Source organism: Corvus moneduloides, chromosome 11, assembly GCF_009650955.1.
Source record: "Corvus moneduloides isolate bCorMon1 chromosome 11, bCorMon1.pri, whole genome shotgun sequence".
In the NCBI taxonomy this organism is placed as follows: Eukaryota; Metazoa; Chordata; class Aves; order Passeriformes; family Corvidae; genus Corvus; species Corvus moneduloides.
The window spans coordinates 21,096,987-21,321,065 of NC_045486.1; the positions used below are offsets into that span (position 1 = coordinate 21,096,987).

General features: G+C 45.6%; 2 protein-coding genes and 1 long non-coding RNA gene across 17 annotated transcripts; 1 reads left to right on the forward strand and 2 right to left on the reverse strand.

Annotated features, from left to right (window-relative positions):
* Window positions 1-76,536: 76,536 nt before the first annotated feature.
* PHF2 (PHD finger protein 2) lies at window positions 76,537-136,056 on the reverse strand. Of its 2 annotated transcripts, XM_032120796.1 has the most exons (22): window positions 135,529-136,055; window positions 109,342-109,427; window positions 103,431-103,545; window positions 100,944-101,104; window positions 100,299-100,440; window positions 97,741-97,927; window positions 97,021-97,183; window positions 95,668-95,755; window positions 95,001-95,107; window positions 93,883-93,974; window positions 93,383-93,472; window positions 92,268-92,630; window positions 91,372-91,491; window positions 90,281-90,399; window positions 89,767-89,945; window positions 89,487-89,560; window positions 88,153-88,310; window positions 83,338-83,615; window positions 82,228-82,323; window positions 81,240-81,349; window positions 79,838-80,099; window positions 76,537-77,621 (listed from the first exon to the last, which is right to left on the reverse strand). In XM_032120796.1, exons 1-22 carry the CDS (start codon window positions 135,624-135,626, stop codon window positions 77,533-77,535), a joined length of 3,177 nt encoding a protein of 1,058 aa, XP_031976687.1. In that variant the 5' UTR covers window positions 135,627-136,055; the 3' UTR covers window positions 76,537-77,532. The 2 variants fall into 2 exon arrangements, with proteins under 2 accessions (XP_031976687.1, XP_031976688.1); XM_032120797.1 differs by lacking the exon at window positions 79,838-80,099 and having other exon boundaries at window positions 135,529-136,056.
* Window positions 136,057-141,852: 5,796 nt separating this feature from the next.
* FAM120A (family with sequence similarity 120A) lies at window positions 141,853-191,269 on the reverse strand. 5 transcript variants are annotated; one of them, XM_032120546.1, is made up of 18 exons: window positions 190,478-191,269; window positions 184,766-185,012; window positions 179,980-180,062; window positions 172,179-172,307; window positions 171,629-171,725; window positions 170,442-170,539; window positions 169,868-170,151; window positions 169,092-169,179; window positions 165,522-165,746; window positions 162,975-163,149; window positions 157,019-157,268; window positions 156,039-156,153; window positions 154,001-154,210; window positions 152,977-153,160; window positions 151,971-152,117; window positions 150,387-150,528; window positions 146,257-146,353; window positions 141,853-143,755 (listed from the first exon to the last, which is right to left on the reverse strand). In XM_032120546.1, exons 1-18 carry the CDS (start codon window positions 190,949-190,951, stop codon window positions 143,444-143,446), a joined length of 3,357 nt encoding a protein of 1,118 aa, XP_031976437.1. In that variant the 5' UTR covers window positions 190,952-191,269; the 3' UTR covers window positions 141,853-143,443. The 5 variants fall into 5 exon arrangements, with proteins under 5 accessions (XP_031976437.1, XP_031976436.1, XP_031976440.1 ...); XM_032120545.1 differs by having other exon boundaries at window positions 170,442-170,542; XM_032120549.1 differs by having other exon boundaries at window positions 151,971-152,108; window positions 190,478-190,951.
* On the forward strand, window positions 190,865-217,242 carry LOC116449245. Of its 10 annotated transcripts, none has more exons than XR_004242299.1 (9): window positions 190,865-190,952; window positions 193,607-195,383; window positions 200,058-200,158; window positions 202,950-203,036; window positions 206,116-206,253; window positions 207,087-207,173; window positions 207,824-209,972; window positions 211,917-211,962; window positions 212,048-217,242. It is a non-coding gene; the product is annotated as an uncharacterized LOC116449245 (long non-coding RNA). The 10 variants fall into 10 exon arrangements; XR_004242298.1 differs by lacking the exon at window positions 211,917-211,962 and having other exon boundaries at window positions 212,048-212,937; window positions 213,382-217,242; XR_004242303.1 differs by lacking the exon at window positions 211,917-211,962 and having other exon boundaries at window positions 212,048-212,839; window positions 213,382-217,242.
* The last annotated feature ends 6,837 nt before the right edge of the window (window positions 217,243-224,079 follow it).

Here is a 224,079-nt window from a genome sequence, read left to right on the forward strand (position 1 = left end):
GTAGACTTAGACAGCAGGTAAAATATTCAAAAAATAGTAAACTATTTTAATCAAGGTCTTTCTTTTTCTCAGTCTTCCATGCTTCAGTACAAATGTGTCAACTGATTTCATATATCACTTTATTAGACAAAATATAGATAGCAAACTGATAACGGCAATGGAGTAAAACCAACAAATCCTATATATTAACTGAATTGAGGCCTCCATGATTCAATACTTGAGTGTTGCTTCCAGTCTTTAATTTCCATGATATTTCTGCTGGAATCTTGTTTGCTTTTCAAATGCATTGTTGAGCTTTATGTTGATATCTATTCCAGATGTTTTCAAGTTCTGCTAATTTGTTTTCCACATGATACCTACTTACAGAACCATTTCACTTGTAGTTATTGCAATTGTATCTTCTAGCTGCGCTCCCTTCTGGATGTAACATTTTTCTTCCATCAGGATAGGTTTTCCCACTGCTTCTGCTATTTATTTCTGTATTTCCATAGCAGTGTCCAAGTGCATTTAAAGTCAGGTTCATGTGCCTGCTGGAGTGTACATGTTGAGATTTGGAATTGCAAGCAGGCTGGTGCATTAGTCCATGGCAGTAGTTTGTCAGTTTCGGAAAATGTAATCAAAATTAAACTTCAGTTTTAGAAATAGAATAACATTGGCTTTTGTTGTAGCAATCAAGTCTAATCTCATCCTATGGATCCAACAAATGGATGTGGTATTATTGTGAGCAGTTGGGAGGATTTAAACCTGCACTTACACACTTTGCTGTACTGTACTCACAGTACCTTCTGTGGTTGTACAAAATACCTGGCCTTTCTCTGATACCCTTAAAGGAGGGAAATAAGAAAACAGGATCACAGTGCATGCCCAGATCCAAGCATTTCTGTATTCTGGGACTTTTTAACGTCCAAGCCTACACCAGAATTCCAGTTTTGCACTATTGGAACATTCTCAGTGTCTGCTAATACATTTTTCTTTTTTTTCCAGGTCTATCTTTAGCTATTTGCAGCTCCTCCAGTTTCTCCTTTCAGGTAGCTTGCTGCTCTAAACCTTGGAATTATTAACCCCCCTAGCAGAGTGGAAACAATTTAGCCGATGTCAACAGAGAGAATGAAAGTACAAATGGGACATCCCCTCAGCATTCTCTGAGAAATGTAAAAGGTTCTGGTGGATGTGCCCAGCCCAAGGCCAGCATCGCACTGGCTGCACCCAACCCTCAGTGCCCTGCTCCACCTGCCCTCCGTGGAGCCCAGCTGGCGTTACTGGGCTTTGTGAGGAGGGATCTGAGGAGCCAGGAATGCTGCTTTAGGAAAGCCAGAAATGATAAAACTCCTGCTTTCACCTCCCTTACGGTGTCCTTGTCTTTTAGCAGTGGGGCCTGTCCCGGGCCGATAACGCAGGCGATGTGTCAGGAAAAGACCGAGTTGCTAATTTGAAAATTGGTCTTAAAGATAAAATTGCACTGGAGAAACACGTTTAGTAATTAACTGGAACAGGCAGCAGTTTTCTTGGCACAGCTCAGTGTGGTTTCCGCTTACTGTGGTCTCTGCTAAAGAAAACTTTTCTGTAATTACAGGTTAAGGCAGTGTGCAATGTAAATAACACAAATAAAGCCTCCTCTTTCTGTATAGTTTTGAACTCTGTGGGGTCCTGTTATCTGGTATGCAGACAAATCCTAATTCTACTGACATTCTTCTTCAGGAAATTAGTATAGTTAGGTAATATAAAACTATACTTTAAGAGGATATTTCATTTATTAACAGCATGATATTTAGGTGTACATTCATCTTTAAATGACATTTAGTGTTTCTTTCTAAAACAGAAACTACTACAGATAAAAAAAACAGCTGACAAACAGAAATGAAGTCCCGAACAGAGATATGAAATTTAATTAAATTTGTCTCCACAGCAACTCTTTAAGAAGATTTCCAGAAAGAAAATACTTTATTTCCTATTTTTCACACACCGTACCTTATATCACTGTTCTGTATGAATACCATCTGTATGTTGAAAAGGGTTATTTGAAGAAAAAATATTTTTAAAGCTCTGTCCTGTAGCTGGTTTGTGTCTTTCCCACTCCTTCAGTGGTATTCTCATGAATGAGCTGTTGCAACCAGTGGGTTGCTCCACATGGTGCTGTCCCACTGACATGGATTTCGGGATGCAGGGATGCACTGGAGCACCTGTCCAGACTCCTGGGACAGCCACGGGCCTCTGTGTGGAGGAATCCAGGTATGCAGCCAGCATTAACCCAAAAATGAGTCCAAAAATTCTCTTCTGATACAGCAAATTCCCAAAATCCTGGTGTCCTCTTTGGAAATTCCCCTCCTCCCCTCGGCCCTGGTGAGGCCCTGCCTGCAGCGCCGTGTCCAGCGCTGTGAGCCCAATGTGAGAAGGGCGTGGGGCTGCTGGAAGTGAGTCCAGAGGAGGAGCAAGAGGATGGTCCAAGGGCTGGGCACCTCCGCTGTGGGGACAGGCTGGGAGAGTGCAGGAGAAACCTATTGAAGCAGCTCAAGTTCAGTTTGGAAGGCTTTGTGGACTTGAACCAGTTTGGAAGAAAAAAATGTTTTAACTGAACACCTTGATGTTAACATTTTTAACAAAATTAAATCCATTATGCAGCAGAGATTCATAAAAATTCTTGCTTTTAAGATTGTAACATGCTCGAAGTTTTTTAAGAAGTGCTTGCTTCATACATCCAATTCCTAAGTCTTCACAAGACAGGAAAAAAGTGAGGTACTGCAACGTGTTTCAAGGAGAAAAATTTTACATTAAGAATGACAAAACCATATTTCATTTGAAAATAACCTGGATGTTTAACTTCTTTCAGTTATGTAGTAATATTTTTCTTAATGTAAATAATTGTACAGTATTTTTACAAACCCCAAAACACCGGGTACTGATCAATTCTTGTAACTACTAAAGAAAGCGTTTCCCTTGGAGGTTTGCAAAACATTCATAAATTGGCTGGACAGAGTCACAAATTGCTTTTCAGTTGTGATCAGCCTTCCCTAATGAATTTGGACTTCCTAAAACTCCTCAAATTGAATTTGTATGCATAATGTTTCTATGAACTTCTCAAATGCTCACAAATAATTGCGCTTGGCAATGGATCCTTTGAAAAAGGATTGTATTACCTTTTGGAAAAACTCAGCTTGAACTGTGCAAGCTTATTGGTGATACACGTAAGGGTCCTACAGAAGATTCTGTTTCTGGAGAATCTTGGCCTTTTTGTACTCAAACCAGAGCTGCAGTTTTTCACTTTGGTGCCTCTCTGCAGCCAGTCCTCATGAAATTAATGGTGTATTTCTGATTTAGAGGAGTTTATAAATCACAAGAAAAGTTCTATCACCACCTTCCAGATTCTTTATTATATAGTGCTCTTAGGTGAGTTGGACTGTATGGAACTACAAGTTATAACTCAGTGTCAGCCTTTTCTCCGTTTTAAGGGCTCAGTGACTTACTTCATATTTACCTCACTGCTCTCAAAGTAACATCCCTGTGCACTGCAACATTTCAGATTATTTCACCCTGGTTCTCTCTTTTTTGTAACTCATTATGTGAATAAAACCAAAACCAGTGAAATAACAGAATGGAATAAATTCCCCCTCTGATACTGTGCCATTTTTTAGGAGGGGACAGCATGGTGGTGGAGGGTTTGAGAAGACTGTCTTTCTCACCGACCACCAGTTAGGCTGAAAACTGCCTGCAAGGCATATTCCTCTAATAGACTGGCTTAAAATATACTAGATTAAGTGTTAAATAAATTGGTACTAAATCCTTGCAGTGTTTGCCGTATGAAGACTCTATCCTCATCCCTGGGGATTAACAAATTCAGTGGCTTAAGGCAGAGACATTTTGTAAATACACCCCATAAATTACACGCGGGCTTTTGAGAATAACGCAGACGGTGCTGTGGGACACCCAGCCAGCCAGGATGGCCACCATGTGGCTTTTCCATTGCCTGTGCACCTCGGGAATGCTCCCAGGTATGTGTCTGAGGCTGGGGCTCCGTCAGCCCCTGGGCACGTGCTGCTCTGGGGGCTAGCCTAACTTTCATTCTGAGTTTCCAGGCCTACAGCTTTCTTTTTCCACCCTACCAAAAAGCTAAAATCTCTGTTCCTCCCCACGAATCCTGAGAGTCCGTTTCTTTGCATGGACCACCTTGGTTCTCTCTGTACACAGCTTGGTGTGCTTTTCCTACCCTGGGTTGCATCATCAAGCATGGTGCCATGAGCAACTACACTCACGCAGCAAGAAATGGGTTTTAATATTAAATTGGGAAAGCCTACACTAATAAAGCAGCATGTCATTTTCCCCCCTCTCTTTTCTAATGTAGCTAAACTCAAATTAATGCTCTCAACTTACTATATGTTGGCATAACTTACATCATGGATAAATCTCATATTTCCTTCAGTGTTGTGATCTGATATACATTGCCACATGCATGTGCTACACATTATGAATAAAGCTTTAAAAAGCCTCCTTTTATAGCTGTTTATGTTATGTGATTGAGTTCTGGTAGAGAGAAAATTTGCCAGGACTAAAGGTTATTACTGGCTGTTCTGCAACTAATATTGCCTAGAACTAAAGCAATTAGGCTTGACAAAATACGAGCTGCTTAAAAAAATTCACTCTTGAAAGTTGGGCTTGTAATGGAACTTGATTTAATACATGCTACTGACGTGGAGATTTTAATTAAAAGAAGGAGAGAAAAATAGCTGGTCTGCTAAGACGAGAATCCAAGGGAGGTTGTTCTGCAGGTGAGCAGAGCAGAGGTGGTTTTGTAGCAAAATGCATCCCCTGAGGAGATGGGGTGGAGGATAGAGCAAGGATGGATTCTGAATTGAACAGTAATGATCAGCATAAAACTGTGAAAAATAACCAGTTTTGTCATTGTATCATTTCCTCCTAGGACACAAGAAATGTTTTTGCAGTGGATTACCTTCACTACATGTAGCAAACCCCAGAGGTTCAGCCACGAATGGCTGCCATGCATCAAGAAGCACTAATTTCCGTGCTTTATTACATGGCTGTCAAAAAGAAGGTGAAAAAAATGCTGTAGGACTGTCCAGAAGATTCTCACGTATCATTCTGCAAGTGAGCCTTGACTCAGACTTTCAGTTTACACCAGCGGTATCTAAAATACAGATGTGTGAATACTTCATTCTTCTCATTTCTCTGGCCAACCCCAAAAATGTTGGGCTAAGTTGGATCATTTTGAGTCACTGTGTAATGAGACCTATTTTGTTTTCCTAGCAAAATGAAAAACTAAGCCAAAAAAACTGGAAACAAACCAATTCAGAATGCTTAGTTCAAAAAATAACACACTTAATCTGATTATTTTTAGTTTGCATTTAATTTATAATTAAATAAGCCTAGTCTTAAAACATTATGTTGAAACACAAATAGTACTTGAATAAAAACGGGGTTTTCTTCTCCTCAGAATTGTGGAGGCTTTTTGTTTTATTTTTGGCACAAACTTTTGCCTGAGTTTGATAATCCTTGTATCTGGCTTAAATTTTGGAAGGGTTTTGCTGGCTTCATTCACACAACCAAGAGGACATTCCCCCATTAAGACATTCCATACTGGTGTTGGTATTCTTCAAATTATATTTTACCCTCACTGTTGATTTGTGTGATTGTCTCCATCCTCTGGGATTTTATTTTCAACTGTCAGTCACCAATAAACTGAGGAAGATGCAGTATTTCTAATCCTCTACCTTTTTCTGTACTGAGAATGAGCCAAATGTCTTAGAAATAAATACTTGGCTAAATGCTCTGAGTTCTACATTATCCATCAGGAGGTAGTTTAGCACAGCTGGGTTAAACACAGCTGCAATATAGCTGTGCTTATCTCTGTAGAGCACTATTTATTAATCTACCAATCAAAAATTTTTTCTGTGGAAAAGGAATTTTTATGTATCCAATGAGAAGCAATTGAGCTTTCACGTCATAAAAAATCATCAGATATTGAATATTTGTGATAAATCCAAAAAAAAATATACCTACAGGATGACTTTTTTCTAGGCATCTTTGAGGTTTTATTGGAAAATGCCATTCAGCTTAATGATACAAGACTGGCCTGATGGTTAAGAAATGCAAAAAAAGCTGTAGATGCATACAGCAACACATATTAATAAATACTGACCTAGCGAGGACAGCAATGGACCAAAAGCAACTAAAATTGCCTGTATTGCTGACAAAAATGCAGGAGTAGCAGAGGTCTAAAGAGTAACAGAGCCAAGAGAAGCTGAGAGGCATCAGAGTGGATCTTGTAGAAGCTTCTCAACATTTTCTGCTGCAATTCATTTTTGGATTTTTGATGTCAATGTTTGCAATCAAGTCTAGCTGTTTAACAACAACAGCAAAAAATAAACATTTATATGCTCTTAAATAATCTTGCTGTGAGATGTTTCTAGGAAAAGCTTTATTTACATTACCTGTCACAATGGCCTACGGAGACTGCCCGTGTAATGACGGACAAATCTGGTTTACTGAAAGTACTTTAAAGTGTTTGACAGACACTTCCAAGAAGTTGGAAGACTGAAAATAATGTGAATGGTTTCACAAGAGGAAGGCCATAGAAAGCCTCAAGGTTTTTTTAATTTAGAATTCCAGCGAAGCATAAAGAGTATAATTATTTGTATTTTGCTGCGTTTTCTAAACCGCATAATGCAGTCATTCTTTCATGTCTTAAAGTTGTCATTTTACAGTACAGTTCAGGACTGCAGTGGTAACATATTTTCCAAAGGTCAGTTTTCCAATTATAATCCAAAATTTGATGTTAATATTTTTTCTTATAGCCATGTTGTAACCGCATTCTGTTAATTTCATAAAGATACCATTTAGCTGAGGTAGGTGGTATTCTGGGCATACGAACAGTCACCTAATGTCAACAGTAAGCAGTAATGTAACTACTGACTTCCCATCATTTGCAAAAAAATATTTTCCCAAAAATTATAGCATGTAGATCTAGACAGCATCCAAGTCTCTCACTGGGAAATGACAGAGATTTTCTTATTGCTTTTTATATTCCTGAACACTTTTAAGTCTCATTAGGTTTTGCAGGCAATCTTACACACTCTTCGGTTAATATCTGAGATAAACTTGTTTGCAAAGTCCTAAAAACAGGAGCAAGCAGCAATTACTTGGTATTTTTATCTATTTCTTTTCCATCTCCCTCAACTCAAACACCCCTTCAGAGAGAGTCACCATAGAACCATCACAGAATTAATTCGGTTCATGCAAGCATTAGAATTGGAATAAAAGATAGTATTTACTGCTTTATTTAGTGCTGGTTTTCAGGTTCTTGCATTTTCTTTACATTGTTTGCAGTAAACTCGTTGTTTACATACTTTGGCATATTTCAACATGAGCCTCCATGCTAAATGCTCCAAACCACCAAGACGCAACCTCAGCCACCATAGAAAATTCCTTAACAGGCTTTGGGATGAGGACAGATACCAAAAGCTTTCTTGTTCCCTTCGGTTTACAGCGGGTTTTAAAGCACGAGCTACAAGGTCCTGCTCTTTCCCCTTCCCCTGGAGCCAGAGCCCATAAAGTGGGCAGGGTAGGCACAGTTTTGTCCCTCTCTGTGGTCCAGACAAGGGGAGAGCTGGGTTTGCGTTGATCAAACACGCCTCGTGTTCCCCCCGCTAGAAATAAACAGCAGCTCCTGATGCAGCTCCTCAAACACATCCCAGCTCAAAGCCTCACTTTCTTGCAAGCTTTTGGGGAGTTAATGTCCAAATATTTGGAGAAGCAAATATTTAATAGGGAAGGAGGCAGGTGAGAGTTGCCAACCTTCTCATAAAGAAGTGGAAAGCATCCAGTTGAATTGGCACTCACTATGTCAGTTGTGTTGGTCACCCAAAAAAATCACTCAGGAGCCTCTAATTGCTTGCTTATTTTTCCAGTTTTGAACCATGCTGATTTGAGGAAGAAAGAATGAGGAACTGTGGCAGAGAAAGCCTTAGGAATTTTGTCTCTTTGGTCACTTGCTTACACACATCACAAATGTATCACAGAAGGCAGCAGGGGGACTTATATAGAGAGAAATGCCCCTTGGTTCCTCCATGCTCTGTTCTGAGAGCAGAATTTTCAAGTATGAAATATTTTGAAATAATTTGGTAGTGTCCTTTTGTTTTAATAATCATCACTTCTTTTAATAATTTTGGTATATTTCTAAATTTTAGGAAAAGGAATTACTTTCTGGAATTCATCTGGTATCATCTGATATTTCAGACATAACTACTCTGCGACAAAAAAGAAAGTTTTTTCATCTTGTCCAGTTACCATGTATTCAAGTTGGGGATTGGGATTTTTAAAGAAATATACTTTAAATAGGTATATAAATTAATATTTTTGTAATTATTCTTATTTTTAATACATACTTACAGCAGTTTCTTGAGACAATTTTTAGGGAAGAATTACTACTTTCCTCTTTCCTTGTTGTATCTTGTATCAATTTGGAGCAATAACGACAGTGCATGGAAAACAAAAATTAAATCCTGAGCTCATTAAAATTAATGAAAAAGCTGAAGTGAAAACACCGCAGTTGGAATTTCACCTTTGGATTATTTGTTTTCAACATTTTTAAAATTCCTCTTCAAAGGTATTCTGAAAAACCTGAGCACTTCAGCCAGGAAACATTTCCAAGCGCTCCAGGAGGAAGCAGAGCCTTCCAAAGAGCCCGAGCTGTTGTGTATTTCACCTGTGAAAGGCGATTTATTTCCTTGCTGATGGATGGGGCAGCGATTCCTGGTGGGATGGGCGAGCCAGGAGCGCTCGTGTCCAGTCCCAGGCCACCCCCGGAGCCGGCACCGGCCACGGAGCGGCCAAACCACGCCGTGGGCTTGGAGCCCACGGACAAATGAGCTCTGCCCCAGGACCACCACGCGCATTTTCACTTGAGACTTGAACTGCGTTTGAACCCAGGGCTCCCGACGGAGAGCAGGAATGCGCTGACCCCCTCAGCCCCGCCGGGTTTCGTGTGGGGTGCGTGGCACAGACCTGCAAGTGTCACACGTCTGCCAGGCAATCTGGGGTTCCAGGTCATGTTTGTATTGAATACTTTGGTAAAATCATCATCAATACCAAAATAATGGCACATCAGTTAATACTCGTTCCGCCTCTCGAACGGCTCCATTTCTCATTTTAAACCTGCAGGTAGGCACAGCCTCTTCTCAAGTAATATTAAATTCTGGCTCTTGACATGCACTAACAAAGCTTCTTTTAATGTGTTAACACTTTCTGAATTGTGTTCAGTAAACAAATATTTGGCTCAGCAGGCCAAATCCCATTTTTCACCATTCTCTGTGTTTTCATTTATCCTACAGCAAAATGAAGGCAAAAAAGTAACTGGCCTGAAATAGTAATTACTGGAACTGAGTCCATCTGGTACAGGAAAGGGGTGTGGAATTCTTTCATCTGTGCAGTGCATGATAAATCATGCACATAAATGCAGAAATCATAGATAAAAACATGACTTATTTTAAGAAAGAGACATTGCATTTCATAGTGAAAAATTGAATATTATGCTTAAAAGCATTTCAGAAAAATAAGTATGAATCAACAATATGACAGTTGGAGCAATTTTTAAAGGTACCATGACCAATTTCCAGTCCTTCCTAACTTCATGCAGTCATGTCATAAAGTACAAATTTCATTTAATTTCTGCTGAATATCCAGCTGTGGGTTCCAAAAACTGTTAAGAAGATTTTTGCAAAATAAATTACCAAGTGCTTTCTGCATCGTTGATTTTCAGTCTTCCAGGACTGTTAAATGCAATCCTGAGTAAATAAGGTTGAGTAAAGAGGAGGATTCTTAAGGATCAAATTTTACACTTCCACTCTCTTGATCCTAGAAGTTAGTCTGAGAAGTTGTCACCCGTATTTTAATTTTAATTACTTTGCTCACATGACTTTACCTCAGCAGCTGTTATCAGCTGTTATCAGGCAGAGCTGCCTGAGGTAATGTAACTAGTGACATTCTAGGGTTAGAACTTCTGAAATGCTTTCTATGGCAAGAATTTGTGTTTACCATGAGGATTATGGAATTCAGTATTTATTACTGGCAGGAATTACCTTTTCATCCACTAGGACCTGCCCATCATTTGAAAGAGTGTGTGAGGAATTAATGGCTGCTCCTTCCCCAGGAGAGTTAAATGGCTCAGTGCTAAAATGAGATCTATGTCTTCCCTGGTGCAGTGATAAAGTTATCCTGCAACAGGCTGCTCTTCAGTGTTCGCAATGTGACAGGGCTACTGGCTTGGGGTTTTTGTCCTTTAGGGTACAGTCACACATCTGCGAGTCTGGCACCAGGGCAGGATGATCTCTGCCTTGATTTCATGTCTGGCTGGGATCAAGCCCACAGGTGAAAAGAGTAAATGGACAACTGAGATGTTACTGCAGGCAGAGAGACCTCCTTGACAATCAACCTCAACCTGGCAGAACCAAACAGCTCCTGACAGCAAAGCAGCCTCTTCAGCCCTCGCTAATAACGCCCCTGAGCTCTCCTGCCCGAGTCGAGCGTGTTTGCTCTCTGCCCTTCCAGTACGTCCCTTCAGCTTTCTCTTGCCCCTGGCCCTGCGTCCAGCCAGACCAGCTCCTGGTGCTGCGGCCAGTTCTGCTCAGCTGGGCAGAGCCCATGTCCTGCTGGGCCACTCCGCTGCCCACCCCTGACATCTTCCAGAGAGCTGAGCAGCTCCCCTGCTACTGCTCCTCCAACAGCAGAGCTGCAGGATCTGTTCTGCTGGTGCAGGCTGGATTCCTGACAGTGCTTTGTGGTGGAAGTTGTCTGCGCAGGGCTGCACAAAGAAAGCTAAAAATACAGGAAATATTTTTTTCTCCTCAAAATTGCGGATTTTAAAGATTTGCTCTTAGCTCAGAAAAGACCCGTTGAGGTCTGTCTGCAATATTCCATCCCTGCCAAGTGCCAATGAGCGTTCACAGCCGAGAAATTTCCATTGAAAAATGGGTTATCTACTCAAGTTCCTGAAGATGAAGAATCAGAAAATTTCTGAGGCCAACTTGGTGAGGACCGGCAAAGAGAAATGTGGTCAGGATGGTGTAATCAGACTAAAGTTTTCAAGAACATTTTTTAGGACTAACTGGATTCTGAACAACAGCAAATAACTCTACAGTAGAGACGGGTTTGTTTAATTTCTTGAGTCTGCTAATTAAAAAGAAAACTGTGAATGTCTCTACATCAGTCCCAAATAAAGCAATCCTTAGGCAGGTGGCTTTTTTTTAGCATTAATTTTTTGATGAATATAGCAAATTTAGCTAAATATTTCCCTTGTGTCACATAATTAGATAACCTGATAACTCCTGTCAGATAATTAGAAAATATGATCAATAATATTCTAATAGATAATATAAGAAACACTACAGTAAATAATATTGCAGTAAAATATAAGAATGATATAGGTTAAAATATTCTTATAAATTTAGTTATGAGAGTTAAAATTAACAGAATTAGGGAATATGACAATTTGAACAGTCTGTTTTCAACTTGCACATGGGAGATGTAACCGTGGATCTGTCAATGAATCTAATAAAACCAATCATTTTGGGGCAAGAGTTGGTGATCTTTTCATGGAAAGAGCTCAGGAGGACAGGTGTCTCTTGAAATTTCAATAGATTTCAATTTTAGTCCCCAATTAACAGTCTCGTATTCTCAGTTTTATTAAAAATGAGCATTGTACTGGGTTCATTCCAGGAGCATGAGAAGAAATCAAACACTTTAGAGCAGTTTATAACCCACACTAAATTGAGAGTCCCTGTGAATAAGATCCTGCTTGAGAAGCAGAGGACACAACCCAATCTGTAAAGCATATTTGTATGTCAGTTTTTAATACTGAATAGAATATAATGTTTAATGTATTTAAATTAGTTATGGATATACGAATGCATTGCAATAATTGCTAATACATTAATGTAATTAGTCGTATTTATGACTGCAAGACATGAATGCTGTAGCCACAAGTTTTAATTGGATGTGTCTGTTGAATGAAAAGTTTTCTGGACATTGACAGTAGACCTCAGAGCCCTTCTATGGACTGCATTTGTCATCCTCTGATCCTCTGCAGAGCACTTTTGGCTCTTTTTGTGTATAATTGTCAGCCTTGCAACCAAATGTTCTCAAGGTACTTCAGTACCATGCTGGGAACAGCAATGCAGAGAAGAGCACCTGGGGTCTTGTGCTTTTACAGATTGGTCATTAACTTATGGCTGTGGGGGTATGGATGGCACAGACACAGGGTAGGGTGGCATTTCACTCCTCAAAACACACAGTAAACAAATGTCTGACATTGCCAAATTCGGCTGAGAATCACAAACCTGCCCTTGAGCAGGCAAGTGAAAAACACTGCATTTTTTTTCTCTGGAATAACTATGCAGAAAGACAATTTCTGTTGCACGGAAGTGTGGGTCCATATTAGCATTTTTATTTTACTAAATATAGAATTATAAGACACACAGGGTAAAATCACACAACAGCTTTACCCACACATTTTTTTATTAGTTTTGTATTGCACATTTTCTCCCATGAGTTCTACTGTACTAGTCTGGTTGACTCCTTGCTGCCCAGAACTTTGCCTGTAAAGTATTTCCTTGCAGTTGTTCTGGGAGACATCTGGGTTTGACTGCTGGGCAAATTCCTGTCACGTTTGCAAAGGACAGCCAAGCAAGTCACTGCCACGGCTTCCTTTGTGGGAAAACAACGTGCAAAGGAGCTTTCAAAGTCTTGCTAGAGCATTTTCTTCATCCACTGGATGGATCCTAATACACAGGAGAATGTCTGCAACTAATAATTCCCTCATTTGGAAATTCAGCAGATTCCACAGACGTAAATTTGTGCCCATTGTGAAAGAGTAATTCATTTGGATTTCCTTCATGGCTGGAAATGAGTCCTTGATTACTGTTCTGGAAGTAACCTGGGAAGTAAAGGCTGCTCCAGCCATTCCTGGGCTCATCAGCCGCAGTAACAGCATAATCACAGCCTGCTGGTAGCATTTCAGGGGGCTTTGCTCACCCTGCGTCCATTCCCATCTGTTTTTCCTGCAGGCTGAATTCCAATGAAGGCTGCTAAGCCACAAAAGAGCAGTGCAAGCCCTTTCCCTGCAGAGAGCAGAGATTCTGTGTGTCCAACCATTTCTTGACAAGATAAAGTAGTAACAGACCTGGGTGACTGGGGTGAATGAGCATTGCTCAATCTCCTCCCATGTGTTCCCATGTCCAAATCATTTCAAAGTGACCATTTTTCTGTTTCATTGCTGAGTTGCATTGTCACAGGTGTCTCTGCTAAGTCAGTTGTCCAGCAACTTCATAGTCTGTAAAACAGCAGCAACTTCATAGTCTGTAAAATTTCTCCTCCATGTTCCCTGGGAAATCTTGTGTACTGTGGGGAATTGGAGGAGTCCATCTATTTGTGTGAAATTAAACCATATCCATCATCATGGGGCCATCAAGCTAATTTGAAGCAAACCCAGCAAACCCTGCAGAACTGCAAGGACAATAAAATTGTTTCAGGTTTGACTGTTTATAAAGGCATCCTAGGAGAATGATTTTTCAGTAATGCTGGCTACTGATGGATTTGATCTTGGGACTTAGAGATGAAAAACTCTGCAACTTACTAGGAATTGTTGGACTCATTGTAATCCTCAGGCTTTGGTTGTTTGTTTGCTTTAATTGGGACAGTTAAAAATACTTTTATTTCTAGTAGCATTTGAAGAGTCATAGAATCTTTTTGGTTGGAAAAGAGCTCTGATATCACTGAATCCTGTCATCAACTCAACACTGCCAAAGAAAACTTAACACATTAAACACAGAATAATTTCTTAATTGGTTTGACAGTGGAGATTCCCACTTATCTGTAAGATCAAGATCCATATAAGAATACTAATGGAAGTCCCATGCAATAACATTGGCTGGTCTGTTTGCATCACAGTGTTTAATAAACCTTATGAATTATTTGCTTCCAATAAAAATGTTTTTAAAAATAAAATACAAACATGAAATTTTTAATTGAAATTACAAACTGGTAATTGCTTCTTTGATGGCCTCCCCTCCTTTGAGAGCTTGTGGTGGTCCCTGAGCTGTGTGTCTACAGGGCCATGGAAACTGGAGGCTGATATGGAGCACCTTCTTCCTTCTCCTCCCTGTCCCACTCTTCCCATAAAAACAAAGTGTCTTAAATGGAGCTCCCGGGTGTGTAAATAAGGGGAGTGTGGGATGTGCTGTCCCTGTGTCAACAGATCAGCTGTAAACCAATGCCTCGGGTCTTGTTTATTAACTTGGAACGATGCTGTGAGGATTAGAAGGGATTTTGTGGACTTCTCCAAATTAAATTGTTTGGTTCAGCTGCCTTTGCTAAAAGTGTTCTTTAATTCTGGCATATAATATATCCCAAGTTACCACAACGTTTGTATTTGGAGTTAATATTACCTACGCCTATATTAACATCTAGACTGCTTTTGTTAAGCTAGTGAGAATACTCACATTTTACTAAAAAAAAAGTTATATGAGCTAAGTTTTTGGGTTGTTTCTTCTAAAAATAAATAAAAAGCATCATCCTTGCAGCCCTGGAAACAAATCAAGGGTTGCTTGATTGGCTTTTAGTCACCACCATATGCTTTTTTCCTTAGCAAAGGGCAGTAGGAAATTATTGCATTACACAAGTGGAATTTAAAATGTTGCTGATGTACTTAAGGATGCTCTTTCCTGAGAAGAATCATTATGTATGACCATGCTCTTTAAAAATGTGATTACAACAGTTGAGCAGATGGTAGACACTTGGGGTCAGCTCTAAGGAGATCTGTATTTACAGTGTATTAATAATGGTTTAAACTTTCTCATAAATAGATGTTGATTAATTTTAAATCCATTTGTAGAAACCTTGCATTGCCAGACTATTTCCTGAAACCACAATACAAAGTATGATAAACACCATCCGTTAATCCAGACTAATGTACTCCACACGTTAAAAAAATTCACTAAAAGGATTAATGTAACTTTTCAAACATGAAAAAAACCAGATTGTGTATTTCATATATACTTTGTGTGTTGAATTTTTGACAGTCAACTTTTTTCCTTGATAGAATTATGTATTTTTATCCTTCGCTGTAACATGCTTTCAAGTAATTTATATTTAATTTTATATTCTGTTTGGGATTTCTTTGCCACTTTGTCACACAGCTAGTTCATTCCATTGAGTGGAAAATAGATTAATCCAATCAGGTGAAACAGCAGGAGGAAAATTAGGAAAAGCCTATTTTAATGGGAAGAGGACATAATTTTGCTGGAAATAAATAGCATTAAACGACAAGTCTCAACCTTAGGCATTTTTTAACCCTGTATTTTGGATTTGGGGTCATAAAACAGTTCAGGGCATTTCTGCAAACCTGACACCTGCTTGGAAGTCCCAGCCTAAAATCTTTTGGACAGAAATATCGATCAATTCATGTCAGCAGAGTTTTGTCATGTTTCCAAGGGAGTGAAGGGGCCCAGTGTGAAAATACCCATGTCCACGCACACACAGATCCTCATGTGCACTTACAGACACTCAGTGGATAGAGCACATAAATGCACGCAGAGACCTGTGTGTGGTTGTGTGCTTGTTCATGCAAACTCTTGTGCTCAGCCACTTCAAATAACTGTCTGAAATTTGAGGGCAATTAGATTAAACTTTCACCCAACAGCTGATACCACTTCACAATCCACACAAATATGAAAACCAAATTTGAGATTACAACATTTTATTTCCTTCATAAAAGTTTATGTAAGAGAGAGATGCTCCTCAGCATAGCAATTGTCAAGCACTGGAGAATTTATAGGCCAGAAAGAAAAAATAATTTGATCTTCAATAGGTCTGTGAGCTATCACAGTCTTGAAAGGGTATGAAGTGACATGCTTCAATATGGGAGCTAGAAGAGGGTGAAGAAATTATGTTGAACTTTCAGCTTGACTTCCACCAACAAACTTTTGTGCATAATATTTTGCATAAAGGTGTAGAACTGAGTAACTTTTCCTTCATAGCATTCCCTTCCTTTTCATTGTTCCTTTGTTTCTGAAAGATAAAGCCTAGAAATTGCCCTCTGAGCAGTAAATGTAGAAACTACAAATTTTGGCACTGTTTTACAAGGGCTGTAGAATGGAAGCATCCTTATCAAGGGCTTCTAAGCAGTGAGAAAATTATTGGTTTTCATGTTTGGTTGAAATCTTGTTACTTGTGGACTGGACTTAATGTTCCAAACTCACATGTGAATTTATTCCTTAGATCTGTGCTGCTACTGAAATAGATAAAACCAAAGAAAGAGGGAAAGTTCAGAACGTATGTCAATCCCATGACACAGTCCAAGGAACGCAGTCCCAGGTGCCTTAATAGGTCTAAGAGAGACAGAAGGACTGAACCTCTGTCCTTGTGAAGCTGTTGCTTTTGTAAAACGTATTAATCCCAATCAGCAAAGCAACTAATACAGATTTGAAAATCCCACTGAATTCAACATGGTCAAGTCAAACAGGATGGACTTCAGGCTATGCCTCTGTCCAGTCTGATCTTCAGATTTCTCTGATCCTGATCTGCAGTTTCTACATCTTTACACATACTCTGTTTCGGATGACTAACACAATTTACAAGCAAAATTACCAGAATTTGAGTGTAGAAATTGCCATTCTCATGTCTATAATTCCTCCTGCTTTTCAAATTCTTTATAAACTGAACAAAATCCTGGTAATCTTCACAGATTTTGTGATTTGTGCTTCACAAATCAGATGGTCTATACACCATAGCTGCCCTTTCTAAAGCACAAGTGTATGAACTCTACAGGAGATGTGCAATGCGCCGGCATTGCCCCTGATCCTCAGCAGAATTTCTTTCCCAATGTTTTCCAGTGTCACCAAGGACACTTCTGTGCCTTACCCACGTGTTGCTGCCATAACAGCCCTTTCCTGCCTGTCTGTTCACTATCCAGTTGTCCTTTCTCAAAATGTTTTCCTACAAAGTCGCCAAAAATTTCCTTCTGGTTTCTGGCCGTTGCTGCTGTCTGCTTCATCTTCTGTGTCCATGACAGAGAATCTTCCAGCTGAGCAGCTTCTGAGTCCTGAGGCCACAATGGAGAAGGGACGGCTCCTGCAGCAGGGAGCTCTGGGACAGGCACCTTCAGCTCCTTCAAGGTGCATTTCAGCCCTCCAGAATTATTTTTAAATTGGGAAAATTGAACCCCTTCTGTCTCACTATCATGAAACTTGTTCTTTGTGTCCAGTCTTTCAAAAGTTTCTCCAGCTTGGGAGACAAAGCTGTAAATTGCCTTGCACATGCAATAAACGCGCTCGGCAATATTTGCTGTGTCTATCACATATGTGAGTTCTCTGTCATACGTGCAAGAGAGGGACTGCTTTGGTTTCACTCCCAGTCAGGTCATGTGTAAATACGGTGAGTTCCTATTTACCCAAATATGCTATTTGCTAATATTCCCAACTTCAATTTTTTCCCCCAACCCTGTGCTAACTTAGCAGTCCAAATTTTTTTTTTTTTAAACTGTACTTAACTTCTACATGGAACTCACTGGCTAATCCTTCCAGGTTAAATTTGACTAGATAAGTCAGAAGTCAGTTTTTCATTCCTTAAAAAACCTAAATTTTTTTTATGCTTTGTAAGAATACTCATATTCTCTTAAACATTTTCTGAAATATTTAGATGCCGTTCTTGAATTGCCTTATTTTGAACACTTTTTGAATGCTTGGCATTAAGCGATTCTATTCTTTTCTTTAACCAATTACTAATAACAATGCTGGCCTTTCTGTTTGATTTATCAGCTGCCACACTAAAGCACATTCCAATTCTTTAATTTCCCCAGCATGTTTTGCTGTTCTGTACAGTATCTTCATCACTGCTCGATATTTCTAAGTTCATTACTACATAAACCAGCTATGTTAAAACAGTTTGATTGTATTTTTGGAAGCACAGAAAAACAGCATCAAGTACATCAGTGTAATACTTCATAATGACCTCTGCTGTTATGCTTCTTTTGGATCCATTAAAACTGTTTTAAATAGCAAGAGCCATAATAATAGAATAACAGGCAGCTCGTGGTAGCTCAGAGTATGCCTGATGTTAAAGAAATTAATTTGCAGGTGTCCTTGATTCCTGAGTGCTTATTGCTGATGGCACTAAGTAGTGCTTGACTGGAGCATCCATCTGCTGTTCATGTCTCCAGCGTAGATATTTTTGCAGTACTTAGGAGCACTTACTCTTGCTCTCTTAATGTGAGATGGTAGCAAGAGCGTGAGAAGTTTCAGCAGTTCGCATCTGCTGAAGCAAAAAGGAAATGTTTGACTTTCTGCCCAGCACTGCTAAATACAGACACTTGGAAAATAGGAATATAAAAATACTCTTTCCCTTGAAAACGTTCAGTGATGCCATTTCCCAGGATATATGGGTTGATTTTTGTTTTTAATAACATGGAGACAGGGGCTTTTGGTGCTGAAATACGTGTGTTAGAATCAATTGTTTAATGTAGTCAGATGTAAATTGTAGCTGGGAAGAGCAAAGACTTGGGCAGCTTCCCAGAGATCCAGCAATGAGAGAGTGACATAATGGTACTTCGATCATAGCTCCTGTTCTCTATATCCTTACCTCACAAAAATTTGGTGAACGTGTCCTTCTAGAACTCTGAAAAGCTGAATATTATAGGTACTAAATAATACCTTATGCTGCTTAATACAGTGAGCAAAAATTACATTTCTGAGGGCTTAGGCCTCAGTTCAGCAAAACACTTCATTTTCTATTTAATTTGATTTGCACGATAAAATCTTCCCTCCATCAAGAAAAGAGCAAGGGTAGCACTTGTCAGGGGTTCATGGTGACTCAATTACATCTGGCTCAATTCTGCATCTCAGCTGAAGTTATTAAACTTTGCTAAAATATTTCAGTCACATTATTGAAACAGTTTAATTAATTTTAAACATTTACGAGTCGCACTGTAATCATGTGCCCTGACTCTGGGTAAGTGTGGTGGTCTGGTGTTACCCACACCACCCATCACCGAGAAGGACCAGTAAATTTCCCACAAACAGGGTGGAAATGCCACAGTCTGGATAAAGGGCAATTAAGAATAACTTGAGCAGTCTGCACGTGCTCAGTTTCTGCCTGTGCATTTTTCCTGTGTTTTCTGGGGTTTTAACCGTGTTTGATGTTATGAGTGTTCTCCAACTGTGTAGGTATCTACAGCTTTTTAGAGTGACGGTGGCTCTGCCCATCACATTTAATGTGGCAGAGGTGTGTGGCTGTGTGCCATGTTTGGGTTCAGACCATGGCCCAAAGCTGGTGCTGGGGGATACAGAACATTCTCCTGAATTTGGATTTTTTCCTGAATCAAGTTTGCAAGGAGGCTGGAAAGGGACTTTGCAGAAGGACATGCAGTGATAGGACGAGTGGCTTTACACTGAAGGAGGAAAGGTTTGGGTTAGGTATTAGGAGGATATTGCTCCCTGGGAGGGTGGGCAGGCCCTGGCACAGGGTGCCCAGAGCAGCTGGGGCTGCCCCTGGATCTCTGGCAGTGCCCAAGGCCAGGTTGGATGGAGCTGGGAGCAACCTGGGACAGTGGAAAGTGTCCCTGCCCGTGGCAGGGGTGGAATGGGATGAGCTTTAAGGTCTCTTCCAACCCATTCTGTGATTCCATGAGTCTATAATTTCTTTGAGCCCCAAAACCCAGTCAGGAAACTGAGCGTCCTTTAAGCTTCTCTCCTTTCTGAAGACCTGAGTTCATATTTCTCACAAATTTTTTTTGCTTGGTTCCTGTTCATTGTGGATGCATTAGGAAACCTCTGATTTGGAAGAAAGTGTAGTTTTTGTCAGGAGGGTGTGTAGACATGGGCAGTAACGCTGCAGCTCTGCACAGCCTGGAGTGGAGCAGCTCCCCATGTCCAGGGCCTGGCTGCTTGGCGCTACCTTTGTTTTTCATAGCAAATAACCTTTGGCAGAATAACGTTGGTGGCTGTGTGGTGGTGCCCACACCTGCTATATATAGCACAGGCCTTTTAGCTGCTCATTAGTAATTTCCTGCACGGTGGACGCAGCATTGGGATGAAACTAAGGCACATAAATCTGACTCGCTTTATTAGGATAGGAAAAATCCCGAGTATGTTGCAGCAGAAATTCAGTCTAATGCAAGTAACAGCTGAAAGTGTTCTTTAAATTCCATGGAGATTTGACTTTTAGAACAATTTTGGGGGATCAGAGCACTATGCAGTCTGAAAGCAAAGTATATGAGTGCCTTCATTGTTGGCCCAGATGGCATGACTTAATTAAATAAAATATCTGTGCTGCCTATGTGTTGATGTCTGACACTAGCCCTGGGCCAGGCTTGCAAATAACTGTGGTTTGCTAACGTGTGGCTTTTCAAACAAAATCTGTATTAGCGCTCATGAGCCGTGAGCAGTAATGTGGCCTGGGCTGGAGGCACAAGCTGGGTACTGAGTGATGAACAGAGCAAGGCTTGAAGGAGGAATTGGAGACGCTACATTTGGGATGGAATGTACTTACCCTGACATCCTAGAAACTGGCCAGAGGAAAAAAATTGAGCATCATTAGTAATAGTTTTTAACTTCTTTCAGGTATACTAAGACCTTGGCTGGCAGCTGTCCTGTTTCAGGGGGGAGCCAGGACACGGAGGAGAAGGGCAGGAATAAGATGACCTTGTCTCCCAGCAGCCTCAGGCCCAGGGCGGGTGTGTGGGCAGGGTGTGGAGGTGGCACCAAGGCGCTCCTGATTTCACCGTGCTGGTGCAGCTCCCAGCAGGACACGGCTGTCCCTCAGGAACACACTTCAGCCTCCTCGGTGCTGGGGTCACTGGGGGATGGCCAGGGGCAGTGGTGGGGGCTGTGCTACAGCACTATGGCATCCTGTTCTGCAGTGGCATTCCTCAGTGGCACCGTCCACCACCAGCATTTGGGCAAGGGATGGATACCCAGGGAAGCAGAGGCTTGGGACCGCCACAGTGGGGGTGTTTTTCCCTCCATTTCCCCAATGGTAAATATCAAGGTTCTACTTTGAGCTATAAAGAGAGAAGTTACTGTGAAAAGATGCTGTCTGAGGAGCAAAAACAGACAGCGTATTCATGTCTAGACTAAAGCATGTGCAAGTTTCCAGGTTGGAAAAAAGGTCCAAAGAGAAGTGCTGAAAGAAGACTAAGTAAAAGCTACCCCTGGCACCTGCAGCACATGGAGAACGTGGGTGACGTAGCTCGAGCAGGGGCGGAGGGCAGAAACCCGTGGGGGGCGTGTGGGAGAATGGGCAGGAGAAGAAAGTTGCTACAGACAGCAACAGGGATCCAGTGGTGATGGCTGCAGACATTTGTTTTAATATGGAATTGCCATACCTGCGTTTTTCTTGAATTATTTTAGTTAATAAACGGTGTTGTAATCCTGAATTAGTTGAAATACACTGGCTGTGACATGGCAAGCTTTTGGCTTTGCAAATGAGTCCTACACCAGGCACCCATCTTTGCACTCAAAAGTTGTGGAATCCAGTCCTTTATATTCAGTTTGGTTTTTCCCCGTGTTTTGTTTTCCCTCATATGAACTTCAAGAAGGGTTTACCTTTCAATTCTGAAATTTCACCTGCCAGTGCTTGCGTGTCTGTCCTTGCAAACAGAAGCACAAGTAGTGCTGTGGTTCAGAATGGATCTTCTGTTAATGGACCTGACTAAATGCTCCCAAAGTTTCATAGAATCAGAGAATCACATGGTGGCTTGGGTTGGAAGGGATCTTAAAGATCATCCAGTTTCAATCCCCTGCCATGGGTACGGTCACCTTCCACCAGACCCAGACTATCTTTTGGGGAATATGTGTAGGCAGATCCCAGATCTATCCAAACTGAGTCGTTAGTCTAAAAACACCCTTTTAATTACAGTAATCAGACATAAGGTGCCGAGGCTTGTTGTTTCAAAGATATCCTAAAGGGATGCCTCTGAATTTTGTTTCCTACTAAAAAGCTGTAGATCTCCTGCATTAAGCAGAGCCAGTCTCCATCACTATCTGGAAACTGTGCCATTATTTTTTCTGCTCCCTTAAATCACTTGTAAGGAATATTGAAAAATCTAAGATATTTTGTCTTGGAGCACATTTCCTTTTCAACTACTAATGCCCTTTTACTCAGACAAATTAATTAATATCCGGTCACATGTTGTAGCTGATAAAAAATTTTAAAGACCAAGTGTGGAGCTGGGAGAGAAATCAGCATTTGTAGTGAGGTTTCCATCTTTGTCCCTTTTCACTGGGGTGGTTTGGTTTGCAGTCTCCCATTCCTTAAAACCTGGAACACGTGCTTTGCTTGACACATCTGCCTAAATTGCCTTGGTTTAAACATAATTTAACCCTAGATTTAAAGGATCCTTAAAGGTATTGGGGTTTTTTTAACAATATACCTTAGAATCAATTAAGGAAGAAACAGGTTATGCTTCAATGCTCCAACTATGTGGATTAAGAAGAAATTCTGACTGGGAGGGAAGAATGCAGGAGAAGGCTGCCCTGAGGCAGCCTTACTGTAAGAGCTGACAGGTCGATGCATACTTCAGTGCTTGCTAATTGACTTTTTTCAGCAGAAAGCTGAACCCATCGTGGCAACTCCCTCATCACACAGCACACATGGATAATCAAATAAAACCTGCCCTGCCCTCCTGCACTTTTTCTTAACTCTGGTTCCTGGAAAATCGGGTGATGAAGTATTTTATAGCAGGGCAGACTTGCTCATTGTTCAAAGGCAATAAAATGAAAAAGAGTTTAACAATATTGAAGAGGGGCAGTGCAAGCATCCTGGTGTGATGTGTTATATGTAAAAATGTCCTATGCAAAAGATACAATATTATACATAATTATTAATATATAACATGATTTTATCATGTTTCTGCAGCCTGCTGTCCATGACACCAAGCTACAGAGTAGTGAAACAACTCTGCAAGGTTTGGGATGTGACAGTGGTTTGGCTTTGGGTTTTTTTCCTGGTCAGCTTTGATACTTGGTAGGAAGTACTGCAGTGAGGCCCAGCATTAATGAGATTATTGTAGAAGAGTAGTGATGAGCAAGCAGAAGCTTGCAGCATGAAAAGACTATCGCAGAGGAAAAATAAAGGCATTGAACTGGAATTAGTTTTCTAATATTTTTTTAGACTAGAACACTAACTAATGAAAATATTTTCGATTTGTTTAACAGGACAATAACTCAGATTTGGATCTGCTCCACAGGTGCAGCCAGAGAATGTGGAGTTGGATTATTATAAATACATGGATAAAAATGATATATATAAAGTAATTGCAGTCCTCTGCCCCACCCTGGGGTGCCAAAAGCAGTGTCACTGCAGGAACACGAGCTCTGGAGGGGAGGATCCCAACCAGGAGGGTCCCTGGGTGACCCCGTGGGTTCTGCTGCACTGACACCAGTATGGACACCGGACCAAATGGAATTTAAGCTGGTCTGGACTGGATTAAAGCCAATACAGCTTGTTTTGTGTGGGCATGCAAATCTTTGCTGTTAAGGCTGGTTAGTTCAGCCAGTTTTGAGATGGCTCATCGATTTGGGAGCAGCTTGTGATAGTTTTACATCTCATTAAACTTTCACAGAATCCCCAAATATCTTCAGCTGGAAGGGACCCCCAAGGATCACCAAGGCCAAGCCTCAATGAAGGGCCCGTACTGGGATCGAGCTTCAGAGCAGCATTATTGACTGTGATGGATCTTTTTGCCCTTTTCAGGGTAAATAAGTCTATCTCGGTTAGACCCATATGGACAGAGGTTACTAAAACCCTTCCAAATCTTTCCTAGGCCTGGTGGGGACTCCTCCTGTTTCCTTTTTAGCTGCCACCTTGGCCCTGGCAGTGACATTTAATTACATGTACCCACCAATGCCACCACCTTGTTTAGCCAGACCAAGAGGCTACAGCTCTGGTCATTACACTCACTGCTCTTCACAATAAAACATTTGTACTCAAGCTGTCAGTAAATGTTTCTATTTAGCTGGTGATTTACTGTCCTGGATTATGCTGAAAATACTTTGAACTGATGGTTTTCTTAAAAGGCCAAACCGCTTCTTACAGTGCGTCCAGTACGACTCTGAGTACACTGGGAAGGCTGATCCAGCCCTGAATGTTCCTGCAGACTTCTAATAATACGTTGGGAACAAATTCAGAGAATGAAAAATTGCTGTGAAAGTTCTCAAAGTTCTCACACTTGATGGAAGATGAAGCAGATTTTACTATCCTTCCTCAGGATTAACAGTGCCCTTAATACCAGTGGATTTCCCCATGTGGAAGCAAAGACAGTCCGTCCCTTAGCACATATTCACTTGCTTCTTAGGATTTCCAGGTGATTTGTGGAGTTTTCACCATGTGCTCTCCATTAATCTTGGGATGAACGTCGTGCAAATCCCAAGTCAGCACTTGGAATATCTACCAATTAATTTTTAAAAGCAAAAATTCTTAGTAACTAGAGCTGGGACTACCTGGTACAAAAATGAGTTCTTTAGGCTAATTGTGAAGGAAAACAGTTCCCAAAGTAGTTACCTAAAGTAGTGTTTTATTGCCATTTATGACCAACCTCCTGGAAAACAAAAAAAAAGCAAAACCAACAGAAAAACCCAAAAGAAAACAAAACAGAAATATTTCCATATCTTTTAAGAGAGTATGGTAAGGTGAGCATCTATCTCTGGGAGTCCCTTTTCCTTCAAAAACTGTACTAGATTTTAAGTCCTGAGAGGTTTATTCTGCCCACTCACTGCCTTTTGCTCTTCATAAAAATAAACAGATTTGTCTCAATTTTGTCTCAAGTTCTACTGCAGAGCAACATAGAAATGGAAAGTGTACCTTATAAGGATTGACACTTGAAGAATATGGATTTTTGTTGCCAATATTTTTAGAGATATAGAAATATTCTGCAACTTCTTAGAGGTATTGAAGAACTCCCCCAGGAAGAGATTCCTGCCACTACCTGAAAAAAAAAAAATTATAAAGAATAAAAGGTATTTCAAATACAGCTGATTCTAAAAACATCCCCTGTAGGGAAATGTGAATCTGGCATGCTGCTTTATTCCTCTGAATGGTTTTTGATTTGTGGGTGTAGTTTAAAATATGGGGGTTTTGATACATTTTCATGTGTAGCTGTAATCCCAAGGAAATTTTCAGCAGTAATAAAATAAAATTAGATAAAACCTGACCGTAACTGTAAAAAAGAAAACTTCTAAGGGGTAATTGTATAACTCAGTGTGAGCATTTTATTAGTCTTTCCCCTCAAAAATGTATTTAAATTAATTGGTTGTTCAGTGCAGACTGAAATGATAAAAGAAATCAAAAAGTTAGGAATTTTGATAAATGTGAAACATGTGCTTCACTACTTAAGCCCTGTTCTTGTGGTTTGCAGATGATACCAGGGCGTCCAATAATAATAACAGAACTGCACAGAAATCAAAGAATGATTTATTTTAAACCGCTTCGTGAAGACAAAAGCTGCCAAATCACTAGCAGATTCTGCTGTGAGGGTTTTACTGCTCCTTCTCCCTGGGTACTTGCACTTAAGTAATTTATTCAGTTCCCAAATTACAATAAATCCTCACCGTGCCGTGGAGCAGAGTTTGTAATTCCGTCTCTGGAGGTGCCTGCAGCGCTGCAGAAGGAGAGCGCTCCTCCCGTCAGCGCCTCACGCACCCCGGGCTCGGTGCGCGGAACCGCCCGCTGCTTCCCCGCCGCGCATTGCCACCTAGCGGCCCCGGGGCCGAGGGAATGACCGCGGGCACCGGCCGGGAATGACCGCGGGCACCGGCCGGGAATGACCACTGGCACCGGCTGGGAATGACCACTGGCATCAGCTGGGAATGACCACGGACAACGGCTGGGAATGACCGCGGACATCGGCAGGGTCTGACCGCGGACATCGGCAGGGTCTGACCGCTGACATCGGCTGCGTCTGACCACTGGCATTGGCCAGCTCATGCTGGGCACTGCCCCAGTGGTGGCTTTTTTGCTCACTTTCCTCGGAGAGGACTGAAGCCCTGTTGCAAGGATCTGCTGATTGCACTGACACTTGCATGTGATTTTAAATTCCTTTTTATTTTCTTGGGAATAAAGATTCATGGGGTAGAAAGAACCAGGCAAGGTACAAACAGAGCCACTGGCTTTTCCTTGTGGTGTGGAACCCTGCTCAGCTCAATCAGAGGAGAGGGAGGAACAATTAGTGCCAGGTTTGCATGTTGGCATGACTTCCTACCAAGGACTGTAAAAGATTATGAAGAATTGGATCATAATTCTTGGCTAAAATTCTATCTTCTGGGAGCTCGGATAGTGATAGGACAAGGGGGAACAATCTTAAACTAAAAGAGGAGAGATTTAGACTAGATATCAGGGAGAAATTGTTCCCTGTGAGGGTGCCAGGCCTTGGCACAGGGTGCCCAGAGCAGCTGGGGCTGCCCCTGGATCCCTGGCAGTGCCCAAGGCCAGGCTGGACACTGGGGCTTGGAGCAGCCTGGGACAGTGGGAGATGTCCCTGCCCATGGCAGGGGTGGGGGGTGGGATGGGATTTAAGGTCCCTTCACCCCCAAGCCATCCTGGGATTCCGGGATTTTGTGATTCAATTTTCAGACCTCGCAGTAAAGAGAAGCAGCTGTAGCAGTGCTCTGAGGAGTGGCTGCTCATCGAGATCAGGTACGTGGAGTCTCACCTGCCCATCACATGGGAGTCTGGAAAGGCTTTTTCAAAATCCTCCATCATTTCCTTCAACACAGGTCAATAATAAAATCCCTCAGTCCCTTGCAAAGTCATTATACCAACCTATTTCCCACAGAGCTGCATTTGGGTATAGTTAATTTTTACACAGTTTCTGTGTGGGAAGAAAAAGCCACCAAATCCCAATTTTTCTTAAGATCAGTAAAAATAATTGCTACAGTGGTCACTCGAAAATATTTCTGAAACAGTAATAAATGAGCCACACACAATTGTCTCACCTTTCAACGGTTACCAGAGCTGTTCCAAAAAACCCAAGCAAATATTTAAGTATTGATTTTCTCATAACAAAATTGCGGTGTTGAAGTTCTCTTTGTGCTGTGCTTTCCATCAGGATCCCGTGTGTCTCACTTGCCAGTGGGCTCTTGAGAAAACACAGCCTTGCCAGTACAACAAGTAGCAAACACAGGGCAATTTTAGAGTGGGACTTTGTAGTGATTTTTCCTAGTGAGGTGTGTGTACATGGAAGAATCTCAAGAAAAATAGTTGTGAGAAATTAAAAAATATATCTATTAAAATGTAGTATTAACATTAATGGGATATAAATGTATAAGAGGCAAATAAAAATTTAGTTCTCTTTTTTCTTACTCAATATTATTTTTAAGTGGCTTTTTCTTCTTGAATTATGCTTTATTTCATCACTAGCTAGGAGAAAATCAAAGGAAAAAACATACACAAAAGGACTTGAAGAACTCATTAATAAACTGTACTTGTCTGTACAGAATCACATGCTGGCAGCGAAAAGACAGAAGCTGTTTCAAAGAGAAATCATTAGAAACCACAAAAATTGACATCAAAACAAAACTCTGATCTGTTTCTTAGCTGTAAATCAGCATCTATCTGTACTAGTTGAGATTTTACTCTCTGGTTAACTGAAGAAAACTTTTGTAATAACTGAATAAAGCCTTTATAAATAATGTCCTGCAGGTTTTGTATTGATAGAGTGAGTAAACATTGAGCATTTGATATTAAGAGAAGAAAAATCCAGCATCTGGAGATCAGCCATGGAGAAGTCATTATCAAGTAAGGGATTCTCACAATTCAATGTGTTCTAAGCGCAGGTATTTTACATTAGGTGCTGAACTGCTGGTGCTGAGGCTTTAGTATTTTTTTATTTTTGGAAGTGTTATAAAGAACTAAGGAAGTTTTCTGCTCACCTCGTGTTATACAGCGTGTGAGCATCAAGGGCAGGCATCTGAGTATTTAAGGGCTGAGCTTTGGTGATGTAAGAACCTCTCATTTAAAAAAGGCTTAATTTTTTTTTTTTTTCCTGCAACTTTCTTATATATTTGAATCAGAATTTTGTGGGAAGCTGCACTGTGATCCCAGTGAAGTTACTACTTGAGAGTAAGGGCATGTAGCAAACTTCCAGCCTTGAGGTGAGCCAGTTGGTGGCTGGGCTCTGGTTTCCTTTGAGCATATTGCTCAGGTGATCAGCGGTGCGGGCTGCAGCGCAGAGCTGCGAACATTTCTGTGCCCATCCTCCTGGGTGCTGTGCCCACGGCGTTCCTGCCTCCTTGTGCTGGCAGGGGCTCGTACTAGCAGTTGGCAGTGTTCAAAGGGATGCTGTTGTGGATCTGTTTGTACAACGAGTTGTAAACTGGGCTAATCTTGTTTGAGGTTCCTGAAGTTTCCTTCCTTTTGTCCCGGGCTCTTTCAGCACCGCTGGCGCGTGGGACGAGTGCGGCTCTCGGAGAGTAACCTCGATTGTGCCTTACACCTGCTTGCACTTAGGAAAAGAAACATTTGTCACTCTTATTTATGTAATTGCTTAAATTGCATTTTAATTTTAACAGCTTAAGTATGTTGGTGGAGAAAAATGTTTTCTGAATGGAAGTTTGATCAAATGCCCAGGGAGCCGGTGCAAGTCTTTCCATCGACTCAAGAGATTTTGTTTCAGGCATTTTATTTAAACAATTCTCCTCTCAACCATAACTGAGCAAAGTTACATGCTTTTCATAAAAGAAACTGAACAAAAATATTTCAACCGGCAATATTTACTGTAACCTTTTAAAGAAAATTATTGAAAATTAAATCTTTCCATTTTATAATTTTGATCCAGTTTAAAATATAAAAAAAAACTGGATATGGCTCTTTTAAAAAGTAATATATCTGCTTCAGTGTTACAAAACTGAATTTCTTCTTGCTAAAATGGAAATTGGATTAGATTCTGCTGGAGTAAACTCAAAAATTGCTTAAGTTCTTTCATGTTATTCTTCATTCCCATTAATAGGAATAACATGATACCTATACTCAGCAATTCCCATCACTGTGGGCTCTTAAATAAACATTAGGAAATATTAGTCTCAAAGTTACAGGCTCCATTTAGCACACTGCTCAGCTCTGCATTTCAGATTTGCCAGCCGGACTGGCAGCCCGGATTTCTTTGACCACTCATTACACTAATGCTTGCAGGCTTTCCTGGCAGGGCTCCTTACGGAGCTGAGCAGGTTCAAAATGTATCAGGAGGCCTTATCACTCAAAGTAAACACTCAAAGCATATTTCCCCTTTGCTGAAAGATTTACATTAGTTCCCTGTGAGGCGGCGTATCAGTTACAGAGCTGCATTTCCTACGTGTCATAGGTGTGAGCTTCCCCTTTTCCGGCACCCCAGCCCGAATCTGAAGATGATATAAAAGGAGGCTCTGGCTACATTTATTTCACTGAAGTATTTTAAACTGTTTAGGAGAAGCCTTGAAGGTGTTAAATAACAGCACTGTCAACATCCCGAGGTGCAGACTTTGATGCCCTCGGCTGTGGCAAACAGCACAAAACTCGGCAAACTTTTCCAAGCACTTGCTCAGGGCTACTGTGTAAACAGCACTCAGCTGATCTGATAAAGGCGAGCTGCTCTGTCTGTTCTGAGATACGTGATCCAGAGCTTATCTCAGCAATAATCCAGGCAATTTGTTTACTGATAAGCAAGCGCAGGGAGAAGTTACGTCTTAAAGAGTGAGTTTGGGCAGAATTCCCCGGCTGAGCAGCTCCAGGACACCAGGCTGGGGACGTGACCCTGGCCTGGATCCTCACACGCCAGGCACCGTCTGCACAGGGAGCTTCAGGAGCCTCGCACGTGGGAAGGGCACGCAGGGATTCCAGGCGCTGCCAGCTCTGCTCTGCCCTTAGGTCCTTCGTGTCTCCTCCTCAGGTACGTGAGCCCTGGAACCACACAACAGTCTGGGCTGGGAGAGACCTCAGAGCTCACCCAGTGCCACCCACAGGTAGCTCCTGCCAGGCCATGACTGTCTGGTCCTAAGTTCAGTTCCACAAGAAACGGCACTTTTGAGTTTAAAGATACTCAGTTGTGAACCGAGCCCTTTAATTGTGCAGCAAATTGAGGTTCTGTATTGTGTGGTTTTGGAGGTTCCTGCTTTTATGGTTTTAAAATTCTCATTCTCTGTGCTAAGCAAAACTCCAGCATATTTTACACAGCTGCTGTTTCAAATTCCAGACATTTGACGTAGTATTTTTGCTATGAAATTCCAGGGTATCACTGCTAACTGTACTTTATCAAGGAAAGGCTCACTGAGCACTTCAAACCTAATAATTTTGATCTACCTTCATAAAAATTTCTGTCTAATCTGTCCAGCTCTTTGGCAAATGCTGCAGTCAGCTATACTGAGATATATATAGATATATAGATATATAGATATAGATATATAGAGATATAGAGATATAGAGATATAGATTCAGATATAGATATAGATATATGTGTGTGTTGATGTGTGTGTGTATATAAAAATATATTAATTTTATATATATATATACGTGCACACACACTGTCCTAGCTTAGAATCTTTAATTTTCTGCTTCTTAAATGAGAACAGGTGATTCTCTTTGAAATTCTGGATGAAATGTGAACCTCAGTCCAGTGTATTCCAGTTTGGCAAACAGCGAGGTGCCAGTGTAGAGCCTTCGGCAGCTCCATGTCCAGTGTCAACCAAATATTCATGGAATCAAGCCAAGTTTGGGCTGAATTCATTTTCCATGTCAATAGCTAACTGCTACTTGAAAATATTTCTTTTGTAATAATTCAAAATTTTGTATTTAGCAAAATGTGAGTTGACAAAATCACAGCATCATGGTTTTGGTTACAAGAATGGTTTGAAAATATTTATTTTCCGTTTACTTTTTTTTAGCTCTTTGGACCTCAGAAGCCTGGGCTTAGCAGTGAGTTATCTAATCATTTTGAAAAGGAGCAGGATTTTACCCTCGCAAATATATTTAGCCTTTCAACAAACACATTTTGAAGATAACCTCTTCATGTTGCCTTGATTTATAATTTTCCTGATGTTTTTATGGTTGGTGAGAGCAGCATTTGGCTTGGACACGCAGAAACTGGAAGTGCTTTGTTCCAGTGGAGGTATTTTCAACCAAAAGTTTGTTTAATCCATGACAGGCTGATTTAGGGAAGGACGTATTTTTTTCATTCTGGATTTTGGTAAAATTCAGCCCTGAACCATTGTTTCTTCTATCTGTATTATTTTTACTGGAACTAATACCTGCCATTGTTTCCTGTAACTCTCTGGACTTGCCTTTTGCTTTGCTGTTTCTTTTCTTCTACAGCAACAGTGACCTTTAAGTGGCAGCTGACAGGGCAGATTTTTTTACTAGAATAACATAATTAGTGTTTGAACCTTATATGAGTACTTCTGTCAGGTGTCACATGGTTAAAATTCCATTTGCAAAAGCCACATTACACGGTATCAGTGATTCCTCTACTGTAAACATGGTTCCTGGAGGCAACTGGAGATCTCTGAGCTCTGCCAGCAATGCTTAGAAAGAAATGTCAGCACATGAAGGGAACATCTGAATTTTCAGCTTCCTGGGTGTATGGCAAAAATGTCCATTCTGAAAGTGCATTTCATTGCATATAAAACCAGTGAGTGTGCTGAGATGGGCAGAAACTGTCCCAGAGTCTGTTATTCCCTGTGGCCAAGTGGGTGTTTCTGTGAGGTATGACCTTAAGCTGAATGAGGGAAAATTTAGGTGAGACATGAGGAAAAAATCCTTCCCTGTGAGGGTGGGCAGGCCCTGGCACAGGGTGCCCAGAGCAGCTGGGGCTGCCCCTGGATCCCTGGCAGTGCCCAAGGCCAGGCTGGACATTGGGGCTGGGAGCAGCCTGGGACAGCGGGAGGTGTCCCTGCCCACGGCAGGGGTGGCACTGGATGGACTTTAAGGCCCCTCCAACCCAAACCATTCTGTGATTCTGTGATAAGAAAAACATGATTTGATATTTTATTTACAGTCCTATACATACATACACGTCTACATATCTTTGCATACCTGCTTAAAGAATCAGTCTGCAGGAAACAGATTTCAGGAACCTCACATGCTCACGTAAAAATGCATCTTGACAAAGAGATTCTTGCATTTGGTGTGGTGCTGAACCACTCTCCCATTTCCAGCTCTGTCATCTTATCCCCACTGTGGTTCTGTGCAGCTTGTGTTTGTATCAAAATCCACATCTAAGCAGTGGTTTAGATGTGCTCGTGCTTTTTCTGAGTCTGAAAACTCTTCCTGTTAGCAGCAAAACAAAGAGCAATGCTGATACTTTCTACACAGTGCAGGCCGGGAAAGACTTTAAAATGTAAATTTAGATTAAACACTCGAAACTTTTATAACTTGCTTATGTCATCTGTCATAGCTTAAAGGTCAAATATATCTGTGCTTTAATGGCTTTGAATATGGCTCCTTGGAACCAGTGATATATTTGGGTCAGTGACCACATCAATGAAAAATCATGGCTATGCAAGTCTTTCCTTTAATTCCTCATGCAAAGTTTTCCTCAATTCCTTTATAGCATGTCAGCCAATAAAACAGTAATGTAATACATTAAAGCAAAAGACTCTAGTCAGTACTTCAGGCTGGAGCTGGCCTGTCTTAGATCTCACAGAATTTGGGGAAGCTTGTATTGCTGTTACTGATTTTGCATGTGATAAGCCAAATTTTGCTTGTCTTAATCAGGTAATCATCCTGCAGATTGCAGTTAGGCAGCTCCCCCAGTGGAGCGTAGCCAGGTTTTGGCACATGAAGGACTTTTCTAGTTATCAAAAGCAACACCCTAAATGTGACACAACATTGGATCCCAGTTCAGAGAGGAGAGGAAGAGTTGGATGCAATCATACTTGGGTGTCTCAGCAATGCTATTAATAAGTGTTTGAAGATGTGGAAGTGGGAACTTGGAAAGCAGGCCACCACATACTCAAATATAGATGTGGATTTAATACAGCTCATTTATTACTGGTGATTGCTTGGAGGCGGCATGGACAAAATCCTTAATGTAAGAGGAAAAAGTGTCGGCTGTCACGTTCGGTTCCAGCTTTAATTTCAATTGCCTGAGCAGGAGCAGCTGCGAGTTGCTATCAGGCATATGAAGTTTTTAGTGCTAAAAAGGCAGCTGGGCTGGAAATACCCCAGAAGTACATATCCATTTGTCTGGTTAACTTCAGCACTTAGACTATCAATCAGGTCAGCCTAAAGAGAAATGAATGACATCAGTCAAAACAATCGGGTATCTCTGTGCAGTGATTAGCTCCGTGTAGTACAAAAACTTAAATAATTTGTTCTTTGAAAATGTGATGATTGATTGGCTTCCATTAGGCTTGGATTTTAAAACATTCCATGAACTCTCAGATAAAATGGCACTAAAATGTTATTGCAATAACCAAATAAATCATATTAGACTATAGTGTATATAAGTACTTTAAAACATTATAGATACTAGAATTCTGTGTATAATAAAAAGGTGAAGAATGTAATCCATGAACTTTTTTTTCCTCATCTCACACCAGCATTATCCACGGCTGCTTTCAACGATAATGTTCCTAAGGAGATGAATTTTAAGTTTTGCTTTAATACACTATATATACATATGTAGAAGTTGTGCAGTTTGGATGTGTTTGGCCAAAGGGAGGTATTTTAAACTTATCTCAGTGCAGAGCTTATCTGAGCTTTTGATACTGGTGCTGGCTGTTCAACTGGAGCTCAGCCCGGCACTCATCTCGCAGCTGGGAAATGGGCTGTCACCATTTAAAAGTGGTGCCTTTTCCAGTACCAGTTTTGGGATCCAGCTCATTGTCCCGTTGTTCTGACCAGAGAATCCCTGACATAAAACAATGTTTAGACTTCGATCTCGTGTAGAGGAATAAAACAAAGCCTTGTTCTGATATGTAGGGTGGCAGTGTGGCTAACACTTGAAATTTATGATCATTTTCCTAATATTTCACTTTTGCCTAACGATCCAGACTCTGCAGGCAAATAATTCCGTGAATCATCTCTTACTTCAAAACAAACTGTAGGCCTGATGCATGCGAGATTGCCTAAATATTGGAAGCCTTATGGATCATAAATCAGAAAGCAAGGAAAATAATTCCATCAAAAATGTTTTGCTTCATTATTTTAGGATTCAGTCATGGGTTTGAAGCACTGGTGTTGAGCTTAAGTAATCGTTGCCATTGTAAATCAAAGGCAGCAGCACACATGCAGCACACTCGGGGCTGCCTTTGAAGTCACTTGGCAGCACGTGGCTTTTCTACTGGTGACTGATGCTGCTTTGTAATTTATTTTCTAATGAGAGCAAATGGAGTGTATTGACAAGACCCAGACACCTCCCAGAAAGTTTTTGGAGGTTTCACACGTGTGATTCCATCAGCTGTTGGCTAAATACAATTACCTGTGTTCTAGGGCACTGCTTCAAGTCCCCTTTTTGCAATGAGTGAGAGACTTCAGAGCGAGTGTCACACGTGGGACTCGCCTCTCACTCCAGAGCCAGTGAAAGCTTTAGGAAGCTGTGAGGTAGTCACAGGACCTCCAACCCATCTGTATTCATTAATAAATCCATTACTAATTAATAAACAGGACAATTCAGTTTCTACATTGTAAGCCTTGAGACGGAAAGGCTGAAGGGAAACTTACTGTGTGCAAATACCTGCAGGGACAACGAGAGACACAGCGGGAGCCAGAGCCTTCAGTGACAGGACAAGAGGCAGAGGGGGAAGTGCTGGGGATTTACAGAGAGGGTGGCCAGACATGGGAACAGGTTGCCCAGAGGGGTCATGGAGGCCCAGTCTTGGAGGTAATCAAAACCTGCACACATCCGTGAGCAATCTGCCCAAAGATTTGGGCGGGATGATCTCCAGAGGTGACAGGCAGCCTCAGCAATCCTGTGATCCTAAGGCAGAAATTCCACGGCAATGAGATCTTCAGCAAGAGGCGACCAATTACTGTGATTAATGGCTATACACCCTTCCTGATTCAGACGTGGATGATGTGTGCATCATCAAAAGTGAAGACTTCATCAGTGTATCATAAAGCCACGTTCGATATTTATCATTAACTGATGCCTGCAAAATGCATTTCTAATTTAAGCTGCATGTTAGGCTTGGCTTGTCCACTGGGCATCAGGGTTAGAACTTGTCCTTAACACACAGAGCAAGCACAAAGGCTGTGCTGTGGAATGATGCTGCAGTGGGGTGCAATTCCTGCATAGCCTCCGTGTTGTACTGGATTCTGAATTCATATTGTTTATGGAAAGGAGCCAATGAAATGTTAGGTCCTGTTTTAGAGCACCAGTTTGTGGTGCAGCTCATGAGCCTGTAGTCCTGGCCAGAGAATCTCTGACCTGTAGCAATGTTTAGCCTTGAATCTTGTGTAGAGGAATAAAACAAAACAAATCTCTATGTTCTGAAAGTTTGAGGTTTTTTGAGTCTTTGGGAAACTGTGTATGTGGAAAAATGTTTAAATTCCTAGAAGTTGGTGAGATCAAAGCTAGAGCTGCGCTGTGTTGAATTTCCTGATGATATTTGCAGATAATATCTACTGCTGCTGGCTTGTTTTTTGATTTTTTTCATGGTAGATTATTTGGAATTGGGTGCTTTGAAGGAAAACAAGGAATTTGCTGTGTGTTTATGCAGTGCCCTGCTCGGTGGGGCCGCTGTGACAGCAGCAGGGCTTCAGCACAGGGGCTGCAGGCGGGTCTCACTGCCTGCACACAGGGTGGACTTTGGCTCCTGCCCGGAATGAGGGAGGGGAATGACTTCTAAGGCTTTGAGAATTGAGCTCTCTCCTGCCTTTCACAGCAAATTCTCAACTCCTTCTGTTTGTGGCAAACTTCCACTCCGGGTATCTTACTTATGTCACAGTCAGGAACGCAGTTAACAGCAGTGCTCATTCTTAAAAGCACCAACAAAAACCATAAAAAAATGGAGAATTTGTGGAATATACATATGTGAAACAAATTCGTGAAACTTGGTTGTGATTACACCCTGTTGGTATGGAATACATGTACCAGAAAAGCATCAAAACCTGGAATAGTGTTTTAAAATACAGATTATCATTAGTTGCAAGTCCTTCTTGTGACATCTTTGTAGTTCGGTGCATTTCCATCCAGTGAGTGAGACGTCCTCTTGGTCACAAAAATATCATTGCTTTTCCAGAAGAGATGTTGGTTATGCATCGGTTGGGCAAGAAATAAATATCATCTGAGGTATGTCACTAAATTATAAAGTAAGTCAGGATGTGGGGTTTTTTTCCTGCATGGGAATTATTTCTAGCTGCAAAAACTACTTCTTTACTACTGAGAACCTGATGTTCAGATTCTATTAGCAGCTCTCCTGCTATCTCCAGAATCACTCTACATCACTGTCGTTTGCCAAAAGCCAGAAGCTCAGGGAAGGTTATATTTGGATTTTCACTATTATCTTTCATTTTCTCATGATTCATCTTTCTTCAAACATGCAACTCCTTTGGGATGAAACTCTCATTTTTGTTCATGATGCAGGAAGCTTGTGGGAGAGGCTGAAGGAGTAGAGCTGATTGTTTTCTTCTTTATAATTGCCTTTTACTTTTCCTAAAAGCTATTTCTCTATTAAATAGATTTGTATAATGTATACCTGTCTTTTCTGGCCTTTAAAACATATTTAAATACCCTCCTCTTGTGATTAGGTAGATATTTAGTCTATTAAAAACTCCAAACAAACAAATTTGATTTTATTTAATTGTGTCGAGCCTTTTTTTCAGTTTTCTTTCTTTTGTACTGACATTATATTCCACCATTCACTTCTATCCTAAATTTGTGACTGAAAATACATGTTTTCCTCCGGCCCCCTTCTGGCCATGCTTTTTTAATGCTCATTTTCCCCCACATGTTAGGGAAAGTTAGTTGTACTGAGCGATGCATAGCAGACTGGACAGATTTATGACTATAAATATTTCTAATTAACCACTCTTTTTATTTCTAAATCTACACCAGAGCAGGAAAATCAGAGCTCTTTTAGAGAATAGATGAGGAAAAGTGATACCAGTGATTACACATTTCCTCAAAACGATCACATTCTGCCATGGCTTTTTTTAGGTTACAGAACGGTTCAGTGCAGGATCCAGTTAATATTTTGGTTGGGATGGACCAAGGCTGTCTATACAAACCACATAATATGCAAGATAGTTACAAATTCTGTTGAAATACTTCTTAGGAGTAAAAAGAAAAGTACTGGCCAAGCTGTTGGGGAGACAGAAAGCAAAGAAGCAAGACAGACTCGGGCAAGTCCTCCTGCAGGCCTGCACATAAGAAAATTCACCTGAAGTATCCACCAATACTGATCTGTTCAGTATCAGTCCTACAATTACCACTTTGAAAGCTTTTCTTCCACTAAAGGCAGGTTCTTTCCTGCTGGAATATAATTATTAATACTGAACTGTGTCAGCATATTTCATCTCAGCTTTGGGAAGAGTTCTCTGGTACTGCAGCACAAATAGGACATGGAATACCTATCCTGGAATGATACAGGGCAGATGACAACCTGCAGGGCATTATTACTGGAAAGCAAGCACCCTCTATAAAAAGCATTACTGATGGAAACAACATTGTCTTTTGGTACTTCATGGTTGTCCTTACAGGGTTCGTGTTGGTTTGCAGTGATCTGTGAATATTCTCCATTCCTGTCTGCCACTGGGGGCTGTGCCCTAAAGCTGCCCAAGCCTTCTGCTTGGAATTAGCCAAATCTGTTCGTAACAGATTACCAGCAATAGCTTTGGGAGAGGTGATTATCAGTTCCAATTGTCTGCCAAGTGGCATTAGGTCTGGCGTTTCCACCCCCTGGTCATTAAGCACATGTCAGACCCCGAGTAGCTGGTAATTTCTGCAATTAAGGCCACCATTATTGTTTCCTTTACTTAAACAGGGAGCCCAAATTACAGGGTTAAATATAACCACTGGTTGTTCCCGCACACACTTGGGGTCTGCGCTGCAGAACAGTGTTAATCCTGTGAGAACACACAATTAATGAGATAACAGTAGGTTAGGATTGCTACTGTGAGCTCAGACCTTGAACGATCACATCCTCTTGACGGCAGTTTGGGAAAATCTCAGAGAGCAATCAAAGGAGTGGCATGGAATGTTAAGGACAGAGAAGTTTAAACCTGTTGATTAAAATTATGTGCATGCTCAGGGATATAGAAATATGATTAAATAATTACATACAGCCAGGTTAAGCCTTTTCTTTTCTGCCTGTTAGTACTAAGAACTCAACTTCTTATTTGAAAAGAGGAGGAAGGATTCACTAATATGATCTGTAGGGAATAATAAAAGCTGAGGAAAAGCAGTACAGGAAGCTGCTGAACAGGGAAGAGATGAAAACTGAGAATTCCTTGGTCAGTTCTTGAGGTTTTGGTCCAAAGTCTATTGGCTTCTTACGGACAGAATTCCTATTGACTCTTTCAGTAGCCTGGATTTTGTTTAAAGTTCTTAAATCTTACATTTCTGATAGCAAAAGAAGCCCACAGCTACAGAGGCATTAATCTGAACTGGCCCAGTTCCTCTGTGCTGTTGCACAGGGAGTGAAGATGGGTGGGAACAGGGTAACTGATATTCCATATCCACTGCCCGCCACAGATTAGAATGAATATTAGTATTTGCAGATGATTGTTCACCTCAGAGACTGATAACTGTTAAATACCTTCCAAACCAAGTTTTCATCTTGTTTCACATCTCCAAGCATGGCAGTTGAATACAATAAACAATTGCATGGATCTTGGAGCCAAGTGTTTGAGATGCAAAGGCGCAGAGGCTCCCAAAGAAACTTGGAAATTGCTTCTCCTTTACAGTGGTGCCCTTCTTTTTATAAACTAGGACTGGGGAGGAAGGTGGCACCACTGTACCCTTTCCTGCTTGTTGGTTTAAGCCCAGCTGTAACGTTATTTAAATGTTGGTTTCTGGATTTGGTTGAATGTGCCTTTATTGAGAGAAGCAATGCTCTTACATGAATGTCACACAGTTGTTCTATTTATTTCCAAGGGAAAACAAACCTATTCAAGTTACTTAAAAAATGTGTAAAAGCTACAGTGAATTTAATTTAATCTGAGTGTGTGTTTAATCACCTTTAAGGCACTTAAGGGATTTTGTTGATTTATGTATTTATTAACCAGGGTACTTTTGGATCCTGATTCATGAATATACAGCCACTTCAAATTAAGAGTAGTATTTTGGGCCTATTCTCATGGGTTTTAGCCAAATCTGGTAATTTCTGGAATAGGCCATGCAGCCTATATGAACTGCTGGAGGCCCCACAAAATGAAAAAGAGGAGGTGCAGTAAAGGGGAATATTTCATAATGTGATGTTTGTCTAGGGAAGTTAATACTTCATTATCTCAAAGGTCTTCTCCAACCTAAGTGATTCTATGACTTTACTCTGTACATACACTGCAGCTTCCTCTTCATAAGGAAAAACCCTAAAACCTTATTACCATCGATGTTTCGGGATCGCATCTTGCTCCTGTCCAAACCAGGTGTGCAGTTCAAAGAGTTATTTCAACCTTATCCCCTGGAGGAGCTCTGAAGCAGAGGAAAGAGAGCTGAGTGTGGGTGGAGACACCAACACCCTCCCCTGCACCCTGCACACAGCGTGGTTATTGGGGTTCCTGGGCCTGGGGTGGTCCTGTCAGTATCCAGCTCTTCCAGTCCTATGCAGGTTTAACAAAATTCAGTTATTTTACCCGTTAGTTTGATTTTATCATGGGATCATGGCATGGTTTGGGTTGGAACAACCTTAAACCTCATCTTGTTCCACCCCTGCCATGGGCAGGGACACCTTCCACCATCCCAGGCTGCTCCAAGCCCCGTCCAGCCTGGCCTTGGGCACTTCCAGGGATCCAGGGGCAGCCACAGCTGCTCTGGGCACCTTGTGCCTTTCCTGGCAATTTCCCCTGCTGCTCTGCAGCCACCAGCAGTGCCAGGACATGAAAGAGGCTGTTGGGCTGCAGCTTTACAGAGACCTCCCTGAAGGGTTTCTTCTCTGCCTGAGCTGGATGGAGCAAAGCTGTTCCCACTGGAATGGAGAATTTCTTCCAATGAATTCTGCAGGAACTGAGAAAACTCTCCTTGTGCAGAGAAGGGATGAATTGCAGTCCCCTTTTGGTTTGGTCTAACACCCTCTTCAGAGCCAAGCCCTTGTCTCAAGTGGTCAGATGAGATATTATTCCTGGTGATAGGAGACTCCTGGCCCAGGAGTGCACCCATGGGAGTGAACTAGGCTCTACCATGACTGGGAAACACTCCCTTCCCTCCCACCACATGCCCCAGCTTCTCCCTGAGAGCCCTGTCGCCTCTCTTTATCTGGGGGATAAATGCTGACAAGGCTGCAGTGTCAAGGAGAGCCCCGGCCCTGACGAAGGCCAGGCACGGCGCCCACTCAGGCACTTGTCGTGCACATAAACACTTGCTGTGTCAAGATACAGGAGAAGGGCAGCAGCTGAAAACAACCTAAATCAGAGGGGCTGTGGGACTCTGCTATTTATCATCTCCTAATTAACTGTTAATTTGCTGGTCTTTACGTTCAAGCACAGCCCTAATTCATCACGGGCTGGCATGGTGGTGTCCTGGCTAGGGAAGGTGCTCTGCACAGCACTTCGGCTCTCTTCTCATAACATTTGAAGTGAATGATCCTTCTACTCAAACCATTCTGTTATTCTAAGATTTCTGGTCGTACCAGGAATTAGACACTGAAGCAGTCCCTAAAAACTACTATGGAGTATTTGGTCCTAGGAGAGAAATAGTGACTTTTTAAATTCTTTGCACGTGCATAGAGAATGGTAGAACCAACTTCTACATACCTGTGATCTACCACATCATCCTTAAAACACCATCCCAAATGATGGGTCCTTCTCCCAGAGGGTGCTGGGCACTGCCCAGGCTCCCCAGGGAATGGGCGCAGCCCCGAGGCTGCCAGAGCTCCAGGAGCCTTTGGACAGCGCTCTCATGCCCATGGTGGGATTGTTGGGGTGTCTGTGCAGGGCCAGGGGCTGGGCTTGGTTGTCCTTGTGGCTCCTTTCCAGCTCAGGTGATTAGTATGGCTCTCTAATCTCATAATCGAAATTCTCTCTCCAGCACATTATCTATCTAAAAAAACCCCAGCCTAACTCCCCCAAAGGCTGCCCTTCTCCCTGCAGAGATGTTCCCCCTGCGATCTAACCCAGTCCCGCAGGGCTCTCTGTGTCAGCAGCTGCCTCAGCAAGTGGTAAATGCAGTGATCAGCTCTGCTGGGGTGAGGGGTTCAGGACTGGGTTTACAGCCCCCAGCCCCACAGGCATTAACCATGGAAACCTTCCCACAGATTTACCAAGTGCATAAAGTCACAAACATGCCTGACGGTGAGGGTGTGAATGCTGGTGGCAGGAAGCAGCGTTTATGTTGTATCTGAAACACTTGCAGCACTCTGTAAACAGCTTTTAATGGCAATACACATTTGGGTTTTGTTATCAGGCTATGTACTCCCACCTCAGTGCTCTCGTCTATGCTGCCATCCCCACAAAGCTGCCAGCACACATGCCACTGAAATTATCATTTTCTTTCTTGTTATCAAAATATTTTACAAAGAGCAGCAGCAGAAGGGAAATATTTTACCCAGAGGAGCTGAGATGAGGCAGGTTTTTAACAGAGAGGCCTCATAGAGAGCTCGTGACATTTACACACTTTGTGACACTTCATATCCCCTTGTTATAACACCTAGTTAAGGTTTTCCCTTTATGGTCTTTCAGGCATAGAGCACCTTATTAATGTCAGGCCTCCGGCTGTCCCGGCCAGGCTTGGCTGCTGCTGCTCCAACCAGCCCTGCCTGCCAGGGATAATGATTTTGGGGGTGCCTGGAATTAAAGTCAAGGGGCAACTCACAGTAGCTGAGAGTGGGGTTTGTGCTCTGATAACAGAAAGTGCTTTATTGTTCACACTGAAATTTGGCAGGATGCTCAAGTATTTATGACAGCCTTGGGAGCCAGGGTGTTGCTTGGCAAAACTGGCTCCTTGGTTAACACCTGGAAATCGCCTGCTGCACAACAGAAGCTTTTCACTGGGATTGCAATAAACTCATCTGCATTGAGAGGTGGCCTGCAAACCCCACACCTCCCTTTTCCCCCTACTGACTCTTCAATTTGGGGGAAATGACTCCAAATCCAAAGAGTGCAGCTCATGCCTGTATTTGCAGCTGGACTGATTGAGCCCAAACACAAATGCCTGGATCAAAAGGGCTGTTTCCTCTGGATCAAGAGAGACAAAGGCAAAATTACTGCAGAGCATCACAGAATTGTCTGGGTTGGAAGGTGCCTTACAGATCATCCAGTGCCACCCCTGCCATGGGCAGGGACACCTCCCACTGTCCCAGGCTGCTCCAGCCCCAATGTCCAGCCTGGCCTTGGGCACTGCCAGGGATCCAGGGGCAGCCCCAGCTGCTCTGGGCACCCTATGCCAGGGCCTCAGTAGAACAGTGACAGAACAGAACCTGGGCTAATTCAGAAGGAAGGACAGTCAGGGTGTTGTTTCACAAATGCAAATGAACAAATTTAGGATGATTCTGTGCCTTACAGAACTGTGTGGAATTATCCACCTCATCTCTCTGTAAGAGTTTTTGCCTTTGAAGGATGGATGAATTGCATGGAAGGAGCCCAGAGGTGCTGAGGGTTTACAGCCTCGTGTATACAGCCTGTTGATTGTGTTGGGCTGGTTAGCATGAAAAAATACAATCATTATGTTTATGCATTTCCTTAGACTGGGAATTACACCAATTTTGTTGAACTATTGTTTTTCACATCATGTTGTTTTTCACAGCAACTAGTAGGTTACATTCACATTGCAACCCGAAGTTCAAAATTAATTTCATATTACAACTGCATGCAGGAGCCCCAGGCAGGTTTGGAGACTCTAAAACAGAGTTGTGATGCCTCAGCATTCTCTGCAACACTCCGGAGCTCCCAGGCTGTGCTGCAGAGATGTCCCGAGATCTCTGAAAAATGAGGTGGCACCACCAGAGCACTGAGCCCTTGTCACCACATGGTGCACACAAGCTCAGGGGTAACAGATGGACAAGGGCTGCAGGACCAGGACTGACAGAGAAGAATTCCATGCTCTGGGGTGTTTTTCCCTAGGGTGGTGTCAGCGAGCTCAGCCACAAGTTGCTGAACGAGCAACAGTGCCAAGAGATGGAGTGAGTTAGAGAGAAAAACTGCGAGGGCTGTGCTGGCTTTTGTGACAGCACGTGAGACACTTCCACTCAAGCCTTGTTGGGGTTTTGTCTTCAGCTCTCGGAAGGGGAGGTCAGAATGGTTCGACTGCCCCACTTCCCACACAGGGAACTCGCGTTTTCAACACACAACTCATTGTATTAAGGGAGATCTGTGGGCGTTTTGTGCTCTCATGAAAGTGATGAACGGCTTTGCACCTTCCCAGGAAGGAAACTCGTGCCTTTGTGGGATCACAGTCCTGCAGCACACTGCCAATGAGCTGTGAAGGTGAATACCTGTCCCGTGAGCCTGCACACGTGTGCCTCTCCCCTCCAGTGCTGGGTGCTGGGGTGTTTTACTGATATACTCAGTGATGCTCAGCATTTTGGAAACAAAATAGACAGATATATGCTCATCCAAAGGTTATTTCCCCCTCTTACCTCCCACCCTTCTTTCTTGTATATGCACTACAGTTTCTTGACCCCCAAAGACTCTGTAACTGCATAAAATAAACACCCACATGTAGACTACCTTTTTCTATGCTGCATTCTGAAATACTCATTATTCAAGGTTTAAAAATATTAAAATATGCATTCATTTCTTCTAAATAAGCACCTTTCCTGTGATCTTGCTGTGTTTTTGGGCATTTAGAGGACGGATTCAAGCCAGTACTAGGCAGCAGAGAATTTTCTGGTAAACAAGAGCAAGTTCTGGACAGTTTCCTTGGTGGCAGTCACTCACAGGAGGCAGGTAACAGAAGCAGCAGAAGGTGTAAGAGCCGTGGGGAGGGGGATGGACCCTTGGACCCCTGGCAATCCTTCCCCTCCTTTGCTGGCCCCTGTGTGAGCCACACTTGCCATCACTGGTGCACAACTCTCTTGGGAGGAGCCACAAGGTTTTCTTGTGCTGGTAAGTGCCTGGAAGGGCCCTTGGCAGTGTTTCTCCAATGAACCCCGGGATGTGGGTGTTTCTCCAGACTGTACAAACAAAAACACCAGCAGCACTGGACAGGTGGGGACAGACTAAAATCTGATTTATTTGGCTTTTTTCCCTTCCTCCAGAACTGGTGTGTGAAGGGCCAGATCAATTAATATTTGAGCTTTGCTATGCCCACTTATTGGTGTTCCAGGTGAATCAGGGTTTGTGTCTGTTCTTCGGTTTAAAGTGGACACACATTTGTTGGCAGTCCCAAGTCCATCAGTTATTACTCATTAATTACCTAGCTTTGCGGATGGGATGTTATCTCACAGCCATTAATTATGCTTTCCAAATAATCTTTAGTTAAGATTTAGGATGACAACTGCTCTTTAGTAGTGGGATATATATGGAAAAAAAAAAAAAAAGAGGTGTGTTTAAATTGCTGTAAAACCCCACACTATTCCATTATGAAGATGAAAAACAATCTACAAACTATGTGTTCTTAGGCACTAGGGCCCTCTTTTCCCAGCCTACTTTTCATGAACATGTGAGGCAGAAAGTGAATTGCCAGGAGGGTATAAAAGGCAGCTATGGCCCAATAAGCCTCTAATTCATTTTGCTGACAGCTCTCATCCCTGTAATGGATGCAGCCACTTATTGCAGCTGCTGACAGCAACCATCAGGGAAGTGTAGGGCGATGAGACTTCTGTATCTTCTCAAGGTCTAGGAGATAAGCTCATCATTCCCCCTCTCCCCTCCCAGATGATGTATATGCATCATATTTCCTTGAAATAAATATTTCCATGAAGGCCAAAGATGTTAATGAATTTCTAGTTAATTACCAGTTAGTTATAAGTGAAATGTTATGTTTAATTTCTGTACAGCAGTACCTCAGCTATGTGTGTGCATCCTGAGGTGAGTATTCACTCCTGAAAAGGCAGATGAAAAAAGGACTTTCTCTTACCCTGTGTTCCCCTGAGCCTTGTGGCTGTGATTTATGTCAGAGGATGTGAAATTCAAACCTCAAACAGGAGAGCACAGTGTATTGTCTTTGTTGCCTCTATTGCAATGCCCAGAGCCAGAGCCTGGCCCAAAGGGATTCTGCAGGCAGGGTTCAGCCCTGGCGTGGGACTGGAGCTCCCTGACACATCCCGCACGATGCTCTGTCCCTGCACTGACACCAGAGGTGTCAGAGCAGCTTCACTGCTCTTTTCCTGCCCCTCGGCCATTCAGGTGCCTGATCATCCCTGAAGCATCTCAGACACTCACACACAGCCCTTGTCAGGGTCTCAGGGAGTTCAATCCTCACCACGCCTCAGCTGGGAGCTTCGGGTGCCACCATGACACTGACTGCGGTGTTGCTGTTGTAACTGAGCTCAGCCTGGGGCTGGAGGCCACATCTCAAACCCTGTCCAATGGCAGAGACCAGGGAAGGACTTTGTTCCCTTGATAGGGCCACCAGAATCCCCACAGCTGTTTGTAGTCCCCTGGTCAAGCAGCACAACTCCCTCCCTGCCCCTGTGACACCTTCTGCCCATGGAAAATAAAACACTTTATATAAGATTCCCCTGTGAGAGAAATGACACAATAAAACTGGATCAATAACTTGATTAAATGGAAGTTCTGTCACTTCAATGAACAATATATGAAAGACCTTTTAAAAGTGAAAGGAATTTTGTGCTAGAAAGACTACAATATGCAACTGACCCATAGCATCCTCAAATTTGCCTGATTATTTTGGCTGAGACTTTGTTTTCTCCCTCCATCTCTAGATCTTCTTTAGAGTGACATTTAAATACATCACTGTGATTGAAGACCTACTTCATCACCACATTATCCCTTCCCTTTGACCAGAGCTGGAGCCTTCTCTGCTAATTCATTCGTCTGCTGCAGGAGAGGAAGAGTCCCCTTAAGCTTCCTTATCTTTCCTTTCAAGTTGTCCTGGGACTAACCCAGACTTCCCAAGGGCCCTCTCTGTAAATATGTGATCTGCCTCTGTGATGTCCATGGCTTGTGGATTGCTGAGCACTGTAATTAGGAGACTCAATTAACAGTGGCTTGAAGATGTTCAACATCCCTACAGGATTGATCACCGAGATTGGGAGCAGAAAGGTGGCTTGTCCTCAATCACCAAAAGCCTGTTTCCTTTGAGTGAAGATAAATCCAGGCATTTTCAGCCTAAATGCCTAAAAAAGGCATTTTCAGCTGTGTTTTGAACAGCAAGTACTTCAGTCTTTGAGAGGCTGTTGGTTAAGACAAGAGGTATATCGGTGACCTAAACTAGATTGATCTGCTTCCCCATTCCTTTTCATGCCTGATTTCTTTCTGTGCCAAGATTAGAAGACTTTGATTTCTTTATCAAATTATACTCTGTATTCCTGGCTGGCAAGAAAATCAGTGTGATATGATCACTACTGATAACCCTGAAATTTGAACCAACAAGTGAGAGCACAGGAACCAGAGTGTCCTAAATCCGGGTCTGTGCCCCTGACTCTCAGGAACCAAGGAGCAAGCACTGGTCCATTTGGAGCAGGGGAACATGCCATGTGTATTTGCAAGTTTCCATCAGCAAGCACAGAAAGCAAAATAAATGGTAACAGAGTTGTATTCAGTACCTCCCTGAGCAGAGACCTGTTTTTCAGGCAGCCTGGTACAACTGATGCTGCTGCTGCCCGCTTCATGCACCTTCCAAAGCAGTTGGGTACACTGGGCCAAACAAGCACTTTAGTTTTGCTTTGTGGAGGTGCTCCAAGGGCCAGTGGTAAGTGGAAGACAGACAACAGCTCAGGAGCTTTGGTCAGTGCTTGGGAACCTTTCCATGGTGGATTCATGTGAAAGAAAGGCTGAGGAACCTGCAGAATGGTGATTCAGAGTCCAGAGTCAGGGTTTAGTGCCGTTCACTCTTGCTGGGTCTCCAGATGCTGTCCCAGAAGGGCACAGGGCTCCTGGTCTGGGTCTCCCTGTGCCAGCTCTGCAGCCATATCAGAGTTCCACAGGCTCAGAGGAAACTGTGGGAGTGTGGGTGGCTGATGTGTTCTCTGAAATCCAACCATTTGCCACTGTGACTCTTTCTTTGTTTCTGACAAAAAGAGGAAGATTAGGAGATGTTATATAAAGGACTGACTCCTGAACCAAGGTGCTACAGACAAATCTTGCTTGGTTCAGGGGCAGCTGGTTTCACTGGTACTTGATTTGTGTCCTGCCTCTGTGGACTACATAAAGTGCACTTTAGAGAAGGAGGGAGAGACTTTTTATTTTAATGGCCTAGTTACATCCTCTCTCCAGCCTGAGAAAGTCCTTTTAAATCTGTACCTCATGGGAAAACTGGAGGAGAAAACAGAATTTCCCTGTGCCCCACTCCAAAACCACCAAACCTTCCATGTGAAGGTCCCAAACACCACCCAAGGCATCCGCCAAGCTCTCCTGCCTCCTCTGCACCGTGACAACAGTGAGCTGGGGGCTCTGCTGCACAGCTCCAAATCTGAGCAGGGACATCGTGTCTGCATATGTGAAGTGTACTTGAAAACAATTGTTAGTAGGATCAGGCTAGCAGTAATTTCATTTTAATGGGGATGTTTATGCTGAAACATCTACAAGTACAAAGAGACACAAATCATATCTGCCTTGAATTAATTCTCTTGATAAATCAGTTTCTCAAACTGCACCAAATTACCTTAATGAGGAAAAATCCTTGTTTATATCAACAACATCTAGCCAAATGTGGAATGTTTATAGCAATAATTCAACAATGTCCTTCAAGGAGCACAAACAACAATGATGAATGTTCAGGTTTTGCTGCTCTTTCTGTTCTCTTCCCTCCCATCAAGTAAATAATGTGTTTGGTTTAAAACTAAATGGAGATGTTTTGGGTAAGCAGTAGTACTGCTGACAGGGAAATGGGATAATTACAGCACTAAATTATTTGCTTAGTAGGTGAAGGTCCCACCTAGCTTGAGACAGTCTGTGCACAGACCCTTTTTAAATCATTCACCCTGAAGTTTGGCTTTATTTTAGGGATGATTTGATTAATCTGTTACTTTAAAAACAAAGTAAGCTTTAGGTAAAGCTTGATGTGTCTGAGAAATTCCTCCTCTGTTCCAGCCCCACTTGAGCGACCTGTTCCCCCTGGATACGCCTGCTGGCATCATGCTGGTTTCTGACACTGGGATCCCATGACTTGCCACGGGGCCCTGTAGGGGTTCAGAAATGTCTGGAAGATTCCACTGGAGTTTTAGTGTGTGCCTTTCCCTCCTTGTGCTCAGCTGCCTTTCCTAGCCAGGTGTCCAGGTGGGCTGTGGGCAGCAGCACCTGGGTGGGCATCACCTGCCAGGACAGATCATAGAACCATCAAGGAATTGTTATGGGTGGAAAAGACCTCCAAAATGTTCAGGTCCAACAATTAACTTAGCTCTGGCACGTTCACCACTGAACTGTGTTCCCAAATGCCACATCCGGGAGCCTCCCAACACTTCCAGGGACAGTGACTTCACCACTGCCCTGGGGACCCTGTTCCACTGCCTGACCACCTTTCCAGTGAAGGATTTTTCCCTAGTATCCAACCTGAACATCCAACCTTAATATCCAGCCTTGGCACAACTTGAGGCCATTTCCTCTTGTCAGTTTGCTATCCATCTCCCTGGTTACCCACTCCTTTCAGGTGGTTTAGAGAGCCATGGAGTCTCCAGATGGGCTCGTGAAGGTGGCCAGCATGTGACAAACATGACATCCTTGCTGCCACCCTGCTGCTGGGGGGTGCTGGTGTCCCTGGCCTGTCTGAGCGCTCAGGTCTGTGGTGGAGACACCCTGTTGCTGGTGCTGAGCACAAGGTTTCACCCATCTGTGGGCACAGAATTTGCTATGTTCAATGACAACAAGGGTTAGGAACAGGGAAGGAGGAGCAGGATGGTTATAAAGAAGATATGGAAAAAACCAATGTGGCAAAGAGACTTGTCCAGCTTCTGTTTTTTCTGCGAGGAGAGCTCAGTCCTTCCTGGCAGTGTAAGGCTGGGGCCACAGGGTCAGCCCTGATGGAGATCTTGCTGCTTTGCTTCATCTCTCATTTCTTGTTTTTAATTAAAGCGAGGGAGCTACGCACAGGTCTGTTTGTGATTAGGGCAAAGCAAGATGTTCTCAGGAAACAGTTTTTTCTAATGAATTTTTTTGTTTTCTCTGAATATTTTAAACTGCACTTTGCAACACAATTGTTGGGAATTTAATTTCTTAATTTGTAAGTAAATTTCTAAAGAGTTCACAGCATTTTTCTTTAGTTGGAAATCTGACATTTGGGGTTTATACATGTTATGGGCTTTTTGGAGGATGTTTTCACTTGTTGGAGCCTAGCATCCTGCTGAAAAGTCTTCATGAACATTTGCCTACATTCATGAATCAAAACCTTCGTTCTGCAGATCTTCTCCCAAAATTCACTTTCAGGAAAATTCTTGCCCATCTTTCCCTTGGTTTACCCCAACAGTTTCTGGAGAATGCAAATATAAAAAGGGTGCAAGTATGTGTTAGATGGATTGGTTTTAAAGACTCAAATGCATGCATCAAATAAACATCTTTCTTTCAGCCTTGTTCGCCACGGGGAATAACACTGGTTATCAAACTCAGAATGTAAGTGGGACTCTTTGAGGTCTCTTTCTGTTCTTGTAGTTGTACAGCACAGTTGATTTGCCTTATCTTTGCACATATTTCTGCACAGATGTGAAAATTATATTAATCCCAGTGAGCCGTAGAAATATCACAGCAAAAAGCCCAGGCTTGAAGTAAACATCAGGATCTTTTATGCTCTTGTTGCAAAATTACATGTTGTAGGAGAAAAAAATCCCATTGTAAGAGCGACATTCACCACCACTGAGACACATCTTTTTCCTTTCATTTCTATTTTCTACCCCTTTCGCTTTCCAAAGCAACTCAAATCATTCCTGGGTAGAAAAAAAAAAAAGAAGAAGAAAAATGGAGGGTACTTTTTTCTTTAATAAATCAAAATTGAATATAAATAACGCTTTGCAATTATGAGTGTTTAAATTCCAAATTTTTTAGGCTAATCACTTTCAGAAACAAACAAGAGACTGAATTTATATCGCCTGCAGTTGTTATTGGAAAGGTATGCCCAGAGATTGCTAAATGAAGTCAGTCCCAGTGCAATTATGATCACTCAAGCATGCTTTCAACGTATCGTGCCAAATTAGGTAGATTTGAGCAATTTGACTTCCTGTAACAAATCTCGAGGGCACTTTTGAGAAAGTACAGACTGTTTACAAACACTCTCAGGTTTCCCGAGGTTCCCGAGGAACCGGCGCAGCGGCAGCGCCCGAGCACACACCTGTCAAACCCTGACAGCCACATGTGCTGCAGAGAGACCTCGCTCCCTCCTCTGTGTTACCCTTTATTTGCAATTTAAAAACCAAAAGGCCACCGAAGTTTTAATTGCCTTGGACTCAGTCTTTTGAAAACCCAAATGCTGCAATCTGTTAAATGTAAATATTGTCGGCTTTCTGTATTCAATTTTTTTTTTTTTTTTTTTTTTTGCAGGACTTGAACTCCCTCTAGCATAAAAAAGTGGAGATTGTGTATCTGGACTATATACCATTGATGTAATAGTTTAGCTAATGCTGTTGTCCTGTTGTAGATCCAATATAGATGGGCTGCACTTCTGAAAACACAAGTTTCAGCAGATCCTTAGCTGGCAGCAGCTGCAAAACCAGAGCAGCCCTTTTAAGCCACAATTTTCCACTGAAAACAGACAAAAACTTCCTAGAAAGATAAAAGTTCCTCTTGCAGAATCACTAAAATCGCTCTAATATCACAATTACCAGCTTTGTAGAGTTCTGGGCTTCTAGTAACAGGGATTGAGTTGCTGTAATGCAGTTAGTGCACAGCACCTTTTCGTCCTGTTCAATGACAGGAACTGGAATTAATTAGCAGTAATGAGAATTGTTGCTGTTTCAGGGCCTTGGGCCCAATTCTGTACCTGTGCCCACGCAGTGATTGTCTTAATGCTTGCTCAGGTTGTGGCCAGCATGCCCAGCAGCTTGAAGGACAGAGCCCTGGAGAGCTGTTTTCTTTGAGTTGGCATTGTGTCATCATTTTTTTCCTTTCTTTTTTAAATATTTGACATTTTTATAAGAGCCACCACTTGAAGAGCAGCCTGACTGCCCTTAATAATGATCACAGCATCCCTGCAATACTAATTCCTACTGGTAGGAATTTTCCCCTTCATCTTGTACCTCTCTGGGGCTCCTAAGCTTCAGCTCAAGTTGAACTCACTGTGTATGGTAAATAAGCACTAACAGATAACATCTAGAGTTATTTCCAACTTTGAACATTTTTCCAAGAAATACAAAGGTCAAGTGGAGTGAAATTGTTTTTAAAAACAAACCAGCCAGCAGAGAAAAGAATTAATTGCAGGTTTGAAATAACATGACGATGTCGGAAAATAGCAAAAGGGATTTGTAGCTTGAAATCTTATTCAAATGATTTATGTTCATCATATTTCTGCTTGTAAACAAAGATTAGAGAATAAACTCAATAAATCTCCCACTAAGGCATAGAAAAGCACATGTGCATTGCTAATGTTTTAAAGATTCCAGTTAAAGCTCTAGGTTTCGCTAACAAGCAGACACGTTTTTTGTAATGAAAGACGAGTAGAAAATACTTTCCTGTGAATTAATGAGCTAATTTTTGGATTACACTCACAGCTGTTACTACATGGACTGGCTTTGGTCATTATAATGTGTTCTGATAGTCCCCCTAGTAACATGGAAAGTGGTCTCACAGGCCAGGAGCAGTTCAAAGCCTTTGATTACACGCCGGTCCTTGAAGCTCCCAGCCAGCCTTTCCCTGTGATCCATGCTCTCCATCTGCCAGAGCATCCACATGGCAGAAGCTCGGAGGAGGCCTGCCCCAGCAATGCATTCAAGATGTCAGGAATCAGCTAACAGCAGACATTAACAGCGACTATTACAGCCCTGCCATCCAGGTTGGGGGGTTTCTGGGTTCCTTCAGCAATGATCAAACTTAATCTCAGTAATGTAGAGCACAGCCTCTCCGAAAGAGATCCAGGCTTGTCATGTGTCACACTGTTTTCTCAAGCCAAAAATAAATATATTTCCTCTTTTTCCTTCAACTTCTATGTTTTGCCTGCTGTTATATTTGAAATATAACATGTGCACCGTGCCAGCGAACGAGGCCTCGCTGCCTTTGCTCCAGCAAGGCTTTAAATCCGAATCTCCTCTGAGAAAGGCCTGGAACACTGACCTGGCTTTACATGAACTTTGGGAATAGTCAGCATTTGCTTTCCTGTTCCAAACTTTGCTTGTCGGAGCCCTCAGGTCCCCTCACGCCTTGTGCATTATACACTTTCCATTAACAGATGCCACATGCTAACAGCTCTAATAGAACTTACTGGGTTTAATGGGAGGGTGGTGGGGAGGTAGCTGCAGGATGATGGATAGCTGCAATTCATCCATTAAGAAAGCTTACTTTTAACGTCTTTGTCGGTGTTTTACCTGTGTTTAAAGCATCTCTAAAGTGATCAATTAGCCAAGAACTTTTAAACAAAATTTAAACCTCAGAGCTGACTCGCAGCCTAACAGAAAGCACAAAAGATAAATGGGGTTTGTAACACCCCAGCATTTAAACTAATGTATGTGTGGAGGGTAATTGCATCGGTTTATAGCCTTTCATTTATATAAAAAGGAAATCAGTGCTTGGCATGTAACAAAGTTATGTGAGAAATAACCACAATTTGCTGTACTGCGCACTAATAAACCCCTGTTTGTTTAAAACAGTTTGTTCATCAGATCCTTGTTTTCATGAACTGATAATATAAGCAAAGGAAAATACTTTATGATTTGGGTTTTTTTGCTTGTTCGCTCCAAATGCTGCAGTGAGTTTTAGAGTAGAATACTCTGGGCTACATATTAGAAATTTTAAAAAAATCAAGTGGCTAAGTAATCTACCTTACAACCAACTTTTGCTACTGTGAAATTACAGGCAAAAGGATGCTGTTACTGGATTTGAATGTATAGCACCCCACATTTTTTTTTGGAACCATGCAACCAGTTATTAAACTGAAATTTTTCCTTTTAAGATTTTAAATATGATGTTTTCAAAGCATTTGCCTCAGTTTTTTCTGGTTATTTCAGTTATTTGGAGGTATTGTTGGAGATGTGTAAAAGTGCAATAATTCAGCTGCCTCTTGTCCAGTGAACTCAAATATTCATGAGTAACTCTCACTACAGGCTGGGACCCCAGATGCAAAGCAACACCTTCTCACTAGTGCCAGAACACTGGGCCCATTTCTCACTGAAAAATGATCTCAGTGAGGGTCCATGATCCTTGATCCATGTTCTTTGTTTTAGCTTAGTTGTTGTTTTGGGGAAATATTTGTGTCCATGTTTCCATGCACTGCACGGTCCTTGCATTCTGCAAGAGGAAAATTTAGACACAGTGCTGGCACTAATTTAGGCAACACGTGATTTGGGCATGGGGCGGAACAGCACCTTTAGGAAGAGCATCAAAAGTAGAAAAACGGCCTTAGCTTGAATTCCACTCCTCCAATTCAGTCTTTTCCTAATGTGCTGCTTTTGGCTGGGATAGAATTAATTGCCTTCCCAGTGGCTGGTTTGGGGCTGTGTTTTGGGTTTGTGCTGAACACGGGGGTTGATAACACAGAGATATTTCTGCTGCGGCTGGGCAGGGCCAAAGCCTTTCCTGCTTTTGTCTGGCCATGCTGGGGAGGAGGCTGGGAGTGCATGGGAAGGTGGGAGGAGGTACAGCCAGGACAGGTGACCCAAACTGACCAGAGGGATATTCCGGACCATGTGACATCATATTCAGATACATACTCAGGATATAAAGCTGGGGGAAGAAGAAGGAAAGGAGGGACATATGAAGTGAAGGCATTTGTCTTCCCAAGTCACCATTGCGCGGGATGGGGCCCTGCTCTCCCGGACACTAACAGAGAGTTTTGAACCAAGACACATTCAGTACACTGACAGCAAGAACATCAAAGTTTAAGACTCATGCCTCATTGAGATTTCTTCTCAAGACTAATTTTTACCTCTTATTTTTGTGAAAGGTGCATTTGTTACTCACGGTAAGAATGATTCTGTTATTTAAATCGCAGAATATGAGTAAGGATTTATTTATATCCAGGCAGTTCCTTAAATGGGAAACAATGCACTGGTGTTTGTTCTAATGCATTATTAATTTCAGCCTGCTGGATTTCTGTTCTTCTAGACCATGAACCTATTGTCGAGAAACAGCAACATTTTGTATACATTTGAATATATACAGATTCCCAAAGTTTGAAATGGGATGATTTGTGCTCTTTGCAATGTATTTACCCAGAAAGGTTTGGCTCAGCTGGAGCATCTGGCTCTCAGTGTGTTCCTAGATTTAAACTCAATTCTGATTTTGACATAAGAAGACCAAGTGACAAAAGGTCACGTATTGAGCCTCTGACCCAGCTGGAATGGAGAACCAGGATCTTTCTGGCTGTGCTGATAAATGTCCTGCAGGGAGAAAATGCTTGTGCAGGTCACCCCGTGGAGGCCAGCACAGGAGAATACCAAGAGAGTGATGCAGACACAGTGGCATTTGAGACCTTCCCATGCAGGAGAGGCCATGTAGCAATGGTGAGAAAAAGGAGTGCCAGCCTCTCTGAGCTCTGTAGGGTGAATTTCTGTGTGTATCTTCATGGGTATGGTACAGGGAGAGGGAAGACTTCACAGGTCTAGTCTGGTCTGTAGACCAGATCTGAAGAGTTGCCCGTGTGGTTGTAACAAAATTTAGGCCCAGGTGATTAAATCTAATATGGTGACTGCTTCTTATTCCAGTTTTAAAGGGGAGCCCAGCATGTTGGGACACTCTCCAGTGCTCTAAGTGTAGCTTGCCTGCAAGTGACTGCAAATGTACAGATTTAAGCAAGTTTGGGCTCTGAGCATTTATTTTTCAGCTAGAATCTTGTAAAATAAAATCACATTACTTTCCCAAAACAAGCCATCTTGCTTCTATGCCATATCTGCAAACAATTAGTCAAAAATTGTACTTATTTGAAGTGCAATTGTCTTTCTCTTCCTACATTAGAAAATTCCCAAACCTTGAGCCAATATTGTGACAAATAGTTTATTATTTGATAACACAGGCATTCTGTACAACAACATTGCTCTGGATGCAGAGTGTCCTTTAATCAAGTGCAGGGCTGGCAATAGAAACCGTGGATGCATCAGTCTCATGAGCGAGGGGAAGTCATCAACACTGATTTGCTCTGCTGAGAGCACTTAGCCCACATGAAGTGTCTCTTTTGTTCCTCCAGGAACTACCTCAAGTGCTCAGCCAGTGCTCCAGGACCTTGCCCTTGCACTGCTGCTTCCTTTCTCCCCTTCTTTCCCTGTCTGAATGGGAGCAGGTTTCCATCATGCCTGATTAAGGTAAGGTTTACAATTGCATCTGGAATTACTAGAAACAGAGATGGTCCTTTAGGAAATACACATGTGGACAGCTGTGTGTTACATGTGACAGCTGGGTGTTAATTTTTTCGTGCAGACCATGACGGAAATTTGGCATGACTCTAAAATAAAACACAATCATTAGGTCAATTAGCTTCTCCCCTATTCTGTCTTTCCTAAAATTTGCCCTAATCTCCTGGCCACTGCAGAGTTTTAGGTAGATTCTGTCTCCTAGCTATGATACTGATGAGGTTTGTTTATCAGCTAACAGCCTTGCTCTGCTAAAGTTGTTAAACCTTGCAGTTCTGTAGAAAATGGGATCCTCGTGTACCTCAGAGTGACCAAAAGGCTACAGTGTGCAGGATCTTCAGGTTTTGCAGCCATCAACAGGTCTGTAAGCTGGTTGAAATTGCTGTAGGTTTGCTTTTCTCCTTTAAAAATCAATTGAAATTAAATCAGTACTGTTGATGCAAATTCTGCCGGGGGGTGTCAGCACATGCAATACTGTCCTCTGACACCTCGTGGTCAGTGAGGTGCTTGAGATTTATTGGGAATGGCTTCCCTGAATTCATCAACAGCACATTTCCAGGCTTTGCAGTATGGGCTCTCTGGTGGTCGTTCTCAGGGAAGGAGAGGAATGTACAAGCACTGGCAGCCCAAACAAGCCTCAGCTCTTTGGGATGTGAGCTGCGTTCCCTGGAAGTGTCCAAGGGCGGGTTGGACAGGGCTTGGAGCAACCTGGTCTGTGGAAGCTGTTTCTGGCTATGGCAGGGGGTGGAATGAGAAGACCTTTAAGGCCCCTTCCAACACAAAACATCCTGGGATTCTGTGATTCCTGCACATCCTGAGATTGGTAGGCCTGGAGAAAGTGTGACCCACACACAGCAATTCCAGGTGGTGCAGTACTGTGCTGACATGAAAATGGTTCATTTGTTTTTTACAGACCTGGAAATCCCTGCCAATGAATTAAGTTTTGGATTGCATGAGGGTTTTAGGACATACCTCCACAGACACACTCTCCAATAATGGACAAGTAACACACAGTATTTTATACTAATTCAGAAACTGATATTCTGTAGCTTTCACAGCAATGTCTAAAAAAATTATTCGCTGCTAAGATCCCTCATAAATTTCTATAGCACATTTATGTTCCAAATCTGCATTTAATTTAGGTTTAATAACACTTTTATAGTCCAGCGTATTCACTAAATGCTAAATGATTATTAAAACCTGTGGAGGATTAACAACTCCATAACTTATACTGGAGATACCTACATCAGCCCTGAGCTTGCTCGCAGATACACCACCACTGCTGAGACCCCAAACCCAACACCTTCCCTTCCAGGAGAGGGGCCCCAGGCCATTCCCGTATTTCCCTGGGTGCCCCAGAGCAGAAGAGCCGGTGTGACGGCCAAGCTCCGCTGGAACAGTCCCAGTGTTCCCGCTCGGCTGCAGAGGGCCAAGGTTTCACCCCTCCTGACATGTCCTCATTTTTCAAGGCACAGTTGGGTTTTAGTTTTGAAGGAGACAGCCCCAGCTGCTGCTCTTACACGGATGTGAGTGTGATTGAAGCTGTTTAGGAAATGTGTTCTGTGTTTTGTACCCTTGTAAGGGGTGGAGGACAGGCAGGGTGGGGCAGAAATACCAGGGATGGTGTGCACTGCACAATGGTGTCTGCAGTGAGAGCTTCAGCCACCCCTCCCGAGATCACCTGGGGCATCACAGATATTTATATGTGACAATAATAGTGAAAATCTGCAAGATGAGGTAGGACACAACTGCAGATGTTGCCAATTCATGACCAGTTCTGCTCTTAGTTTCTCCTCATGCCTGGGGAGCAACTGATGAACTTCTGCCAAAGGGTGCCCAAGGAATGGCCCTTGGTATAGCAGAACAACCAAAATTATTACACATAAATTATGTATTGGGCATGGATATGTTGGGCAGGGTCCTGTGCCCTTGAGACAGTCCTGAGTCTTGTGGAAAGAGAGGCCTTGAGCGCCCAGGTCTGGTGGGAGGTGTTGGGGCTGGGACCAGGTGATCTTTACCCCTTAACATTCTGTGACTCTGTGAAATCTTTACGATACAACCAGGCTGAGCTGGGTCACTGGGCATGACTGGGTCAGTGCCAAGGCTGTGGCTGGCATACACACTTTTGGTGTTAAAACTTCATTTTTTAAGGGTTTGCAGTGAAACATCCGAATATTTTCCTAAACTGGAGTAGAGTTTCAAGCCCCTAAGTATTGCCTAATAGAAAAATGGAGTGGACACTACATTCTATGTATCTTGCAAGCTGTGCTTGCCTACACTCCTGTTCTAACCAATCTGCAATACATTAGACAAAACATGAGAAGCATTAGACAAAATAACAGAGGCAAAACCTAAATTTCCTTGTCAAAATCTCTGTTTATGCAAGCCTGACAACGTTTCCTGGCGTGTGCCATGAGAAATGGGGATTGTTTCTCTGGGCGCTGAGGAGGGGACACTGCGCCAGGGGATCAGATCTGACGGGACTCGTGAGCTCTGCCCAGCAGCTCGATAACATCAGGTCATTCAATCCTGCAAAATACCTGCGAACAAGGCAGCAACAGGAAGCTGCTGAAGTGTGGAAGAAAGAGATAGCGTCATCTCACACCACTCATAAATAACAGTGCTTTTTTCCTAGGTGACCTGGGCACCACCAGCATTTCCCTGGCCAAGCCGGAAGAGGAGCCACTGGGAAAAAGTGCTTAAATCCCTCACAGAGTGTTATCCTACCGTAAGGTATTACCCAGTTTTGACAAGTTTATCCAGCAATACCACTGATACCCTCAGCAGTGCTGTTCCTGCAGTGAAAAAAGAGCATTTGCTCCAAGGATGGAGATTCAATTTTTCAAAGCACTAACAGCAGTTCCATGTGATACTCTCATGCTGCCTGCCCTGAACTCTTACCCACATCTGTGCATCTCCTGAGTTACTGGATCTGCCTTGCTGGGGGGCTCAGGTCGTGCTGCACGAGCCAGACAGGCACTGCTGGGGCTGGGATTAACAGGAGACCAAAGGGAAGGGCTGTGCTGCCAGCCACGCACTGAGCAGGGCTGCCGTGCTGGGGACAGGGACCTGCGGGGAAGGAGGTCACTGCCTGTGGGAACAGCAGGCATCCCAGGGGTAGCCAGAGGGAGCAGCTTTGGCCCCTCCATCCCTGCTCGGAGCTGCACAGGTACCTGCTCCCCTGCAGGATCCAGGGAAGCTGGCGGCATCCCATGGGTGCAGGGGTCAAGCAGTCAGACTGGCCCCCGAGCTCAGCCACTGGCTCCTGCCACGAGCCTGGCTGGGCACTCGCTGTCCTGTCCTTGACTGACACATCTGTAAAACACTTCATTTTCATGGTTTATGAAGATATTGTGGTGTAAAGGATCATCTTGGAAGTTAAAATAACCAGAAGCCAAAAGCCAGGCGGTGCCACAGGGTCAGCACATCCCTGTGCAGGAGTCCTGTGGTGTTTGGCCCTCCTGTGACTGAATGCTTAATTAGATGCTAAATTGACAAGTAAAATACTGACAATTAAAATAGTAGATATGCAACTACTGGTAACAAGTGAGTGCTGGAGAACAGAACCGGGATGTGATGACCCAGTGCTGCTGCTGACAGGCTGAAACTCAGCAGGCAGCAAGTTTTTGGTCCCTCTGCCTGGTATCTGGGTTGACACCCAAAACACGGAATATTGTTTGCAGTGAGTTATGGTTCAAAGCTGCACCCACAAAGACATGGTAGAAGTGTTTCCATTTCAATCCATCGGAAACACCCTGGTCAGCCATAACTGAAGATTTAAAGCCCCTCCCAGGATAGTGAATGTGAGTAACTCAATGGATTCATCCCCATGAGCTTGGGTGAAGGAATAATATTAAAGAAATTCTGTTTTCTATCAAATCTTTCTAGTCCATTAGGACTTATTCAGGCATTCCACTTTCATTACAGTCCATGGTTTCTGAAATTTCATCCTGGGATTTTCTGTCAACTGTTTTTGAAGCACTGGACTGGGGAAGGAAGGCTATGAGGAGGCATCTTTTAGCCTGTAGAGGTTTTTCTTCCTCTTTTAAAGAGAAAATTCCCATTGTGTAAAATGCCTGAACGAGGAAGTCTGGGGGCTCTGGACAAGCCTGCTCAGCCAGTTAACAACAGATTGCTTTCATTGCTTGGGCATGTCGCTGATTAATCTGCTGCTGAGCTCTGGAGGGGCTGGATGAGGCTGAGAGTGCTGGAAACCAGCCCCGGTTCATTACTGGGGGCGAGCACAGAGGTCAAGCGCCCGCGCCCCGCTGATTGGGCACCTTGCGCTCAGTGCACGTCCTGGGAGCAGCCCCTGACATCTTTGATTTTTCCCACACACAAACTGTTGGTACTAGATGTAATCTGGGAATGAAAGGGCTGTGGACGGGATGATTGGGGACAGCTGCTCCCCAGAGGCCCCCCCGCTAAATACCCTCTGCTTTCCATGGCCTCAGGACAGGAGAGGTGTCAGGCTACAAAGAGGCACAGATGGAAGTGAACAGGATTAAGCAGCACTGATTAACTATAAGTATTTTTTCAGTAATGTAATGGCACTTAAACAAAAAGGGGAGGTGGGGATAAAGGAGGGAGGATATGTCCTCAGCAGCTCCCATCCGTCCTGAGAACGAGCAAGCTGTGACTGGGCCGGGTCACCTCTGTCTGTGGGCTCCTCCCTGATGGACATCACTTGGCTTCAAACAAAATGGGTGTCTGTCCCTGCTCTGCCTCCCCTGATTCAGTGATTAGGAGAAGAAGACACGTCCTGTTGTACAAATAGACCTCGAGCCCACTCCAGTGAGCAGCGATGCCTCTGGCAGGTTTTGGCTCAAGTTTATGCAGTGCAAGAGATTTCCATCTTTTAACTAGAGTGCACCAGCATTTTCTCATTTCTTCTGCAGGCAGTGGTGATTGCAGCAGCTGTTCATAGATTCCCTGCTGGCTCTCCTCTGGTGGTAAAGGCCACGGGTGGGGAAATTCCACTGACCTCTAAGTGGAAAGACTTTGCTGACCACACAGGGCTCTCACTTTTTTTTTTAATCAAATCTGAGATATAGTAAACATGGATGAAGCGTGAACACAACTTAGCCGTGATTTTCCTCTGATATGAATGGATGACAATCAATTTTTTACAATTGGTTACCTTGACACAATAGCAAGAGCTCTTAGGAGGTGTAAAGGTACATTGGAAAGGATGAGTTGAAGAATCCACAAAGTTGTGATCAGAGATCCATGGAAGGAGTTCCTGATGTGCAGGATAACTGAGCTGGTTTCTGATGTTTTGATTAATCTGTGTCACCTAGTGGGCTTTGGCTCAAACCAACAGTTAATTTTACTTAACCTAAAATGCATGTTTTCTGCTGGCTGTTGTTTGTCTGTCCTCTCAACTGCTTTCTCAGTGCTCATGAGGTTCTGCAGCACTCTGACTGTCAGCAAAACCTGATATCAAAGCAATGATGCTGTGTCTTATTAAATTTGTATTTTCTATTTCAATTCTCCTCACCCCAGTTACAGTCGAATACCCAGTTAAAGCTGAAAAGTGCTTTAATCTTCCGGTACGGGGAGGTCTTGTGCTTTCCCACCTGGAGTAATGGGAGCAGTGAGGAGATCCAGGAATCCTGGATCAGGCCCCCTCACCATGGATTTTATGCACTCAGTTGCTTCTGCTGCTACCAAACCTTCCTTGCACTTCACCATGTACTTAAGGGCTGCATAAATAAGGCTGAGCTAATCCAAAAGAGAAGGAATTTCCAACTCCATTAACTTTTACTGTAACCTGAGAAAACGCTTTCCAGATTGTTTGTGGGCAAATTGCTCTTGCTAATGGCCAGAGTGGAGCTGGAAATATTGCCTTTCCTACTGCCGCCAACCCCCTGCCTGCTCACAGCCAGCCCTCACTCTGCAGCCCTGATTCTGAGCACAGGAAAAAGGGGAGCCAGAGTTACAAGTGAGATATTTAAACTTCTGCAAGGAATGGGTGTGCTTTAACCAGGGTTTTCTTCATTTCTCCTACAAAAGCAGTGGTTCTGTACCTGGAGCAGGGGAGATCGGGAGATCTACTTAGAAATAGGGCACTTCCAGTCTGATAAAATGGAATTTAGTTTAAAAAGTCACCATAAACATGAGGATGCCAGCACTGCCCCTGAAATGCCAGCGAGCTTCTGTCTCGGCCATTTGCCCAACGCTCCCAGCTTGTGAGGTGATTTTGGGGCTTGTGGGGGTGATTTTGGGGCTGAGGTATCCAGTTAATGGGAGTTAGACTGCCAGTACCTTCACCCTGCTGTCACTGGCAAATAAACATCAGCCAGTAATGACAGTCCATCTGTTCTCCTCTGTGCAGGAGCATGGGACCCAGAGAAGCTGTGGCTGCTCCATCCCTGGAAGTGTCCAAGGGCTTGGAACACCCTGGGATAGTGGCAGGTGTCCCTGACATGGCAGGGGGCAGAGATGAGCTTTCAGGTCCCTTCTAGCCCAAATCATTCTGTGATTTTACAACCCACTGAGGCACATTTCTGAGCCACAAGCTGGATACTGTCAGGGTACAGGCTCCTTCTGCAGCTCCTTTCTGATAATGGCATCATTTTCCTGCCTGGTGGACAGAGCAGGTGGTACTCGTTTTTAACAAATTTTTTTTTTTTACTATTGTCTAATTTTATATTGACATATTGACATGGAAAGTACAATTTTGTAGCCCGTTAATTAACCTCTTTTTTTGGTGTCCATGGAAACAGCTAATCAAGTAAAACTGCAGTATTTTAACAGAGCAGATACAATTTCATTCACATCCTGCTGGCTCTGCTGGCTCTGTGAAGGACGACAGTGGTGTGGATCTCTGGCCTCCATTTCCCAATGAGATACCCCAGCATGGATGGCATTTCATTACACTCATTACACAGTAACATCGTGGTTCTCAAATAAAATGTTAACACAGGGAATGAGCTGCTCCCTCGGGGACAGGAATGTACAATGAGAGAAACTTCCAAGAGGAGAAGAGTGCTGTTTTCATGAACTCAAGTGCTGCACTTGGAAATGGGTAATAATGGCTGGTTTGATTCTGTGTTTGTACATGAAGCCAAAACTTCACCCTGAAGCTGTTCAGCCAGCACCGGAAATTGGTTTCTTACAGCAACTTCATTCAGCTGCACCCTTACTTTGGATGAAATTTTTAGATAAAGCTGATTTAAAATAGTCTCCATCATCTTTTTTTATAATTACACCTGTGAAAAAAGTCTGAATCCCTAAATCTGCCATGGCTGTGAATATTTCCTAATTCTTTATACTTTTATTGGCTATAGTGGGAAAATGTTGCCCTCACAACTTTAAGTCCTGACCTTGTTTCTTCATGCTGTGCACAAGAGGAGTAAAGGAATTCAGAAGTGGTACAACAAACACAGAGTATTTCCATGTCTTGTCCTCTTGGATTATGTCAGTGGGGAACAAGGAGGTTTGATTTAGTTCCCTCAGTATCTTTAACTTTTGCCTGCAAATGAGCACAATGACTTGCTTGGAAACCATTTGCACATTGTGATAGTGAAATACAAGTCAGCAAAGTCTCCTGGAGGTGAATCTGCACGCATCAGCCATCAGGAATCCGGCATTATGCCTCAAAAAAGGGCTTTTACTTTGCAGGTGGGTCCTGTCCATTTCTCCACAGGTCATGGTAGAGATTATGTTTTAGGTCAGCAGCCTGATGAGGAGTGGCCCTGCCAGGTGAAGGAATGCCAGATGGCCTTTTTTCTCTACTTGACACATTATGAAAGCTGAAAGAAAAGCATTTGGAGCTGTCTTGGATTGTTGAGAGTTCGTGGGGTAAACAGGACTAAACATGCTATGCAGTCTGTGAACAAACCCCAGCAAAATTAGTTCTGTACCAAGCAATCCCATTTTTCCACTCTTCCAGCAGATCCTGGCAGTTATTGTTTAATGTAGCTTGGCAGAGTATGAAAAGGCCTGCTCTCTAAACAAGACCCCACCTAATTGTTTACCAGCATCTCCTTTGCTCTTTCGTATAAGTAGAGGCAGCTTCCCTATTTTTTCTGCCAAATGAAGAAAGCATTGAAATAACTCCTATGGATAGGTTTGGCCTCCCAGAGATTTCCAGGGAAATACTGGATGGTCCCTGCCCTGCATGTTTTTTGTAACCAAAGGGCTCCAAATGTGGTGTGCAGGTGCTGGGCACTGCCATGGGAAGAACTACTGAAAGCTGGAAGGTGAGAAGAAACCAGTCTGGTGAGAATCATGGTTTTTTTAGACTGAACTCAAGTTCATCTGGCAGTACTTGGCAAAAATATTAATGGCCAAAAGACTTAAAAATTCAGACATTCTTATTATTGTTATTTTCCCTCTTCTTCTTGCAAAACTTTTGTCAAACTTTTTTGGTCCTTATTCTACGCATTTGTGAGCCGTCCATCTGTTTCCCTCACTTTCTCTTTCTGAGTGGAGGGTTGAGAGGCTGGCAAAGAGATAGACTCCAGATGTCAAGGGAAAAAAAAGGGAAAAAATCCCGAGAACTGATCCCACCAGTGAATGTTCTGAATCAATGGACTCCATAGTCTAAGAGCCCGAAGAGCTCTGCTCTAACAAAGGCATTATCTGTGCCAGGAGCAATCCTGCCCCACTGTATTTGTGCTCCAAGCTTATTCATATTCAGAGGAAGTGCCCTGGGTCGGTGAGTGCTCGGGTCCATAACCCCAAGGTCAGGTTTAATTGCTCTAAAAGGTGGCACATGGCAATGAATGAGCTCTAATGATTTAGATAGTATCTATTTCACATCAAGAAGTTTCCACTCTGAGCAGACCCTAATCGAAAGCAATCTGAAAATTAGAGAAAATAAAAACCATGCCCACAATGACCTAAATACCTATTTCCTTGAATTTTATGCCCTAAATAACCTAATTCCTGGGGAGTTTAATTTTTCCCTTCTGCTAAATATACAATTGCCTGGGAGAAATGATTGGTCATAATCAAGGTTTTTAAAGCTGCAACTGTTAAAATATTATCGTTCTACTAAGAATTTTGAGGGGAAAGCAGCCAGTGTAGAGGGAGGGAGTGAATATCCCCAGGCTGTCAGAGTGAATGCCCATGGCAACTCTGCTCATGCAGTACCGCCTCCGCTTTTTTATTTATGTGCAAGTTTAGATTTTATATATGATTTGCATATTTATATATTTCTGTATATGGGGGTGTTTACATGTGTATGTGTATATATACACACATTGTGTGCCTTTACATGTGTCCAGTGTGTGTACGTGTATTTCGGTTTATATACTTATATATTTATATATGTTTAGATACGAGACGCAGTATCCTTAGTTTCACCTCTTGCTTTCACAAATAAACAATGATCTATTTTTTTAGAGAAGAGCATGGCTCTTTCTCAGCCTCACAGAGGGAGAAGCAAAGGGGAGGCCAATGCAGGGGTGGTGGCAGTGACCAGGACTGGCCCCACGTGCCCGTCAGGAGTGATGTGCTCACATCCCCACGGCTCTGAGCCGTGCTTGTCTCTCCATGTGTGCACTGCCCCTTTGCCTCTTTAGGCAAAATGTGCGTGAACTCTGTGGTCAGCGCGAGGCTGCCGCGTGTCCGCAGCTGGACCACAGAGCACAGGATGGCTGGGGTTGGAACACACCACTGAGGTCATGCAGTCCAGCCCCCTGCTCAAGCAGAGCTCCCCAGGTGTGTCACTCAGGGTTGTGTCAGACGGGCCTGGATACCCCCAGTGAGGAGGACTCCACACCCTCTCTGGTCTCTGCTCCCGTGCTCGGTCTCTTGCACAAACAAGATCTTCCCGGTGTGCAGGTGGAACTTCCTGGGCAAACTTCAGTTTGTGCCTCTTCCCTCTTGTCCTGTTGCTGGGTACCCCTGAGCAGAGCCCGGCTCCAGCCTCTGACACCCTCCCTGCAGTCACTTACATGCACTAACAAGATCCCCGGTGGGGATATTGATATATATTATTTACGATTCCCCAATATGGGAAATGTCTGTTGAAGAGCTGCTGCAGACTTCCCAGGTGTGTTCAGGTCACTGTGGCACATCAGGCATCTCCCACCCAGCCACTGCCAGCAGGATCAGGACAGCAGCAAGCTTTCCCCAGTGCTTTGTCACATATCAAATACAAACCCAGCCTGAACCGACCCTTCTGGACATGCTGTGCCCTGAGTAACTGGGTGCAGTGCCTAAATTTGGTCGGGGAAATCCCAGGCAGTTCACCCTCTAGTCAGGCACACAATCCTACACCCATCCATCTCTGCAGGGGCCATGGGATGTGGTTTGCAAGCAATTAACATATTGAAGTATTTGTTTGGAAAAGCGAGTGATTTCTTTATGACCTTGAGCCATCAAAGACTAAGTATGCAACTAGTTTTAGCTGCAGTGAGGTATTTAAAGTCAAGCATGTGTTTTAGGGCTTTGATAAAGCAGGGCATAGCAGAAACAAATTTGAAAATAAAAAAATATAGAGAGAGTGGAGGGGAAAGTAATTTCAGACTGCAGCCCTGCCATTTTTACAGGTTACTCACATTACACAGATCTTTTGCTTAACAACACAGATCTCACGCTTAACATGCCATGATTGCCTGTGCATGGACAAAGCTGCTCATGCTCTGCCTTGGGGCAACGCTGGCAGAGCCCAGGCTGCACCAACCCCTGCTGTGCTCAGCCCAGAGCGATGCAGTTCGGGGTAGGGGATGCTGCAGAAGAAGATACCCAGTTTATGTTGCCTTCAGGTACAGGTGGAGCAATGTCCGGTTTAAATTTGAATATCAGTTTCAGCAGAGGAAAATGATAACCAAATGACCATTATGAACTGGCGCAGGGTGCCCAGAGAAGCTGTGGCTGCCCCTGGATCCCTGGCAGTGTCCAAGGCCAGGCTGGATGGGGCTGGGAGCAGCCTGGGATAGTGGAAAGTGTCCCTGGCCATGGCAGGGGCTGAAGGAGATGAGCTTTCAGATCCCTCCAGCCCAAACCAATCCATGATGATTCTATAATTATAACTATAAACAGCCTTAGGGGCACAAATAGTGACATAGAACTTACCAAGCAGAATTTCACATTTATTCATTTTCATATTAGTAGGATTTAAACTTTCAACAATTTTTCCAGAAGGCTCAACTGAGGGGAAGAAGAAGGCGGTGGCTTATGTGCTAAACTAAAAAGACCTCGCAGGTCTCCACGGGGACCCTGAAGACTCAGAACTGGGAAATGTGTGCACATCCTGGCTGACTTCTGGAGGAAGCCAGAGGGACCCCAGTCCTGCAGTGATCACCCCTATGCCCAGCTGTGTGCTATGTGCACAGTGGGGAACAAGACAATCCACTTTTTTCAGTGGTATTTAATGATTTTCTCACAGTGTTTCGTCATGTTGAATCTTACACTTGTTGCTATTTCTTCTCACCTGTGTAATATCTTGGTATTGTTGCTTCTTTCTTTATGGCTCTTCTAATATAAAGCGTTAGGGAAACACAAACAGAAAGAGGAACACAATCCCTTATAGGTGAAAGGCTTTTCTTTACATAGAGATAGAAGCATAGGGGACAATTAAGAGCCTGGAGAGGCACATGCCCTGGTCTGTGTGAAATGACAATCCTGGGTCTGAGTGTCTTTCCTACAGACCGTGGAGCAGCAGTCCCTGGGTGGGGAGGATGCTGCTGGTGAGCGCAGCGTGAGCCTGTGACTCCAAAATGTGAAAAACGGGGCCATCCAACCACCCTGCTGTGCTAAATGTCCCTCTCTTCCTTACTCTGCTACCATCCAGGCATCTTGTTGCAAAATGGGGACATTTTAAACTATAACTTGCCTTTGCTGAGCTATTGATCCTGTTTGTGTCTGAGATTTTGGAGTTTCCCAGATACAATAAGTGTGTTTACATGCAGTAGTCAGAGAGGAAATTACATGTGAAAGCACTCAATAAGGAGATGGTATTTTGTTGCAGTGTTCCATAAACCTTGTGTTTACATGGGGTTTTTAAGGAGAATTCAAAGCATATCTCCTTTTTGTGATGCATCAACAAGCATATCAAATGATTGTTCAAAAAGCTTGTGCTTTGTGCAGAAATAGAAACCAAATGGCTGAGTAATTTCCAAGAGGAAAAAAACCCAACCTGCTACAGCAATTCCATGGTCTATTTAAAACTTCTTTATAAAACCTTTTAAATAATAAAACTCTACACTCCCAATTAAAAATCCTACTGGCTTTTTGGGTTCATGTTTCTAAATATTCGACATCGTAGATATTCGACATCGTAGGGCCATTACAGGGACAGCATTTTTCCCCACTCCAAAGTCTGCTCCTTTCTCTTCTGCAGCTGCTCCTCAGCCCTGAGCCTTTCCTTGATGTGTTTCTGGTGCCATGGGACATGTCCCATGTCCTCGGCACAGCTTGGGAAAGACAGCAGAGGGGAGGGAATTCAGTGTAGAGGAAGCTGAAGAAGGAAAAACCCAGTTTATGTTGCCTTCAGGTACAAGCAGAGCAATCATTTAATGTAATTAGTTTATATCTTCACCATGAAGATATAAGTCAGTTTATATGTTCAGCAGACCTTGCACTGACAGCTGCTGCAAGCAGATGAGGAGGTCTCACTCTCACAGGTGTCATGTTCCACTTGAACCTCCACATTCTGAGTTGTCAGTCCCCAAATTTCCAGCCACCTCCTACTTTTGACTTCACCCCTTTGCTTGGATGTACCAGGGTTGCCCAAAACCCCACAGACCCAGTGCTGGTTGTAGTAATCAGAGGAAACTTTAGTGATTTCAGTCTGGCATATGGTTCTATGTTTAATGCTGTCTAATGAAAGCTGCTTGTGTACACACACAGTTTATGCCATATTTTTCCAATTACTGCCCTACAGCTGATCACTCTCAAATGGAGCTCTGAGTCTGGGTGGTGGTAGCTCAAGGCACACAGGCTCCCTGCACGCACTTGTGATATGCTAAAACCTGTTACTGACAGAGCTGCCTTGTTGATGGTTTTCTTTTGCAAGAGGCCTGGCTGCTTAGATAAAGAGTGTAGCGGGTTGAGTTCGAAACCGGGCAGAAACACCAATTAAATGTAGTGGTTTTGATTCAAAATATCCATTATTTACTTATTTTCCTTCTGTGAGATAAGAATTAGGAGAAAAGCAAAGCAGGCACAAACCTTAAACAGTTGCAGTACAATGAAAGAGCTTTATTACTAACAGAATTAAAAGTAAAGAGAAAACAACAAAACAAAATTAAAGTAAATTCCCCCCCCCCCCCCTTTCCAGCACTTCTCTCCTTCTATCCAGCTCACACAAGGGCTAACAGAACATGGGATGTTAGTCAGTGTTGCAGTTCTTGAAAAGTCTTTCTCTTATGCTTAAGGAAGAAAAGGTTTTCCTTCAGTTGCACGTGGTTCCCAAACTGCCACCAACAGCACACCCGCCCGGAAACAAACAGTCTGCTGTGTGTAGAACATCTCTCCCATGAAGAATTTCACAGTTCTTTCATACTACAAAACATGGGCCATCACATGGGGTTATTCATCTTTTTAAGGATAAGTTATTTTGGCCTGCACACAGAGGCTTTTCTTCGCCACAAGTCTCTAACAGCCTCTCACTACTTCTATATAGCCTGGCATAGGCATTCTTCACAATCTTCACAGGCACACGAGGATACTCCATCCCCCCATGTTCTTTCATTGGATTAAAGAGACAAACAGTTTGTGGTATTACGGTTTCTTACCACGGCATGCAAGAAGGTTTCTTTTAAGCTGCGCGCCAGAATCGCGGCACCGCCCTCTTCTCTCCCGTCGCCATTTCCAGCTCCGTCCCACGTGACTCACTTCTCTTTCTCTCTGACTCTGAAACCGCCATGTTGAAGGGTGTTCTTGTTCGGGCTTGACGGTGGGGAAAGCCTCGCTCCCTCTGTGCTGCTGGCTGCACGGTGTCCTCTTCAGTTCAGCACGGAGTGTGCTGGCTGCAGACAGGAGGCTCTGCCGGCTCCCGCTGGCTCCGCCGGCTCCGCATGGAGAGGAGAGGGACCCGCCTGTCCCCAGAAGCTGCGCTGGATGGGTTTAGCTGTGAGCAGTCCATGGCTGGTTTGAGCTGCCTGCGGCTCTGGGACAGTCCCCCCCAGCGACCCAGGGTCCGTGCCGTGGTGCTGAGAAAGGGGGAAAGGGGCAGTGGCCCCGGCCCGGCCCAGCGGGGCCGGGAGGCTCGGAGCCCCCCCCCCACCTTCCAGCAGGCGAGCTCCGACCAAAAAGGGGAAGTCCCGCCTTTCTGTGCGGTTTAAATATGTAAATTGTGAGAAGCGTAATTGGTCTTAAAGACTGTCCATCAACTCAGGGTCAACCCAACACAAAGAGGAAGTGAGATGTAGTCCCAGAGTCAAACCCACAGTATTTACCTTGCTGAGGACTGTGTGATTCCCCCTGCCTGTGCAGGGATCTGCCCCAGGGTTCATGGGTGCTCCCTGATGCAGGCACAGCCGACAGCGCAAGCCAAGCTCCAGATGGACCTTGCAAAGTCATCTTTCCCAAGCTCCATCCTCACAAACAGCATGGACATGACTTGTTCCAGCCTTTCACATCCCCCAATTCCCCAAACCAGTGCCACGTGCCAGGCTCGGGTTAGGTTAACATCCCAATTTTCCATGTTGCTGGAGCTCCAGGAACATCATTCTGGTGGTCAAAGCAAGCTGCTCAGCCCATGCCATGTTTGTCTGCAAGGAAGTGGGATGTTTATGTTTATTCCAATTGATCCTGATGGATGACACTTTTGTTCCATTTAGCAGCTGCTTGGCCCATTTAATACCACAAAAGGAGATTAAGATCCAAAGTATGTACGGCTGTGTTATGAGTAACAGCCGTTTAATGGCAATAACAATGAATAACAATCACAAGTTTGGCTTTTAGCTGTTATTTTCTAAGGTTAGTTTGTTTTGCACACAAATAAATACGTATCTATGTATATTAAATGAATATACCTAAGGGCAAAGTGATGTATTTCCAGATAAACCATCCAACTGTTCTAGATTTCTCAACCAAATCATTCTGGAAAATAGTGTCTAGGAAGCAGTATAGTGTGTCTTGTGAATCCACAGGTAGAGCCAAGCTCAAGAATTCGCCCATGGGGGTGTGCAGAAGGGCTGCAGCCCAATTGACCACCCAGGGATCCATCAGTCACAAGCAAACTGGCTCACAGGGAAGCTAAGCACACTTTTCCAGAAGGAGCGCCACTGTGTCCTGCCAGCCTGCCTTGGGTACATGGAATTAGCTGACGGGATGCTGGCAGAAACAATGCTCCAAGGAAGAGCAAATCTTTCACCAGCAGCAGCAATGACCCTGCTCCCTGCTGGAACTGCTCTATGGACAACACATAACTCCTGCCCCTGCTCACCTCCAGTGCCTGAGGCAGGGTCTGCCTTGGGAAAGGGATCTGGGTCAAGGTTTATCTCATCCAGCACAGTGTGGCTGGATTGGAGATCTGCAGGCCCAGAATAGTCTGTTTATTTACGCCTGTGCAGATCTATTCCGTGCACTTGATTCCTGTGACTTCCCAGGACGGGCGTGTGTGTGGGAAGTGCCTCGTCCAAGAAGTTACTGACCATTTGGGGCCAGAGGGGAGACCGTTTTCAGATGGAAATCTCCCTTGATTTCTGCATAAAAATAAATTACTGCTGACAAGGCAGCTGTAGTAGTCTGGCCCCTTTTGTTACTGACTACACAATGAAGAAGTCCAGCCTGGCCTTGGACACTTCTAGGGATGGGGCATCCTGTGCCAGGGCCTCCCCACCCTCACAGGGAGACAATAAGAATTTTTCTATTGCAAGTCAGTGTGAGCTCTGTAGGAATCCAGGGGGATCCTACCTGGAATATACCCAGCAGGGCTCTGGAAGGAATAAGAGTGCAAAGCATTTGTGAGCGTCAGGAGCTCGATGGAAACAGGACTGCAACGAGGGCAGCAAGACGTGGTGCTTTGAGAAGCATCAGGCATGAGGACTGAGTCACTGCATGAGATAAACATCCCCATCTGATGTTGTTTCCTCCTCATATGCTACTGCACCCAGCAAAAACGTACTGAAAACAAACAGCAGCTTCTTCACTGCAGTTAATTGCTTTGCTTGGGTCTATTTAATTCCCTGCTCAGTTTTAAGCATTGGACAAAAAACCTCAAGTCTTGATATTCTCCTTGTTTCAAATAGCAAGTCTTATTTAAGAAGCGTTTGTGCAATGCTCTCAGGCACAGGGTGGGATTGTTGGGCTGTCCTGTTCAGGGACAGGGGTTGGATTCATTGGTCCTTGTGGGTCCCTTCCAGCTCAGGATATTCCGTGATTCCATGGTTCTTCTGTTACTCAAATCCGATTTGTGTCATTGCTCAGAAGATGGAGAATCACAGCATTCTTGGTGATTCAGTTTCCCCTTCTGCACATAGCTCAGACAGAAAGCCATGACTCTGAGGGTCACACATCACTTTCTCTTTTGACCTTTGTGTCTGGTGCTGGAAGCTGGTGGCCCAAAGAGCCATCAGCAACTTCCTGAAGCAGTCCTGGATCAGGGTGGGTTGTTGCTGGGGATTTAGAAAGGCATTAGAAAGAATCACGGATTAAATGTGCAAATAGTCAGTTTAAGGTGGTTTTCAAATGCCCCCATGATAGACAAGCTGCAATGGAAGCATCTGGCAGGGAAACAGTGTCTTGGAGAAATGGAGGTATGTGACTGGGGAAAAAGAAAGGTTCCCTTTGTCTCAAGAGCAGAAAAGTCACCGAATGTGATGAAGGTTTAATCCCTGCAGATGGTCTTTAGCCACAGCATCTTTATTCACTCCTCAGCAGCATCTGTCAAAGAGTTGTCATCACTGCTGATGCCAAAAGCCAGGCAGGGAACGATTTATGCAAACCCCGCTCAAGATAACAAGCTGGTTAATGGTGATACTCCCTGTCAGCAGCCACCTACGCTCAGCCTGACAGTTCCCTTTCGGGGGCTGGGGAGCTCTTATCCACTGTGACAGGGCCCCACGGGTGGAATGTGGGGAACAAAAGCCCCACACAAAGGAGCACTTTGGGGCTGGAGCGTGTCTGGCTTCCCCAGGCTTCCAAGAGGCCACACAGTGACGGCGGATGACGAGGCTCTAATTAATATTTCATTCTCAGAGTGAGTTATCCCTTGGGGGAAGTTAAAGGTTTGCACATTTTGAGGCAAAGTACCCAGGCTGGTGATCCCGAATTAAGAAAGCATGTTGATAGGAGCTGCTGCAGTCTTTAACCCTGGGCAGGGGACATGTAAACCATACAGCATTAGTGCACATTTTTAATTGTATGACATGTTCTAGGTCCTATTTTAAGGTCTGTGCCAATAAATTCATACGTAAGTGCTGCTAGAAAACCTTCACCCCTTCTTCCCTTTCTGTCTCCTCTGAATTCAGGAATCTGATATTCCATATTGTGTCGAAGGTTTGTTTTCCAAACCAACCCACCAAATATGTTTTATGACAGCAATCAAATGAAGTAGCTGTGGGCTGGAACTGCTGAGTTCAGCAAAGAAAGGGGAAAGAATGACCAGTTCTCCTCCAGTGGAGGAGAGTTTCTACTGGCAGCAAGTGCAAGGAGTCTGGATACAGCAGGGTGGTGGGTCATCCAGCCTGCAGGGAGAAGGGCAGGGGGCACACGGTGTAGGGGTGTCCAGGTGGGACACACTGGGAACAGCAGCCATGGAATCCCATCAGTCATTACCAGCAAGGAGTGACCATGTAAAGGAAGAAGCCGTGTCACTCACCACAGGCATCATCTTTAGGGTTCTCTGTCCAAGGGAATGGGAGAAGAAAGGCAAAACAGGAAGGAAAGGGAAAAGGAAAGGGAAAGTGGACTAAGAATGAAGGTGTGTGGGAGAGACTACGCAAACAGGCTGATGCTAGAAGCCCAACACACAAGTCTGTGTTGCCTCCCTGACCGAGACAGCACTGACACCAGGCCCTGCACAGCCACGTGCTCCCCACAGACAGCAGGAGGGCAGGGTCTTCCTGAAGGCACAGTGGGTTTTGTGGGACCACAAAGCAGTACCTGCTAAAGAGCTGTGGCCATAGCAGCGGTCTGGCCCACAGTGCCCACTGCCCAGCTAATGGTGAGAAATGAGTGGAGAACTCTTCTGCAGTCCAGTCAAAGATGAATCACCACAGAGCCCTGGTGACCTCAGGAACAAAGGATTCCCCTTGGGCTGCTAAACAGAGCTCATAAAAGAAGGAGTAGAGTAAACACAAAGACTTCCAAGATGTGTCACCTAATTGACTCCTAAGTGACTGCTAATTATTTGGTTGAGTTGAAGGTGAGAGGAAGACACATGGTCACACATTCTGCAAATACCTGCAGCGTGTGATGGGAGGAGTGAGCCAGGAGCAAGCCCAGTGAGCCAGGGAATGAGCCAGGGAGTGAGCCAGGGGGGTGGACAGCCCCAGGCTGGTCCGTGCCTCTCCTTGAGGAGGAGCACACTGTGGAGCTCAATGTTTAGCAAATACAGTGAGCTGGGGCACAGAAGTATGTGACAGGAGAATGACCTAAAAGTGAGTCTCAAAGTGCACCTTCCCCACAGGCTGGAAACAGAAGGAAATCCAATTAATTATAATTATTACGCTTTTAAGAGAAGAGGAGAAGAAGGCTTTCTCTTGCGATATGCAGAGAAAAACTTCAAAATAGTTTACACAAATGCTGTGAGTTCTGTGGGGCAGGCACTCCAGATCCGTGGCAGATGGTAATGGAAAGAAGGGCGCCTGCAGCGCGGGATGGCATCGGGCCACTGCTGGAAGCAGCACACACTGCCCGCTGCCCAGGCAGAGCCTGCCCCGACCGGGGGAAAGATGAATGTGGGGTCTGTGAGACTAAGGTGTGGTTGTGCCAAATGTCTCAGTTTGAGCGATTCTTGTCAGTTAAAAGACAGAAACAGGAGAAACACAAATGTTGTGAGTAATGGTTTACCAGGAGCAGCCAACAGCCTCTCTGCTTATGTGTGACAGAAAACACTTCCCCGGCCAGGGCATCCTTTGCATATTGAGCAGCACTTTTGCGAATTCCCAGTTGCCAGTCACTGCAAAAGTAATCCCTAAGGTGAGCCGATTGTCCCACACGGGCACTCAGCCCCTCTGCCAGCCCCGGGCTCCTGCACAGGGAGGCTGGCACAGCCGCTGTCCCCCCGTGTCCCTGGATGGGACTGGCAGCTCTGCGCTGGTTTTCCAGCGCACGGTTCCTCCCGGCTGCAGCATCCAGGCTCTGCGGCGTGTGACTGCCCGGGATGGGTGCCCTGGGTGGGTGCCCTGGGTGGGTGCTCGCTCTCACCCGTCACAGCGCATCCTCAGCCGGTGATCCTTGCGGGTGCCGTCCAGCTCGGGATATTTTATGCTGAGCCAGGGCTGCTCGCGTGTCTCCGAGCCTCGGGCGGTGCTCGGGAGGCTCCATCCCAACGGGTCCCGTTTTCCCGGCTGCGGCTGTTTCTGAGCTGTGAACTCCCCCAGCTGGCGATCGCTCGATATCGCCACCAGCCCCCTCGCCCCGCCCGCAGGGTCCCTGCGAGGCCGCGCTGCCGGAGCTCCCCCGCAGCCGCGGAGCCGGGGCTGAGCCGGGGCTCTGCGGGGACAGGCGCTGCCCGAGCCGCCGCAGCGAGCGGTGCCACCCGTGTGGGACACACCAGCTGTGTGGGACACACCAGCGCCTCTCTGCAGGTGTCATGGCTCGGTTGGAACACCGGGATGCTGGACGGGAATGCCGGGAGAGCCAAATCCCCCTGTTTCTCTATCAAATCTCAATCAATATCCATGAAGGAATATCACACTCAGACTGCTTTTGAATTGAAGGGGACACAGCCACAAAACCTGGCCTGTGACACACTTTTCAGGTCTCTTGCATCTTCTTTTGGGCTTTGAGCGTAAGAGCGTAGAAAACACATCACTGACTATCCCTGATGGAGCTGCAAGAGAGCTGGAGAGGGGCTTTGGACAGTGGCATGGAGTGACCGGACAGGGGGAATGGCTTCCCACTGCCAGAGGGCAGGGTTAGATGGGATATGGGGAAGGAATTCCTCTCTGCGAGGGGGGTGAGGCCCTGGCACAGGGTGCCCAGAGCAGCTGTGGCTGCTCCTGGATCCCTGGAAGGTTTCAAGGCTGGGTAGGATGGGGCTTGGAGCAGCCTGGGACAGTGGAAAGTGTCCCTGCCTGTGGCAGGAAATGGAACAATATGAAATTTAAGGTCCATCCCATCCTAAACCATTCTGTGATTCAAAGATTGTACGATTCTATCCCATGGTGTCTTTGCTATCCCGTAAGCAAATACAACCCGGCTGGGGTGTGAGGCCACACCAGATCCACCTTAAGAGGCCCCTGCCCCTTGGGGCCATCAGAGGGGAACAGGGAACTGAGCAGGCTGCAGCTGTCTCGTGCCACTGCCAGCTCACAGTGTCCAAGAGCAAGGAGCAGTGCGGGAGGTGGGAATGGCCTTGCATCAACAAAGGGAACTGCAGGTTGCACGTGACCCCAAGGGTCAGCCAGGAATAAATGGTGAGATGCTGCATGTTCCACCGAGCACAAAGAAGGGGAAAGGCTGGAGCACCTGGTGACCTCCAAGAGGGAGGAAGCAGAGGGAAGCAGGCATGTAGGTGTGTCCATGGGAGGTAGATGATGTGCTGGGCCTGTGGGTGGACACCTTTGGGTGGACTGTGAGGTATCTTACTGGGACACTCAAGGCCATGGCCAATTGACCAGGGCTTCTCGTGGTGCTGTAGCAAGCGCAGGTGTGTAAGGGGGTGGGTGACAGATGAGACAGAGGCAGAGGAGCCACTCCCTGTCTGTCCCAGCTGTGGGTCCATGCTTGTTCCTTCACCCACCCTCAGGGACTCCCAGCTGCCTCCCTACCCCTCCTTCACCGACCCCACAAAAAGGCCAGGCCCAGGCAATTGTGTACAAAACCTGAAATAGTTTTACTTTGCTTTCTTTTTTTTTTTTTTTTTTTCTTCTTTTTTTAAACTTTGCTCTAGGTTTACTTAAGATTTTGTGAAGTCGATACAAGAGCATTTGATATGAATCGGTAAATAAAACACCGTCATAGATAGATAGCCACGATAAACTTTGTTAGAAATGTACATGTCGCGAAAAAATAATAATACTAATAATAATAATCATAATCATAATAAAAAAAGCCGGCGCGACGCCCAGGCCGGCGCAGCCCTGGTGGCCCTGGTGGTGGCCCCGGTGGTCCTGGCACACGGTGGCAGGTGGTTCTGGTTCCCCGCAGGCGCCGCGCCCCGGTAATGTGTGTATATAAACAAAGCCCATAAGAAATGTACAAATATAAAAAGCTACAAACATTAATAAATTACATCGTCACAAAACACGGAAACACTCCACAAGGTGCTAGTAAAATAACTGTCTCCCTCCTCGTACAAGAAGTTACGCAAAGAGCTGGTACCGGCGGGCAGCGCCCGGAGAGACCCTCCCCGTATAAAAACCCGGCGGTGGTTATTCCAAAAGCTATGTACAAGCTACATTCTAGGAAAAGGGGCCCGGGAGCGCGGGGCGGCGGGGGCTGCCTGAGGAACGCGCCCGCCACCTCCCCGCCCAACGCCTCGGCCTGCGGCCGAGTCCTGCGGTCTCCTCCTGCCACGTGGCCTTTGGCCCCTTCCTGCCCCTGGCTTTGCCGCCACACCGGCTGTGGCCGCCCACTCTGCCCGCTCGCCGGGCGGGAACAGGGGCCCAAGGCCCGGAGCCGGTGCCGGAGCGGGGGGCCCGACGCTCCTCGGTGGCCGAGATTAGTATTAACTTTTTGCGGCTAGTCGCTCTCAGCACTCTGAGAAAGGACATCTATATTAAAAAATATTTATAGCAGGATTCTGTACAGTCCGACCGCTGAAAGTTAAAGGGATTATTGTGGTGGTGGCCCAGAGCTGGGGCCACTAGAGCAGCAGCTTCCCGTTCCGGTGGATCTTCAGGATCTTGCCGAGCCGCTGCTTGGCCGTGGCCATCCCCTTCTTCGTGCGCTTCCCTGGAAGGAGAGCAGCGTTGGCGTGAGGACCCACGCCCACCCCACACCACCCCACATCACAGACCCTCCAGCTGCCTCCTGCCTCTATGGCCCTGCTGCCAGCCCTGCCCAGCACCTTCAAGGACACCCAGCAGCACCCCTCAGGGGCTACTGGCCACAGGACAGGGCTTGGCTGGGAGTACGGCCCCTGCAGAGCCAGCCCCGCTGAGCTGGGGGCACAGTGCACAGCCACCCCGATGGACATATCCACACCTGTTCTGGGGAGGCACAGCTCTGCCAGGCACCCTCCTGTCCCCGCAGCTCTGCTGGGCATCCCCCTGCCCCCACAGCTCTGCCAGGCACCCTCCTGCCCCCACAGCTCTGCCAGGCACCCCTCTGCCCCTGCAGTGCAAGCCCTGCTGCCCTGCGCCCTCACCTGCCCTGGCCCATTGCTCGTGGTCACCTGTTTGCCCACAGGGTGACAGTCCAACCCAGCCCCACCAGTGTCATCCTTCCCCTCAGGGAGAGGCTGCACACACACACACAGACACACACACACAGACACACACACACAGACACACACGGACACACAGACACACACAGACACACACAGACACACACACACAGACACACACAGACACACGGACACACACAGACACACACACACACACAGACACACACACACACCCCCCACAGCTCCTGGGCACCTCTCTGACTTCCTGCACAGGAAACCTGCAGCACAGGGATCCTGAGCTCACGTGCTACCACAAGTCCTGGGACAAGCATTGCCCCAAGAATGCCTGGTCCCTCGCCCACCACACTGAGACCAACCCACACACCACCACATCTCCGTATTTCTCCTTGCCCTGTCCTCCTGCCGTGCCAGAGACATCACCCATCCTAGAGCTCCCTGATTCTGTGTCATCCCACCATCTCCTTCCACAGTGCCTCCATCACCCAGACTGGTGGACCCCATGCTCAGGACTCTCCTGTGCTCCATGAGGAGAAGCCCTGCCATCCCCTCAGAGCTTCCAGCTGTCCTAAGACCCTGCGGAGGAAGACCCAATGGTCCTCCACTCCCTGCTAGGTCAGCCTCTCGCTCCCTTAGCAATGACCCCTTCTCTCCTTTAAGGACAGAGTGATCTCAAGGGCAGGGTGGAATCCACTGCCTGGCCAGGTTCCCTGCACGATGCACTGCTGCACTGCCCAGCTCGCTGGCCACACCGGGCTCCATCAGCATCTGGATCTGATGGATCATCTTCCCATTACATCTTCCACTGCCTTGGACCTGCTTCCCACCATTTTACCACAAAAGCACAATTCCAGGCAAATACATTCTTTCCACTCCAGCTCTGCAGAGAGCCACAGGTACCGCCAGCTCCTGGCAGAACCCCAGCCCCTATCACAGGCTACACACATTCTCCCCTATAGCCCTCCAAGCTGCCATGCACTACCTCTAATCAGCTCCATTCGAATACCTGGAATTCAGGAAACATCTGCCACACTGCCTCACTTGTCACCAGGGCCTTTCCCAGTGGGATCACACACAACTTTCATGCTACGCAGTGCCTGTCCCACACACCTGCCTCAGTTACACTTCCTGAGCCAAGTTCAAGCGCAGAGCAGGAGATCCTAGCCCAGACTCCAGGACAGCCTCAGCTTTCTCATGCTTTCCCTATGGCAGACAGCAACCAACCTCTTCCTCTCTCCTGCCTTCAGCTGCAGCTGTGTTACTCCCAAGGTCTGATATTCCTCTGCTCGCTTGTGGCAACTCTCCAGAGAGATCTGCAGTGTGCCCTGCTCTACGTGTCCTGGGAGGAACGTGCTCAGCTACAGTCAGCACAGAGCTGGTCAACAACCACCACCACCACCACAGTGCCTGTCCCAGCCCTGGGCAGAACAGCCTTCACGATGCATCTTCCCCTGGACAAGGCGTCGCTGGAGAGGCCGGGATGTGACCCTGCAGTGCTCCTCGCAAGCTCGGGCCGTGCTTGGCGCTGCTCCTGCCACGGGATGCCTCACACCCTGCAACCAACAGCCCAGCAGAAGAACACCTCTTTGGCCCCCCAGTGCCAGGACAGTCAAGGCCACAGGCCCTGTCTCTGACTGGATCTGACTTGCATCCATACAGCTGCCCACGGCACACGTGGCAGTGAAGGCCCTGCGGAAGGCACGGGGTACACGAGTGCTTCACCCTTCCCCACTCCTGCACCACAACCCCAGGCATTTCCTGGTACCTTTGGTGGAGGCATTGTTCTGCGAGGATGATGAGGGTCTCCTCTGTGTGAGGAAAACACCGGGTGCCATCGGCTGCGATCCCCTGTTAGGCTGGGCGACCCCAAAGGTGCTGGCCCCTGCAGTGTACTCGTGATCTGTGAGGCTGCTGGCCTGTGACTCCAGCTTCGGCTCGGGTGAGCTGCCTTCCTGAGCCGCTTTGCTTGCGTTGGGGGCTGATAGCTTCTTTTTGGTATTTTTTTTCTTCTTGCCTTTTTGTTCCTCCTTTAAAATGACAAAGATGAAGCTCAGATTAATCCCCAGGAGACCTTTAGCTAGGGCAAGGGCCAGCAGCGTTGCTTAGGGTCCTGATACAATGACACCCGCGGAGTTGGCCATGGACAAGCGCTCGGGGGCTGCTCCAACACCGTCTCGCTCACAGCTGCACACACACGTTTGCCTCTCGTGCCTCTATGTCCTCGCTCTGTGCAGGGCCTCCTCGTTCCTTAACAGCCAGCCGGGCCCACACCGACACTGCCCTGGCACAGCAGCGTGGTCAGCATGAGCAAATCTTTCCATCTTCCACAAAAACTGGCACCTCCTATCTTCAGGGATCTTCACACCCTTGCACAACAGCATGGAGGATATTGAACATCCCACTGATTCAGCCTCTGCTTCCTGCTAGGACACACACGTCATCTCCTGACCTGTAACTGCAGCTGGACATGCACACCGGGGCGGCAGCGGTCTGCCACTGTCCTGTGTCCCTTGTCTACTTTCAGTTCCTTTCTTCATGAAACCCTGCCACCATCCTCAAAGCTCTTCTACTCAGTAGTCCACAGAAGCCCAAGGCCACAACAACCTGCATCTCCACCAGCTTGCTGAGGTGCCTCACCAACCTCGCTCCAGCAGACCTTGTCACCTTAGCGCCTCACCACGTCAACTTTATGGGGCTTCTCTGACCCCCTCAGAGCCTGGACACTTACCAAACATCCAAACTGCCACAGTTCCTTTCCTAAACTGACCCTTTGCTCACAGTTCATCAAATCTTTGGAAGCAAACTCTGACACTTGCCCAGCAGCCAATCTGCACAGACAGGCAATCACACCAGTCAGCCTCTCAAATACACGTCAAATACACTCCTTTGGGGCAGCCTTCTCCTATTCTACCCCAGCAGCCATTCTCACTCCTTCATCCTTCCCTGTGCTTTTGCTTTGTCCCTTGCTGCCCTGTGACGTGCTCAGGTGTGTTGGAACACCGCTGGGCTTGCATCCCATTTATTTCCCTGAGACTGCAGACCCTCGTGTCACTGGCAGGACCAAACACTGCTGAGGGCTGGCACAGCGCTATGCTCAGGCACAGCTCTGCTGCTGGGGACAGGGCTCTCCTTTCCTGACAGCTCCTCCTTCCCAAGCAGCCTCTCACCTGCTGTGACAACTTGGCGGCGGCAGCGGCGAGTCCAGTTTCTATGGAGGCGACTCTCGTGCCTTCCCGCACCGGCCTGTCCTGCCGAGGCACTGAGGGGCCAACTCGTGCTGCAGGGAAAGCAAGGCAGGTGAGGGGCAGGAATGTGCCCATGGGCCCGCACAGCCAGCACAGGGCAGGGGGCTCTGCCCCGCTCAGCCAGCAGAGATGGGGATGGTGCAGCCTCTGCCCTTCCCTTCTCTGGCTGCGAGTAAAGGCACAAGAGCCAGCAGCCTCCGGGCACAGTGGCACGGGCAGAGGCTGCTGATAAAGATGTCACACAGCTGGGCAGCTCCACAGGCACCTGAAGCCAAAGCCACGTGGGTTTGTGCCCACATCCTGGATTATGAGTGTCATTTCCAAAGGGACGATGGGAGGACATGCAGGGCCACGAGCTGATAAGACCAAGCATGGGCTGCTTGTCACACACAGCAGACAGAAAGGGTCCCCTCTCACTGTTTCTCACTGTGCCATCAAAGGGGTCTAGGGGCCCTCTTGCCTGGTGAGCTCCAACAAGCCCAGGACAGATCAAACCCTCCCAGATTATGAGCTTTGGCTGAGCCTGGAGGAGACTATTCCCACTCGTCTCTCACTGTTCCCACAGTCAACACCTGAAATCCATGGCAACTCAGCTGTCCAGGGATTGATTCACTGTTACACCACTGCTAAGGTGGCAGCCAATTGATCTATCACTAAGAGTGTGAGGAAAAGTAAACCAACCAAGGAATGGCTTTTTCCTGCCAGCTGATTGAAGGAGGAAGGCTAAAACTGCTTGGCAGCAATCCCAGTGCATGGATCACCTCCCACTGTGCTGGAAAGGATTAATCCTTCACGTGATAAAGAAATCACTAACAGTGTGTTACGGTTTCCACACTCCTTGAAAAATGGCTGGTTTCAGCGATTTGCATGACTTAGCCTGGGTCTGGGCAGCACAGACCACAGCACTTACCCGTCGGGCTGTAAGGGGCATCATCTGAACTTTTCCTTTTCTTTGATCGGGATTTGAATACTGGATTATCTTCGTCTGATTCCAGAGAAGGGTAAACTACAGTAGGAAACAAAGGCAATAGTTTCAGTTTAGGAAACAGCTCTGCCCTGCAGAGGCCCCCTTGCTCTCTTCAGGTGCAGTGACCACAGGCACCACGGCTGGACGGTCCCCAGAAGTGCCATTGAGCACTTCTGTCACAGCTGTGACACTCCGGGGACTTTCCTCTGCTCTCATCCACACGTTACTCTTGGGAGCTGCTGTCATTAAACTGTGACTGGCTCTCTACATTTCCCTATAATCACAGAATATCCTGAGCTGGAAGGGAGCCATAAGAATCATTGAGTCCCGCTCCTGGCCCTGGCACAGGGTGCCCAGTGAAGCTGTGGCTGCCCCATCCCTGGAAGTGTCCAAGGCCAGGTTGGACAGGGTGTGAATCAACCTGGGATAGTGGAAAGTGTCCCTGCCCATGGCAGAGGGTGGGACTGGATGGCCCTGGAAGGTCTCTCCCAACCCAAACCACTCTATGATTCCATGATAATTGTGGCAGAACTGGGGTAACTGGTGCAAACTGGCTTTGTGCCCATTTCTGCTGCAGATGATTGCTTTCTCTGCCAGAACTCAAAATAGCATTGGATCCGTTTTCCATGTACAGATTCAACTTCTTACTCCTCTCAGCTGGAGGTTTAATTGCTACTGTGCAGACAAGGACACTTCTGTCACAAGTAGCAGTACCTGACCCACATTTCTGGGACAGTCCCCCATTTCTGGGTTGACTGCTGCAGTTTTGGGGGCTCTCCATCTTTCTCGAGAGTTTCTCACTGTGCCATGCTTCAAATCCAGTCTGCCCGGATGGTGGTATGACCCTGGGCTCTGCAGCCAGTCTGCTGTCCCATGGTCTTTGCTTCCTTTGGTGAGCAGATCCCGTTCCGTGTGCTCCTCCTGCGCACACCCCCGGCCGATCGCAGGGTGGCCGAGCAGGAGGAAGCACCACGAGCAGAGGGCATTTGCCAACACTCACAGGTGGTCCATGCAACCTCAGGCACACCCTCACTCTGCTTCCCTCCTACTCACCATAATCCGAGTCCTTAAAGCAGGCATCCAAGTGGTCCTGGTCCTCATCGTAATCCTCGATGTCGATGCTGTTCTTTGTGCTTTTCTTCAGTAGCCGCTTCCCGGCGTTTTTGTTGCCACCACCACCAGTTTTTTTCGAGTTTTGTGTGGAGAAGGAGTTGTTCTTGGCCTGATTGGTGCCCCATGATGTCTGAAGGCAGGACTCTGAGGCCTGGAGGTTTGCCATGGAGAGCATGCCCTGGATGGCTTCCTGCGTGCTGGGGGAGGCAGGTGGCTGGCTGTGGGACACAGGGAGAAACACCAGGGAGCTCAGTGATTCCAGAAACACCAACCCCTCCAGACAGCTCACTCCTTCCATGGCAGTTTTGCTAGGAGAGAGTCCCTGATTCCTCTGAGTAGCTGGACATACCACCAGGGCCAGTGGGGAATTTTATGGAACAGGAGTACCACAGACAGCACCTCAGATGTGGGGAGTGATGGCCCAGGAGCCAGGGAGGTGTGGGCAGGCCCCTGGGGGCTGTCAGCGCTCTGGGCAGGGCTCAGGGAACTTCCCAAAGCCCACAGCAGAATTCCTAACAGCACAGTGTCTCTACTACCAACTATCATCCTCCTCCTCCTCCTCCTCCTCCTCCTCATCTTTTAATATCTATCTATCTATCTATCTATCTACCTATCTATCTACCTATCTACCTACCTACCTATCTTTAATGCTACTTTTCTATATTACCAAATCATCCTCCTCCCCATCATCATATTTTAATAGTGTTATTTATAATCTATACTACCATCTCCTGTCAAAGGAGAGCTTATGCATCAGCACTGCTGGGGGATGTTGTGGGGGGCTCTGCTCCAAACTGCCTGGAAGTCTTTGGCTCCAGTTCATGCCATGGGCTTCCACCCCTCCAGGAGCTGCTGGAAGTTATTTCTGAGACTGGCAGAATGTATCATCCAATATTTCCAGAACTTTGGAGTTTGGGCAAGCAGTGAAATGCAAAAAAACCTTGCTGTGGCAATATTTGTTACACTTGTTATGCATTTGTTGTGCAATAGAAGCCACAAACATAGAAGAGAATTAACAGCACCATGTCACTTTCTCCTACTTGAGCTTAATCTGGGCTCTGAATAATGTACAAGACCTTAAAGGAAGTTTCTGGGCTCTAATGGCATTTATTCATAATCCTGAAAATGAGTTAAGACTTGTGTTCGTTCACGACTCAACAAATAGAAGAATATCAGAAAACTTATTTAGGAAAGAGCCATGTAAATCCCTCTGATATCATGCCTTCTCTTCTGCCTTCTCCCTGGTGAAGGAATATTTTGCATCATCTACAAGGAATTATCATATTTTCTTCCAGTCTTTTTCCCTGAACTGTTTTTCCAAATGCTGGACTCTCAAAACACTGCAAACAGACCATCAAATACTGACCACTAAATGGGCAGATCAGAGAGGAACTGCCTTAAGCAACACAAACTCCAACAAATAAATGGTGGGATATGATCAAAAACAGTGGTTCTGAGAGTCAAACACCAACCTGAAAAGGGGGAAATGTCTTAGAGACAGAGCAGCACATGGGGCAGAGTGTTTCTCATTAGGGCACGTGCCTGGTGCGCTTCCATCAGGAATATTTCAGCTTTCTAAGCCAAAAAAATTTCAAGAAGACTCAGGAAGCAATTTTGAAGCTCTGGAAGAGCCATATCTCCTTTCTGTAGCTTCAGCAACGATTTTTAAAAAACCACATTTATGAAAGTAACCTACCAGAGAGTTACAATTATGGCTTAAAAAAAACACTTGAAAAGAGCATTGGAGCAGGAACAAAGCAGCCAAAGTTCTCCTGCCCCTGCTCTATCCCCACAGCCACCTCCAAATACACCGGAGGTAGCACTGGGGGATAGCTCAGACCTGCCTCCAGCCCAGCAGCCTTGTTTTCCTGTCCTCAGGCTGTCAGCTGCTGTTGTGGAGGCACAGAGAGGAGGACACTCTAACAGACACACTGGCAGTGGTCTGTGCCTTTGTCTGGCTTGTGGCAGCACTGGTGGGGCAGCAGGACCAGGGCAGTGCCTGTCCCCTGCCCTGGCACTGCTGAGGCCACACCTGGAACCCTGGGGTCAGTTTTGGGCTCCTCTTGACAAGAAGGACATTGAGGGGCTGGAGTGTGTCCACAGAAGCGAGCAGATGTGGGGAAGGGTCTGGAGCACCAGGAGTGGCTGAGGGAGCTGGGGGGCTCAGCCTGGAGAAAAGGAAGCTCGGGGGGACTGCGGTATCAACACTGGTGTGCCAAGATCACACGCCAGAGCAGGGGGACCAGGCAAACAGCTGTGCTGGGCACAGGACCAAGGCAGCACTGACGGACTCAGGCTTCACCTCCTCAGTGGGCTGGGCACAGGAACGGTCCCAACACCCTGCATCATGCAGGATACCGTGTAGGGAGTCGGTGCCTCGCTCTTCACCACCAACTCTACCACTGCCATCTCTCTTCAAGGATTCAACCTCTCTAGGCAGATCATCTCCTTCCTTCCATCTGCAATTACTGAGTCTTCTACCTGTATCCTCATATTTAGAAACAGCAGAATATTACTAATTGAGTGGTGGCTCTGTGGAAGTCACAGTTATATAAAAGTATGGAACTCCAATAATTTCAAGTACAAACCCTGTGTTTTCTTCCATTTTTGAATCAGACCTGGACAAAACAAGTAATTTTGCTCCTTTCAAGATCAGCCCTCCAGGCTTTTTCCATATTCCATTTCAGTTCTTCCAGCCTGTTCCCACATTCACAGCAGCCTTTCTGCAGGAGCTCTGTCCTTCCCTCTCCCGGCCTTGCTGACACACGTAGCTGAGCTGCAGCTCCCTAGGGCAATCTAGGTAATGCCATCAGGGCCTCTGGGGTGGCCAGCTGCTAGTGACAGCCCAGTATTTTACAGAATAAAGTTTCCCATAATTCAGATAAGGCCACTATCACAAAAAGCCCTGACCTGCTTCCCAAGTGACTGCTTGGGATCCAGCAGCTCCAGCACTGGTCTGACAGGGATGCATGCGCAGACTGCTGGTGTGAGAGGAGATCCCACCTGCACGGCCGCTCTGTGCAGCACCCACGATGTACACACACACATCTATAAACACACACATTCCCTGTCCTTAATCTGCCTTGCCAGTAGAGAAAGATGGGAATTGTTCCTGAGAGCCAGACGTGACCACAGGGGCATCATGTTGCGACACAGTGTGTTTGCATATCGTGTTTCCTCCATTTCATTTTTAAAAAGCACGTTACGGCCATTTAAAAAGCCGAGCGTAATTATGAAATGAAACACAGTAATTACATTTACCAGGGGCTTTTTCCAATCAAGATGCAGCACACACTGCCAAAACCCAGTGTTTATCCCAGAGCCAGCATTGATATGACGCATTCCCACTGAACCACCCCACACGGTGCAGTAACCCAGCCAAGTCTGGTGACGGGACCGTGTGTGTGACTTTGATTTCAGAAACCACAGACCCTTCAAACACCCTGGGTACAGTGCCCAGGCTGAGGGGGGAAAGCAAAGGCCTGAGTCCTGCTCCATTCTGGCAGTTTAACCCCTTGCAGACAGCAAAATTGCCAGAGAATTGTCAAGGACCATTTCAAAGCATGCAGTGAGCTGTGTTATTCACAGAACGGGCAGCAGTGTACACATGGCCAAGGAAGATTTCTTTGAGTTCTTATAATAGTTGGTAAATTTTCTTTTTTTATACCAAACTTCCAGCATGGGAGTTTTATTAACCTGGCAACTTTATTACAGCATTAGACACACCTAACTATTTTTTGATGTGTCTAATGACCTGCCAAAATGTAGCTGTAAAATCAACATAAACACTCATCCCATCATGAACCATAATGCAGAATGGAAAAGGAATTCACAGGGATGGTCAAACAGACAAGCGTTAATGTGATTATTTCTTTTGAAGAGCAGGAGAAGAGTTGGGGCCAAATCTGAAGAGATCAGGAAAATCCAGAACCACTGACCCAGTTGAGCTCAGACAATAAAAAGTACTCAATTTCCTAAATGCTGCAGACATGGACACCTCTCCCCATGCTCTCCACCACCACAGGAGGTGGCTGTTTGGTCAACCCCTCCTTGCCAGGGAAGGGGCAGCAAGAGAGGCAAACCAGGACTAAATGGAGATCAGATCTCATCTCTAGAAATAGCAGCTGTGTCAAGAGAAGCCTTCTGCAGAGGTGCAGTGATTATGTGCCTTGATTGTAAAATCACTGGCCTTTTTCATCACCACTAGGGACAAGAACAGAACTGAGAGGAGATTCCATGTGCCCCCCATCTGTAGGGAAGCAGAGGTGTTCACCCAAGCACTTCCCACTGCCTTATTTCTTGGTAGGAAGAAGAATGATAACCAGAGAAGGGAGCAAGGGTAGATACTTTCCTATATCCTTCTTTCAAACACCTGGAATTTGTGGCACCTTAGAATGCCTCATGGGAGAAATGGTGGCCATTTCGATTACTTTGTTACATTCTCACGACATTAAAAACCATAATTCCCACCCTCAAGCTGCAGTCAGTGAACTCTCTCCTTTTCAATGATTCATCTATTACAGCATTATTGCTAAAACTGATGCTCAGCATCTACAGACGTGAAATCCTCTCTTTGTTCAAATTATACCACCAAAATCTTACCTACCTCTCCCTCCAGACCACAGGAAAAAGGAAGAGTTCACTTGCTGGAGAAAAAGCAGTTACCAAGCTGCACAATTCATTCTCACTCACACACAACCACAAAAGAGGAATTTTGTTCACAGGTAAGAGGGAAAAGCATCCCTTGGTGCGTACCTGTTGGTGTTATACTCTAAACCCCCAACTTCCTTGCTTGCCTGCAAAAGATCAAGAATTCCTGCTGAACTTCCACTCTCTTTCTTTACTTTGGAATTGCGTCCCGGCTTTGCCTCTGTGTCGATGTGGAGCAAATCTTCATCTGATGAGTCCTCGCTCTGCAAAAACAAGGAAAAGGCTGAAAAAAGGTGGAAACTCACTGAGCTGGTCCATAAGAACAATCATTCCTGCAGCCTGCTGCTCCTCCAAAGACACAGAGCTAGCCTTTGGAGTTTGCTTTCTTTAAACAACAAAAAAGAAAAAACCAAGTACATGATAAAAGTCCATTTCCTTGCAGCCTGTAGGCATGGTAGGCCTTTCTTTCCTCTTCCAAAGCTTTGAGATCTGATCCTGTTCATGGGATGAATCCTCTTTAACAGTGGTGTTTCCAGGGACTGTGTTGCCTTCCCAGCCCTGCTCCTGCTCTGCAGACCATGACCCTCTAGGAGAGGAAAGGGCTCTGCCAGGCTGGACCTGCAGCAGGCACAGGACCATTAATGCTGACAGCCCAGACACAGGGACAGACCCACCCTGCCATCCCCCCAGCAGCAGACTGGGAAGATCAAACAGAGGAATGGGACAGTGTCATGTGAGGCCCTGGAAGGAGCTGCCTACATCCGACCGTCTCTCTGGGGCTGAGATCTCTGAGTACTGTAGTCTGGTGTCTAATAAAACAAGTTTCTCCCCCCTTCCTGCCCTACTTTCAGGCTGCTACAGCACCAGCCCTTACTGCTTGGATGCCAGTCTGTTGCCTCCAGGGACTCCCTCCTTAGGCTCCTGCACCGCAGGCCCCAGACCACAGGTACTGACTCGGACAAAGAGGTCTGCACTTCCTCCAGATTGTCCCAGAGACAACCCAGGGTGAAAAGAATTCCTTACTACTTAAGGTCAAACATTTTGGTCATCTTTGGTTCTGTCTTAACAAACTATTTTGCTTTTTCTGATTTATTCAGGTGTTAGAATGTGAATTTGTATTAACCACAGCTGGGCAAAACACTTAGTTTTAATATCATTTTATTTCCAGCATTGAGCTTCAGTGCTAACTCAGAGCAAACTCACACCTGGGCTGTCCCACTGCTGCAGGTGAGCTACAGCCAGGCTCACTGACATCTGGGTCAGAAGTGTTCTAGATTTCAGCCCATAATGAGCAGAGAGACTCTGCCAAGTGATGGAAAACAAACACTTTAGGTGCTACCTCACAGGAATAGAATCTCAGAACGGTTTGGGTCGGAAAGGACCTCAAAGAGCCTCATGTTCTAGGAGTGCCTCCTCGTGAAGGTACAATAACCTCATACCTTGTATGGTACCGACTCCACCTTTGGCTTCTTAACAGGAGTGTGCTGCAGGGCTTCCTTTTTATCTGATAAAACTGAGTAAATAAAAAGAAACAAAAAAGTCACGGGTTTTTTCCCTTCAAAAAGCAGCCCTTCTATTCCACTTGCATTGACTGACAGGTAAGACATGGCTTGGTTTAATATAAATCACACAGATTTTAAAGACTATGTTGATTGTTTTGGACAATCACCACCAAAGACTTTGTTGAGCAGGTAAAGACAAACCAGGAAATATCCTTACAGGGCAGTTCTCTTTTTGCAGTGTTTTTCTTTCTTCTGATTGGAAACTCATCAATTTTTAGTTCACCATCATCTGACACATATTCATATTCATCCCGTACGGGTTTGGCCTTGTCCTCTTTAAAATTCTGCAGTGACCCAAACACGCTGGTATTCAGATGGGTTTTGACACCCTTTGAACTGAAAAAAAGTATTTACAAATCAGTAACAACACTCTGAGTAGAAAACACCTTGTGACTTGACAGATAATGAGTATCTCTATGCAGAAATCTCAGTCAAATTGAATTCTTTCAGGGGTGCCAAAGCAATTAGAATAATTTTACAAACACATTTCTGACCCTACGATTTATATCTCAAAATAGGATTCTGACCAGAGCACTAGAAGTAGATTTAGTGATAGGGTATTTTCTACATTGACCAGAAAGGCAGATTTTCATCTTCTTGTATAAAAAATATTAATAATGACCTTTCAAATTCCGTTTTTAGTTGATGTGTGTTGTCATGTTTTTACTTACCCAAGCAATTTCTTATTAGAGAAAGAGAATGTGAATTTGTTGTCCTTATTTCCTGATAAAGGCGTCTTTTCCAATTTGTGTTCCTCTTCCATTTTTAGAAGTGAATCAGGTTTACTGTTCTGAAAATCAAAAGACCAAAACAAAATAAGTCAATCAGTTAAATGAGTAATTTATGTTTCAGCTTCCCAGGTATCCTCAGAATCTATTCATCTTTAGGCAGACAGAAATAGAATCCTGGAATCACAGGATGCTTTGGGTTGGAAGGGGCCTTCAAGCCCATCCAGTGCCACCCCTGCCATGGGCAGAGACACCTTCCACTGTCCCAGGCTGCTCCAAGCCCCATCCAACCTGGCCTGGGACACTGCCAGGGATCCAGGGGCAGCCACAGCTTCTGTGTGCCAGGGCCTCCCCACCCTCACTATTTCAATATTTCGCAGTATTTCTTCCCAATACCCAAATAAGTTACCCCAAACGTAGCAAGCAACAGAGGATTTTGTAACAGGAGAATTTGTTTGCACCTTTCCCACTAGAGCTTCACAATGAGCAGCTATTTCAGTGAGCTATTTCAGTTAAATTTTCCCTTATCAAAAACCCTATTAAATTTTCCCTGCAGACAAAATGTTCTATTTTGCGAGTGAATTTCACTCTCCCTGCATTAGCCCCCAAGGAAGGCAAGCTTTTAATCCATGGGGCATAATTCAGATTTCATTAATTCTAATTTCATGACATTAAAATTAGTTATTGATTATTAGCTATTAGTTAATTATTGATTAGTTATTGATTTCTCATGAGTTATTGATTTCAGACTTAAAGTAGTAGGACTGTGTCAGAGCAAGAATGACAAAAGGGATCAACACTGAACCATCTCACTGTTACCAGTTTGGTGTCACTACAGACACATGGACAATTCAGCACAAGAATCCATCCACCCCCTCTTCCTTTATCAGGGATTAATTGATTATTTTCTGCTTAATTTTCTTTTCTTTGGGAACTGAAAGTTGGTGCCTTGTTCTCTCTGCTTAGGCAGAGCCACAAACAATTCTCTACCCTTGGCTTATCCCTGTGTGGCAGAATTTAACAGGAGGCATTACCTTATATTTCCATTTGGCTTCTGTTTTGCTTTTATTTTGCTCTCGAACTTCAAATTTCTCCACCTCATTCTGCTTGCTTGCAGATTCCTTATTGGGAACACTTAAAACAGTCTTTGCAGCCTGGGAAAAAAGTCAGGAAAAAGTCCTCTGAATGAGGATAGAGTGTTGGCACGTCAGAAACATGGGCTTTATATGGAAAATATATTTGTGAAAACCCCCATGTATTCTTTTTGAACCCCAAACTGAGATTCAATCAAATATTGCTCCTTCAGAGTCTGCAGAAGAGCAGCTGCACTTCTCCCTGATACACCAACACGTTCCTCTCCCTGTCTGTCACCCCATGACAGGTTTCACAAACTGCACACAAACTGTTAGAACTTCAGAAATGTTTTAGGAAAGATTTATGGATATTTCTTCACAAACAGCATACAACCATTCCTCTGTCAGTGCCTTGATGGATCCTAGCCCCTACTGAAACCACTCACAAAATTCATGCTGAATTAAAGGGCATCAGAATTAAAGGACATCAAAAAGAAACTTGTCCTACACGGGCAAAAGTGAAAGAAAACAACTGTTCTATTGTCAGTCACTCTTTCTGGAGCAACATCTCAGGCAGATGAGACACTTCAGAGACAAGTTCTTTCATCACTGATACCTCTTGATATCAGTGGGTTTCTGGGAGGCTCCATATCAGTGAATAGCCAAGCAAGCACTCAAATCAAATCCAAAGCTGCGTGAAAGGAGGGCAATGAGCCAGCAGTTACAAACCTTCCCTTTGCTTCTGCAGAGCCAGGGTTTCACAATGTGCTGCACACATTACTTTCTGCATGAGACTTACGGAGTGATTTTATCTCTCTGAGGGTGGGAGAAGAGGGAGAGGTTAGAACATGACCCACCTTCCCCTTCTTTGGCGTCTCGATCTTGGTCAGAGCCTCCTTCGTGTGTGCCTCCAGCAAGTCGAGGTTGGGGATGGCTGGTGGTGGGCTCTCCTTCACCTTCTTTCCTTTCTTTTTGCCTTCTCCCTTCACTTTCGGTGTTTTGGGAGGTTTTGGGGGCTTGGGAGGCTTCGGGGGTTTGGATGGCTTGAGTTGTTTGGGGGTTTTCACAGTTTTGGGAGTCTTTTTTTTAGGGAGCTTTTCTACAGGTGGGGGCAGAGGGGTGACCTGGACGGGCGATGGAGCCTCCTCCTTCTCTACAGGACAGATCTCCTCGGCCGTGGTGTTGGCACTCGTGTCGGCTTTGCTGGCTTTTGAAGCGTTCTGTGGTTTGGCACAAAACAGAAGCTGTTCAGACCTTCAGATATTCACCTGCACCCTCCGTTAGGTGGGGAAACAAACCCTAAAGACCCCCAAAGATGTGATGGAGGGGGATCTGCAGCACAGGTCAGGCTGACCAAGGCCACAGGAATGCTCTGCTCACCAATTCCCACCCCCAGCTCCCACCTCCACATTCCTCAAGTCTGGCCTGGAGTAGCTCCAGAGGCTTGATAGGGAATGTAACTCTCACTGGCTTGTACCATCACATGGGACTGTTCAACAGCCTGTCCACACAGCATGGATAAAATGAACAGTCTTCTGCTTAAAATGCTGATCAGCTTGAGCAAAAGCCCTTTCCATGTAATTCTGATGTGATAAATATAGCAGAATCACATTTCATGCCCTCGGGAAAAATTAGCAGTAAAATAGCTGCCCAATTAGAATTAACACTGACTAATCAAAAAGAAATTAGTTTCTGCTTAACTTGCCATTCTGACAATCAGAAAACTTAAATACTACATCAGAGAGGATCAAAGGACAAGATAGATTTCAGTTTTAAGGTCTCTGGATGTGGTTAGAAACAGGGTGGAATGTAGCACAATGTCTTCCTAAAGGAACTGAATCAGCTGCGGTCACCTCTTGCTGTCACACCTCTCCACCCAGTGGGACATGGTACCACACTCAAAGGATGATGCCTCCATGCATTTTATAGCCTAGACCCCCAATACAGTAAATATTACAAAAACAGCACAAACCTCACTTAGTCTTATTTCTTTGGCAAGGTCCTTGATAAGTTGTGCTGGTTTGAAGTTTTCTGGTAGTTCATCTTCATGCTCTGCTAAAGCCTAAAACACAACAAAGCCAAACTGCTGTTTCTGTGCATGTTTTCTTCAAAAACAAAACCAAAAAACCCTCTTGAAGTGACTCATCCATTTTTTTTCCTATGTATTGAAATCAATCTATCTTGACTGCATTCGATGTTCAAATAAGAAAAACCTTTTCTTTTCCCCCCTGTTCTGGATGTTAGCGTAACTAATTGTTCCAACAGATCAACAAAGTCAATAATCTTTTTTTCAGACATTATTGCATTTTCACAACTGCAACATCACTTTGCTCACCCCCAGCTCTCCCAATCCCTTCTCTTTGGCATCTTAGAACTGGATGTTTTGCAATGGAGATGTTATTTGTTCCAGAACTTCCTCTCTGCTCCAGCAACTGACAAACACAGAATATTAATCCAGGCTGCTTCTCCTACCTGTTTTTTAGTCCACGACCTGAAAGCACCATTGAGAATCTTTGCTCCTTGAAGGAGATGAGCAGGAGGTTGTTGTCCAGCTTTATGCAAACCTAAGCAGAGAAATAACCCAGTGTCATTCAACCGCTGACAGCTACAGTTGTTTACAGAAAGCATTTAATGTGAAAACTGCAACTGGGAAAGCTGAAGTTAACTCTTTGAGTTAACTCAAATGAATCCCTGCTACAACCTGATGGTAATAAGCAATGCTTTTACTGTGTCCCAGGTCCAGCTGAGCCTTCCCACCCTGTGCTCCTGTCAGTTCAGGCTACATTGGCAGGGCTTTGGCTCCCCCCGCTCCCATTCCCAAGCTAACTTCCATGGGCACCCATCCCAGGCTCTGGGAATAAAAAGGAACCATCAGCGGTCCTGTGACTCTGACTGAATTCTGAAAAAGCACCTTGTGGATGAATTATACACATTTTTCTTGTTATAGAAGGATCTGGTGGGTGTCTCTGGACACATTTCATAGTAGGAGAAACGGAGGCAAAGAGCAAAGCAAGGCCGAATCTGTAAAGAACATTTACACATGGGTGTTTGGATCAACTCTGCAGGAATCGGATTTGGAAGCGTTTGAACTGCATAGAAAACTTGGGTTTAATTCCCAGTGCTCCTGCTGGCCACGTGCTGATGCTCCTGTGGCCCCTGCACACGAGAGCTGCCCTCGTACTCCAGCCGGGACCCGTGGGGTGCAGGGAGAGGGGAGGGCTGCTCTGCGCCTCGGGCTGACAGAGCCCACGGCTCATTCGGCTGAAACTGGGAGTGAATCCAGACTGACAGGCAGCTCGAATCTGAAGTGAACTTCCAGCACCATTTGGTAAAGCAGTTTAAAGCTTCCCTTAGGCACAGGAAAGAGGGACAGCTCGAGTCCCCCCCCAGAGCGCGATGGCAGGAGGTTCAGGGTGAGCTGGGCCAGAGCAGCATGTTCTGCTGGTATGCTCAGAGCAGTTTTCAAACACTAACAAGACCAGTTTGGGCCACCTGTTCACCCTTTATGTGGACATCAGCATAAATTCAGGGTAACCGTCCTCAGACCCCGAAGCTGAGCCATCAAGGCAGGCAAGCAAATGCAGTTTTACCTTTGAATTTCTCTAGTAGATGCTTCCCCATATACCAACACGCCGTTTCAAAGTTTGGAAACTGGGTCAGGCTGACAATTTTCAATCGCCTTTCTACTTCATATGCCCTGCAAGACAAAGCCACAGGAACCTGAGCATTGCAGAGCACGAGTGTGTCCCAGAAGTCCCAGGGTCACTTTGCAGTGCGTCCCCTCTGTGTCCTGCTGCCACACAGGCTGGCATCAGGCCAAAAGCAAAACATGACAGCACTAGTGAAATACTGAGATACAGATGTATGATGGTTTTATTGCATTATTTGCCCAGAGTCAGTAAAGAACTGCTTGTATTGTCTGACACTGGGCAGAGAGCCCAGCTGAGCAGGTCGGGGATTATCCAGCAATGAATGGCAGGTGCCAGGGTAAAACTCCAGGCAGTTTGCAACAGTTCTTCCCTCAGGATGTGGCCACATCAAGCCAGGCACCTCAGGTATCCTCCCGTGCATTGTGCAACAGGTGTAAGGACAGCTCAGGAGGGATTAGCACGAGGTAACACAGCCAGAGGGGACAAAGGTGGGTGCACCATCCAAAACTGCCCAAGAGCTACACCAAAGTTACTGTCAATGATTCATTATTACTGATTTATTAAAAACTGAGCCTCTACACAACTTCAGATTTTAAAGGCAGATTACCTCATCTGCATTTCCACGCTTAGACTGTGTAGAAAATGTCCTGCAAAGGCCAGGCAGTCTACTGGTGTTAGAGTTGCATAAATCCAACCTAAAAGAGAGAGAAGACTCCTCAAGACAAAATCTCAGAGGCCAGTACCACAGATTTTAATCCCAACATGATGTCTGTACTTCACTGAGCACCTTACTCCCTAGGTACCCGCACAGCCCAGCCCCAGAACCACACACACTTTGAAGAAAGCTGCCTCTGGTCCCTTCCTTGTTTTGCTACATAATGGCATCTGCTTTCCTGTCTCCACAAAACCCTGTAACAGCTCCTGACATGTGCTTTATCACAGTGTCAGAATCAGGTGTTTTCCAAACACGTATTTTCATACAAAAATCTACTCAAGTTAGTGACTCTCTATAAATTGCTCTGTGTTTGTTCCACCATCTGCTCCACAGATGGTCATAAAAGAAACACCTACTTTCCACTTCTTACACTCAAGGTAAAATTCAAGTGTGTAAACGTTTGGTGCAAGAATCTATTCACACACTGTGGGTCACTACCAGTGCTCCTGAGCACTGGTTCCTGTCACTGCCTGCACTCAGATGAAGGCTCAGGAGGGCTCTGCTTCATTTAAATGCACACAGAGGGACAGAAAGTCCCTGTCCCAGTTTCGACAGGTAACAGGGAGGGCAGGAAACAGCAATGCAAATGAGGAAATTATTGTCTATGGTGAGAGGAAGGTGAGGGAGACGGGCTGAAGCAGAACTGTGTTCATTTCAAGCCCTCCACTATTTTCTGATTACCTCCTGTCCTCGTGGAGATCCTCCCAGGAACCAAGAAAAACAAAATGCACCATCCCCAATATCCAGTGAAAGCCTGAGTCTATCAACTAACCCGTAAAAATCTGTGACACCAAGGTCTTTGGCTCCATGTGCAACAATAAATGCATGTTCACACTCGTGCAGGCACCTGTAGTTCCTGAGTGTCACAGGGGATTATTGTCTGTGACAAGGATTTGGGGGTGCCATGGTCAGAATGCAAATTCATTCGATGTAAACTGTCTGTTAGATGTCAGAAAGCACCAATGTCATGGTGGATATGGAAAGAGAACTCATGAGTTACAACAACCCAGCTAGACCCTGAGTGGAACACTCCACCTATTTGTTTTACTTTTAAAAGGCTGCTAAAATACTAATAGAAAGCAGTAAAAGTTCTGGTTTGTTTTGTTTGTAAGCACATGAAATAAAACCTCTACTGAGAATTAGACTTCATACTTTGTCACAGAAAGTTGTCAAATCCCAGCCCTCTGGCATTTTGGATGTGCTACTCTAAAGGATGAGGAAAGCCTCCTGCCCCAGCCTGCTCACCTGATGGGATGAAGAGTGTCTGGCCTTGTTTAACGGTGCATTTGTAGCATTTATCTACTTGGTCTGCAAAAAACATCTCACTGTGATTTGCTGCTGACTGCCAGCGTTCATACAGAGAAATATTTGCAGAGGCTGGTTTGATGAGATAAAAGATCTTTTCTCCCTGAATTAGAAATATAAAATTAGCAACGAGCAGCCAAACCAAACAACACTGCACTGGCACACACACATAGAGACACACACACACAAATATTTATCTAAGTATACATGTAACATTGTGTATTTGGGCAGTATTTAAATAAAATTAATTAGTCAGCTTTGTACAGAAGGGCTGAAATAATTAAATCACAGCTGACCACATCTGCTCAGATTTGTGGGAGTGATGGTGAAAAAGCTTTATGGTGCCAGGCTCCATCACACTGCAAACACAGGACGTGGTGTCTTTAAGGCCTGGGGTGATGTATGTGCAGAAGGCACTAAACAAATATTAAAATCCTAATAGAGAGAAAATACACAGAGGACTTCCATGCTCCAAGTGCTTCCTCACTCAGGAGACCCTGGCACTGCTGGGAGTGCACCCACAAGAGCAGTTAAGGCTCAGATACAACAGGACAATGACCAAAAAACCTGAGAGCTGAATTTTGGAGAGAATTTTATGATGGTCTTTGTGTATAAAACTGAGTTTGGTACTAGATACACCCAAAAGCCAGACTCCCTCACCTTCAGCACGTGGTACCAGGCAGAAGCCCCCCCAGAGTCTATGTGGAAGTCAGTGTAGCTGTCCTTCACACAGATCAGGCAGTACTTGGTCACTTTGGGCTTAGCCAGCAGAGCATCATCAGGCCAATAATTTTCCACCCAGGACAGTTTCTTAACGATATCAGGAGGCTCTACAAAGCTGGACATCCTTACAGAGAGAATGGAGAACACACAGGCAGCTTTTAAAATGGAGCACAAGGACCCCGGTACGGCAAGAGGAGGGTGTGACTAACGCTCGCATGGCAAACCGGAGCAGCTCCTCTCATGGCAGTGGAACTGCTCTTCATTCACAAAATTGGGAAAAACTGTTTACAGACAGAGATTTTAGGGCTTTTAAGTGTGATGACTTAACAGCAATCCTTTGCCTTCTCTCAGCAGTATCATCTATGATCAAATATTTGCTGTTTGTAGTTTTCCAGCCCCTGCCTCTTGCTGCGCAGGCTCAGGTACCAGCACTCCTGTTACCACAGTCACCTTTCCAGCCCCCTTCAGAAGAGAAAGTGAAATGTGTGCCCTTTGACAGAAATCATCTGATAAACCTTAAAAATTAGCAACTTAAGCTTAATATTAATAAACCAAATAACAATAACATTAATGCTTATGGATAAATAAGTCTTGATCTGATGCTGAAAATCAGAGATCTTATTTAGATTGACCAAATTATATTAAAAACTCAGAAGAAGGGAAAACTCTAATTTGGGTTGATAATGTGAATATATTTAAAATTCAAGATATATTATATCTATTTCTATAATTCATATGAATGAATCTATTTATTTACATTAAGAACATACTCTTACTGGATATGTATCTAAATTTATACAAATTGTTATCTTCATTCACGTTGAACATATGTTCCTATTTATTTATTTATATCATTCATATGTTATGTTTTTATCAAATATATAACATATACTATAGTCACAGCTAAGACAATGCAGTGGCATGACAACCAGGTATTAAGTGTTTCATCCCAGAATGTGCTAAATTTTAGATTCAAATAGTCCAAAATTTGGGCTGAAAGTGCAGGAGGTGAAGATTCACTGCTAGACACTCTGAAATACCACATCAGTAAGAGTATCTGCGCTTCAAACTGATACTAAGTGCTCCCACATGTCATCTGTGCTCAGTGTCAAGCCCTGATGACAACAGCTCCATTTCCATGGCACGGAAGATGGAGCTGTGCATTCAATTAAACTGTCACTGTCTATGCTAAGAAATAAAATATTTGCTATTAATGTCTAGATTAGCAGTGTATGAACGACAGCTCCAGCAGTCCTTCAGGAGAAAAGACATCTCATTATTTGGGGATAATGGCAGAAAGCTGAAAAAATCTCTGCCGAGGATCCCGGTGGTCTCAAACCTGCAGTGGGTAGAGCTGCTCTCTGCAGCAGTGGGTGTGCATCACTAAATCCCAGCTACAGGGATCAGGGGAATGCCTGGGAAAATGAGCTTGTCATTATCCACCAGCCTTCGTTTTTAAGCCTTCGTGCTGAAGCAGAATGCTCCCCAAAACAACCATTCTTTGTTTTTCTGCTGACATTCATTATTGCCTGTGTAGCATGTTCATATGCAAAAGGATCCCTTCTGGATTCCCTTCTGGAAGCCTCAGCTACCCCAGAGGACTACAGGGCCTGTGAAAATGACCTGAACAGTTTTGATGATCCGTATCTCATACGTGCCCCTGCCCACTGCTGCAAGGAAAGCACGGCCCAGTTACGGCAGCACAGCTACAGAGAGCACCAGGCAGTGCCCTCAGCACTGACATCAGCTAATCATGGACTCACAGGATGGTTTGGGCTGCAAGGGACCCTAAAGATCACCTCATTCCCATCTAGTCCATGGGCAGGGACACCTTCCACTGTCCCAGGCTGCTCCCAGCCCCAATGTCCAACCTGGCCTTGAACACTACCAGGGATCCAGGGGCAGCCACAGCTGCTCTGGGCACCCTGTGCCAGGGCCTCAGCACCCTCACAGAGAGGAATTTCTTCCTAATATCCAATCCCTCTGATCTGCACCATCACCCCCAGCCTGCCATTGGGAAGTCAGCATCACCCTGACCCTGAGCTGCTGCCAGGCAGATCACAGGTTACCTGGCAAAAGCACTGAAACCAGAACTACAACACATGCTGTAGGATTACAGAATTACAACTGAATTCCAAAGTTATTCTCCTCAAAGGACACCCAGTGACATGTTACCCTACACCTAAAGTCAGAGCAACCAGAAGCTGCTACCCCATGGTTAAACAATGTTCCCTAAAGAGGAAAAGCACTGGGGAAGGCAGAGGCTGAACCCAGCCATGTATCCCAGATACAATGTGGGGTTCAGTAATTTAAAATTGTGATTTGTATATAATTCTATGTAAGTAATAGTAATATAATTCAAAAGTAAACCCATAGTATAGTGTACAGCTATATTATTGCATAGATAAATGTTATATACAAATTAATAAATTAAATACAAATTATAAATCAAAATAAATCTGTAGTAATTTCCATGCAGCAGGCTGGACCCTTACCTGGTGTCAGAGAACTCCAGGTTTGTGACGTTTAAGACCCTTTTCCTGTTTGTGCTGTAGTAGTAATCCACAAACTCCTTGAGCTTCATCTTGCAATCCTTCTGCTTGGTGACATCAGTGACATCCACACTGCGCTCTGGCCCTGCACATGAATTCAGTGAAGAGAAAAGGTTGATGGACAGCCTGCCTTGCCCCTTTTTCTATGCTTGGGGGTGAGGTAACCTGTCCAGAAACACCTCAATCTTCCGATTTTCTGACCTTTTCAGGCCTTGGACCCTCCCTGTTGCTTGTGTGTGTACCCACATAGACATACACCCATGAAAGATGTGTATGTACATAAATACCCATCAAATGGTGCTTTTGCAGTCATCTCCCTGGGAAAACCATTCCTTGGCATACTTTGGCTGTTACCTCTCGTGCAGAGCTGTGGAGAGCAGTGCAGGCTGGCTCAGCCTCACTGCCACCCTGCTACACACAACAAGAATGACTTAATTTCTAACTACAAGCTCCCACTACATAACAAACACCAAAACCAGCACAGCTCACGGCACAGACAATATTTTACAATATACTTTACAATTTTCTATACAACTGATTATTTCTAAACAGCAGCTGAGCTCCAAGCAGTCCAATGCCAGTACCCACCAACGTAGTTTTCAACATCGCTGACGTAGAAGGTGGGGGCAGGCACAGCCAGGCCCAGCCCGTCCTTCTTGGGCACCAGGATGGGCTCTGCAAAGCCCTTCTCCTCCAGGTACTCTGCTGTCAGCTGGCTGCCTGGCACTTTCACCACTATGTCTTCAGCACTGCAAAAACAAACACAGATTCAATGGTGAGGGGCTTCCACGCTGCGTTTGGAATGCTCTGCGCTTCACTGCTGAAAGGAGGGCACTATGAAAAAGGAATTGTATGCAAATTAGGTACATAAGCCAGAACTCCATCTATTCCAAAGCATGAAGGGCGCAATAGAATCATGCAACGTCAATCACTCAAGCCTCATGCTCCAACTACTGGGAAGTCTTAAAATAACGTCTTACAGTAAAAGACCATTCTCCTCAGCCGTAGGATCAGTCGAGCTACCAGCGATCAATGCTAAAGGAATTAGTGTTAAACGTTTCAGTCTAAAGAAGGTAAGATTAAAAACATTACCCAATCTCAAATAAACAGCCCTAGGAATGCTCTGCAAGTCATTTTAAAGCAGTTGAATAACGTGCTCAGGAAATATTCTGCAGATCATTTTGAGTTGGCAGGGACACCTTCCACTGTCCCAGGCTGCTCCAGCCTGGCCTTGGGCACTACCAGGCATCCAGGGGCAGCCACAGCTGCTCTGGGCACCCTGTGCCAGGCCCTCCCCACCCTCACAAAGAAGAATCAATTTAATTGTCATCACTGCCACTCTTGCCATTCTGGTGCTATTTTGGTATTAAACATTTTAGAGCAGAACAACACAAATTGTATTTTTTGCCTCTTTGCTCTCTTTAGTGTTCCTTTGGACCTGAGACCCTCCCAAGCCCTCACTGGGGGTTGTCATTCACTGCCCTGTGCTGGGAGCCAGCAGTGATGCTCCTGGTCCAAGCCCCCTTTCCCCCCAGCACCCTCTGGGTGACGAGTGCCCAGGCCTGGCCTGCCACATCTGCACATCTCATTCGTTTGCTTTAGAGGACAAAATTTCTCCACAAGACTTCATGTCCGAGGCCCGGATCTTGCAGGCGTATCTTTGTGCTACAAACCCTTCTGTCTCAGGAGATTTCATTTGGCAGCAGGATTTTCTTATGCACACAGTAATGAGAAACAAAGAGAAAAAACAGGGGGCTGTATTATTTATAACAATTTTGGAGTGACTCAGAGATCCTGTATGTGTGACTGCAGTCTCAGAGGCCACCTGAGGTTACTGAAATCAGTCTGCCTGGGCTATAAATCTTTTTTAAAATGAGCTGTGCAACCTGTCAAATTACAAATTACAAAAAAAAAATATATATATATATAACCAGCAAAGATATAAAACCTTGCAGGCCCCAATAAAAACAGCCAGGTGAGTAAAAATGCTGGATTCTGAGCTCAGCAAAACACATCTGTAAAAGCTGCAAAACACCTTCCAGAATTATTGTCAGTTTTTACCTTAAGCCTAAGACTAGTATCTTAAATTAAATGTGAAATTAAATTCTCCATAAAAAGGAATAAGTTCTGTGTTTACTTTGCCACTCCCCAAGGATTCTTCTAAAATAATTAGTTATTAATAATTAAGGATTTATTTGGCTACAGCCTACATTAAAGAGCCAAAAGAAAATGATCGCTCTCGCAAATGGCTGTGGAGCAGCCTAATAACATGTGGGACATGTCACCTAACAATTAGCACCATTCATTACCCCAGTGAGAGAGCCTTTGTCACCCAGCAACTGAGCATGTCGTTGTTCTGTCCAAGATGGGGACAGACTTCAGCAAAGTCATTAGAATTTTGAGAACTGGAGAATTCTATGCAATAAGTGGGTTAGTTTCTTGTAAAAGTGGATGTTCTAGGAGCCAAACACACTCTGTATCAGCCTGGAGAAGAGAAGGCTCCGGGGAAATCTTAGAACCACTTTCAGTGCCTAAAGGGGGCTTATAAAAAACAGCAAGAGTGACTTTCTACAGAGGCAGATAGTGGTAGGACAAGGGAGAAGAGTTTTAAACTAGGAAAGATTTAGATTGGATGTTTGGAATCCAGTGTTTGGAATCCCTGTGAGGGTGGGCAGGCCCTGGCACAGGGTGCCCAGAGCAGCTGGGGCTGCCCCTGGATCCCTGGCAGTGCCCAAGGCCAGGCTGGACATTGGGGCTGGAGCAGCCTGGGACAGTGGGAGGTGTCCCTGCCCATGGCAGGGGTGGTATGAGATGGGCCTTAAAGTCCCTTCCCAGCCAGGCCATTCAATGATTCCATGATTCTTGCCTTCCCAAATCCTAGCATCTGTGGAAATCCACCGGAACTGGGCTCAGCTGAGCGATCCGAATACAGCTGCACAAATGCAAAAAAGGGGAGAACCTGGCACATCTGCAACCAGACAGCACTGATTTAATCATCAGTACTGTGCAGTGCCTCCAGCACAGCCCACCCCCAGCCTCACAGGACCCTGCACCCCGTCCACACCAAAAACCCACCTGGGAAACGTCCGACTTCGAAGCTCTTTTATAAACACCTGGCTCCCGTTCTGTACAGGCTTGACCTCTGTTGTCTGGCCGGTATCATGCTTGTGCCAATTTCTTTTCTTTTTCACTGAAAATGAATGAATTGGACAGCTATGTTAAGTTGAAGACAATTATTGAGACATTGGCAGGAAGGACAAATCTTCACTTAATTTCTCACATGAGCAGAGTGGAGGGAACCCCCCCAATGGTGCCCTGCAGATTTTAATATTGCTCTCAATGCCCCATTAGACAATTGTGGTGCAGCTGAAGATGCATTACAGAGTGAGCAGTGAACGTTTGGGAGCACGAGGGCAGCAGTTGGGTAATTGCTGAGCTGCACAGCCTCACACAAACACCGGCTCTGGACACCTTGGGCTCGCCACACTGACCCTCATCCTCGGCAGGAAACTCCCAGGAAGCCCCGTGGCACAGCCTGCAGAATGGATCTGTGTGAGTGCATTTGTCAGGAATTGCCTCAGCCTAAAGCTCTGTCCAGCAGCGCCAGATTTGACCATTGTTTGATGGGATTTTAGCTGTGCCCTGCACACAGCATGGACAGGGAAGGGAAGGGGAGGGGAGGGGAAGAGGAAAGGAAGAGGGATAGGGATAGGGATAGGGATAGGGAGAGGAAAAAGAAAAGGAAAAGGAAAAGAAAAGGAAAAGGAAAAGGAAAAGGAAAAGGAACAGGAAAAGGAAAAGGAGTTAGTTGCTAGAATCGCAGGGAAGGGAATTTATTGCGGCTCAGACCTGCAGCTGATGACAGATTGAGGCCCCTTGACTGCGCTCCCAGTGAGGGATGGACACACAGGACAGTCCATCAGGGATAAAGGGCCAGCAGCAATGAGCACACGTGAGTCAGTCAGGTTTCAGTGTGGTTTTACCCTGCCTCTGACAGCTGGATAACACAAAGCAAGAAAAACTGGTCCCACTTTTTCCCTGAGTCAGCACTATCTCCCTCAGCTGTTCCTGCTTCCACAGCATGTCCAGAGAAACTCACTTTGGTAGGAAACAGGTTTTTCCATATTTGTATCCTTTAAAGGCTCTGTTAATAGAATTTTCATATGTCACATCGTACTTTCATTTTCCACCCTTGTTTTACATCGTGAAACTCAGTATTTCACCCCAAGTCCAGACCTCTTATCAAAACAGTGAGGGAAGGCAGCAGATTCCTCACGGATGGCACCCACTCCTCACTCTTTGCACGCACACAGATCCACGCACTTTTCCATTAGGAAAGGAATCTGGAGGCCAGAGCTACAATACATGAGATTTGGAAAGAGCAAACTTTGCTTTCCCGACCACAACCCTGGAATAACTCAAAGAAAGACGTCTCCCAGTGAGTCCATCCCAGGTTTTGCACAAAGCATGTTGGGTTTATTAGTTCCATGCAGGCTCCAGCCTAGCTGGAGATATTCATTAAAGCTGCTAGTTCTTTATCTTAATGACTCTCAGGCTTAGTGTATTAATTCAATGCTCCTGGTAACAAAGGAAACAAGCCTGGCTTGAATGCCAAACCTTCCTCCTCTCCCTCCCTTTCCAGCCTCCGCCTCCTCCCCCTCTCAGCACATCTGAATCAACACCACGAGTGTGCTGATTGCACTTGCACTCTGAGTGCAAGTCCCAGGGAAAGAGGTGTCACTTGCCACAGGAAAATTAAAGAGCTTATCCTCTAAGCACGTTCCTTTATTACCCTTCAGATAGCACAGAGTGTCAGGAAGGAAAGGCGACAGATCAGTGCTGAATTAACAAATTCACTGCAACTCTCCCAAAACCTCTGGGGAGCTGTTTGCCTCAGCACCAGGTGCTGGCAGGTGTCCACCTCTGCCATGGACCTCTCCATCCACCTCTGCCATGAGCCTCTCAATCCCCCTCCACCATGGACCCCCATCTAGCTCTCTCATGAGCCTCGCCATCCAGCTCAGCCGTGGACATCCCCATCCAGCTCTGCCACGAGCCCCAATCCAGCTGTCCTGCAGAGGCAGCCTGGATTCCTCGCTGCCAGAGCATTCCCCAGGAGGGGCTCTCTCCTGGACAGCACCTGTTGTCCATTACACCACATCAAACACTCGACCCTTGGCCATTTTCAGCCATGCTTTCTATATTTTATCTTTACCACGAACACCACAGTGAGGACTCAAGGCCCATGTGCAACAGATCCCAGCTTTGGCTAGAAAAGCTACTTTTTTGTAATTTATCACGGATTTCTTTTTCTGCAGATCTTTCTGATCCAAATTTAACCTCTGGGAAGCCCAACAGTAGAAAAAGGAAATGTATTTTTATGAAAACGGTATCTCAAAATGAATAGTTCACAGGTATATTGTACGTATATTATTTCAAACGTATTTGTGCAGAAGGGATCATCAACCTGAATGCTCAGGAAGAATGAAAGGGTGGTCAAGCATGGGAAGGGGCTGCCCAGGGAAGTGGTGGACTCCCCATCCCTGGAGTGTTCACAGAACAACTGGATGTGGCACTCAGTGCTCTGGTCCTGACGAGCTGGTGATCAGTCACAGGCTGGACTCGGTGACCTTGGAGTATTTCCAACCTAAAGGACTGAGTTGGAAGGGACTTTAAAGCCCATCTTGTTCCAGCCATGACCAGGGTGCTTCTACCAGAGCAGGGACACTCAGAAGCACCCTGTGAGCTCTCTACTGATCCACACTAAAGGCTGTAACTCCTTAAAGCCAGCCACAGCCTTTGGTTCACTTGCAGCTCTGTAACTCCACTGATTCCAAAGGATTTCTCCTGATTTTCATTGCTGCAAACAAGGCAGCAATCAAACTGAGCATTTCAGATTGTGTTATGAAAATGAGCCAAGCCTGCCCAAATGAAGCCCTTGCATTTTATTGAAATGATGTCAGAAAATGTTGGATGAATATGGATGATTTTTGCCAAAGAGGAGTCCCTACACATTTCATTAAACAGGAATGGCTTAAAATGGCATGTGACAGGAAGCAATCTTCTGAGAGCAGCTACTCACCACAGTGGTAATGTGGAAAAATGTAAGGAGAGGAAAATGATTTTTAAATTTGACATCTGGAAAACATATCTGGTGGAAGGCGAGCTCCAGAAATACAAGTATATTTTTAAATCCAGACAAGTTGCATAACAGACAATTGATGTCTGTGTTTCCCTTTGCTAATCTCACAATAATTAAATCCCACCAGTGAACTACTGGCGCTGAAACAACTCTTACTCCTTTATTACCAAGCTGATAGTGCTGGATAACGGGTCTGAACAGGTCCTGGAGCAGCTCACAAGCAGAGGAAGCGATGTCCCTGCAGACAGCCCAGCAGCACCCAGGCCCTGAGCAGGACGTCCTCCATGCAAATTCCCAGCAGATGGAATTCATGAGCCAAGCCACTCCCGCCTTCACTTCATCCATCTTTTAACTTCCCTGGCCTGTTGTACCCTGCAAGGAGGGGCTGCAGCATAACAGCCTCCTTTTCCCACGGGATCCGTGATTCTACACGTTAGTGGGGAAAACTACTGTGCAGTTTGTGACCTTGTCACCAAAACGCAAGGTAAGGACAGCAATAATTTATGCTTGAATAAAATTTTTGCACTCCACTTCTTTGATGATTGGTCTTGTACATCATTAAACTGTCTGTGGTGTATTCAGAGGGAGAAAACAAAGTGTCCTTGCTGTCCTACAGAATGGGATGTTGGTCTGTATTCCCACCATGCTGCATCCCCAGAGGGAAGAGGGTCAAGGGACACCTTCTGAGGCCCCCCCTGCAGAGCTGCCTCCAGATCTGGGGGCTGAAACATCAGAAGGATGTGGAGGCACTGGAGTGATCCAGAGGAGGCCATGGAGATGCTCCAAGGGCTGGAGCCCCTCTGCTCTGGAGCCAGGCTGGGAGAGCTGGGGGTGCTCACCTGGAGAAGAGAAGGCTCCAGGGAGAGCTCAGAGCCCCTTGCAGGGCCTAAAGGGGCTCCAGGAGAGCTGGAGAGGGACTGGGGACAAGGGCTGGAGGGACAGGACACAGGGAATGGCTTCCCAGTGCCAGAGGGCAGGGCTGGATGGGATACTGGGAAGGAATCGTTCCCTGGGAGGGTGGGGAGGCCCTGGCACAGGGTGCCCAGAGCAGCTGTGGAAGTGTCCCAGGCCAGGTTGGACGGGGCTTGGAGCAGCCTGGGACAGTGGAAGGTGTCCCTGCCTGTGGCAGGTTGTTGGAACTGTGCTCCAGCTAACTTTCTGCTGGGCTGCATGAGCCAGGCTCTGGGACAGAGCAGTGGATTTTTATTTGGATAAAAATAACTGGATAGACAGAAACCTTTTTAAAAGCATCAGAATATTGTTGCCAATTCAACTCTCCTCATCATAACTGGTATATTAAACTTGCAATCTTTTTATCAAAACTGCCATGTCTTGAATTCTAAGATGACGCACCCCAGTTTTCATAGAATTGATATTCAATTCCTGATTATAGGCTTTTGCTGTTTCTGTCTGGGTTTTTTCCCCCTTGCACTGAAAAGTAGGTGCCTTTCATCATTTATAATTCAAAACGAAATGAAAGAAACGAAAAGTGTCAGACCCATCTCAATGTTATACATTGAGACCCTCAGAGGCCGGAGATCCTGTGCTGCTGCTTCCCTCCTGGGTTAGGAGCAGTCTGGGAGTGTCTGCAGTCACCCCCTTCCCAATCCCAAATCATTCACTTCAATAGAATTTGTGGCTATTTGTGTAACCAAGAATCTTCCAACAAAACACGAGAAAGGCTGATTCTTTCAAACCAGAACATTTTCTGGGGACATATTGATTTTGTTAAGTCTTTCAGAACCAGTCCCACAGCAGGGATTTTGCCAACTGCTCAGTTGGACCCTCTGGGAGACAGGAACAGCTGCAGGTCATTCAGGCTTCCAGTTCACATCTGATATTTAAAAAATCATAGTGGAAAAATGATTCCCTTTTTTGCCCACAAAACAGACACTTCAGACTCCTCCCCTTTCCCACTGGAAATTTTTTATACTTTAACAATGAAGGCAATACAGAAATAATTGCTTGGGTTAAAAATTCTGAATTTTAACTCAACAGGAGTCACCTTCCAGTTGCCCCTTATTTCACACTACATAAAAGGTCATCAGGATTCCTTCAGCTCCTGCAGATGAGCATGGTGCTTTTCCTCTGCAGGATGCCCTGAGGTTGCAGAGCAGCAGGATCCTCCCTAGCACTGTTGCTTATTTATAATAACTGGTTTTCAAGCAAAGCATTTCATCTTTCACAAGGATTGGTTTCTTTTCTTTTTTTTTTTCTCCATTGTATAATAGAAAGAATTTGTGAATTAATCTGACCAAAGCAAACACATCCCACGATTCCCTCCCAGACAAAACTCCCACTGAGATCAACTGTCACTTTTGCTCAGGAGAACCTTTTTCCTGTGAAAGAACTGAAGAACTGGCACCCTCAGTGTATCCTACAATTTTGACTGACATGGAAATTGCTGCAATCCTATATCCAGGCCAAGCACAACAAACTGTTTCTTACTCGTCTCATCTGCAGTCAGAAAACACCATTTAGGTTCCAAAACTCCCTGTATTAGCACTTAGCTGCCTCCAAAGGGTTTTTCTAGCCCACATTACTGAGTGTCAGCACAATTCCTGCAAGGAAGGACACTGCTTTTATGGGGCCAGGGGCTGAAGCTGCCCAGGTAAGGGCCCTGCCTGAGCTCACACACATGCCTAAGGCTGCAGCCAAAGCTCCAGGATCCAACCCGCAGCTTCCTCCCACTAACATCTTTCTTCACCCTCTGGTTTGAATCCCAGTATTTATGGCACATGGTACCTAGGCGTGCCTTTCGTAATGACCAAAATAAAAAGCTCCTGCTGTCCAAATGCCCCGCCCCTGCTGTGTGTGGGGAACTGGCTGCACATGGGTACTTACAGGTCGACTTTCCATGGGTTTTCTCACAGTTTGGACAATGATAGATGTCAATATCTGGTGCCTCTTCTTCTTCCACACCGACACAGCTGGAACACAAGAAGGTGAATCTGACATTAGCCCGACCATCTCCAAGCACACAGTGAGTGATGAAAGCCCTGTGCAGCTGCACTGACCAGCAGCAGCTCTGTCCAAACCAGGTTTGGGGGCCTTGTACACTGGTACAGACTGGGTTTATGTAGCCTACATCCCTGAGGTGTTGCTACAAAAGCTGCCAGCCAGAAGCCCACTAGCAGGCCACTGTGGAACTCCATGAAAATGTGGCAGAGTCCCACAGAATGGTTTTTTCCCAAGGAGACCATTTTGCACTCACACAGAGTTCTCCCAGCACCATCCCACATAAACCTGATTAACAAAACACATCTTCACAAAATATGTGTGGGCAGCTGTGAAGTGCCAGAGCGATCTTGGCAGGGGATACCACATGCACAACTTCCATGGGTGCCACCTCTATTGCACTGTAGGAAGACGAGGAGGTGAAGCAGACACCCAGCTCAGCACTCCCGGCTGCCAAGGGGATGGGCTGTACCGGGAGGCCACCGAGGTGGGTTTGGATGGGACACACCAGCAGCACCCACAGCCCCTGGGGACACCCACGGACAATCCCACGGCAGCACAGCGCTGGGGAGGAGCCGAACACACAGCAAAGTGTTGGAGCACCCAAGACAAGGAGCTGCTGCACAGTCCAAGTGCCAATCAGCCAGCCAAAGATCCAGGCCCAGCACGGTGCTGCTCCTGCCCACAGAGGAAGAGCAAAGGGGACTCTGCTCCTGCTGCCTGTGTCAGGAGCAGCCCAGGCTGCAAGGTACCACACAGAGAAGAGTTCAGTGGGGTGCTGTAGATTCATCCCATGTGCCTTGGCTCCGTGGGAGCTTAGCTAGGCAAGAGCACCCATGAGAGGCATCAAAGGCACCTTAAGCACCAGCCAGGCAAGGCCGGATTGCACCGTGCCAAGAGCTCTCCCGGGTTTTCTCTGCTTCACCACCTGAAATGCTGCCCCAGTGCTCTGCAGTGAGCAGGGAACAGCTCCCAGTGCTCTGAGTGAGCAGAGAGCACCTCCCAGTGCTCCTCAGCTCGCAGAGAACACCAACACTGCTTTTCTGGCAGGGAAAAGGCATGGGCAGGGGTCATGCAATGGCATCTCCATGCACAAGGCCACATTCTGCCTCCTGGCACTCCACCAGCAGTGCTGAGCAGTGGTGAGTGCAGGAATGCAGAGTTTACAGCTCCTGTTTCTGCCCTGGAAGAAGCAGAGCAGAGGATGGTTGCTCCACTCCCAAAGGCCAGACAGCAGCGTGAGCCAGTTCTACCAAGTACTTCATAGAACCTCTCAAATCATTCTCACTCTGTTCAAGCTCTGCAGGACAACACCAGCACGTCCAAAAGTCGGTTCAGCAATGGGAGAAATTCATAGAGGGTGGACACAGCAGCAGCACCTGGTGCTGGTCCAGAAGCAGGAAGGCCATGACCTGGGTGCTGATAAGGGAGGGGTAACACACCATCCTGTGCCCACCCTTCCACACGAGTCCCTGGACCCGCTCCCTGAGCAGCTCAGGGCTCTGGGGTGCCCTTGGCAGGGTGTGCAGGTGTCCAAGAACCAACACAGCACACCTGGGGCAGGGGAGCAGCTGTTAAAATGCACTGTGAGCCCCCATTGCCAGAGGTGGTTTTGAAACCCCTGCTGACCCTGAGGCACCCGTGGTGCACGACACCATCACAAACCACAGACACACCTGCTGTCAGAGAACAGCAGCAACAAAACCAAGGCTGCAACCATGCTGGGAAAGGCCAAACTAGCTAAGATACAGAAACACATCTCTTTTATTACCATTGTAAATGTTGTGTCAAAATAAGATCCTGCCAGAAACCTTGGTGGGTATGGTGCCCCTGTTGCAGCTGCCAATGTGGGAGCCAGCTCCCTTCAAAACAAAGAGCCTGGGGTGAGAAAGGCTCTGCAACCAAAGCCAGAGACACTCTCATCTCTGTGAACCCAGACTGGGAATAGAAATCATTCTTTTGGAATTGTGTCAAAGCAACTGCAAATTTGGCTGATTTTTTTCATTAAACAGTTACTTGAAAAAATACAAAATTACTGTGTCCCTGGGAAGCCAGCACAGAAAACTGAAGTTTGCCGACAGGAAAAATCATAATCACAACAATCCAATCCTCAGAGTTCTGTACATATATAGAGAAAAATATCGGATTGGTAGAAAACACCAGAAAAATTAGTAGAAAAATACTAGATTAATCAGTAGAAAATTTAAACAAACCCTGGCAGATTAGAGCCAGTGTAAGAGAATGTAGAGGATTCCTTTACCCACAAAGCAGTGTCAGCTGCTTATGCCACTGGATTCAGTTTGCTAAGCTCAGTAAAGGTATGGATTAAGCTCTCTATAAGGGCTTGAAAAGTCTGTATTGAGGAGATGAGACCCTTGGCACTGAATGGGAGAAGGTTTGGCCAGCTGTGGCACAGGGCGATGGCTGCAGTGTGGTGGGAGCCATTGTTCTGAGAGCGAGTGAAACATCTGACAAGAACAGTGCAGAGAAGCAAAAATAACTGACCTCAAACTCCAGCGGGCCCCTGGAAGACACAGTCAACTTTTCCAACTACAGCACAGCCTTGGAATAAGGTTTGGCCACTTACAGCTGCTCACAGGGAGAAGCTGCTGCCCTCGCTGTGTGGGAAACTGGGAGTGTGAACTGTCCAAGGGATCCCCCAGCTGAACTGCCTCGGGACATCAGAAACCAAAATATCAACCCCTTCCAGGCTGTGCTGCTCCTCTCAAGCAGCAGAGCTTGGCTCTCCAGGTACTGCCACCAGCAGGACTGCTGGTGGGCTTCCACATGGAAATAGGCACAGGAGGCTGAATTTCCACAGTTAAAGCCAGAAAGCCCCAGGCAACCACTCCTGCCCGGACAGGAGCAAGGTTTCCCACTGCCTGTATTGGCTTTACAGAGAAAGATTTGGGTTGCAGGGGGATGTGACTGACCCTTGGGTTGGTCTGAGCATTTCCACCTGGGAATAAAAAGCAGAAGGGGACTGCCAGCCTTGGTAGAAGTCAGGGCCCGGTTCTGAAGCATCTCCTGCCCAATTTACTACTGTGTTTTTTCTCAGGGTGGTTAATTACCAATAATATAGAATCAAAGCATTTCTCCAGCTGAAGAAAACCAAGTCATCTACAGTGACTGAACAGTGGTGTCCTCCCCCTCAGCCCCCGAATTCCAGCACAAATGGCACTCTGTGGTTTGCATCTATTGGTTCTTCCCATGAGAACACTCCACTTTGGTCCCTCCAGATTTTTTTCGCAGCCCCAGTTGCCCAGGAGAAACAAACATCAAAAAAACTCAAACCAAGCATTTGAAAATGATCAGATGGGTCTAGAGGCAGCTGGCATGGGATCACAGCCAGTGTTTGATCACAGGTGATGTGCCTGGGATCCAGGCAGTGCTCTCGGGATCCAGGTGCTGTGTTTGGGATCCAGGCAGTGTGCTCGGGATCCAGGCAGCGTGCTGGGAGCAGGATCCCGCAGTGCCCCCACAGCAGTGTCAGTGCAATCTGGGTGCGTTATCACTGTCAGGGAAGAACTGGGAAGAGCTCCCAGTAGCACTGTTGGGTGATTATTCAGGCCCACCAGTGTGATGGAACTGGAGGTACCCAGTTCAGCAAAGGAATGCTGAGGCAGAGCTGGCCAAGGATGGGCAGGGAGTGGGGGACATGTAGCAGGAGGCAGAGCAGGGAGTAGCCTTGGGAACAGCAGCAGCAGGAGCAGACTGAGCTGCTCCATTTCTACCAGCAGGAGCCTATTTCCAAAGTCCCAGACACTCCAGACCAGTGTGCTACCAGCCCAGCAGGACCCCACTGCCACAGGAAGCCCCAGGCAGTAATGCCACGCTCACGCTCCAGCACTCCGTGGCAGAGACGGTGACGCTGGCACAGCACGGGCACCATGCTCAGAGGGGCACGAGAACAGCCAGGGTGTCCCCAACAGCACCCCCAGGGGGGAGGTCTCTGACTGCAAATTATCTCCTGATGCTGCTTTTTAACTGTGGGACAATGATGGCATCTGGCAGGACCAAACACGTCCCTGGGGAAAGCATCGGGGTCCCAAGGCAGGTTGGAAGGAAAGAATTTTCCCTTGGTGAAGGACAGAATCACAGAGTCATAGAATTGTTTAGGTTGGAAAAGCCCTCAAAGACCATCGAGCCCAACCATTCCCCAGCACTGCCACCACTGCCCCACGTCCCCAAGCATCACATGCACGTGGCTGTTAAATCCCTCCAGGCATGCAGAGTGCACCACTGCCCTGGGCAGCTGTGCCAGGGATGGACAATTCTTTTGTGAGAGAAAACCCTTCCCAGACACCCCACAAAGGCCCTCACTTGCTGTCCCACGGCTGTTAATGCCTGAGGGGCTGCAGCCATGCAGTGCCAGCTGGGAACTGGGGATGATGCATCTGCAGCGCAGTGCAGGGCAGGGATGTGGGATGTGGGATGCTGGAGCAGCAGCCACCACCATCCCTCGCAGCTCAGGAAACCTTCCTGCCCAAACACAGCAAAGATGGCCTAAGAGATCAATTATCCTGCATCCAGGAATATCTTGTTGGAACAATTTTAACCAACCTAATGGTTGATTTTTAAATGGTCGTTAAGTGATTTAACTCAAGTTGAGGCAGTGTAAAAACTAATTTGATAATGAGATAAAAGGGAAACATTATTAAAAATGTATTTGAATTTTACCAAAACTGTTGTGGGGAAAAAAAAAAAAAATGACAAGTAAAGACTTTGATAATGCAGCTATTTAAGCTGATATCTCACCCATGTTACACAGACTTAAAGGAGAATTAGCACATTAGAAGCTTTTGCAGTCAGAGGCTACAAATTACATTTTTATTAGAAACTCTGCCCTTTGCCACTTTAAAATGAAATTGCTTCTGTGTTTGCAGTGAAGAGATGTTCAAGTTTCAATATTCTGATAAAGTTAACAATGATTTTTTTGTTATGCAGGCAACAATAATAAAAGGTGTGTAAATTGAACTGGTTTTATAGCATGAATGTTTCTGGCAACCTTGGGTTGTCATCTGCAGGGAGGTAACATTTTAAGTAGCTTCAGGAGAAAAATTAACCCAGGTAGTATCTGCTCTATCAAAACCACGTCACCTCCATTATCAACCAGAAGACAAGTTTAGAAAAATATGAGAAAATAAAATCAACAAGAAAAACACTCTTAGCTGGGGAAGAAAATCAAATCTAGGAAAACAGAAATAGAGCCAAAGAAAAAATAGGCTAACATCCCAACCCCTGAAACCAACCAAAGCCACATGCTTTATCTGTTCCTGAGAAGGATTCCAAACTCAGCACACAGGTGAAACACAGGGTGTGCAAACAGGCAGCGGGGTTTGGGTGAGAGTTGTCAGTCAGTGCAGGAGGGAATGACAGTGGCTTCCGGGGATGTTCAGCACCTGCACGCTCTGCTGGGGAGGATGGCAGAGCCTTCGCTCTGTGCTAAACACCACACTGACCACACAAACTGCGTCTGGTTGTTTTCCTTTGGGAATACACAAGTCAATCTGCTGGATGACATAGCTCAGCATTCATCTGGCTATAAAAACTCCCTGCAAGGGAAATCCACTGTAGCAAAGGCATAACACCACTTTGTCTCCTCTCCATTGCTGACGTGTTCCAACGTACCCCCAGTGAGAAGCAGGCTCTGTACAAGAAGAGCGGATACTCCCTGTGGATATGATGGGGGTTGTCTAGCAGGTCTGCCTGAGTTTATTTCCCAAGCCAACAGCACCCAACAGAGCAGTAAAGACACTTCCCTTCCCTTCCCTTCCCTTCCCTTCCCTTCCCTTCCCTTCCCTTCCCTTCCCTTCCCTTCCCTTCCCTTCCCTTCCCTTCCCTTCCCTTCCCTTCCCTTCCCTTCCCTTCCCTTCCCTTCCCTTCCCTTCCCTTCCCTTCCCTTCCCTTCCCTTCCCTTCCCTTCCCTTCCCTTCCCTTCCCTTCCCTTCCCTTCCCTTCCCTTCCCTTCCCTTCCCAGCATTGCTCCACCCCAACCCATGAGGACAAATCATCAAAGCTCCATGAAGCACATTCAAGAATTCACAGCATTTTTATAGGTAATAATTACTGATTAACCTGAGCTCATCCCCATCCCTTAACGACTGGCATTCCTCGGTGTGTCACTGATCATGTGTTGCACAGTAATGCTCTTCCTTAACAACAAGGTGTCATCTGTACAGAAGACACCTGTCCAGTTCCAGGAGCCTCCACCACCTGAACAACGCCATGGGTCCTGCTGAAAAGCAGCACTTCCCAGCAGTGGAGAGGCTCACACTTCATGTTTTGATGCCAGGCCAATGTTAAGTGACAGCAGTTTCTTGTGTCCACATCCCAGCATCCCAAAATGCAACAGCCAACACCGTGAGCACAAGAGAAGAAGAGACAGAAAAGGGGAAAGAGGGCTACCGTTTTGAGAGCTAGGAAATGAGCTGTTCCATGGGATCATGTCTCCCGGGCTGTTTTCCTGGTGGCTTTACAGGGTGAACTCTGACCAGGGCTCTCCCCCGTGTGCTCTCCAGTGCTCCAGAGCAAACAGACAAGCCTTTTCCTAAGCAGAAGAATTTGTCTCATCTAATCAGTCACATGTTTTCACGAAACAAATTCTGGAGAGCTGAAGCCTGCTGTCAGCTAGGGTTAAAGCAAAGCAGCGAGCTCAGGAGTCATTCGGGAGAACAGGGACACACGTTGGTGTCACTTCAGCAGGAGACCCAAGACCAAGGACAGCAGATGAAACCCATGTGCTGGTGTGGGCTCAGGGGTGAGGGTTCCCTGCATGGACCTCTTTATTTAAGGCCTAAGTGAGAGAGAACTCAAGCTGTACTGGACAGCCAGCATTTCACATCACCTCTCATACGCTCACAGAAACACAAATGTGGAGGGAAAGGGAAAGGCCTTCTTTGCAAACTGAACAGCATCTGCACAGCACCTGCCAGGAGCCCAGCAGCTTCAGCAACACCCGAATGCAGGAACAGGGAAAATCCTCACTGCTCATCAGATTGCTTGGACTGCTCTTCATCCCAGGAAATGAGCTCAGCTTTTTGACTCAGTTTCCCCCTGCAGGCAGTACCACCAACACCAGTCCCATGGCCTTGAGGCTGCTATTGTAAAATGAACACTGAGTGAGTGCTTTTGAAATGCCCAGCTCTCTGCAAGAGCTGGGCTGTGCTGCCCACACAGAGAGCCTTCAGAGGCTTCATAAAATTATAGAATATCCTCAGCTCGAAAGGACCCACAAGGATCACCCTGTCCCACCCAGGCCCTGCACAGACGCCCCAAATCCCGCCCTGGGCATCCCTGGCAGCGCTGTCCAAACGCTCCTGGAGCTCTGGCAGCCTCGGGGCCGTGCCCATTCCCTGGGGAGCCTGGGCAGTGCCCAGCACCCTCTGGGGAAGAACCTTTGCTGATATCCAACCTAAACCTCCCCTGGCACAGCTCCAACCATTCACTGGAGTCACCAGAGACTTGGACCCTCCTGGAAGGAGATACCTGTGAGGGTTGCAGGGGCCTGTGCAAGCCTGCAGTACCCTAAGGGCTCTTAGGCTGGTACATAACTCTCACTGCCATCACTTGAATTCCATCAGTGAAACATTGCTCAGGATGACCAAGGATTTTATGGAGCCAGTGGAACCATCCACCTACTGTGTGTGTTGAAATCAACACCTATGAAGACAATCTGACAACGTTCCTTCAAACCAAGCAGTTCTGATACCAGCATGAGACAAAATGACAGCAGCAGAGATGTGCATCCACCACAATATTCCAGATCCACCAAGACAACTGTGATGTCTTCCTTCCATCCTTATTTTTGGGGCCTTGATGAACCACTATGGTTACTTCTGGGGCTGATGAGAGGAGGTCTGGACTTGAACCAGGAACTGAGACCGAAACAAAACCAAGATCCACTTGCAAGACAGGAGCCTTGCACTGGGGGCTCCTCGAAGGAAGCGGTGTCCCAGCCGGAGCGATGCCACGGCAGCATGGCACTGTCCTTTCCAAACCACATCTGCTGCAGGCCCCTGAGCCAGATACACAAATGAATGGCTGGTGACTCTGTGCTTTGCCTTGCTATAAATAATAAGGTTTCATTTCCTTCACAGAGCTTTTGATTTGTTTCCTTTGGGAGACTCACATGTTATAATGGCATTAATTCCTATTTGCCAACCTTGTCCTTATAAATGAGGATCTTCATTAAATGAACGTTAAGCGATGAGCACTGTAATTAGGACAGATTTAAAATGCAGTGTGCCTAAATCAGAGACTGCCCAAGATGTTCTCTTTTTTATTAAGATATAATTTGAAGGAGAATTACTGCTTAGTGTAGAACGAATTATATTTTCCAACAACCTCTTCTCACTGAGGGAATGTACAGAGCAAGGAAATACACCTTGCTTCAGAAGTGAAGTCCAGCTCTTCTGATCTCTACTGCTGGCAGACGACACTCTCATGAAACACAGGGTGACAAGTGCTGGATGAGACTCTTTTGCCCCTAATTATTTTATGTCGACTCAAAATTCTGTTCAATCTTGATGTCATATAATTTAAAATGATTAAAGACTTAGAGACTGACCCCAACAATCAATCACACAGTTCCAGCTGACTGCAATGCCTGTCATCTCGACAACCTCAGAGGCAACACCTTGAAGAGGCAAGCACCTTCATCACTGACTGGGGAGAATGTTTCATGCCGTTTTTTGCACAGCAACGTATCTCTTGCCCCATTCCCTGGCAGTGCCAGCCCAGGTCAACTCCCATCCTCTGCCACGTGCAGGACCTGAGCTGGGCACAGGACACCTGTGGACTCACTACTGTGTCACAGCGCTGCTGCTGAAAACTGGGCTCAGCCTGTGCAGCAGAGAACTGCTCAGCCCTGTGTGATTACAGCTGCCCTGATGTTTGTTCTCCTCCTTCTCTTCACTAGGTTTCCCAAAAGCAGATGGGAAATAAGCCAAGAGGGAAGGAACCAGAGAAAGAGACAGTGGTAAAAAGCAGGAATAAAGCAAAACTCAAGGAAAAAATTGCGAAGCCCAAATATAACCCAAAAGGTCAAGAACTCCATTGAACAAACAGAACAAAAATAACCCTCCTCTCAAAATCATTCTCTTAGGTTTCGTTTATTCCTTGTGTGACTCCACTGAGAGAAGTGGCACTGGTCCACAAAAGAATTTGGCCACATCCAAAATTTTTTCCAGGCTGGATGGCCATACTGCAACTGCAGGGAGCAAGAAGGACTCATCCTGACCTGGGAGCAGGGGAAGGTGACAAAGCAGACAACACCACAGTGCATCCCAGCCCTGCCCCAAAGGGTGCTGCGAGGGCGACGGAGCTCCTGCCCTCAGGGCTGAGCCAGCAGTCTGCAGGTGTGAAAAGTGAACTGGTCTGCACATGTCTTGTCTCTGCTGCTTTCTTCCTCTCTCCCACTCCTTTCACCAGTCACCTTCTGTTCTCTATGTATGGTTTCTGTTTCCTCTTCAACTGACGTGCAGGTGCCAGCCAGCAACCGCAGAGCCGGCAGAGCTGCAGCACCCGTCCCACTCAGCGTGACTCCATCGACACAGCTCCACTCTCCTGCTACAGAACTTCAGACAGATACACCTGAACAGACACATTTTGCACTCTACAGGATTCAGAAACAAAGCCAGTGAGTGGGCAGCACACACCCTGGCTCCCCTTGCGCAGCCATGGCCGGGTGCAGTGCAGAGCCCTTCCCCACAGCTCATCTCCCCAGCCTGGTGCCACCAGCACAGCATCCCCTCCACCCACAGACCCACACAGGACTCTTGGCCCAGGAGAATGACAGGATCACGGAATCATTTACATTGGAAAAGACTCTGAAGAACATGGAGTCCATTTCACTCCATGGACTAGCCTGACACTCACCTTACAGGCTCGATGTCCTCAGACCTGTCATCCTCACAGGACACTCCTAACCAGAGCCTCTGTCAGCAGAATAACTTCTCACACTAAGCTCCCCGATGGCTGAGATCTAAAAACAAGTGGGGTGGACACTGAGCTTTTCCTGCTGAGGTCACTGAGAGCTTTACAGAGTAAAGGGTCCTTGCAGGCAGAGTCCTGGCCCTGGGGCTCTGCCCGGATGTAAATGCTGGGTCGGGTTAGTGGCCATACACCAGAAAGTGGACTCATGCATAAAGTTGCCCTTTAGCCTTCCTCCCTCCGGGTCATCCCAGCTCATCCCAGTCTGCATAGGCAACTCTCCAGATCCCCAAAAACCTTCTCTTCTATCGCCACACAGACTGCAAAACTCCTCTATGGAATATGTGCTGGGTTGATCAAATAAATCCTTGTTTATCTGCTGCACACAACAGGGATGGAGCGATGAAGTGCATTCTCTCACATGCACTGAAGGCAAGTGTAATAGTGAACAAAAGATCCTGGGAATGGACTGATTTTCATGATCATTTTAGAAACCACAGGCTATATCCTGCCCAGTGCAGAAGGGAGTAGGAAAGATAATTGTCTCAGGTAAAATAATCCTTGCATTACTGTATGATCAACAGAACTCTGTGATATTAGTGTCTCAGCACTTCTTCCTCATGCAATGTGTAACCTCAGCTGTTGACCACTGCCCCATGAAGAACTCCAGGAGGCAGCCCATGGGAACAGCCCACTGTCAGAACAGCCTTGTACAAACCCAGCACAAATCATCCTCCACAGAGAAGCACTGCAATCCAGCCTTCCTGTGTTTTCACTCATAGGGCACCCTCTGCCCAAGCACAGGTCAAACTACCTTATAAAAATATCTACTATTAGCACGTGCCTTTTTTTCCTCAGCAAAAACAAACTGGTGACATCATATAAAAGAAATATCACCCACCCTGGAAAAAAGGAATCAATCAAAGAGAAATAAATGAAGTTTCTAGACCGCAGCAATCTGCAACTACTGCACAGCCCTAGTCTTTGCCAGCATCACACTGTTATGTGGCCTAACTAGCACCTGTGCACACCAGCAACAAATCTGTTATTCAAAGCTGGAAGTCAGAACCCCCAAAATCAGCCGTGGCTCACTGCTCAGTTCCTTGAGACCCTACAGAATGAGGTCACAGCTCCAAGGTTCAGCGTAACACATCACGCATCCACGAGGGATGAGGAGGGTGGGCACTGCCAGCTCTCGAACCAGGACGTGTCCAGGCCCTAGAGGCCAACGCAGCCAGCTCCCATGGCAGACTGCTCTGAGCGAGCCCTGGCAGCCACCAGCCCAGTGTGGCAGCAGGCAGCTCTGTGAACGAGATGTGATTTAACCTCAGCATTCCTTGCTGTCCCAAGGATTTGAAGATGAAAAGCATCTCTATCAGGAATGGCATCCCACAAGTGGCCAAGCAGGTAGGCCACCTTCCCAGGATAGCCCCACAGCAGCAGGAACCCCAAAAGCTGGGCTAAACCCAAGCCCTGAGGAGCAGGAGCCAGGATCAGCTGTGCTGCAACACAAACCTGTGTTCACCAAGCACTGCATGGTAAAGTGTATCCCTCATGTCTTGCCCTCTGCAGTTCTAGGAATTACCCTTAGAAATAAGCACATACATATCAGGAAATCGGCCATTATGTAAAAGCCTCACAAACTGACCGCAGCCCTGCCCTGACCCTGTCAGTCCATTTCTCCTTCCAACAGGAACACTACTACAAATACCACTGCTGTAATATCAGCTGTGCAGCACCCACAGCTCAGCAGACTGCCTGTAACGCCAGCCTGTTACAAACTCACACCTGCAACCAATGGATCCCTCGGGAATTTTTAATTTTGTGACTTGTCCTCCAAAAGCCACAACACTCGGAGCAACACCACTCCCTTGAATTTCATGTTCCTTCTCACCCCTCTTGACCACATCAAGGATCTGCTCATCCTGCGTGTCACATCCACAGCCACACGTGTGGCAGGAGCAGGCTGGAGATGGGCAGCGTACATGTGTGACTAAATGACAGATAAATGCAAATAAACTAAACAGCAGCAAAGCCCCAGGCAACATCATTAACTTTGTTCAGCAATAACTGCCTGTACCTGTGTGTGTTTATACATCCATGTATGCATTTATACACAGCAATACAAACCTGAGCACTGCATGTGTTTTATTTGCTTTAATTGTGACACCCATTTATATAACGTTTTATATAACTTATCTTTAAACCTGAGGTAACTTCTCACTGTAATTTGCATGAGCATGCTCAGATCTCACTAAAAATACTGATCAATGGTTGGTTCTCATTTTCAGTCACAGTACCATTTTCATGTAGTCTTTACAGATATATATAAATATATAAACACATGGAAATCCTGATAGTACCCTGACATTACCTTTTCATGCTCTGCTTTGCATGGCAAACATCCTGAAACAACTGTAACACTCACAGGGGAAGCTCCAAAATGAGCCAACAGTACAACAAGGAGGGAAGAAGGAATAGGAATGATTTTCACCATCATATTTACAAAGAACTTACTATATTAAACCCAACAACCACACAATTAAAGAATGATAAATTATTAACAGAACCTCCAAACCATTCTTGACTCTTCCTGTTGTTGAGCTGCATAACCTGCTCTTGTATCTTCATTTCAGCACTTCAAATACATTTTCAAAAGATTAACATCAAATTTCAAATGACCTAATTACAGCTTTATCACATTTTATTCCTATTTCGAGATGCAAATTGGCTTTCTACATCTCCATGTACATCCACGCTGTGCTCTGCGTGTTCTTCCCGTGCCGTTCTCCGGCTGGCTCAGCGCCACGATTGCAGTCCAGGTGACAGGACAGGGTCCCCTCCCACGGAGTGCTCAGCGCTGTCCCATTGCTGCAGACAGCCACAGTGGACATGGCCCATCTTGTCCTTTGATACAGCACATGGCACGTGTGTGTGTGGGAATGACAGACGACATCCTTGATAGAGGGAAACAAAGAAAACCACGGTAGCAGCAGGCATAAACCACCTGAGTGTCCTGGGATCAGGCGTTCAGACCTGGGCTGGTATGAAATGGTGTCCTCTGTGTGCATGGATTTGTAAGGATTTGCTCCACCTGGTAATTCCCCCCGACTGGACACACTTGCCTGGCTAACTGGTACCACTGTCTCCCTCACACCCTTCAAAGGAACCAGTTTCCCTTTTCAGTTTCCCTTTTACCAGCTGTATGATGCAACAGGTTGATGATGATGGATCAGTCAGTGTGGCTTTATCCCAGGGCCCCTTTTCTCCCTCTTGCCTCCAACAGGACCTCTACTTACTGAAGCAGGTCCCAAGGCCCTGCTGCTGTGGACTTCAGGGTTGTGTATGTTTGGGGTTTACTGCTGCTCATCAGCAATTCCAGAGCACAAACCCACACACCACATCAGGTCCTGCCATAGCAGGTTGTTCCTTACAGCTTTCACAACAGCATCTTACCCAAAGCCTTGCAATAACCTCCAGCCCGTCTGGCAACAGAGCACTGCAAGCTCCTGGAAAGGTCATAAGCCATTCCTAGAAAATGAATTCACTCTCAATTAGCATTATATTTTACACAACTCTTCTTTTATGCACCATTCTGGGATGATGCCAGAGCCTGGCCCAGCGAACACACAGCATCACTCTCATGACATGCAGGTACTCTGGATCTCACTCTTGTGAGAAACACAGCAAGACTGTGGAGAGAGCTGCAGCAGTGGGAATGTTTATTTTCCAAGCAGGGAAGAGAGGGTCATGCTCATTCTAACCTAGGGAGACGTGGCGGGATTTACAGAACTGCTCAGGGTATGATGATTTGGCCAAGAGCCAGAAGGAATTCCAGGAGGAATCTCTGGCCTCGTAGCTGCTGCTGCAGCTAGCAGAGCAATTCCCAACACTTCCAAGGGTCACACCTGTCGTGTACAGCTGAAGCCTGAACAACCTTCCAGCACAGCACACCAGCATCCCGCAAATAACTCTGCCTGAACTGAAATGTGAATTAAAGCAAAGAACAGCAGGAAGCAGACAGGGCTCTTCAGGGTTCTGGGCAAGGCACCTGAGGGACTCAAACCTCCTCTGAACACACAGAAGGAGGAGTTGGTAAGCTCAGTATCAGAACTGGTTGTAACTGGACATTTTAAATGGAACCAAGCTCCCAGCTTCTTCTCTGGGAAGCACGTGGCACCCTGCCTCGGATGGCAAGCACAGCCCTGGGTGGTACCAGCCCTGCCTGGCAGCCAAGACCAATGCTCCCAGGGCTAGAAACCAACAGCACTTTCCTGCTTACACCTTTAGCATCTCCCTCTCTAGAAATACAACAAGAAATCCCACACACTTTAATCTAGCTGAAGAGGACAAACAAAAGAGAATCCCAGTGAAGCTCAAAGTACTCTTGAAAAAGGATTTCCTTCACCTCAGTCCCCAGTGGGACAGTTTACTCCTACAGTCCTATTCTGGCAAACTAGGTCCCTCCAAGATGAGGCTTTTCTTCTCCCTCCTTATGAAAGCTTTTATGTGGGTTTCTGTCATTTACAAGCACAACATATTTAAAAGTTTAAAAAACAAATCTGATATCAAATGTAAGCAGGAACAAAGTAACTTGTCTAAAACTGATTTCGTTAAGTTTCAGATGATGTCATTACTGGTGAATAATAATGCAGACGTGGATTTGTTGCCAACAGGAAACACTGTAGTATGGAATGGAATGGAATGGAATGGAATGGAATGGAATGGAAGAATAGAATAGAATAGACTCTTCCAAGTTGGAAGGGACCTACAAGGACCACCCAGTCCAGCCCCTGGCCCTGCACAGACCCCCCAACAACCCCAGCCTGGGCATCCCTGGCAGCGCTGTCCAAACGCTCCTGGAGCTCTGGCAGCCTCAGGGCTGTGCCCATTCCCTGGGGAGCCTGGGCAGTGCCCAGCAGCCTCTGGGGGAAGAGCCTTTCCCTCATCTCCAACCTAAATATATGTCACAGTCTCATTTAATTTTGAGTCTATTTTCAAGTTACTCCAAGTGTGTTAGAAATGCCTAATTTCACTTTTTTGCAACTAGTTTGGTCCAAACTGACAGGGAAACCCCAACATTTTTCTTAACGACCCATGATTTGAACTGCAGAATCCCAACCCTGGCTGGAGGTTGGAACAAGATGAGGTTTAAGATCCCTTCCAAACCAAATGATTCTGGGATTCTGTGATTCTATGGAAAGTCATAAATTTCCTCTTTTTCTGCAGATACTTTTCTTGCCTTTTTACAAACGTGACATAAAGTGTTAATATTGTTTCACTGCTTGTGACTTATCAACACAAAATCAGAGCTCAGCCTTGCTCTTCTCAAAGGGAAAACCTTACCTGACTGAACCCTTCCAGCCCACGCAGGCTGTGCTCCACCAGACACTCCTTTAAAGTGCTCCACAAGACATACTTCCTTAAAAAGTGATTGTGACATTTTCTGTGGCAGTTCTGTCCCCTTGAAGCCCTGTGGCATGAGCAGGACCTGGAATGCCAGCAGGCCAGTGCCACTGAGCCTCCCCATCAGCATGGTTTGCAGTTAAAGCAATCAGTTCTGCTCTGAGAGGGATTTCAGAGCGCCAAGAATGCTAAGAAACACAAAATTCAGAAAGAGCAATGAAAAGGCAGCAGCAGCCAGCAGGTTCAGACCGTGAGCATGGGCAGCCAGACAGGCTCTGTTCCCACTCACTGCGCGATTCCGGGTAAGTGCTCTTCAGAAACACCTCCTTGACACACGGTTTCCTTCCTAAAACCATTTGCCAACTCTCACACCACAAAAAAGCAGAAAAAATTATTCTGAAGAGCATTTGTAGTGAGGGCTTTGTATCTGAAAAACTTCCTTGCACCAAAGCATAAAACAACAGTTCTGCTTGCTCTAAATGAAAGGTCCCAAGCAACCAAAAAACCCCAACTAAACAACAAAACCTGCCCACCCTCCCTGCAGAAAGCCTCCTGGGACAACAGTTAGGATTGATAACCTAAAAATATCAAGGCTTGGCTCATTTTTGAATATTAAAGGCAGCAGCAGTTCTGATTGCAACTGACACGTTGACTAGATCATTTCCTACACCCCTTGCTTTGGAAGCATCAGGGAACAACCCCAGCTCCAGCCTTTTCCAGCCCTTTGGGTATTTTTCAAATAAGATTGTGACTGAACTTCAGCAACTACTTCAGTTCAGCATTTTTTAAAAGAAAAAATTTAGCAGTATGGTATAAAGGGACATAAACTGTTTATGGGACTTAAGTAGCAGCCAACACCAGTTCAGGGCAGCTCCAGACTGTAACTGGGAGCAGAACACTCTGCCCAGTACCCACTCGGTGCAGGACTGCTCTTCACACCATCTCCTCACTGCTGGTGTCACTTTCAGCACCCATTTCCTTCCCTGCTCCCCTCTCCTTACCATCTGCAAACGTCAGGAGTGAATCTGAAACATGAACTCCCACTTTTCAGTAACACCCACAGCATCCCACAAGGGCAGGGGGCTGTGCCCAGCCTGCAAACCAAGGGAATATCACCACATTCCCTGTGAACAGCCACAGGAGAAGCATACAGCTGATCACACCCAAACCTTGGAGTTACCTGAGATGTAAAATAAGGTAATTTTTGCTGACAAAAAAATGAAACCCAGAATGGAATCCCACAAAATCCAGAAGAGCGAGCACATGGCATTACCTACCTTTCCAGAAAGCACAACATGCACTCAGATCTATTGATTCCAATAGCAGATGTATTGAGAACTACAGATTGCAACACACAATCAGAAGCCATTGTGGATTGTCACTCCCCTGCCCTGCCAGGAACTCGAGGAGCACAGTGCATTCTAGACATACCTTCAGCCTCAAAGAGAGCATTTTCTGAAGATCCCAAGCAGCAGAGGCTGACTCCATGCACTGACAGGTTTGCTGGGTTCCACAGAACAGAAACTGCCCAGGCTGGTGCTGCACAGCTGCCCCTCAGTGTCAGTCAGAGCCTGGCACAAGGGCCAGGTGACAGCCAATTCCAATCTGGAGCCTGAGATTCTGGGATTCTACTGAGGCAGCTCCAGTGGCCTGCCAGCCATCAGGATGGGAAACTCATCAAGCACAGACCATAACTCTGCTGCCAGCCCTTCCAGTCTCTTCTGACTCAGCCTTCCAGAACAGCTCCGCTCCCCTTCCTCTTCTACAGATAAACTATTAATTTTCTTCATGATGTTACGTATTACATCTAAAATATTAATGTACTCAAATTAATGCGCACACATGAGAGAGAGTTAAGTCAAACCCAACCAAAGAGAAGTTAATGGATTTGCCAAAAGCTTGGGAGGAAAGGAGGGGCAAAGCCAGCAATAGAACCTTGTCATCGCATATCTCTGTCCTCTGCATGAATCTCCATGTTTAACTGGTGTGTCTGAAAATATAGAATCCCAGAATGGTTTGGATTGGCAGGAATCTTAAATCCCATGTCATTCCACCCCCTGCCATGGGCAGAGACACCTCCCACTGTCCCAGGCTGCTCCAAGCCCCAATGTCCAGCCTGGCCTTGGGCACTGCCAGGGATCCAGGGGCAGCCCCAGCTGCTCTGGGCACCCTGTGCCAGGGCCTGCCCACCCTCACAGGGAGGAATTCCTTCCCAATATCCCATCCATCCCTGCCCTCTGGCAGTTAGAAACCACTGCCCCTTGTCCTGCCACTCCAGGCCCTTGTCAAACTCCCTCTCCAATTATATTGGAGCCCCTTCAGTATAATTATATACAAATATTGTGTATTTAACACAGAGTTCTGGCTTTAACAATTTACTCAGCAACTTTAAATCCAGAGAGTATTTTGTCCCCACAGTTCTACAAAGCACACGGGGATCGCTGCATCGCACTGAGCACTCCAACCTGAGCATCAGCCACTCTGCAGCCACACACAGAAACGCTGATGGAGCAAGGAAAGCAGAAGGAAACGTGTAACAGTCCCTCGAAAGAAATGCTTAGACTATTGCATGGGACTATGACAAAGTTCAGCCTGGTGGAATCATGAGCTGCTGCGGTGGCCGCACACCAACCTCCTGCCGAGGGCTCCTGCCCCACAGCGCTGTCCCTCCAGCCCACATCGGGAACGGCTCCACACCCACCCCACGGCAGCAGCACCTTATTCACTGAGCCCTCGTTCCCAGATTTGCCAAGGCAGCCTGTCACCCACGGCTCAGCCTCCCCTGCTGCACCGCCACGACCCCAGCCCCAGGGGCTGTGGAAGGAACGGGTGTGCTTCCATGGAGGCAGCAATGTCCTTAGAAATCTGGGACTGCTGGAAGACGTGGGAGTAAAACTGCAGGGGACTATGAGCAATACCACAGGGTGAAGCGCAGCTGTGGGTGAGAAACTGCTACTATTTCTGATACCGCTTGTAAATCACACCCTGGAGAGACAGCGCCGAGACACGGTGTGCCAGGACACCTCGCTCGGAAGGGATGGAGAGGGCTCTCAAGGAGCTGGATACATTATTTCCCTTCGTTCTTTGGACACAGAGTTGCACAGGACTGTTACAAACCCAGCCGGAGCTGCAGAGACATCCCACCCCGCTGCGGGCCCCGCACGGCTCCGCTGCGTTCTCCAGTTTTGTCATCAGGCTTGACCCTCCTTTCAGGCTTTTTTCCTCTTTTTTTTTTTTTTTACCCTCCTTTCACACCTTTCACAGACTGACCAGAGACCCAGGATAATTTTGCCCAAACACCTCCTGTAAAAGGCAGAGTGCTGAGGTTGGCTTTGCAGTGGTGACTCAGCCCCGCTGGGGAATACCAGGTTCTCCTGCAGGATTGTTCCTACAGCCACCAATCCCGGGAGCTGCTGGGTTGTTGGGTTGTAGCTTTGCTACACCACCACAGGCTGTGACTAAATGCAACACATCCCACACCATCAAGGGAATTCACCTCTCTGTAATGATCACTCACCTGTGCTAGCTCACCAGACTGCAGAGGTTTGTTCTTGCCCCAACTCAGAACAAGGCTGAGGCCTTCTGCTGTTATTCATCAGCCAGTTCCAAAGGCAGAAACCCGATTTCAAAACCAGACTTCTCAAAAAGTAACTAGTAAGTCCATATCTGGCTCCTTTACAAGTTTAATGCAGATAACCAACATTTGTCTGATAAGTTACTGCAAATATAAACAAAGCAAAAGGGAAACTTGAATGTGGAGTAGAAGAGATGTGAAAAATATTCACTGAAACATGGTCAAAAGTTAAAAGGTCTCTGTACACAACTAGGAAATGGAGAGTATTTCTTGGACTGTAGAAAAAATGTTCAGCTATTTCAGCCAAACCCAGATGAACAATTTCATCATCTCTCAATTGAAGAAGATGACTTGAGCAGAAGCACATCAAAACATTGATAGAAACACCCCAGTGAGAAAGAGGCTCTTCACTAATGCAATAACACAGCATCTGGAAACTGAAAATAAGCAAACTTGGATTGGAAACACACATTATTTTTTTCCAATAATGAACCAATAAACCATGGGGACATCTCATTAGTGGATTTGTTGACTTTCCCTCAAGACCAGCTGTGCTTTCTTTTGGCCAATGTGCTTGTCCTGATGCAAGAGAGTTGGTGGATAAGAGTCCAAATACTGCCAAGAACCACTTTGGTATTAAAAGCTGCAAATTCATAGAATATAATATCTACTAATATCTAGCAGAAATATTTTACTTTTTTTTCACTTGTTACATCCTTCCAGTCTGCCAGACGAGGCAAAATGCTGTTTCTGGGAGTAAATGTACCATGCATTTTACTAAAAGAGGAAAACACAATGAAATCCATGAGCAATTCCATAAAAACAATAAGGCAGCTCTCACAGAGTTCCAGATTACTGGGTTAACAACTGCAAACAGGAAATTTAAAAATATCTTTGTTTCTGCAATTCTGGTTTATTTTTTCCTGTCAAAATATACTATTGCTTAACTTTCTGCTTGTCTTGACTCCTTGCTAAAACTAATGGATGAAGCACTAAAAATTGATGAACATCCCAGCACAAGCCTATACTGGTTAGCTGGGGAACTAAGCACATCCACACCCAGTGAAACTCAGTGTCCTCCCTCCTGCTCTGCCTGTAAGCACAGGACTAAGCCCTGGCCTCACCTGGAGAAGCAGCACCCATCAGTTTTTGGGGATGTGCCTGGGAGGAAAAGAAGGAAACTCCTCCATGGGCTGCTGGCTGGGAACCCTGCACATATTGTCAGCCTCTTCCAACAGCTCTTCCAAAGGCCCAGGAGAGTGCAACAAGGAGGGATTTGCACTCTCCAAGACCAGGAGGGAGTATTCACCCCTGGCACCCTGGGTGCCCCTGGCTGTGGTCCCAGCGCTGGAGAGCACCAAGCACCAGAACAAAGCAGATCATGGAATCCTGGAATTGTTTGGGCTGGAAAAGACCCCCAAAATCATCAAGTCCAGCCATTCCCCCAGCACTGCCAAGTGCACCCCTAACCACATCCCCGATATACATGTCTCTTAAATCCATCCAGGGATGGTGACTCCACCACTGCCTTGGACCGTCTGTGCCAGGGATCACAACCCTTTTGATGGAGAAATTTTCCCCAGTATCCAATCTAAACTTCCCCTGGCACAACTTGAAGCCATTTGCCTCAAGATGTTTCAGCCTGTTCAGACCACACTACCAGAGACCACGGCCCCCAGGACACCCCTGTCCCTCAGAGAGTGCCCTCCTGAGGGGGTGGAGATGCTCAGTCATCACACGGGGTGGGGGAGCAACACCCCAGGAAAAAATCTACATGAGAGACTTGGTGAGATTTGCCAAACACCTTGTTATTGCCATTATATTGTGTACAAGAGGCATTTGGATGCAACAGCCAGGCAACATCCAAAACCAGCTGTGCATAAAGTCCTAAAGTGGACTGTGAATGGGCTCGTTTTTTTCAGATAAAACTCTGGAAACAAATTACTATTCATATCAGTCAGCCAGTGTAAGATATGCTAATGAACACCCAGGTTACAGGGCTATCAGCCCTGACACGATGCATAGCATGGTCACTGTGACAAACCCACGTGATTCCGAAGCATTAGCTCACCTGTATCACAAACAAGCCTCCAGCACTGCTACGGAGCACCTTTGTAAGACACTTTCAATGCCACAAACCATGTTTTAATAAAATATTTTGAGAACTGTACACCTACAGGCTGCCATACAAGAGAGGGCTACCCCCTTCCAGGAGAGGGCTACCTGGGTAAGGAGAACGCTCTGTTTTCTGTGTAGATATACTACACTACTACTACAAAACTTATATTGTAGAAAGAAAGAAGAAAACATATTAAGGTAATATTAAAGATGGTGGCCTCTGAGTTTTGGAAAGCCTTACAGTGATTGTATAACACTTTTTCTCTTCCCAGTATCTCCCCATATATAGTTACACTGCTTTGATAATTTTTGTCAAGATATCTTTACCCATTTTCTTTATCAGCACTAAGGAAAAAGTTCCCCTTTGCTTGCAGAACACATTTCTTTGTTGTGACGTGGCTGCCATCCCACTAGTGCTGAACTCAGCAGGTACCCAGGTGCCCACACGACTGCTCACAAGACAGGGCACCTAAAGGCTTGGGCTGCTGGAGAGCACTCATTAAACCATAGTATTTTTCTTTCTTTTTTTTTAATTAAACATGAACTGTGTTTAATATATCTAACGTTTTATCCTTTCAGAGGTAAAATCTGGGTAAAACCTTCTAGAATTAGAAGAATCTTTACATACAAAAATCTTCTGTGATCTGTAGTGGCTCTCAGATACCAGCAGGCCAGACAATGTTCATGTAGGCCAGCCCTTTCCACACTACTGTCCCCTCTTGGTGTTACTTGGGTTTGGATTTTCTAAAGCATTCTAGCATAGGCACAAGCATGGCTCATTCATGATGCCTGTTGTGGGCAGGCTCCCAGAAAAACTGAGCCTGTCATCTTGACTAACTCTTCAGGAAAAATTGAAATAATCAGAGATTTTTCATTATTTGAAAAACTTATACACCTTGGTACTGTCTGAACTTGGCACATGAAAGGCAATCATTCTGGGCACAGCACAATTAACCTCAGGGATTCCCTCTGCTATGATAAAACCAAAGCAAATAGCACTCTAGTTTTAGGATTATCCTCATCTTCAAATTTTACCCAAATTTCCAAATTTGCCCACAGCTAGTGATAAGCCTGCGTAAAAGAGAGGAACTAGATGCTGCTGTGTAAAACCAGACCTGTTTTTGAAAGGGAAATGCTGAATGTTAGGAGCATAAGATCTGCCCACACACAGGGTTTAGCTTTGCAGTGTAACAAAGAAGTGCTTTTCTTAACCGAGCCATGTTCACTCTGTCCCAGGGCTTCCTGAGTAACTCCCATCATCATTTCAGGCTAATCTGATAACTGCATGAGCTGCTTTTAGGTAACTAAACCTCTTACTAAGTTATTGACCACTGCTAGGCCTGGGGCAAGAAGGTTCAAAGTTTAAATATACACGAAGTAATAAAATCAATACTTGTTATTTCATTTAGTGAGCATGATCCCACCCTGCAGCACCAGGTGCATGTTATAAGAACAGGTAACAAAATACTGCAGAGAAAATTAATAATTTACCTCCCCTCACCTACAGCTGTAACGAGTAACCCTGTACAGATTTCTAGTTGAACAAACCCATACAAAAGGAGTTGCCTTGTCTTGGATATGAGGTTTTGTAATGTTTCTGTTGTAGATGAGACACCCAGAGACCTCTCATTACGGACTTTTTCCAGCCACCAGCAACTTGTCAGCCAGCCCATCCCTGCTCCCAGGAATAGAGGGTGTCCCTGAGGGGCACGGCACATACACCACGGCACAGCGGCACCGGGCACGGACAGCCAGCAGCATCACCTGCAAGCTGAGGAGAAGGCAGAGCTCCTCACACCACGCAGCTGAACCACCTTGTCCCACATCACCTGTGCCTGAGCAGCAGTGGCTGGCCCAGGGACCCTGGCCCATGGCCTGTGGCACAGCTGCCACCAATCTTTCTATCCAGCCAGGGCTACCCTTGAGGCATAGAGTGACCCATGGCACTTGCTGAGTCTCAGCTTCTTCACACATCAAGACCACTCTCTCTTCTTCCTCCTTTCCTGGCTTTCTTCAAAGAGCCACCTCCCTTGCCAACCATTCCCCATGCCCCAGCTGTCCCTGGTGCCTGCAGACCTGGTACCAGGCTGAACAACACCAGGACTCCTCCTTGGGATGGGACCCAAGAGGAGAGGAGCCAGCACAGGCGGTGGAGGGGCCAGGAAACCGTGAAGAGCCAGGGTGGCTGCTCAGGGCAGAGCACTGAGGCAGCTGAGGTGTGGGATTTCATCAGCCCAAACAGCCACATCAAGGAACACACGACCTGCACATAGAGGGAGTCAAACAGCCCCCTGCCCGCTTTGGCATTACTGTTCTGTGCCTCTAAGAGCATCTCCATCCTTCCCAGACAGCTGGAAGCTGCTTGACTGGAGCAGCTCAGGCAAACGGAGAGAACAGGAATGATCAAACCTCAGTCTCACAAGGAGTCACAGCATTCTGTGAACACACCAACAGCTCCATGGCTCAGCACACTTCAGCAGTGTCCAAGGCTCTCCAATGCATTTGTCCCACAAGTGGCAAGGGCTCCATTGTCCTGACTCCAACTTCTGAACTACATTACATAAGTTTAACGTGCTTTTGATACTTTGAAAGTATCAGTTTGCCATCAGAACTGCTGAAATTGCCACAGAGATGTTGCCCAGCCTCAGGTGCAAGGGAGACTGTGACTACTGCAGGGATAAACCCATGAAAAATATTTCTCTTAAATATATGGGAACTCCTGTCAGAAAGGAAACATGAAAACACCTGATCTGCTTCTACAAAACCAAACCAGAAATGACACCTTTTTTTTCTGAATTGCACACTGTACATCATGTTAAAAAGAAACAGAAGTATGATTAAAACACTGGGTAAGCCTCCTGAACACTGCACAGCTTGGCACACTGCCTCCTTTTTGGTTGCAGCACCTATGTAACATTGTCTTTTTGGTTGCAGTACTATAAAACATTGAATTTTTTTGTTACAGTTCTGTATAAACACTAACATGAGTGCTTTGAGTGTCCAGGAGAGACTTGATTTTATACAACTAAATCCTGATTTTTTTTTTTTTTACTATCTATTTGCTTGTGTATTACCAAGACAAGCAAACAGTGTCATAGATAAGCTGTTTGCTGCTAAATACTCCATGAACTTCCCTGATACAATTATCTCAGGTTTTGACACTGTGACAAGTGAACTCCTCCTCAGTTTTCTTTCTTTAAAATCAATCTCTGGGCGCTACCATAAGCTAAGGAAAAAAGGGTACAAACCCCCCCGCCAGCAGTGCTACAAATCAGTTCTGCCTCTTCTGCCCCTTCATTCACAAAATGAAACACCTTTCCTCGTGCTATTGACCCTGAGCTGCCCACAAAATGATCATTTGTTTGATCAGGTACAACCAACCTCTTTTCATCAGTTTCAATCAAAATTCACCATCCTGTGCAGGCAGCTAAACTCCTTTTCTGTTTAACTCTTCAGGAATCCACTCTGTCATCACTTTGCCTGAAATTCTTAATTTTTTCATGTCCTTAAACTTTCCAAGTTTCAAGTACACATGCTTGAGGCTTCTCTCCAGCCTCACCTCACCATCTGTGCCCGAGTCCTCACTGACACAGGCCAGCGCGAGTCCTGCGAGCCTCCTGTCCCGGACCACACGTGCAGAGCGCCCTTCTGCCAGCACTGGCACTAGGACTGGCTATTTCTGCATTTCCCTTCCTGTTTCTACAGAGCTTCTAAAATAAATGGCAGAACATCATTCCTCATGCCACGGCAAAGTGTCTTGAATAGTTTATTCTGCGCACGGAAGATCCGCGGGTGCCCCAGGGCCCGCTCGGGCATCCGTGAGCCGCACCAGGCAGCGCCTCCCGCCTCCGCCTCCTCCGCCAGCTGTTTGGAGACGCTGCTGGGCGCTGGTTCCGATGAAAGAGCGACAGCCTAACCTGACTGGACCCCTGTCGTAAAAAGCGCTCATCCAGGTGATTTACCTGATTTTAATTGCACTTTTTACACTTCAATCACTCCCGGGGAATTGCTGCGATGCCGCTGACAATCCATCCTCCTCCTCCGTCACACCCGAAGGGAGCAAGGGGTCCTGCCGGGGGGGGGCTGCACCCGTGTGCACCCCCCTTCGCCCGGTGACCCCCTTCCCCGGCACCGGCTGCCCGGGCGGCGCGGTGGCTGTCGAGGCTTTCGGTCCCCAGTCGCCGCCCTCGCCCCCATCACACCAGGCGCCACCGAAGTTCCGCCGCCCGCCCCAACTCCGCCGCGGCCGCCCATTGTCTGCGCGCCGGGAGGCGCTTTGGGGAGAAACGAGCCGAAGAGCCGAGTCCTCCGCCCCGCCCGGCCTCCCCCGCCGCTCCCCTGCCCGCGGCCCCGCCACGGCGGGCCCCAGCTCGGGGCAGGGCCGGGGGGGCGCGGGGGTCCCCGGGGGCGGGGGCGCTGCCCGGCGGTGCCGCGGGGCGGGCGCTGCGCCAGCGAGGGCTCCCCCTCCCGCTCCCCCCGCCGCCCCGCCCGGCCCCGGCGCCGAGGGGCTGCCAGGGCGGCCGCTCCCCGCAGCCCCCGGCCCTGCCCGGCCATGGCCGCCCTGTCACCGGGGAACACCCCGCGGCCCCGCTGCGCCGCCGCGGGTGAGCCGGGGCCAAGGTGCCCGAGCCCTGCCCGGGCGGGAGGCCGAGGCGCCGGGGCCGAGCCCGCTGACAGCGCGGCCGAGCCCCGCCAGCCGCCGCCGCGGCCCCGCGCTCCCCGCCCCGGGCCCGGCTCCGGCAGGGACGCGGCGCGGAGCCGCGGGCGGGCGGCGCGGGGCGGCCGCATCCCCTCCCCGGGCGCGCACAATGGCCCCCGCCACCCCGGGGCTCCGGTGTCACCGCGGGGGGAGCAGCTTTGTGTCGGGAATCCAGCCCAAAACCCACAAAACACACAAAACCAGCGCGCGGGGAGCGCGGGAGCGGCGCCGGGGAGCGCGGCTCCTCCTTCCCCGCTCCGGGAAGGCCTGCGGGAGGGAGCGCGGCGGCGAGAGCACCGGGGGCGGCGGGGCCGGGGCCGGGGTGCCGGGCGCGGTGCGTTACCTGCCGTGGAACCAGTCCTTGCAGGCGTCGCACTCGATCATGAAGCGGGTCACGTCGTAGGGCAGCCGGCAGATGCAATAGACGGGCACCGTCGCCATGTTCGCGCCGATCGCGCCGATCCGCTCCGCTCACCGCTGCCCGCCCGCCCGGCCGAGCGGAGCGGAGCGCGGCGGGGCCGAGGCGCCGAGGGGGGAGACCCGCGGGAGGAAGGGGAGAGCGAAAAAAACCGAAATAATACAAAATAATAAAAAACGCTAAAAAACCGCGATAGTGGATTCAGGGCTCCAGAGGGGCGGGCGAGCGGTGCCGGAGGACGGGGAAGCGCTGCCCGGAGCCGGGGGCCATGGCCAGGTCCCGCCGCCCGCCGGCGCCGCGGGCCGGGGCTCTCTGTTGTTGTTGTTGTTGTTGTCCCTCCAGGATGGTGATTCCCGGTGTTCGGCGATCGCGGCGGTGCCCCCTGGTGACAGCCCGGCGCGGCCTCCCCGGCGGGCCCGGCCTTGCGTCAGCCCGGAGGGAGCGGGGCCGAGCGGGGCCGGGCGGAGCGCGGCGCAGCGGAGCGGGGCTCCCCGGTCGGGGCCGGGGCGCGGCGGGGGCTCGGCGGAAAACGCGTGTTTTTGTTAACCCCCGCCTGCCGGGAGGGAGCTGCCCAGCCCGAGCGCCCCCGCCCGCCCCGCCGGGGGGGCCTGGGGGGCGGTGCGGGGGGGGTCGGAGCGGAGAGCGCTCGGGGGGCTGCGGGAGCGGGGGGACCCCGCTCGGGGCGCCCGGGGGTGTCTGCGGAGCGGGCAGAGCCCGCGCGGGGAGCGGGGAGCTCGGCGGCCTGCGAGAACGGGGGGGCTCCGCGCCGCCCCAAGGGCGAGGAAGCCCGGAGAAGTGGCCTCAAGTGCGGTGCGACCCGCGGGAACAACGCTCGGCTGGGTGTGCGGGTGGGGGCAACGAGATACACACCGCGGCTGGTTCGCATCAAAGGAACCCGAAAGAACGAGCCTCTTCCTATTCAGTAACATGATCTTAGTGGGGGTTTAACCAGCTCGGGGGTTTACTGGGGTTGGAGGGAGATGGTCTGTAAGGTTGCCTCCAGCTCTAAGTACCCTGTGATTCTCTATTTGTATGATTCCTGCTTTTAAAGTCACCACCTCCGCTCACAGCAGCCCTTTCCCTGCTGTGACACCAAGGGGATGGTAATAAACACCTTGTGCCCACCAAGAACCAGATCACAGCAGCATATGGGCTGTGGGGGGACACTGAGGCCCTGACTGACTATGTACCCCAACACCACACAGCCCCACAGACACCAACCTCCTCCCATGCAGAGGCAAAAGAGGAATCATGGAGTTGGAGCCGAGGCTGAAGATGCAGAACCTCACTGCCCTGCCATGCCAATGCTCTGAGAGGGGTTAAACAAATGGACTGGGGGCTTTCGGAAGGACCTCTATTCCCAGAGTGTTCAATGGCCACTGGAACCTTTCCCTGAGGAGCGAGAACTTCCTACACAGTGGTTGCAAAGGGCCTCTCAATGAAGGTGGGATTTTAATTCTATTACAATGGATTCAGCATCTTGAATCCGTTACATTTGGTGGTGTGGCAGGGAATTTGTCTTTGAACAAAAAACTAACACTGTCATTTCTCAGACTTTTTTCATCTGTCTGTAAAAATCCTCAGAATCACCTGTGGAGGACAAGGGTAATTCAAGAAGCCAAAAAACTTCAGTTTCAAGTTTTTCTACAGGGAGGCGGCTGTTGCCGAAAGGCTGAAGAGGGGCTGTCAGGATCATTACCCTTGGCCACTGCAGGTATATGCCACAGGCAGGACTGTCATGCACAGGGTTGTGTGTGAGTGACACACTCGGCCCTGCCACAGGTGGCCTCTGACACAGCTGGAATTGCAGTGACACAGTGGGAGGCCCCAGGCCTGTGTCCTAAACCATGACTCGGTGCTTTTGAGTGTCTCAAAACGTACCAAGGGACCTGTTTCCTTCATCACAATGCACCACATGAGAACCTGCACCCTAAAAACCAGCCCTGTTTAAGTTTAAATCTATTGGTCATGGCTTTAATGGTTCAGAGCTTCAGCCAGAAAGTAGAAGAGCAAGTCTTGGTAGTAAGGCAGGATGGGGCAAAACAGCTGTGAGCCATCCCAGAGCTGCACACACCTTTACACGGCTCCTCGATGCCAAGGACATCTCCCAGCACCACTCAGCTCAGGGTTTAAATGAGCCTCTAAAGACTGGGATGTCCTTTGGTACAGGATGGTCATGAGGACACTGGGCATTGTGCCTCTGAACACACCAAACACCAACAGCTGCAACCTGAAGGGCCTCCCTCCCTTCCTGAAACCAGTGTTTTTATGTTACTGAGCATGGAAGCAGCGGGTGGATCCATGATCTTGGAGGCCTTTTCCAAACAAAATGACTATTCCCTGAAGCAGCTCCTCCACACCTTTTCCTGTGCCCATGTTCCTCTCCCAGTTGTTTATGGGCTTTGCTCACCCAGCCCCTATGAGCTGTGAAGAATTTTTTCTCATCCCCTTTCCTCAGTCCCATAAGCACCTCCATGCAAACAGCCTTATTTCCAAAGCACCACCCCAAACTCCAGTGTCAGCGTGTCCCAACTGCTGCAGTGGGTGAGCCAACCCTCTGAACACGCTGGGGGTTTGGTGCTCACTACAAAGGGCAGCAGGGCCATGCCTGAGTGCAGCCAGGTGCTCCTAGGGGCTGGAATCATGTCCAGCTCTTCATTGTCCATCACTGGCCCTCAGGTGATGCTGTACCGGGCAGTAGAGTGGTGTGTCTGCAGTTTTACTCCTGTTTTTACAGTGTCCATGTTTTTATGGACACTGCCAAGTGCCACAGCCAGCTGGGCCATCTGTACTTGTGCTGGAGGATGCTGGAGCTGACACTGCATGGAAAGGTAGGGGCTCTGTTCTGGCAGCTCAGACACCTTACTCATCGTTTTAACAGGGATTAGTGGATTAAGAAACTTATGGGTGAGGTTGTCCCACTGTCCTCACCTCTCCATGAGCATTTCAGTCCAGAAGGTGCCTGGCTGCCCTTGGGCTGGGAGGGTGAGCAGTGGAGCTGTGCCCAGGTGCCTCAGCAAAACATCATTTGATCACAGAGTTCACTTGTTCGAAACCTTGAAGTGAGTTTCTAGTATGTATTTTTAAACTGATTGGAAAAAAGTCAGCGGCACTGGCCCAAACAGATGGCAGAGCCCCACAGAGTGTTGCTGTGCAGGGCCATGAGCGTTCTCTAGTCCAAAACTCCACAAAGGAGGGAGACACACGAGCCCATCACTGCCTCAGGCTGATCCCCACTTGTTTAGTCTCCTGCTAGGGATCAGGACACTTTCTGAGGCATCAGAATGTTCATTTTTCCCAAATTCAAAGCACCCAGGAATTTCCCAGGTAAAAGAGATTTTCCAAGTGTTTAGAACTTTTCCTGTTTGCTGAGAGCTGTTAAGAACCCGAAACCAGAATAAGGTATCAGAGGAATCACTGTTAGATAAGAACTGTTAGTTCGGCTCTGACAGAGACCTGAAGCCAAGGGCTGTGGGCTCGGAGGAGCTTCACCAGAGACAGCACTTGAGGACACCCTCCTTGGGACTTTCTGGAGAAGGTGCAGGGTGGTCTGACATGAACGGCAGAATCTGCTGCTGAGGGTGAACCCTCTGAGGCTTCACCCTGAGGCAGCACCTTGATGCAGCACCTGGAAACGCAGAGGGGAAGCTGGGGAGATTGGCACCTCCAGCCCACAGGAAGGCTCCAGGCACCCGTGGGTTCTGTGCCTCTGGGCTGGCACCCCCAGGAGGCACCTGGCTCCAATGTCACCCTCCTCCAACAGTCACTTAGAATCCTGCTGGCAAGCCCTCTGCTCCCATCCCATCCCATCCCATCCCACACAGTCCGTTCTTTCAGATCTTTCTGGAAATGGGTCAGAGGGCTTTGAGGGACATGGGTGGTTTTGATCACCTCCTACAGCCGATGCTCACTACTCAGCCTCATTCCTGTGCTTGCACTGGACTGTGTTGTACTTATCTCCAGAGACATTGGAACAAGAATGATTGTCCCAGAAAAGTGCTGCCCTCCCTCTGCATGAACCCTTCTCCAGCCACATCTTGTTATTTTACAATGGGCTGTTATTACCAACAATCCTTGATTATTACCAACAATCCTTGGTTGGCTCCAAAGCTATCCAGCTATCAGTGGTTGAGACATACACATTACCCCTTATCTTCTGGGATTCCACACTGTCCCACTTCATCCCATCTCCATCCAATGGGTGGGGCCCGCCTGTACTTGGCAGGTCAGTGCGACCGGACTTGGTTCACTTTACAGGCTTTGGGTGCGATCTAAAGGATCACACAGACTCTCACCACAGACCGTGCTGCCATCTGCCATGGGGCTGGATGGATAATTGCGGGGCTGGATAATTGCGGGGCTGGATAACGGTACTCTTGCGCACCGGCAGCACTGAAAGACGTGCCACGGTCTCCTCCTCATCTCGCCCCAGCGCAGGAGCGATGTCTGCACGTCCCATTCCCCATTCCCCATTCCCCATTCCCCCTCTGGCTGCAGCCGTGGCTGGGGCTCCGTCCGGGGGTCACCAGCGCTGTTCACTGAGGGGCGCGAGAACGGCCTCAGCAGCTCTGTGCGGGCAGGGCTTCTCACAGCCCCCTGAAACCCACCCCTCCGGGAGTTCTAGCACGCACCGGGAACACCCTGAGAAGCGGCGGCTCTCCCCGGCCCGGCCCCCAACGCAGCGCCGGAGCCGCCCCCGGCCCCGCCTCCCCCGGCCGGCCCCGGGCAGGAAGGGGCGGGAGCGGCGATGGCGGCGGAGGGGCCTTCCTGCCCCGGGGCCGGTCGGCGTGGGCCGCGTCACCCTCTGCGCGGGACCCCGCCCCGCTGCCCTCCCCGCTTCCCGGGACCCCGCCCCGCTTCCCGGGACACCGCCCCGCTGCCCTCCCCGCTGCCCTCCCCGCTTCCCGGGACACCGCCCCGCTGCCCGGGACACCGCCCCGCTGCTCTCCCCGCTGCCCGGGACACCACCCCGCTGCCCTCCCCGCTGCCCGGGACACCGCCCCGCTGCCCGGGACACCGCCTCGCAAGCGGGAGCCGAGAGCAAAACTGGGCTGGGATGCCTGCGCTGGGCTTCCCCCGGCCCGAAATCTTCCCTCGGCCGCTGCTCCGCCCTGCGCTGGCGGGGACCCCGGGAAGGCCGGGGTACAACGCGCAGTGCCGGGGACCGAGCGCGGCACACGCCGAGCATCGCTGCTCGCTAACACAGGGAGGGAGGGAGGGAGGAGCCGATGCTGCCGCTGATGGCACAGAACGGACAGTGGCCCCGGATCCCACCCAAATAGCGGATTCTCCCCGTTTAACTCTTGGTGCTGGTTATTCCATGCCAGCTCCCAGGCCGGGCTCGAAAAGGAAAACTGCTGGGAAATGGGACAAGGGGTGCCTTGCACCTGCACGAGAAGCAGCGAGTGGGAAATGCTGTCAGGACAGAGCAGTGCTGGCATGGGCGAGTCACACTGCCCGGGAGCAGGGAGCGCAGGGACGCGACCCCTCCCGGGTGCTGCAGGGGGATCGGACTCGGGAAGAAGAGAGAAGGCCGATTGCTGTCCCTTGAGGAAAACACGGCTGTGCTGCTGGGCCGGGCAGTGGGAGCCGTGCCCACCGCTCACAGCCCGGGAGATGCGTGAACGCGGCTGTGGGCATCGAGCGGACGGGCACGGCAGGGGAGAAAGCTCCCCAATCTACACCAATGTGTAAATCTGCAACTCCTCATGTTCTGTCGGTTGGATCCTGTGTAACAGACCAACTGGTGCCCGGCTCTGTAGAGGCACTGCTCACCACCTTGTGTATCAACCTCTGTGAGCACCTGCGGTTTTTCTTCTTTGAACAACTGCTCCCCGTTCTTTGTGTCTTATTTACATCTCTGCAACCATCTGACATTGAAAGGTGACATGTAAAGGAACTGCACACACCAGCAAAGCCAGGGCATGACTCCAATCAGGTGTGGTGTCCCCCAGCAGTGGGTGAATCACAAAATCCCAGAACGGTTTGGGTTGGAAGGGACCTTAAAGCTCATCCAGTCCCACCCCTGCCATGGGCAGGGACACCTTCCACTGTCCCAGGCTGCTCTAAGCACTGTCCAGCCTGGCCTTGGACACTGCCAGGAATAGGGCACCCACAACCAACGGCCTCCTCTGCCTTGTAGGAGGACACCACAGATCCTGCCAACTCAACCACTTGACTTGGGCATAGGAAAAACTTTTATTTACATGTTAATTAAAAAAATACTTGACAAAAAAGGCATACAGTATTTTATACTAAAAGAATAAAGATTTTTATTAAGCACTGTAAGTTGCATTCAATAGCCTTCAAAGACACCACACCACAATCCATCTACAACCAGCCAAACCCAACAGTAGTTCATTCTTGCACAATCCATGAGTTGGGGCAGAACTCCCTTCAACTTACATTAAGATACCTACTTAGCTCTGGCGGGCAGGGAATGGGGAATTACACCTCATTTCTGATCACTAATGTGTGATGAAGAGCATCAGGAGAATTATATGAAAACGAATATAAAGAAATGATTCTGATTTTGAAGTACATTAAGTTTGGAAACACTAACAAAAACATCAAAATGATACAGGTATATTTGCTTATACTAAATTCTTGATGGGAAAGTTCTCAAGAACAAGCCATTTGTTTCCTGCTACAGAAGGGGGGTACTTTTTTTTTTGAAGATCAAAGCGTTTTTTTTTTGTTTTTCACAGAATTTCATATTTGCTAATATGAAGGCATAAAACAGCAACAGAGAACAATAATGCATACAGCAATGAGTACACCAGGGTAACGTTGATATTCAAAACGGCTAGATAATTTTTTTTTTAAAGTTTTAGAATAAATGCAACAGAGGTCAATAATCACAAAATTTTAAGGTTAGAGCAAGATCAGTCAATGACTAAACATAGTTAACATCTTTTATAGGACTATTACTGATTATTAGCTTTTTTTGTTTTGCAAATGGGCACAGTACTTGTAAGAATGGAAGAAAGAGGACAATAACATGCATAATATTAACTACACACTTTAAAAATCATGAACCATGCAGAAGTTTAGCTCAAATAGTAGTACTAATGGTCTACGTCTGATTCAAAACCACATAGTTCATTGATCACGGATGCATGGTATTAGTCACAAAAAGTTTCCCAACACATTGTGTTTGTTTTGAAAGGTCGTTTGCATCTTCTATGATTTCAAGTTTATCTCCGTTTAACTCGCTCGTAACATATGTATGATGTCTATTGAACTCAGCAGAACTGCAGTGTTACTGAGAATTGGTAGTTTCGAGAGTTTGCACATTTTTAACACAAAAGAACCACGGCAACGGTGATGAGATTTCAGAAAGAAAAAACTGTGGTTGTGCCTTTTTCCCCCCAGAATCATGAAATCAAAGCCTTAAAGAAAGCTTTATTGTGACACAGTAATGCAAAATCAAATATAATGGCATACATATGGTGCCAAGTACTAAAAATTATAGTTTTAAGCTATATATACTTAAAGACTGCCAAAATTTGTTTTCTTTATATTTCAAAAAACAAAACTACAAGCTTTTGTCATAACCAGTTTAAACTTTATGTATACTTCATTTTAAGTGCGGGAGTCAAATGCTCTTCATTCTCTTTTTTTTTTTTTTGTTTTATTGTAGCATTTTGACTACAACTGGTTAAAACTAAAAAAATGTGTTGTTTAAATCTCTGACATCAAAGAGGGATCCGAATTTCCAAAGTCCTCATTTTTCTCTTACGGAAAGGAAAAAATGTACATAACTGTAGGCTCTCTTTCTTTCCAGATATTCCTAATCCTGACCCTTCCCAACATCCTTCACCCTCTATAAAAAATAAGTTTACTCTTCTTTTTTTAAGACAGTGGCCTCAAGAGCATCATCTTTATGGCAAACACTGTCTGCATTTAGTGCATTTAAGTGAGGATTCGTATTGCACATTTTAGAGTCATTACTCAAGGCACTTTCAGACTGATTGGAAGCCCTGATGTCTCCTGTATTCCCATTCATCTGGGAAGCTGGTTTTTCCTCAGTCACAACTCCATTTTCAGCCAGGGATCCATCTGAAGACACAAGTGAGGATTTAGATTCCTCGGATTTTGACTTAAGTTCTTTGGCTACTTCTTCTGCTGAAGCAGCGTAAGGAGGTTTGCCCTAGTTGTTAAAAAAAGAAGAGAATTACTGAAGAACCAGTGCTAAAAATGTATATAAATGTACAGTCTGATATAAGGACACTACAACAGGCAGCATGCAGGGCACAGGATCGTGAGTGAACACCAAATATTAGGCATTGCTGAAAGAAGTGGCCCACAAAATACACAGAGAGGATTTTCGGTGTTCCCCAGAGCCTTCTGATGCCCCCGGGGCAAATGCTTTAGTTTTAACTTCGATGTTGCCTTCCTTTCACAACATCAGAGCTACATAAATGTCTGAAACACCGAAACTGAGAATCAGTGTACAGCTGAACTCTGCTTCTTGGTTCATGTGTGCTGTGATTCAGTGGCAGGATTCCGTGTTACTCAAATACAAACCTGACTGTTTCCAGCCAGCGTTTGGAGGAGTGCAGAGGCACCGTGCACTAGTCCCTGCACCAAGCTATATGCTTCCAAGATTAGGAAAGGGTTTCATAAAAAAGCATATAGTGAAATCTTACAAGACTGAGTATAGCCATAAAAACCAGACTGATGCAGCATACAATTAGTTTTTAAGTATTTATACTTAATCTTAGCATTCCAGAAACATAATAGGCTTTAAACAAAACAAAATAAGCAGGTTAGGCTGCTAAGAAGCAGCACACCAGCCTGTCACACTGTTCACAAAGTCAAGTGCTAAGAAATGGCTTAAGACAGGGACACTTCCAACAGCAGCAAACAGCTTTGCAGTATAAAAACCTCATTTTTTACCTACTAGAACACCTGCTCTAAGCTGCTGAAGGATTTTACAGAAGGACTTTGCAGGTGAGTCAGAACTGCTGTTCTCCAGTATTCTCATTATCCAGATAATCACAATTCTCAGTCCCATTGCACAGGTATGGGATTGCATGTGAGGACAAGGGACACTGATCACTGCCAAGATGCCTCTTTATAGACATCCTTAAGTTCAGCTTTCAAGACATGCTTTAGTTTCTTTCCAGGACAAGAGTGAAAGGCCTCATCTTGGGATAAAACAGACCAGTCTGATGTGTTGGATAAATCCAAACAGCTCGTTTTGGTCAGATTCCCAAGCTTTGGGGAGGAAGTGCCTCAGGCTGAGCCTGGCCTTACACAGGCACTGCCTCAGTGAGGCAGAAGGGCCGCTGGCACTGCCCAGCCTCACCTGGCTATCACAACCCACTCACGACATGGGAAGCTCTCCCTGCCATGTGCATTTTAAATCACCTTTTTTCTCTTCCTGTACAAGAAAATCCTATTGGGCCTTGATGACCACAAAATGCAATGAGCTCAGGTCCATAGAAAATGCCATTTACCTTTCTTCTCCAGGCACAATTTTACACACAGGTCCTTGTGATCACAAGTATTTACCATCCAAATTACATATCATTAATAAAAATGCAAATACCCAACCTTGATGGCATTTGTCAAGACACCTGCAGCTACCACCTGAACTACACTCCCATATGTACACCTGTAGTAAGCCTGGAGTATGTGGGAGCTCGTTTTCAGGATTTCCTTTATTTCAAAGCTTAAGGTACTCAGAAATTAGATGCTCTATTATTAACATAGTGGTTTCTCTTCTATTTAAAGATGTAAAGTTTCAGATCCACAGGTACATTTTAGACATATAGAGTCTGTGTACACAGAAATTTAACAAGGAAGTATTTGAATTTTTACACCTGTAAAACAGTAAGTTTTACTGGAAGTTAATAGTTGCTTCATTAACTACTGGAGAACATTCTCTCTCTTACTGTGTGACACCTGAAAACACCCCCCTACTCTCAGGTCTCCCTGACAAATGGCATGTCCATATGACATATTTATTGTGGAAGTTTTTCCAGCTATTTACTACTCATTCATCCAAACTGCATAGCAGCCAAAACCATGGAAAAGGGAGGAAAACAGAGCTCTGAAAGCAACTGGCATCTCATACAGATCAGCAGTCTGCCTCAGCTATATTTGAAGGATCCATGGACTAGACAGAAGTCACGATCCACGGACGCTTGGCAGGGTGTCACCAGAAAGGAGCCTGCATGCTCAGGGGGCAAAGGCTGCTCTGCTATTCCCCAGAAGTTTAGAGAGACCTCTTAGATCTGGAGCATGGCAGCAGCAAAGATCCTTCACTGCTAGAAACTTTCCTTCATGAGGTTGGACCGTGGTCCCAGAAAAGAAATTGGGGAAGAGTGGGGGCAGGAGCAGAACTGCTAATTTGTTTCAGCTTTGTATTTCTCCCATTTTCTAAATTTTCTTCTACTCCCACGGCTGGTTAGAGCTGTGTAGGCACAGGATTCATGTCAAAATACATTCTTCCACGTCTGTCTTTAGAAGCAAAGTTTGCTTTAAGTGAGCTGTGACATCAGCCTGTCCTGTCACCGCTGTGCAGCTCACAGCTTCCATGAGTCGCCAGAAACACTTGTAGCTGTTAAAGTGGTGCTGGTCTGGAGTCCACCCCAGCCCAGCCTGTCACAGAGCGTGCTGCAGTCAGGCACATGGCTTCATTACCTGAATTGCTCCCTGGCTTTTATAACCTCGCCCATAGTACCTTCCACCTCTTCCAAAAGTTCTTATCACTGGAGTGGAGATAACTCCTCTAGGACGCCTGCAGGGGTGGGGAGAGGGGAGAGAATAAAACATAGATCAGTTTTGTTTACAACTCTTTACATTTAGTTTTGCTGGAATATTATTTTCCTATCTTTACTGTCTAGGGCCTGTCATCAACACATCTTCCAAGAGGCAAGATGACTAATTCCAAATTGCAAGGTTCTATTGCTTGCAATTGTATCAAACCCAACAAACCTTTTGGGTCCGAAGCAATAAAATGTCTGTTTCTATAGTTCTCTTCTAAAGAAACAATAAATGATACTTTCAAGCTTTGCAGAAACATTTTCCAAGTGTCAAATTATCCTCATGGCACTTTAAAACCAGAGCTCAAAATACTTTCACCTTACAAAAATAGCAATTTGAACAACAGAGAAGGCCATTTCCCCCATTTAATAACAGTTCCCCATATAAACACACAAGACAGACAGGATCTGATAAAAGAACGTGAGGCAAAATAAAAAAATTGCCTTGGTTTTGATGGGAGAATACAAAATTATCTAAGAAACTGAGGGAATAAAGGAGTTTCACCTGTATATGGCATGTGGCAATTGATAAGTTGGGATGCTTTCCAGTGGAGACTCCTAACTTAGACACATTAGGTGGTGATTTTTGGTGTGATTCAGTAAAGATTAGATCAGATAAAACCAAACTTCCTCACCTTGGTCTCAAGTTGCGCCTCAATTTTTACCTACTAGAATACCTGCTCTAAGCTGCTGAAGGATTTTACAGAAGGACTTTGCAGGTGAGTCAGAACTGCTGTTCTCCAGCATTCTCATTATCCAGATAATCACAATTCTCAGTCCCATTGCACAGGTATGGGATTGCACGTGAGGACAAGGACAAGGGGGGTAGTTTAGATCAGATATATTTGGGAAAATTTGTTCAGAGAAAGGGTTGTCAAGCCCTGGCACAGGCTGCCCAGGGCAGTGCTGGAGTCACCATCCCTGGAACTGTTCACAAAACACGTGGATGCGGCACTTGCAGATATAGTTTAGGGATGAGCATGGTGGTGGGTATTACTGGGTTGATGGTTGGACTTGATGATCTTAGAGGTCTTTTCCAACTTTAACAATTCCAGAATTCAGCTACAACTGCTTTAATTCCATCATTTGCAGAAACTGAACTTCCTTATCATGTCAAGAATACTGTTGTCCTAAAAATTCTCTACTAGAAATACTGGTTTGCTCTAGAAGCATGGGAATGCCCTGTATTTCCTCTGGATGTGCTGCCCGATACTGGGAGGTCCTGGTGTGACACCTAACCCCACTGGGGCTGGCTGGAGCAGCCAGGTGCAGCTCAGGTCTCTGAGCTGAGTGAGGCTGAACTACCCAGGGGAGCGGCACTGGCCTGTGCCCCCCCAGTCTCCTCTCACATGCTGTGAATTCCCACACTGGGCAGTAAGAAATCGAATTCTGAGGTTTAGAAGCAACAGCAGAGAATGAAGACAGAAGAGCTGTGGTTTGTGTGTGAGTCCCTCTCACTGTGTTCCTTCCTTGCCAACCCCACTGGCTCTCTTTTTGCAAGGTCAAAGCGTGCCCTTCAAGGAGCTGAGAAGGGCTTTTCCCCCTCAAAATCACATTAAATATACTGATGGATCAAAGCCAATACAAAGCAGCTGCTATAATTTTACACAGTAGGAACAATATCTGAGCTCAGCATTGCAGAGACATGAGGCAATGGGGTGAACAAGCCTGACTCGATCCCCTCTGCCGAAGAGATAAAAATGGACTACTAGTGTGCAGAACTGGGCCATGAACTGAGACAACCTGCTGTGCTGTTTTGTACTGGTGACCTTTGGTAGGAAATAACCTCTGCCAACATGAACCTGTTGTTCAAGCACTGGAGATTTAGGCTGGGTATCAGCAAAGGTTCTTCCCCCAGAGGCTGCTGGGCACTGCCCAGGCTCCCCAGGGAATGGGCACGGCCCGAGGCTGCCAGAGCTCCAGGATCCTTTGGACACTGCTCTCAGGGACAGGATGGAGGTTGTCGGGGTGTCCTGTACAGGGCCAGAAGCTGGACTCCAGGATACCTGCAGCTCCTTTCCAACTCAAAATATTCTGTGGTTCTGTGATTCTGTCTTCGGGCAGAACCCTTAACACAAGCATGTTTTCCTATTGGTCCTATTTTAGTATCAACTGACCCAACAAACAGGTAAGCTGCCTGCAGTTATTTTCCCTCTGACCTATTCCAGTAACTCTACACGTGAAGAACGCCCTATCGGTGCTGATTTGATGGAGACAGGAAGGTCTGGCATTGACAGTTTTCCTGTCTCTGGGGTGACAACTTGCACCCAAACGTTACTGCCTTAAGACAGTACCTCCAACAAAAAGAAACCTCAGGTATTTTATCTCAAATCAAAAGCTACTACTGAAGAACCATACTTCTCTGTCATAAAGGTACTGGCAGGAGCCATGACACCCTTTCAGTGATCTGTTCACTTCCCAGATAAGGAGGATTCTCAGTTCCTGGCTACTGATGTTCTGCATGAATTCAGGTATTTCCCTGTTCAGGAGATGGAGGAACTGCTGTCCTGTGTTGATGTAACCCAGCTCCGAGCCCAGACCCTGTTCAGGGCGCTCTGGCAGACACTGGCTTTGGCAGGACACCAGCCATCACCAGCAGCACCTCCCCACACAGAGTGCAGGTCACTGGAAGAAGCAACCAGCTTCTGTTCATGTATCCTCATGAAAAATAGAACCGATGATCATCCAAGAACCTCATTTCACTGGTGAAAAAGGTTATTTGTCTCCTGATACCCAAACAAGCCTCATGCCTCCTCACCTTTGCTCACTCCCACTGTCTCCAGATGCTGCTCTGGATCAGCACAGGGCTCCCAAAAACCCCCCCACGCCCGCACAGATGCCTGACAGTTGTCTGAAACACCTAGATCAACACTCAATGCTTCTGTTTTGGCAGCTGAATCTCATTCTAGAGAAGTGAGCAGTCCTAGGTAAATGTGATCCCCTGGAAGGGTCAGCTCTGCTCCCACAGCACACCGTGGTGCCACTGAACCTGTTTGCATTTGTTTCCACTGCTCCTGCCTCTCCCTGTCCCCACAGCAGCTCCCATTCTCCCAGGCCTTCAGACTAACCCATCTCCTCACTCGGCCCAACACCAACAGGCTTTCCAACAGCTCTCCCTGGCTCCAGCATGAAGCTTCATAGTGCACATTGGAGAAAATTAACAGAGAGATGGCATTCATGCAGTGCAGCCTTTCACACTGCTGCTCCCTAGCTTGAGGTGGCAATAAATCCATCAGCTTTACTCTACTCCTGATACAGACACAATACATAAGTCATGTTGCTTTAGGATTGTCTCCTGTAATAGACACGACCATAGTTAAAGATAAGAGAGTTCTGTAAGGCACAGAACCAGCAATCCTATGGAAAAAATATAATCTTAAAAGTAATGAACTAGATACTTTTGTAATAAAGTACTTGGTTTTCAGACACGTTTTGCACCTGTAACTTCAGCTGTAGTGAAATGAAGTGGAAGAGCTGAAGAAATTAATATTCTTTTAAGCACACTTCCATCACAACTGTAACAGAGAACTATTGAACCTAGAAATGTCCTTCAGGTGTTTTCTGCTTCACAGGATTACATAATGTAGATATTTAAAATGTTATCATGCTTCTTAATAAATGTCCTGCCACAAAAAAGAAAGGAATCAAATGTAATGCATCTACTGATTTCATGGGAAAGTCCCAAAGTCATCTCCTCATGCAAAATCAACCTCTGTGTGTGTGTACATATAGCTATACATACAAATATACCTATATCTCTATGTATCTCAGATTGGGTATGAATTTTATTTACACATAGAAATGCTTATATCTATACAAATAACTGGCTAAAAAAGTTCTTAAAACGAATGCCAATGCTTTTCCTGAGTATTCGGTGGGTATAATTGACCCAGTGTGTCCTAAAGTGTGTCATATGCAATCTCTACTGCCTCCAACTTTTCCCTGTTGTCCTTGTTTCCCCAATCATTAAATCCCACATGAGAAGCACATACCCAGGCCGGCACTTACCCTCTGGCTGGTCCTCCCACGGACACCACCTGCAGAGGAAATGGCCCTCTCCCCCCTCGTCCACGTCTGCTTCCAGCCCAATGGCCGACTACAGTGCCGGCAATTTCAAGTTTCCCTCCCTGAGAAGGAATAGGTTGGACTCCTGCACATAAAAGCAAAACCAAACTTTGATCTTCACAATCATCACAGTAAAGCTCCAAATGAACGGAAAGCTGGTTTGCCCAGATTTCACCACATATCCCATTTCCTCTATGGATACTGTGAGATTATTGCTCATTTTGCAGTATTTCAGAAGTGTTAGAACTCCAAGAGTGTTTCCCCCACCCCTTTTTAAAAATAGATATGAATTCTGAAAAGAAAAATAATCTGACATGAATGCTTCAGTTTCAGTAATTAAAAATATACTTGAGATAAGCCTCAAGAAACAAGGGGAATTTTACAAGCTGAAGATGAAGATTGCTTTCTTCCTGCACTTCTAATGAAGAAGAAATTCTTGCAGGTTCAAGGCACATTTTAGCCAACAGCAAGTATCAGAATAGACCACACAGATTATATTGGCAATAAAGAACTTACTAGGCAGGATAAGCTGTACTAACACTAAGTTGCTATAAAAATGTAGCATTCGAACAGATCTGGTTTAAAAGGTGGGTTTATCCTTCCCCCTCCAAGAAGGCAGCTAAAATTACAGTTGTCTAAGATGCAACTGTAGCTTCTGTTCAAGTTGCTTATGTCTTCATAGTGTTCTGCCCTGAAAAATCAGCTCTGGGGCATAACACGTGTTTCAAGAAATCCAGGTATGTGAACTGAGCAAGATGTTACTGGTAAGACCATCAGCACCAAAAGGGTTACAAACCACAGCGTTTACGCAGCCATAATTAGTCTCCAGTGTTAATAGGCTGGGAACTACACTACTGATTACATCCAGAAGGTTCCTACTTCCCTGTGCAAGTCCTTGAGCTCCAAATGCAGATGGTTTGCAGGGCCAGAGTTATTCACACATGAAGCATTAGAGGTATGTTTGCTCTTAGGATAAAAGTTTAGAGGCCAGAAAGAACAGCTAAATACGTGGGAAAAATTTACCCTAAATAGGTTTCCATCATCCCACATCATACAGGAAGTGAGCATGGGCACACAGGTAGGGAAGTAAATCCCACTCCTGTGTCCATGCCAGCACTGATGCCAGCAAAGAAGGGCTCAGCAGTAATACCAAAGTCAGTAATTTCTAGGCTGGGTCTTTGCAAAAAGCTCAACTGCCCCCAGATTTTGGAAAATCCCTGTTAATAGAGAGGCAGAGGCCAGTGGGTTACTGATGCCCTCTTCGCCTGTGGGAGCACAGGAGACAACCTGCCCCGCTGGGTTTCAGGCTCTCCTGTATTTGGAGGGTTTCTAGGCACGAGGAGGGCTGGCGCCGGGGGCTTGCGGCAGGGACGGGGAGCAGAGTGGACAGCAGCCCAGGCAGGCTCTAGAGAGGGAAGCTGAGACAGTTAGGCAGACAGGGAGTCAGTAGGAAAGCCTCAGACCAAACCGTACAGTGGAGGAAGCCGTTGCCAGAAGCTCTAAGAAAAGGGGTTTGGGTATAATTACCGCCCTGAAACTTGCTAGTCCTGTTGCTGTCATTGCCAGAGAAGGCTCCGGAGTGTCCTGCTGCTGCCGCCACCCGGAAGGCCCGGTAAGCGCCTGTGGCTACTGTTTCCCCATAAGGGCCTCCGAAGCCATAGACTCCTGTTAGACCCAGGGTAAAGAAAGACAGGGGAAAAGCTGTGAGGGGGCCAGGCAACCAGGAAGGCCCCAGCAGAGAGGTTGCTGCCTCCTTCCACCCTTCCAGAGCCAGCTGGGAGGGCTGCGCTCCCGCGGGCCGGGCTCCTGTGGGCAAAGCTGCAGCACCGCACCAAGAGAGCCCTGGCAAAGGAGTCCTGCTGTCTCAGCCAGCAGGGAGTCTCTGCTGAAGGGCAGGCCTTGGGGCTTGGAATGGGATCCCAACTCTATGGTGTTGTAAAGGCTTGTGACAATTTTTTGGCAGTGAGGTCTGGTGGCTACAGTCATGGCACCCTGGAATGCCAGTGTCCAGTATCCATACACCTATGGAGCTTGGTACGGAGAGATTTTGAGGAAGGGAGCAATTCTAAGAAGAGCTTGGAATGGTTATGTCAGTATTTACACTTGAGGGTGCCAATGGTTATATGACTGTAGCAAAACACAGAGGAGTGGGGAGGGGGAAAGGTTGTCTTCAACCCTGGCAGTTAAACTGTGTCTGTTAATTTATAAATGTTTTGAAGCGATTTACTGTGCAAATCAGAGCCTTTTCATACCACCCAGTGTCGATCCATTGCTCTTTTTTCTAGTTCTACAACAACAGTAAAAATATTTTGATCTGGCACAGCTACTAAAATCCTGATGAAAATACGCAGCAATACAGCACATTCCGTATCACTGGGCTAATAAAAGCAACCCCAAAATACAGTGATTGGCACATGCCAACACAAGCTGACCACTTGCTTTTATGTATTTTCCCTATGAAATTGAACAGGGTTGGTAGTTTTGGGAATGGGCAAGGTAAGGTAACGTGTGGCACCGCTGTCCCATCACTTACCAGCAAAGCCTCTCCCCCTGCCCTGAGGTGGTGGGACTGGCCCAAAGTGTCGAGGATACATAGAAGCTGGATAGAAAGGCATGGCAGGTGGAGGTGGGAAAGGGAGAGGATGGTTCTGCCTGGAGAAATTTAATCCTTCTAGGATGCTCTGACGCATCTTTTCAACCTTGGCTGCCTGCTCAGCCTAGGAATAAAGAGAAGGTCACAGAAGGATGTTAAAATTCTCATTTCAATTGAATAAAGCTACTTTAACACAACAAATTCAAAGAAAAACACAAAGTAATGGAGGAGAATCATCATCCTAAACCTAGGCTGCAAACCAGAGTCTCTGCATACAGGCTGAAACATGCCTGGAGGGTAGCAACCCTGAGAGGAACCACACCATCGGTGGCAAAGCTAGGATCAGCTTCCCTCAAGTCAGAAAGGAGAAGGGATACAATTTCGTACCTTTCAAAAAGTTAAAAACAAAAAAGGTTTGGGTTATTCAGTAAACCGTTTTATCAGTTTCCTGGTTTTACAGTTACATAGTAATTTTGCATCATTTGGATACAACAAAAGTCTCCTTCATTTGTATTTTAAAATGGTTTTAAGAAATGTGAAAAGATTTTGAGCTGAGGACCCCAAGAATGACTTCACAGTCTGTAAAATCAGCTAGACATCACCAATTTTCTTTCACTACAAAACCAGTGCAGCTTAGTCCTTTGGACAGTCTGACCCAAAAAGATGGGACTTGAACAAGTGAGCAGAGAGTTTCCAACTTGGCCATTCATATCAGTGTTTCATTTTTCAGACAGAAAAAAAAAAAAAAAATCAAGTTCAAGTTGATGCCCTTCTTCCAAATCCACCCAACTGCCATCCTACTCATCAAGAAATAAGGGATTAAACAGCAAATCCCACCCATTAGCCATTCTCCTCATATTTGCCTTTAAAAGCAGAGATGACACATGAAGTGAATGATGACAACCCACCCCATGGAACCCTTGTGGGCACATGGGACACTCCATCACCCTGCACAACTACACACCTGACCATCACAGAGGTCAATGAGCGGAACTTTCTCCCGGCTTGCTTTGATGAGCTTGGTCTGGAATAATTTCCCATCAAAATACATCCAGGGACAGCAGTGCTCCCACGGAATCGGCTGTCCGCAGGCGTCGTTGGCAAAAAGAGCCATATCCACACCACTCATGAAGAGAGCTGACAGCTGGATTCCACGGGGATCCAAATTCTCAATCTGTTTAAAAACATGGTAAATTTAGTAAGATTGCAATGAGATGTAATTCAAAGTTATTCCAATAGTTACATTCTTTTCAAAACTCTTGCAAACAGAGGGATTTTAAAAGGTCATCCAGACTTTCAGAAGTTTGAGCAGAAGAATGCACCGGAACCTCTCGCTTGTGCGTGCAGAGCTGCCATCTTCAGGAAAGCTGTGGTCCCATCCACCTGCTCTGGAGGCCAGAGATAAACACAAACCCCTGTTTTCTCAACACAAAGCCCAGGAAACTATTTCTAAAGAGACTTACAGGAAATTAGCACTAGAAAACTTCATCAAAAATTTTATTCCAAATTCTATAACACATCTTCTGAGATGCGTTATAGAACATCTCAGGAATGACCTCAATGCAAAAGTCCATTTTTCTTCCCATGTAACACATTTCCTTCTGAACTCCTTTATAATGGATTTTCTATTAGTTTGATTCAAAATTTTGCTTTAAGAACACAAAGTAGTGTGTATGCATACAACAGCTTTATTTAGGATGCAGGATAGAGACATAAAGGTAGAATTAAACAGTGAATAATAGGTAGTGGTCAAAGCAAAAAAGGATTTGCTTGCAGCAAGTGTATTTTTAGCTCTGGCGTAAGAAAATATCACTACTGGTGTTCTCTGAAATACTTCTCAAAATATCAGCCCTTGCTTGGGAACATTTTCAAGACCTTGGTATTAAATTTTAAAATTAAACTCCATTACCACCTTCCTTATGCATAAGCAACCTTTAAGAGCCCAAAGACTATCCCGCTCATTTTGCAGATACATAGCTGGGTTCAAATTCAGCTGCTCTTTCTGTCTGACCTCACAAGCTGCTTCCTGTGAAGACAGTAACAACCCTGAGGGAGTTACTGCATCTTCCAGTTAACCGACATATCTTATGGAAGTAATCTGCATCACTTTATGTATGATCGAAAAATAAAACAATTACTATTAAACCAAAACATTATTAGCTCGTCAGCTCGTCAGAAAAGAAAATAGCCACGTGCTTGCTTTGAGAATCCTCTTGCAGATCTGGCATCAGTGACAAAATATTCCTTGGAAAAAAGCCCAATAGTTAGAATCTGCATGAGCCTAATTACTATTTCTCCTGAGAAGAGGGGTGCTAGGATTGCTGCTCATGTCCGTGCCCCTCCACAGGGTGTACCTGTAAACATGAACCAACCTGGGAAACAAGGGCCACTTCCTCCCTGCTGCTTTACACTGTGTACCTACAGCAAGAATACCACACTAACTAGCAGTTAGCCAGCAGTATTTACTTCATGTAACACCACTTTGAGATTTTAACTTTTAAAATCCCCAAAATAATGATTTCTACAATTCTGAGAATTCACAAACTATTTTACTTGTTTCTCCTGCATTTTTCCGCTCAAGATTATATAAGGCTCCATTTTTACACTTAGCTGAAAAAATCTTTTGAATGCTGAATCATAAGAAAATACCCAGGTTAGTGTTTGAAAACAGCCACACTGAGAAGCAGCGTCTGTTTTCCTTCATCTTTTCAATGGAAGCACAATCTTTGAACTTCCAAGACACAATTACTTAATGAATTGTGAGAAAAGGTTCTGCAGCATAGGATATGTTTAGAATTTTAGTTACCTTTCTGATTAGTGAAACAGAATGGATTATGAATCTCTGCAACACTTCAAGCCACTAAGATTAATATTTTGGAAAGTATAGGTGATTGTGCAAGGCTTTCAGTGAGACAGGCACATATAAATCAGCCACTACAGTTAATTCCCAGATCAGCTGGAAACTAATCTCTTAAATTATGTAAGATATAGTTAAGAATTACCTTGAGTTCCTGAAGCTGGTCAGGTTCATAGAGCTTTGGAGACAATGCTTGGGCAAGGAAAGCATCGAGTTCCTGGCGACGCAGGATGCGCACCCCCGGCCACTGTACCATATACCTGTAAGGGAAGCACGTCCTGTCAGTGGCTTCTTAATGGGCAAGTCTGAAATCCCCAGTGTATGTACAGAACATGTGACAGGAGAGAAACATGCTGTGCCACTGAAAAAGGACCTTTAAGATACCACTTTTTTTGCATACTAACTATTCTATAAGGAGAAATGGTGTTTTAGTGCTCAAAAGGCAAGGTGAAGTTCAATAGAACCAAAGACAAATTTCTATTTATCACTCTCAAAAATGGCTTAAATTTTACCATGTGTAAGATGCTAACCTTGGATTCTGAAAGAATTACACGCTAGTTGTCTTAAATAATTACCCCAAATGTAAGCATCTCCCAATTCCTCTGTCAATTTTCAATCTGAAAATTAAACAGTTCAGGATTTTGGACTTTGTGACTTTCTCTCTGGAAAGCTGAAATACAGAATTAATACTTCTACTGTTGATTATCATCACCTCAACTGGATGAGTAATTCTAACTCAGGGAGCTCCACACACCACAGGCATCATCCCGCAAGCTCTGCATCCTGATAAGCTGCTATGCAGCTTTCTCTGAACGACTCTCTTCTGCTGTGCAACTTCACCCACACAAGCCTCTGAGGCCCCAAAAGTTGGTTTTTTACTGAGCTGAAGCTTCGAGTACACTAAGGAAGAACTAATTCAAATGATACAGCCTCTTTGCAACAAAAGATCTTTTTTGTCTTCCTGTCAATCCTTTGGAGACTGACAAAGAACTACACAACATGTTATTCTATAACCAAACCAAACCCCCTCTCCCAGTGAGGCTGCAAATACGAATTAACACTTTGCACAGAGATCCCACAGTAGAACCTTTCCTCGGCTCTGATTTCCCTGGAGGTGACACTGACCTCAGCACACAGCAGAGCACCATAAGATGAGTGGGCACATTAGTTGGGTTGAGCATTGCTGGTGTGTCTGATCGCATACAGGCCAGAAACGCCCTCATCCGTCGGTTCTTGTCTTCCACGGCTTTGCCCAGCCACAGCTTCTTCAGGTTTGGGCAGGTCCACTCTCTGAAGGCCAGGGCTTCCACCAGCTCAGGGGTCTGAGGAGATTTGCCTTTGTAAGCAGCCCATTCCTTAATTATCACCGGTGAAACTGCAGAACGGCAACACCAGAAAGAAATCATGCTGAGCCAATGCTTCATATTCCAGCATTTACTTCAAACTTCACATGCAAGAGATTTTGATTCAAAAAGCATCACTTTGAGACTGCAATAGTGTGCTGGATTACACTGCCAAACTGGTAATTCAAACCCTGCATGAAATATCCTTTCATTGTGATCACTGACAAATTAAAGTGTATACAGACATGCATACACTAGGAATGTCGTGCTAATATTTTCAAATTAATATACAACATAAAGGAAATACACTATTTTTCTAAAACAAACAGCACAATTTCCCCTGGAAATGTCCAAGGCCAGGGTGGACAGGGCTTGGAGAAACCTGCTCTACTGGAAGGTGTCCCTGCCCATGGCAGAGGATTGGAAATGGATGATCTTCAAGGTCCCTTCCAATCTGAACCATTCAGTGATTTTAACTTAAAAATGCAATTTTCCCCTTAAATACCTGTGTCATATCTGTGTGTGATCATACTGTCATATCCAACAGTACTTGTGTGTGATCAGAAACTTACAGTGATAAATAAAAATAGTACATAAACACAAATATATCCCATATGTGCTCTTTTAAGAACAGTATGATCCTAGTGATTTTATCTGAATCATATTTAAACCTGGTATTATTATACTTGTCTGTAGCTGTTCAGTTACTACAATGGAATGAGATCTCAAATACAGGTGGGTTTGGAGTTCTTCTCCCTAAAAACGTTACAAAACATCACTTTACATAAACCTCCCCATTTATTGCACTGCTGTCTATGAAGAGGTGAGTGGCTTTGTGCCTAAGCTCCCTTTCATCCACATCAGCACGAAGACAGTTCACTCTACATTGCTGCTAAATCATCTCCCTTCTATTTGAAGACAACCAGAACAGAACACAAGTTCAAGTCAAGGCTGAGACACGATACCTTTGGCCTTGGAGCAACCCCGAGCCTGACACAGTTCACAGCGTGCCTGCACCCTAACTCTGAGCCCAGTTATGCAGTGTGGAAAGGTTCAAGGAACTTGTTAGTGCAGGTTCAGGTTACAGCCTGGGGAGATTCCCTGCGGGAGCCCAGACCTGCTCTTTCTGCTGGAAATCCACTGGATACAGCCTGGGGAATGCATCCTTCTGGTGCCAGCACAGGCCTACAGCTACAAAGCCTCCTTCAGCAATGGGGCAGCAGCCCAACGTGTGATTGTATAGCCAGGGGCAGGCAAACCACGGCACAGGTGATGGTCAGGACTAAAGGAAGAAACTCTAGAACACCCCAAAAGGCTCTCCTGCTTTTCGGGAATAAACCCAGCCTAGCATTAGTTACCCTTCACAGAGCTCAGGGCAGTTTTACAAAGATCACACGCAACAATGCAAATAAACATTCTGACATATTTAGTTGGTTGCCTCACTATAAAATCATGCTCTATTTTGGTTGCTCCCAGGTTTTATCCACCACCACGCTCTAAAGATGGGCTCCAAGAGCCAGCAGAGCTACCCTGCCCTGCTCATCTCTCCGGGTTTCTCTGCTTGCTTAGGCCCAGAACAGCAAACACAAACAAAAGGATGTATTTTATGTGGGCTTTCAACCCTACTGTAATTGCTTTAGATATCAGAAGTAATGCTGTACACACCACCAGTGTTTCCCTGATGTTTCTTTCACTTACATTGAACACATAAAGACCTTAAGCTTAGAAGAAGAGAATGTTTTACATCTATGTTTTCTATCTTAGGTTTCAACACTCAAATCTGGTTCAAAGCTTTTAATCTGTGGATGAGAACCTCCATGGCTCTGTGACATGAAGGCCACAGGAAGAACACCTCAGCCTGTTCTTCAGGCACATGCTACAGAGGTCACACTAGAGATCTGCACTGGCTTCTACATTGTGCTAAACAGTAATAATATACAAGACCCCTAGAATGGCTGGAGTGGAAACAGACCCTAAAGCCCACCCCTTAAAGTTCCATCCCCTGCTGTGGCAGAGCAACCTGTGCCAGGGCCTCACCACTCTCACAAGGAAGAATTTCTTCCCAATATCCCATATTTGCCCTCTGGAAGCCATTCCCATTGTCCTGCCACTCCAGGCCCTTGTCCAAAGTTTATCTCCAGCTCTCTTGGAGTCCCCTTAGGTACTGGAAGGGGTTCTAAGTCTCCCTGGAGCCCTCTCTTCTCTAAGCTAAAGAGTCTTCCCAGAGTGTCTCTGTAACAGAAGTGTTCCAGCCCTCAGAACATCTTCATGGCCTTCTCTGGACTTGCTTCTCCAGGTCCATGCCCTGTGCTGAGGACCCAGAGCTGGATGCAGGTAACCATGCTTCTTGTGGAAAGGTTTAACATGAAGGTTCATCTAGTGGGCTGGAATACAGTTTCCTCTCTGAGTGACGGGGACGAGGAATTGCAGCTGAATCCATTGACAAGCAACTGTAGCACTGTCCATCCAAAATCAGCATTTAACCTAACAGATGAATTCAGGACTTGTCCATATCCACTAATTTGTCCAGGGCATTTCTTAAACCTTTGACAAATCTGTACTGAGACTGCTGCCAAACTCACTGCATCCTCAGCTGCCAGAATCTCTGTCCTCACAGGGACCTATGGCATTTTCTCCCATGACTTCCACTGAGAAATGAGCAGTGCCTACCCTGAAAACTACGTTGACTACAACTAGGATCAGCCCCATTACAACGTTCAGCCCCATTACCATGGTGATTCTACTGTTTTCATACCAACCTCATCCTACTGCTCATCAGCAGGTTTGAATACCCACAGAGGCCCAAGGCACCACACAATCTATGGACTTCTGCTTTCAACAGTGCCCTCACAACATGCTAAGGTCAATCCAAGCAAAGGGGGTCAGCATCAACCTGCACAACAGTAACCTGCCTGATGAACTTCTGAGTGCTGTTACAGGCTCTGAAGGCACCAGCCACAGCACCCCAGCAGAGCTCTGGTTGCCAAGCACAGCTTCAGTAGTTCTGGTCTTATTCATTAACTGCAATTTTTAACCTTACAATCCTTCCTGACAGCACAGCTTGAGCTCAGCATGCTTGATTTTGCACGAGGGCTACTGCCCAAGAGACACGGCTTTCCTCTTGGCAAGGCCAGCACCGGCTGAGTACATCCATGATGGGGAACAGCACATCACAAGGTGGCTGGGCTTAAAATAACAAACCTTGGGATCCAACCAGGAGCTCTGACAGCTTGAGCAAGTGTGCGTTTCGCCACTGAGCAGAAAGAGCAGAGGGTTTCAGTACACACATGTATTTATCGGGACATGGAAATAACCTGTTTCAGAGCTTGACAAGCAGAGCAAGTTGAGACCCTTGGTTTCTACCCCCTCTGAGGGAAGGGCAGCACAGTCAGCACCGTGCCCTTGGCAGCCAAACACAATCAGGCACTCTGTGACCCAGCCTCTCCTGTCCTCTGGGAGCAGAGACGAGGCCATGTACAGCAAAGGCATTACTTAGCAGACACTGATTACTGAGGAACACCACTGATTGCTGCTTCTGTTGTTTCTCATTGGCTTTTCAACTTCATACAAAAAATAATGATTTAGAAGACAAGAACCCATCCGTTTCATGAAAGACCCATTATCTTGCCATCTATATATTTAGTAATAATCCTGAGGTGTCAGTTTATTATGCATTTTTCCCAGCCTCCCATAACCCTCACATGCAATATCCTTGCCAATTATTCAGGCACTATTATTAAGTTGCCAATGTTAGGTTTGCACAACAAACATGACAGGATTTCAGATATTAATATTCATTACCTCTCTACATAAATCTTAAGGACTATTTACATTTCTTCAGAAACTAATTTCTTAATTCTCTTAACATATCTTAATCCCTAAATTTTCTCTTAATTGTCTTCATTACTGTGTTTCATAACTTACTCATTTTTGAGAGCAGCAAAATAATTTAGACACTGGAGGAGAATGAGCACCTAGTTCATTATAGCCTGGGTCCTCAGAAAAATTAGAGAGGGCTAATCAGTGCTTCAGACGCTGTTCCCTCCTCACATCTTGGACAGACTGCCCAAGTCTTGCTGCTCTGTAAGAGAGCCAACCAAAATAAAGGCGTTCCTGCACCAGAGCCCTTTCATACCCCACACCTGCACAGCAGCCCAAACCCATCTTTACCGGCACTGCCAGCTTTGCAGCGAAGCAAGGAACTTCTGGGCATGTGTTCAAATTGGTTTTTGCTTTTTTAAGAGCTTGGTCAGTCCTAAGCTAGAAGTAGGTCAGTAGCTGAATACGTCCTACAGCAAGATTTGCCAGAGCTCCTGTAACTAAACCAAGTCAGCGGCAGTGTGCTTACCCTCCACTAAGAATAAACTCTGGAAAGCAGGATAAATGAAGAGAAAATAGAGATTATATAGGCTTCCCCAGCAGCCTACAGAGAACTTTCTAGGTTTACAAGATTAAACCTGAAGTGGACCTCCAGCATTCAGCTACTTCACCAAAAAACAGGCTGTAGTACACTTTTCAGGACAGAAGTCTCATGAGGATAAATGAAGACTGCAAATAAAATCACTGTTTTAATCCTCAAATAACCTTGTAACCCAAAATAGTACTATGCTGTGTGAGTTTTAAGAAGTAAGAAGTTTGTATGTGTGCTGAGGTATTATTCAAACAGGGTAAATACTGATTCCCACAAAGTAACTGGCAAAGATAAATGGCTTTTCAAACATCATTGGGAGATTATCATTTTCACTACAAATGTACAAAAACATCTCACAATTACAAATGGAAAGAGCAAAGGGAATGAATACAAAGTTTACAACTGATAATTATTTTTATCCTTTTACACACGAAACCTGTGAATGATGATTTCATACATTCCAAATATCTGATTCTTAGATTTAGCATAGTGACAGCAGACTCCTACATTTAAATACTTGTGCTGCTGGTGCCATGCACTGAATGCTTCAGCATTCCTGTAACCTTTATAAGCTGCTACTGCAAAGTTCAGTCATTTCCTTGCATGCATTTCATTATAACAAAAACACTCTAGAACAAGGACTGGAATGGGAGTAATTCCTGGAAACTGAAGACTTAAGAAGACAACTTCCAGATTAATGAGAAGATTAACATCCATCTCTCTGAACAAGTCAAAGGATCTTCTGACAAGGTTGCTTGCAAAAGTTTAGTCTGTCCTCACCCAGGTCTACCTTTGGTTACATTACACTCTGATTTCTGTGGGGTTGAAACTAGGCTTTTATATGCCAATACCTGAAATACACAAGATACTTACAAATTTCCCTGAGGTACCTTCAGGGACACATTTGGGAAGACAAGGCAAGTTAACCTGTGCACCTCTCATTTTTTAAAAATGCAGGGAGATTTGTATGCATGTACAGAGAATAGAAGTTTCCTAAAATCCAGTGCTGCCATACACAGAAATGACATCACAAGCTGACATCACTCACTGCAGGTCTGGCAGCAGCTTAAGCAGACGTTCAAAGCCAAACCTCAGAGCTTGCTTAGAAATGGCAACATTTATAGTTCTTAAACTACAATAGGAAATAAAATTTCAAATTAACAATATCTTTTTCTCTTATCCATGGTATCCAATAAGCCCAAAATTCCTCTGGCATCAGCTACCCTGACAGGATCTTAGCAACAATTCCCATTCACATCACGGTACAAGCGGCTCTGAAACCACAGCAAAGGGAAGAGGAATAAAGCATGGGTTCTGCAGTACGTACATTCTGGTGGAAGTCTGTTCTTTCTAAAAGCAAGCCTTTCAGTTTTCTTTCTGCTCTCTGCCAAACTAAACAGGACTCCGTAAACATACTGACGCACTGGCCTATACAGGAGAGCAGCAGGAGGCAAGTCTTTGTTGGCTTCATCTTCTATAGAAACGGCAATTTTGATTTCACCCTTTGGCATGAAAGAAAGCAGAGAAATATGACATGTTACAGTGAACAAAAAGCACTTAGGTATGCACGGGAACCCAATCCAACCCTAATACACATGTCAGCTAGTCAAGACAAATGTGATTCAGTAATAAAGCGGATCTCAGCTCGGGGAAGGATTAACCCAGCCTGCCTCATTTCCTCCAGGTTCTGTTGCTTTCCTCTTTCCCTTCTCCATCACACACATATTTGTTTGTCTGGACTAGCTACATGTGAGGATTAACTAAATATTGTACTTTTAATACAGGCACTTGAAAAAACAGTACACATGGAAATAGAGCAACGTGCTTTTAGACAGCCAAACACATCTGAAGCTGATCTACATTTCAGGCAGTTATTTCAAAAAATATTCATGCTGTCTAAAAACACCAGTCTTTGCTGCAGGATTTGAAACAATATTGGGGACTCAATGTGAAAAACAATGCATGAGCACACCTGGACAAAACCACCTATCTGGGAATTACTCGAGTAAGGTTAGGTTTGAATACATGTATGCAAAAAATTTAGTGTTTTATACCTTTTAAGAAAAAAGCATGAAAGAACTTCCAAGATTTTCTCTCAAAACAGCACTGTTTTCTATAACTGCATATCCAAACATGCTAGGATATTCTTGGAGAAAAACTGACTGCACTGCCCCCAAAAATCAACCTTTATTTTTAACACTGACAAGAAAACACTCCATTGTGCTACTTTCTCTTAAAAAAAAACCTATTTAAACTATCCTAGTAATGAATCCTGAAGGTGACACCTTGAAGTGATTACATTAGGATATTGTCAGGTTTAACTTCGACAAAACTACCTTAGGTTTAAGGTTGTGTCTAAAAGGTCTCTCTCAGTAACAGCAACATAACCTGGAACACGTGCCCGTTTCTGAAGAATCCCCATAATTCCACCACAAGGTTCAACAGCTCTGCACTAGGGTCACAGAGACCCTCTGCAGCTCCAGGCTGAGCCAGAGGGGCTGGAAAGGGCCCGGCAGGAAAGGCCCTGGGGGTGCTGGTGGCAGCAGCTGAACAGGAGCCCAGGTGGGCAAGAAGGACCAGGGCACCCAGGCCTGTTCCAGCCATGGTGGGGCAGCAGGACCAGGGCAGTGCCCATCCCCTGTGCTGGGCACTGGTGAAGCCCCACCTCAGCTCCTGGGGTCAGTTTTGGGCTCCTCACAACAAGAATGACCTTGAGGGGCTGGAGCATGTCCAGAGAAGGGAACGGAGCTGGGAAGGAGCTGAGGGAGCTGGGAAAGGGGCTCAGCCTGGAGCAAAGGAGGCTCAGGGGGGACCTTGTGGCTCTGCACAACTCCCTGACAGGAGGGGGCAGCCAGGGGGGAGTGAGCTCTGCTTCCAGGGAAGAGGGACAGGACAAAGGAAATGGCTTTAGGTGGCAGTGGTGGAGTCCCCCTCCCTGGAGGGATTTAAAAGCCACGTAGATGGGGCAGCTGGGGACATGGTTCAGTGGTGGCCTTGGCAGTGCTGGGTTAGCAATTGTACTCAATGATCTTAAAGATCTTTTCTAACCTAAATGATTCTGTGATTCTGTGACTAAACATCAAGTAGTATTTAAACATGCTAAGAATATTTGGCTGTGCAAAGTGTGAAACAGACCTGACATCAATGGTCTTCACAGACCTTTTGATTCTTCACTTCTCTTTGACAAAAAAGTGTAAGAACATGACAGCAACATGAGCTGTGGTACTAAACAAACAAATGGGAAATAGGAAATCCAAACCTCAACCTCGATGCAGTAACTTTTAGTTTGATGGATGTCAGACCTGCCTGCGGTCCTTATTGTCCTGATGAGGATTTTTAAGGTGAATAAAGGTTAACAGGAATGGGGACAGTGCCATTTTGCTAGCTGCTGGTACAAAAGGGATTTCTTAGAGCTGCTGTGTTTCTTTGGGGCCAGCTATCAGCAATGGGAGGGATCAGATGGGAGGGAAAACAATCTCAGTACTTCAGAACACTGAAAATAGAAAAGACTTGGCACAGACACCAAAGCACATGCACTGGAATTTTTAGATGGAAATGGACTCTGCATAAACATACACACAGAGACATATACACCCATGCATAGAGATATACGAATATCTGCATATAGCTGGGGAAAAAAAAATTAATTTTGTAAATAAATACTTCTAATTATCGTAACCTCATATTTATTGGAACAATGTACCAGATCAGTGGTTAGAAAATGGGGGGAAAACTGGTTCAAAGGACTGAAAAGGGACCAGAACTTAGAGCATTAAAAACGATGTAAAAATCTGATACTCTTTAGCCAGAAATGCCAGGACAATTATCTTCACAGAATCATTATCTCACAGTACCTCATTTTAAAATATCATACCTTAGTTAGGACATGAAAGATGTAGGGATACATTAACCCCTTCTTGTGCCTGTGCTCTGCCACTCGTAATACTTCAGGTGCTACCGGAGGTAATGGAGGGGTAGTAATATCCATGTGGTTTCTGGTGGGCATGGACAACAGGCATGGGATTTGTGGATTACTGGTTTGATTCCCTTTGACATCAGCTGCCTGACTTCCTGAAGAAGCACTAGAGGAACCTTCTGCCTGTAACAGAACATACAAAATAAAGTGCTTTGGATGTATCCAGAAACATACCAGGAGATCAGCCAAGAGAAACAGCAAACTTCCTCCCTCACCCCCAATGAAAACAGTAAATCCTCGCATCACGCTGTTGCAGTGTGCAGAATACATTATCCAAAGCTGGCTGCAAGGTTTTCAGGAAACAGAAACCTTCAGCCATTGTCTGCTAGTGGAACCAAATTACTACGAAAATAAATATTACGATAAAACTTTTAACTTATTAACAGCAACAGTAATTGCTATTTTTAAAAAAAATTTTAACTGCATAATGCAAAAGTGGACTGATGGCCTTTTAATGACCTATGAATGGCCTCTCAACTCAGTATTTCCAAGATACTCCCAACTCAATGTGTTAACTGACAGCCACATAGTCTGTAATTTATCTATGACTTCCATAAACATAGCCCTTCTCAGCTTGCAATTCTAGACAAAACAGGGAAAATAACATAGTTCAATTGTGTAACATGTAAAATACACAGTGTCCAAACTCACAAGTCTGGTAAATGTTGTTGGTTTTTATGGTTGGTTGGGTTTTTTTTTGTAACATAAAAGCTCTTTTGTCTGAGAAGATTGTAAGAGAAAATGGCAGAGTTTTCTGACTGAAAGATTAAAGTGGCATTCTATTCCAGTTCTAGAAATGCAGTCCATAAACTTACGGGAAAAATATGATGCATAAAAATATACTGTAAACCTCCCAGCCTTTATAAGGATTTATGTTGATTTCTCATGGATATGACAAAAAAAAAAAAAATTAGAGTTCATTCCTAAAAATCCTGGTCTTCAAAACTGAAAGCTGGTTTTAGCTTAAGAGCTCATGCTAGTTTCATGCCTACAAATTATTATAGCAATAGTAAAAACTTTTAAGACCAAAATTTGATCACTTGATAATACATCATGCATGAGTATTTTCACAATATGTGTAAAGAAGTTCACATGCTTCCTAAGACTTGAAAAGCAAAGCTGAAACAGAAATGGCCAAAGCATGAAATCCCACACAACACGTAACATAAAAAATAGGCCCAAACAAGCTCAGGTGGTTCCCTTCAGACCCATGAAAAATACAAACCTGCATGCAAACAACAAAAAACCCCACACTACTTCCAAAAATCTTCTACAGAAAGGTGTAGGTAGTAAAAACAGACTCTAGCAAGATATCAAAGGGAAACCTTGTTTTCAGATGACACTTTAATCACACAGCCAAAGAGGACGCTATTGAAAGATTGCATTTTAAATGCTGGCAATATGGACTTCATTTGAGTTATAAAAATGAAAATATATAGATGAAATGGTTAAAACCTGTAAACCAGAACACTCCCAACACCACACGCTAACACCAAATGCTTTCATAGCACAGCTTTATTAAATCTGTGTTATAGTATCAAATATTTCTATATCAGGTTAAAGACTTCTGTCCCTGTCTTCTACTACCCCAACAACTGTAAGTCACCAATAGTGAACCACAGCGAGAAGTTTACAGAACTATCCATTACTGGGGGCACACAGGGAAGAAAGAAGACAAAAAGCCCCACATGACAGCAATGCTTTCCCCGACTGCACTACCCAGTTTCTTCCTGCATCTGCTCCAGCAATATTCCAACACCTAAGCTGAGGAAACACCAAAGTTAAAAGGGGATTTTTTTCTCTAGAAATATGCATCCACCCAAATGAGAGGAGCTTACCTTTGTCATGTAGAATCACACTGTGAGATAACTGCAAGGAATTTTGACATTTAAGTCAAGGAAAGGAGTGTCAAGACTGCTGCTACCTGCCTGATCTTAGCTGGATTTTCAGGACTTTACCTCAGAGATTCACACAGCTCACTCGGTTGAAATCTTCATAGAATCACAGATTGGAAGGGACCTTTGAGACCATCTCATTCCACCCCTGCCATGGGCAGGGACACTTCCACTATCCCAGGTTGCTCCAAGCCCCGTCCAACCCAGCCTTGGACACTTCCAGGGATGGGGTACCTTCTCTGGGCAACTTCTTAAGGAAGTACTACCTCTTTTTTCAGTCATTAATGTTCACCTCTCTAGGAAATAAGTTCATTTACAAAACGTACTCACAATCCTTCCTGTTGTGCTCAGCAGATACTTCTGCCTTCTCCTGCTACTGAGGGCTGAAGAAGTGGTTTAATAATATTAAAAAAACTAGGCAAGTAAAGCTCAGGAGCACCAATACATTAAACAGGATATGTTTAAGTCAGCCTGCGTGCACACATCCATTGGAAAGTGCTTGTACAGCTCTGGCTCGGTGTGGGGGCTGTCCCTGGGAAAGGACACACTCAGGGCTGCGGGGACCCACAGGGCTGCACACACACGGCCCAGCCCAGCAGAGAAGAAAGGAATGTAATAGGTCAAATTAGCATTTGCATACGGTGACTAATCTCCAGGCAGACACAGCTATCCTACAGGCATAGCCTGTAGAAATAATAATCGCTGACGGATGAAATCATCCACTTGATATTTTAAGCACAAAAGCCCAAGTTTACTGGAATTCCTATGCCAAAGTACAGGGAAAATGTTGTTTGCTTACAGTGTAACTAACTCAGGATCAGGGGTTTTTTGACAGAGTTAACAGCTGGTATACAGCTCCACCATCAAGGCACAGAGATATTAAGTGCAAATGCTCTGAATATTCTTTCCAAACACAGCTCAAACTCGGCATAGAGGCCACCATATTCTTGATTGAACAGTGGTTTGAAATCTTAAATTTAATAATGATAAATCTTTATGAAGGGCTTACCTAGCCCATCCTTACCTAGTTAAGCAGCAACACTAACTGGTCCCACAGAGCTACTTTAACAAGTATTATGTGAAATTCCTACCATGCAGTTATAAAGGACTTTTAACTCCTCAGCTGAGCTCTAATACACCTGCAGTGGCCTGTGGCTAACACTGATGGTGTCAGAGCTGTGCTTACTGCACTGTGGGTTACAGGATGTGGACTCTGACTCCATGGACACCCGGACTGTTACACTCCTTCCTCAAAGTCCAACATGCACTACTGGAAACCCAGAGAGCAACATCTGAGGGTGAGATAGTTGGCTAAGGGCCACACAAAGTTATTGATTTGTTCCTGGTTTGTATCTAGCATTTTTTTACACATCCTATTTAATGTTTGTTTTTATGTATATGCTCCCTTGGAAACCTCCCTCCTGTACTCTAAAGCTGTTGTTTTGTAATTCACAAAGAAGTGTAAAGGTTTGCACTAAATACTATGGATCAATATTGGAAATCCTCCCCCGAATTTGCTGTAAAGCTTTAACACAAAGTAATAAACTGTGATGTTTGGAATTTAAGGAAATACCTTTGTTTGGTCTCCCAGCTCTCCACGTGTTTGACCTTCTGACTGGGTTCCTGGCTTTTCCCAGCCTATTTTGTTCCCACTGACATGGCTGAAGGACAGCAGAAAGAAAAACATCATACTAAAATGCAGTTTGAGAGACAGTGAAATAAATCCTTGGTGTCTGTGACTGGAATTTTGGGCAAGACATTCTGATTTTAAGGGATGCTTTCTATTAAAAATGTCCATTTGCACGAGTCTTCAAAAAAAATTTCTGACATTCACATTAGGTTCCTTTGCAAAGTCACATTATCCCCAAATTTAGGAAGTGTAAACACTACAAGTTCAGTGAAGTTCCATAGCTTTTAGCTTCTGAAATTTTAATGAATTATACTGTGAAGTAGGAAGATTTTTTTACACAATGTAAAGGACTGGAAGGCTTTATGACATTTACCAAAACCTCACTCTCTCAATAAAACATAAGGGCAGAAGAGAAAAAACACCCAAAACTATTTGGTTTTGGATTCCTGATTAAGGAACACGGAGGTGAGATTGAACCATGCACATGTCTGCAGTCATAGTGACCCAAAAATATCTTTTTAAGGTCTATCATATCACTAATTTGCAGACTTCTGCAGGGCCAGGAGCTGGACTTCAATGATGCTTCTGGGTCCCTTCCAACTCAGGGTATGCTATGATTGATTCTATGATTCTTACTTTCAGGATACAGGTAAATGATTTTGAAAGTAAATTTATTTTAACAGAAGCTGAGTAAGAGAATATCCTCATGAGAAACTTACTTCACTGCACCCCCATTGCCTTCATCATTGTCAGAGGACGAAGATGTAGAAGAGGCAGGAAAATAGGTTGAATCCACATGATTAGGGCTCCCACTCTGGGCTGGATTGATTGGAGAAGACCGTTCATACAATGGTGTGTGTTTTCCTTCGTGAGGAATGTTACTGTAGTTGTTCTGCTCAGACAGACTTTTTCCACCTGTTTCCAAGGTGATAGCTGGCTCAGAGAGGCTGTATGGGTATGGACCCTGCCCTTGGGCCCCACCCTGACTGGACATCTGCTGGGCCTAAAATAAAGGGATCACTCTTGAGTGAAGTCAAATAAGGCTTTGCTTTTAAAACAAAATACATTCTTTAATCAAGTGGCCTTTTCCAAATGTATGCATTAAAACTCAGCCATCTTGAGCATCCACAAAAACTGTTCTACCAGAGTCTGTAGCACCACTTCAGTTCCAGATTTAAAATTCAGTCAGTGACTGCCCACTCTAAAAAAGCTGGCTCCACCTTTCCCACCTGGATTCCAGTTTGCTGAGCACAGCAGGCTTCTCCCAGGGAGCAGGGCAGAAGCTACACTTACCACAGGTTTTGCTTGTAGTGAGGTCTGTGGAATGTTAAGCATCTGAGAAGGAACATATGGTGGCACTATCCCAGGCATACCAAACTGATTCGGTCTGGCTGCTGTATGGCAGGGGAGGAGGGGAAAAGAGAAGGGAAAAAAAAAACAAACTAAAAAACCAAACACTCATGAAAACACTCAGTATTTGACATAAATGTTACCCTGTTTGTCCTTTTGCTTCTATGGTTCATTTACTCTTGTTCTGTTAGCATTACTGTTTTCTCCTATGTCTTTAAGTCAGTTTTATTCATTTTTGCCTTTCAATAAAAATACTTTGTAGCTTGTGAAGTGTATTTTATGTGTCTCACCTTCTTTCAGGTCTTTGTATCTCTCATTGCTACACATTCCTATTCTACCTGGGAATCAAAGACAGCTTACAAGAAAAAAAAAAAAACCCCAAGAGATGTCACAATGAAGATGCTGCCAACGTCACGCAGATGCAGAATGCTGGCATTTTGTCATTTGAGTATTTGACCTAGGGGAGCCTCTAAACCCTTTAATGCAGGTCTTTGGATGTAAATAAAGACCTCCCACACCCTCAAAAAGAGCAGGAAAAATCTGTGTCAGTGTACCAGCATGGTAACTGATGATCTTCAGAAAATTTCAGCTAAAATGACATTTTAGTGTTAAGATTGGGGCATGAGTAGGAAATCCTGTGATCACACATTTTAATTTTTAAGCCTGAGAATAATCTGCAACACCACAACAATGTGTGGCTGCAATTTAAGCAGGTTTCTTATGACATCAAAAAATCAAAGACTATAAAGGGATTTCTGAAACATGTCAGCAAGGCCAGTGAGAAACAGTAAATATGTTTTAATGGCCAGAAAGAGGTCCTGTCCTCATGAATGTGAATGGACACCAGACTTCAGTTGTTCACAGCATCATCTCTCTCAAGTCCCAAAGCCAGAATGGATGCTGCAATAGCCAAGAAGAAAAGTAAACCAGGTTGCTCTCTTCTGGGGCAAGAACACAACCTCAGCACATATCCTATAAAAACCTTCTTCTGAAACCTCATCTTCAAGGGTCAGTGAGAATTGCCAGAAGATACAAACACTTTTGTAGATGCTGCCACCAATACAATTTCTGATTTAGGGTTATTCCAGGTGTTAGTTAACACAAAAAGCCTGGCTGCTGTCATTACTTACCTAGGTAATGTGGTGGATGAAATGGCATAGGTTTATTAGTTGCTGAGTAATAAGCAACCGCTCTCTTAAACCGAGTAACTTTGTCATCTGTTCTAGACTAAAAAAAAAAAAATCTGTCAGAAGCACATCCAGGTTTGTCACCTGTAGGTCAGCACAGGGCTGTACAGTAGTTATGTACACCATATCTCAGGATTAATGCCTAGGGACCCTCAAGGGCTGCAGCAGTGCTCCAGTACAAGAAATGTTATGTCAACCCATGTAAGGGTGAAGTTTAAACATTCAGTCTTCATGTACAGCTGATTTTCAAAGGAAGTGCACACAGCTAGGCTACAAACCCCTCTGGTCATCAAGAATTTAAAGCACTGAGGGTAAACACCCTCAGAAAGCACGGAACATGAAATTAGAATAGCTGAGCCACTGCAAATACCAATAGATTCCTATTATCAACTGATCAAATCACCATTTTATCAAATGCAATTCTTCAACACAAATGTACAGCAAAATTGATTTAAAAAAGAAAGCAAGACAAGTAGTTGGCTTTATACTTTACCTGCGAATGCTGAAAAACATCTTTTGCTATGGCATCCAAATCAGTGGTGTCCTGAATGTTGCGGACGTAGTCGGCTACGGCTTTGATCACTACGTCACACGGCGGTAAAACTAACTGGTGAGCACGTACCTGCATGGCAAACACGGCAGCGTGAGCACGGAACGGGCACACGGCACGCAGCCGAACCCCCCGTTACTGACAGTATCTTCAACAAACTCCCTGCTGCCACACTATCTACCTACTTTTGGGCCTTCCACTTTAAGACTTCACCTTAAACAGGGACTCATACAATTGCAACACATTTATATATACGTGAAACCTCACCTCTATGTAAATACCTGCTGGTTAAGTATCAGCTCCAACAACAAACAAGGTTAACTGTGCTGATTCTTTCACTGCTTTCTAGTTGCACATTTCCCCCAGTACAAAATGTTTCATCTAATTCATCATGAACCATAATCTTCATCACACATTCACATATATATGGCGGGAAATATTTTGACACAGTTTATTTTCTGAGTGTAAAGTGATAGCAGAACTGATGAAAAAGACCCACTGGAAACCCTGGACTTCCACCTCAGCATTCAACTGGTTCCTCCTGAAAATAAATCATGACTTGGCATATGATTATGGGAATGGCTGCTCTTATATGCCCCATGTAATCCTGTGTGGGGAACAGAAGCTTCAGGCCAAGGAACCATTCTGGACCTCTGTAAAATTCCAGGCAGGAAGCAGTGCTGCCAGCTGGGTCTGAAGAACTCCTCAACCATCGGCAGCCTCTGCTCGCATCCCGAGTGCTGCACATGCTCACAGGGCCAGGAACGAGGTCGCCAAATACATGTCCTACATTCTAGAGGAAGCCTGAGCAATTCCTAAAAATTCTGGCTGGAACCTCTGCACAATTCTGAAGCACTCTGCCTGGGTCTACAGGGGCAGCTAGGTTTTTGCTTTTAACATCTTTTAACCTGTTTGCAAAATTCAGTGATTCAAAACTTGAGAGATCACTATTATGATTTAATACTTCTATTTTTAAGATATAAAAAAATTTGAAAAATCTTTGTGTTCTTATTGCGTTCTACACAGAGAGATCATACTTTACTAGAAAATAGCACAATTCAGTCTTGTCAGAAATATTTAAGCAAAATTCTGATTAATACTTCATTAGTTTTATCTTTGAAAATTTAAAACCTGTACCACAACTCCATTTTATACAGAGTCTACCATATGTGATTATTTTCTTCCCTGCCCTTATTTGATCTACTTCTGATGCAATTTCTTACACTGCTCTCTTCATATTTAGGCCACGGAATTTTTGCCAGATTCCCATTTTTATTAATTTCCTTCTCCTAATGTCTACTTTTTACAAATGTCAGGATATTCATTCTATCTCTGGTCATTCTCTACCAGAGATGAGCTCTGTATTTTATAAGCCTAAATTAAACATAGAAACAGAATGGTTAAGGGACCTTAAAGCCCATCCAGTGCCATCCTCGCCATGGGCAGGGACACCTCCCACTGTCCCAGGCTGCTCCAAGCCCCATCCAGCCTGGCCTTGGACACTGCCAGGGATCCAGGGGCAGCCACAGCTGCTCTGGGCACCCTGTGCCAGGGCCTGCCCACCCTCACAGGGAGGAATTTCTTTCTAAAAACTAACCTAAACCTGCTCTCCTTCAGGTTAAGACCATTCCCCCATGTTCTGTCACTCCACGTCCTTGTGAAAAGTGAGCAGTTAAGAACAGTTCTGTTCAGTGTAGTCAGTGGCAGGGTAATTATTTCTATCTCAGACACTAAAATCTAAGTTTACACTAGTGTGCACTCTGAATATATACAATATTAAATATAGATCACACTCACATGTAAGCTTAGAGTCACAAATATTGATGATAGAATTTTGCCCACATTTTGCCAGAAGAAGGATAAGATTTTCCTCTCCCTGGTAATCCAAGTCAGTTGGTGAACACCTCCCATGTTCCTTGTATGTGTAACAATTACCCATCTCTAAAAGCAGCTGAATCATTCCGTGGCTGTGTCATGCTGGATGTGCTCTCGGCAGAGCCCTTGCAGAAACCCTGCACTGCTCCCTGAGTGTTCCTGCAATCTCTGCTTGGAAACACAGTGGATGACAGAAGTAAGCAATCTCCCATTAATTTATGTGATCTCCATGATGACAATACTGAATAAACCATATAAAGCTGGCATCAAGAGAACACATCACATCACTCTGGCACTAACATTCAGCTCAGGCCCTGAAGTAAGAAGTGAGGCCTATCAAGGGCTCACTTTGCATGTCGCTCCCATTTAGCCGCCTATAAACAGCCTCAAGATCTTACTGGAGCATACTCTTAAATCCTGAAGTGAGGCCTTCTGGAAGTATGCTTTACAGATCTAGAGACATTTCACGTATTTGGATTTTCTTTTCTTCTGTTTCAAAGACATCCAGTACAGATGTGAGAACACCCTCAAAACTAAGAGTATCATGACCTACACTACACAGAAGTCTGAAATGAAAATGGTGAAATAAGATGTACTTTCCTGATATTAAAGAATAAAATATATTTCTATTCATTTCAGAACTTTCCAGAAATCCAAAACTGTAGATTTTGTACTGGATCATAAAGAATGTTTCTAATCCTGCGTGCATTAAAACACAAGCTAAGTCTTACTGCATGTTAGGGATAGGAAAAATTCAGACTAGCAGCAGAAGTTACAGAGCACGTGTTGGTGGTTCAAACTTACTTTTAGTGTCACACAAAGCATTTCAGAGCAAAAGCAGCAACATGTTTTACCAATTTCTCATTAGAAGTTACTTTTTTCCCTTATCCTCTGAAGAAAAGTTTCAGACAAGCAACAACATGGAAAATCATTTCTGGAAGGCAAACATGGGGGTGGGTCCCACACATGCAGGCAATCAGGTTGGAGAGCTTACACCTGAGAAGGGCCCAGTCTCTTTGCTAGTTGTAAAAGGACTCCTTCAGTTTGTGACAGAGCACTGACAAAAATCACAAGTCACTTTTTTGTGCACTCTGAAAAGACTAAGTGGGGAAAGGCCATGCATTCTATAGAAGTAATTGTCAAAATGAGAGGCAGAGTAACATTACAAACACAGAAGCAACAAGACAAAAATATCTTGGGTTTGACAAAATAAACCTGCGAAAATGCTTTTTTGGAAGAGAACAGACTCACATAAGCACAACTCCACGGGATGACTAGGATAGCGTAGAAGGTACCTAAGCTACACCTGGGAAGAGCTCCCCAACTCTGGGAACACCCCAGCTGCCCACTGTCTTCAGAAGCAAAGCCTGTAGAGACTAATCAACTAGTCATTTACCGCTGTGCCTGCTGGAAACAGGTAATTGGTTCAGTTTCATTCTCAAACAAAAAAGAGACCTCGAACGTTCAGTTGCTGTGAGACAACACACAGAGAACATCTTTTTTCCACTGGTGAATGAAAAGGCTGAAGATATGAAGAGGAACAAGAATTATGTCAGAAAGCAAAGGAGAGAGCAGAAGCACAAGCCAAAGATGTGATATAGACAGACTTCCCTGAGACCTGTGTGACAGCCCAGCACACTCCAAACCTGAGGGCTGGGCTGCCATCCAGAACTCCCTGACAAGCCATAGGGATGAGCCAACGGGAGCCTTCATAAATTCTATAGCTATAAAAGTGAAGCCTTGCACCTGGGCAGGAATAACCCCTGGCTACTCCACAGGCTGGAGGTGTGCCAAAAGGGACCTGGGGCTGGAAGGCAGCAGCAAACTGAACAGGAGCCAGCAGGGTGCACCCTGGGCTGTGCAGCAGGAGCACAGCTGGCAAACCCAGGCATCCCACTCCTCAGTACACAGCAGATCCACTCCAGAGCACTGCATTCTGTCTGGGGCTCGAGCCACGTGGCCGAACAGTTGAGCTGGTTCTGCAGAAGGCCATCCAGATTGTCAAAGAGGTGGGAACAATTGCTCTGTAAAGACAGGGCTGAGGGAATGGGGCTTATTCAGCGTGGGAAAGACAAGGCTTTGGAAATACAGCCTTCTACTACCCACAGAAAGGTAACTGAGCACACAGAGCCAAGCTCTTCACAGCACTGCATTGTGCAAGAGCAAAAGACACCAGACATAGCCTGAAACAAGAAGGGCTCAGACTGCACACAAGGCAAAGCAAGCATCTTCACCGTCGGGACCATCAAACCACAGGGCAGGCTGCCCAGACAGGCTGTGCAGTCTCCAACCTTGGAGATTTCCAAGACTAGTCTGGGCAATGCCCTGAGCAACCTGCTCTGACCTCAAGCTGACCACACTTTTCACAGGAGGCTGTACTAGATGACTTCCTGAGGTCTTTCTGACCTGCATTATGATGACCCTTAGCATCAAAATACCCCATGAACAACAAGGCATTTATTTGAAGTATATTTTAATAGTGTCCCCTTTGTCATCTAAGCAGCAGCAAATTACCTAAGCATCTACTTCACATATTAGTCTCCCTCTGGCAAACACCCTCTGAAGTCAACAAACAGTAAGACAGGAATTTCCTAGAGAGATTCAGAGAAGGAGCCTAACCTGCATATTTTGGATTGCTTTCTGGAAGCATCTCTGCCTCTCCACCGAGATGGAGCAACTAAGGAGATGGAGTTTCCCTGCATACCCTTCTTATTAATAAAGGGAGACTGCATTAAGCTTTGTTTCTAAGGTTACCTTGTGAATGAAGAGTCAGCACTTCTTCAGTGGTCTGTGCTCCCAAACAGGCACCAATTCCTTCCAGAGCTAAGAAACTGCCCTCCCAAACTCATTCTGACAGTATTGCACATTGATCTTGAAGCTCCATACTTCAACCAGTTTTTCCAGAATAAGAACCAAATTGTCTTTAAGATAAATCCAAAAGCACACAAATAATGCTGGTTTACAAACAAGGTCTAGCAATCAGATGATTTCTCAGGAAATCAATCAACTCTTCTTGTTTCAAACCCCTGATTTGGGTGGTCATTTCAGTGAACTCTGCTCTCAGGAAGGTGACAGGACTCAAATGCAGGTCTGCACAATGATTACATGTTTCCACAGGGACATTTGGACAGACAAGATCCTGACTCAGAAAAGGTCACATCCAGCTTTTGATTCTTTCTCCCTGTTGCAGCAACAGCAATTCATATCTCTTCATTTAAATTTGGCCATGGAATCTTCACAGTTCTGCTGAGCTGGCTGGTAATTGCTGGTGTCTCCTGAAAGGCTTTTCATCCAACACAAAGAGATGTTGTCCTGACTCTCGGGTTCATTTCCTTCCACAGGTTAAGTATGGATTTCTTCAGTCAGGTTTTCCATTTTCCTCCCATCTTCCCATCTCTACTCAGCTGTTCCTGGATGAACCCCCCCCTTTAAAACAGAGGTAGGGGTTCCTCTGGTTTGCTTTTTTCCCCCTCCCCATGGCGACTTCAGGGGAGACCCAGCAATTTCCACCAGCAAAGCTGGTAGTTTCTTTTCTAAGTTACCCTCTTCCACTGGTGAACTGGCAAAGCTTCTCTTGCAGGAAAAGTAATTACTATTTTGCTACAGCATAATAAAAGATTGAGAGAGAATGCAGGAAATAAATTGTATTTTATTAACTGTAATAGTTCTCCCTGAAAAGCAACAAATCCGGCCACTGGAACAGAATCTGTCAGCTTTGATGCTCAAGACCATACTGTTCTAAAGACAAAAGATTAAAATCTTTACACAATGAGAAAAAGCCTTCTAAATCCTGAGATGCATGAGGGTGGGATTAAAGCCCTTGGTTCCCGAGCACGGAGAACACTCAGTTGTGACTCTAAATAGACACAACAAAGCAAAGTTTGTAAGCACAGCCCAGGAAGGACATCCTGGGGAAACACAACAACTTCCCCCCATTTCCAGTTTTCATGAGGGCTTGTGCTTTTTGGGACTGTTCTGAAACTACTCCTTGCTATCAGCCTTGTGGTTAATAGAAATGTTTTTTAGGGTTTTTTAAGCATTCATAAAATTTACATGTAATATTGCTTTGTGCAGATCTACACTGAAGAGGTCCCTACAGGGAGCTGTGGTGACATCACTGACATACTAGCATGTCAATGAAATGAAACTCAATTAATGAGCTCCTGAAACAAGTTATCATTTCAAACCATGAGCACTGTGAAATTAAAGCTGAAACAAACAGGCAGTTGTTCCAATACCAGTAACTAAGGAAGACTGGTTTGCTGCAGATGTGTCCTTCCACCTGACACAACTGCCAGGCAGGAGACAGAGGTGCTGTGCTCAGTTTGGGGCTGTGAACTGAACAAATGGCCAGCAAGCGGCCATGAAATTCAACAAATCCCGTGTTGTGCTAGCCTTTCCTCAGTCAGGGCACTCATCTGGGGCTTTGCACTGACAACAGTGCAGCAGTTTTCACGGAACCTTTAACAGCCAAATGGGAACTGCTTTCATATCTAATTACATTGGCCAACAGATAAAATCCATCAGGGAGGACTGCTTAAGGCAGGCCAGGATGCTCTGAGGGTACATGTTTCACTTCCTTGGGATGCCAGCTACAAAGGCCAGCTGGCATTTCCACTGAACAGGTACATCGAGAAGCAAAGATGACAAATATCTAATTTTCATTTAAGTAATTCAGGATAACTTTAGAGGGCTTTCCAGGAGGTCTAGGTGTCTGAAGTCATAATCTGATCTGACTGGCAAACAAGTCTATTCAGGCTAGACCACAGAAAGAATCACCAGAAAGTTTATCGACCACTTGGCAAGAAGCCCTACATTCTAACCTTTTTAGTAAAAAATGAAAATACAAGCACACTCACTCATTTTTTCACCTCAGATTTTACAAGGAAGTAGCAAACATGCATGCAGGTTTTGTTTTGCCACTGGAATGTGCTGACACTTACCTTCCTAAACACCAGAGTGGCAGCAAAATAGAGGATGAGTGTAACATCAAATGTCACAACTGTTCACTAAACAATGCATGTGCAAGCCCTAAAAATTCTGCTGAAAATCTGGAATCTAGTTTTAAATTCTACCTTTGGCAAAACAAGTTTTCAAGGCTTAATAAACTTTCAGAACAGAAGGGGAAAAAAACCCACCTATTTTTGCTGTAGAGATAACAAAACAGTCTGACAGAATTTACAAAAAGCAGATTATTTGCTGCATGGTACACCTTAGGAGAAAGGCAAACAGATACATTTGTTGTGGCAGAGAGAAAGGTCACTGTGATCCCATTCTCTGATGTGTCCAGTTTCCCTTTTATAGCTGTCTACTTGGCAGATGCACGAGGCAAGTGTGATGAAGCAGCAGAACACACGTACTGTAAACTAAGAGCATCAGGCAAGTTACTTGTCTCAACCCCCCAAAACTACCAAAGGCCACTTTAGCTTTCTCATGCAATCTGTTCTCCAGCATATCTACACTTTACATTCCAAAAACAGACTATTACAGACAAACTCAGAGCAGCAGAAAACAAAACAAGATGGTAGGAAGATATACAGCTCATTATTTTTGATAGCTGAAGAACATGACTAAACAAAAAACTCTCCTCTTCGAGAAAGAGGAGAGGAAGAAGCTGCATTCTCCAAGCCAAACCACACTGGAGCTCCGGCTCGTGCAGCTGAAGGGCACTGAGGGGGATCACAGGGCTAAGTTTAGACCTGTAAGGCCAATGACCCCAGGTATCCTCTGCAGCCGGGGACTGGGATACCTGAGGGTGACCCAGCACAAGGGCCTTGCAGAGCTGCTCTCAATTAACCTACCACATTGCTCTTGTTAACCAGTAGCATTGATTTTAGCTTAATTTCTCCGAATTATATTGAATTTTTACCTTAAGTGAAGCTAGTGGATGTTCTGGACCAAGTAAACTCCAATGAAAGGAAGCCAAATCTTCATCAGGTAGAATATGATTACCTGGAACATAACACAGAATTCATTTAAGTACACTGTAAAACGTTACACACTATTTCTACATACAGCAAACAACTCTGCAATCAGCCCTCAACTCCCGATCAAGAGGATTAACAGATTAAACTTGCAGATAGCTTTTTGTTACTCCAGAAAAACCTAATTAGCACGCTGCTGCTGCTGCAGCAACAGCCACTTTATGCGTGTGAGGAGCGCTCTTCCATGAAACCAACTCCCCTGCAGCAGCAACGGAGCCAGGCACAACATGGGACCCACCTCAAGCCAGTGTGTCCTATTAGGGAATCCTCAAGAGATTTCACAATGCAGGTGCAACAGTGTAAGAACACATTCTATTGCTCCCTGACACATGCTGGTAAGCCCCTTCTGCATCCCAGCACGTGCCATTACTGATCCACATGGGAGCTGCCTCTGGAATCTGCACTCTGCTCCACTGTGCAGCACGGGTCAAGCAGCAAGGCACCAGCCAGGTTTATCTAACCCTCAGGAACGCCAGCAGCTCCAATGACACTTAGCAGGTTCCCAGTCCCTGAAGTTTCTTTTGCTGATCTGACCGGGTCAGATGAGACCTTGGGCTGGCAGCAGGGAAGGAATTGGGAAATTATTTTGTTGTTTCCATGGACAGAGATAGAGACTGTATTTACCACACTGTTCATACCTAATGGAAGATCACCTACACTGGTTTTTTTTTTTCCCCCAAAGCACATCACACTCAAAAAAAAATTCTTACTAGGAAACGTTTCAAACATTTCTATTATTCAAAGACACAACTAATCAACCTCTGATGGAGTTCAATGGCTGCAGATCCAAACTTTACAAGAGCTAAACAGAATGTCTTAACACAATTCTGGTGGAAAACTTCAGGATATATTCAATACCCGGTTTTATAGAGCAGCAGCTTATTAGTGAATGCACTGTTCATAAAGAACATGACAAGATTCTCTGAATATTACAACAGTTGTTTTCTTTCTTGATATTTTTCTTGTAAAATCATCTAGTTTTCTCTTAATGCTCTTTAACCTGTGAAAGCCAGGAAAGCCGTCCCCTGCCTGGTGACAAGCAGATGCCTTCTCAGAGTGGAAAGTCTTTGTGTTCAAGCAATACTTCACCCCTACCAAGATCTCCAGCAAGGAGATGCTATCATTTAAACTTTAATCTCACATCAGAAAGATTCAACAAGTTTGCATATAACAGCCACACTCACTAATCTGATCAAGGTAAGATTAGACAGTCTTTCTAATACAGGTCTGCAAAAATCTACTGTGGCCAGAGCAGCACAGTTCTGTGATAACTGACACTCGCTCCTGCAGATGCTACCTTTTAAAATAGTCAGGCCTTCTCTCCCGTCCACCAAAACCTCAATTTTGTTTGGTCTCCATCTGTCATTGCAGTTAACTCCATCCCCCAGAACACACATAAGGCAGTGTTCGATCAATTCTCACCATGTACGCTGAAGTGCAGCAGTATCTTTTGTGGTCCAATTAAGAAGTGATGCCTGTACTTACCTTACATAGTTCTAAAATTTTACTGAGGAGCAGTACAGGATTCCATAACTAAACATGTTACAGAGTGCTGTCACAGTGGGAAAGAGATCAGTGTTACATAAGCAACCTCTATTTCTTGACCTGGCTGAACAACCTCAACATATATTGATTTTTCCCATTTTAATAGCTTATTTTAGTGTATGCCTTAAGTTTTTTTTTAAAGCAATTAGATACTAATTGAAGCCACTGCCCTTTCTAAAGAGTTCACTGAATTAGAGCCCTATATCTCACACTGGGTTTGTTTTTCTACTTGCTGAAGCTTGGGCTGCTTTTCTTTTTTAAAATTATTCTGAGGTATTTGAGTCAAAAGTTACAAAATAACCCAAATCAACTCCCTGTTTACACCAGCAGCAATTAGAACAGAAATTTTTAAGAGCACGCAGTATCCAGGCCACATGCCAAGGATACCCTTTGTATTATAATGGTACAGCTATAAACCCCTTCTGGATGAAACGCTGTAAGAAGGAAAAAAACTGTAAACCAAGCCAACCAACCACAGTGCACACAGAACCTCATATGAAAGCAATCTTTAGAAGTTTGCCTCGTTGATGCAGTCAGAAAAATATTTTGAAAGAATACTTCAATTGAGACTTTATCCCTGAACAGAACTCAATCCCAAATCACTTGCCATTGAGAACAACTTTTTAACTGCCCGGTTTAGTGTCATTCCTCAGGCTTCTCCAACTGCTTAATGTGAGACTGAAACTTTGAGGATGATTTTACTCTTTCAGCATTCCCCAAACTGATTCTTGGAGTTAATGACATGAAAGAATCTGAATACAAAGAAACTTTAGTTTCCCGGATACACAGAAATACATCTGCAGCCCTAAAGTTGAATACGGATATCACAGCTATTGTGATAGTTTGGGCCTTGTGGAATTGCAAACATTAAACCAGCAGCTTAACTGTAATTATTTCAGAATACATTATTTTATTCCTACACAAAGTACTAGCATGGGGAGTTATACTGCTGTACTCAGAAGAAATTCATGTGCCTTCCCATGTCATCAAATGCTCACTCATTCCTTCCCATTGTGCTTTTCTTTATTCTACTTAATAGGATCAAAAAAGACCCAAAGAGGCCACAGGAGCAAGGGCAGAATAAGCCAGACGAGCCCTTAGATATTCAACAAAAATATAAAAATTCAGATTAGAAAATGAGCCACCCTAATTTAAACACATTTCATGCTACACACAACTATATGCATATAGGCACTTAGTATTCCATTTAACAACAACAACAAAAAAAAAAAGTTACTATATTACCAAGGTTGCAAAAGTTAAAACATGTTGCCAGTACTTTAAGGCAAACTGTATCAGTTTGTTGTCAGCTCATATAATCACTTTCTATCCCAAATACCTAGGGTTCCTAAAATTCACTCATACAAAAATAACACAAAAGCCCCAAGCACAAGAAGATCTCCGGAGTCTCTTCTATTCTAACTTCTGCGAACTTTATTCTGCTTACTCATACTGAATACACACACCCACAAGAAATGCAAAGGAATACTCAAACTAAACTTGTAGCTGACCTGGGGGTCTTTAACCTTTGTACCAATTTGAGGGGGAGGAGGGAAAGCCACCAAATCTCTCTAGAGTAATCATGTGAAATTACCTCAAATTTCTTTCTCCTAAGAACACGCTGAAAAATATTTGGTCATGAAAGACAGCAAGAGAGAAAAATAACCAAGAGCTTCTTGCATAAAACTGCAAAGCCTTCAGAGACTTTATCAGAACTTTTCTCACCTACTGTTCGACATAAGCAAGCAAAGTCTCAGCAGGCCACGCAGCTGGAATTATGTGGCAACTTAAAGCCACACTTCCCATGAAGTCCATAAAGTGTATCTGCAACTGGGAAACTGCTTTTCCAGCAGTAATTCTTACTCACTGAACTGGCATGCCCCAACTTATTTATAGACTCCAAAACAAAGCCAAGCAATAGTAGTCTGTCATGCAATTCCTGCAATGGCAGCTCAGCCAACCCTCTGCCTTCCCTCCCTACACCTGCACAGGCAGGAAAAACACACACTGACAAAAAGCAACTCCAGCTAGTCAAAAACTTGTGGCTTTCTACTGCAAGAGCCATTGGTTCTTTCCTTCTTAACATGGAAGGTGCCCTCCTGGACTGGGAGCAATATTAAAGACTGCTAAAATATTAGCATTTAAAACAGTAACACAAAATCTCTCTCATTCAGAGCTTTCAAAGAAGTTTTATTCCTCTATCATGTACCCACAACTGAAACAAAGTGAGTGAGAAACTAAAAAGAAGATCCAGTTTACTTAATTTGTTTGCACAGCATGACAAGATCAAGAACATGGCTGCTCCCAAAAAGCAGTTAGAATGCTGTTCTAAATGAATCTTATTCATTGGAGTCAACTTTGTCAGTAATTAATTCACTCTTCTGTCTGAGAGTATGACAGTTATTCACTATCACTGCTGTGGAAAGAGTGTGTTAAAAGTGTCCCGTTTAAGCAGGAATGTGAAACTGCAGACATTCCCTCCTGTGCTGCTGAGTATGAGAAGCTCGTGAGCATGAAAAGCTAGAGTGCTACGGAAGTATACAGACAAAACCAATGGAATGGTACAATGCTGGTCACTTGTGTTTTCAGAAATGCTGAGTTTCACTCAATTATACAGTTTAATATATTTCCGTTGCAGCTGACATGCTGCCATATTTATCCAACACTCATTTCAGAGGGCGGAAAAAAGCCCCAGCAAACCAAGCACCTTCACTCCATAGGTGTTATTTTTAGGTGTTATTTTTAGGCAGAATTCAGGATAAAAGCATACTTCCAGTCTGGAAAGTTTACCACTGAAACTAGACCTCATACTATACAGAACCCAAACTAGAACCACAACTGTCCTGATTCCCCCAACCCACAGAGAACATTCTAGCTAAGCAGAGCTCTGCTGAATCCCTGCTTTCAGCTCTTCTTTCTAGACAGCCACAATTTGCATTGCTCAAAGGTTTCTACAAACTGGGTATGTCTGACCTCAAACACACATCCAGTCCACCTCACACAGCAGGAATGTCTGGAACAAAGGGATGCCTTTCCCCAGGTGCTTTGTCAAATTACACACACATTATTTTAAAACAGTTAATAGAAACTGAAATTGTAAGGCTGACTAGCAGCATCTTCACTTACCTAAAAGAGCAGCAAAAATAGGAAAGCGATTTGGATTCAGGTCCAGTTGCTTGGCAACTTCATGCATTAGGTATTGGCTTGTTGTGAGGCTTTTCCCATTCCGGCTCAGTTTTAGGGCATGGGCACTGAAATAGTAAGGGATGTTGCACAATGCATAATCGGAGTCATATGCAACCAAACCATGGAAACCTTTTTCTCTGCAGAAAGCAATTACTTCTTGATGATGATCCTCAATGCTCTGTGCAACCTATAGTGGAAGACAGAGCAATTAGCTCCAGTGTAAATGGCAGCACTGATTTATCAAAACTATTATGATACAGTGGGTCTTTCTGAAACTATACACATGCATTTACAACACTTGAGATATTTTTAAAGTAATTAAAAAACTCCAGTGACGCAGCACATACAGACAGGACATAAGGAGCACGCAGAAGCACACGCTTCTGGAAGGCCGCATGCTGTAGCGGCATTCTGTATGAGTGAACTCATCTGAAAAAACTGTTTATTACCAGAAACACTTGAACTCTGAAGATGTTACTGTTCCAGTGTGTCTGTACCAGCTCATGGGGAGAGCCCTGAGGCTGTGGGTACTCCAACAGTTCAGCACACCAAGATGCCCCCCATGATACGAAGTTTTTTGGCCCACTATTAAATGGGCCAAACACAACCCCAGATGAACAGAGATAACTTTGTTGACCTTTCAAATGCAAACCTTGCTGTATTTAAGCCAACTTTTTTCCCCTTTCCACCTTCAGCCTATCCCTTCATGCACAGCTGTATCCGATGGTGCAAACTGCTTTGAGTTTATAGCCCAAACTTCACCTCTCCACTCCTGTTGCCTAGCAAAGCACATATTTTAGGCTACAGAAATCAGATGACTTGAACAGACATGTGCAGGGAGACATGGGCCAATTCCTAATGTTGGAAATATAAAAGGAACCCTTTCTAATCAAGAAGCTTGTAGTGAAACTGAAAGTCCCATGATAACAGGTCAGTACCCACAGTTCTGCATTCCAACATACCTTCAGGAACTGCTACAACTACAGTGTGCACACGAGCACACTCAACTACAGCCAGCCAAGGGCTTTGGATCCCTAGTGCTTCTACCATCCACATGCATAATATACATTCAGTGCTTCAGAAATCCCCTTGGAAGCTGGGTGTTGGTATAACCCACCCTCACAGAGTATTCCATTTTAACAACAATGTAGATAGCAAGCTATCCCAAAATAGACTAGTACAAAACTATTAGCTTCAGTCTCCACAGCACGCATGAATAAATACAGCCTTAGTGCCAGCAAGGCTATTTATTTCCTCTGCAGAACAGGAGAGGAGGTCCCAAACTCCACAGCCCGTTCCAGCAGCCCCTGCGGTCACCCACAGCAAGTTTACAGTGACCCTTTCTCCTCTACTCACGTCTTGCACTTGCTGAACCTGATGCTGAACTACAGTATTCCAAAGAGGTATGTCAAATTTTACTTCTCCCGTGCACCTTCGCAAGATGTTCCCTTTCAAGCCAAATCCCAAGCAGCAGAACAACCAGCACCTCACCTGTTCCTGCAACCAAACACCAGTTCACTAAGCTCTCCCTGCTCCTAATCCTACCACCCTGCCTGTCTTCAGAAAATGTTACTTCTTCAGAAACTTCCTTGATGGACTGTTTTTGACATTTACTTTGTTCATGAGAAGAACACACATACTCATTTTTCTCACAATGATGCTGTCCTCTAGCATAATGTGTGGGAGAAACCATAAACATTTTTGGAAAAATTTAAAGACATCAGACTTACACAGCTCCTAACTAAAGGAAGGCAAACTTAGGCTTCACCCCACCCCCACCCACCAGTCTTCACAGGTCTTAAATTAGAAAAATCCCTCCGATGTTTTTTAATTAAGGGTAGATAGATTTAAATTATGTCCATATATCTAAACCCAACCTCTCTGCATGCACAACAAGCAGCTCTGATCTATAAAAAACCAAGTGAGAACTCCTTCTGCAGCACTAGGTGTGACATGGGTGTGCAGATAACGCAAGAGGAAGCTCGGTGTGCAGCTCCTCTGATTTCCTATGAGCTATTTCCTCTACCTCCACAGCCTCCAGTTCCCTCCCCATTTTATAGAGCTCTCTAACCCAGCACGAAGCCACTGCGTGTTCAGGGAATACGAGAATCCATGTTCAAATAACTCAACCATCACAGGGGAAAGAGCTGTATTTACCAAAGTACAGTTAACCCACAATGTAAAACTCTAACAAGATGAGAGAGCCAGAGAAATATCTCACGGCTCTCACAAATGCAGAGGTACCCAGGAACATGCAGGGTTCAAAACCAACCCAGGGAGAGGGGACGTGGTAGAAATCACAGCCAGGAGTTTGGAATATTTTCAAGCCTAAATCTTGTGTAAACATTAATGGTGCTGGCTCAGAAAGAGAGAATCCTGCCTGAATAAATACACATGAGCACCTTTAGATACTGAGAACAAAATAGTCTCCTCAAAGTATTAGAGTTGTTAAGAACTCCACTGCCTAAATATTTAAATTTTAGCAAACCTACTTCGCATAGAATTTTCTTTTAAGAATTATTCCCCCCAAACTGAAAAATATCAGGTCACAACAAAACTAAGAACCCGCAGGATATTTGTTATAACCTGGAGGAACCTGTTATTTTTATGTACTGCTGAAACCATCTGTGAGTGATTTATAATTGTTCTGGATAGAAGACATTACTCTTTTTCTCCTCTCTAATTACCAAAATAGATTAAATTCATAGCCAGTTCCTAGCTTCACACAGAAACCTACTCCAGACTCAAATGTTCCTAAAAATATGAAAATCAGTTTCATTATTTAAAGTCAATCAGTATTCTCAAACCCAACTTCTCCAAACAAAGTGAGAAAACACTACAATTTAACAACTGTCTTATGCATATGTAAATTTAAAAAATCACCTATACATGTAAATAAAAATCACACCTTCAAGACGCATTTCCTCCGTGCCCATCAGGAGGGCTACACCAAAGTGAGAACAAAACTGAAGGAAGACTTAGAGAAAAAAATATATATGTAACAAAGCAGATTTAGAAAGACAATGAATCGTGTAAGAGAAAACAAAAACCAGAGAAGGAAAGTGCTTTAAGCTCAGGAGTATCTTTGGCGTGTATTATGCATGCGACCACTATAACCATGAAATATCCTTGTTAACCTGAAAATGAACCCATTAAAACTAGATTTATCCACAGAGTTTCTTGACAGCTGAAAAAAATGAGGCATCAAACAGAAATTGCTGGTATCCTTCCCATCCCCAGGACAGCTGAGCAGTGCAGAGAACCAGCGCAGTTTGGACACGCATGGTGGTGGCTCCGTGGTGTGGACAGCAACAACCTCTTCCCCCACAGCCCTCAGTATCTGGTAATGAGCTGCCAGCTCCCAGGGCTAACCTGACAAAGACAAATAAATATACACCTCCCAAACCTTCTCCAGCAAAACTGGGAGGATGTTGTGCTTACTGAGATTTTGCAAATTTGGGGTACTTTTTAATGACAGAAAAGGGACTCAGTATGAGTGTGCTCACACTCCTATAACTGCTTCCAGAGATTAGGAATAAGGCCTGTCACCAAGAAACCAAAAAGGAGCTAATGCTGCAGCTGCACTGGAAAGTAAACAAAATGCTACAGGTGGTATTGCTGTCAAATGCAGCAACTTCGTTCAGATGTAATGTACCTGAGTCAAGTCTGAGACAGAAAATGCTTAACAAACTAACAGCCAGTTCAACATGCTACAAAACTATTGCAAACACCAAATTCCCACTGATATCAAAACAACCGGCCGCCTGTTGGGTACTATGCATTTCCATGTTGCATTAAACCAAGTCTCCACTTTAATACATTAAAAGAAAAACAACATTCTTATTTTACCCCATTCATTGCTTTCACTAATGATCTCCAAGTCTCAGTAACAAATAAGGAAGATTTATAATGCACCCACAAACAGGTCAAGGTAAGGACCTTCACTGCATGGGCCCTAAAACTTTTTGCTGAAAGAACAAAACTATTTCCTAGCTACAAAAGGTCCCCAACAGTTCAAATGATAGGATGTTTTTGCTATCATGCAAATTCCCACTGTCCAAAAAACATAACACCATTTGGCTTCTACACTGACCAGGCAAACACATGACTGCAGCACACATGGCCATAACCTCCTCACTTTAACCAAGGCCAAGCCCAAGGCATCGCGTTTGGCAGAGCTGAACATGCCCTGCAAGAACGAGCTTCGCCTCCGCTTCCAGTTCATTCCACACGTGCTTTGCCCGGCGCAGCGGCCCCGGCCGGTCACCCAATCCCCGCCACAGCCGGGGCCACCGCGGGGTGGGACTTCCACTGCCGAGCAGGCTGAACTCAGGATGGCTGCACTCCAGCTCGGTGTTTCTCCACTGATGGGCCTGGCCCAGCAAGCAGGGAGCTAAGAGGGAGCAACAGTGATTCCCGCCCTGTTGGCAGAACTAGGAGAAACTTCACCCAAAGTCACCTTTGGGGTGAGCTCCTTGGAGAGAGGCATCTGTACCCCAGGGCTGCAACCCAGCCAGAACGTTGCTAATCCACCGAAAGGCCAAATAACATTAAGCTGCTGCTAGTGATCGAGCAATTCCGAAGGTTACATAATATTTTTCTACACACAAAAGTAATTTAAGATAATAAAGCCTACAAGTATGTGCTTCCCTCCTGCTGCTCTTCCCTCCCCAGCGGGAAGGTGAGCAGGCAACTCCTAAAACTGCAGCTTCATCCCCGGGCTTGTTTTTCCAGCGTCTTGTGTTTCAATACACACAATCGCTCAGCTGAAGAGAAACCATCGTAAATCAGGAAAGCCGTGGGCAGAGATGCGACGTGGTCATATCCTGCAACCTTTGAAATCGTGGCCTTCGAGCACAAGATGGCCATGGAGCCCAGCTCCAACATGAAGGGCTGTTTGTGGGGCCAGAAAACCGAGGTTGCCCCTCAAAATAAGGAGTTTAAAAGAAGGACTGTCAGCTTGGCACTGCTGATCGCACAAACCAGAACTGTTGCTGTTATGGAGTAAGGAGCCACTTATTCTACAACTGGTTTTAAAAGCTTCTTGATTCTGAGAAAACGCTGACCAAAACACGGAAACCTCCATAAAGCCAAAAGTGGCACCCCTGTGTTTTTTGCAGCGAGCCATTTCCCCTCCAGCCCAAGTTTAAACACCTCGCCTGAGCCGGGAACTTGTTGCAGATCCATCCTGCGCGAGAACTAAACTGATTAATTATTTTTTCCTCCCCTCAATAATTAATTACAGAGATGCTTTTCGCCCACCCGCTCTCCCCTGCGGTACCACAGCCCACAAGGCAAGAAGGGACATTTTGAGTCAACGGAGCGAAAGAACATGGAGGCAGAAGCCGCCCTGCTGCCGGGCCGGGCCATGGGCGCTGCCGGTCGCCCCGCCAAGGCCTCCCGGCCTCCGGCCTTTGGCGGGGCGGCGGGGAGCGTCATGTAAATAAGCCAAAATCCCCCCGGGATTGAGGCCGCCAAAAGTTGTGCCGCCCCCGCGGGTCTGGGCGACATTTTGAGGCGCTGAGAGGAGCGGCTGAGGGTGCCCTCCCTCCCCCCGCGGGCAGCCCCCGCTGCCATCTTGGAGCCGGCAGGGAGCGGCGGGGAGGGGGCGCCGGGACCCCCGGGCGGGGGGGACCCCGGGCTCCTCCTCACCTTGATGTGGAAGCGGATGAGGGCCAGGCGGATGCAGTGCGCCATGCAGACGGGCGGCAGGAACCAGACCTTGGGCGGCGGGGTGCCCTTGTTCTGGACGTGGCTGACGATCTGCTGCGCCGTCTGGCGCTCGTTGCCCTGGCGCTTCACCCACTCGTGCAGCCGGGCCTTCTCCAGGGCGCCGTTGAAGAAGACGAAAAGCTCGATGTTGCCGTTGAAGCAGGCCTTGGCCAGGGCCGCCAGGTAGCCCAGCATGTGGTTCCACTGCCCGCCGCTCACCCAGTCCGTGTAGAAGCCGCCGTAGAGCCGGTGCAGGCAGTTGTCGGCGTCGATGAGGAGGCGCAGCGGGGTCTGGGGGGGCCGCTGGCGGCCCCCACCCACGAGGCTGCCCCGCGCCAGCTTCTGCAGCTCGACGGGCACCACGGCGCTGGGGCAGTGCTTCTCGATGTAGTCCTGGAATCCCTGCACTCCCATGGTGAGGACCGGGCGGCGGCGGTGGGCGGGCGAGCGGGGGCCCGGCGGCGGCGGCGGCGGCAGCAGCGAGGTCTGGGCTCGGGCCGGGCGGCGCGGCGGCAGCGGGCGGGCAGTGGGAGCGGTGGAGCCGGGTGGGAGCGCTGGCTGCCGTCGGTGGCCGATCAGGGGGGAGTTGTATGGATTAGTGGGGGGCTCATGGCTGCCGCGGCCGCCATGTGCTGCGCTCACAGAGCCATGGCTCGGGGATCCGGGCGGCTGCGGCTCCGACTGCCGGGGGGCGGGGGAGCGGCCGGGCGCGCAGGAAGCCAACCCGCCGCCGCCGCCGCCTGCGGCAGCGAGAGCGGAACGGGCGGGACTTGGCGGCGGCGCCGCTGCCACTCACACACCGCGCGGGGCCGCGGCGGGAGCGCGGGGGGAGCGGAGCGCCCTCGGCGCCGCCCGTGCCCGGAGCCCGGAGCCCCTCACGGCCCCCTACCCTGCGGCTCTGGCCCGGCCCGGCCCGCCCGCCGCGGCCGTTGCATAACCCGGGCATGCGCGGGAGCGCGGCGGAAGCGAGTGGCGGGGAAGGGGAGGGGGCCGGGGGCGGGGAGCGGCGGCGGGAACCGGGGCCGGGGTCTCACGGCTCGGCCCGGATCGGCCTGCCCGGTTTTGGCCCCGCGCTGCCGGGCAGCGGCGGTCCCTCAGCCCCGCGGCCGCTGTGGCGGGCCCAGCTCGGGGGAGCGGCGCCCCGGGCACCTGTTGCTCGAGGGTCTTGGGCCGTGACCGGGCAGCAGAAGCGCCCCCGCAGCGGTTCGGCTCGGGCCGGGGAGCTGCGGGGCTCCCAGCCTGCTGCCGCGCCCGGCCTGACCATAGCGCCTTCCCGTCCGCGCAGACCCGACGGGCCGTGGCCGGTAAAAGTGACCGACTGGGCTGACCTCTCCCCGCTGAGCGTTTGCTGCTGCTGGTGAAGCTTCCAGATCGTAGAGTACCCCGGGCTGGAAGGGACCCCCAAGGATCATCCAGTCCAACTCCTGTCCCTGCCCAGACACCCCAAATCCCGCCCTGGGCATCCCTGGCAGCGCTGTCCAAACGCTCCTGGTGCTCTGGCAGCCTCGGGGCCGTGCCCATTCCCTGGGGAGCCTGGGCAGTGCCCAGCACCCTCTGGGGAAGAATCTTTTCTTGATATCCACCCTAACCCTGTCCTGGCCCAGCTCCAGCCGTTCCCCCGTGTCCTGTCCCTGTCCCAGGGAGCAGAGATCGGAGCTGCCCCTGTGCTGCCCCTCGGGAGGAGCTGCAGCCCCCGCTGAGCTCTGACCTCAGTCTCCGGTTCTCCAGCTGAGCAAACCAAGAGCCCTCAGCCACTCTTTGTACGGCCCCTCCAGACCCTTAAACATATTCATTGCTCTCCTTTGGACACTCTCTAAGAGCTTTAGATCTTTCTTGTATTGTGGCACCTGAAACTGCACACAAGACTTGAGGTGAGGCCACACCAGTGCAGAATAGAGAGACACAATCACCTCCCTCAGTGATTTTGGTGGCCTTTTCACCTTAGACATGCTTAAAAGGGCAACTGCTTGCATCTTGAGACCTGCCATCCACAGAGCAGCCAAACTGTTGCCATAACTGGTAAATGAGCATAAATATCAACTATAAGGGAAGAAACCCATAAATGAGCGTAAGTATCAACTACCAGAAGAAACCTGCTCTTCGCTGCACAGGCAGCAGGGAATTATCTGTCTTTGGTTTTACCGGATGAAATTATTTTTTAAAAGGCCAAGGTGAGGACTGTGCCCAAGCTTCAGGTTTATCACTGCAATAATGCCACAGTGCCTGAGCAGTTCTCTGCTGTTCAGGTGTTGGAAAACTACAGGAAATGTCAGGCTGCTGATGCTGTATGTTCACATTAATATTTTATTAATGAGGAAAAGCATATTGTTAATGAGATTTCAGTCAGGCTGGATTGGCACCCACAGTAAATATTCCCAGCAGGGAATAGCAATTGCAGCAGGAATGGGCCAGCTCACTCCCAGGAGGTGAGTGCCATGGATGTGTGTATCTGAGCCCACCTGGTACAGCATCAGGATGATGGAATAAAGCATACTGAAAAAACTATGGAAGTAACCAATGACAAGTGTATGTTTCTTCTTAGAAATCTGTTTTTGCAGTAATCTGAGAATGTGGTTTCCTAAGTAAATAGTCTGGTCTCTTTCCGAGCTACTTTTCCCTTAGAATCCTTAGATTATCCAATAAGGATATAGATACGTTATAATATCATTGGAATAATAAAACCATTTGGAACACTGTGAGGAACATGGCAGCAGGACAATAGTGCTAATAGAAGGAAAGCAGATCGAGGAGGAAGAACTTCAGAATTCCAAATATCCCAAAAATCACAAAAATTTGGTCAAAATAACAAGTATTGCCATACATGAGGTGCCTAAAAGGCAGGTTATCAGAGAGCCCTGCATGTATTCAATGCTCCAACAGCGGAAAGCTTGATCACAAACAAGCCATTCTCTAAGTAGCCTTGTGAGCAATAACTGAGCCAAGAAGAATTTGCTTCTTGTTGTTAATTGTCTCACAGGGTCTTTAGTTCAATAGTCTTAGGAATGGAAAATCATCTATAAATAAAAGATGATAAATTTGCTTGTGTTTTTTTTCTATTTTGCTGTTTAGGAAGGAAACTAGTCCAGAGCATGTGCCACGAGGAGCCTGGCTGTCAGCATCCTTGGAGTCAGGGAGGCGCAGCAGAACTGAACACTGCCCGGCTCATGTGCCCAGCCACAAACACAACCCTTCCTTCCCAAAGAAAAGAAAAGAGAGGAAAAGCACAAGGGGAAACAAGGTGCTTCCAGAACTTATTTAATACAAACTAAAAGTTTGGCCAGACAAGAAGACAATGGAAAATAAGTTAAATTTACAGAAAACAAAATTACTCTGGAAAGCAGGTAGATTAAGCTAGATTTAAAGAGCAATTAATCAAAGACTGAGGCAAACAAGATGTTTTTTCATCAACCAGCAGCAGAAAGCCTCCAGGATTCATCAATCTTCTTCCTCAGCACTGAGACACAGCGTCTTCCACTGTTCCCGGATGTTGGTTGTGTAAAGGAAGGGTTAATGGCGGTTGGTATTAAAGTCAGTGACTCATTATCCAACCTGAACAGAAGAGAATTAGGAGTGGCTCCCTCAAAGGAAGGAACTGAACAGTCATTAGGAAGAACTAACGAATAACCATGTCAGAGCAAGAACAGAGATGAATGTTATCAGTTTAGTCTTGGTTCCTTTGCTAACGAAAATCAGTCCCACAGTGAGAGGAACATGGACGCAGGCTGTGCAACAGACTAGCCACTGTGACCTGAAAGGTCCATCTGCCTGGGAGTAATAGATACATATGTTATCCAAGGAAAGCACTTGTTTGATGTGATTTCCCATAATATTTCTCCTCTTTTCTCAGCCTGGTGCATCTTGCTGTGGAGCTGCTGCCCCAGAACTTCTCAGTTCTTTCTGCTGTAGAAGAGCTCCCAGCCTTCACGTCGCTGCCAGGTCTGCAAGTGGCCGTGGGCTCGCCCTGTGGGCTGGGTGCTTTTCTGCATTGCTACTTCAGTGCTCACAGTTCTAGGCACGCCTGTCACTTAGTCAAAAAGATTTGCAAAAATACAAGAAATTGAAGAAAAATTGTTGGGGTTTAAAAAAGTATTGGGGATAAAATTTGTCACTTGTTGCAATCTTGCTCTGATTTTGTATCATTGTATTTGCTACCATGTGTGACATCCCTTTCTTGTCTCTTAGGTTGCTGCAATTAAACCATATACCATCACACAAAATTTATGGAAGATTTTCCATGTTCAGGTATCTCCACAAAATATCAACAAACACCATCTTGCTTAAGCATATTGTAACTTTTTTCAAATATAGATGATACTTCAGATGGACCATTTTCCTCTTAGGACAAAGATGTGGATATAGAAGGCATATCACTGGGTTATTTAAAACACTTATCAGTCTCTCCATCAGCATCAGCTCTCTAGGGACTTGGAGTCTATTTCTGGAACTTCTCCTTTTTACAGCTTTCTGCAAGACATAAGATTGCAGAACTCCATAGGTGATTGCTCAGCTTAAACACATTTATTGCTAACAGCTGGGTTTTTTTCTGAGAAATAATACGATTCTTTTAGCAACAGCTTGGTAATATCAACTCTCACAGCTTCTTTTGTAAAACTTTCTTTTTGCAAAGCAGACTTTGCTGAAATCTTAAGTTTCAGCTGATCTGCCCTCACCCAATAAACATTCCTCTGCTCTAACGTTTCAATTTAATTTAAAATTTAGTTTCTGCTATAACTTCCACCATAACATTAAAATTGTGTGGATCTTTTTTCGCTGATACGTGGTGAGTACAGCTTGCACCTTCTCGCTGGGATCAGCCCTTTTTTGTGGAAGCATGGAGCTCCTACAGGTACTCGAGCTGGGGGGTGGACTATTCCTCTGCTTTCTCACTGACTACAATGAACTTTGGTTTTCAGCATCTTCATTTGCTTTTCTGTTCTGCTCTGGTGTTGTCTGTGTAGAATTTGTGCCCTTCTCAAGCTCTCCATCTCTTCCAGCCTAAGCCCCTGGTTTAACTCTGAGGACTTTTAGCAAAGGCTGTAGGATGCGTACAAGGTCTTGTAAGATCATCGAGTCCGACCATCGACTATCAAATCCACCACTAAACCATGTCCCTAAGTGCCACATCTACATGGTTTTTTAACACTTCCAGGGGTGTTGACTCCACCACTTCCTCGAGAATCTGTTCCAATGCTTAACCACTCTTTCAGTAAAGAAATATTTTGTAATATCCAACTTGAACCACCCTTGGCACAACTTGAGGCCATTTTCCATTGACCTATTGATTGTTGCCTGGAAGAAGACTCCAACACCCACCTCGCCACAACCTCCTTTCAGGTAGTTGTAGAGAGCATTAGGGTTTCCCCTGAGCCTTCTTTTTCTCCTTCTTTTCTCTTTGAAATGATAGTGAAACATGCCAGGCCAACACTGACCTCTTTTGTAGACAGCAAGTATGCGAAAGCCGCTTGCTACATGACCGGCAGAGGAAGAGAGTTTCTCTGATAGCGTGCAGTGAAGCTGACACTGAGATGTTGGACTACCAGTCCAAAGAAAAGATGATTCAAAAGATAGCATATCTTACTAGAGCCACTGCTATGCTCCAACTCAAAATTTTTGATTTTCCATAGAGGCCAATTCTTGAGGAGTTTGGAACCCTGGGCCCATGTGGGGTAAATGATGGTGTTGCTGCAGCAAACTTTTAGGGCAAGAAAATGACTGGTAGCGAGTCCTCTGAGTGCCTGGGAAAAGCAGGCTGGAGGAGGAGGGGGCAATGACGCTGGCTGAAAGAATTCCTCCTTTCAGAGAACAAGCAGCGCTTTCACAGCAGTGGATGCTCGGCCATAGCACACACTACACAGATTACATCAGGGCCATTCTCTGCCTTTGATTAGTTTTAAGAAACAAAAGCATGAAAATTTTAAGTTCTAGACTTGAATTTTCAAGAGAAAAAGCATAAATAATAAGGGCATTATGAAGCAGGCAGCAGGAGCTGGTGGGGAGCACTGGTTCTTCAAAAACCTGGAACAGTAGTGTGCTGTTCCTGTGGCAGTTGTGTGAGACAGACAAAAAGCCAGTATTTAAAGTCTGTTCTACAGCAGTTTTTTGCAGGAGCATCAATAATATTATGAAAAGGTACTAATAGAATGCTACAGCTTGAAATTATAACAGATAAGATGCATTTGCAAATGGTATCGCGAGAGCAGGTCTGAGCTAAAATGCATCTACTGTGGCCATTTCAGAAGAGCAGCTATTTACACTTCCAACACTTTAAAAACATGTCATTTTTGTTGGCATTTCTGCAATTAACACAAGTATCTCAGGCATGGAAGTAACAGATTTAGCTACCTAAATGTGGGGTAGGGCTGGCAGGTTTGGGAACACCATCCAAGCCAGACCTTCACTTTGTCTGCTACAGCAACTGAATTCTTCATCTTGCCCAAGCACACGCCAGCACGGTCTGCCAGTGTGTCACCCATAGATGTGGATTACTGAGTTATTTTTCTTACCATTGTCTGCCCTTTTTTCATCCCTGTGGCTCTTGCTGCAGAGTCTAAAATGTGAGTATAAAAAACCTAAATTGATTTGAATTGCAAAGTATAAAGTTCTGGGGCTGCGCCTGCTTGAATCAGCACACAGGATGAAATGAGGTCCATAAATTTTCAAAGTAGTGGTCTGGACACAAGGGATACTTTGTGCTGGTGCCTTTCCTGTCGCATAATGGCTCTACCATGTCCATCCCAGAGGCATGGCTGCCACTCCTGGGACAGGGTGCTCCTTGAACTGGTGCAGTTGGAGAAGCAGACAATCCTCCTGTTGTCCAGAACTGGCCCACGAGCCACCAATTAGACTGCTTTGAACGACAGCATTCTGTTCAAAGGGCTCCTAATTGTATTTTAATGATGATTTAAATGCTGCTGCTGATAATTTCAGAGACATCCAGATCACTAATTACTCATAGTCTATGTTGAGCTTTAAGCAGGCGCAGGCAAAGCACTGTAGAAGCATCAAGTAATGTTATTAATGTTCTCAAAGGCCTCCACTGCCCTCCCAAATGTCAAAAGCATCATCTCCTGTTCCCAGGCCCAAACTCAGCCCTGGCTGCTCACATCTGGGATCCAGCTGCCCAGCTGCAGCACAGGTTCTTGCAGCATTCTGGAAGTAAGGGAAGAGAAATAGCGAATCAAAATTACTTACGTTCATTAAACAAAATTCTACCAATATTAATAAAAATTAACTAAAATTCTTACAACACCACCACTTCAGAACATTTTACCTTTAAGATAAAATACTGGCTCAATTGAACTGCACACCTGAACACAGCGTGGTCAGGATGTCTGAATAAACTCACCAAAAATGCAGATCCTAACAACCTGTCTGCACAGATGGGAAGGGCATTGACCTGTTGGAGCAAGTCCAGAGGAGGCCATCAAGATGATCAGAAGGATGGAGCACCTCTGCTACGGGAAAGGCTGAGAGCATTGGGGTTGTTCAGCCTGGAGAAGAGAAACTTCAGGGTGACCCAACTGCAGCCTTCCTGAAGGGAGCTTACAAGATGGAAGGAGGCTATTTACAAGGAGCTGGAGTGACAGAACAAGGGAGAATGGCTTCAGACTGACAGAGGGCAGGTTTAGGTTAGATATTAGAAAGAAATTCTTCCCTGTGAGGGTGGTGAGGCCCTGGCACAGAGTGCCCAGAGCAGCTGTGGCTGCCCCATCCCTGAAAGTGTTCAAGGCCAGGTTGGGTGGGACTTGGAGCACCCTGGGATAGTGGAAGATGTCCCTGCCCGTGGCAGGAGGTGACATTGGATGATCTTTGAGGTTCCTTCCAAGCCATTCGATTCTGGGGTTCTCTGGCTTTTGGCTCGCCGCTGCAGTGATGCCTTTTCCTGTTCTTAAAATCAAGAGTCACACATGGTTAGAAGGGGAAAAGGGATTTTACCTTGGTATTTATTTTTAAGGATCCTTAGGTGTACACGTCCAGGTCATATGCATCGAGATGCACCCCGCCGAGTCTTTCCCTGTGTCTCTGCCTTTCTTCTTTCTTCCCGTGTCCCCCCCAACATTGGGTATAACATTATAGGCTTTACTAATTAGCATATCTATCAAAGATTCTCCAATGAGAGGTTCAAGTGAGCCCCCCCTCCCCAAGGAACCCTCCCCTGGATGGTTCCACCCTGGCTCACAGAATATGTTCTGGAGAGGACCTTGGGGTCTGGGGCACACCGATCCCCAGCTACGAAGCTTCTAAAATGTTCAGTCTCTTAGCTTAACAAACAAGTCCAAGAATGTAGGCAAAAAGCACTAGGAACACGGAAGCTGTAAAAAGGTATAACAGGGGTATAAAAGAAAAGGCAAAAATCTTCATGGCATCAGCAGCAGGAGCAGCGCTGTGGTGGGACCGCGGCCGGCCTGCAGAGCTCACAGAGCCAGACCTGTACTTGTGCAGCGAGTCCCAGGGAGTTCAGTTTCCAAGGCTGGCAAATCAATACCTGCCATAAGCATGAAATTCTTTCCCAAATGTTTACTTGTATTCTGTACAAGATGCTCATAGTTTGTGGAGGAATCCATTCTCCAGAAAAAATATTTAGAGTGCAAGTCACAGTTTTCCCCTTCAGAAATTCAGCCAAAACACACCAAATCTGCTATCCACTGACAGCATAGTGCTGGTCAAGATGTTTATACATAAAACACTCTGTCAGTGAGAGTAAAGCACATATCTTGCCTGCGTAATTGATATCTAGAAATGGGGAAGCTGGCTGAGTCCTGTTCTAAAATACGTGCTTTTATGAGAATGTAGGTTAGCTGTAGTACAGTGGATTTTACATGCCAAATCTAAGCAGTGAGAATTTTGAAGAGACTTTCAATGATGCAGGAAAAAAAGGAAGGCTTGTTTTCTCACTGAAAAATAAAATGCTTGTAAATAAATCCTAACGCTGATTTTTTTTGTGAAGATCTGTGTGAGATGAATCCCTTTACTGTCCTAGAGTGTATTAGTGTCACTAATCTACCCTCAATTTGATGTGAGATTGCTGGCCTAGGACAGGAGTGAGGAGCTTGCTCCACTCTGTGCCCAGGCACATGGTGAAGAGAGTGAGATCCTCTGTGCTCACCTTCCCCCAGCGATGTTGTGCCTGGAGCTGCAGGGGCACCTCTTTGCCTCAGCAAGCCCCTGAAAAAGCCTTAAAGGAGACATTTGCTTGTGCAGCTCGAGTGGCTGGTACAGAGCAATGAGATTTGCATGTGGGAAAAATTTTGCATGCAATTTTTTGCAACCATCTGACCTAGGAGTTTTACTTTCTACATAAACAGTTTGTCTCACTTGTCTGAGTAAGGCTTTAAGTGTGTTTTTTGTGTGTCTCTCCTTCTCTGAGGGCTGTGCCAGCTGTGGCATCTTTGGAAATGAAAAGTCCTGAAAAATTCTTGCACTTTGTTACCAAGTGCTGCTTTTTTTCCTTTTACATCATTGATGGTATTTGAAACTGAGTAGATTTGAGGGCAAATAATTCCCCCCTTTTCTGTTTCAGCAATCACCTGCCTCAGCTGCCAGCGTGCTCCTACAAACCCCACAGCTTGCACAGAGCAGCTGAGCTGAGCTGATGCCAGAAAGGTGAAGGTCTTGTAAGAGGTAACGTTTAAACTTGTGTATTCCCGGGTTTTTTAATTACAGGTTAGTCATTTGGTTTTCATTCTTTTCAGCAAGGTCTGAGATGTTGGTGTCGTAGGTTTTCTGCCTGATCTACACAGATTACTTCCTTATCTTCATTTATCCTTTTAAAGATACATCACTTGAACTTTATCCTGTGGTTTTCTTTCCTAACATCAGTCAGGAAAACATTCAAAAAATTAAAGAATTAAGTATTTTTGGATAATGGATAATCTCTTTTGCAAGAGACGAAAAGAGTTAAAACCTCACAAGCTTGTCACTCGATGACAGAAACCCTGATTTCTGAAAGTTGTACACACATGCAGCCTGGCCTGAGTTCAATGTCTTGACTGCCATGAAACTGGAAACATTAATTAGCATAAAAAAATTGTAATCTAGTTCTGAAAAAGCAAAAAAAAAAACCAAGAAAAAAGGGAAATACTACACAGTTGTCATTTGTGAGAGCATTCTTATTTTCCAGAAGACATCAGTTTAATTCTCCAGATACTCTCACTATACCCAGCAACTTTTGATCTCCCCCCACATAATACAGCACAGGAGAGTGTCTCTTTAAATTCATTTATAAAATAATTCAGGACTGTGGGTGTCTTTGATCTGTTCCTCTCTGCTAAAGTACAGAAGAGAAGAACATGTCGCTTAGCAACCCTGCTTAGCCGGCACTGGGGGAGGCAGGAGAGATGGATGGTCCAGAGCCACAAAAGGGGAGGTTTAAGCCCCATCAGGAAACTAAATTTCAGACAATCTTTCTCAAAACTGAAGCAAGCAAACATGGTTGTTTGCAGAATCGAGTAATTGGGTTATCTCACTTTTTCCTCTTTTTTTGTATCTACTTATGGTCTATTAATAGCAATCTCCCAACCAAATGAGAAAATCCAGCATGGGATGGACAACACAGGCTTTGACAGCTTCGGGGCTGGGTTGCAGCTGAAGGGAACCTGAAGTTTAATTTTAAACCAGTTCAATAGATTTTAAATAGAATTAGTGTTGTCAAGACTAATCGTAATTAATTTCATACCACAGTTTTAATCTTAATACTTCAAATAAATGTTGTGTGAGTCTCATCCTGTTGTACAGTTGGACAGCCTAAGTGTCCCCAGCCTGACTTATTCAGGGTCACTTACCTTGTTGTAAATAAACCCCAGAATTCTCCGAGTGGTTACCAGGCTGTGATTTCCTGGTAACTAGGTAACATCGTAGAGCTGCAAAAAAATACCAGTTAGGAAAGTAACTTTGCACTGAAGGAGATGAGCAGCCCTCAGCCCTCTGTCCTTCCTGCAGCCGCAGGCTGGTGACATCCCACGGAGCCATGGCAGGAGCAGGCACCAGCTCAAACCCTCCTGCTCTTGCCCTTGCTGACCAGTGCTGGCCTGGAGCAGCCCTGATTTATTTTTTTCCCAAACATCAAATTCCACAGCAATGTATGGCTGAGTTATGGAAGAAAAAGTGTTGCTAAAAACCTGTGTCAGAGGAAGAGTGGCAGAACTACCCACTTCAGCATCTCACATAGACAAAAAATAGTTCAGAATGAAATAAAGGTAAATTGTTACACCTGGTCTTCTATTAATGATCATAAAGATTATTTAAAATCTTCTTCATTTTTGCACCCCTTTCATTTACTAATCACCTATAACTTATTACTGAACAGTTAAGAGAATCCCTAAATTCTAATGGTTCGGGTTTCTCCCAAAGCTCAGTACAGGCAATCCTGTGCTCAAGCTCTGTAGTAAAACTGCAGATTATTAGACTGAGTACCAGTCTATCCACAGGCAGGAAGCTTGTCTAAACTGGCATCTGCTGCATATTCCAGCAATTACTAACATACCTGAAAACAGACATTATTGGACTCTGAAGCAACGTTGTTTTTATCTAGTAAGGGAAGTGGTAAGTGCTAGTGTGGAGCTCATTCAGAGCTAAGGTTTTTAGAAGAGTGTACTGAAGAATTCACAAGTGACAAGATAATTTTTACTACTCATATATAGCAAAGACCTATACAGTAGAATCCTGTCTTCAATGGGAATTTTACTGGTTACTGTTGGAGTGCCTGGATTTTACCCAGAATCTCTGAGTGTGCTTTTTGTATTGGCAAATGCTCATGTAATGTGATTCTTTGGAGAAATTTAATTAAAGAAAAATGCGTAAGGCACTTGGCATTAAGTGGTGTAAGTTTGTTAACGTACAATATGGAGAATGAAGCCCAAATTAGAAGCAAATAACACTAACTCAACTGTGAGCATTTCCATTAAAATTGCTTTAGTAAGAAACTTCTATTTTTGTAATACATATTTTCTCTATACTCACTTTTATGGTCCAAACAAATGTAGAGGCTTTATTTGAAGTGTCACAAGCTGAAGCAAACCCCGTTGACTTGACTTTGTCTTTGCTCTCAGTTACACCACAGTTAACAATTCTTTACTGTAACTCAGTACTGAGAAAGTAATTTTGCTGACTGACTAAACTGAGGATGAGGAATCCAGCAACAGTAGAACTCTTTTACTTGCACTTGTGTTTACAGTACCAGTTCATACACGTAGTGGGTTTTAGGAAACAGAAGTATGTCATATCCATAAGGCCAAGATGCTCTTTGTTGGAGATTCTTCTTACAAACAGTTTCTGTGATTCCTCTGACAGATACGGAACATCTCCAGCTTCTTGAGCAGACTTCGTGAGGCTGATAGTCTTGAGGAATATGTTTGGGACTACACTGACTTCCAAACCTGTACAAATAACATAGATTTCTGGTTATGGCATTTAGGTTCCCAGATCAGGATGATGCATGGAAAAAGCATGCAGATAAGGCATCGTTTGCCCAAACATGTCATCAGAAACTGACTTCCTAAAGGTATGTCTCAAGTGGGAGAATGCAAACAGATGTGTGATATTTTTCCATTTCAGATCGATCATTATAATATCACTATGATGCAGATTACCTTCATGACTTCTTAATCCCAGTACTGACAGAGGGACAGTAGTCTAAATTCGCAGAAGCCTCATGTTGGAGAACTCTCAGTTTAGTGCAGGAATTCTTGAAAATATATTGACCCAGCTGACAGTACTGGGGAAAAGAAGATTATCTCTGGCATGGGACCACACTGCAACAGCCCCTGTTCTCAGGGAAGAAGCTCTCATCTAAAATGTATCAGACCATTTCTTTCTCTTGTAATCTCCTCCTAAATGAAAAGAGAATTGTTCAGCTTTTTTCATGATGTATAGAAAAGTGTGAAGTTAAAAATAAATCTCAGCTCCTCCTCAGTGGAGGGACAATGGCTGGTTTTTTTTAACTAAAAGCCCACTGGTCCTGTTGCCTTCTGCTAAACAGTCAGGCATCGCAGAAAGGTTGTTTGGTGTTTGAGGCTCAGTTTCCCCAACGATCAATAATTACAGCAAGGAGAACTGCAGAGAGGTTGGACATCTTTACTGCCTGCAGTACTACCACCACATGTCTGACTCCAGCACCAGGCAGCTGGAATATAAATGGACTGAAAAATTCACTGAAATGCTTTGATGTTGTATAGATGTAGAATTTGAAAGGATTAGGAGTCTATTTTTAAAAGGAAATTAATAAAAGACATTATAAGGCTATGAAAAATACTGGGTGGTATAAAGGAAGATCAGGAAATTCTTGTTTTTCTCACAGTGTAAGGAACACAGGCATTCACAGAGAGAGATACAGTGTGCAAAAATATGCAAACAAACCAAAAGAAGCCATTCCCTGCTGGATTTCACTATGTGTCCTTACTGCCTGCTTCAGCTGAGTGGGGACCACGGGCCAGCCTGCCCAAACCAGCCCTGCTCACTCCTGTCTCTCATTGGAATCACCACGAGTAGCACCCGCATGGTGCTGCAGCTCTGAAAATTTGTGACTGGAAGCAAATGGTTTTGAAGGAGGGAAAAACTAGGTGCAGAGAGGTCCTTGTCCTCAGAAAGCCTGCTGAACCACGCCTTTTTCCTTGGAAGAAGTCATATTTACATGACAAATTTACATGTAGCAGTGACAGTGGCAGAATATTTCCAAGAAAGCGGAATTATTAATGTTTTGGCAGCATGAGATTGTTTTTTTCCCAATTGCAAATGTTGCTCCGTCTGCCACAAAACCATTGGTTCCAACAGCATGGCCTTCCCTGTTAAAGGGACATCACAACACATCGTGTCTGTGGTTGGGATATGAGGAGAGGAAGGTGATACCAGTGTGGAACACACTACAGTGGTGTGCCCCGTTGGCAAGGAGTTGGCTGTGAGAAAACAAGCCAGCTAAGGAGGTGTATCTTCCTTCCTCTTTACTAGTCTGGGAACTGTTAAGTTAGCTGTGTTTGACATCATCTATGTTAAGATTTTGATAACACCACTGGCTTAAATCTGAGTTACACCATAGAAATACTGCTTGGAAGGGGCCTTTAGATCAGCTCCTGCCTTCTGCTCAAAGCAGGACTGAACCAACACTGGATTACGTCTGCTGTGATTTTACCTGGCCTAATGTTTGGTGTCCCCCTCTGGGTAACCTCTTCCAGTGCTGCAGTATCCTCCCAGGGAAGCAGTTCTTCCTAATGTCCAGTCTGAACCTCCCAGGCTACAGTAACAGAATGATAAAATTACAGAATGGTTTGTGTTGGAAGGGACCTCAAAGCTCATCCAGTGCCATGGGCAGGGACACCTTCCACTCTCCCAGGTTGCTTCAAGCCCTGTCCAGCCTGGCCTTGGACACTTCCAGGGATCCAGGGGCAGCCACAGCTGCTCTGGGCACCCTGTGCCAGGGCCTGCCCACCCTCGCAGGGAAGAATTCCCTCCCAATATCCAATCTAAACCTACTCTCCTTCAGTTTGAAGCCATTTCCCCTTGTCCCTTGTAAAAAGTCTCTCTCCAGGAGCCCCCATTGGTCATTGTGGTGATTGCCACCCTGTCACTGCCACAAAAAGCTTGGTCCTGTCTTCTTTTCAGTTCCAGTTCCAGCAGCTATTCGTTCACCCTTTGGTCCCCTCTGTTCCAGGCTGAACAGCCATAGCCACCTCCATCACCCGGAGCATGTGCTCCATGTCCCCCTGCTACCCTCACTTCCCAGTTCAATGTGTCCTCTTGACCTCAGGGACCCAAGCTGGAAACTATTCCAGGTGTGACACTACTGGCCTGAGGAGACAGGGATAATGAGCTCAGCCTGCAGGCTGCCCTTCTTTGGCAGCAGGTGATGTGTAGTGTTCCCCAATTGCCATGAGCACACCCTTGGCTCACACTGTCACCTCTAGGTCCTCTCCAGCAGGGTTACTGCTCACCCAAACAGTTCCCAGCCTCTCCTGGCACTATGTTACCAGGTGTGGGCCTTTGTATACCTTGTTCAACTTGATGGGATTTCTGCTGGCTATCCCAAGTTCCCAAAGATTCTTCCCCGAAGGTTACAATGTGGCATGTCAACACCTCGACCCTAATTTAGTGTCATCTTCAGGTTTGTTGTTTCTACATTTCTACATCATCGGCCAGGTGACACTGAAGGTGGTAAACAGCATCAGTCGTGGTGCTGACCCAGGAGAGCTCTGATTCCCTTCAGCCACCAGGCAGACATTGATGGCTCTTTCAGTCTAGTGCCTTTCTGAGTAAATTCTCTGACTGTGACATATGAACAGAAGGAACAAGCTGCTTTTCTGTTTGGTACCTTAATGGTGACCTGTTCCTAAAGACTTTGAGCAGAGGATAGTGGACTATATAGTGTGCAATAGCAGCAAAGGCAAAGCATTGTTTAAATTAAATGGAATTCTATAAGTAGACTTCCAAAAATTACATTAAACTAGAAATTGTTCTGTTGTTCAACACCTAGTCCATTATTTTGGAGTATACAAAATATGGAGTATACATTGTTCTTTTGCAATTAAAAAAATGAACATTTTTGTCTTTTGTTCTTCACTGGCATCACACCAACCTCTCACCATTTACAGCAGCAGGAGGGAGAGTCCTCAATGCCAGGACAGCCAGGGGACTTCCGTGGCACACCAGTCATCCACATCCCATCCCTGCTTCAGCTCAGGACCCAACCTCACCTCCCAACCACAGCATTACTGGCTTACCTGGCACAGGTGAGTGGCTCTGCCTCTCTGCAGTCCTCAACATTTTCAGAGTGTAACACCATAACAAGTCTGTCTCTTCAAAACACTCTGTTTTTAGGAAAACATCACATGTCCCCAAAGATACCTTCCTGATTTCTTTTTTGAAATCTGAATAATAATGAGGGTAAAAGGTACGTGATTCCTTAAACCTAAAGGAAACATCCAACATAAAAAAGAAATCTTAATTCTAAAATTACTATTTTAGTGATGACTTGTAATCTATGCAGTTTTATCTACTTGATAATACCCAGCTTAGTGTTAGATCTAAAAAAAAGAATGAAATGAGAAAATTATTCCTTTGATATGCATTAAGTTATTCAGTTAGTAAATTAGTGAATCTTATCCTGTTATTAGCTATTAGCATGTTACACTTCTTGATGTTGCTCATGAAGAATGCATATGAAAATAAGGAAAAAAATTTCCTTTTGAAGTTCCTGCCACTTGATTTCTTGACATTTCTTTTAATTTGTGACTAACCTCTTGAATGCAGTATTCCACTGTCTGGTTTTATGAGAGATTCTTCATTTTCAGTTTGTTCTCCCATTGATCAGACTTTTTTTTGAATGGGTAGCTCTCAAGATAATTAGCCTTTCAAAGAAACCATGTTCTCCTAAATAGTTATTAATGAGTATCTCTCCCATTCAGTGCTCTTAGCCCTTTTTCATTAGGGGATTTTCAAGGCCTGGTCAACCTGTGCCTGGTACTACTGAAGACAGCAGGAATCTCACTGCAGATTTGAGGGAGAGCAGGAGCATTCCCTGGGAGTGAAGAAACATCATTTGCATTCATTTTGTCTTTGGCAGATGGCTGTGTTCTAGGAGAACCTACAAACAGCTCTTGTGGCTCCAGGGTAGACTGAGGAGGGAGTAAAATGAGTGAAAGAAAACAAGGTATGTTTCCTTCTCTTTTGTCATCCTCTGTATGATCAAGGTTTCCATCTTCAGAAGAGCCCATCAGCTGCAGCAGCTGTGCTAAGGAGCCTCAATTAGACTGCCCTGTTCACAGTGCTGGAGACGAAAAGCCCCCTTTTATTTGAAGTCAATGTACATTACATAAACATAAACCCGTTCAAACCAACAGTCATTCTGTATCTGAAGTTATTTTCCCACTAAAGAGTCAATTGTCTTTAGTAAGACTATACTTTGTTTTAGGAATTTTTGCCAGTGTTACCCTTGCAATTAAGAGCACACTGGATAATAAAATACTCCAACACATCATGCACAGCTCCAGTGATCCGATCCTATTCTGGTTCCTGCTTGGCTTTTCTGGGCCAGTTCTTGTCCCTTCCCTTCCCTTCCTCTCATCTTTAACCTTAAACTCTTAAGCCCCGAGCATGGACAGCTATTCTCCTGCTGAAATGCATGGGGAATTTTTATGTCACACCCTGTGCTTTCTATTTGCTCCTTCAAAACAGACTGAAACATCATCCTTATCCTTTATCTGCTTCCTTGTAAGCTCTTCTGCTGTCTCTCCCTGCTTCCTCCACGCTCGGTCATCAAAGAACCTCTACGACAAACATGAATTTTCCTTCTATTTCCAGACAGACTTCTATCCAAACCAGAACCTCATGGCATTTCTCCATGAAGGTGTAGTTATCTGTTCAAGGTCAGTATCCCAAAACAGGGTGGTTTAGAGTCTTCCAAACTCATTCCATCAGTTTATTTCCCAGTTTCTGTGAGCAGTATGATCACTCCTTTTTTGTCATGTCCATCCACTGTCTCAACTTCAGCAGAGGTTACACTATGGGTCAGCTTGGACCAACTGAATCCAAACTTAATACTTTTTTCCCCATGACAGAAATGGCATTTCAGAGATGTCCTTTTCTATGCCAGCTAAGAACTAAAGCTTTGAACCAGGCTTTGATGATCTTACAGCTCATATCCATAACATTCCTGCTTTCTGGGCTTGACCAGTGCCGTTAGAATGACCAAGTCAAATAATTTTATCTGATTTATGGCTTTACCTCCTTAGCAATCTCTTCAGCCTCCTTTTGTTTCCTGCTTCTCTGTCACTTCAAATAAGTTACTGCTCTTTGCTTTCCCAGTGCCCTCCTTGACCCACCTACTCCAGCAATCTCTTTCACTAGGAAATTACTTGTCCCTCCCACGGGCAATAATTCCAAAATTTCCTCTGCAGTCAAGAAGTCATTTAATCCACATATCTATCTCCTAAATTTCCTCGAAGCACTGTGAGTAGATGCTTATTTTCCTGTCCCTTGCACAGACGCAGGAACAAGGGCCGAGGGGGTTACCAGCAGCACGACCAACACCTCTCACCTGTGTTTGTCTGTTTTGTCCCCAGCTGTCACTTCCCTGCCCTGGGTTTGCTGTTTTCATCTGCAGCTATGCACAGCCAGTGGCGTCTTATTCTGTGCTTCAGGTTTCTATAAGCAACAGAAAATAACAGTTGGCTATTTTGTCTCTGCTCGTCCTGATTCTGCAATCCCTAAAGACCAACATCTTCCTTTGCAATAAACACTGGACATTTTTTAGAATAAATAGATCAAGAACTTTGGTAGAAAAACATCTCAGAAATATCAACATCTCCTTTCAGATAGAAAGTCAATGTGAGATTAATGAAATTGAAAAAAAAAAATTCAAATAAAACCCAGGGTGATCCAACACAGGTTGTAAAAGTCAGTATAAATGGCTGACCAAACAACCATCATGCAGTCATAACTTAAAGGGAAGCTTCACTTGGGAGAAGAGCAATGTTTATAGAGAGGCTAATTTTATCTTAGTGAATACTATTCAAAGTTACAAGTTGTAGTCCAAAATACTGCTTTGCAGCTCAGAGGAGAGCTAGCACAGGCTATGAACTGGCCTCACATGGCAATCTATTTCTGATACCATAAAAAATACACTATTTCAAGAGCCCAGGCAAGCTGCATGGGTACAGCCCTGCCCTTCCTGCAGTTGATAGTTTTGCTAGTGGCATCGGTGAAATGATGTTTTCCTCTGGTGTTAGCCCATGCAAGTTTAAATACTGGGCCAGGAAACCCATATCAGTTCTATTGCATGCAATACCAGTGATTTTAAACCCATTTGCTTAGGTGGATTACTAAATGGATTTAGTAATCACTAAAGTGATTTATTATTGAAAATTATTTTTGTTTGTTTATTCATCCAGTTTTCCTAATTGTGCCATGTTATTCTGTATGCTAGTGTGCTTCTGCTGTATCAGGACAAAATAGGCACTTAAGCCTTTGGGCATATGAGGTAAGTTGTGTCCCTTCTCCATTCCACTGGAAAATCAACAAAAGCAAGCCTTTAATAGCATGAATTCCATTATGACCCACCTTAGCAGGCACCTAAATCCTTCAGCTGCTATGATAATTTATCTTTGAACTCGTTAGTAGCAGTGCATAACTAACAAGTAAGCTGCAGGAACATGCAGTTACTCTGTATTTACATGGTGTTTGCTGTGCAGTTGTGGTGTAATTACAGAGATTATACCTGCTCTCTAGAATAAGAGTACATGGTGTACCTCATTTTGTGCAGTTTCACACCAGCAAAGCAGAGCTCAGCGTGACGGAGCTGAACAAATGTTCCATTCTGCAGCGGGTGGAAGCGAGCCCCAGGTAGGGAGCAGGGCAGGGGCCGCGCAGAGAGCCGCGATTCAGACCAGCGCCGCGCCTTGGGGCTGCACCTCACCCTGTTTGGAGTTTGGACTGCTGCCCTTTCAGTGATGTAAGTGAACTTGAATATGCAGATTCAAAGTCAGGCAGGCTAGAGCTCGGGGTTTTTTAGTACAGTAAATTTCCCCTCTGATGTATACTATTGTAGGTTTCTATAATAATTACAGGAAATGCATGGAAAGCATCTATCTTCTTAAAAAATTTTAATTTTTTTAAGTTTGTTTGATGCTAGCACATCCCCACGGCTTTGACCTAAAACTACATTGGTACCACAATACCGAATGTGAAGTTGCAGCACGTAGGTTCTGGGGAAAAAATACCAGCACGTGATGGAAAGCACTAAGAAATAATGCTGTGCCTCTGAGCTGATCACATTTTATATGATTCAGCATAAACTGTAAGTAAAACTAAATTTAAAGATTCTATTATGTTTGAGATCCACCAGGAAGGGCAATACTGTACAAATTGGTGCACGAATTGCTGTGCCACTGCTCCAAAGCAGTCTTTAGACTCATGCATGCAGTATTGCCTTCTCCGAGGAGAGTGCCCAGGCCTTTCTAGAGCATGGATACAGCACCACACTAGTTAAGCAACTCAACAGAAGAAACATGGATTTATTTGCTGTTGCCAAAGAGTAAAATTGCAACTCAGCATACAATAAAACCATCTAAGAGTTCTCTGTTCTGCTTCAGGTGGAAGGAAAAGTAGGGAGCTTTTCTGGGTGTAAATTATTGTTGTTCAGCTTTATAATAATTTTCCTGTCTTGAGGGACTTGATTTCTGAGTATGGTGTTAACAGCATCTCGCTCTGAAGGGCCAGCAGTGTGACATGACAGGGCATGAGCTGCACTGCATTCATTTCCAGTACTGTGTTTGCAGTGTACAACTACATCACCAAATGAGATGCAAATTACCCTGATATAATTATCTCATTTGAATGTCTCACGGTGATTTCAGTCTGTGCTGCAGCCAGTGCTCTCATTTGTATCGCTTCTGCTGGCCTTGGGAAGGCGGGTGGGGCTCCCTCATCCCCGTGGCTGGGCTGCCTCTGGCACCCAGGCTGGTGGACAAACCAAAAACTGGGAGTTTGAACCTTGAGTTCAGGGACCTTTGATGCTTAACATCAACAACTTATTTCTGTCACAAACTACATTATCTGAGGAGTTGTTCCTGAGCACAGAGAGTTAACATTTCAGTCCATCTCAGATGCTGGTTAAGGACATGAACACAGTGCACTAAGTCTTTTCTGCACTGACAGATTTAAAAATAATTTCAGAAGAAGTTAGAGAGAGAAAATAAAATAAAACTTCTTTTCCAAAATTCATTTTTGAAAAAACTATATTTGGTTTCTCACTAGCAGTATTCCTATGTGGATTTTTTTTGATTTTTAACTGTTTTTCAAGGTCTTCCTGTTTTCATAGTAGGCAGTAAGGAGCAATGGAAGAGATGCCTGTCCATGTCCCATTTACAATCACAAACATCATCATCCATGAATTCCATGACTTTTTCATTTCAATTTTTCCTACTTAACATCACACAGTGCTGGGGTGGCAGCTGCAGCAGCTGTTTACAGTAGCTGGACTACCGGCAAAGCATTTCCCCGGCACACCAACCAGAGCCAAGCCTGTATTTTACAGACGCCTTCAAAGCAAACATTTCAGGCCAACTGCAAGACTTGGATTTGAAGTTCTAAAGCTCGTTAGCTGTGATGTACCACGGCACTCAGTGTCTGAGTTGGCTTTTACCTCCTTTTCCATATTGTCAAAGTCACTCCAATGCCTTTCTTTGTAAGAGGACACAAGGGACCCAACCCAACTCCCACCAAAAAGTGCAATCATTCCTTCAAACTTTTATCTTAAAAGACAGTATTTTAGAGTCTGAGAAGGGCAGTTTCCTCCACCTAAAAAATGGAGAAAGAATAGCTTTGCACTGACTCCAGCATGGTCCTGGTCAGACTCTTCAGCTGAGGTTCTGATACAGCCTTGTTTTTCATTCAGGTGTTACATTAACCAAGAGAATCCTGCCATTATTTCTAGGAATGAAGTAAGTTTTAAATGGTGAAATTGTGCATAATTTCAATTGTTCTCAGAGAGAATACTCAAGACTGGCTCTCATGTTTTGTTCACAGAAACAGACACGTGATGCAAGTTCATATGTAAAATGAATGGCTTTGGGACAAATGTTTGAAGACTTCTTGCAACAAATTGCTCACAAATGATCTACAGCAAGAGTTACTTCCAGAATGGTTACTGCACCTATGCTAGGAAAAAAGATATTCAAGCAAATCAATCTGCTTGTGGACAAATAACGAAAAGAGAAAACCAAAAAATTCCTCTAACAAATATGAAACTGCAAATTATTCACAGCTCAGTTGGCAACAACCAATTTTTGTGGTAGTAGGAGCTCATGGAGTAGGAGGTAACTGTGTGAAGAATGATTGATTTGGTATCTTATATTGCAATTCTGGAAGGGCTTCAACATCTAATTTAAAAGCCATCCTCCTTCTTTTACCCAGTAAAGGAAATAAAATGATAGTTGATGTCTGTGAGCTGTTTTTGGGAAGATAGGATCTATTTTGTGTCCTCTGGACACTGACAACGGCTACCTCATAAGAAAGAGCAGTTATTAGAAAAAATATCTCTTGCCAGAAAAAAACAAACAAAACCTGCCTAAGGAAGGATATTGCCATCACAATCCTCTTTGCATTTTCCCAGGAAAGACACGTAATGGGTCTGAACTTGGTGAATCTTTGAGTTGTGGAGCCTTGTGTAAGCTGCACATCCACCAGCCCATCTTTCGGTACAAACACTGATTTACTTCCCTCTTGGAAGAATACAAAGCACTTTTGGGACGTCTCTCAACTAAGACCACCTTCTGTCTCTCCTTCCCCACTCCTGGGATGGAGCCAGCCACCCTTTTGGTGAGAGGTTCTGGCATGCTGCAGTGGGATGCCAGCAGAGTTGTCTTCTCAAAACAAAGTGACTGTAACATGCTCTGTTTATGCCTGTGGAGTGGTGGGTGAGAGTTTAGCATTCAACTCTTCTTAACTCCTTACACGTGTATTCTTGATTGAATATGTAATTCCTAATTTATTCCCAAGCAGGCACATGCTCTCTTTCCAAGGCATAGCAGATGCGAGGGAGTCCGCTTCATCCCTACTGCTTTACTTCACAAAACCCTTCAAATGCTAAAGCCATAAATAGGCATTATAGCACAATCTTCAGCTGAATGATCTCCAACATTACTGCAGATCTTAGTCATAGTGAAAGTTTTTACAAGCTACTTTGAGCTAATGGCAAAATAGTTTTCATTTAAAGCAGCGATGTGTTCCTTCCCACCAATGCTAATTGCTATGATTCTATTGTAAGTTCTGGGCTTAGTTACACTGAGCTTGAGTTAGCTCATTATAACTTAACTCTAACCATTTACCAGAGATTAATTTTACCATTTCTGTGGTTTCAGAGAGAAAGATAGAAGATACACTTCCATGTCACCAAAGTCAAAAATGGGAAAAAGGTGCATTTCTGCAAGAATGTTCTAGGCAACCTCCTCAACAACAGAAGGACGTGCTGCAGAAGGTGATGTTCAGGAGCCATTTCACTCTCCCACAAGGATACAGAATGAGGACATCTGCATCCAGCTGAGCCATGCCAAACCACCTTGACTTCCTGCCTCTTATACCTTTCTTTGCATGCTGCTAATCCGTGTTAGATTCAAGACTGCTTGAACTGTCTGTGGATGGCAAGGCCAGTCCATGGCTGGTGAACCTCCTACCCACCACTGGTGCTTTAGGAGCCCTTTCTGCAGCACCTGCCTCCTTGGGACAGGAGCTGGGGCACACAGTAACTCATCACCTCACTGTCAGAGCACAGCTGATACGTTGGTGGACTAACTTCAACAATTTCACTGCAGAAAAGCTTCAATTCTGACTATTGTAAGACTATAGACAAATTTCTCAGCCTGCTTCAGTCTACAAACTGCAGATACATATATAGGTTGTTTGATCCTGTATACAAAACCCACCACTGCCCTTTGTCTTTACCCTCCCCATTCCCTGCGATTTGGGAAAGTTTGCCTGGAAAGGGTCAGAAAACATTCACCTGCTGCAGGTCCTCCTAAGCCCCCCAGCTTTTAAAAAATTTATTTAATTTGCTACATGTGATTAACTCCACTGAGTTTCTGCCAGGCAGAATTTGCAACTCAAAGTACCCCATGAGTGCTGCAACACTGCCAGGAAGTAAATACCACCACAGTCTTCATAGTCACTGTTTTCCCAAAGAACAGGTATAGCAGACAGGCTATTTTAGGCTATAAATGGAAATCAGAAAATGAGATTTTCTTTCCCTGCTAGTTCTTCTCCTGAGAATTTTAGTCCTTTCCTCTGTGCACGTGCTTTGGTTGTTGGTGGCAGCATATTGGTAATATGGGTCTCTCAGAGCATCAGTCGCTGGAGCCTGTTCCACAGCACTGAAGTGGCAGGGAACATGGGAAATCATTCCCACTAGTACCAACATGCTGTTTGTTGATATAAAATCACGTATTAGATCAAAACCAGATTGGGATAGCCTGATTTACTCCATGACTCTGGTGACAGTTGATTTAAAATTCAGGTGTACAAAGTAAGTAAAGGTATTCCCCAGCTACCTGCTCTTCCTTTTCTAGTAGTGGTAATCCATTTGCAGCTCTCAGTTTTGCAGATTGCCTGTCATCTCCTGTGGATGATCAAAGTCCAGTCATGAATACAGGCACTCTGGACTTGCAGTCCTGTCAATATCAGGGATGTCTGGCCTTGCCTTCAGTTTGTAGCACAGACACTGTCATCTAAAACATCCATATCACATGGATCTAATGCAAGATCTTCCCATGGCCTTTAAATCTGAGAAGTTCCAATTTTCATTCTTCTATCATCAATTCTTCTATCATCAGTTCTATCATTCCTCATGTATTATGCATTTTTTTTTCTGGAAAAAGCTTTGCATTATTAGGAATTCAAGAGATAAGGTTTTGCTACAGCAACATGCTGATCTCAGAACTTAAGAACAGATCCTTAGCATCACATACACTTTTCTGTTGCCCCTAATGGTAATGAGAAGCATTTTCTGGGTTAGGAAATACCCTCATTATTTCACATGACAGGGTGATACTAGGCCTGTGTCCCCTTGTTTGATTAAATGCTAATCACAGGTATCCTTTGAGCTGCTGAGTAGTCAGTGGTTTATTTTAGTCAATTGTAGTACTACTGAGAAGCACTCTCTTCCTGCCTTTAGAAACAAAAACCCCATTTAACCTTGGAAAAACACGATTCATGCTATTTTCTTCACCAAAGGAAAAGGAGTGGGTTTTTTTGGGTACAAACCTATTCAGTGAAAGATATCTTAGTCAACAGGGGTCAGCTCCAGCACTCATAGAAGACAAAAGATTTTGAGAGAATATGTGAAAAAAACCAGATGGCTTTAACTAAATTAATAGAAACCATACTTTGTGTTTTACCCAGCCATCACATGTGGTAATCCTGACATTCCAAATAGTTGTCACAGTCTTACTCTCTCATTCTCTTAGTCTTCCACTTTGCTTTGTCATTTACAGTATTCATGTGCTTGACTTCAAGCAGCCTGATGCTGTTCATGGGTTACTTGGTTTGACATTAAAATATTAAAATTGAAAAATCATTTAGAAAGTTGGAGGACTGTTATCCAGTAAAAATTCTCAGAGCACAGTGGAAGATGTAAAGTGACTGAACTTTTGGATTTACTCTGAAGAGGTCCTGTTCCCCTCTCTCTCCTTGCCCATCACCAGCTGCAGCCACCCTTGCTGATTCTGCTTCCTCTGCCCCTTTCTCATGGAGGTGCCTTTCATTTTACATGATTTATCGAGATGTTTTCATCCTTATCCCTCTCTAGTCCTCCTTCAGACACAGCCAGAAACCCAGCTGTTACCTGTGCCTGCCTTCTTGCTCTATCACCAGCTGAAAACCTTTTAAACTATTGATGGCAATGGTTGACCTCCATCCTTTAATCCCACAGTTTTCCTTGTAAAGCCCTTTGTCCCAGCACTCTTTCTCCTTGAGCCACTGTGGTTCCTCAGAATTGGAGGAGCAGCAGTGAGCAGATTACAGCTGTGAGGACACACAGCTCAGCCAGCAGCATCCTGACCTACAACAAAGTCCAAGAGTCCAATAACCACTGAAACTTGGCAAAGCTATGCCTAAAGGGCGGCAACTACAGGTCCACCCCTGTATTTACAGCACCCACCAGGTACTTGATACTGCTGCTGATCCTATGAGCTATTAAGGAGAACTTGTGTCAGGATACAAGTTCTCCTTATCAGAAAAGCAGCTTTTCCCACACTAGAAATCCAGATCAGTAGGCAGAAACCCTCACTGCCTAAATAGGGTTCAAATCTGAACAAGAAGTGTGGGCTAATCTATCTGCCAGATCTTCCCCTGCTAGAGTTGTGCTGCTTGAACAAGGACTACTCTGGATTTGTTATTAATGTTTACTCATCTTGCCCCAACAGGCAGTCCCATGCCTGCTGCTGTGCAGGCAGAAAGGAACAGGTCATCCTTACCCAGAACATCCGCAGTGTTAAATCATGATCTTCATCTCCTGCTTTCCCAGCATTCAACCAGAGGTTATTTTTCACTGCTAACCTAAAAGAGCTCAGAAGAAAGCTCAGTCTTTGGTTTAAATAATTAACTACTTTGACCTGGATATTCTGAGAGGCCCCACTAATCTCAGCCTTCTCAGCAGTTTCTAAAATAAAATAAAAACAATAGAATAAGATGAAATAACATAACATAAAATTAAATGAAATAAAATAAATTAGTCTAAGTCACCATCAGTTTTATGACCAAGCTCTTCAGCTCACACTCGGGATCAGACCTGCTGCTTCTCTGTCCTGGTCGGTTTGTGCCCAAGGCAATGGCAAAACAGCAGTTTATTTCAACTGAGAATTTGATGCCAGGCTATTTTGGGACTGAGTGAAACTTGTCCTCCATAATTACTTTACAATCAGTGAAGAGCTCTTTCTAGAGCAGCCTGGTGTGATACAAAACATGCTTTAGATATTCTGGGCTTGTACTGTGTAACAGCAAGAAAGGACAATGGCCTGGAGAGTGCAGGGTGTTCACTTGAGAGGCCACAAAAGTACTATGGCTGTGACAGAACCAGCAGAAACAGACCATTTAACCAGCCCTGAGGCTGCTAACAGGGGGCCAAGGAAATCCACAGGAGAGCTGGAAAGCTTATAATGTGTTATCTCCTCTGTAGTGCTGCATGGAATTTTATTACAAAAATATATGTACTTTAACAAATGAAATATCAACCTGTGACTTGGTTTCTGTGTTGCAGAAAGAAGGTGAATACGTCATTTATTGGGATGCTCCAGGTGAGCACGCACTGCTCCAGGAGTGTTTAACCACCCTTGGCAGCAGCGAACACCTGCGGGCCCAGGCAGGGAGGGGACAGTGGCCACAGCCTGTGCTGTCACCTGTGCGTGGCCACAGCCTGTGCTGTCACCTGGCACCGCACACACCAGTCCTGTGCTGTCACCTGTGCGTGGCCACAGCCTGTGCTGTCACCTGGCACCGCACACACCAGTCCTGTGCTGTCACCTGTGCGTGGCCACAGCCTGTGCTGTCTCCTGGCACCGCACACACCAGTCCTGTGCTGTCACCTGTGCGTGGCCACAGCCTGTGCTGTCACCTGGCACTGCACACGTGTCCCAGCCCCTCCCTCGGGCACAGGTTGGACAATCCCCATTTTCACACCTGCTCTCCACGAGAAGGTCACCGAGCACTGGGTGAGAGATGACTGCACAGACCTTGGGGTAGGGGAAGGCAGGGCGGGTGACCCTCTGAGGCCCCAACACCTGCCTGCAGCTGGGCACAAAGGGCCTCTGCTTACTTGCCGAGGCATGGCAGCCCCTGCCCTGCAAGTCTGGGCTCCCGCCTGTGACATGCACGAAGAAGAGCGTTGGAGAAGTCATCGGGAGGGCGGGTTCCTGGCGTGTTTGCCCCCAGGTACCCGTCCGTCCAGTGACAGTTGCTGGTGATGAGGTTGTGCCCCACGTCCCCTGCACGCAGCAGGACACCAGGACCAGCTCTCGGTAGCCAAGGCTGAAGTCTGCAAGGCCAAGTGAGGAGTTTCCACCCAGCCCTGACCTTGAGCACGCCGGTGGTGTGAGGACACCAGGCAGCACTGCCAGCCAGACTCACAGGATTTTAATGTCACTTAGCAAATCTCACTTGCATCTTGGTTCGGGCTGGGATGAATCTTCAGTGCTTGAGAAGATGGGAAAAAAATAACAACCCAACACCCACAAGTTAGGTGATCTACCAACAGGATTTTTTTCTTACCCCCACAGATAACCCTAGGAATCTGGCAGGGGAAAAACCAGAAGTCCCTTCTGTTTCCAATCACAGCAGTCCACCAAATCCCTCAGGACTCACAACAAAAAGTCATTTTCTCTCTTCAGGAATTTCTACTCAGTTGCACAATCCTTCCATGAGCTTCTCAAACCACCTCTGTAATCACATGGTGCTCCAGAATTTTTATCCTCCCATTACTATTAACTGTCTTCTAATTTCCAGCCTGCATTAACTCAAGACTAATTGATACCCATTAAAAGGGAGGCGTTAAACCTTTAACTCATGTAGTTCTTCCAGCCTGATACTTATCCCTAAGGGGATTTATCAATAGTTGTTTTCTGTTGTGCTTTGTTTAGTGGGGTTAAAAAGGAGAATCTAATGTTTATCAGTCATGAAAGTCCTTCCTGCACAGGAATGGTTGTGTGCCTTCACCTGGTAGCCCAGAATAGGTCTGCAGTTTGCTAAAACACAGCATTCTTAGCCACATGTGAAAATTGCTTATGTTTTGCTCCCAGGGAAGGTGCCAGGTACCAGGGTACGAGTCCTGGGCGGTGAATTTGCAAAGCCCCACGTTTGCAGGGTGGGCTCAGCTCTGCAGCATCCCTCAGCAGCAAGGAGTCACTGTCACCTCCCTCTGCAAAACTGTCTCTGCCACCTTCCTACAGTATTACTACTTTTAAAAGAAGTTTATGCTGGCAGATTTTGACAAGCAAACAGCAGAGCCTTTGGGAGCACTTCCTTCAGTTTTGGTGGAATTCTCTGTGGTGGCTGCTGGGTTGTGCTGTCCCTGTCCTGCACTCCGTGTCCTCCTCTCGCCCTGCTCTGTTTGCCATCTCGAGCCCCTGCTGTCTCTCCTGGGGATCTTACAGTGAGCCCCTGCATGTTCTGAGCTCTGTGGGCAGGACACAGCCCTGCACCACCTGCATGGTGCTTCCTCCCACCCCTCTCTCTGCCCCCGTCCCAAATCTCACACACCTGCTGTACCAGGACACTGCCAGCAGTGAACCTGCGGCATCTGGAGAGGCAGGAGCTCCAGCTGGTGCATTCAGCACCTTAAAAGCCCCCAGGCCAAGGCTGGAGCTAGAGAAGATCGTCTCCCACTCATAGATTTGTTATATTTGGGCCTCCATTGTGTTTACTCCCCACAAATATTCTGTCAAAATGAGATTAACAGTAAAAATAATTGCTAAGAAAGCAACCAAAGCAATTATTGTTGGATGTTTGTGGAGCAACAAAGAGTTGGAAGGGGCACATATCTCCCAGGCACTGTGCTGGCCACGGCCAACAGCTCCGTGTGGGACAAGAGTGCGAATTCCAGCTCCCTTTGCACCCTGAGAAGATCCAGTGGCACCTGCATCTCCTCCATCGCTGCTCCCCTGCAATGGAGGGCTGTGAGGAGCTGCATGTCAGAGTGAGCCTGTCCTCCTGGGCAGACACCACAGCACACTCAGACAGGGGTAAGGAGATTTTTAGGGTCCCTGTCTGGGTTTCCTTTGCCCATGAGCTGAGCAGTGACCAGACACCAAGTGGGGACCCCAAATCTCCCAAACTCTTTCCCAGCAGCGGCTGCCGCCGGCGCCGCCACTGCCGCCTCACACAGGATGGGCTCCTTTCATCGCTCCCAGGCTCACACAGAGCCTCTGCTTATAGTGAGTTTTTATAAAAAATGAGCTGCATGTCCCTATGCAGCCGACCTTCCCCGGCCGGAGGGAACACTGTGTCCGCCAGCTGCAGCTGGGGCTGTCCTTCTCCATCCTCCCACCCTGCCGTGGTGGGGGCAGGAGTGAGGAGCTCTGCTGAGATCCTCCCCCAGGCATTTTGCCATCTTTCTTTTTTTTACCCAACAATGCATAAACTCAGAAACTAAACCTAGTGCCTGGGTTCCTGCCCCAGTAAAGCAGTGATAAGGAATGCAGCACGGCTGCAACACACTGGCTCTCAGCCTCGTCTTAGCAGCTCAAAAGACATTTTCCAGAGACCTTTTCAATTTTGCAAGGAGGTTCTGGGCAATCAAATAATCAGTGAACTTTGCTTGGTGTTAAGGTACAAAACTCAGCCAAGGAAGTGAAACGGAGTCAGACTGGATATTTTGGAGGACGGCAGGAATCAGGTCTATCTGATCCCGCATATTAGAAAAACAAGGCGCGGGGAACAGACTGCTGCTTTCAGTTGACTTAATTAGTTTATACACTGAAACTATGAATAAAGGGGCTGTGCAGTGCTTTGGCTTCAGTAGTAACCCCGCAGCCATGACAACGACGAAGCATTGCTGATCACCATGACAAAGAGCTGAGAGGGCTGCTGCCACTGAAAGCCAACTTCGGCCCATCAGGCATTCGGTGTGCATGGAAAAACCCACCATGGAAAACCCACCCCGCAGCTGCTGTACTTAACGCTCCAGCTCGAGTCCTCTGTAGAAATCAGAATTTGGGAACAGGTTTGAGCAGCTCACACACGTCCACGTCGTTTCACGGACTGCTGGTAACAGCAGTATCTTGTGAAGCCAGGATGTAACACAGAGGTTTCTTAAAAAACACAGATTTGAATAGTTACGGGCCAGTAACAGAGTGCTGCGCCCCTGCCTGCCCCAAGCTCGCAGCCTGGCCTGGCACAGGGGAATTCTCCAGGCTCCAGCCCACATCTTGAGGATTTTGTCCTAGATCTGATTAAAAAGGACAATAAAAAAAATCCATGTTTGCTCCTGGCCCTTCCCTCTGGTTCACTCCCTGGTAAGAGACAGGCTGAGCCATGAGTTGGCAGTCACAGGGATGACTCTGTCACAGGGTGTACAGGTGTGCACCCTCTCTGCCCAGCTCTTTTCTGCCCTGGTGCTCCCATCGAGAGCCCCAGCTCCCAGAGACCCTTCCCACAGGGTGGGCACAGCCCCTTGGGATGCTCCAGCTTTGCAGAACAGGGAGCAGAGGAAAGAAAAAGGGGGGCCTTTGCTTTTTCATCTGGAAAACATAATCTCAGGTTGTCCCTCCAGGAGGATCCATCAGGGACCCCCTGGCCCAGCTGAGCCCCCCACCCTCCTCACCCACTGGTGACCAGCACAGCCCCACCTGCCCTGCACAGGGGCCATCACCCCTGGGGATGCCTCATTTGCCACCGTAGCCTGAGCTCCTGATACTGAGCCAGCAAAAAGTTTACCCAGAGAGATTAAATAAAGAAAATAAACCATGCTGTGAGAAAGACATGAAATTGAGGCATTTTCCCAACGGGACCAACTCTGCACGTGTGTGAACGCAGATGAAGCGCCCAGATAAAGGAGGTAACTAAAGCATCTCAGAGCTTACTGAGAAGTGATGGAGAGCCACACCCGGCTCCGAGAGGGTCCCACACTTCCCTCACGCTGGGCACTTCTAATTCAGCTGGAGCTGGGCACAGGAAATCTGCTCAGAGTGTCACCTCAAGCTGAAGTGGAACATTTGGGTTTGCTTTGCAGCAGTTCTGTTTTCCCGTGGAGAAACCATCCAGGCAGGTGATTTCGGAACAATTTTCCTTGTCTGCTTTTGTAATAAGAGGTGGTAGAAAGCAGTGAAGAATAATCATACAATCACAGAAGGGTTTGGGTTGGAAGTGACCTTAAAGCTCTTCTAATTCCAACCCCCTGCCATGGGCAGGGACCTCTTCCGGTAGGTGGAAGGAAATAGAAGGAAAAGGACAAATAAAAGCCTCTAAGTGCTGAACCCTACAGGATGCATGTCCTTTTACTTGTCTTTGCTCATGAGTAAACAGAAATATTTTTCTTTCTGCATTGCTAATTGTCAGCTTCTTCATATCATCTCTCAGTGTTGAATAAATAGAAAATAAATACAAAAATATGCTCCCAGAATCCTACTGCAAGAGCAAATGGGCCACTGCCAGGGATTTTCAGGGTGTTTATCGCTTCGCACGTGTGAGAGCAAACCCACAGGGAGGGTGTTGGGAGGAGGGTGTCTCCTTCCAGATGCCTTCTCCCATCCCTGCATCACCAGCTAACGTTGGGCATGATACAGAAGGTTCATTCTGCCACCAATAGGCAGCACAGCAATGCAGAGCTCCAGTGACACCAATTTTTGGCTATTTAAAAAAAAACAATGCATGCTTCGATTGAACAAGGATAACAAACACGGGTTACCTTCCAAAGTCCCCCCAGACAAAATGTTTAGGGCTGTAAAGCCCTGTGGAGTCCCCCTGTCATCCCTCTCCCAAAGCACACAGGGCACTGAGCCCAGCAGCTCATGTGCCATCAGCAAATATTTGAGAATGATGTTGCTATGTTTGACATTTTTAACTGGCTCCCCATTTCCATGACTGTTACAAGCCCCTGGAATCTTTGTTAAACCTCCAGCAGCCTCAAACATCTCCACATGCCCCCAAGTGTCACATTGGTCTCTCAAATTTACTCCTTCTTTTACTTCACAGTCATTCTCCTGCTCAGACCACTAAAGCACTGGGAAACTGCACAGAAAACAAACCATTTAAACATTCTCTAAAGTCTTACAGAAACTGTACAAATCCAGAGGGGATTTGAAACCTTTCCAATCTTCCCCAAAATCAGCAGCCACCCAAACGCTTCACTGCTTCAGCAGCCCCTGAAGTTGCAGGGAACTAAGCTGCACTTTCAACATTTGCAGGGATTTCCTTCCATTGCCACAATTTTTTTTTTGTTCAAATTAAAATGCCTTTCTTTCCAAACACACATTTTCTAATATATCAAGTGATTTTACTTACTACTTGAATAACAAGAACTGTCCTGTTCCATGGAGAAAAAAAAGGTAGAATTCTTCCATAAACTTTAATGCTGTTTGTAATAGTTCTCAACCAAAAGAATCCCTTTTCCCCCTGTAATTTCTTCTATTCTTCCCTTTGCCAGCTGCCATAAACCCCCAGCACTCTCTCTCCTGGTGCTCCAGCAGGGAGGCTGGGATGAAACATTGGGACCACAGAATCCTAGAAGGGTTTGGGTTGAAAGAGACTTTACAAGCCATTCTTTTCCAACCCCCTGCCATGGGCAGGGACACCTTCCACTGTCCCAGGCTGCTCCAAGCCCCATCCAGCCTGGCCTTGGACACTTCAGGGATCCAGGGGCAGCCACAGCTTCTCTGGGCACCCTGTGCCAGGGCCTCACCACCCTCACAGGGAACAGTTTTTTCTTAATATCTAATCTAAATCTCTCCTTTTTTAGTTTAAACCCATTTTCCCTCATAGGATCATGGGATGAATCAGAAGATCCCTTTCAGTGAGTCATCCCAGAGGAGCTCAAGGACCCTCAGCAGCTCCAAACTGTCGAGCAAGCAGCAAACACATGGGTACCCTCCCAGGGGGAGCAGCCCTTCAGAGGAGAGATTATCCAAAGCCAGGTGGGCTGGGCAGACGTGGGGAGCAGCCACTAGCCAGGGCTTGCTGCAGCTTCCACTCCTGAGCTTTAATCCTGATACTAATCCTTATTTTTAATCTGAGTATTAATCGAATATTTACAAAATGCTTATCTGGAGTCAGAGGCCCCTTGGTTCCCGGTGACTCAAGGGTCTGTAGGAGCAGTGAAGAGGTTCAGAACAACTGAGGAAGGAAGTCCTGGACCCCAGGAGACCCTGCAAGGGATTTCCCTGGAGAAAACCAGCTCTTAAATTTGAGAATAAAAATCTGAGATGAGGGCAGGGTGCTTTGTTGCTGTGATCACTGGAATGGTGGCTCATCCCTGGAGGAGCACATCGGGGACACCACCCCTGTCCCCTCACCCAGCGCGCTGCCCCGTGGCACCAGCCAGCAGGGAGCTGCATTCCCAGCCAGGGAAAGAGAACAACCAA

Bases quoted from the DNA above. Each gene is read 5' to 3' on its own strand.
- PHF2 (XM_032120796.1), bottom strand. From the start codon at position 135,626: ATGGCGACGGTGCCCGTCTATTGCATCTGCCGGCTGCCCTACGACGTG. The intron at 90,400-91,371 runs GTAATGCCTCCT...TTTGATTTTCAG, and splicing joins AAGCCAAATGGAAATATAAG to AACAGTAAACCTGATTCACT. The intron at 89,561-89,766 runs GTAAGGATATTT...TTATTTACTCAG, and splicing joins TGCAAAAAGAGAACTGCCCT to TTTTATCAGATAAAAAGGAA.
- FAM120A (XM_032120545.1), bottom strand. From the start codon at position 190,951: ATGGGAGTGCAGGGATTCCAGGACTACATCGAGAAGCACTGCCCCAGC. The intron at 180,063-184,765 runs GTAAGTGAAGAT...GTTATGTTCCAG, and splicing joins TATTTTTGCTGCTCTTTTAG to GTAATCATATTCTACCTGAT. The intron at 170,152-170,441 runs GTAAGTGTAGCT...CCTTTATTTTAG, and splicing joins CACTACAAGCAAAACCTGTG to GCCCAGCAGATGTCCAGTCA.